At 29.1% G+C, this 288,358-nt stretch overlaps 4 protein-coding genes across 10 annotated transcripts; 3 read left to right on the top strand and 1 right to left on the bottom strand.

The window, feature by feature from the left end:
- The first annotated feature begins 9,798 nt into the window (after window positions 1-9,798).
- On the top strand, window positions 9,799-40,817 carry LOC129975240 (chitin deacetylase 1-like). The gene is made up of 7 exons (XM_056088279.1): window positions 9,799-9,939; window positions 31,544-31,780; window positions 32,938-33,087; window positions 33,936-34,257; window positions 35,877-36,176; window positions 37,611-37,795; window positions 39,193-40,817. The coding sequence occupies exons 1-7, from the start codon at window positions 9,891-9,893 to the stop codon at window positions 39,540-39,542; spliced, it is 1,593 nt and encodes a 530-aa protein (XP_055944254.1). The 5' UTR covers window positions 9,799-9,890; the 3' UTR covers window positions 39,543-40,817.
- A 7,009-nt stretch (window positions 40,818-47,826) lies between these two features.
- LOC129975234 (V-type proton ATPase subunit H-like) lies at window positions 47,827-70,127 on the bottom strand. Of its 3 annotated transcripts, none has more exons than XM_056088269.1 (13): window positions 61,353-61,517; window positions 59,100-59,181; window positions 58,290-58,482; window positions 58,088-58,204; window positions 57,309-57,413; window positions 56,833-56,930; window positions 56,372-56,479; window positions 53,827-53,911; window positions 53,484-53,662; window positions 52,565-52,690; window positions 51,178-51,279; window positions 50,927-51,040; window positions 47,827-48,417 (listed from the first exon to the last, which is right to left on the bottom strand). In XM_056088269.1, the coding sequence occupies exons 1-13, from the start codon at window positions 61,408-61,410 to the stop codon at window positions 48,357-48,359; spliced, it is 1,428 nt and encodes a 475-aa protein (XP_055944244.1). In that variant the 5' UTR covers window positions 61,411-61,517; the 3' UTR covers window positions 47,827-48,356. The 3 variants fall into 3 exon arrangements, with proteins under 3 accessions (XP_055944244.1, XP_055944243.1, XP_055944242.1); XM_056088268.1 differs by lacking the exons at window positions 47,827-48,417; window positions 61,353-61,517 and adding exons at window positions 49,231-49,385; window positions 69,995-70,127; XM_056088267.1 differs by lacking the exon at window positions 47,827-48,417 and adding an exon at window positions 49,231-49,385 and having other exon boundaries at window positions 61,353-61,518.
- LOC129975233 (protein angel homolog 2-like) lies at window positions 61,739-111,499 on the top strand. 3 transcript variants are annotated; one of them, XM_056088266.1, is made up of 3 exons: window positions 61,739-61,880; window positions 70,338-70,454; window positions 109,697-111,499. In XM_056088266.1, exon 3 carries the CDS (start codon window positions 109,720-109,722, stop codon window positions 111,208-111,210), a length of 1,491 nt encoding a protein of 496 aa, XP_055944241.1. In that variant the 5' UTR covers window positions 61,739-61,880; window positions 70,338-70,454; window positions 109,697-109,719; the 3' UTR covers window positions 111,211-111,499. The 3 variants fall into 3 exon arrangements, with proteins under 3 accessions (XP_055944241.1, XP_055944239.1, XP_055944240.1); XM_056088264.1 differs by lacking the exon at window positions 70,338-70,454; XM_056088265.1 differs by lacking the exon at window positions 61,739-61,880 and having other exon boundaries at window positions 70,318-70,454.
- A 48,699-nt stretch (window positions 111,500-160,198) lies between these two features.
- Window positions 160,199-286,722, top strand: LOC129975238 (uncharacterized). 3 transcript variants are annotated; one of them, XM_056088276.1, is made up of 10 exons: window positions 160,199-160,439; window positions 188,634-188,747; window positions 248,913-249,070; window positions 260,193-260,265; window positions 273,495-273,653; window positions 274,995-275,193; window positions 276,008-276,198; window positions 278,276-278,381; window positions 280,899-281,006; window positions 285,921-286,722. In XM_056088276.1, exons 2-10 carry the CDS (start codon window positions 188,640-188,642, stop codon window positions 286,043-286,045), a joined length of 1,227 nt encoding a protein of 408 aa, XP_055944251.1. In that variant the 5' UTR covers window positions 160,199-160,439; window positions 188,634-188,639; the 3' UTR covers window positions 286,046-286,722. The 3 variants fall into 3 exon arrangements, with proteins under 3 accessions (XP_055944251.1, XP_055944250.1, XP_055944252.1); XM_056088275.1 differs by having other exon boundaries at window positions 280,899-281,048; XM_056088277.1 differs by lacking the exons at window positions 160,199-160,439; window positions 188,634-188,747 and adding an exon at window positions 243,946-244,076 and having other exon boundaries at window positions 280,899-281,048.
- The last annotated feature ends 1,636 nt before the right edge of the window (window positions 286,723-288,358 follow it).

The following is a 288,358-nucleotide window of genomic DNA, read 5'->3' as shown; positions in this document are numbered from 1 at the left end:
CCTGCCAAATTTTATGCCAGATTTCACAAGGAATTGACTGTCTATCGATCTGTGCTATCAAACACATATCAACATAAGTCAAAAAGGCGATGACTTAGATGAACAGAATTTGATATGGGATTTTTTTTTTATATATGAATGAATGAATACGAGGTATGAATATGTTCCGATGTCATTGAGAAAGATGTTAAAATATTCATTAATTTTTAAATAAAAATCTGATAAAAAAGTTTGAAGTATCACTTTTTAATGAAAACCTACGACCAAAGAATTAATTATGTTATTCAAGGTCTTGTAATACATAAGTAGCCCCTGTAGAATGCTTTGAATGATTTTTAATCATGCATGACGCATGTAGCAATTCAGAAAAGATATCCTAGCTTATAAACATTAAAATGTCAACTCCAAAGCAGCCTAAATGGTATCATTGACTATTTGATTTTATGATTTCAAAAAAATCTTCTGCTGCAAATAATCATCTCTCTACATGATTATTCAAAAACAACAAAACTCTTAAGTGAGAGAACCAAGTTTGAGTTCACTTTAAAAGTTTTTTTTATTATAAAAAATTATAATATTTGATTCTCTAAAGCTTAAAACGATCGTATACCATAGGTTATAAAACCATAGACAGTGGTCTCTCCAAAAACTTCTGGCATAGTCTCTAACAAATTTACCATGCCTGAAAACGCTTTACATGCCACTGGCGTACAATATTTTCGAAATATTTACTTTTGGCCTGAATTTAGCATTTTTACTGAATATATCATGTGGTACTTGACGAGTGGTTTTAACGATAAATCCCTGCATGCGTTAGCAGCAAACAAATATTAAATTTACGTTTTAGATGTGTTTTTCTCAATCGATTGAAGCAAAAATTTGACACACAATTGCACTTGTAATCACAAAATCCCATATAAAATTTGATATTTTTAAGTCATTACGTTTTTGAATTATCGTGTTTAATTATTTCTGAAAATGCAGATCAACAGTGGTGAACCCCTTATAAGATTTGGCTCAAAAGTTGAGAGGTTTCTTTGTCATAGATGTTAAATCTGTGTACCAAATCTTATCTATCTAGCTCTCCCTGTTTTGTAGTTATCATGTTAACTCATGTTTGAACAGCCAGACAGACTGACTTCCTCTAAACAGATTTTACTGAAAATTTGATAGAAATCTACAATTTAGTGTAAATACCGCATACCAAATTTCAGCAGTCTAGCTCAAATTGCTTTTGAGTTATCTTTGTCATAGACAGACAGACGGACAGATATTTCCCAAAAATGCGTTTCCTGAACTAAAACGTGGAGATTTGTCAAAATCTCGAGTTCGAATTTTTCTATGATTACTATATTTTCTTTATATTACGCATACGAGAAAGTAAAAACTTAAGCAATTCTTAACAATGGGTAGTATGACAGTTCGAATACAAGGACCATATTTGAATGTATAGAAATATTTATAAGATTAGTGATATATTTTCTCTTGAAGTCACGATTTAGATTTAAAGATTGCTTATCGCTAACCATTCTTTTTGGTTCATTCCCTTGCAGTAGACATTTTTTTTATTTTTTTTTTTTCTTCTTTTCAAACGACTTTATCCTCCCTGTTTTTTCCCATAATTCCTCAATCTGGTATATACTAAAATAAATCGATAGTCCAATTTACCTAATTATATCGACATTACATTGTAAATAGTTCATCTGTAAAAGAGAGACATAATTTCACTATCATTTTATTCAATTATGCTTTCGAATTTTACTTCGGATTACACGAAATTTTTGACCGATGATTTCCAGATTAACTAAGCTACACTCTAAGAATAACTTTGGAAGCGAAAGCATTGACTTTTTCCTTTTCTTTCTTGCAGAAATTTGTAGCTAATAAAATGTAATGCATGCTTAATATTAGGGAATTTGAAATGCTTGGTTGTAAAAGCAAACGTATTTATGGAAAATTTTAAAAGGTTGTGAAATCTTGCCGAATTCCTACTGTACCCAGAAATTATAAAATTCTGAAGGAAAATTTGTTAAATCAGTGAGAATGTTCTCCCCTTCAGATATGGCAGTCTATTTTACTAACCCCCCCCCCATAGTCTCCCCTTCTTCATTCCATGAGCATTTTTTTTTTTTTTTTTTTTTGTCGTATGAATATTTAAGCAAAATTTTTGCGCAGTAGATTCTGAGGGTAAAGACCCCTGAGCACCCGAGGGCAGATGTCTGACTTCTAGCTCAAATGAAGATAGCAGACACACACTCGCTTGTTTTTTACAGGGGGGGGGGTTCATTCAGGCATTCACGCAAATATTTGAATAAGATTAGTCGTATATACTTTTTAAAAATGTATTGGATAATTCATAACGATTGTTTTGATAGAAACTGATAACTTTTTGGAAACAATAATAAAAAAATCAGTGGGGGTGATCTCATCGAAACTTTCTCTCATCGCCCTAAAAGAAAAAAAATGCTCTCCCCCCTCCCCGTATAAAAATTATGGACAATGAAAAAGACTGAGATAGCCACAAGTGCTTAGATTTTTATTTTCTGAGTCCCGCACTCGGATGCTTTGTCTTCATAGTATAGTGAAAACCAAATATGTATTTTTAACACCTTATTCCTAACTAAATTAAATTAAAATTTAGCCCAGAATTACAATTTTAGCAACTGTATCATTACCAAAACTCTTTTATGTGCGTTTGCATCAGAATGTAGGGTAGGTGTAATATCTTTAGCTGATTTTTGGTATGATTTTTATTGACCTCATTTATAAGTTCAAAATTTTGTTGAGGAAGCAAATACAGTGGGCCACAAAATTGAGTATACACTTTAGAAACTTAGAGACTTTTTGCAATTACAAATTAAATATTGCTTTAAGATGATTGAAATTTTTACCTTATATACTTTAGTCTATGCTTTACCATAATATACTAATGAAATTGTTACGTTTATTTATTTTTTACGAAAAAAAAATAAAAGATCTGAGACGAGAGGAAAAACAACACCACAAAAATAAGTATACACCTTTATTAATTTCCTTTTAACGAACAAATTAATATTTTGTTGCATAACCTTTTGCTTGAATTACAGCTTGTTATCTTCTGGGCATAGATTCTACTAGTGTTTTAGTGGTTTCAGCAGAAATTTCAGCCAATTTTTCTCTCAGAACCTTCTTGAGAACTTCCTTGCGTGTGATTTCGTGCTCATGTACAGCTTTCTCTAATTGCGACCACAAATTTTCGATGACGTTTAGGTCTGAAAACTGGGCTGGAGTGTGTAATTGCTTCATGCAATGGTACAGCAAGTATAACTGCACAATCTTCGCTGTATGCTTGGGGTCGTTGTCCTGCTGGAATATGAAGTTTGACCCAAGCCCCAACTTTCTGGCACTTTTTTTATAGTTATCATTTAAAATCCCCAAATATACATGTTTGTCAATAATACCATCAATAAAAGCAAGCTCTCCAACTCCTCCAGCCGACATACAACCCCAAACGAGGACAGATCCACCTCCGAACTTGACTGTCTTAATGGTGTTTTTAGGTGCCAGTGCTTTCCCAGCTTTTCTCCATATTTTAAATCGTCCATCGCTTCCGTAAAGATTAAATTTACTTTCATCAGAAAATATTACAGTGTTCCAGAAAGAAATAGGCTTTAAACGATGTTCTTTGGCGAAAATCACTCTCTTTTGTCTATTCACATACTTGATGAGTGGCTTTCGTATTGGTGTACGGCCATGAAACCATATTGGTGAAGGGTACGTCGAATTGTTTCAACTGAGATCTTTTTCCCAATTGTAGAGGACATCGATAAAGCTAGTTTAGAGGCACTCACCCTCGGATATTTCTTTACTGAGTGAATGTCCTCTTCCAGGAATATTGGCCACAAATCCAGTTTTTTATACTTCTGTTGTATTTTTTGGACACAACCATGATTTACACCAATCAACGAAGCGATTTCTCGAAGAGATTTGCCCTTTTTCGACCATTTTATAACCAATAAACGTTCAGATTCAGTAGTTTCTCTACGAGAGCTCATTTTACGATTTTTAATAAGAAAAAAATACTATTTAAAAGCGTTGAAGTGCAATAGCAAGTGTTATAAGCAGCAGCTACTCCTGAAACTCTTCATAGAAAATTTGAAACTAAAAAAAGTGGTGGCAAAATTTACAAATATAAGAAGTGTATACTCAATTTTGTGGCATGATTTTCTATCTTTTCTTCGAATCGCTTAACTTTTTTCGTAATAAATAAGTTAACTATAGAATTGTGTTATTATAGGATGGTAAAGCAGAGGTTAAAGTATCTAGGATAAAAAAAATTATCTATTTTAAATCAATGTTTAATTTGTAATTGAAAGAAGTCTAAAAGTTTTAGAGGTGTATACTCAATTTTGTGGCTCACTGTAAATGTTTTAAAAGATTAAAATGTCCATGTTTAATATTTGATTATTTTTAAAAAAAGAACACGTTCGTCATTTACACACTATAGTATCGTAACTGACTTTTGATCAAGACTTACTCTGAAGACAAACGTAAATTAGAATGACCTTTAATCACATAAAACAGCAAGATAATTATGTTTGATACAAATTTCTTTATACATATTTGCAAGCTTTAACATTTTTTTTAAAAAAAATAATTCATTCGTTTTAAAATATATTTATTATTCTACTACATAAAGATTGGGTGAAATTTTTAATATATATTATGTTTTCCTATTTATATCAATTTATCGTCATTTTTTGAATTCATCTTTTTTAGAAAGTCAACAAGGAAAAAAAAGAGCTAGAAACCAATTGCTTTTATTAAAAACCATAAGGACTTTCTTTACTTTCTCGTTTATGTAGTATAGAGAAAGCACAGTAAAAAATACAAACTCGAGATTTTGACGAATCTTTTTGTTTTATACCTCTCTGAATTCGAAAAACACATGTCTGAAAAAAGACCATTTGCCTGTCTGTAACAAAGACAACTCAAAAACGCTTTGAACTAGACGGATTAAATTTTTATTCAGACAACTAGACAAACGGACTTTCTTTGAAGGCATTTCGATTGTAATTCGATGGATATCCACACATTTGGAATAAAGACCATATGCTAAATTTCGTCCGTCAAGCTCAAAGTGTTATGAATTATTTTTCTCGGAGACAGACAGGCAGACGGACAGACAAAATGCGTTTTTAGAACTCAGAGAGGTCTACAACAGATTCGTCAATTATTCAGTTCGAATATTTCGACGATTACAACACATTTTTCAATAATTCATATACGAGAAAGTAGTCTTTGGCTGTGGTTTCATCCGAACTTTTCTCATATATCCCTAATAAAGGTGTTATCCCAGAATATGCCTTGCATGTCATTGGCAGACAACATATACGAAATATTAGCCTTTGGCATTATATTGGCGAAATATTAGCTTAACATTTCTACTGAATATATCGTGTGATCCTTGGCGAGCGTTTTGGCGATTAATCCCTGGCATGCGGTTAATAGGATCGAAAATCGAATTTGTGTTTTAGATGCATTCTTGCAAATCAACTGAAACAAAAATTTGACTCAAAATTACGCTTGTAGTCACAAAATTCCATACCAAATTTGATATATTTCAGTCATTGTGTTTTTGAGTTACCACGCTCACATGTTTCTAAAAGTACAGACCGACAGATGGTCAACCCTTATTAGATTTAGCTCAAGATCTGATGGGTGTCTACACTATAGATGTTAAATATGCGTACCGAATCTTATCTATCTAGCTCTCTTCGTTTTGTAGTTATCGTGTTAATGTATATTCGAACAGCCATATATACATACTTCATCTGAACGAAATTTTCTCAAAATTTGATAAAAAATCTACACATTTAAAAGACCATATACTAAATTTCATCCATCTAGCTCAAAGTTGTTTTTAGTTATCTTTGTCACAAACATACAGGTAGACGAACATTTTCCAAAAACGTATTTTCCGAACTTATGGATGTCTAAAACGTAGAGATTCGTCAAAAATCATGGAACTCGAAATTTTAAATGATTACGATACTTTCTTTATACTTCGTAAACGATAAAGTAAAAACGAAGCTTTCCATCCCATTAACGTCTGAAATACCGGCGTCCTGGCATAGACATAGCGCATCTTCCCGGGGATCTGGGCATCCCGGGTTCGAATCCCGGTTTGGGCATGGTTGTTCTTCATCTGTGTTCTATCTGTTAGGTGTGTGAATGTGCCCCCCTGTAAAAAGGGGTTGTGCAAGCGAATGTGTGTGTGTCATCTTCTCATGAGCTAGAAGTCAGACTTCTGCCCTCGGGTGCCCAGGGGTCTTTACCCTCAGAAGCTACTGCACTCCCTTTCCGTGGTAACGCGGACACGACATCATCATCAAAGTCTGAAATGCGGAGATTTGTTAATATGTCGAGGTCGAAATTTTTGATAATTACATTATTACCTCTTTATTTATTTTGTTTAAAAGAAAGTATTTATTTATTTTTTATAAAAGAAAGTAAAAACTATATACCACTGGAAAGGAGAGATATTTGTTTTAATCGCATAACAGATACTAAAGAGATAATGTTAGAAGGCATCGGTTCTATATATTTAGATATTTTGAAATAATAGTTTCTATTAATTTTTATTAAAATTTGATTTAAAAGATGATTTAAAAAATTTGGAAAAGAGATTTCTCATAAATTGGATTATTTAATGTAACCGGGAAATTGAAAATAGTTTGAAAATTTTAAATCTTACTTTCGTATATATCTAAGAAATGAAAGGATATTGCAATCATTTAAGATTTCTACTTCGAGATTTCGATGAATCTATATTTTTTAGATCTCCCTGAACAAGAGAAAAAAACATTTAATAAATAACGTCTATCTGACTATGAAGACATAAACCCAAGCGCTCATAAAATGAAATTTCATATGTGGTCTTTACACCAAAAATGTTTCATCTGTAACAACTTTTAGAAAGGATAATTTAAAATAGTCTGTCTCTTTTTGTGTATGTCAAAGTGACTCAACAAAGCAAAGATAGAGACTGAGGGAGTTAGCATGTCATTTTACCAAAAGAATAGTATATCTGCATCTAATATGAAGCTACTCTGTCATTTTATTGACTGTCTGTCCGTCTGCATATTTCTTCCTGTTTATGTGAGCGTAATGATTCAAAATCACAAGCGAGATAAAACGAATTCGATATGTAATCCTCTTACGAAACTGGAGATCTGTGTCAAATTTTGAATCCAGTTTGGCCATTGGGAAGATGCCCAAATGGCATACCAGATATTATCTACTATATAACGAAGATGGATGCGTAATATGCTATATAGTTGAAATAAATTAGAAATCCTAGGAATTCCACTTCATTAACACAAGTTGATTAATTTTTGTTATTTCTAATGGCACTGGTCATAGACAAGCCACTGACTTTAGAAGTCTGTGATTTTAAGCCAAGGGTGCGTCTCTTGTTTTTTCAGTAGCGCCATCTAGGGCCAAGAGTACGAATTAGCTACACACACGTCACAACCCTTTTTACGAGGCGGACTTTATTCATGCATTTCATTCACTCATCCACAGATAGTAATTTAGAACCGAGTCAGTACCCTGATCCAGTACCCCTACTGATATTACTCTCGACATGGAGGACTTCGTGACCATGACAGATTTATACGTGCGCCAGCTACCACACACACGGAGTCTTCGGCCGGGGGTTCGAACTCGCAACCCAAGAGACGCAAATCCAACGCCCTACCAACCAGGCTATCCCGGTCTGTTAATCAATCAATCACAATAGCAATTCTAGCATTTATATTTCGATGAATTTAATTTTTATGACAAATTATAATTAGAACATAAATAAAAGAATATCTCTACTATTAATAAAGGGAAATATGCGGATGTCTGAGTTTGTATGTGTTAATTTTTTACAAGATAAATAGAATTAGTTAGAGAATAGTTGGACTAGTTAGAATTAGCATAGATATAATTTGGAAACGTGGAAATGTGCACCTCGGAGCGATTACTTTTGAAGTTTTAAGGAGAATTTTAATAAATTAAAAATTATCTTTTTAGTTGCTTATAGATCCTTTGGCGACGAGATGGTTTGTCAGGAATTAATTCGGGGCTGTGCTTGATTTGAATAAGTTCTCTTAAGCTTTTTTCAAGCATCAAATTAGGATAGATATTTAAGTCGTCTTATTTTAATAGTCTTACACCTGTTCTATTTATTGCGCACATGAACCTAATATTGGAGTCAAAGATCATGGGATTGTAGTACCTTAAAAGTTTAAGTGTTTGGTAATGTATTTCGCATTTTATGTTGTCTTTTACGATAATTCAGTTTCACTTTGTTCCCTCACGTAAACAGCATAGATGACAGATTATCTGAATGCTTTTATTTTTATAAATTAAAAAACTGGAAGAAAATCATGCTTTTTCCATAGGAAATGACGCAATGAAAGCATTGTTTTAATTTCATTGCAACAAAGAGAGAGAGAGAAAATTATACAAAAGAATGTTTTTTTAACTATCAGAATTTAAGAAAAAATTGCATGGCAATTCAATTGATATTCTTAACAAAAACATTTTTTAAAATTATAATATGGTATAATGTGAAAATTATAATATGGTATAAGTTTTGTCTTGTAAATTTCAAATGTTAAGCCAGAAAAATGTCGAAATTTTTCTTATTTTTTTAATGAATTAAAAATTTTAAAAGGCGCTCCGATGTGCACATTTTTACTCTCTAATGCATATTTTTGCGAATCTTGGTTATTCTAGATGAAATTGTACTCCTTGCACACACATTATCTTTTATTATAAGTATAGATAATATTAGATGAAATTAAATATTTAAATTTAAACTTTTAATTCAAAAACACAATCCATTTTATTAATATTTTAAGATACAGACACGATATTTAATAATAAATAACGATTTTATTATTAATTTAAAATTGTTTATTTCAAGCTTATCGCAAGTTGGGAGCTTTTAAGGTCGTAGAACTTTGAGCTTTTACTAGTCTGGTCGCCCTTTAATAACTTAGAGAGTTAAATTATTTATTAATATTAAATCTAAAGGAAAATATTAATTGGCTCTATTGAAAAGCAGCACAAACAATAAGCAAGGTGAGTGAGTGACATGTATAAAAAAATTATACCCTCAAATAATTGAAAAATTCATGTACATTTTTATGAAATCTAAAAAATATTTTCTCCTGTACTGCAAATGCTAAGAAAAACTGTAAAGGATTAAAAAAATAAAGCAAAACATTTTTCCTTTTGATTTCCTCTGTAAGTAGCTAATGTAAGTAGCGCCCAGGGCAAGAAATGATTTTCTCTTTCCCTATAGACATCCCTGATCTATTAAAAATAAATGATACCCTCGACGTGATATTATTTTTCACTACCTTATCACTTTTAATTTTAGAAACAGACAAATACTCGCTTCTATCTTTCCATCCTGGCACACCCTAAAACAGGCGCCTGGAATTTCAGAACTCCCTATTTCCCCCTGTAATTGCTCCAATGCCTATCCTGGATCAAAGAAAGAATTTTTTTGCTTCTATTTTAATGTCACTTTTGTCTGCAAACTTTTTTTCATGCCGGCATGTCACCACATTTTTTTTAAATTCCCCCACAAAAGTTTACCACCCTCGTAAACAACTCAAAAATGTTTCCTATACCCAAAAGAATGACCAAAAAAATTTTTTTTTCCCCTCTGAAATGTCCGCTGGAGCATCATCCATCCATTGGCCCATTCCGTGCAGTCCTTCATCCGTCTGATCAGTATTCAAGCAGGTAGGTAGGTCAGTGACGTCTGTCCGGACGACGTCATACTCTGGCTTCTCTCATATAAAGAGAAATTGGGTCCCCGAATCCAGTTTCGAACTGTAGTTGCAATGGGAGGACCAACGTGGATTGCTTTCTCTGCTCTTTTCATCACCGGAGGTAAGGAACCATCAACTACCTGTTGCTATACTGTAGGAAAAATTATCAATGGATGAAGGATCAGTTGGAGTCTAAAAAATACCTAAATATTTGTTATTTTCGATATTTGGAAATACCTCTTGCCGGTATTGGAAATGTGGAATGGATTTCGAATGTCTTAGTCTTGTATTATCGGGAGCCTACCTACACTTTATGGATTTCAAGTATACGATTTCTAACTGTTCTTAAGAGTGCTCATTTCTCACTACAAAATTGCATTGTATAAAAAATAGTTATATGTAGTAGCAAATTTTAAAAGAAGGCGATATAAGAATATTATCTGCAATGCTTTTCAAAAAAGAAAAAAACTAATTTAAAATCAAATTTGGTTCTATTGGAAATGGCTTCCGATAATATTCTGCGTCCAGAATATATTTGATTGATGTAAAAGAATGTTTTTATGTTTAAGAACAGAAATACAATGTCTGGAATATGAGACTAAAGATTATTTAGAATTAGCTTTAAATTCCGACACAAAGCATAGTGTCATTCATTTAAAATTTCTAAATTATAAATCTTCCAATATTTCTCCAACACTATGAGTTACATGCCAGTATTTCTTAAGGATTAAGGGTGTTGTTAGCTATCTTTTAAATTCGCTATTAATAAGTATTTATTGCAGATCAAAATTCCGCATGATACCGACGATCTAAGCATTTAAATTGTAATCGTTTTTTTTAAAATGTAATGTTTGCTGAAAGATCCAAATACTTGCTAACAGTTATTCATTTACATTTATATAATAATGCATTAAAACCCAATGCCTTAATAAAGTGAACTCAGTTCAATAGCTCATAGAAATCGCGAGACATATACCTGGGGCTTAATCGATTTCAGCAGGAGTTAAAAACTTCTTCACTCCCTCGTGGCAGTTTTTGATGCCCACCAAAAATAATTTGTGTGTTTTTTAGACACCAACTATTCCTTCCTTCCTTCATTCATTTGTATTTAAGTTACACAGTATTGTATGTAACATGTATTTCAAAGTGGCTAAATTTTGAATGTGGCATAGTACCAGAAAATGGAGAAGGCAAATAATTATTGTATTAATATATTTAAGCTTAAAACGATTTTTATTGTTGATACTCTGATATTTCTGCTGACCACAAGGTTTAAAAGGAACAAATGTTGTAAGACCTTCTTTAAAGGACTTCCTGAAACGCAGACACGATTAGCATTTACTGTCCTTCCGTATTGCTCGCTAGCATGTTAGATTCGCTTTTTTTATTTTCGTATCTCCCAGCGATTACAAATTTGGACACGCAAAGTTTTTCTTTTATTGATTTGAAGGCAGATAGCATTGTGCACGAATGATATTTTTAAACTGTTGAGGAAGTGGGTTGCTTTTTTCGTCACCGGTATTAATGATATAAGGAAGAAGTGGTTAATGTTTTGATTTTTATAGGTATAAAACAATACACTATATCTCTTTGCGAAGAATTAATTTTTGTTTGGAAATTCGAATTCTAAGTAACGGGATAGTTCTCTAAGTATTTTGATTATAAAGTAATGGTTGAAAAAGTTTTTTTCTTCTTTTTTTCCTTTTAAAAAGAGATAAATAAGGTTAGAACTATTAAAAAATAATAAAATAATAACTTGAGAACTATATTTTAATCTTAAAGAAGTGTTTTTTTTCTGTTTTTAATACAGATCAACTGTTCCAAATGTTTCAAAATGAAATAAATAATCGGTTGAAGATATTCTATTTTGCCTCTCTATAAATTAACTAAATCTATTTGGCACAGTTAGCAATTTATTACAAAATACTTTAAGGATTCTTAAATTATTCATTGTATCTTTCAATGAATATGAAGCAAAAATTAAAATCATTGAAAGAAAATCTTAAATTAAGAACACTTTAAAAAATATTTAAATGGCTCAAATATCTCTGGCTAATAGCTCTTAATAGTTGCAATAATTCTTATTACATTAAAAATTGTTTGTCTAATATAAAAGTAGATTTTATATATGATAAATAAAACGATTCGTATTGCTTCATTTAAATTATGTGATTTTGAAAAACTGAAATCATATTTTTGCATTAAAAAACTATTTTTTCTCTGTATTGACATTTATTATTCTTTAAGATTAAAGTTAGTGTTCTTATTTGTTATTGTGTTCTTTGTTATCTATAAGATAGATTTGTTCAAGCATCAAAAATTATAGCTTCAGTAAATATAAAATTTTCCATGAGAAATTGATTTATTATTTACATTATTTAACATAACAGAAAAATTTTGGTAAAAATCTTTTGAAATTTTTCTCTCGAGAATATTTCACATCCATGAAAAAATCGATTAAGATAATAAATTGAAAAATCTTTTGTATGAATGAATTCGGGGAAAATAGATGTATAACCCTTTGTTTTCATGTGTGACAAAGAATTGATTTTTCTGGATGATTTTGCGGAAAAATTTATTGAAGGCTTTTTCGCACAAATTAAATTAATTTTGAATAGTTGTAATACAATCCGAGTTATTCAGATTAAAAAATTTTAAATAGTTCCTCATAACAGTTCTGTGAATCATATAAAGAATAATATTCTTAGTAGAAATTATTCTTTAAGAAAGAATCATTAGAATTCGAATTCGTTCTAAATTCCTCCAGAGGATTTCACACGATTCACCAAAGATTCTGAATCTGATTTGAAGGCACAAAAGATTCCTGAAATGTGTAGGAAACTTTATTTAGATTACAGAAAAAGGTTATTTCCTGATTATGTTTTTTTATATCATGTATTAAATTTAAAATAATGTATTCGCGAAGATTGCATAGTAAGTGTGTGAAGGGATGTCTTTGATGTTTCTGAATACGTCCTTCCTGCTTTTAGATGTAACACTGGGCGTGTAGCAAATAAAAGAATATGCATTTTGAAAATTTTTCTCTTTATCAATTCAATCCTAAACTGGGCATAGATTTATTAGTTTGCGACTAATATACAAAGATAAATTTTATTTATTTAAGTAGCAGTGTTTTTGAGTATTGAATTCACATAGATCAACAAGTAAAAAATTCGTCAATTAATTTGATCCAAAATTTTATGCATATCTACAAATATAATGATAAGACAGTGTACTGAATTTTACCATCTACACCCTGGGTTTTTAAGCTATCGCGCTCACAAACTCACAAAATGTGACAAAAACTTATAATTTTGGTGTAAAACTGCATTCCATAAAGATACATTGAAATCTTTTGGTCGAAATTATGGACTATTGCAACTTTTAGGAAGCTATTTTGTTTAAAATTTGATACTTACTTACAGTATTGATATTCACGCTTTATATCATAATATAATTTTAATCTCCTAACTAATTGCATTTTTTAATTATGACGTTCAAAGACGGATCGACAGACATATATAATTACAAAACCAGTTGTTTTGGATTTAAAGGGGGAGTTAAAATATTGGGGTTAATCAAATTATCGAAATCGAATTATTCGATGATTGCAGTTATTTTCCCTTTTGTATACATCTCAAGAAAAGGTAAGAATTAAAAAAAAAGTTGCACTGAAATGAGCATGGGTATAATCAGAAGTGTGCGCATCATGCTTCCCGTTCAACGCCCTTATTTCTAAGAAACGAATCCTACAGATGTTTGTACTATAATAACATTATTCAGCCCTCGCATATTTAGCGCTCACTTTCACTCAGTTGTTAGCGAAAATTGTGAAGCGAACGTGGACGCCCCTTCGGGCGTTAAAAAAACAACCGATGAGCGCAAAAACGAAAGCATCTGGTTGAATTTTTCTGGCACCGCCCACATTCTTCCCCGGTTAAACGGCTCTGGTTAACGCCCTGTACGAAAGCAAAATTATTCATAGCATGTTTTAGACCAGTAAGTACATGACACATGGGAATAAACCAGAAACTTCTGGAAATTTCTTGATTGATATTCGATAAGAGACCGCGCCCGTTTCAAATCATTTAAACTGGGATCAAAAGAATTTTAAAATAGCTTGCATTAAAGAAGAAACTTTGATATTGGTATGTCATTACTTTGATTAATATTAAAGACCATTTTGGCTAAGCTGATTAATTTTTACTAATATTAATGAATATACATTATTTTTATAATTTATAATATCTGTAGGAATTGTGTACATTATATAATCAGTGACAATTAAAGTTGGCAAAACATAGCTACGAGTAATTTCTTGATCGGCGAAATATATCATATATCACTTATGCCTTAAAGTTATAATTCCGATTATTTGCAAAACATAAGATAGAAAATATAAAATACAAAAAAATAGAGGTATAAAGACGAGAGAAAATATAAAATACAATGGAAAAGTTTAAAAAAAAAACAGTTGCTTTAAAGTTTAATTTATAAAGTATATTAAAATCAGTTTAATTTAATGCGATAGCGATATTTAATACAATATCGCTATCGATTTTTTAATACATAATAAGGATAATTAGGACTGTTTCATACTCAAAATATATGATACATTACGATATTTTTTACTCTATCAAACTGAGTTGATATTGAATTTAAATTAAACATTAAAATACTTTACATACATTTTGATTAATTTGAAATATACACGGTTTTTTACAGTGAATATTAATCAGAAAGTTTTTAGAACTTTAACCCATAAAAAAATTAAGTAACAGAATGAATATTTTTTTTAGAATAAGATGCTGATTTATCATATTTTTATTTCTATCATTTCGTTTTATATATATAATTTCTTTGAATTCTTAATTTCAATCTCAATACTTTGAGTTGTTTTTTATTTAAATAAGTAATTTTCTACTTAATTTATTTTACTTAGTTTATTTCAATGGTACAAACGATTTTATTCCCATGAAATTTTAATTGCACTTTTATGAAATTATCGTCACAGATTTTCAAAACCTTTTAAGCCTATATTTTTTTTATCAAATTAACAATTTAAGAACAAATACATTGAATATATGCTACATTTTAATAAAATTTAAAAAAAATATCTCAAAAACTAAAAATTTTTTGCTAATGAAGGCATTGTTAATAAGAAAGCAATAAATATAAAGCTGAAGCACCTTTGTCATAATATACAAAGTAAAAATCTTAAATTCTATTAGTTATTTAATCAAAATATTGATAAAAAGTAATCGTATCAATTTGATATAATAATTGCCTATGCATATTAATTAAAAATATTGACAACGGACACGCCATAAGTTTACAGAACTGAATTTTTTTTAATAACTATTAACGTTTCTTCATAACTTTTGCATTTTGAACTTTAAGTTCTTGTTTATAAATTATGATCTAACAGAATCATAATCAACTTTTCATATTTTGATTTGCATAATGAGAATACTCAATAATAAATCAAATGCATTAACTTTAGCAATAGGATAGAAAGATATCACGTTCGAACAAATGGCTTTTTTGTTATTTAACACTTACTCGCCGTTGATATGCATGGTTGGTTTGTGCAAATACATTGCTCGAATGCACAAGGAAAAAATGCAGTTATGCTCATAATAGTAAAGAAATTAAAATTTCATCACAAACTAAGTGGAAAATAACATTTTCTGAAAATTTGTAAGCTTTGGATTGGAACAGCTTAGAGCACAATCTAGCCTGATTTTAAATCTTTTTCACTTAAATTATTCTATGAACTTTGGATACAAATTAAGTTGCTTTAAAGCTAAACTTCAATAATTACAAAAAAGTAATAATAATAATTTTTTTTTCATTTTACATAATACAGTTATACATTTTTTCATGCAAATAATATAATAAATATTTCTCAAATACGTTATGATTTATGTTCATTATGTCAACGCTAAAAACTTTAAAAAATATTCATTGCCATATTTAATAATTAAATACTTACATTTCATTTAACTGCTGCCATTAGCATTGAGGCATATTTTTATTATAATTGCTATAATCTATCAATTAATGGTTTATTTTTGTTGTATTATGCACTTATTATTTATTCTATTTTATGAATACATTCATTCTTGATACTTTTTCTGATATCCTTTAACAGAAGATATAAGTATTTGTTGTATTATCATTTAATCATTTAAATAGAAATTTTTATATAAAATCAGTCGCTGCTAATTTAAGAAAATGTCAGAATGTGACTAATGGTCTAATTTCCAAACGATTTTTTTTTCCACCTATCTGTAAATGACGTAATTGTTTTTTTCTTACTTTAATGACGTAATTCTAATTGTTAATGGTCTAATTTCCAAACGATTTTTTTCACCTATCTGTAAATGACGTAATTGTTTCTTTCTTAATTTAATGACGTAATTCTTCAATTTCATTTATTTATTCGCATCTATATGTAATGATTTTTCTTTTAGAATAATTACAATTCCTATTTTAAATATTCAACTCAGAATTATATTTTAGAATTCGTTTATATTATTTATCCTTCTTTCTTTATAAAAAGCTCAAATGACTAATAAGATACTGCAATATTTTCTACACTTCACGCAAATAAAATTCTTTTGAATAATTCGAAATTATTTTGATTGCAAATAAAAGAAATAAAATTATTAATATTGTGATCAAAACTAAGGGTGTTGAACTCAGGATAAAAACAACAGGAAGTTGTCTGAAACCTGACCAACCAGCAAAACTTTTCCTTAGACGGAATTAAATCAGCCGATGCATGATTGCTTTTTTGGTGTTTAATTTTCCATTATCAGGTCGTTCATTTTCGCACTGATAAATATTTGTACGTGCTATGTGAATTTTAATCGATAAATTTTCGATTTCTTACTTAAACAAATGAGCCAGATGAAGGAATAAATTTCTTTAAAGAATAAATTGAATAAAGTTATCAAAAGAATAAGAAATTAAATTAATACGAAATTTCAATCATTCATGACATGTATTTACTAAACAGAACGAATGATAAATTAAGTAATTTTAAACTAAATTCTGTTCTATTATTTAAAAAAAAAGACATAAATGTGATGTGCCAATTATTAAAAAATAGGAAATATCTGTATTTCGAAATAATAAAATGAAATGGATGAAGATAAATGGCAAGACAATTGTGCCTATAAAATGAAACTATGATAAATATCTAAATAATTCTCATCAATTACACCTTAAGACAAGTGGTAATTAAAGATATAAAACTGTGGGACTAGTCTTCCCGAAAATTTCTCGTCTACTTTCTGATAAAGGTGTCATTAGAGAAAATGAGAATGCCTTGCATAGTATTGGCGTACAATAGTTACGAAATATTAACTTTTGGCATGAACTGAGCATTCTTACCGAATCTTATGTAATTCTTGGAGATTAATCTTTGGCATTAAGAAATAGATATCTGAAAAACGAATTTGGGCGCTTTATTTCTAAGCGACTAAAATTAAAATCTGACACAGAACCACAATTGTACCCCCCCCCCAAATCCCATACCAAATTTCATATATGTAAATCACTGCATTTTTTGAGTTACCGCGTTTACATGTGTTTGAGAGTACAGACCGACAGACGGTCTGTACTCTCAGTTGTTGGATTTGTCTCAACATTTCACAGATGTTAAATCCATTTATAAAATTTTGTTTATCTAGCTCTTTTCATTTTGCAGTAATCGTGTTACCTTATATTCAAACAGTCCGACAGACAGACTTCCTCAAATGGGATTTTGCTCAAAACTTGGTAGAAATTTTCAAATTTGATATATAGACCATATGCTAAATTTCATCCGTCTAGCTCAGAGCGTTCTTGAGTTATCTTTGTCACAGGAAGACAGACGGACATTTTCCAAAACTGTGATTTCGAACATAGGAAGGTCTGAAATGTGGAGATTCATTCAAAATCTCGGATTCGAAGTTTTTGGCGATTAACATACTTTCTCTGTACTTCATATTCGTGATAGTAGAAAGCTAAATGTATACAACAAGTTTAAGTATAATTTCATTTGAAATAGTGAAAGGTCCAACATAGCGGAATCCACGTGATTACATTTATCAAAAACTTCTTTATTTCACGTTATAAAAATTAACACTTGACCATGTTTAAAAATTAAGGTTTAAGTGCATGATTTTTAGCTAAAAGGACAATAAATGTTAAATTATAAAGAAACATTACCAGTTATTTTAGATAATTTATTACATCGGTCGGCCACTGATTTCGTTCGTAAACAGGAATAGGAATTTAACAGGAATAGGAATTTAACAGGGGAAAAAAAAACTGTTTCGCCGATTCTTATTGAGCAGAAATTCTTAAAACCTTGAAGTGGTTTACAAAAAAGCAAAAAGCATTTATGTTTTTCATATGTTGTTTTTTTTTTAATTTTTTTTATTTCTGTTCCATAAACCCCTTTTTTACCGAATGATATTTTCACATTAGAATAACAACTTAAAAAAAAATTTTATGAATGAAAAAAATTCAACTCAATAATAAAAAAAACAGTGAAAGAGAAGTGAAAAATAAGAGTCTCAAAAAAGCATCAAATGTGGTATATAAAATTTTGTAAAATCGTTATTATTTGCAAGGCTTTAAAACAAATTTACGAGGGAGTTTAATTTTTTTATGCATTCTTCAAAACAAACTGTGTAGTACAGTTTACAATAAAAAATAACCAAAAATTTATTTGCTATATGCATTTCTCGGTATTAAAATTTCTGTACATCGAAAGAGTTTCCATAATGAAGTTCGATATTGAGAGGTTCAGCTATAATTATAATGCAAATAAATATGAATGTCTAAAACCCAATCTAAAGTTTAATAACTCAAACTATTAAAAACTAAAATGAACTAATACTAATTATTCATATTAATAATAATTTAATTTAATTATTGCTACTCCAGCGATTAATCATGAAATTTAAAGAGATTTGAATAAAGTTAATGATAAGGAAATGATTAAAAAAGAAAGTTAAGTATTTAAATTTTTCTTAAATTAAGTTCTGCGAAAGTTTAATCAAAAATTATTTTTCCATGACCTATAAGAGAGAATCAGAGTTACGCAACATTATCAATACCTTTGCATATTTGCATCAAGAATAATCATCTCTTGTTTTCATAAAACAAATTTAAATTTTTGTAAAAGAAAAAAGGATAGACATTTCGAGAAAATTCCATTTAATCAAGTGATACTAACGTAATCTAATCAAGTTTTACTAGTTCTTTCTTTTATAATAAAATTTAATCATTTCTCTTTCTTGTACGACTAGTTTTCGATTGAACGTTGCTTTTTTTTTTCCTTCGCATTCCAAATTGCAGGAATCCTTCAAAAGAAATCAATCGAATGATTCCCCTTCATTTAAGCTGCATCTCGTGTTCTCAAAATTCAGGTCAAGGAAGCTGCCATTTTGCGAATAGTAATTCTGGTCACGGAATTCGTATCCCACTAAAAATGTGTGCGCTACACTTCCTTTAACATTTTCAACAACAAAAAAATAATTAAAAAAATGTATATTTTTAATAAGACTTACAAAACAGTCTTAAAATATTCGTGCTATAGGCTAAAAAATTCGATAGCAGAATTTTCAGATGGCCTTGGAAGAGCAGAATTCTTAGAACTTCTTCAAGGTGATGGCTAGAAATTAAATATTTATTAATGGACACGAAGAAACCAAACCAGTATCTTCGGCGATATTCTATGCAGGTGGTGGCATCGGTCTAAAATTATCATAAATTCTTCTGTAAAACGGGTAGATACACAAAGTGCTTTTGATGGTAGATATTTACTATGTAGCAAGATAAATTACATATTTATTATGAATAGAAAATATGGAATTTATTTTTAATTCTCTAAGGCAATAAATGATAATTTTATCCTTGGTTTCGTTCGTTCATCTCTAAGTTAACCGAAGTATTTAAGACATACAGTGCTCGAATTAGAAATATATTCCTTCGATTTTTTTTTCCACATTTGGAATTTCAGAGTCCACAGAAAATCAATTGTACTTAGAGGAAATATAGATAATTTTGATAATAGTGTGAATGGTGAATTTATTTTTTCTGCGATTCACTGCAATATAATAAGCTAAATCAGCTTTTAAAGATTTTTTTTACTATAATTTTATTTGGAAATAAGTAAAGAAGGGATCATTAATAAGTTACTGAACTGCACGTTATTATACTTTCATATATTTAGATTTTCAATTTTTACAGCAATCTACCGCAATTTTTTATATTTATAACTGAGTTCATTATTCGAAATTAAAACAAAAATATTATTTAATTTTATAATATGCAACATAAAGGTAACTATTATTTTGTCATTTTTAATACGTATTATATAACATTTTTCTCAAAGGACTTCAGAATGAATGATTCCTAGCATATTCATTAATTGAAACAGTTCATTTGGATTAATGAATTCGGCACTGATCTTAGACAAAAACTGATTAAAAAAACTGATGTATCATAAACTGATATATCATTTCATTATTTCTTAAACTCTTCACTTGCAAAGCAATTTTTTATCTTTCAAATTAGAAATATTTCCCTATTTAGAAAAATATAACCAAAATCCAATGAAATGTGATGGTTCAAACTTTAAAAGTTTCTCATATTTCAGTTATTTAGTATCTTGTTTCGTAAAACTATGTAACGTTGAACATTGGCTACGATAACCATAAGAATCTCGATAACTTTGCGAACTAAATACAAAACACCTGCAACAGTTTTAATATTAATTCCCAAATTTTCCCAATTGATACTAAAATTGAAAGCTAATTTGTCTAGTAATGCTTTATGGTTTTATTCTTTAGGCCTAATTTCAAACTGTTGCCAATATTAGGTATAAAAAAATACGATAAATGCCATCTTTATTTTACTAAGCCTAGTTTTAAATCAAACGAAAATATTTAAATTTGTTTTCCCAGCTATGATTCTATTATCGAGTTTTTCTTTCATCTTTCGCAACCCAATAATTCTAAAAGCCTTTTATTCTTTTTCAAGAATATTCGAGCGGCAATTCAAACAAAAACTTACCTACTGAAACCGTGACCAATTGTTTCTTGAAGCGTTACGCATCCGTATCCGCATCTGTATTCAAATAATTTTTGTGTGTCTTCTTTATCGAACTTGACCGAATTATACATTCACAGAGCTGTATTTCTTAAGCTGTGAGAACTGACATTATGATAGCTAATCTTATTCTTTAAATACACCTCTTTTATTTTGCTCACAGTTGGAGATTGGTGGTTACAGTAACACACTTATAAATTTAGACTACAATTCGGAGGCAGCCATGCAGATCATTTAAAGCTGTTGGGCTTCAAAACAGTCTGAACTGAATACATTATTAAACATATTAAAATTGAATTCAGTCTGGCCTTGAATTTAAATTGCGGTCTAGAAATAGTAAACCTAAATCTTATTTTAATTTTTTTCCCTGAAAGTTTCTTACACATGTCTGGAATTTTCCCTCGTGAAAAGTTATTATAGTTAAAATTATAAATTTAGATAGATCACAATAAATTATTATTTTCTAGCGAATTTCCACTATTAATGAAAGATTTATAATTTAAGAAGCTTATACAATAATCGGTTTCATGCTTGGGAAAAATGTAAATTACACATAATACTAAAATCAAAATCTATTTTTGAATCATAGTAAAAAAATTGCTGCCAGAATTAATTCGCTAGTGAATTCTTAACATTAATGAACTACTTATAACTAATTTGAAAAACATATGCCGGAGTTGAAAACTTTCTATTATTTGAATGTTATCACTAACTGGAAGCAACAAGTACGAAAGTTTTCATTCTTTAAAATATGAATAAAAACTCTAGAAAATCATGATAATATTATAAGAAAATCAATAATTAAATTAATTTAAATTAAGAATGATATGCCACAATCTTTGTAAATATTATAATACTGATTTCAGAACTCTTCATTGCAATATTATTCCTTCCATTCTATCTGTTGTCAATCTTATAAGTCGTCTATTTTATTAATTAATACACCATCTGTTCCCTAATTAAAATATCATTTGCTAATTGCAAATAATTAGACTGCTATAATTCCAGATACATTACACAAAAAACTGCAAATGGTCTTTTCTGTTTATGACAATATATGTATTCTTACTCATATTAGATGTTTTTAATAACGATTTTAAATGTAAAATATCATTTCAAAGAATATCGATTAATAGCGTGTGAATTTATATTCTGCGAAAACAAATCGTTTGTTTTTAAAAGTAAATGGATTATTATATTCAGACGGTTTGATTTAGCCGGAGTTACTAATGACTTGTTATTTTCAATAAAGTAATTAAGTAGAAAACTGAAATTTTGAAAAAATGTTGCTCAGTTTTTAAGCGAGTTGAAATTATTTCAAATAAAAATAATTCTAATTTATCAAAAAGGATTATTTTAAATGTCGATTGTGGTTTTTGCAGAAGATTCTGTCAGGAAATACATAATAGTTGGTAGTTATAATAAATTTTAGATAACAATTTAAACAGAAATTTAAAAAAATGTAAAGCAGAAAATTTTTGCTTTGCATGGTGGTACTTAACACAATAAAAATAATATAAAAAAAACTTAAATCCCGAAATAAAGCATTTCTTAGTCCATGCTTACAGTAGTATTCCTAAACAATTTGACATTTGTTTATTGATTCAAATAAAATCTCGTAATCAGCTTCACTTATTTAAAACGTCAATAAATTCAATAAGATCATTAAGAAATTTGAAATATTTACTGATAAGAAATTACTTTAACAAATTTTTTTAAATTACACTCAAAATATAATATAATTATTAGGTTCTAGACTTAACTCGTCTGTTTTTATTTTGTTTAAAAACTTTACTCTTCATTATTTAGCAGTTACAACTTGTACACAAAAAAATTATATTAATTATCGCTGTGATGTGAGTGTCTAGATACGCAATAACTAAAACAATGAAAGTAAAGAAAAAAATTATTTTTAAAATTTTATTAAAATTAGCGAAACTAAATTTTTGGAAATAAAATTAATATCATTATTATGATTTTATTTTTCTGAATTTTAAGATATAAAAATGCTTTTTGTGCAATAATATGTTCCGCAATTATTGAGGAGAAAAATGTTAAAATTACGATTAAAATTTTACGATACGATTTGGCAAGTTAAAATTATAACTAACATTTTAAAAAAATCTGCAGAAATGGACTATTTTATGAGAAATAATTAGAAGTAATAGAGCTTAAAAGAATCATGTATTTTTATGTAAATATAGAACCTTTTTGCTTTATTAAATTTATGAACTTGAATGGTTTAAAATTGAATTGTCTTCGTAAAAGAATGATTCTTAACATCTCTGGAAACTTATTTGTTATTCATACTATGCGAACAGTAGAACGAATGCTAGTAAAAATATAAGCTTGCAAACAAAGGCATTGAGAATTGAAAATTTCACTATAGGAATGTTAAAATTTAGAAAAAGAACTAACGAATAAAAAAACTTCACTGTATTAAATTTTCTCACATCATAAATTCGGATGCTTTCTTTCAAAACCTTCAGGAATCCTTGCTTATCTGGAAGCCTGTTATTGAATTATAACACGCGCATGAAGTTAGTCGATTATAAGTGTAATGCTTCTTTTTTATTACCTTTCATCAAAAAAGTTGAACAATGGGAAACAATAGCCTCTTGTTGATATTTTGAAATGTACAGTTATTTCCTTCGTGTTTCGTTTGTTAGTTACAGACTCATTTGTCAAAATCTGGCATCTCTTTTCTGTCGGTTATCGTTTCTTTTGAGAACCTGTCATTTAGGCTTTTGTGTCACAAAATACTGCTCTTTGCTCCTTCGGACAATCACAATCGGTAATTTAACCTTGTTCTCAAATTTCCTTTTCTCTAACAAGGAAGCCTTCGCTTTTGCTAATATTTGCCGTTTTGTAAGCAGGTTATGGCCATGGTTAACTGCTTTTGTTTCAGACGGCTGCTGTTTGTAAAACAAGAATGTCTTTTTCAGTGGAAGGAATTGAGTTAATTCTACAATCTGTCAGGCCAATTTTATAGGAAAGTAATTTAGTTTTTGAATAGGAACCATTATTTCCGGAATGGCCAGTAAAAAGATAGGCATGTTTCTTTAATGAATTTCTTGATTAGAAATTGTTCATTTGTTTTTGAATTGGAATCCATTAATTCTGAAATGTATACAAAAGGCAAGTCATCCAACCCATCTATTTCATTATCCTGAACACAAAGCAGTTAGGATCAAGACTTGACTGTACAAAATTTCATTTCATATACTTGTTGCATTACATTATCCATATGATTTACTCAACGGCCGTTAAAAATTTTTATAAATATAATGCATGATAATCAAAGCTAAGTTTTTAAAAATTTTCTTTGAATAACAATTAGAATAAGTAAATGATGAATTGCTTATTCAAATTACTTAGATAACTTGTGTGAATTATTAATGACACTTTAAATGCAAAATACTGATTGCTTTAAAATTCTGTACAAATTATGAACAGGACAAAAGATTCTCCATTTGTGCCCCTTTTTGGATATGAAAGATTTTCTCTATCTTAATATGTTTGAGAACTTTTATCAAAGAGAAAAGGTAAGAACAACTCAAATTGTTCAATGAAAGATAAACCTTTTACTTGAATCAGATCCTAGTCCATCAATCTCAGTTGATTGTAATATATAAGGTATGTAGTAAGTACGGTTTTCGAACTGTAGCTTATCAAGCATTAAATCCCGAAGTATAAAAATCTACAAAATTTCAATTATTGTATTGCAAAAAAAGTAACTTCAAATTGTTTGTATGAAGATTATGTTTTCTTGCCTCTATCCAAGATGACATCCGTTTGGCCAATATTTTAATGATTAACGTACGTTTGGCGACAAAATCGTACTGTAATTTTTAGTGTAACTATTAATTACGACAAAGAGAGGTATAAAAAGTAATTGAGAAATAAAATTTGCATCGGATAGTCTTTACAATTGAAATCTATAATAAAAGAAAGAGCCTTAACAGAGTGTAACAAATATGTGTAGAAGCAAAAATGATGTTATGCAAACAAAGCGCTGGTTAATAACTTATTGTCACTATTCAGTTTGGGTTGTATTTGATTATATCTGAATGACTGAAAATGTTCTTTTAAACAATATATTACTCTATATCTCTTAAAAAAATATATAAAATTCTTTTGATGAAGGCAATCATTTTTTTTTTTTTTGGCTTAAGACATTCAATTTTTTAATCTATTTGGCATCATCACAATAACATAAGATCCAAACCAAAACGCAAATCTTATCGTTTTATCCCATGGCAACATTTCTATGACGGCAACTGCAAGCCTCGTCATTTTACAGAATGGAAACACCTGATACATCAGGAGGACACTTTGTTGTAAACAAACCTAGATACATTTCCCTGGTATGCTATGTGGACCCAGAAGGCCTGATAGCCTACTTTGACCACTTTCTTCCCGCAGCGGAAAGTAAAAAGAGATCGAACTGGTATTTTAATTAATTAAAGCGCCGTCCCGCTTTCTGACACCCGGTGAAGACACTAGAGGGCAAAGCGTAAACATGACGATCAATTTTCAGTCAAATGTCCGGTTTGGAAACTATGCGGAAGGTTCCTTGCTTTGGAATATGTGTGTGAGAAAAAGAATGTATATTTCTGGTTCAGTGACCCACTTGGCTTGTTGCTCGGGAACCACAGTTGAAAAACAATTAGTGGGCAGGTTCCAGAATTCCCAAGCAGGAATTTGTTTTATGTTGAGTAGATTTTGGTTTACAAATATTGCTATACAGAATCAATATTTTGAAATAGATGAAAGCAATTTAAAATGAAATTATTATTGGCGTTTTGAATTAATTTAATTCTAAATTCTATTATGCTATGTTAAGAGAATAAGAAAAAGTTAATTAAATATTATATCAGTATAAACATTTAAATATCCTTAAGTCGTACTCAGATTTATTGCGGAGTGGTCTCATCGCCAAGCTCGCGAAATGATCGTCAACCATTAAAATTTCCGCAAAACAGCGCCATCATAGAAAGCGGCAAAATTCGAAATTCGCTTGAGAAGTATACAATTTTCATTTTAACGGTTGCAGATGAAATCTTGTGAATTTCTACAATTGTTGAATTGTCACTTGAAAAATTATATTGTACTGTGGTACTTTTCTATTATGTACGAATGTATTATAAACGAAGAATTAATATGAAGTGTTTTTACTTTCATATTGCATGAAATGAAAATAAAAATGTCACAAATCAGAAATTTAGTTCTTAAGTATCAGCATTTAAAAAAGAATTTATATCATATTTCTGTAATATACTTGTTTTTTTCTGGTGTTTCCTCCCCCCTTCAAATTTTGAGAAATGTTCCTCTGCTAATTATGCATGTTCAATCTTCATTTGGAACTCTGCTGTTTTCTAATACTATGGCTTCATAATGGATTTTATACCATTTACTATCACCATTTTTTAATGTATCACAATAACAAGTAGCTTCAAGATAACAATAACCCAAAAATAATTTTAGGGGACTTAGCATTCGAACATATCTTACTTCATAATCATGATAAGAATACAATAAAAAAACCAAATGCTGTATTGTTATATTTAACAGGGCTTTATCTTAATATGCGTCAGAAAAATATATATAAAAACTAAATAATATAAATGAAATAAAATAAATGTGTAATTATTTAATGTGTAGTTGTCCATGCGTAAAAATTTAAAATAAAGGTGGTGGGGGGATGTGTAATAAAGGAAATTCAGATTAGTTAACAAAAATTAAATAAAGTTTGAAAGCAGCCAAAACTAGGTTAGAGATTAGGATATCAGAAAATATAAAACTTGATTTTAAAAAATTGTCTATCTTCTCGCCATTAAATAATAGTTAATAAGTAAAAAATGATTTTATTCCTTTATATATTTTCTGGCATTTTCATTAAACGAATAAATTTATTATGAAAAATTCAGATTCCTATTAGTAAAGCTTCTTTTATGAAATCATATTTTGAGATTAGTTTATTTATCCTATTGTATAAATATATTATAGTTTATTTATTGTTCTACTGTTTATTTTACTGTCGACTTTTTAGGGTTCTGAAAATATAAATAATTTATTAATTATGACCGTAATAAACTCTAACTACTCCTGATTTCTTATGCTCAATGATTGCAACCAAATGGAAATATTTATAGGAGAGTTTTCCAATTTATAAATAATAAAACTGTTAAAAAGAGATCTTTATGAACTCACTCAACTCGTCCCTATCTAATGGCTTATTTGACTTATGACTCGATTGACAGATTTTTTAATATTTAAATCTATAATTAAGTCAAATTGGAAATTAATTCAAAATGGAAAAGTCATTTGGATATGCTTAAGTATGTTAGGTGTTCTCTATGTTTTTTTATGGATTAAAATAATGCTAAATGTATCAAAAAAGAAATGTAATCAAATTAGGAGGTTAAATAAGTCGTAGATCAAGGAGTTGAAACGGTGGCGAGAGGACCAACGCACCATTTGTTACTATATATTTGTCGTAAACCAGTGGCGTAACAGAGGGTGAACGAAAGAGTTGTTAATCTTAGAAGAATGTCATAAAGGCAGGTTTATACATTATATTGTCTCTTGAGACCACTTGAAAATTACTGGTTGAAATTCTGAACATATAGTCTTTCTAAACTCAAAGAAGGGAAAAAATTGTTTAAAAATGATTTTAGTTAACCTTAATAAAACTATAGCTTATTTTGTAATGGCGTAAACCTTGCATTTTTGTTCCTTTTTAGAAAACAGTTTAACTGGTAATAATTCAGAATAAAAACTTGCGAAGTGGAATGAGGTTGCTGATATACGATGGGGCACCGGCCGGAAAACTTAAATTCAGCTTATCTCAGCAGAATGTCGCAGCTTTGTGAAAGTTGAGCAATTTCTCTCGTGCCCGTGTCGGTCGGCTATGTCTTGCTTAAGACCTCAGAACGTATTATAGGCAGATAAGAAAGTGATTAGATGTTCCTTCTTCAATTGTAACATGAGCGGGTACAATGGCGAGAGAGGCAGTTTCGCGCTGACACATTTGCAGAACAGGTTTTCTCCAATTGGGAAAGTGGAGACATCTACGACAAGGAAAAAGCGACGCTTTGAAACCCAGCAAAGTTATGTACCGAACGCCCTCCAACCACCACCGACGACTCTCAATCTATGTCAAACGTCACTTTTCGCGCAGAAAGATCTTTTGTTTCTTCTTATTCCTGCTTCTGTGTTTTTTTTTCTAACTTCCCCTTCCCCAGTTTTTTCCCAGCCAAAGAATGCGCTTGGGGCACATGGGCGGATTAGCGCTATCTTCTTGCCAATAGTAATTTCTGTGGCGCTTCCACCGTGCCCTATTTCCAGACGGCAGTGGTGGACCATATTTCTCGCCATCTGACGAAATTTTGACGCCGAAAATTGTTCTAATTTTAGATAAGAACCCCAGCGGATGGGCGTGCTTGAAATCAAAAATGTGGATTAATGTGACTGTTTCAGTAATTTTTAAAAGTTATCTAGGTTGACGTGGGGCACTATTGGGATCTTATGTAGGTCCCTGAATTTTTAGGACACATATCTACTGTATGCTTCCATTTTAAGTTTAACATGCATTTATATGCATTATCTACTAGTCGCCTTTGACACCAGCTGGTTCACCAGAGATACTCACTATATTTAATTCCATTAAATCTTAGATATATTTTCAGGTCCATGAATTCTCCAAATTTTCAGACATTACAAGTGTCTTATTTATTCATCTTGTACACGAACCTTTCTAATGGCGATTAGGCCCATAACATTATAATGCTGTTAAAAGCATAAATGTCGGTTCACCTGTCTTTTTCATTGTATTGTAACCACTTTTCAATTCGTCTCGTAAACTGCACAAATATTAAACAAAATCCTTTTTTTAAATTCTAACAATGGAAAAAAAATATACAATTATATATTTGATGAAACAATGAAAACAATTGGGATTATAATGCAACATTGCTGTCTATTGCTGAAAGTTAGCAACAAAATGGGTAAAATTCTGGAAAAATTTTCACGACTATTAAATTTGCACAATTAACAAGACAATTTTCCAAATTTTGAAATTATGTAAAGTTTCTTTTTGTGCAATAATATTTTTGAAAATCAGGGAGACAAAATGTCAAAATTAGGTTAATTTTTAATTAATTTAGTTAAAATTTCAAAAAAAAAATCACTCCCAGGTACATATTTAGATCCTCCAAGGTATAATATGCCAAATTCGGTAACTGCACATCAAATGGTGTGACCTGTAAAGCGCCAATACGCACACGTACACGCACACATTCATCTTGTTTATTTTAATATATTCTAATTGTATTCTAAAACGCACAATCAAAATACATCAAAAAAAATTTTTTTTTATGTATCTTTCTTGCAGATTTCTTTTACCACATTTTTTAAATTTTTGGCCAGCTCTCTAAGATAATGAAGCAATAAAGTTTTTTTTTCTTTCCAAAATATGATAACAGATCTTATAAATCGATCATTCAATAAGCCATTTTTTTTACTATCCCATTAAGTTTATTCTAATTATTGTCTAACTTCGGCCCTAAAGTTATTTCTAAGAAAAACCAAATTATAACCTTGATAAGTTAATTAGTTCTGCGAAGTAAGTAATAAACATTGCCTGGTACGTTTCTCTGTCCACTTTTTAGTCATAAAAGTAGTTTGTTACAGTGTCCTTCATTTTTTAAACAAGTAATTTAAGTTATTGGCTTCATTATGAAAATCTTGCAAGTTAAGTTTGTTTTATATAAAGATTTTCGTTGTCAAATGTGTTTCTGTTTTCTGTATCTGATGTATCATGTATAAAGTTATACAAATGCGAATTTAAATCTTAATTTAATATTTCATAATCAAGAGATTCTTTTTCTTTTAACATTTATTTGTACGTAATAATATAACTGTATAGACATTTTGAAGAAAAGACCGCAATAGTTTGATTAGTTAGGAAAACAGTTACAGTTAGGTTCAAAGAATTATTTCGCCATTATAGATTGTTGGTCATTTATACAACAAGTTCTATAAATAGCTACATTCGACGCGAGATAAACACGGGAACCTCGAAATTATGTTGAAATAGATAAGTGTGATTTGGCACAGCTTTCATTTCGTACGTTATCACGAACCAGGAATGTGTCTATATAGTGTGACAAAATGACACTTCTTGCAAGAATAATAATTTGGAAAGGCATGTTTTCCACATGATAATAATAAGAAGAAAATTTAAGTTTCTCTTGAATTTACATTTTTTTCTATGCATGCATTACATGTTTGCTAAGGCCGATATCTCGGTATTGGGGCCGGAGGATTGTAAGCTCTAAAGATAAGCCTTGGGTATGTGTCTAGTTGACGTTAAATCTGTTGAGATCTCAAATCTTGGCATTTGTTGGGTGTAGAAATTGGAAGAAAGTTTGCCACTCATATAATATTCTTGTCCTCTAGCAAAATTAGAAAGACCGACCGAAAATAACCTTGTCAATCAAACAAAGCATATATAAAAGATCGCCATTTTTCTTGTTTTTATTTCATAGTTACTTACATATCTCAAGCCAACCAGATAAAATTTTGAGCTATTCAGAATAATACGACTTGAACAAAATGTCGATTATTTGAGCTATTCAACAACCACGATGACCTAGTGATAGTCTCAACTTCGTGACAAACCTCCAAGATTCGATGTGTATGTACATTAAATCACCCGTCTTGAATCAAATGGCATCTCTTTGGTGCATCGCGGAACTCTGAAGCATTATTAAAGTATATAAGAGAATATATGGAGAATGCATTGTCGAATATAATTTAACAAGATATCTACAATATGAAGAGAGCTAGATGGAAAAAATTTAAAGCACAGATTTAATATCTAAAGAAATCAAATCCGTCAAGGGTAAAAGTATAATTGTAGTTCTGAGTTAAGTTTTGATTTTAATAGTTTAAAAATAATGTAACCTAATTCGATTTTCAAGTACTTTTTCTTAAAGACAGGGATTAATCGTCCAGAATCGTATGATATATTCAGTAAAAATGCTAATTTCACGCTAAAGATAATTAGTGCTATTTCATAATTATAGTTCGCCAATGCCATAAAAAGTATACGTGGCTTTACCTGGCATCCACACCTTTATGCGGGGGAGGGGATAACATCTCTATCAGAGAATAGGCGAAAAAGTTAAAAAAAAAAAACCCCACTGCCATTGGTTTCTATCTTGAATTACACATTATTTTAAATCGCATGTATATAGTTTGCAATATTTGATAGCATGTATATAGTTTGCAATAGGCAGGGACACAATTTGCCTTGTGTCCCTGTCTGGCGTGTTATGATAAAGATAGTAAGGATTCTTTAAAATGGCATAACATACAAGGTTATGGATATTTTTGCAGACTAATATTATAAGCTGGAGAGATTTTGACTATTAAGATGTTAAATGTTAACTTTTAAATTCTCAAGGGAAGAAAGCAGCAAATGTTTTCATAGCCGCACTTTTTTTCTGATCAGAAGTTGGCTCGTATTATATTGCAATTTCTATTTGCTGACCTCACCATGTTTTTATCTGTTTGTTGATTCTGAATTTCTGTGTCTTTTTTCTCAGCTTTATCGGTGTCAATTGTGAAGCGACAAGTCGAGGGTCAAAACGATGCTGAACTATGCAAGGACAGGTCTCCTAGCGACTACTTTCGACTGACAGCAGAGGATGACTGCAGAGACGTGGTGCGGTGCTCAGTGCAAGGACTTCTGGCTCTCAGGTGTCCTTCTGGTCTGGCCTTCGACATCGAAAAACAGACATGCGATTGGAAAAATAACGTCAAGAATTGCGAACAATTGGAAAGTAAGTATGACTTCCTTGTCGCCTTTAGTATTTCTTCCATTTCTTGGAAAACAGTTAGGAGTGACTTATACCGAGTAATTTAATGCCATCGACAAAATGTGCAAATGATCATGGACAAAATTTCCTGCTGCAGTTTTTATTTAATTTATGAAAAAAAATAGTAAGAGGGAAAGGGGGAGTTGATAATAGTATGAATGATTCTTCTAACTGATTATTTCTGTTACTGTATTTAAATTCCCAACAATGATGATTCTGAGATAATAAATTTGAGTATTCACATATATTTATATATTTGTGAATATGCGTTTTGTTTATTGGTCATAGCAAAACTTAGAAATGGAGTTTTGAAAATATTGAAATCCCTTGAAGTTTCATTATGCATTGTATAATGTTATCATTTAGCAAATAATAATAATAATTTTATTTATTAATAACATTTAATTAAAAATAGAAATGAATGCTATAATTAGAATTGATTAGAATATTCACAACAGTTGCAAGTGTTTACAAAGTGCTTGTCTTTTAGCTATTACATCCTTACAAGACATGGCTTTTCTCTCGGACATAATAACTATTCATTTATTACTTACTCTTCTGTTGTTGTATTAACCATGAAACTGACACAAGAATTGTCTACAATAGCAAGAGCACCTCGCCTGGAAATTAAATAAAAAATGAAGCACCAAATAAATATTTATCTTGGAATCATCAAGTTGAATGTATGCTAGTACTGTAGTTCATACACCATTCAAACCAACGATATTCTTCATAACATGTATAATTTTGCTAAAGAAACTCTTGGAGAATTGTTGAAAATTAATAATTAATAAACTCCTACAATTTAATAACCGCAAAAAAGCCATATTTATAATTTTGATAGTGGATGATTATATTGACTACTTTCACAAATGTAGTATCAAAATGAACTTTTTCCTTCAGTTTCACCGCATCGAAATAAAAGCAATATGACTTATCCTACTTATAATTTTATTTCATTTTAAATAAATGTTTAAGATTTATGCAAATACTTTTCTTGGATTTCTGTATCAAATGATGGCATATGTAACATTTTTTGATTAAAAAAAAATGAAAATTTAGATGTTTCAAAATCAACTGCATGAAATATCCCATTCTCAATTGCTTATTCTTTCTGCCAGAACCCAGATTAGCTACCCCTCTGCTGGCCACTGATGAGCCATTGTGTGAAACCGGCAAGCTGGCTTGCGGAAATGGCGACTGTATCGAGAAGGAACTGTTCTGCAATGGGCTGCCCGACTGCAGCGATGGATCTGACGAAAATGCTTGCAGTAAGTTAAGGAATTTTTTAAAATTTTGAAAAAATAAGAATAAAAGATATAGCAGTCTTTTTCATAAAAAAACTTGAAGAATCAGCAGCGCAATCTAATCAACTAGTTTTCGGAATTATTACTATTTAGGCTATGAATAAATTATAATGAGCAACATGTATTTTATCCAAGGTTTCTAACGAAATATAAAATAATCCCGCTCAACAGTTTAAGAAAAGCATCGAAATGAATTTTAAAAAAATTAAACTATAAGGCTCAAATCATTTCTCTTAAATATAACAACAAACATATAACAAAAAAAAAAAACCTTCCGACAAACTATAAATTAATTTCTAATTCCGATATGAAGTTGTAAAGAATTATTTCTCATGGCAGTTGTCCATAAATCAAAAATCATTGCCATTAATGGAAGGAAACGTCATTAATGGCGTTTTGTGTACGCATTTCATCAATTGGCTATTAAATGTACGCTGGCTATTAAATGTACGCATTTCATCAATTTTAGCTCATAACTGCATTTATTTGATTGCACTTAATAATCATGGCATATTTTCACATATTTTCATGTAATTGCCATCTGTTGTAAATAGATTTCAATTTCATAAAAATCAATCACAAATTATAAAAATGAAAGATACATTCTCCTAAAGCTTATTTTGAGTCAAGAATATATATATTTTTTTGTTTGCTTATTTCATACATTTAGAAATATTGTTAGATACATTCTTGGGTTTAGTACTAAGAATTATTGGGTAGATAACTCTGAAATCAGCCCTAAAGATCAAATCGGGAATATTCAAGCATGGCTTTTCGTAAATCTTTTGCTCACCTTTCTTCTATCCTTCTAGCTGTGGACAGGGATCCCAACAGAGCTCCTCCCTGTGACCAAACCCAGTGTGTTCTCCCCGACTGCTTCTGCTCCCCTGACGGTACTCAGATCCCAGGCAGACTGGAACCCAGCAGCGTTCCCCAGATGATCACCATCACGTTCGACGACGCCGTCAACAATAACAACATCATCGTTTACGAGAGGATCTTCAAGGATGGCCGAAATAACCCCAACGGATGCTCCGCCAAGGGAACTTTCTTCGTCTCCCACAAGTACACCAACTACTCAGCTGTCCAGGAATTGCACAGGAAGGGTCATGAAATCGCTACCCACTCTATCACGTAAGTTCACAAAAAATGATTTGTGCATAAAGTAAAAATAAGAATTTCAATATTTAAGTTTTCTTTATGGATCTCTAACAACACAAGGTATTGTAGAATATCTCAACAACATTGTTTGAATGCCGCACAATATCGAGAATATATCGTAAAGGTTTTGTAGAATATCTTGTGCTGTTGAGAATAATACAAATGATGACTTGATTCCATTTTTTTAAAAAGAAGTCATTACTTAAAATAGTTATTACTGGGTGTATAGATTGGTAGAATTATCCATGCTTTATTTTTTAACAGTAGGCAGTAAACGAAGATAGACATTGAATAAAAACATCACTTTCCAAGATATTTTTCGGAATGGTGCAAGGCATTTATAACAGCAGTCTTAAGCTTTTCAGAGCAAGCAAATCTAGAAGAAAGTGACTGGCTGAGCAGCCGACAGTCTTTGACATTTGCAAATCTTGTTCCGTGAAAAGGCGATATCTGTATTATAACTTCCAAAATAGTACAATATCATCAAATTGCGTTGACAACCTAGGGTCAGTCTAAACTGGGCATAACTGGTCTAACAGCAAAAGGTGCATACTATTAGCGCAATAATAAATATTATTGATTTAATATTTAATAGAACAAAGAAAAATGATATTATCCTGATCAAACGCTTCTCACGTTAAAACAATATTGCAACTCAATACTTTGGTTGTTGAGTACATGTCAAATTTTCCATTGTAATTATTATTATTATTTTGGATAGTATGAGCATAATTTTTTCCTCTGTTGCATATTTCTCTAAAAGATAAATAAATGTACGAATATTATGAAAATACATAGAAATGATGTCATTAATTACCGAAGAAAAATATTCCATCAAAGAAGGGGAAAAGAGAATATCTTAAGCATGTTTCTTTTGCTACATTTATTGGTAGCAACGAGTATCTAGATTCTGATAACATCCAACTAGTTTCTCATGAAAAGTGAGCAAACAGACTACATCGTGGAATAACAGTAAAATTGTCATTATCTGATTTCCAATATTTTAATTCCTTAATTTTAATGCTGAAATATAAATAAGCTCCGATATATTTCTCTAATAACAGTTCATATTCAGGATAAAATCTTAAAAGTTATTTTTTTTTTTTTTTTTTTTTTTTTTGCTTTTGAATAAATAAATAATTTAAATAAGCAGTCTATAACAATTTCAATTTATTTTCTTTCCTTCAGATAACAAAGAAGATACTATTATATCATTTTAAACTAACAAAAAGATCCCAGAACAATTTCAAAATAATACAAACATATGATACTGGAGGCATTATTCTCTTTCTAATTTGAAATTTAATTTAAAAAAAAGAGAGATTCCCAAGGGAAAAGATCCTTACAGATAATAACTTCAACTATTTTGCTCAAATCTTTTATTCCATGAACTATGACTCTCTAATAACCACGATTTGATTTGTTTGTGTAAATCTATTTACTAAATATAAAACATAAGTCTTTTTCTGTAATATTTTTGCTATGCAAAATATCCCGAGAGCGACTTTATTTTTCTCTCTGTTATGCAAATGCAAATACAATTTTATGAACATTTAAGAGTAACAAATTCTTATCCATTTTTTTCCTTACAGTCACAGAAACCAAGAGAAGTACTGGACTGAAGCCAGCTTGGACACATGGGCTAAAGAAATGGCAGGAGTCAGGCTCATCTTGGAACGTTTTGCCAACATCACTGATAATTCCATTGTCGGCGTCCGATCCCCATACTTGAGAGTCGGTGGCAACAGCCAGTTTTCCATGATGGAAGAACAAGCATTCTTGTACGATTCCACCCTCACCGCTCCTCTCAGCAACCCTCCACTCTGGCCGTACACCCTGTATTTCAGAATGCCACACAAGTGCCACGGAAACGGACAGAACTGCCCAACCAGGTAACGTTTAAACAATTCTTAACTTTCATGTCTTTATTGCAAACATTTCATTGTTTTTCCATATGATACTGATCGCCGTGGTGGTATAAAGACTCAAAATGAATTATTATTCTAATGTCTCAAATTTGTCGCAACAAAACTAGTCTAGGTAGGAAGTTTTAGAGTCACTATAGTTCAGCAATAGTCCCCCCTCCCCGCAAAACATACGGCTATGAATACTTTAATACTGGATGATTCTAGTGTAATTACAACTTGATTACTCAGTCCCCCCCCCCCGAGACACACGGATAAATCTGAATGGCAGGACCGCCGCGAGAGCATTTTTAGGAACTGAAGTTAAGTCCTAAGGGTCATCACCAGTCACGATACAGCTCCTCCTGTGGAGGTACGTTCTGTCATTGGTAGGGGGTAGCCGATTGCACACTATTTCTATACCCTACCGAATGGCGCTAACCAACCACCATACCGGAATGTTCTCAGCTTCATATCTGAGGTGCTCCCCGGGTGGAAGACGAAATTGGAATAAACACACTGATTACTCCGCCTTACCTAATAAAGGCATTCGGATCAATTATGATTGACCGGACCGCTGCGACAGCAATTGTTGGGAAGTGAGGTTGACGGACAATCATCGGCCACGGTACAATCTTTTCCCGTGGAAAGCACGTGCCGTCATCGATAGGAGGCAGCCGATCCCCACTTTTTCTGGAGGGAACCAACCTCTATATCGGAAGCTCCTCTTCCTCAATTACGAGGTGTCCTCCGTGGAACTACACTGATGTAACAAAGATAAACAATTCCGAAGACAACGCTACTGTTGTTATATTTGCACCCATAAAGGCAAATGAATGTTTTACTTTTTTTGTCTTCGCAACAATCCTAAAGTTTGAAGCCCAGATTATGTGTATCTCTTTGTCTATGCTACCTATTGATAATTGCAGAGTTGCTTTGTGGCTTCACGTTTAATAATATGAATTGTGAGGAGCTAAAAAACACAAGTATGATAAGCTTAATTCAAAAGAAATGAAGTAACAGCGTAGCAAGGATAAGTGGTATCGGGATCATATATGATTTTTTCGATTGTCATCATTCAGTGGCTTAGGATAAGTCGACGGCATGGTATTACTTCTTCGCCCCTTATTCGTATTCGATTTCAAAGAGTAACATAGAAGCACTAACATATTGTTTTCATGACGGCCTCTAAGATTAGCCCCAAGGTTTCATTGCGCCCTCTTGGTTCTTCCCCAATCGTTACGACGTTGAGACACAAGATGGATCAACTCAAATTAATCAGAATTTTATTCTTACAACAACTTATCAAAAATTCTAGTCTTCTTATTGGAGTCGGCTTTTTCATTCATTTGTTTATTTCTGTTTACCAGTGCCACTTACATAAATTTCATTCAATATACAACTAATATAATCTGATTTCAGGTCCCATGCCGTCTGGGAAATGGTGATGAATGAGCTGGACAGAAGAGATGACCCCAACTTCGATGAAGAACTCGCAGGTTGCGCCATGGTGGACAGTTGCAGCAATATCATTTCCGGAGAGCAGTTCTATAACTTCCTCAACCATAACTTCAACAGACATTACAAGACAAACAGAGCACCACTAGGTAAGTGACACCCCCCCTTTTTTTTTTAGGAAAATTATGATGAATTGATAAGGTGATTGAGTTTAATTACGATATAGATATATTCTCTGTACCACTAAGCTGAAGATATAAAATGCATTTAAATTGCAATAAAAAAGGCTTAAGAAATTGCTATTAATTAAATAACCAAAAGAATAAACATGTTTATGAGAAATATCATAAAAAATTATGCTTAAAGATTAATAATTGTTTTAAAATTAGATTTTAAAAATGGGTCATATAATTACTAATAGAAATACAGATTGATAACAAACATGCTTTTAATTCTGAAAATCATGAAAAATTAAAATTTTATATTATAATCCTTATCTATCCTTTATGGGTGTAAGAGTTTATAGGTAAGAAGTTGAAAGTATTTTTAAGCTAAATTAATACGGCTTATCCATGTCATGACTAACATCCGGTACCAAAGAAAAGTTTCAGGAATTGAGCTTTGCTGCAATATTTAAATATAACAACATCGTAAGCAAATACATCATTTTTGATTAAACATTTCTATCCTTAAGAACAGAATCAAATGAAAAAATAAATATAAGGAAAATAATAAAGAAAATGTATAAGCTATCCATTCTGAACAGCATTTACTTAAAAATCTTCACAATTGTAGAAATGTTTAAGATTTTTTTTTTGAAATACTTTAGTTCTTTAGGATAAAATACAATAAATGAAGTAATATGGTAAAGAGAGGAATTATGGGTCATCAGATCGACAGTTACATCAATAAACCCTATCCTTCGTTAATGGATTAAAAATATTCATCTTGGAAACAATCAATCAAGCTACTAAGGGATAACAGCCTTTGTCGCTATATCCCTCACTGTTTATATTCAAGACAATCAATAAGAAAATCTTACATTATGTATGTAAAAGAAATTGGTTACCTTATCAATAAATGTACGTAGATGCAAGCTTAAGTAGTACATCATATTTAATTATTTGGCCACATTATAGAGCACTATATTAAAGAATATTACATGCATTATATGTTGGTTATTAGACAATAATTTTTGTTGCGCCAGAAATACTCAAATTCCTGATTAGAGTTCTGATAAATCTTCAAATTACCCAAGTCCAGGTCCTCAAATATCTTACGACGAGTTTAACGTCTCGTAAATTATTTTAAGATAATATTTTTAAAAAAGCATTAAGCAGATAAGTACACAAAAACTACTGTATAGAATGTGAAAGTTCTTAAAAAAAAATAAACATATTGGAGACGACAGGAAATTCGATAAAGTCGATTGATCTCACCGGTACGAGAGAAAAAAATACCTTGTAAACATTCAACAATTTTGCTTCATTTTTTCCCCTGCATTGATTTTCCCTGCAACTAAAACGATTTTCTGATATCCTTCTAGGTCTTTACTTCCACGCCGGGTGGTTGAGACTGAACCAAGACTACTTGGATGCCCTCGTCCAGTGGATGGATGAAGTCCTCGGAAAGAACGACGTCTATTTCGTAACCATGACTCAAGTCCTGCAATGGATGCAGTCACCAACTGAGCTGTCAGGCATCAGAGACTTCGCACCCTGGAAAGAAAAGTGCGATGTCAAGGGTCAAGCTTACTGCTCACTGCCCAACGCTTGCCCACTGACCTCTCGAGAATTGCCAGGAGAGACCATTCGACTCCACACATGTATGGAATGCCCCCAGAACTATCCCTGGATAGAAGATCCCACAGGAGATTACTTCGCCTTCAAGAAATGAGAACTTCGTAGACTTTTAAGAACTGTTTCTACAAAATTTAATGAAGTTGGACATGCTCCCATTGGCTATTACATTTAATTTAAAATTCCATTATATTCTCCCCTCCCTTACAAAATCCAGTTTTCATGGATAATTAATTTTGTTTATATTATAGAGTGCAAAGACATGTCCTTATAATTAGGGAAGAGGTTCTTCCTACTATTTCCCCCCGCCCTCTTAAAATTGTAAAATGGGTGTTATGTTGTAATAATTTCTGTAATCTGTGAATTTGTAGTATATGGCGTCATAACACATAACATCTATTTTATTGGAAACCGAATCAAACTCTAACGTTAAGTCTTTTATTCAAAGCATTCCGCAGATGCCAAAGTGGTTCCACCACTACTTGAATGTAAATAAACTTGTCCTAGTGTAGAGAAATATGTAATGTATTCATCAACCAAGTCAGAGATGCAATTTTACCTGATGAAAGTTTAATGCATAATTACACCACGTCTAGGAATTAACACTGTGATTATTTTTTTTGTGTCCACCATAAGTTAATTTTCAATATAATTCGTAATGAATAGTAGATCTTTTAAAAAATTGCTTATCATACATGAATTATAGCATATTTCAATTATTTTTTAACTATTTGTTAATTAATTCAGTAATTAAAAGTTAAACTTGTACTGTATGGATGTACCATTATATATCAAATTTCATCTCAGTGACATTATATCCAGGAATTTTATAATTTCGATAATCAATCTAACTATAAACAGCCAGACAAAGAATCAATAAAACATTGAAATGAATTGGGATGAATTTAAATAAAGGAAACCATCGTAAAATTAAGTCATATAAAATGATTTTTTCCCAACAATATCACCAGCAAACACCATTTTAGTTCATATTATTATATCATCCATCGGTACGATTTTTTAAAGCAAAATCTAAATTCAGTAAAAATTAAAACTGAAGATATGTAGCTATGATATCGCTACATAAAAGATCTCATAATAATGCTTCACTATTTTAATCAATATGCGATTTTTGTAAAAACCAATAAATAGATTTCAGGAGATGTGCACTTTTAAAAAGAAGCATCTCCCCATTGTTCAGATGCAGCTTCCAGCCAAGCAATTGCATCATTTTATTTAAATTTCGAGATTTCTGCTTCCGTACAACCTGTATCTGTACATATGCGTTGTCTGAATGGTTCCTACAAACTGGCAGAAAAGTGTGAGATCAGTGGCTGATATTTTTGCTATAATAAAACGTACTTTTGTTCTATGTTTCGTGTCTTTCTTTGGGGAAACAATCGCAGTTGTTCTCTTTGCAGTTTGATTCAACTAACACAAATATTTATACTGATGATATTATATAATTGAAATCCTAATTAATTTCCAAATTTTTATCTTAATTTAATTCATATTAACTTCATTCTAAAATGTTCTCTTATTCTTTGATCCAATTCTTACTTTATTTAATTAATCCCATGCGCGCTCTGTGAAACTGCATATTCAGCAGGTTTTCACACTACGAGCGAAGGGTTAAAAATCCTTAATGCTTAGTACATTCTTTTAAAGATACCTAAATTTCCATATCCTAAATCGACACGTGTCAAAGAAATAGTTATTAAAATCTCATTGTAAAAACCATTGAAGGCCAAATTTCACTCTCCTCTGTTCTTGCATCGCGATGCAGACTGACGTATCTCTTCGATTCCATGTACATAAATTATACCTTCCGGGATGGAATAAATCGAAGTTAAAAATTCAAAAGTGTCTTCTCTTTAACCACGCAACTATATATATATAATATTTTCAATCTAATTTAAGTATTAATTTGCTAATTTTTATCTTAAATTAGCTCATATTAACTTCATTCTAAAATGCTATCTTATTTCCTAAACCAATTCCCAATTTTTTATTTAATTAATTCTAACACGCTCTCTAGAAAGCCGATGACTTTTTTGTTTTCAACACTCAGAGCAAAAGGATAAAAATCCCTAATGTTTTCAACATTCTTTTAAAGATACTTAAGATTCCCTTTCCTAAATCGACACTGATAAAGGAATCCCTATCAGAATCTCATAGTAAAATCACTGAAGAGAAAATTTTCGGTCACTTTTTGCTTTTACATCCCGATGTAAACAGGCGTCATTTGATTATGGCGTCGTTCTTCTACAAATTATGACTCCAATGGTAAAATGAATCGAAGTTGAAATTTCAAGTTTCTTCTTTTCGGCTACGCATCTGCAAAATTATGTTTACATATATGTATGGCAAAATACAAAGTAATAATGGGAGGAAAAAAACTAATATAAAACTAAATTTAGTCTTTATAAGACTCTTAATTATTTGAGATATGGGACCCTTTATAAGTTCGTTTAATATATATCATGCATGCTCACTCGTACAAATTGTAGGGTTCCCCCAAGAAAGAGGGGGTCTTAAACTATAGCTTGTGTAACACAAATATACATTAGACTTGACGAAATTGAGACAAATAATACTGAAATTTAACACTAGAGAAACTAAAAATTAACTCTCTGATTAAGAGATAAACTCAATGAAATCCTAAATAACTATCGGATAAACACTGAATTCCACAAAACCAGAGTAACACGGAAAAGATAAAACTGTAATAAAACATAAATGCACAGTAAAAAGTCATATTCAACATGAATAAACTTAAACTAATGCAATAAAACTTACCAATGCCCCAAAATTCTCCAGCCAAGAGCAAGTCCAAAGCAATTATCAGATTAAAAGAAAAGTTCTGTAACTTCATAGTAACGTTAAAAGATAATACACAACAAGATGTCTTATTCAACTTGACAAAAATGCATTAAAATTTATTATTATCACAGAAACAAACTGGCAAAATTAGCTCAATTGTTGTTGTTGTTGTTAACATAAAAACTTTGTTGCCATATGCACTAAACTTTCATGGAAATACCCTATTATTGTCTTTAATACTTATGTAGATATACAACAGACGAAGGTTCTAATTATCTTTGTTTGCATTTTAATATTCCTCAAATGCCTCTTTTATCAACATAAAATCTGGCAGCAAAATTCATAAATGACCTTACAAAGAACCAAATGATCATACATAAATATCCGATTAGAGCAAAATGCCTAACAACATTGTCATGATATCCATATGATATTGGCCGGCGTTCAGAATGTCAGACAATATGGAGGATATATTGTACAATATTTTGTGCTACTAAGGTGTATATAGGATTTAATAAATCATTGATGGCATGATTAGTGATAAAACCATTAATTCATTCAATAATTCGAAACTATAACGCCTTTGTTATAATTCAAATTTACATACTACAAGAGGAACGGGAAAGATGAAAATAATTGTTTCTTCAATTAAAGCTCTAAGCAAAGTTTATTGAAATACTAAAAATAGATGAATGAAAAATAAAGTACCGATCATGCTTAGTGTGATGATTTACTAGGATGGTTCTGGAAGTTTTCAGTACGCTGCCTTTTAGATATACGAAATCCTTAGGTTCTTTGGTCCTATTGAGGGTTAAGCAATGCCCTAATACGGGATATATAACGGAAGTGAATGCCACAATAATTTACTGCACAAACACTGAATAGACTAGAGTCTGTTTATCAACAACTTAATCTTACACTGCATAGTTTTGATAAGATTACCAATTAAATATAACTATAACCATAATTGAGCTAATCAGTATAAATAAGGTCATGAGAAAATTATTTTTCAAATTAATTTCGAACAAAAATTTTATTTAAAAATATCTACTGTTTATTTAATATTTCTTTTTAAAAAATTTCTTGCTGCGAGAAAAAAAAAATGTGTTAAATAATTTTATAAATCAATGGCTCAATAAATGATTCAAATTATTTTTAAAAGGATAAGCATGACACAAAAATGAATTGCTTTGCAGCACTTTTATAATAACAAATCCCATTAGATTCTTATGATATTTTCAAACAGTTTTTTTATCTAAAAATTTATCAAAATTTAATAAATAACTAATTTTGTTTTAATTACTTTTAAATTATAATAATTTAAACTTTCTTTTCATAAATAACTTTTCAGTTTCGAACTTCAGACAATTTTTTAAAAAAATATAAGCCAGTAAAATTTTTTTAGCTAACAAATTAATAGTAAATTGATTTTCTATAAATTTTGGTAAAAAAGATAAAATTATTTAGAGTCTAAACCACAGAAAATAAATTTCCCCAATTAAAGTAAAATAAAGAAGCTAAAGGAAACTTATTTTAAGAACTTAATGTAGCAGCAGTTAATTAAGCAGACTATTTTTATACAATTAAAATCTAACATGTCAGTTTATTTAGAAACAACATTTTAACAATCAAAAAGATAAATTTAACTTCTGTTCTCTATTAGGCAAAACAAAATTATATTTTTTCTAAAATTAAAACTTGAAAAAAATGAATTAAAAAAATGGAAATAACATTATATATTGATTGACTTTATTTGCAAAATGATTAAAATGTAACAAAAGCATTAAGATGCCATTAATTTAACATTTTGCAATAATTTTCAAAAATAAACTTTTTACAATGCAATGTTTTCATCTTCTTTCAAAAATTTTGTTTTGTCCATTACAAGGTACATGCAAGCGTAATGTTTATATACCAGACTCAACAGAAAGAAGTAGAAGTATTTAGTATACAGAAACAATAATAATAGGATCAGTTATCTGTGTTAAAAAGTACTAATTCTTGTATAACTTTTCTTTGCTGAAATTCTCTCTATAAAACCAATACATTTGACAAAATAATTTTTTAAAAATGAAAAATCAATTTGAAATAATATAACTTTTATCAAAAAAAAATAATAAAATTTATTATGGCAATACTATGCACCTTCAAAATCTATATAATTGAAGTGTTGGGTATTATTTTCACAATTGCTATAAATGACATTTTACATGATATCAAAGATAAAATACATTATCTTAATTTCAATACATATGACATTTTTTTTTAAATATTTACACTATTCTATATTGAGTAAGAAATTTGAAAAGTGCATACCACTTTTCTTTAATTCTGAATTAACTTAATATCTCAATAAAAATTTTGTTTAGTTTTTGCAAATTTAATCTATTATTAATTTTGTGTGTAAAAAAATAGGAAATTCAAGAAATTCTTACTTTTAAAATTAAAACTTGTCCGCATCCAAGAATGCTGGGTGTGCCAGTGACAATTTTTTTTTTTGTTGTTGTTGTTTGTGAAATAGCAACATTTATAATTGTAATATAAGTCCACTTAAGGAAGGTATTTTATTTAATTTTTAGAGAAAAACACTTATATATTGCAATGACATTTAATAAATTTTTGTGTTGTTATTGTTATTATAATATAGATTAAATTTTTAAAAGAAAATAAAAGTAGATAAATCGATTCTAAAAAAGTATTTTACAATGTTACTGACTAGAAGTGAATATCTCTAAATTTTTCAGATATAATTTACCATTCCATTGCAATAACATTTTATCAATACGAATTTCTTATTCACAATATAATATTCAAGATGTAGTATTCACAACAAATATGATAATCCCCAGAAATTTGATTTTAATTCAAACATAATTTTTGCCCAAAGGAATTATCTTTTCAAACTGATTTGGAATTGTTTGCAAATATTGCACACTTTTTACACTTGACCAACGAAACTTCATTTTCCTTATAAAAATTGACAGTTGTTGAATCTTTATAGCTAATTCCCCCCCCCCTTCATTTATAGAAATCAGAAATACCAATTATCAGGCAAACAGCACAAACCTTAGATTCTTTCAATATTGCTTGTATTTGGTAATTTCTGAAAAAACAAAATCATAATTTGATGGATTTTTAACCAGAGATAGCATCTCAAAAGCATTGCAACCTCCCCACAGGGCAGAATCTGATTAGCATAAGATCTTATGTTAATTTCATAATGAGACAAATTATTCAATATTTGTTTTTTTAAATGAATGATTTTGGAAATTTATATTAAAGTTCGCTGTACTGCCCAGCATTCTAATTTCAGGACAACATCATTGGATGCCATTTTTGAAAAGAAAAAATAAGATATAGCAGAGTAATTTTCTATCATATGTTAAAAAAGTACCCTTAAATAATGTTTTGCAATTCATATAATTACTCATCTTGATTTTAAATGACATAACCATATAAAAAGCAACTGTATATGCTATTTTGGGAAAAAAAAAATGCATTCTAAATTATAAAAAAATAATAAATATGTCAATGAAATACGAATATATATGAAATTATTTATAGTAATGCCGCCTTCATTATAAAGAAAGAACTTTCCCATGAAATCAAAAATTCGAAGCACTGATTTCTTAGATGAAGCACTGATATTTTTTTTCAATTTTGGCCAAATGAAATGGAGGCATTCTGCTAATTAAAGGAGTGTATAAAGTGTACAACATTTATGAAATTCGTTATAGCAGTGTCATCTACATTCATTATAAAGAACTTCTCCATGAAGGGGGGGAAAAAACCGAAGCACTGATTTTTTTCAATTTTGTCCTCATATAATGGAGACATTCTACTACTTAAAGGAATGTTTATAGTGTACAGCTTTGAATAATTGGTGACCTCATCATCATCATTATGCAACATCATGCATGCATAATATTTACCAACATCATGCATTTATTATTCTATTTTCACCCATTTCTGAATAATAGTGCATTTTAAAAGATAGTGAAAAAAATGCAGGGATTCGAAAAATTCTGGATAGATTCTAAAATTACATAAAGCAAAAACTATAAGTTGTAGAAAAAAATGCTCTTATTTATTTGCACTAAAACTGCTCTAGTTAACAAATTTCAATATGAGTTTCTTTGATTACACAAAGTATGTCCAAGCAAAGCTTAATTTCACATTTGCAAGGGCTTGAGGAGTTACAGATTGAGTAGCAGCTATAAGTTGCTTTACAGCCTGAAAGGCACTTGATACACATTATCTTTCCATCACTCCACATGAAAATATCTACAGAATTTAAAAATTAACTTTAATAATTCTCTTTAAATCTTTATTCAGGCCAAACATAGGACTATTTATTAGAGTCTAAGAAATACAAATGTTGAGAAATAAAACTTAATGAGCCATGTTACTAATTTACAGTATAGAAGAAATACTGTATCACTCCTAATTATTATTTATTTTATTTCTTTGCATAATTTAATAATGGGTCCAAGAATTGACAGACACCACACGGAACATATTTTTTTAGATTTTCAAATTACTCGGAAATTATCAGATCACAACATGTATTCAATTTGCAATCAATATTATATATATTTATGTTATTTCATAATGAAAATAGCCCATTCATTCTATATATATCCTATAACTTACATCAGATATAATATTTACAGTTAAAAAAAACTTCCCCTTATTTCAACAATTTTCATTGTCAAGACTTTTCTAGTTTTCTTAATTGTTTTCAAATGAGATCATTTGCCATTAAACTCTTAACTATGGTATCCAAGCATGGTTCATACATCTAATAACTGTATTTTTTAATCAATAAGCTAAAATGAGTATTCACTGATGTTATAATCTGATACATAAATTATGTAGACACATAAATAGTGAAAATTTGCTGAATCAATACAGCATCTTCTCAAAATGAAAAATCTTACTCTAACTAGATAACAGAGAAAATTAAATAATTAAGAGTTTAATAAGTTAATTTAAGGTCAAAGGTAAGGTTAATCAAAGGAAATTACTTTATCCTTTGATAGAAATAAAATAAATTCATTATTCAACTTCTTTGTGATAAACAGAAAATGATCAAATCTTTGCTCTTTTAAATTTTGTTTGATGTAGGAACAAGAATTCCAGGAATTCTTACATTTCAGATTTTTTTTTTTTTTTTTTTTTTTCCATTTAAGAACAAAAATCATTGCATGTGAATCATTGCATCTGAATTCATTGTATGTGATTCATTCATATAATCAATCAGATGAAAAGAAACAGAAACAAATACAAATGAAATGAAAATATTTTTTATTAATGTTTTCTGGAATACAACCATCTACATTAGCTTTAACAATAATTTTTTAAAATTAGATTGTAGAATCATAAAATTAAATTAAATTTAAAATAACAAACCATCATATTTCTAAATTCATTACTTTATAATTAAAATTTTATAAATCAGATTAGTATTTTTTTTTTTCTTAAAGAAGCAACAGTGATAAAATTATTCAAATTTTAATACTTATATAAATTTACCACACAACATAATATATATATATACAAGTATTTCCATGGATTATAATTATCTGATTCAGTTACTATTGCTTTGTTTTAAACTTTGAATATAGAAGAATTAACAATATTTTTCATATTTTAAATAAAATTAATGTTCGATTTAATAAATTACATACTTCAATTATATACAAAAATATGAGTTTCAAAGGAACTTACAAAAGTGATAAAAAAACATCAATAAAATAATTTAAACAATCAGTTTCTCAGAAATTCCTCCAAAGGAGATATTAATAATTGCTAATATCATTAAACATCATATGAAGACTAGAGTTAACAGCATCCAAAATAAATCACATTTGTCACTACCAAAAATCAGAAAATCTTATATTCCACCAGCACTTTCCAATGACATCTGGAATGTATAGTCATGATAACCATCACACAACAAAACATTACTATACTCACAAAACACACTAGAAGTTGATCCTTGGCTATATATGAAGCAATTATTTTCCATTACATACAAAGAATATTGAAACCAAGAACCTGGTCAATCATTTAGCAATTTATTAATCTATCCTTTTGCTGGGATAGCTTGACTAGTTTCCTTTTCAAGCTGTTTGCCGAGGTATTCCCTAGTAGAAAAGAAATCAATATGAATTGTCCAATTCAATACAAAAAAAAAAAAAAAAAAAAAAAAAATTAAATTGAATTTTGATAAATCTGTGAATAAGCAAACAGTGCAAGAAATAAGAATATGCACTCAGCTAACTAAAAATTTTAAATATTGAAAAAATGAAATGTAAAAATACAAATATATATATATATACAAAAAAAAAAAAACTCTCAGTCTATACAATATACAAAACTTTGAAGTATACCAAGCAACTTCATAAATAAATTTCAATTATATATTTTAGCTTATTTATGGAAATGACACCTTAATAAATATCTATTAATAGTTAACTAATATCTTTCCACCTTTCTGTCTTATTATCCATACAAGTAAAATAATAATAATAAATACTCAAAAGCCATTTATATATATATATATATATAATCAGATAATATTGAAGCTTAGTGGGTGGATTTCAAACTTCATTCTTTTTAAAATATTATATATAAATTTTATACTCATTAAGTAGAAATCAAAATTTAAGAAAAAATAGTTGGTCATTTGACAGCTGAGCTCTAAAGACATCAAAATATAGTATCTTCTTCAGGAACATCAACTGCACAAAATTTCTGAACACTGAGAAATGATTGAGAAATTGTTACAAAATTTCATCTTTAGAAATTTTTTATTAACCTGATATATGAAGTTTTAAATAAAATAAAAACAAACAAATAAAAATATGCAATAAATTGAAACATAAATAAATAATAATAATAAACATAAAAATTATAAACATAAGTTTCAAAAAAAAAAAAAGGAAACATAACATACCTGAGAAGTTAAAAAACGATCCACTTTTTGAAAGAAAGAAGCTACTACTTATGACCATTTAAATCAGACTTAAAAAAACATTTTTGTACTCCACAATTTGGTGATTTCTTACAAGTGTTTAAGTTAAGTCCACTACACTTTAAACATAAGCTAGCCCTAGGATAAGAGGACACACATCAACAAAGGATTAGAAACGGGAATGAAAGGATGCGGGAAAGCACGAAATCTGAGTAAAATAACTATTAGTTCCAGCTCTAAAATAATATCAATGGAAAATCTTCAGCACCAAATAGGAAAAGAATTATCAAGTAGTATTTACATTTTTTTGTTGTTGTTGTTGCTAGTTTAAAAATTGTAAAATTTTTCTTCCCTACATAAGTAATGGAGTTATACAATTGAGAATCAACTCCTTAACTAGATGTTTTTGTATAACATTAGATAAAAAATTTTAAAGCAATATTCTTTTCTCAATTTTATTATTGTGCTACAAATTTTATTACAATTTATTGAATTTTCATATACTATATTCACTTCTTCATTGTGAAACTAAAACCAAAATCTGTAAATCAACAACTGATTCAGATTATGTAATAGTGTCAAATAATGTACTAAAAATTGCCTAGTTTTTATCACATATGATCATATCATACACTAATTAATTATAGGATATTTTAAATATTTATGATTGTTTAAATAAAAAAAAAGACAGAAATTAATGAAATTTTTTAATTGAATTATAACATACAGCTATATTAAATCAGAATGCCTAAAAATATGACAAAATTGAAAAATAAGGAAACAGACAGTCTCAAGAGCTGGAACAATAGTACTTTATTCAGTCTTCATAAGCAAAACATAAAAGCAAACAATAACATTCAAGCAACAAAAGAAGCAAATCCCAAAACCATACAATTAAAAGAAATAGGGATACTAAGAAAGCTAGAGCTCTTTCTTCAGTTGCTTGGATATATAAAAGTGCTTAATCAAATACATTACAAAGAAATTTAATTATTTGTATTTTATATTCACCAATTAAGCTAATAGTTTACATAATACTACTTTTACAAGCACAAAAAAGGGGTCAGGGTATTAGAGCCTCTGGCCCAAAACATTTTAGCATGTATCCAGTAGAATCTTTGGCATGATTTTTAATTAGCGCTGTTACAATTTGAAAATAAATTGCTAAATTATTTATTTATTAACACTTTAAAATTTCACAGGAAATATATAAACCACTGTACAAGGTTGTATATTTCCTTAAAATAATACTACAGATCTATGTTATTACACTGATGAATCAAACTTTTACATAAACTTCTAATACAATATTAAAAAAAAAAAAAATAACAAATCATAATAATATTAAATGAATAAAGAGAAACTTAATTGTTTTAATTAAAATTAGCTTATAGAATTCCAGAGCCCAAGCTGTAATAATTTTTGAAGATTAAGGAGGGGGAAGGGGGATAATGAGTAAGCATATTGCCACAGAAGTCCACAACCAAAAATAAAATGCTTTTAACAGAAGAAAAAAATAAAGACAGGCAATTTAACTAAGTTAAATGAAAGCAGAATAAATGTCAAACTACAATAAAAACCTTTTATTTTAAAAAATTTAGCCAAACATAACAAATGTACTCAAAAACCTACATGTAAAGTACAAAAAAATTCAAATACATGGTACATCAGATACTAACCAGTTATGGACCATCAGTTTCTGAACACATAACAGTGCTTGATACCTAACATTGGGGTCATCATGAGAAAGAAGGTGCATAACTTGCTGCTTACCACCTAATCCTTCAATAATGCTGAAATTGAAAAGCACCAAGAATGTTAACAATTATTAAAATTCTCTACATTGATAGTTAAATACGGTTATTACAACTTCAAATATACATATAAAATGATTGGTCAGAAAAAAAATAAGAATTTAAAATTAACATACTGTTTTCCTCGAGGATAATGTCGAACATATTCCCCAATGTCATGTGCAGCTACACTCAACACCAAGGGATCCTTACTGGTCTCCAGAAGATAAATTAAAATCCTAAAATAAAAGTAAAAAGTTTGTGATTGGCTTTTCATTGGATGTTATTACTTCATTTTAAATGCAGTCTCTGAATACAAATGCATTGAATTAAAATGAAAAATGTGGAGAATGAATTCTAAAGTGATGAAACAATTCTACTAGGCGAGTATTAAGAAATTGCTGCAAGGATTAAGCACTTTTAATACAACTTGGGGGGGGGACTTTTTGCATCATGCATATGTAAAGCTGCATATTTTTTAAGCATAGCATGTTTTCTGTTTTATAATAATGTATTGCTTTTATTGAAAAATGTTTAAATTTAAATATGTATTTTTAAAAAATTTTTTTAAATTTAAATATGTATTTTTTTAAAAAAAATTTAAATATGTAAAAAATTAATTTTAAATGTACATTTTTTAAATTTTAATCTTTATTTTTGAAATTTCAATGCTGCAAAGACATCAAAATGACATGAAGGCATAGAAGCACAATGTCTTCAATTTTAAAACAAATTTTTGGTTTCAACAAAGACATATAAATGAAGGGGGAAAAAATTATCATTATCAAAAATGTAAGTCAAATTTTATAAGATTAACGATAAAAATTTGGCATCTTTTTCTACATTTCTAAAAATTAACAAATTACTCATTAATATGGATAGATACATCATTTCTGAAAATGCAAACCTTAATTTAAAAACATATGAATTACCAAGAAATTGATCAAAACTTCTGTATTTGATTTGTATAAATGCAACAACTATATTCTTATTTTCCCACTTGATGGACCAAACTGTATACTTTTCTTTCAGACATGAAAAGATTAAACATACATTTATCATGCATAACTAAAACGACTAAAGTTCAAAATGTTTTTCCGAGTCATAAGAAGTATGACGTAGTACATAATTTGTATTGTTCCTTTGGTATAACTTTCATAATATATAAATAAACAACAAAGCACATTACTGAAGAGGCAGAAAATTAAGCTCTTTCTAAGGACCTTTTCTTTTCCCCCAAAAAAACTAAGCACTTTTAATGTGCTTGAAAATGGTCTCCAAATTTAAGCATTTTTTATGCTACATACCCATTCTACTGCAAGAATAAATTGTGATTTTTTAAATGTTTCAAAAGGTAAAGAATTGTACATACTTACAAAATCTAAATAATTTCATTGTTTTGATAATTTAAAAACAATTATTTTAAATTATCAAAGGGATAAAAGATCGTATGAATTCAAATACTTTTAATGCATTTATGATTTAATGAATGCATTCTTTAAATGTTTTTATACACAAACTTACTTAAGCAATTCATAATTTTTTTCATTTAGACGAGGAGTATTTTCTCTCCAGAACTTTTCTGAATTGTGTACTGGACTCCATTCTAACCTTCCAGATTTCACTTCTGTAGAATATTCGTCAAAGGAGCTAACAATGAAGATACATGATATAAGTAAAGATATTAATCAGTAAAGAGAAAAGTAAGCAAAATAATTCCACAGTAGTATTCTTTTTGAAAACAAATAAAAATAACAAATATTAACAAAATATTATGCGATAGCTTGAGTTTATTTCCAATAATAATAAAACTAACATAACTATGAAAATATTTTTAAAAATTCTACTTCCTTTTCTGATTTGACCAAAATACAAAAATCACATAATTCTTCAGTAAAAATTATTAAAATAATCATTAATTAATTTTAACTGAATTAATTAATGTTTTCATTTACATTAACTAAATATTTCCATATTTTGTTTCTTTAAAATAAACAAAAAGTGATTACAGACACTACATGAAGCACTAATTAATGTGTTGAACTAATGAAAGAATTTTAATAGAATACTAAAAATAAATCATCATAAAAAACCATGATTAATAATTTGATGTAATATCTGTATGAGATTTAGACTAGTATAATTGAGACACAAAATATTTAGCATTTTGGATTCATATATTGAAAACAAAATGTCACAATAAAGATACAGGAAATAATTTTGATGTGTAGAGAGACACCTAACAATATATGTGAAAAAAAAAAAAAAAAAAAAACCATCTGCTACTATTGCAACATTTACACAAAAAATTATGTTTCCTCAAAGGATTGTTATACTTCTATGTAACATCAGCAATCAATACCAAGTTGACATATAATTTATTTCAACAGTTGTTTTAAATTTTCAATAAGAGAAGGAATTACAAAAGTATGAAATCCTGTACCTCAAATCCTGAATGCTGGTTTGAAGAGTTTCTGTCAAAAATTCAAGATCCTCAACAATATCAGGATCATCAAATCTCCTGCTCTGCAGAATGTCCAACTGCTTCAAAACTTTACAATGAACCATTGCAATAGCATTATCTCTGCTGATGGCACTGTCATCAGGTTTTTCAATCAAATTCTTTAGAAAAATTCATATTTGATAAATTTTAAAATAACATACATAATGTGTATTCATTTTAAAAATTGTCACATTTTTTCAATAACAAACAAAATTTTTTAAAATAGCATGTTTTCAATAATAATAAGCAAAAATCTTTAAATACACATATTTAATATACTAACCCTTAGAGTAGCTAAGATTATTCTTGTAACTTTTTCTTTAGGACATTCACTCAAAATATCTGACAGAATTGGTATGACATTGAATCTAAAAATTAAGATACAGTTTAATTAATGTAAATTTATATATACATTAACTAGTTTATAAAAATACCTATTGTTATATCTATTATATTAAACATACACATGGAACATGCATGGTTTTAACTATTAAAAATACTGATTCACAAATATACATATAATGTGAAAGAGAATGCACAGAATTCATAATAAATGTCAATATACACGAATGATTTTTTTTTACTATTAAATTTTATGAAACCATGAAATGAAATATAATAATAAACAATTGAATTTCCCAATATTTATAATAAGTTTAAAAGTATATGAATCATTTTTATAACTCATGAACTGCATAGTTTCCTATCCATTATTTTACATAAAGGTAACTGATTATACAGGGTATTTATATAGTCCCGGACCCATTTTGATGTTTAATAACTCGTAAAATAATAAAAATATAAACAAACTTATGGCATTTATTGATGGAATAACTCATATATTTTCCTTTTCAGGTTTGAATATTTTTACTTTTGTAAATATCGTCTGCACGTGTGGTTATTTTCAGATAATTTCATTTTCCAGTCTAAATATCTGTACTTTTCTAAATATTGTCTGCTTATTAATTGCATTTTTCTCTCTTTTGTTTTTGGCCACGTGTGGTTATTTTCAGATAATTTCATTTTCCAGTCTAAATATCTGTACTTTTCTAAATATTGTCTGCTTATTAATTGCATTTTTCTCTCTTTTGTTTTTGGCAACTATTGCAATGTTATGTTTACTTTTGATGTATTTGTTCTATGTAGTACTTTTGTATGTGATGTTTTATTCGAGTGGATATTAAGGAGAATGCGTACACCACAAGAGAAAGCACAGATTTTATGGTGGTTCATAGAAATGAAATCGATAGTGCAAGCACAGAGAAATTTCAGAAGAATTTACCAAAAAGATCCTCCATCCAAAAACAGCATCTTGCAGTGGAAAAAGAATTTTCTAGAAATTGGAAGTATCGAAGATAAGAAACGTTCCGGACATCCTTGCACAAGTGATTTTGATGTTGAGCGTGTCAGAGAGACATTTTTACACAATCCTAGAATATCTGTGAGATCAGCGGCAACAGGATATGCAATTTCGACGGTGTACAAGGTTATTAAGAAAAAATTAAGACTGCATGCATACAAAGTTCAAATTGTTCAAGTTTTGGAACCGAACGATAGGCCTAGGAGGATGGCCTTTGCAACAGATATGCTAAGTAGGATAGAAGATGCTGCTGATTTCCTGAAGAGCATAATGTTCTCCGATGAAGCACCCTTTCATGTTTCTGGCATTGTTAATCGCCATAATGTGCGCAAATGGCTCTGTGGATGCCGACATGCTTGTCGCTACCTGGCGTGAAATTGACTATCGACTTGATATTCTCCGTGCGACGAAGGGGGCACACGTGGAAGTTCATTGACAAGGGTCATGAAACTTTTTGAGTCTATTTAACCATTTATGTTATTAATTTTAATCTATCTTTATTATTTTATGAGTTATTAAACATCAAAATGGGTCCGGGACTTTATAAACACCCTGTATATATATATATTTAATTTTCCTGCTTTGAAATATTCCTTTTATTAAAGAAATTACAAAAATGATGTAAATAATCAGAAAACACAAAGTATAATAATGAAATAGATAGTATTTCATAAATAAATATTAATGCAATAAAAAAATTAGGAAAATTTGCTACAAATTACAATAGTAAATTTCCTTCAAAACACTGACATTATGCATTACTTCATTTAAAATTCTAGGGCAACTAAAATACATCTAAGATATTTTTTTGCTATTCTATGGCGAAAAAACAAAACAACAACAAAAAAAAAAAAACACGTCCTTTTTTATAAAATTTTAAGACTAATTCTTACACGCACTATAGAAAAAAAATGAAGCAAATTTTACTTATCGCTTAGTTTAAAGAACATATTGAAAAAGTGCAGAATTTTTAAGAAAATGAATTCACTGCAAAATTTTGAAATTTACATTCCTAATATTATATACAGAATTAAAAACCCAATGCATAAATTTCCCTACTCTTGATCTACTAATCTTACCTAAAATTGAAGAATTTTTTTTTTTTTACCACAATATTTCCAAAAAACATTTTTTAAATTTTTTCAAAGAATAAAAATTATACAATAAAGGGCATAAATGTCTTGCATATATCAATTTCCTTTGTTCCAAGAAATTATATTTCCATTCAAAAATGTAAAAACACAAACAAGATATACTGATTTTAAATTTTAAACAATATATCATAAAATAAGCAATCAACTGGAAAAAAATATTTTTATTATTGCATTAAAAGTAGTTCCATTAACATCATGGCATACAAAAATTAAAAAGTTTGTAATTTTATATCTAAATAAAATTAAGATATATCTAAAAGCATTTGATTTAAAAGAAACATAAAAAGTGGTGGAAATAATACAGTTATACTCACTTGTTCATTTTTTCTGCCAATGTAACATTGAATGTCATTACCCACACACAAAATATAAGCTGATACTGAATCTGATAGTTGCCTTTACCAGCTAAAACAGTTACCAATCTAAAATAGAAAAAATTATCAAAAATTATTAAATTACAGGAATATTCAATTTACTATTTCTAACCCATTCATTCATTAAAATACCATAATTCATCCAGTACCATTTTTTTAAATACTTTCTGGCAAAGATAAACTGGCTTAGTACTTGAAACTACAAATTTAAATTTACTCTTTTGGGGGGAATACGATTATTTAACTCTGTGCCATCCTATCTTTTCTGAGTGAAAAATTATCAAATGAGATTATAGTCAACTAGATGATAATACACTAAACATATATTTTATTCTAATTAAAAGCATTAACTTATTATAAGAAAGCAGAGCATTTTATAATATATAAATTTTAAAACTTACTTAGATATTCCATCAACAGCAACAAATGCTAGTCTATATTCATCTATTCGAAGCATCATTTGCAAACAACGTGCAACTGATTGGATATATTCATTGTTCTGAAAATAAGAAAATGATTCCTTAATAAGCAAATTTAAAATATATAAGCCAATGAATTTCCTCTAATACTGTGCTAAACGCTATGTCTTTTATATGTGAAATAGCAGTAATATTGAATGATTTTTGAAGCATATATTATTTAAAAATTGAATGGGTTTGAATAAAAATTTTAAAGAAAACCAATAAACGAGCATTGTTTCAATTATAAATAGCAGCATATTCCACTCAAAATAAAAGTTTTTCCACTATATATATATAGTTTTAAACAGATGAAAAATTTGAAATAAATATTCAACTACAAGGTTATTTTAAAATAAAACATTTTTGAACATACATTTAATATTAACTTTACAATATGAAAAGTTTAATATACTAACAGGCTGGCGAAGCTGATCTTTCAACCATGTTAAGTAAAAGTTCAAATCAGATCCATCCATCAGCTCTTTGCTCCAGCAAGCCAATTTTGCAATAATACGACTAGTCTGGAGAAGAAGAAAAAAAAAAGTGTTATGGGTTTTATATGCTTGGATATTATATACATGCAGAGATAAAAATTAATCAGCAAACATTACTCAAAATTAGTAACATAACTGAAATTATTAAAAAGAACAATAAATAACTGCTAAAGTACAGAAGTTTTAAAATAAAAACTTTTATATGACAAAAGTTAGTTACAATACATGTTTAAAATCATAAATGACAACAGAAATAATTAATTCTAGTATAATGCTAAAATCTTAATTTACAAATCATTATTACAGAAAAATCCTAGTTAATCAAACATAGTTTATCTGAAATGATATTGAAATTGCAAATCCAAGAAGTATGTATCATTTTACATGGAAATAATTATAAAATAGAGTTTAATTACACACATAAATGTAGCCTACAAAATTCTGAATTTGGTTTACACCAAAATATTTTAGAACTGGACACTGGATTTAGATTCAAAACAGAAAAAAATACTCAGTTTTTTTAAAATTCCTTAATCAAAACAGCTCCCTCCTCTTTAATTTAATTAACTGAAGTTGTGCTATAATAATTTTAATTTATATTTTTAAATATATTGAAATTAATAATGACCAAAAAATTTATTCTTACAAGTTTCTCTTTTATCAAACATAAAAACCCAAGAAAACAATTTATTGTCAAATACCATATTTGTAATGAAACCATCAGGTCTATTTAACAGACTGAGAAATGGACTCCACAGAGAATCACTTTTCTTTTTCGTTTTTGTAGGCTTAAACAGCTCAACTCTAGATTTGTCTTCCTAAAAAATGAAAAATAGAAAATTATTAAAATCAATATAAAAACAAATTTAAAATTATTCTAGTAAGAATCTATAATATACATACCTGCAACATGTCATCAATCATTATTAGAATATATTGCAGGGTCTGATCTTTAGAAATGTGACCAAGTAAACTCAAGAAGGTTTTAGAACACTGATGGGCTTGAGTTTCTAGAATAGCATCTCTAGCTTTCTTGTCCCTGGCTTTATCAAAGGCAATTATGAAATTGTAGTCATCTTGAGTAATCATATTGCTCCTATAAACAAACAAAAAAGTATACCAAATTAAAAAGATTTTTTAATATAATTACTCATTTCTTTTAATAAAAAACATGTAATTGCAGCTCAAATTGCCTGTTTTGTATAGTTTAACTTTAGAAACTAGTTAAAGGAGGGTTAAAATAGAATTGACGAAAATTTTGATCCCCCCCGCATCAGATTCTTTAAATGTCACTATTCAAAAATAATACAGAAAATAATCTTAAATTCTATTAAAGTTCTCAAAATAAATTAAATTACATCCAAATATATTAGCTTAAATTAGTTTCTTTCCACTATAACATTCCATCTTTCATTTCTCTCTGACTCAATTGTTCATACGAAGTCATTCTACCTTTGAGAAAAAGTTTAGTTAAAAAAAAAAGGTGAAGTGAGTAGAATAAAGAAATGCCATGAATGATAGAAACTTTAGTAGCCCATGGATCATAAATGGCTTACTGAATTTAAACAGGATTTCTTGTTAGAAATTCTTATAAAAAGCATTCTGCTATTTTCAAATACTTCTAATGGTTCTTTGCATTTTCTGTGTAACATAAATTTTTATTAAGAATTAAATTAACACATCATATAAATATTAGTAAAAAGTTAAACTCACTGCAAATATGACATCCAATTAACCATCTGCCCACGAATTTCAGCTGCTCGCTGTTGTAAAGCTCCAGTGGCATCCAAAATGCCTGTTGAAATGACAGAAAGAAAGATATAAATGATTTTGAACAGAGAATTACTAATATCAACTAATAACTAATATCTTAGTACAAAATATTCAGGAACATTTTAAATATTCGGACTGATTAAGTTATAGAGAAGCAAGCTGTTATTAAAACATTAAGAAAGAAAAAATGCTTTCAAAATAAAAAGTTTTTAAGAGGAATTATTAATTATAAGGATTATTAAGAGGATTAATTAATTTATTATTTTTAAAAATAATTAATATTTCTAAAATAATTAATTAATCCTCTTAATTATTATTAAGAGGATCAATTAATTATTTTAGGAATTATTAATTCTTTTTAAAGAATCTTTTCAGCTTTTGGAAAATTCCAATGAAATACATTTACATCATGATTTAGAAAATGAAAACTTTTAAGATTCTTTAACAAATGTTTTCCCCAAAAAATGTATACATATTCTGCATAAATCTTATATAAGTCAAAGCTTCTCAAGTCAAATCAATTTAGCTAAATATAATATTTTATAATTTATATGAATTACTGATTATTAATAATCCAGTGCAAAAATGATATTGGAATAGCAAACAGTGCTAAATATATCAATTAAATTTTTCCTACAATGAATATTTTCAGCTTATGGAAATCAACTATTATTCTCTGAAGGAAATATATATATATTTAATCTATTATTGCAAAGCGTCTTATCCATTGCATGATAACTTTATATACTTCTACAGCCAAACTGACGATATTTATTGCTTCTTTTTTGCTTTGTCTAACAAGTCAATAGATACTTTAAAACTTTTAATGAAATTTCACCTTGCATATACTACCCATAACCTAATTTAAGTGTTACCATTTAGTTTTTTTTTTTTTTTTTTTTTTTGGAGGGAGGCTTATTTTCAAAGTAACGCACAGAAATTTAAAAGTAATTTTTATTTTATTATAATTTGAAATTCACTAATGAAATAGATTTATATTCTTGATTTTTCTATACTAAAAAATTCAAAATTTAATATTACTTTCAAAACACTATAAAATGTTATTCTTTACCTTAAATTAATTTAAATGTTAACAGAGTTAGCAATAACATGCAGAGAAAGGCTTCATTTTGTTTTTTTACTTTTTTGAATAAATTTGGATAGATTTATAAAGACAAAGTATTGTCATTAAAAACAATGTAGGTAAAACAAGGTATTCATAAATAATTTTTTAAATCCATTATATTTAAAAATTCTGACATAATCTATACGTTTCTTTAAATGATTTTCTAATGAGAAATGAAACAAAAATTTCATAAAAATAAAATTTTACATTACAGTCAACTTAATTATGATATTTTTAATTGAAATCTATCCTTGAAGTTAAATTAAGCATTACTGATTATGACATTATTCAGTGCATGATCAAACTATCCTAAGCAATTAATTTCACATAGTGCTTTTCTTTGTTTTGTTAAATATGTATTATCAGATACAAGTTGGCTATTTTATATATATATTTTTTACAGATATTGCATGCTTTTATAATCACAACATTTGAATCAGAGAAAGTGGAAAATTTTCCGATACTTTTCACTTTCTAATACAACCAAGGTATTGGAATAAAACACATTAACCTTCATAAACTTTAATGATTCATATTAGTGAAGAAAATTTATTTCAAGGATAAAATAAATAAAAAGATAAACTTTACAATTCTTGGAATTCTATTCAACTTCCACAAATTTTATTTGCTATATTTTTTTAATAATTTTATCAGCAAGTGCAAATATATAATTCATAATTTTTAATTAAGAAACAACTGGATCAAAACATCAAAAGAATTTTCGTTATGCATTAATAACTTTTTCACAATTAGTGAAAGCTAGGAAAGTTAACTAAACAGTAAATACATATGTTTTAACAGAAATTTAAGATATATACAAACAGTAATCTGAGGATTAAAGTTATTTTCAAAAATTTCATTTTAAGCTTTCCTCCCCCTTTTTGAATACAAATAATAATCCTTAATTAAAATCGTAATTAAGAAACAAAACCTAAGGTTAAAACTATATATTGAAGATAAGGATATATTTCGACATCTAAAATTTTATGATACTATGTAGGGTCATAAAAATATTTTCAGAGAACCTTGATATTGTTAAAAAAACATATCTACAATTTTCAACAAACCTTCTTTTTCTATATCATCGGACAAAGAAGTTAATTTGGAATTCGATGTTAACTCCATATTGATAAAGAAAATATAAATAAAAATACAAAATTTTAACTTTTCTTTCAATAAATAAGCTAAATTCTCTTTTCACTCAGCTGTCCAGAAAATCACATGACAACAACAATAGATGTTGCCAGATTTGTAAGTAGGCGAAAAAAAATCAAAAGAATTCGATCAACAGTCAAAAGTTAAGCAGATAGCCAAAATTAATTGTTCGATATAACTAATTCCCGTACTTATCGTTATAATATTGTTTCCATTTATACAAAATTTAAAAAAGAAAACTATAAATAAAGCAACAAATCAAGATAAATTTTGGCAACATCCACTCGTTTGTTTTGAAGTTTGTTTGTATTGTTGAATTGTTTTGAGGTTAGAAAATCGTTGATTACAGATCTAGGTAAAGATAACTTATACAAAAACAGCAAGTTTCGCTTTCAATTAAAACCTCCCAAATTGTTAGAACTAGCACAGGAGATTAATTTGTAAGTTTTAATTAATTTTACTTTATGCGTTTTGATTATTCTTTTTAATATCTTTTGTATATTTATTTACATTCCGGCAGAATATCACTTGAAATGGAAAATTATTATCGTTCTATAATTTTTCAGATATGAACCTAAAAAGTTCTAACACTGTTATACGAGTCAAACCAGTTCTATAAGGCTTAAAACATCCACTATGTAATGCTATCGTTTGTATTCTTGGTTTGATACCATAACATATGCAACAATAAGAAATATGTGGATTTAACCCCCGTTTGATACATTATTTTTCGATATAAATAATATAAATATTTCCGAATAATTATAACCTAAAGCAGCTGAAAGATTTTTAATATAAGATCAAGATATTAAAATTTTATATATTAAAAATCCTTTTTATTTAGAATTTTAATTAAATTATGTAAAAAATTTTCACTTTGTATCACTAGAAAATTTATCCTTTGCAACTTCAGCATTTTAGTAATTCTTCTATAAAGGAAATAAGAAAGAATTTTGAATCTGGTTATTAGAAAATATGTGTGAAAACATTGTGACGAAGAAATATATATATAATATTTTGAATTCAATGGGCAGAAGAATTTCTTTTTCTGTCAATCACGACAATTGTCAACTCTGTATGTGATAGCAATTGTGGAAATAAACATTCAAATTAGAGAAATATGAGGAGTCCAGATGGATATACATAATTTACAAACATTTGGGCAAAAGTGCACACAGGCAAAACACATCGTATAAATACAGTTGAGGCTTTTATATTTACCCTACCTTATAATTTCTAATTATATCGAAACAATATATAATATATATGCTTGCATATAACAAGCAAAAATTTAAAAAGTATAAAATCTACATTTAAAATACAATTTTGAAAATATGTATGAAATTTAAAAACAATAATGAGGTTTAAAGAATAAAAAAAAATGGAATAATGACGTAAAATGAAAAATTGTAATAACATAATAATAATATGGGTATAAGATAAAAAAAAAAGGGAGAAAAATTAAAATGTATCATACATTAAAAATAAAGAATAAGATAATAATATAAATAAAAGATAATTGAAAATATTTTTAATAATAATAATAATAAGTAACATATATGAGATTAATATATGGTAAATTTAGTATTACATAATATGACTGAAAATCTTTATATGCTAATTCGTGTTATTATGCAAAACAGTTTCCAACATATTTTTATAATCTTCTCGATCTTTATTTTTCTTGTATTTTGCTATACCAATCTCAAGATTCCCATAGTTCCATTGTTTGTAAAGAATTTTTCCTGCACTAACTTGAATTCTAGGCATTCATAAATATAACATTCAATGCTTCCTTCACCTTATCCTACCTGCTGATTATTATATATGTGTGGTCTTCAATTTGTCATTGCTGTGTTTCTATTTTTCATTTATTCTACACCTGATGTAAATAAAACTTCAATACAAACCATCGATCTCTGAAATTATTATCACAGTCATTTTCACTTAATTGTTTTAATTGCATTAACAGTAAATGTACAATTTATCATTAAATTTTGTTGAATTAATGTATGATTGATTTAAACTATGTAGAGTGGAAACAACATATGCAAAGGTTACAGAGTTGTATTTAATTCCTTATGTCTTGCACTTCCTTATCATGCTTTAATTGAATTTTGATTAGAATTTTTGTAGGGTAGCTGATTTGATAAGAGGGAGATTAATTATTTGCTTCTTTGAATTATTTTCTTCATTTTAACATCCCTTTGTTGATGATAGAGAAATATATGGATGAAACTAAAAGCAAGCAAAAAGGAATATTGAAAAGTAATTTATAAAAATAAAGAAAAATTCATGGCATGACCAAAGCATGTTTTGGAACTTACTTAACCTAACCTAATAAGTAAAGACCTAATTTATAGTGAGGTTTAAAGCTAAATAATGCTGATAGTGAATTCTTAAATGTTAACATGGCATGTACAATATAGCATGTTTTAAATTACAAATATTGAGGCAATTCATCCAGAATTGCATGAAGAAGTATGAATTGATTGATTTGTTCCTGGGAAGATTTTTAAGCCGGAGTATAAGAAAACATAATGCCTTTACTGTAAAAGAAGAATACATGGTCTTGTGCAAAAAATCAAAAAAAAGGAATTTGCGAAATTTTTTAATTTTTGCCTAAATGACTTTCAAATTATACAAAATTAGTTTTCTTTTCAATGTTATATCTATTCAATATGCTACACTTAAAAAAAATAAATTTAATAAAAATAAAAGGTAATGTAACTGCCTTATGCAGTATCAATCCTCCAAATAGCCTAATTATTTTCAACCAATACCTTAATGCTTTAAGAGCTGAGCTTTTCAAGTGGTTAAATACCTATTTGTTGACATGTCAAGATCAAAACTTTAAAATTTTGAAAATATTTTGTTAATGAAAATGCTAAAATAAATATGAATATTTTGTTTTTGAGATAAAATATTGAAATAGTGGGCTTTGAAGGTACTTATATTTCAGTTATTATATATTTAAAGGTAATTTATATTAAAATACTCATAATAATTAATATCTGTACATAAAAATATTTTGAATTTTATTTAAGATGCAAGAATTTAGTTGAGAGAATAAATTTCTATTAAATAAATACTAGATAAATATACAAATATATTAATACAAAAATTTTTTTTATCAACTTAGTTTTTTTTTTAAATAAATGAGTAGTTATTATGAAGTGTTTTTCCTCATAAAATGTCATCTATTTAGAACCTTTAATTTTATGTGATCTGCATGTTAACATTATAGGGATAAACTATAAAATTTGTTAAGCATTTTGAAGATAAATCAAATTTAACTGTCCTAAATTGAAAGTTTTAGTATGAGTGAGTTGTGAATAATTTTAAACAAATATATTATTAAATGATGTTTTTTTTTTTGGTCAGTTATATCATATGCAGATTTGTTTTTAAATATGAAAAATTAAAAAAGTAAATGCTATTTTTAGGAAATTTATTTTATTGTTATATCTAAATTCAAAGAAGATTATGTTGTTCTTATAGTATGAAATTTTATTTTATTAATGAATTTATGATCTTTCTCATAACTTGGCAAATTTAATCAAGACTGTATTGGAGAGTTTATTATAATTAAAAGTAATTTTTAGTTTTTTCAATTTTTGTGTTTTGGAACTATTTTGTATTTTATAATATAATTTTAACACTGTAGTTTATGTTATGTAGCTTTACTAAATCTTTTCTACTGTTATCTTTTAATGTAAATCAAGCTTATTGGAAAATCTTAAAAAATTGGAATGTTTGAGACATGAATTTTATTTATATTAATACTACTTGTTTAAAATAATTTTAATTTCCAAAAGAATTTATATTTGATCTAGTTTAAGGACTTAAGAACTACAAATTTGCACTAAAAAACTATTTATGTTAAAAAGTTTATTAGAAAAATTAGCCCCCCCCCCAAAAAAAAAACTTTTTTCATTAATTTTTTTTATTAATACTTTGATTTTAATTGAGAAATAGCAATTTTATTTTAAGCTAGCTGGTATTTAAATATTTCATTTAAAATAACAACAATAGCTATGGAAGAACCGAAATTTGATTTGAGACGTTCTTTAACATTTTATTTGATTGGTTTCACTTCATATAATGTTCAGCAACATCAATTTAATGTAACTTAGGTTTCATTCTTAATATATATTGCTCAGTAGTCATCTTATTTTTTTTAATAAAATTTAAATAATCTGTAAGTTTGTTTCCTATATCCATGCAATATATTTAATTTCAGATTATGTTATAAATTCCTCGTTTTCTATTATTCTGCTTCGTTCTTAAACTCTTAAGTCCTTTAACATAAATATAAAATTAATTACTGTAAGAAATTTTGTTTGCCTCCCCCCCCCCCCCAGTCGATGTCTTGTTTCCCTGTCCGAAAATTTCTTCTCTATAATAATTTACCTTACTCATAATTCTTTAATTCATGAACTTGAATAAATATAGTTAATAACATGAGATTTAAATACCGTAAATAAATTTCCTGATCAATTCAGTCAAACTCATTAAAGGCTTTCCATTGAAAAGCAATTAACTATTGCAGTGGTGTAGCGAGAGTAATGAACGCCTGGGGCGTAATTTAATATTTTCGCTCCCCAATCGTTATTAGTAAATACAGATGGTATTATTTTTTTTGCTCAAATACGATATTTCAAAAAGTGTTTTAAACGCACTAATGTTTTGTTCCGATGGTGTCCCATAAAACTGACACCAAGTGTATCAATACCCCCCCCCCCCCCCACATACACTTGATCCCTGGTTGCTATGCACTGAATTGTGCAATTATTTAGTTTCATTATTTTCGCGTTTTTTATCACACATGCTGACCCTGCCTGTCGGAAGGGTTTTAAAAATCGAAATTAACAATATACGTCCAAACTAAAGAATGTGGTACAATTGCCTAACTATTAATTTTTATAGGCGACAAATTGCCAAATATGGTAACCTAACTGTATTCTTTAGTTGATATTTGGTGTGATTTCTACTGTTTGGCAGAGATTGGAGGAAAAAGTTATCTTTTGTTTTTACTAAAATACTTTTCCATGAAGTTGAAACAATTGTTACTAAGCAGAATTGTTAATGCAAAATATCGCTTTATTGAGAATAGCGATTACAGTCTGTCGATTTGTTCTTTGAGAAACAAGAAAACGCGGTAATTCAAAAGCGCAATAACTTAAATGCATCAAATTTGAAAGGGATTTTGTGACTGCAAGGACAGTTTAGTGTCAAGCGGTTGAAAAAAATGTACCTAAAACGCAAATTCATTTTGCGGATACTATTAACTGCATGCCGCAGATTAATCTTCAAATTACTTGCCAAGTTTGACACGATAGATTCAGTAAAAATTCCATATTCTCGTCAAAGACTAATATTTAATAACTATTGTATTCCAGTGTCATCCAAGGCGTTCTCTAGGATAATACTTTTATTAGAAAATATTATCCTAGAGAACGCTTTGGATGGCACAGGAGTGCTTTAGTTTTTTCCGCTGGTTTTTATTTTATCTATACTTGTAAAAGTAAATGTTTTTATATATGTGTGTCGGCGAAGTCCAGACAAATTTATCGCATTTACAGCTATGAAATATGGTACACAGATCATTGTAATGGAGATTCAATGCAATGAGTTTTAAAATTTATTGTAGAAAATTTTTTATTTAATGTCTTGTTCTTAATAATTTTTCACGCGTATTTCCCCGTTGTATAGTTTTTAATGATCGTAGGGAAAAAATCTTTGCACTTATTAAAATGTAACAGATGTCTTTTTTAAGAAATTTCTCTAATAAAATTTACTCAATTAAAAAAAAATCTTCAAAAATTGTCACTTTTTTGTAGTTTTTTTCAAAAAAAAAAAAAAAAAAAAAAATTGGAACTACAATTTCTGCATCAGACATTCTATTTCCATTAACTTTTTAAAAAATTCTCTGAGGTGATTATTTGAACCTTTTTTTTTTTTTTTTTTCTAATTTAAAACAAAAACGATAAAAATACCTTTATTAGTTGATTTTTTACTTATTTTCCAGATGAGTTCACTTTTTTCCCCCTCCTGATCTGATAAAGAACTAAAACTTTCCCATGGTGAACATTTGTTTCTTCATTTATTTGGTATGTTGCCTACTTAGAAAACAATGAATCCTTTTATATATATATATATATATATATAAATGTGGACGCAAAGTCGCACTGAATTTATTAATCGCCATTTGGCAATACTTCGCAAATTTAGATAGTATACATCTTTGAATTCATGGAAAGTCTAGGACAACAAATTGTTGAGGTACGTAGTGTGAGGATAGTTAGTTGAATTAACACAGTTTCAATTAGAAACTGAATTTAAAACCAGGATATATTATTATGTTATTTGTGAAATTTAGCTTTAACAAAAGATCTGTGCAAAGGACTTAATTATAGCCATAACATTACGTTTGTTAAACACACACACACACATTGGTTCTGCAGATGGTAAGATATATGTTATATTACGCGTATCTCTCATTAAAAGCTGGTAGATCATTAATAAAGTATCTGGGAGTCATAAGCACTGATATGAAGCAGTGAATCGGTACAATAGTTGGCAGAAATTAAGTCAACGTTTTTCCATCTATAATATGTAGAGGTTTTTCTATTACTCTGAAAAAGAGAGATGGGTGACAGGCAGCTAACTAATAATGACACATTTAGAGACCGTGAGCTTTCATATGAAATTAAAAAAATTTGTAATCGATTCAGTGGTTGGGGCTGGCGAACTCTGTCTTCGGTTTTCACAAAAACTAGGGGTGTCCCCCCCCATTTACTTCGTTTTGATAGCTTTATTATAAGTTTTCTGGTTTTGATGTAGCTAACATTCATTATGCCAAGGGAATGCCGTGCAGACACTGCTAATGAGAGTTATATTTGATTCAGCATAAGTACTTTTGGAAATTATGCAATGTAATAAATTTTAAAACGGGATTTCAGCTGTTTTCTTCCATGGTAAAGTTTGTAAGCTAGCATATTATTTGCAAATTGCGATAAGCATCGTTGTTGCATGAAAATCGTTTGAAATATTCTACGGAGCAGATCTTTGGACTAAAATTTAAAAATTGGAAATTTGGCACGTAATTTTTTTTTTTTTTTTGAGTAAAAGAAAAAAGTTTTAAAATTTTAATTTGATTGTTATTTAAATTAATATTTTTACTCATTTTTCTTAATAATTTAGATACATTTTATTGCAGAAAAACAATTTTTATATCGCTTATAAAAATTATTCCTTTATAAAATGTTAAACAAAAGTTTTTCAGTGACATCAATTTTATTTCTATAGAATTTTTTCTTCTATTTTTAAAAGCGTATTTTACAACAATATGTTTCATTATTTTATTTAGTAAATTAATACTTTTAACATCTTACAGATATGTTACATATAACGTAATATCAACAAATTATTAAAGAATAGATATTTCTAAAGCATTTAAAATAATTAAAGCAAGTATTTTCAAACATAATTCAAAATTATTTAAGAGACATTTAATATATAAATTAAATAATTTTAAAAAATCACATAACACGGTTTTGTTGATCAAACAATTACTTGTTAGACATCAACATTTTTTTTTCATTGAATAGCAAGAACTCTTGCTCCCTTTAAGTCATCATTGCCCTGTTTTGGCATCATAATAAACTCCTATATACATTTTTGTAAAGAGAAGCGACTTCAGTGTTTTTATATTCATGCTGGAATAAAATTCTATTTTTTTAAATTTTTATTATTATTATTATTTAACTTGGCTAAAAATTCGTTCACTATCAACTTTGTTGTAAGCTCGATATCAGGAAGAAAGTATTTTCGACGTTTTTTTTTTATTATTATTTTCGGTATACATATATATATACACGTTTTTTTTTTTTCTTTGTAGCTTTCCTATGTTTTTCACTATATATCCGTAGTTATTACCTAATTTACATAACTACGGAAATGCAAGAGCTGTTAGAGTGTGCGTGTGTGTGTCAAAGATGAACGATCAACTATTGATATCAATCTGAACTTAACATTATTCTATTCCTTACTAATAATAAGTACATATCTGGGAGCAAAGCCCTCTATCCCAATGTTATTAATAATTGTCTATATTCATGCTAGTAAACACACGGTAACTGAAAAGTGCATTTAGCGAAATAAATGAAATTTTGCATGTGGAATTCATAAAAAAATTGTTGATTTGCATCAAACTTTGAACCCGATATATTTTTACTTAGTGGGAATTACAATAATACTTTTTTCCAATACAATACTACGAAGCTTAACACAAAACGCACAATATTGTATAGATACACGAGTAAGTAGACATTCCATCTGGTTTAAAAATAATGATCAAAAGATAACGAGTTGATAAATAAATGAACGGAAAAGCGAGACAGACAAAAGCGCGATCCTTACACTTGGGTCTCGGTAAACAAATAGTTATGCAATTTTGCTGTCAAAACTTCGGTATGATTTAATGTTCCTTAAACCACGTAGGAATGAAATACACTGATGGATTTTGAAAAATAACACTATGTATACTTACTTGGCGGCGTATAATCCATTTCGTCCATCATTCTCTGTTGTCTGTGTACTCTTTCCACCGAAAGTGAAAACGATTTCGATAAATTCAGCAGCAGATTGCTTCCACTCCACAGTTGCGTCAAACGATTTTGGGAAATAACATACACGGCGAATCTCTTCCGCTTTCGACAGCAGTTCAATAGTAAGAAGAACAGAGAGGAAGTTTTCACGCCAGCGTGCGAGCGATCGTTTTAGTTTAGGGTTAAGCTTTAACAGACAGAATGGTACAGGGTTTTCGAGGGTTGGTAATAGTGGAAATAAGTATTTCTTTTGTGCTCACTCCCCTTCCCTTTTCCCAATGTCAGGCGGACTGACCTTGACTAATGGAACCAGTTTTGACCAACGGCCCTGTTTGTAGAGAGTCCAGTCGTTTTATAACAAGGAGGAAATCAATTGCTTCTGGTTCGTCAGAGAAAAACAAGGTATAATAATTTTGTTTGCTACCGTTTTTTCATTGAAAAGAATTCGGAGTTATGTAATTATAGGATCAATTCGTTTTTAAACGCTTGCATTTTTTTTTTTTTTCCGGAAAGTATTTATATTGTCCAATCCTTGTTTATTGCGCGGGAAATTTTCTTGTTCGTAAAATGAAGTGTAACCCTGACCTTGTGGCTATGTGTAACTCGAGTAGTCGGTAGAACCAATTGTATTAAATTCTTTTATTTTACTATTTCGTTTTTCAAAAATATGCTTTAGAATTTTTATTTACCGTAATTTAAAGAAATTAAAAATTGTTATTCAAACATTTTACATTTTCTGTAATTTAAGAATTAACAGTTTTGGAAATTTAGAAGCATTCCAGATTTGAAAAAAGTAAATTCCTATTTCAGATTTTTGAAAAGAAGTACGATATTTTAAGATTAAAACTTCTGTACAGTTGTAATAAATTAACGGAATCTGAACTGATTAATTGATTTTATAAATAGTTTCATTCAAAACTAAAAACATTATTTCAGAGAAAATTTATTTTCCAGTGTAATAAAACCGAAAACACAATTCCGAAACTGTTCCTTTTTAGACCGTGAATAATCCTGTAATTTTATTGAATATAATCTTGTAACCACTGAATCGAGCAGGTGAATTACAGCTTATAAAGATAAAAAATACAGCTAATTATTCAAGCAAATACTTCGACCAAAAAAAAAAAATGAAATATTGCTTACAAACCAATCAAAAAGTTCCGTGTTAAATGATTAAATATGGCGATAAGTGGATACAAAAGAAAATCAAGTTTTATATGAAGAAGTATGCATTCTTGTTCTTTTTAAATCGAAATAATACTATTAAAATAATATAATTTTGGTGTCCGAATAATTTTGGTGGACTCAGTAGCTGAACCTTAAGTTGCCATGCTTATTATTATTACTTTTTATATACTTATTTACTTTCGAATAATTTTTTTATAAATGTTTTATCTCAAAAAATTTCCATTAAGAATCATTTCAATTTCGAAAGTTCAGCCACGTGATTTTTCTTTTTACTTTTTTTACATTTTTTTCATGATAAAGTAATTGAAATATTAAAATAGAAAGAATTTTATGAAATTATTTGAATTGTTTAATATGCTATTATGCCTTTTCCTTAAAAACTCATTCTGTGTCGTCTGTTTTATTTTATTTTATTTCTTTATTTTTTTTTTTAAAGGGAAAGCTGCACCAGTGCAAAACTTAATAAATAACATTTTCTTAACATTTTTTTTTAAACTTACAATGTTTCTTATAAGTATGCTTATATTCTATCTCTTAAGTTTTATTTTCTCTGAGTTGATTATTTTTTTATTTATTTATTTTTGAGGGTAGTTTACTAAAAACAATAAAACCGACTGATTTCTATATTTAGAAAATAATTTTGAAAGCGAATGGAACCTTTTCCTATCTTTTTATTAATATTAAATTGTTCTTATTTCATTTTTAAAAAAATTAATTTATTAGATTTTATTTTTGAATTTATGTAAATCTATTCAATGGAATCCCACTTTCTCTCCTAATCCTATGAAAAGAATAATGTGGCTCTGAGGAAACTTGTACCATTTGCATATTTTCGTATTGATTTATTTTGCATTTATTATTGATTAAAATAATTGCGCAACCGAGTTAGCATATAATGTGAATTTGGGAAATTGAATATTCTATCCTCATATTACTTCTAAAACTAATGAATTGTTAATGGAATATCATTATACTGAATATTTCCAGTTTGTATCTATGACTTATTATTTTAGTTCGATTTATTATGAGAAATCGATAAAAAATTTACTTGTCCATAAAAATTGTATTAAATATAAAAAAAATTGTTTGAAAAAATGAAACTCGGTTCTGTCTTTGATACATGCTTTAATAAACTTCCATATTTGCTTTGTAATAGATGTTCATTTGTGCCAAATTTTTAACCAAGCTCTTATATATTTGTTTCATACATTTTATATCACCTTTGCTAATTGTAAGTGTCAATAATTGTGCCATTGAAAAGAAAAAGAAAAAAAAAAATTTTTTTTCTGAGATTAGTTATTGTTTAAAAAAGGTTTAAACATCGTAAAACTCGTGCATTTCTGTCTGTACAGCTCTAGGCATTAAAAAAAATCCAATGAACAGAATGTAAAAAGTAGTTATTACTGCCCCATCTCATGTCCAATCGAAGTAGATATACATTAATAGTAATAATACATTGTGAACAAGCGCCATTAAATATGAGTTCTTATCGTGCCTAACAGAGGGCAGCACCGCATGATTAATGTTCATCCACCTAACGAAAATCCGTATCTGATATTTAAAATTATTGCTTTCTTTTTAGGAGCTTTATGAAAGGAATATATATTTACTATCTGGATATAAAGAAAATATTTTCTAAAAGTCATTCTTTGATCGCAATTCATCACTTTTATTTTCATTTATGTAGCTCGCTGCCTGGCTAAAACACTTTTTGCTGAATCATCAGATTTATTGATGACTTTATGCAGAGGCGTTGTCGGGAGGCGGGATGTTGAGATATATCCCTTCCTGAGTTATTCAAGGTCGTTTAAGTCTGGACTTGGATTACGAAATCATAAATAATTATATAATATACAATTTTTTTCAAAAAAAAAATTCTATTTCTGAAGGTTTTCAGTTAAGTTTCTCTAGTTCTGTTTTATCGCCAATGCTCGGTTGTTTCGAATGAATTATTATCGTGAAAAGTGATGCCATTTAGTTTGATCTTGTAAATATATTGTGGGGTGAGAAATAGAGTTAGATAATTGGAGATCAGATGGTTCAAGAAAAACACAAATAAATGGGAATTTTATTCATGATTTTGGAGAATGTCTACATATGAATGTCTTTTCTTTTAGAACCACTTTTTTTTCAAATACTTATCCATCTTCGGCGACTAGCTCTTTACCTACTGTTTGAGCAACATTGATTCAACAATATCAATTAACTTTGATCTTATCTTCTAAATGAATAATAGTATTCATATCTTCCAAATGAATAAATTAATTATATATGGAGTACATAATGAATATATATACTCTATATAGGTATATCCACGATGAGTATGGAGTATTCAGATTGACTAGATGTGCACAATAATTATGAAATATGACTAAATGGATTGGCGAAATCGGTGCATTGTTGAAATTGGTAGCTGTGTCATAGATTTTTTTTTTCCTCTATGTTTCTTGTCATAGATTTTTTCCCCCTATGTTTCTTGTCATAGATTTTTTTCCCCTATGTTTCTTGGCATAGATTTTTTTTCCTATATCGACCATTGATGACATATTTAGAATTTAAAAACTTTCATTTGTAACAATAACTGTCGAAATCGGGTCTGTGGTTAGAACTGGAAGATGGATTCTTTGATTTTGCTAGTTACTTTAAATATATTGTTTTTCTTCGATTAAAACTAAGTTCCATTTCTTCTGATGATCGTAAATCAAACTGGATGTAAGTCGAATTTTTATTTTTCAACAGTTTAATTTCAAACGGGCTATAAAAATCAATGTGCATAATAAATAAAACTGTCGTTTGTCAGTACGTGTCTCTATTACTCCGAAAACCACCTCCCTGCAGCCCCATGTTATTTATATGATATGATGGCTCTCTATCTTCCATTTATGAAGAAAATTTCGGTTTGGAACTGCAGTGGTTGAATTCGAAGATATGGTTATGAAAGACAGCTATGCACCAATGGACTTCTTATGTGAAATCGGTGAAGCAGTTGAAAATCGAATGCCAAAGTGGTCGAGACTGGCCAGAATGTTTCTAAATGTTCTAAAAGGTTTGAGAATGCTCCATAAATTGAATACAACTATATTGAGAATACGATGATATAGTTTAGCTTTATAATTTCTGTATTTAAAGGTTTATTTTTTAGTTTTCATTGATAGGAACTGATTGACTTTGTCCGAGCAAAACGAGGATAATTTCGCCTAGTTATGCATAAAATGTAGAGTTTGTGGACTTATATTTATTGTACTTAATGTAAAAATCATGTATTGTATGTGATATATAGTCTATTGCACATAACTATTAAAAAATACAACATGAAATTATTTTTTATTTTTATTATTATTTTTTTGTATGTGTGTGTGTGATCATAAAGCGAGGAAAGAATTATTGGTATCATCTTTCGAATTTAGAATTGCAAGAACTAGTATTCATACATTTTAGATTTTCCCCATTAAACCAGCACAAAAAAAAAAAAAATGTATTCACAAATGCATTGGTTCACATTTGTTTTGGGGCACTTGTGTTTCTCATGTTGACTTTTAAAAAATAGTATCTAAATATCAAAGAGATTTTTTATTTTCAAAAAATTTTTGTACAGACTTTTTTTATCTATAATTAAACCTGTTGCAATGAAAATATATTCAATACTTTTTTGTAAAAAAATTAGTTTATTGAGAAAGTGTTAAAAGCAATCTCACATAAGTAATTGCAAACTTTGACACCAATGTAAATAAGAAAATACAAATAATCAAGAATTGTAATGCTTTGTTGGGCATCTTTTACCAGAAATACTCTTTTAATACTTTTGCGCTTGGATTCAATGAAAGTTTTTTTTTTTTTTAATGTGTGTAAGGATATTCAGTTTTGTTATTTCTCTATTAAATATTGTTTTAAGTTGTCCTTTTGACCAAATATCATGCTTTCTTATTATATTATTTTCTGTTATTCATATTTCATCGTTCTTTCCCTCAATTCTTGCCAAACATTTTCAGTTGAATATAAATTTGGAAAATATGGCTACTCTTGATAACTTTAGGACAGTTGTACAGCATATTTTAGCGAACTTCTAAGACTGTATGTTTAAAATTATTATCTTGATACAACTTGCATGTGTTTTGAATTCCAAGTTTTTGAGAAGATATTTTAAAAATTTCCCTCTTGATATATATATAGTTGTATTTTTCAATGAAAAAAAAATCATACCAGAAGCAGCTAAATATTCCCAAACCATTTTGTATCTACTTCCATGTTGGCAAGTTGGCAATAAACTTTTCGAAATGATCTCTCCGTTGGGCTTCCTACATACAGTTATTCGCTTATTAGGCCTTAATATGTCAAATTTTGACTAATCCACAAATATGACGCTTTCCCCCAAACAATATATCATTTATCTACCTTGCAATTTGCAAAATCAGAAACTTAATTTTTTTTAACTTAAATTTTTTATTTCGCGTTTACGTAGTGTAGAAAAGGCTTATACAATAATTGTCCGAAAATTCGAACTCCAGATTTTGACGAATCTCCACTTCTTAGACCTCCTGAATTCGAAAAACACATTTTTGGAAAATGTCCTCTGTCTGCCTGTGACAAAGATAACTCACGAAAGCTTTGATCTAAACGGTTGAAATTTGGTATACGACCTTTATATCAAATTTGTAGATTTCTATATCATTTTCAGCAAAATCTGCTCGGAGGAAGTCTGACTGTCTAGCTGTTTGAATATAATTTAAAACAATTACAAAACAAAGAGAGCTAAGTAAACAAAATTCGAGAAAAGAATTAACATCTGTAATCTCGACACCTATCAAATTTTGAGTCAAATTGAATAAGCGATTGATCGTCTGTTGATTTGTACGTGTAGAAACATGTAAACACGATAGCTCAAAGTCGCAATAACTGAAATATATTAAATTTGGTATGCAATTTTGTAACTACAAGTGTAATTTTGTGTCAAAGTTTTATTTAAATAGGTTGGGAAAAATGTATCTAAAAACACAAATTCGATTTTCGGATGCCATTAAATGCATGCCAGGGATTAAGCGCCAAATAACTCGCCAAGGATGACACAATAGTTTCAGTAAAAATGCTAAATTCATTTGAAAAGTTAATATTTTGTGACTATTGTATGCCCCTGTTATGCAAGGCACTCTCTGAGATAATGTTTTTAATAGAGAGAATGCGAGTAAGTATTAGAGACACCACTCCCGCTGGTTTATTAAAGAAAAAGTTTCTTTTAGCATCTCTGCTGCTCATGAATCGCCTAACAGTTTCAAGTTTTACTTTTATTACAAATCTGATTTGTACTTCTGTTGTAAGTTTCATTGCGCTAATTCTTCGACTTGTCTTGGTTTTATATTATAAACCTTCGATTTCTGGTGTTAGCTGGTAAGGAGCTCTTGATTTCGATGCATTTTCAACAGTTCCTCGTAATTATTTTTTAATAACAAATGCAGTTATATGACTTACTTTAACAAATTTTCCTATAATTCGGATGTTTTTACCTTCTTTAAAATGTTCTATAATTAAATTTCTAATAGAATTTGTTATAGCTGTTTAGCGCCCTTCCATGTTGACATCAAATATAGAAATATAAACAAATTTACATGAAGTAGCAGTAATTTCAAAGCGCAGACGATAATATGTTTGCATTTATAATAAAAAAATAAATTAAAAAAATATCGTCTGTGAAAAGATTTGATAAAACTTTTCAAATGTTCATTTAATTATGTAGAATTTTTTTAAAAAAACTTTCTCAGTAAATCAGTTTTTTAAAAAAAGAGGTGTTGAATTTATTTTTCATTATAATATGTCGGTTTTATTATATAAAAAAGAAATGGAAGTAAATAATTTAATAGATAACTGATGTTTTTTTAATAGTAAGTTTCAAAAACACAAATGTCCAAAAATAGTTGTAAGGCACTGTATTTTTTAAGAATCGTTTTTAATATATTGCATGAATATATACAGTGGCTCAAAAAATTGAGAGTACACCTTACGTTTACTTGATAAATGCGACTTTCAATATAAATAACACGTTAACGGGAAGTGCAAACATGATTTTATTTTTACACATAACAAATCGTTTAATTTAGAGTAAAAATAAAGAAAAATCAGCGAACAATTTCTAAATTGAAAATTTTCAGAAGCATTTTAAATAAACATACCCAGAATTTTGCCTCAAAAAATTGAGAATACACCAATGACATTTTTGCAATATCACGCATAGAAACAAAGTGTCACTATTAAATTGCATGTCTTTTGGCTCTTATAATGGTCTCTAAACGTCATAGTACCGATTCGACCCATTTTTGATGGTATCTGAAGATATTTTACCCCATTCTTCTTGAGCCACTTGTTTTAAATGGGTTTTGTTTCTAATTTTGTATTTTTGAACCACTTTTTCGAGTATCCCCCACGAATATTCAATGGCATTGATTTCAGGGTACTGTGGTGGTGTGTGTGTAACTGTTGTTTACAATGAAAAAGACATCATATTTTGATTTTACGTGCATTCTGTTTGGGGTCGTTGTCCTGCTGGAGAATGGAATTTCCATCTAAACCCAAATTTTTAACACTTTCCTTTAGATTGCTGCTACCATATGGTTCATCCAACTTGTTGCAGAAACTTTTCAAATCATAGGCAAAAGTGTAAGTGCTGAAACTGTGCTAAATGCCATTAAACAAGCTGGATATAAAAGTCGCATTGTTAGAGAGAAACCGTTCACCAGCTTGCAAATTCAGAAAAAGCATTTGAAGTTTGCAAAAATTCATCAATTGAAGACCTTTGGAAGAAATCAATATTTAGTAATGAAAGGAACCTCAACATTTTTGGCAGTGACAACCATCTTACTGTATGGAGAAAGCCTAATACTGCTTTGTATCCAAAAAATTTACGTCCTACAGTTAAACATGATGGTGACTCCGTGATGATTTGAGGTTACATGGCTTCATCCGGGGTAGGAAATTTAATTTTTATAGATGGCATTATAAATAATAAGGTTTACTTGGATATACTTCGCAGCAATCTAATTGAAAGTGCTAAAAATTTGAGTTTAGATGGAAATTTCATTTTCCAGTAGGGCAACGACCCCAAACAGAATACACGTAACTTCAAAATATGGTGTCTTTTTCATTGTAAATAGCAGTTACACACACCACCACAGTACCCCGACATCAATGCCATTGAATATTCGTGGGCCATACCCGAAAAAGGGGTTCAAAAACACAAAATTAGAAACAAAACCCATTTAAAACAAGTGGTGCAAGAAGAATGGTATAAAATATCTTCAAATACCACCAAAAATTGGTCAAATCGGTACCATGACGTTTAGAGGCCATTCTAAGAGCCAAAAGACATGCAATTTAATAGTGACACTTTATTTCTATGCGTGATATTGCAAAAATGTCATTGGTGTATTCTCAATTTTTTGATGCAAAATTCTGCGTATGTTTATTTAAATTGCTTTTGAAAATTTTCAATTTAGAAATGTTTCATTGATTTTTCTTTATTTTTACTCTAAATTAAACCATTTGTTATGTGTAAAAATAAAATCATGTTTGCACTTCCCGGTAATATGTTATTTATATTGAAAGTCGGATTTATGAAGTAAAAGTAAGGTGTACTCTCAATTTTTTGAGCCACTGTATATATATATTTTATTTTTAATTGTGCATTTATTTATCGCATGTTATCATTTCGTAAAATTTCCATTTAGTTATTTTTTAGGTATTATGTGTTTTTTGAGTATTACCTAATATGTTAATTATATTTTTAATTAGAATAATCGAAATTTTAACGTTGTCCCTCGATAATTTCGAAGCGTAATACCACGTAAAAATAATTTCTGTATCTCTTTATAAGTATAAAACAAAGTTTTTCATTGCTACTAGTTTTATTCCTGTACAGTTTTATGTCTTATTTTAATAATTTTTTTATGTTTTAAAACAATGTTTTTAATTGTTTTAGTCATTGGGCCTATGCTCACGGGCGCTGTGTTGATATTATTATTATTATTATTATTATTTTTTGCGTAGCATTATAGTTGTAGCATAATTAACAATAACTTTTAAAAATAAAATAGATAGATGAATGTAACTTAAAACTTTATCATGTTACCATGTTTCGGACAAGAAGTTCTAACCTCATTTATTTATTTATTTTGCACTAGGCGTAAGCATAGCAAGTTTTTAAATAATAATGAATAAAATAATTAAAAACGTGTGAAATATTTTCCGCGGTCATATATAATTATGCTGTGTTAAAAGGTATAATTCGTTAATACAGCAATACTCAATCATTTGGAAAAATACACTAGGAGTTTGCGTATTTTTCCAAAATTTTACATACATTTACAATTATAATGCAAAAAGACCACTTACTAAACTTAGTCATTCTAATAATTCCGTGCGATTAACATGCAAATATGATTTAAAAAATGTATTTTCTGGTTCAAAGGAGATCAAGAATGTGGAGGTTCGTCCAAATTCTCATGTGCAGTGTTTAGACGATTGCAATACTTTTTTTTTCTGTATACTTGTTGCGCAAGATACAGTAAGAGTTTTCTTTTTTTATATGATATTATAATGTTTATTGGCTGGATACTGTCTATAAATTCCGCCATGCTTAATTTAAAAATCGCTCAAAACACAGTATAAGACGAACCGTTGGACCTAAAAATACAAATTGGACATGTTATTTATTACTTCATAATCACTCGGATAAGATTTTTCAAAATTTTAATTAGGACTAATTAATTAAAAATTCATCTAAATTTAGTCGTTTTTCTGAAATAACTTCAAGACGTATAATCGTACACGAATCGTTTTAATATTTTAAGGAAGCTATCTTTTTCAATGATATTAGTTTCATTTTTTGACAGTTTTTTTTTTCCCGCCTATTTTAGTAAGTTTTTCAAAATTAGTTTTATAAAAAAAAGATGAGTTTTTCAGTTTATCTCTATTAGTAATGAATATGAATATTGTGTGTTGGCAGTCTGCAGGCCACACTATTGGACCTGCAGCAACCAAATTTGAACATATATACTTTGAAGAGTGGAAATTTGCACCTCGGAGCGATTTTTTTTTAAATTCAAATTATAGATTATGCTGAATTTTGGCGTTTTTTCGTGATAACTTCCAAAAATATTATCGCAAAAAATAAATTTTATGCCATTTTAAAATTTAAAAAATTTCTTTTTTAGTGATACAAATTGTTTTACTGAATTTTGACAATCTTTTAAGAATATTTCTTTTTCTAATTTCCATCAGTAGATTACATTGTTGAACTGAAATACAAATTTTGATTACATGTCTTAAATACCGCGAAATTTAAAAGACTGACGAACCGCACATTTACGCTTTTAATAACGCTATGATATCATAAGACTGGTCACTAATAAAAGGTTCATATACACAATGAATAGTATAATGTCAGGTAATTATAATAGTACAATCTTTAATGTCCGACACTCGACAGAATAATGAAAAGGTAGTTATGTCTAAAAGATTTAACTGAAAGTAAATATAATCAATATTCCCGACGAATTAGTTGGTCATCACAGCCAAATAAAAATGGAATATAAAATCTCGTAAGTATTTGCCGAAAAATGGTATTTTAATGTCTTCTTAAAAATCAGAGAAATTGCGTTGTATGTTTAATTTATTCCTTGAACTTCATAAGGATATAATAATTTAATCTCTGATTTAAGGTTATAAATAGTTTTAATTGTGCCCAATAGATGGCAGCAGGACATTTTCAGTTCGTCCTTCATTAGTATCGTTGTAATAAGACTAATACAATAGTAAAGGAATCCTGCTGACTTATTACAAATGGATCTTTTATAAAAATGAATGTATTATAGGTGTATTTATGTCATCAGTATAATTTGTGGACAATCATAAACTCCAATCAAGAGAAATTTGATTTATTCAAAATTGAGTTAATCTGTGTGGAAGCCATGGCGAATAACACATCAAAGTAAAGTTTTTTTTTTTTTTTTTTTTTTTTTTATAAAACTTTACACATTTGGGATGTCGTTAGAATGCTCGCGAAAATTTACTTAAGAAATATTTATTGAAAGTAATTAACTGTTTATATTTTTTTTCTGCATTTTTCATCCTATTTTAATGCCTTTGTTGTGATTTTAATTTTATTAGTCACTTTTCGTACATAGTAGCAATATTTTTTTACTATGGACATTGATATTTTAAGGAAAAAAAAATGTCTTTCATATGAAAATTCGTTTAATATTTAATAGTTGAATAAAAAACAAAGAATAAAATGTTTTTTATTTTTTATTTTAAATAGCTCCTTTTCAGCAAAATATTTATAACACTGAGTTGTCAAACAAGTTTAATAAATATATAAAAGTCTTAGAAGAGTTTAATATATATTTTGAATTTATATTGTTTTTATTTACCACTTACTTTTGAAAAATTTATAATTCCCTCTTCATTAAAAATTCATTTTTAACTTAAAAGTATTTATAAGATACGATGTTGTTTGTAAATTTCTGTGTTTAGCAAGCTTGTTTCAAAAATCGTTTAAAACGCTCTACAGGACAGAGGGTTGGACCTAGAACTACTAAATTTAATACGTAGTTATTTCTTCGGTAAGAAGTGCTCATTTAAAAACAATTTTTCGAAATTTGTATTGCATTTTAAATTAAAAAGTGTTTAAAATTGTAATGTTTTTCCTTAATAACATAGGAGTTTATTATCGGATAAAAATTATCTTTCAATCTCTTTTAATTTTTTTAAAGCTTTCTATAGCGATTCCAATCTTATTTATGTACGATTTTTTTTCTTTTGGTTTAAATGAATTTTTATGTATTTTTAAATATTGTTTTCATAATAATACTTTTCATTGTTTCAGTAATTGCACCCACACATATTGTAACAATATTAAATGTTTCTTCTTTTGTGTGTACGTTTTATCGTTACTCTAAATTTGAACAAGCTTAAAGCATTATACTACTTCCATACTTCAGACATGATATCTTATTTAAATTTCTTCTTTCGTACATACAGTTTTTATTATCATTTGAAATATTTTATTTCCAATTATTTTTATAAAAACGTGATTTGATTCCCAGTATTTGCGTATTTTAATATAACTTGATTTATGTTTCTAAATTCTAATTTTGTGCTTTTTTTTCACTCATTTCCTCACGTATTAAAGTTTCGATATTATTTTATAGTTGCCCGTTGCCATTCACAATGCAATAATTTAAGTTTAAAAAAAACTTAATTATCCTTCAATCGATTAATTTTTTACTTAATTTGGATTCTATGAGAGATTTCATCTGCTAATTAACTGAAAAAGAATTATTGCAGATCCTGTAATATATATTAGGAGAGAGCATTAAGTCGATCGCGATCGACCGGTGGACCTATAAAACATTTTGGGGTGGTTGCCTTTACTAAGACCTTCTTAAACCCCCGGAGGGCACGTCGAAATGAGGATGAGATGCTTCCGGCATGGTGGTTGGATCTCGCCACCCTGGAGGGTAACAGTAATAGGTGGGGGATCTGACTCCTCCCATCGATGACGGGACGTACTTCCTTTGGGGAAGGTTGTACCGTAGCCGGTGATGGCCCTTTGGACTCAACCACAGTTCCCACCAGTGCTGCTGTCCGGTCATTCAGTTTTATGGTTTAAATCCGTGTGCCTTCGTGACGGGTCGGAGAGTCAGTGATATGATTTACTAAGTCCTAAGACGCATATACTAAAAGAAATATATTTATGGAATATTATTTTCTTTTTCTCCATCAAAATGGCATAATTTTAAAAACACTTAGTTCAATTCCTAAGAATAACTTTTGGAATCTGATGGACGAAGTAAAATATCCTAGTTAAAAAAAGTTGCATATTATTTAACATCTTTCTTTGGCTCTACTTACCTGTGTGAACGATGAATATAATTAAGACAAATGTCGTCCCTGTCTCACAGACGGTCACTTAGAATCCAGTGCAAGATTAGCAGTTAGTAATTATATACCGAGATATTCAAGATTGGCGGACAGTATGCAGACTAAGCCTTTTATTACCTGTAACTAAGATAACTAACTTTAGATCAACATGCTTTATTTTCTAATGTATTTTGAATTGTTTGAGATTAAACGCATCAATTTTTATTATTGCATTTGTGGCTATTATTATTATGTTTGTATCGTGTTATTATTATTATGTTTGTATCGTGTTATTATTATTATGTTTGTAGTTACGTCGGTAAGTACATAATATTCCGCATTTATTATTAAGTTATAATAAATACTGTAAACCTACACCACTGAGTAGACCGCAACATCTTGAAAAAATTAGAATTAGCCCGCACCTTGGAAAAGTCTGCCCAACCCTGGTATATACTATATCATAATGAATCTTAAAGGCTGAGGAGTCGGAAATGATACTTTAAAAAATTATATGAAGGCCTGAGCAAAATCGTAAAAGCGTGGGACGCTAAAATACAATATAAGAAAATTATGCCAATGAATATTGTAAGAAAGAATCTAAATGTTAATCTCTATCTCTCGTAACAATAAAGGAGAGTGTGAGTGTGTATTAGCGCTGTGTAGAGCAAGCCGGTAAACTCGGAGCTATCAATTTAGCACAGATACTCGTATATTTTGGAAATATGCACCTCGGAGTGTTTTTTTTTTAATTTTAATTCTTTAAAAATGAAGCGAAATTTTAATTTTTTTAAATTATACCTTTCAAAATTACTAAAGCACAAAAATGATTTTTCATATTAAGCAATTCTCTTTTCAATAATTTCAATTTGTTTGTGGCGATTTTTTAATTTATTTTTAATATATTAAACAAATATTTCAAGTACATTTTACTACAGATTAATTCGCTGTTCTAAAGAAGCATAAAACGTTTTCAATTTTGTTACTAATATTTCAACCTGGCTTTTTTACAGCTCTGCGCCGAAACTTTGTGCTTACAGCTTCCAGGAAGTATAAATAAATTTCCTGGAAACTGAAAGTAAAAAATTAGGTCTTACTTTTTCGTCGGTTTCCTTAAGTTTCTGTTTAAAGTGTGCTTTTAATATACTTTCGGTTTTTTTTTAATTGTATTTACAGTTTAAGTTTACTTTCACAATTTAGCAATGAAGGGAAAAAAAATTAATGCTTTCATTTTTTTAATGATTGCTTTTCTTCTATATTATATTTGCTTTTATATATATATATATATATATATATATATATATATATATATATATATATATATATATATATATATATATATATATATATATATATATATATATATATATATATATATATATATATATATATATATATATATATATATATATATATATATATATATATATTGTTATAGTGTGAATTTTTTTCGTATTGAATCATAGAAATTTGTATTGAGTAATCCTCTGAGGCATAGTATAAATTACAGAAAAAAAAAATATTCTTTAGTGCACATTAACCTTAGATTCTGTAGCACACATTTCTACTTTTCGTCCTTTTATTTTCAATACATAAGTTTAGTTTCAGCAAAAATGCTTTTAAGTAATTTTAATCACTTTCGTTTCGAATTAAAGTTCTAATTTTACATGAAATGACAGAAAATTATGAAGATACCTAGCGCAAGGAGCAGAACACTGTAAGGTTTTAAAAGTTATATATGTCTATCGATATTTCAAGTTTTAAAATGCTTTCCTAAGGGATCCATTAAAAGCACGCTGCATAAAATATTGGATTGAAAATCTTAACGACCAATGATCAAATCCTAACAAACCGTATGACCTAGTTAATAATGCTAACCACCCTTGGTGAACCGCTTGATTGCCCTGATTATGACTTTCTAAGCTGTTAAATGTTAATGTGAAATGCATATTTTTTTAAAAAAAAATTCACCTACTTATTTGATAAGGTCCAAAAACATAAATTTAATTGAATAAATCAAAATAAATTATGACGCATTGCTGATTATAAAGTGTATATACTAGAAAATATTTATTAAAAATCCTACTTCAGAATAAACGTCTAAAAAAAGCATTTTTTTTTCCCTTCAAATTTTAATTTTTACATTAGTAAAAAGCGATTTAATACTTAGTTCGAATTTCACATAATATGAAAAATTAATTGTTACAAACTATGAATTGCATTCATGCAAAAATTCATTAAAAATAAATAAATCATTTTAGCGGGACGAAATTGATATCATTAAAAAGGTAATGTTTTGAATTTAAAGATAATTCAAAAACCATTTTGTATTAATTGTAAAATAATAGTTTTGGAAGATGTAGTCATCAATTTCCAATAGTCATAGCAGTTACTCATTAATCAATGGTTAAGCCTGTTTTCGCGCTTGGTTGATTTTTATTTGACGTTTTTGTTTAAACTTGACATTAATTAGCAGAGCGTTGAACTAAGTGAAGCTGTAAAAACGTTCAATGTAGCATTCTGAAACGTTTATATTGTGATTTATTTACATTTGATTGTTGCTTTCCGACAGTTTGTAATAAGAGCCATTTCTGTGCAACGCACATTAACGTTTTATCTACATATACCGATGAATATCGTAAAGATTTCAATATTTCTATCTGCTCCTCGTACTTTTACTATTTTTGTTTTGACCTCCATATTTCAGATTAATGTATTGTTTTCTAATCTTTAGTTCGTTAATAAAAGCGTGTTTTTAAATTTATTATTTTTTATTGTGACTTCAGTTGAACTGTTGCTACCTGTTGTTTTAAATTTCTCGTTCCCTTTTCTAGCAATTATCTATTATAAATAAGGCGTGCCTTCCCTCTATCTTTCCCAGCATTAAATTTTTTCCAACCCAAACAGACACTGGCTGAAAAATTGTTTCTGAATCTACTCCCTCTACCCTTACTTATTGAAGAAAGATAACGTAACAATATTTATTGGTTTAATAACCACACAACCTCACCCACGTTTATAAAATACCGAAGATTTTTATCGTCCGCAGTGATTATAATGGCACTTCCTATAAACTATATTTTTCAGTTACTTTGAAAATGGGTCACACTGTACGGTTACTATTAAGATGATATTAGGATAAAACTTCAGAGTACCAGAACAGGGAAATAAGGAGCTTAAAATCATGAACTATGCGTGTTAAAAATCACGCTCCCAAAAACTGCATATCCCAGCACAACATAGCTTTTATTTTCTTTCCTATAACTTTCTTGGACATGAGCGGAATCACGTTTCTTGTTAGGAAATACCAGAATTAATTGCCTTATGTTTGGTGGAATGCCGGATTGAAGTCGGTTGCGAAAGGCGATGTGACAAATTGAATGGTCTCTGACAAAACACTCGAAGTCGGTGAACAAACAGATGAGTGGAAATGGCGAAGTCTTCCATGTTCGCGCCATTAATCACGTCGTGTTAGTGGAATTAATGGGCATGGCACTGAGTTGGAATTTCTTAACCGACTGAAAAAAATGCTGACCTCCATCAGTATGAATTCTAAGAAATGTCTTGACTCTGTTCTCCCCCCCCCCCCTCTTTTTTGATGTAAAATAGTAAATTTCTTTTTAAATCCATGTCTGTAAAGTGATTTTTTTCCCTTCATCTTTTTATATATTGATTTCATTGATACAGGATTTCACATATAACTGCGGTGAAACGCCATTTATACATTTTTCATCTGCACGTCATTGTATCATAACATTAATTTATTCTTACAATAAAGTGCTTTGTTTAGACTGGGATAACCTGGTTGGTAGAGCGTTGGATTCGTGTCCCTTAGGTTGCGAATTCGAACCCCGCCGGCCGAAGATTTCCCGCGTGCTTGGTGACTGACGCGCGTATAAATCTGTCGTGGTCACAAAGTCCGAGAGTAATACCACTGGGGTTACTGGATCAGGGGTGATCGTTCTCTGATTCAGGTCTAAATTACTGTCTGTGGATGAGTGAATGAAATGCGAGATTGAAGCCCGCCCCGTAAAAAGGGTTGTGACGTGTGTGTAGTCAAGTCGTACTCTTGGCCCTAGTTGGGCTCTACGATAAAAACAAGAAGCGCTCCCCCTTAGGCTTAAATTGGCTGTCTTCGAACAGCGGGCTTGTCCGTGGCAAATGCCATAAGTAACAACAACAACAATGCTTCGTTTATTTATATGACGTAAAGTTTCGGCTGTATATCGTTCTCCTAGATAGATTCGAGATCAATTTCCAGATGTATGAATTGTGATGCGGATACTAAAACCAGACTTATTCAAAGTTAATGGAAGACAAATTATTTAGTATTCATTTAACTAACGATGAACAAGAATATGAAAAAAGTATTCCACTTCTTTCGAAGATGTTGTGGACATCACTGAGATAAATAATATGGGAACTTATTTTGTTTGTCATAATAAGATCAAATATTTTTTGTTTGTTTCTTTATTGGAAACTTATATCGAAATTCTTCATTATGCTATAATTAACATTTTAATATCTGGAATATATTATTTGTACTCAAGTAATAAAGGTATGCTTTTCTCATAATGTTTAATTTATAAATTTAATTATTGTTTTCAATATATATATATATATATATATATATACACTAGTATTATCTGAAAATCCTCAAATTATTATTGCTTGTCTCTCCTCCTGGAGGGTTAAAATCGTCCAGATCTGATAGCCTCGGATTCCTGAAACGAAGAGTATGCTGATATAAATAATGAATATGATTTCATCATCGTGAAAATTAATAATTATTTTCATTTTCTAATCACCGAATTCTTTGTTTATTGCTACTTATCAGATTTAAAAAAATGTTCATTTTTCCAAGAACATTTGGTGAAACAACTAAAAACTTTATTTCTTTTCATTTTAATCCCTTTCCTTCTACGTTTTCTGTCACGAACAGCACTACTTTCGTGTAAGATTAGCTAATCTTTTGGGTACATGTGCCAGAGGTTGTGAGCTACAATAAATGATTTCACATCTGCATAATATTCACATCCTTTTACTCTGTCATATATATGTGTAATCACTTGAAAAATTGCTTCATTGCTTTGTTTTAACATAGTACAAACAGAAACAAAAGTATTTTTTGTAAAAAAATTGAAATCTGCTATCGCAAATTTCAAGTTATCATGTGAAAACATTATTTTTATGAGTCCACATGGTATCAATCCGGCAGAAAAACATCATGTTCTCACATGACTCATATTTCGCAATCACCAACGTTTAGAAAAGCTATGAGTTTTGACTATCTCAAAATCAATCGAGTTTTTAAATTTTTTTCTGGAGGCCAGAATTTTTTTTTTTTTTTTCTTGAAAAACTAGTTGAAACGGGTTTTAAACAACCATGCGACTTACAGATTACGCATGCGTCGATATTTAAAAAAAATATGCCCCCCCCCCCCTTTATTTCAAAATCGTTTGAGCTCCAATGTTTTTTTTTTTTTTTTCAACTCTTTAAACCTTTTCTTTTTTTGCGAAAATCCTGTTTAAACTGGTTTGGAATGATTACGTCATTATTGTATTGCGCAGTCGTCAACTTTTAGAAAAGCTGTGGTTACACCATAAAATCGTTCGAGCTCTAAAACTTTTTAAGCCGGCTAAAAAAATTGAAAATTACAAAAAATTATATATACGTAACTTTCAATACCTCCCCTCGCTGCAGCGCGTTCATTCCCATTTTCTTCTCTCTTCTTCTTCGGGCGATAACTTCTTACGACCCTGCCCTTTATTGGCCATACAGGAGAATCAGGTACATGGCGGACATTTGCGCCAAGTGCTAACTTTTTGTTGGCGATAAGTCTCCAAATGTGACAATCCTCTTTAACATTTTCTAATAACCCTAAAAGCGAAAAATCGATGCCTCAAAAGCAATAAATCACCAATTTTTTGCCCGTGCATTTTTAGACTTCAAAAATCCCAAATCAAAACAACATCATGTTCTCACATGATAAAAACAAACAAACAATGGGAATTCTTTTCTCGTATACTTTAACCATATCGCACTTATTTTTCAATTTTCCCATCTTTAAGTCTTATCCCCTGAACGTATGATAGTACATGTATGAATCTCTCTGTGAATTATAACCAGACAGATAGTCATCACGTAGATGGTTGTTAGTCAAAATTTAATAGGCTATATTTCTCATGATAGAAGCATTAATGGAACTTCATTCATCTCTTGGTTTGTTTGTTCTTTTAATTCTCGTGTTCACTGACCAGACTGACCGATAGACAGACTTCCACTAGATGGATTTCGCCCAAGATTTGATAAAAATCTGCAACTTTAATATTAGAAACGCATGCCCTATTTCATCCCTCTAGTCTGATGATTTTTTTAAAATTATATCTACGGGCAGACGGATAGGCAATTATAATTTCTACAATATTTTCTGTTTATTTGAGAAAGTAATTAATCTATTGTGCCCAAAGATACTTGTCTCAATTGTTACGCTGAAATTATTGAGAAACTTGATTTGCTTCCCTTGCCCCAGTCTTTTTTTTTTTTTTTTTTTTTTTTTTAACCTTATGAACTTTTTCGTGCCATATTATTTTATTTCACGATTACACAACTATATTCTACCTCCTTTATTATTATTTTATCCGTTGTTCTCTGTCTGTCATCGAATCTGGCGCTTTTCTTTTAATCTGTCAGTGAAACGCCGATATTCTGACGTCTGTTCATTGTTTAAATTAGCCCTGCTTGGTCCTTCGAGTTGCAACAGCCTCAAATTAAAATGCCCTCCCGAAAAAAGGTATGAATGTGATTCCGCCCTTGACGTCCTTGAGTTCTTTTAACTGTTCTGGCTCTTTTTTTCACTGCAATCTGGGCGGTGAAAGTGTACTCGTCTACTTTCACCTTTTCCTCAAATTTATCACTTCCTGAACCATTTGCATATCACTCACTCCCTAGTTGATGAAATGACCCATACCGCTCAAGTGCGATCGCTCCATTGTTCTTGGGTTTTAATTAGGGTGGGTACAAAACTAAAATGTTGCCACCCTGGTTTCACTAAAGCCGCCTTGCTGCAACCTTATCAAAAGCACTTTGAATAGTTTTTAAAAACTGGCATGATTAAGGTGGTCGTCTTAAGATGGTACTGTTTTGAATAGGAGGATTGGTCACTGAGTCTTTTCATTAAAGTTGCCCACGGCTTGTAATTGTCATTCAGATTGCATAGAAGTAGCCTGACACGCGTATGTTTGGTCATTAGTTTGGAGAATAACCGTTTCATTTAACTAGCCATGATATGCGATAGATATACGATATGAATTGGCAATTAAAATACGTAGGTTTGCTGCTTTTTTAATGAGATGCAACTGTATTATTTGCATTCCTAATGACATCGTGATTAATTTGTGTACTTCCTCATTTTCTTTTGTTCATTGCTTGAATCGAAGAAATAAAGTCGTAATGCCAAAACACTTTTTCTTAGATTAATTGCTGAAAAACATTAATGGAAAATATTTGAACTTCTATCAAAGGCATTTTATTATTGTTCTGGCCAAATTAGGTTGATGGAAAGTAGTTTAATTAAATGTAATTCCTATAATTTTAACCCAGATAAACAAAAGGTAGTTTATTCTAATTGAGGGGCTTTAAACGGTTTTAATGGAATAATTAGAAGAAAGCGAAGGAATGAAGGTTTATATAGTGGATTAGAATATATCCCGTTATTATGGATATAGGGTGCCTTTTCTTTATGAATAGAATTTTTACGATTTTCAAGTGTGGCAGGCTGAATGTTTGGGAAAAATCGTTGATAAAATTTTTAATTTTGGGTAGCTTTTTCTGTAAAATTTCTTTTCGGATTAACCAGCATGCATTTGTCATTCCTTTAAGTAAATTATTTTGTAAAATTGCCATTTTTTAAAGATGAATGTTAGTTTCTAGTCCCTGGATTCGATTGCTTTTGTACCTTAACGCGCATTCATCATAGACATTCGATGATTTATATATCAGCTGATTCTAATACTTTTCTTCATCTCCTGGTTCTTTTATTTATCTGTCTAGTTCAATTAAGTTCTGTAGTGCTTTGAGATTGATGCTTGCCATTCGGTCACTTTAATTATATGCTTATTATATAAAAAATGTATGTAAACATTGCGTTTTATTCGCTTAGTGATTGGTAAATAGCGAGTCACCTGACCCATGATATTTGAGGTTTGTTTTGCCAGTATTGTGTGAAATATTTAATGAAAATTATTATTAGGTCGTGGTAAATATTATTATTGAAATGGTGATAAAAAACGAAAAGCAAAGCTTTAATTAACAGCAAATAAGTTTAAAACAATATTATTTGTTAATTCTACTTTTAGACACATCGTTATGACAACACTAATGAATACCTTTCCGGTTTGTTTATCCTTTTCGAATAACGAAATTTTTTCTTCTCGGCTGGTAATCGTCTGAATACATAAATAATACTCGTGTTGATCCTACATTATTTTTTTAAGAGTAATGGGGCATGCAGCGAAATTTGATGAAGAAAAAAATGTGATTCAAGACTGAACGAGAATCTGGTAATTTGAAAAGAAAAGTTGATCGTGACGCTGCTAAGTTGACGGCAAAATGTGCAAAATTTATTCAATATTTAATTATTGGAGATTTAAGCTAATAATGATGCCATTGTCGAGCTTTGAGTTTTGACCCCCAAGTAGGCCGATAGAAAAATGTATTTTCTTATTATGTAAAGATTAAGCTTTCATTATTGAACGAATACCAGCATGGTTTAAAAACGTACTAACTGGAGGTGACGAACATCGTGTGCGGTATCGAACAACATCGGGCTTGACGAGCGAAAGTGAGCAGGGAGCACCCTCTCCCCCCCTCCGTAATGTATTTATATATTTGCCGGAAGGAGAAATAAAGTTAAAGCTTTAGATTACCGAATGGAAGTGTATCTCTTTTACCTTACTTACCACAGGATACAGTGACATGTATTTTTACCCTTTAAAGGGCCATTTTTTTCTAGTCATGTTATGTTAAAATATTTTTAGGCTTGAAATTAGAATAAGAAAAGTGATTCATTTAGCTTATTAGATACATTTAATTTGATTAATTAATTAATTTTATTAATTAATAATTAAGTAACAAATCAAGACACGTCATTTTGTCTGAGATAAAGAACTGAAGCATCTAAGTTTCTGACTTACTAATAAAATTTGTCAGAACTTATGCCAACCTACATAATTTTATACAAAGATTGATAAATTTGGTGGGAAGCATACTTCCCACGGTCCTAGAAAGGGTTAAATCACTTATGATTATGAATGGTTTTCTCTTTCTAATATTATACTGGGATGTGCGTAATAGCGTTTTATCATGTAACGTTAGCCGAATTTCTAATTGAAGATTTTCTGATCGCATTTTTTTAGATGCATTCTTTTTAAAAAATTGCCTAATTCAACGGTTCTCTTGACATGAAAAATTTATAGATGTGGCATCTGGCTCAGGTAAAGGTGAAAACAGTAGGGGATTAGAATTTTTCTTCTTTTTTTATAGTCTTAACAATTAAAGAAAGAAAAATTAATCAAATTCGGAAAATAATTGTCTCATCATAATGAACAACTTTTGTTCTAAATGTTTTTGATTGCTGCCCCTCCTTAGAAGTTATGAATTGATAACTCTACTCATAGATTAAAACATCGCATTATATGTTTTAATTCTGCTTTTCTTACTTCGCCCGTAAACACATGGAAGGTCTTATAAAACGGCATTTCCAGCAGATTGAATGGAAAGTGATCAAAGAAAATAAAGTCACTACAGGTGGATGTTGTTTAACTTGATGTGGTGTAAACTGTAGGCTATTGTTTTTATTTTGTGGAGTATTTTTGTAATATTTGATATATATCGTGTGATATTGTAATATCTTGTTCAATAAGCAAAAGTTTTATTATTAAATTGTGTTTTTTTTAAAATAAATCTCCACTAATATGGTTTTTTCGTTAATTCGACAGTTCCTTGTTTTCGATGACGGATTTCCAATTAGGCTCTAAAGTTCATTATCCAATCGCTCAGCTTAGTGATTCTAGGCAACTGCCTGAAACCTGTATGTGTCTATGCCAATGGCCGATTTGTGATTAAGCAGAGTAGGTAGCTTAGGTTGCCTAGGACCGCTAGGCTGACAGGCAACTTCAAGCAAGTCGATTATAATACTTTATTTTGTTATTTGCCACATAAACAAGTTTGTAAAAAAATATGTATTCTTTGAATTATAAATTATTATATTATAATAATAATAACAGCATTTTTTCTAGCGTAACTAATCAGATTCCTATCTGTTTTACTTAGTTATTACAATTTATATGAGCACCGAATATGCTTTAATAATATTATGTACAAAAGTGAATGCAAGAAAATCTGTATCTGTAAATCAAAATCAAAACAAATGCATTTTCAATGAGTTATTAAAATGAAAATAATTAACCTAAAATAAATCATGAATATTTTAAGATTGTGTTGAAATTTGAAATTAAATTGATTAGTTTATTGCCTGGGGTTACAAAGCACCTAAATCCGCTACTGTTTGTTTTGGTATCTGCTTAATTATTGAAAGTCCACTGCATCTATAAAGAGAAGAAGAACGTGCAAAACTTTTATAAGTTTCCTAGAATTTTTCCAAGCATTAAGCATATATTTTTTTCGTTCTAAATCAATTTTACATTGATCTTTAATTCATTGGTTTTTAATGTCTTGATTCGTTGCTGTTAAACGTCTTATTAATCAAAACACATTATTCATTAACACATTCTGGAATCACCTTTGACACTTTCTGGAATCTCATCAAATAATTTTTTGCAAAGGTCGTAGTCATAGTCATGGCAATAATGTTTAAGTATCTTTTTCAGTGATACTGTTTAACCTCTAGGAAAAGGTGCACCGCACAAAATTGCTTGGGTGGTTTTTGTTTTTGCATAAAGGCAAACGATTTATGCTCTACAATTTCATTTGCACCCGTTCTGCATTCGCTCCCACTTGCGGTTACAGTCTATCAGTGGCATTCCACCGGTATAACCCAACCTCTTTAACTTGTACGATAGCATTTTTTTAATCCATCCCTTGGCGCACGCCCTTTTCGGGTAGTGGAATGGGTTGGACGTTTGTATTAGTCACTTTTCTACATTGTTGTATTTATTACAATTTGACGCCAGTTACCTGCCTTTATTGCCCCGTGAAATCATTGTGGTTGTTTTCATGCCCTTTGCTTTATAAGGTGTGCAGTGCTTACGTGAGCTATAATATCTGTTTTAGTCTTGCTTTTTATCCCTCCTTAATCTGATGGTACACAAGTCAGGCGCCTCTTAGTCCAAGTGTTAAATAGGATGAGGCCATTGTCAGCGTAATTCGTCAAGAATCTCGGCTGTAAATGTAAATACTTCCTTCATCTCGCCCACTCTTTATGTACAGCGTCCTTCAATAATAAAAGTTAAGGAAGAAATTTTAACGTGATAACGTTTATAGGCTGATGTATTATTTATAAATATTGATATGCGTGATTAAAAGTCTTACGAAGCACTTAACTTTTTATCGTTTCAGTGATGTGCGCGTTGAAACATTTTGTTTTAATTAAGAGAAAATTTGTAAAACCAATCTAAGGATAGACGCATCAATCCTAAAATATTATTATTTTGTAATGTTTAGGCTTAGAGGTCCAAATTTCCTTTAAGTTTTACTTTCTTGTTTACGAAATATACATATAAAAATTATAGTAATTGTTAAAATTTCGAACTCGAGATTTTAATGAATTCCGTGTTTCAGACCTCTTTGAGTCCCAAAAATCATTTTTGGAATTATGTCTGGCTGTCTGTGAACGTGGTGACAATGAAACGCTTTGAGTTAAATGGATGGAATTTGATAATTGGATTTAACACCCCGTTTGTATAGCTCTATCAAATTTTTATCGAATCGGTCTGTTTAATTCATCATTTGGTCTGTTCTTTAGCATGGATGCAAATACAGTTATTTAAAAACACAGTGGCACAAATAAATGAAATTTTGCATGTGATCTTATGATTATATTTGTCGTTTTATGCCAAATTTTAGTTTCAATTCCTCGGAAAAAGCGAGCGTCCAATATACAGATTCGTTTTTCTAGTACTTATGCACTGCATGTCAATGATTAATTGCTCAAAAGAAAATTACCAAGGATCTCACGATAGATTAACACGTTGCCACAAATGACGGTTATAGCCGTACGTTGTTTGGCGATATGTAGCAAGTGACACCTATAGCCGTCCTGCATACGAATGATGCCCAATTTCACATGGCTGTCATAAACAGTTGATAAAAATGTGTTTTTGAGCACGATCGTCAAATTAAAAGTATGTTGCAGCGTGTTAAGTAAAATTGCTAAATTCACACCAAAAATCTATCTTTAAAAATTATTGTTCCCAAATACCATGCAATGAATTTGTTAAAAAAAAAATTTTAAAAAAAGGCCTTAGCGGCCAAAAAAAATCAATTAATCAATCGGTAAGTATCGGTTTTCTCTATTATGCGTGGAAGCATATAACTCTCATGTATGAAAGTCAGAAAATAAAAATCTTGACATTCGTAGGAGCCCAAGGTCCACAATTTTATGCAGGAAGCGGGGGGTAGAGAATATCCAGATGGAATTATCTCGTTGAACTGGTCCAGAATTTTATGTAGGAGATGGGAGATTGAGAATATCCAGACGGAATTATTTCGTTGAACTGGTCTAATATTTTATGTAGGAGACGGGAGATAGAGAATATCCAGATAGAATTATCTCGTTGAACTGGTCCAGAATTTTATGTAGGAGATGGGAGATTGAGAATATCCAGATGGAATTATTTCGTTGAACTGGTCTTATATTTTATGTAGGAGACGGGAGATAGAGAATATCCAGATAGAATTATCTCGTTGAACTGGTCCAGAATTTTATGTAGGAGACGGGAGATAGAGAATATCCAGATAGAATTATCTCGTTGAACTGGTCCACAATTTTATGCAGGAGAGGGGAGATAGAGAATATCCCGTTCAACTGAAGCATACGGAAATACGAAATAGCTAGAGACCAGCTAAAGAAAAAAAAAAAGGAAGAATTAAGAAGAAAAAAAAACCTATACAAAGGAAAGCAGGTCGGAGTGGAACTGTAGCAGCTATATCTTTATTTTATTTTGTTTTTGCTAGTTTGTCTTTTTAAAAAGTGGCAACATCAGTTGCTTGTGATGGAATAAAAAATATGTCGACTTGACATAGTTTCGGTTATTTTAATTTCAAATATAATCTGCATTAATCATTCTGGAAATATAATCCATATGAATAAGCGATCGTAATGAGCTGTACATAATTGCGCTACAGAACTATCTTCACAAAAGGCGATCTCTTCATTACTCCATAGCCATAACGTCGGAATTCAAGCGCCAAAAATCGACCCCTAGCAAAGAAATGCCTTCTCAGCTGTACCGAATCGTGCCTGCAGAACGCATCCTCAACTTATCAAATGGTCGCAATAGAAGTCTTCATCAACCGAAATACATCTGGACCCCTCTAGAATCAAAAGTATCATCTACTGGCTTCTCCATCTACTTATAAAGATGATATTTACAACAATTAATAATTTTTTTTAGAATCAATAAATTTAAAAGCTCACAGTAATTTATAGTTTGCAACAATTCTAATATTGCTGTAATATAAATAGCAAAAGCGAATACAATATATATAAAAGATAATATGTTATTCTGTACAAATAAAAACATCCGATTTCAAGAGATTCATTACTAGGTCCTGGACAATGAATTTGAATTCATGACCTGTCTTTTTACTTTTCATTAAATCCAAAAATTCCAAGCTTGCAAAGCTTAAAGGGGGGGAAATTTCTCTAATTCGTTTCAGTAAGGATTGCCTATTCCTTTTTACAATACACTATGATATTAAACACGAAACGGGCTATACGTAAGAAAGTGGAAGAAATATTAGTCTCTGGTTTTATTTGGTAACGTTCTTGTAACACATATCGACTATCGAATTTGAAAAATCGCGTTTTTCAATTCCTTTCCCTAAAGATATCGCCAAAAATGAATCCGCTTGTTGGTAATGTCTTGAATTGAATGTCAATAATACAACAGTAAATTAGCAATTATTTTGTGCCGAAAACGCTTAGTTTGTTTCTGATTTCTTTGGCTAAGTATCTATTATAGATTTCATTCATTTGTTTAGTTTGTAATTCATAAAAAAAAATATTTCATTTTTAATCAAATAGCATCGTAAAGGCATGCCAAAAATGTAGACACCGTCATTGGAAAGAACTGCTTCCCCTTTCAGCGGGAGAGCCTGCTGGATAAATATGTCTGTACATTCCTTTTTAAAATGCCTCATTGTTTAAACTTAAAAATTTCCATTTGCGGTTTTCTTCATATGTAAATGTATTTTTTATGGCACTTGCAATGTTTATATTGATAATGCTTCGAGGCATTGACCTTGTGAAATTATTCATCGAGCTTTCCTGTAATATTGGAAGGTCCCACTATGACCTTTGGAGAAAACAATGCATTGTTTCTAACAATTTCCGCATTTTTAATGGGTGCGGTTATACTTTCTTCCTCAAAAATATTCGATACAATTTTTTATTACAAATGAATCCGGATGACTAACAAAATTATACAAACCGTTGTTTTTAACTGCAATTACTCTGTCGTATTTGCATAAACAGCTTCTCAGTGAATTTAACCTTATTGTGTGCACTTCATTCTCACAATGCTGGGCTTTGGTCTAAAAACCTCACAGGTGACAGTTTGGTTCTTAGGATGAATAACTCTAACACTGTCTTCCGGCACTTTATTGGGGGAGGGATGATGGCGCTACCTTTACTAGTTGTGGGTGTTGTAAACTTTTAGACCTTTCACAGTATTTTTTCCCCCTCTCTTGGCGTTGTTTGCTCTTTCTATTTGACGCCAACTCCCTTCTGTTAGGTTGATGCCACCTACCTGTAGCATTTTGTGGCCATGCCATCGGCAATTGCAAAAGCGGGTAGGTGTTAACAGCTGACGTCATTTCTCCCTACGTCTCTGAGGAAAATCCCCAAACGGGTCTGGTTGGGGTTTAAACCACAAAATTTGATCAACCCGGGGGCCATATTAATCATGGGGTCATCTCGATTAATAAGTTGATTTGCAAAATATGTGATGAGTCATATTCTGGTTCTGTATCTGTCGTTAACTTTAAACTCGTAATTGCCAGGGTTGTCAATATTTAAAATACAGACAACGAACCGCCAGAAAGATTGCATTCCAAGATTGACCCAAGAATTTCCCAACATTTCCGTAGTATTTTTATTTTCAGCCAGAATAGCAGTAAAATGGCAAGATTTGTTATAAAATATACTGTTGATGAAATAGACGTTGCTTTATTTATTAGATAAGAAACTATGAAAATTCCGTAATTCGTGTAGTGAGATCGATTTGTGTATGGAAAATTACGAAAAGATTATTTTTTAGATTGCTTTTTTTTTTTTTTTTTTTTGATAATCTTGTGTACTTTAATAAAAAATGCTACATATTGCTTCTGTCCCTAGTATAGCTTCAAAGAATCAACATAATCGGACATGGTACATATAGATTCATTGTGTGTTCTTTCTAAAAATAAATTTGTGTGAAGTGTGTATCCTATAGAAGATGTCCTTCTATAGCCATCTTTTTTGTGTAGCTTATTCATGTGCCACGATCTATATCGATCTTTTTGAAAATAAAACTAAATCTTTCTACTAAATCTAAACGAATTAAATTTAGAAATTAAATCTAAATTATAAAAAGAAATCTTTAATGAAAATAAAACTAAATGGCATAAAATTCTTTCAAAGGAATAGATAAGTTTGGTAGCCAAGGATGCCAGAAAAATAAAAATCTGTGATATCTTAGTTTTTCTGTGTATGCTAAATATTAGACATTTTTGATCATTTTATGATTAAGGTTTTATTCGATGAGATATGGATTTTATTTTTGGTTGGTTGCTGGAATTATTAGTTATTCTAGAATGGAAATGTAAAGCCATGATGATTACTATATCTGCGAGCAAAGTGTACCTTTCTGACTGTATAGCATATAAACCATGGCCAGTTAAGAACAATTGAGTCTACCATCTTCTGTTCATCTTATAGTTTTTCAAATCCTGTGGGTCAAATTGATTCTATGCATGAATCAAACTAAACAAGGTAAAGGATTCAGCATTCTGTGTTATGTGCACATAGTTCTTTAGTTACAAACTATTTAAAATAGTAAAGAATTCGAACTAACTTGCTCTACTGGGCAATTCTTTTCCAAGCATTTCCCTCCTATTGTAATTTGACAATAAAATATTTAACACATCAATATCATAAGAAATGTTTGTAAAAAATTATTTCGATAAACAAAAATAGTTCTTGACTGCCTTCTAGGTATATAAAATAAAAGTCCTTTCCAACTTTGTCTATCTTGAAGAATCAGATTTGACTCCAGGATCCCATTGGTAAGTCACAGAGATGGCGTTCCCATTCTAAAGTAAGGCCACTGACAAATGCAACTTTTATGCCTTGCTTGAAGATATCGTGAAAAGCCTATATTGAAGATCCATCCTCGAATATTGGTTCCAATTTTCCCTACCGAGTCGGAAAGAGGGAATTCCTTTTGCGAATATTTTAACTCGTTGTCATCGTAGGCGTCTGTTATTGCCCGAACTCTTCAAAAGCCCAGCTTTGCAAGGTCGAATGCACCGGAAAAGCAGACTCTTGGATGACAATGACCTTGGCTCAAGAGAAAGTGGAAAAAAAGAAATGCATCTCTGGGATGTCGCCCACCAATTTTCGGTGCACTTTTTTGTTCACCGTCAGATTTGCTGTTATTAACATAATTATCGGAAAAGTTCGGTTGATGAACCGCGACGCCTTGCTGCATCCGTTACCTTTGCAACTGTCTAGTGCATAAATTCGCCTTAAAATTTTAGAAAGGCGATTTGTGCCTTTTTAAGGGTCACCGATGACAAATCTAAATCTGTTGTGAATATGGTACATTGTATTTTGAACTTTTATTAACATTAGATTTGCGAATATTGGTTGTATTCATGATTTTAGTGAAAATCGTTGCTTTGATAGTTAAAGTAAATTGAGAGTTTTGGTACATAATATCAATTCCATTTATTTTTAGCATAAAAACTACTATATATATATATATAAAACACCAACGTACGTAGCACAGAAATCGAGCTTATTACTAATAGTCGAATGGCAACAGTCAAATATAGACAAACACATACGAATTTCGAACTGTTCATTCATTGAATATTTTTCAACTGTACTGAATCAAATTCTTCACTTAGTTGATTAATTAAACTGCAAAGCATTATCAGAAGTGCTCTGGAGATAGTTCGCCATGCCACCAAAGAGGATATTTAGTCAGAGGAAAGAAGATGTAGAAGAAATCAAGAAATAGGTTTCAAACAAAGAGTTCAATCAAGCGCAAATATAGGCTTAACCGCTGCAAGATAAGTAATTGTGTTAAGACTTAAAATTAATGTACGGTTTCTCGTCGTGTGCGTCCAAATCTTGCCAGTCGTCCAAACACTCCCTAAAAGTATGTAATTCTGAGTGTATATCAGAAATACTAACAAAAGCAATTGAAATTGCAATAAAAAATTGTCACGAGTATACTTGACGGGGAATCGCAGCAAAATGTTTCAATTTTGGCGCCTTTATAATAATCTTAAGTCTAGCCGGAATCGTTATGACTTGCCTACGGAAATTGATACTCATGACTTCCAAAATAATTATCTTATGAAAATGTTTTTGTAATATTTTAAGACAAAAAAAAAAACCTTTTTAATGACATAAATTTCGTTTACTTACAATTTTTCGTTTAATTTTAATAAAATTTTTAATTTAATTTGATGCACAATCTGAAGCAAAGTTTTTAAATGCTGTGATGGACTTCGAACTCTCCACCAAAACATTACAGACATGTTTTTGCCAATTATTAATTTAGTAGTAGGATTTTCACTTCCTTTTTTATTTCGTAATATACACACTTTTTAATTTGTAGTAAACTATTTTAATTCATAAGTTACAAGGCGAAATGTTTTTTAAAGAAGTGTATCCCTTATTAATAATTAACTGCCTAAAAACCAAATAATTGTGAGAGCTGCTAACAGTTCTCAAATCCTGTATGGAACCATGTTGCGTCATTGGTCACATGATGCTTTCGAGGGAGACGAGTGCTTGACGGTGAGATGGTAAGACGTACCGCTCACGCTCATGTTATCTTTTTATGTGTTTTATGTTAGTTTAATAATGTTTTGTCCTTGTAATCTTAATAAACATATTTCACATATTAATGCTGTGCGTTGCCTTTCCCCACATAATCTAGGCGAATAAGTTGGTCGTTCAAGGCGATAATGTTTATTCATAATAATCTAAATTGATAATTTTTATTCATTACAGTTATCCAACCGTTATAACACTACAAATTATGGGATTCACTGCTAAGTAAGGTATATAATTTGCAAAAATCCCAACTAATACTATTTGTAAATGGATATAGATACACCTATTATAGATTGTGAACTTGTGTTGCTCTTCGGGTCTACATTTTTAAAGTAATAATAGTAAAGTAAGGTATGATAATAGTAAAAAATTGCAGTAGTAATAAAAGCATTTCTATAAAGATAATACAGTATTTCCATAAAGGTATTCCAATACTTTGTAGAAAACTATTAATCATATAATGAACCTGTCAATTTGACGAATATCCAGAAAAAATAAGTATGCTACATGTATATTTGAAATTTGAGGGCTGTGAAAGAAAATAAATTCAGCTAAGTACACATTTGCAAAAGATAGTGATATAAAGTTTTGCAATATGGTTGAACGATGAATGAAAGGCCGGGATAGCCTGGTTGGTAGAGCGTCACATTCGCGTCCCTTAGGTTGCGGGTTCGAACCACGCCGAACATTCCCCGCGTGCTTGGTTAACGCTGCGTTAAATCTGTCGTTGTCACAAAGTCCTCCATGTCGAGAGTCATACCACTGGGGGTCCTGGATCAGGGGTGATCGTTCTCTGATTCAGGTCTAAATTACGATCTGTGGATGAGTGTATGAAGTCCGCTCCGTAAAAAGGGTTGTGACGTGTGTGTAGCTAAGTCGTTCTCTTGGCCCTAGATGGCGCTACTATAGAAACAAGAGGCGCTCCCCCTCAGGCTTAAATCGGCTGTCTTCGAACAGCGGACATGGAAAGTTCCATAAGAAACAACAACAACGATGAATGAATCGCGTGTGTTTGCTTGCTGAGACGTGTTCATACTTGCACAGTAACTACTGTGCCAAATTATTCTTTAACCTTGCTAGTTTGAAATACTTGCTGTAGCATCATGGTCTTGAAGTGAGATACAGTTTTCGGTATAATTTCGTACAAGGTTTATATATAGATCAGTGCTTAAAAGAAATGACTCTTGTACTAGGGGTGCTTGACATTTTACGACTATATTCAGATGGTACAGGGAATTCCGAAAGGGAAATTTCACTATGGAGGACTTAGGGTGAATGGGAAACTACGAACTTCAGCTATCGAGGGAAATATTACTGCTACAAGGAAGATGTTTGACGAAAGCAGGCGAATGACCTATCAACAAATAGAGGATAACTTGGGTCTAAATGCAGCAGCAATTCGTTCGATTCTGCATGGCAAGGTAATACAGTATTTCCATAAAGGTATTACAGTAGCAATCTGTGAGGTATAGGGGTGAGGTGACAGGATAATACTAAAGAGCAGACAGCACAGCGTATAACATAGTGCCTGGAGGGATATACTAAGAATGTTTGGTGAGGGCAATCTCGGTATGTGACCAACATAAGGGATGATTAGACTTGGCGGTTTTATGGAGGAATATACTAAGAATGTTTGTTGAGGACAATCTCGGTATGTGAACCACATAAGAGATGATTAGACTTGTCGGTATTATGGTGGAATATACTAAGAATGTTTGCTGAGGACAATCTCGGTATGTGAACAACATAAGGGATGATTAGACTTGGCGGTTTTATGGAGGACTACTAAGAATGTTTGCTGAGGACAATCTCGGTATGTGAACAACATAAGGGATGATTAGACATGGCGGTATTATTACGATATGCCCACCAAAGCTCAAAACAAAGTTTGAATTTTTGATGATGAGGACACAACAGTGGCAGACAGAAAATCCTAATCTGTAAAGAAAATTATCATTTTTTTCAGTTTCGAGTAAAATTTTGATGCGTGTTGTTTTGGACTCACAGAAGGTAGCAGTCACAATTAAGTGGTGCACTAAGCATTATCTGTCTGAAGTCATGGAATCTGTGAAATCAAGAATGGACATCTGATCCCTCCATTATTGCTCGCTGCCTCAAAGCCTGTGCCGAATATTTCACTACAATAGGGCTTGAGTATCCTCCTAACAATCCAGACCTTGCTCCAATCAAATTATACTATTCCCACGTGTGAAAATGAAGTTGGAAGGGATGCGGTTTTCCAATGATGAGGCCCTTCTGAGGTCTTGGGGCAACAATTGTGCCTTATTCAGTAGTGAAACTTGGCAGAGCTGATTTCGGAGGATAGAAAAGTGATTGAACTTAATGAAAATTATTTTGAAAAGTTAAATAAATAAAGCAGCAAAACTTCTCTAGTGACTTTTGTATATGTTTAATAATCAATGCATATTTTTAAAGCAAAATATATGTTTCCGGATATATTTAACAATAGAATTATGAAATCCATCAAATGGGTTCCATAAATCTAGTGTTAATTGATACGAGTAATATTTGAATTAAAAAATACGTTTGTTACCAAAAGAAATTTCAACCAAATTTTTGAGGATTCCGAAGATTGTTGGGATTCTAAAAAACTCCATAGCTTCAATAAGCTATTGAAAATAATTAAAGAAAATCCCGAAATAAAAGTTTTTATTTCATGAAATGAAATAAAACCTTAATTAAGTTATTATTAATTATTAAGTTATTATAAATTAAACCTGCCTTAAATTAAGTTTCTGAGTACTATTTAATGATTGTTTTACTGTTGCTTACTTTATGTACCGAATTAGAGTTCAAATTTTTTCGTCGCTATACAGTGACATTTAATTGAGAATATTTAAAGAACTTCTCATCTGAAAAATTAAAGCTATTGATTAGTTTCATTGTCCATTGACCGTCTTTGACTACAAGCTACTCTCTGGGAATATTGGTTAAGGGTTGTTGTTGTTTTTTTCCGTTTAATTTGATGTTCATAATTTCCTCCATTAGAGGGCAAATTGTTACAGGCATCAAAGCCGTGTTTTTTTTTAATAGCCTTTCACATGTTCTGTTTATTGGGTGCCTGAACCTTCTTAATGGGATCAAGTCCATGGTATCATCGTGCCAGTAGAAACATAACTGTCCGGTTACTTATCTTCTAATTGCATGTTGTCTTTTGCAGTGCCCTAACCTTTCATTCTTATTCCTCATATAAAATGGCCTGATAATATGCTTTCATACTTAGCTTTCAATAATGAGAGAAAATCGGGCAATTAAATAGTTGATGAAACAATGGGAACGTTTCGAATTTCATTGCAATAATTAAAATATTTTTGAAAAATACGTGAAGATTATAATTTTTTTTAAAGAATTGTCCAAGTTCAAGAAATAAATTGCATGGGGACTAAATTGGTATAAGAAAATTTTCCTGGGTTTTAAAGTATTGTAATATCTATTTTGGGGGTGGGGCTTCCCAATGATGGGAAACCTCATCCCAAATTTTCTTGTACCACTTATACCAGTACTCAAAATCAAGAGCTTCAGAATTTATCGCAGAAATAAATTAAAATCTCACTTAATTTTTTTATTAAGTAAAATTCGAATCCGAGGCGAATTTTAAGAAATCGCCTCGGTTTGCATATTTCCATTCTTCACTGTACATTTATTCCTTATTAGTTACCTCTAGGTCAAAGGTTTTAATTTGTAGAGAGCCAACCTACACTCATTATTATTAATGGAGATGAATTTCAAAATATTTGTTGACCCATCTTTGTGTTTAGTTTAGTTAGTTATATTAACATTCCGTTTAAAGCAACACTAGGGCTATTTTGGGACGGACCTTGTCATTTTGAACCGCGGTCAGATGACGAGGACGACACCTGAGCTGGCACTCCCCTCTCCACACCACACCAGCGGGAGGACGTTTGGTCATGACGGATTTAACGTGCAACAGACTCCCTTACAGTTCGTCGGCTGAATGGGGTCTCGAACCTGAAACCCTACAGCTCACAAGCCGAGACCTTACCACCTGGCCACCACATCTTTGTAAATGTTAGAAATATTAGCTTACACCACACACACACACACACACACACACACACACACACACACACACACACACACACACACACACACACACACACACACACACACACACACAGTATAAATTTATAAAAGGCTCATACATTTTTATTTTTATTGACTTTTTTTAAATGATGAGCAATTAACGGTTTACTTTATTTTGCATATGCATCATGTTCGGGTGATTTGTTTAGCTTATGACAGTGTACATGAAGATAATTTTTCCATTCATCACATGCAACATGGAATTGGCCTATTTCGTTTTCGGAGTGTTCGCTTTCATTGTTAAATTTTACGCCATTGGCTGTTGGCCCTTTATTTAATATCCGAAATAAAGCCATTGGGTAATCGGGTCGATCTTTGATTGGATTGTTTCTTGTTTTTTCGCATTCATAAATTCAGAAACATTACTCAAATTTGCCTCGTTAATTCTCATTGGCCTACATGCATGTTCCTAGCGTCCATATAGTTTTAATGGTCTCAGAAGTTTTTAGCATTAACAATTCCTGTTGTTAAAAAAAATGTGAGTGATGTGGCGATTATAAATCAACGAGAGTTTTGTATGTAGCATTTTAGTGTCCAGTGACAAATCTTTAGGAGGAATCAAGCTCGCTTTTAGGACCTTCTAGTCCCGAAGTAGATACTTTGCTATCAAACCATCGATATATGAGCTTTGGGATCAGAGGATTGAAAGCTCAAGGCCTGATTCCATAAAAGATCGTCATTCTTTTCCATCCGTTAAGAATCGCTGTGTTCCTTCAAAACGGATCTTGATCCTAACTAAAAATGTTATTCAGTTGTTGTAAAAGAATGATCATTATACAATTCAGACAACACCTTAAGGTGACAAAAATCAATCAAATACTCCATATAAAATTCAGTACTGAGTTTTTATGTGATTTAAGTTTTTTTGTCGCAGCATCTTTCTTAGTTATACTGCTTATCTTGGCACTTGATATTGTATTCCTGAAGTTTTTTATATGTTCCTTAATGAAGATGTTATCACCCTTATTTGATCCCACATTAAAATTATGAACGCTGAATGTGTGTGTGTGTGTGTGTGTGTGTGTGTGTGTGTGTGTGTGTGTGTGTGTGTGTGTGTGTGTGTGTGTGTGTGTGTGTGTGTGTGTGTGTGTGATATTTTAAAATCTAAATTTAATCTTAATTAATTTCTAAAGTTTTATCGTAATTCAGCCCATATTAACTTCATTCTAAAATATTCTCTTATTTCCTGATCCGATTCCACTTTTTCTATTTAATTAATTCAACAGAAGCGTTTAAAATTGTTGTATCGGCTAAAAGCCGACATGTTCCCACACTCTGAGTGAAGGAATAAAATATTGCTGACTTACACAAATTCTTCTAAAGATCCTTTACTTGTGATTGACACGTGTTAGAAATCCCTATTAAAATCTCCCAGTATATATTCACAGGGATAAAATTTTCATCGGCTTTTCCTCATTTCGTGTTGTGTTGTTCTGCGTTGTGCCCGTCGTTTCTGCTTGTGCAAACAATCATGTCTCCCCGGACGGAAATAAAACGAAGTTAAAAAATCGAAAGTCTCTTCACTGTCTTCGAAGTTGGCACAGAATTATAATTATAATAATAAGATTACATGCCAAATTTATCTAAATTAATGTCTTTTTTAGTTAGTCCATTTACATGCGTGAGAATGTACTGAGTAATTAACGCTCAATTGTTGGGCAGATATAATTCAAAATATTTTATAGATTTGTACTTTAAAGACGAAAGCTGTGTATCGATTTTATCCATCCAGCCCTTTATGTTTTCTTAATTATCATTTTCACTTACATTTGGACAGCCAGATAAACTTCCAGTAAATAGATTTCGTTCAAAATTTGATAGAAATCTACAAATTTATTGTAAACGTCGCTTACTAAATTTCATCCATGTAGCTCAAAGAGTTTTTGAATTGCCCCGTCTATATATATATCAATTTTTCCAAAAATGCGTTCTTCAAGCTTAAGGAAGTCTGAAACTTAACTTCGGACTTAAGGATTATTTAAATTCTTGAGCTCGAATTGTTTTGCGATTACAATATTTTGAACTGTTAGTCAAAGATGGCTAGTTTGATATTTTTTTTAAAGCCAAAGTTTTAAAGGGTTAAAACATTATTTATCTGATGTTTCAAATGAGGTGTTATTCAATCCTTTAATTTTTATTTTTCATTCCAATACAGATTCTAAAATAAAAGTTCTTCACTGTAAATTTTTTTCCTATGAAATTAACCCAATTTCGCTACGATGGAGAAGAAAATTCTATAATCTGTTTTGCTTTTATGCATTGTATGGAACGACATTTCGGTTCATGATTAGCCTTATCGTTCATCAATCACTTGCACGAAAAGTCTCTGAATTTTAGTTAAACTATGTTAGTGTGTTCATTGTACTTTTAACTCATTATATATTCACAACACGAACAACCGTCTAGTAACTTTCCTTTGTCAATACTACCATGCGCACCAAGCGGAAGAATTCGAACCCATTTAGTTACGCGATGCAAATCTGCGAGTCTTGTTTAACACCAGACGAACTTCACGAAGTCAAAAAAGGGAAACAAAACAAGGAAGTTCCGAAAAGAGACTTTTTAAAAAATAATAAAGGAAACGTCAATGTTTAATGAAGCTTGAAAAAAAATTTTTACCTCGAAGACGAATATCGTCTGTCAAAATAAACCGAATTCGTGTTCTATAAGAATGATGTTTATGTTTTATTTGTTTTATTCTAAGTTCGGATTGAAGAAAATATTCTTATAGAATGGCGAATAGCATCTTTATATAAATTGTAGGAAATAGTTACTAATAAGTGGCAGGAAGCGTTATAATTTTTTTATCGCTTCCTTTTATTATCTATTTCCTTCACCTACGAAGAATTTTTCGGAGTACAGTTTTTATCGTCTGCGGAAGTTTCTTTTTTCATGATGGCGTGTTTTTACCCGTGGAAGAATTCTTGAACTTTGATTGCTGGGAACGAATAAAATTAGTTCCTCGCAAGGAAAGAAACGATGTTGTTATGATAATAATCATTGTTAAGGAATCAATAAAATTTTTCTAGATAAGACTGTTTTACCCAACATAAAGAACATTAATTTATATTTGAAGTGAGTTGTTCTTTTTATATCTTATTCAACTGCAATTGTTTCGAGTAAAATAAATTTGTTTTGAGAATTTAATAAAATGTCGTGAAAGTGATTCCGTGTTATTATTCCAATGCATTCTTTGGTGGGATTTTGGGAATAGAGATAAAAATTTATTTAAATTGAATTTTATCTCAAACAATTCACCAAATATAAATGAAATGATTAGTACTTGCAATTCTGTAAACCAGTAAATGATTTTTGTTTGTCTGTACATGTATCTGATTAACCAACAAAATTATAAAATTGTTTTTATCAACTTTTCATGTTAAAATTGGATGTACAAACACACAATTTAAAATGATAGATTTTTTTTTTTCTTGTCTATAAATGAGATGGGATTTTCTTTTTTGTTCGATTGTTGTTTAACCCCATGAAGCATTGATTGTGTGGTAGCTTTAACTTGTTTGTTTAAGTTTTTGTACTAATTTAATTTCATGGAAATGGTTCTAAAACAAGAAACTTTTACAATTTAATTTGTTAATTAATAGTGATTGAAAAATGTACTAGGTACTTAATAATTAAAATTTTAATGATTTTGAAAACGAACTCCAAAAACAAAATTTTTAATTATAGCTATTTTCACAAAATAACACTGAAAAGAATTCTAATGCTTCATTTTACGAAAATTAATATTGTATTTTCAATAATCTGTCGTGCTACGATTATAGCTGTTTCAATTTTGCATGTCAAATTATACACATTTAAGCACAGTTTTCAGTAGTGAATTTGATAAACATTTAAATAGCATAATGCTGTCGATCATTGTATAATTACGTTTTAAATATATTATTTTTATAATCTTATTCTATAATAATGCAATAATAATATTATGTAATTACTTATAAATATTTTGAAAAAAAAGGTGAAAAGATAGTTTTCACCATGCTTGTTTTCATTTCCCGATTGAAATAACCTGCTTTTCACCTTTCGTGTATTTTTTATTTAAAAAAAAAAAAAAACATTTTTCCTATTTATAATTTGGCATTAATTTTAACAGATTCTTTTATTTCTTTTTAGTGACTCATTCTGATGAATATAAAATGGCACGGCAAGGTGCAGTTGGTGTTGAAGATTTGATCCTGAAAAAAGTATTATCTCTCCGCCGATGGAAGAAAACGAAACTCTATAAAAGTCGTTCAAAATGGGACTTCCAGTTTACCATCATGACTTACAATATCCTGAGCCAAAATGCAGTGGAGAACCACAGATACCTCTATAGAAATTGCAATCCTACTTATCTACAAGAGGACTATCGAATTTCCAGAATTATGCCAGAAGTACTTAAAAGCAGAAGTGATATCATTTGTCTACAAGAAGTCGAACAGAACTTGTTCGATAGCAGAATCAAACAGGTATTCGATTCGAATGGTTTTGCATCGATCTTCAAGAGGAGAACTGGTTCAAAATCTGATGGCTGTGCCATTTTGTGGCGGAGGAAGAAGTTCCACCTTGTTCAGCAGAAGGCTGTCGAATTTCGAACCAAAGCAAACCAATTACTAGACAGAGACAATATTGGCTTAATTGCTGTTTTAAAGCCGAATCATCCTAAATTTACTAATATGTTATTGCATGTGGCAACAACTCATCTTTTGTTTAATCCCAGACGAGGCGATATAAAATTATGTCAGCTTCGTTGGTTTTTTGCTGAACTTGAAAGGCTGTCATTAAAAGAAGTGAATGGCGAAACACGACTCTACCACCCAATAATCCTTTGTGGGGACTTCAATATTGAACCTAATTCACCTTTGTATCAGTTTATTGAAACTGGTTGCATTAATTTATTAAATATTGTGTCAGGCGATCTGTCAGGGCAGGCTGAAGGAAAAAGTAAGGGAAAACTTGTTGAAATGGAGAAGATGGTATTACATAATCTAGGTATTAGCGAAGCTAGTCGATTTGAAGAAATATCCCCCAAGGATGATAATTTAACAAATACTGCACAAGGAAAAGCAGAATCATCGTCAACGCCCACCAAAATCAAAAATGTCGAGACTTGTTCAAAATCCGACCCTTCTTCCAATGTAAAAGCTCTTGATCCTGATTTACTTAAAGCAATGGGTTCTTCTACTGATTCTAGATGGATTGCAACGTTTTTAGCTTTGGGCAATAAAGAACTTGCTACTAAAATAGCATCAGATTTTAAAAAAGGACAACCATCTGCGAATCAAGTTGACTTAAATCGAGCAGGATCCTCGAAACATGATTCAGACTCTTCCAGCGTAGAATCGGGACTTAGTTTCCGTCACGATTTCAAGTTAGTTCCTGCTTATAAGTTCCATAATTTTTCCGACAAAAACATGCCTATAACGTCCATGACTGGGAATGATTGTAATGCAGTTGATCATATCTTTTATGGTGTAAATAAGAAAAGAGATATCAATTCGTATACCGAGGGTGAATTAAGATTGTTATCTATTTATACTCTAATGCAAGCCGATGATGTTTCTGAACTAGGTGGGTTACCAAACGCAGCTCTAGGCTCGGACCATATTTCTTTGATGGCACATTTTGCTCTCAGCACCAAACGATAATTTCTGTCCCATCTACAGATAATTTTCATTTAAACTGCACGATGTTTGTTTGATTTTTTTTTTTAGTCCAATTCCATTTTTTTTTCTCTCGTTTAGCAACTACAACTTTTACTTTTTAAAATTTTAGTTTTGTTATTGAAAATTGTTATAAGATTTTTTTTTAACTTCTAGATGGAATATTTATTGTATTTAATTCCTGTCTAACAACTTACTCATTGACAAAACTGTTAATAAACTCATCTTTTGATGTCATTTTTTATTTTCTGAAGACGCGTGAGCTAATAAAGCTTTAAATACACTTGTGAATAAAACTAACTTTATAAAATTATGTATTTCGAATTGTGTCTTACATTAATTAGAATACTTTTAATCGATAAAAAAAATTTAACTTTCATCTAAAATTAAGATAGAAATTCAGTATTTCCTTCTGAAATCTTTTAAAAATATTTGCTTCTTTTGTCTAAATTTTAAACAATTAAAAGAAATTTTTAACTAGATCATCTTATGCTCTAAGGAAGTCGTCATATTTATCTGTTCTTCCATGGTAATAATTAAATTATAAATTACTGGAAAATGAAATCACATTACTGAAAATAATAAATTTCTACTTTTAATTATAAACTGAAAAAGTTTATCAAAAAAAAAAAATGCATGGTCATATCTGTGAAGGAAAGTCTCATATTTTAAGATATATTTTTAGTGCTTCATTTTTTTTAAAGATAGAAATGTTTTAATTAATCTAAGAAAAATAAAAAAATAATCTCTCATACTTAGTTCGAAACAAAAGTTTTGTGGGAAATTTAAAACTTTTAATTTTTGTCTAATTTCGACAGAATTTGTTCAAAAATCATAGAATTTTTATTGATATAATGAATGCTCTCTCAACTTTTAATTTATTTATTTAAAAAGCAGAATTTTTTCCTTTAAATTTAACAGTGTTTTAAGATATAAAATTGTATTATAATTCTTATGCGTGTATTTGCCTTTCTTCGTCTGTTCAAGCTAGGCAAAAAAGTTTAAGTGCAGAGATTGGAAACATATATATAATATCTGAATGAAAAAAAATTATTTAAGTGATAGATAACTTACTGCATATTATATACCGGATGTCTTCTCTTATCATGGCCCAGTCACTAATTTTTAAACCATTAGAAATAAACATATATTCCATTTAGGAATACACAAAATTGAGGAAAAAAATTGTATTTTATGTTGTTTAAGTCTATAAATGTGTTGCTTTAAAAATTCTCTAAATCTAACTTTTTATATAGTCCCCCGGTCCGTCAAACATAGTAAACTTTTCTTGACACTGTCACTTTTAAAGAAAAAATGCATTTTTCAGCGACTCAAACTGATCGATTTATAGTTCTTTAATCTAAATCAAGATGGTATACAGATTTATTTAAGGAACAATTTTACAAAGCAATACAACAATGAATAATTTTAATTCGCAAATGATGGCTCAAAATCTCTCTCGAGATAACGAATTAGCTGTAAAATTTGTCTAGAATAGTGATTTTCAACGTTTCTCGTAAGTCAATCAGTTTTAATTGCAGAATTGATTTTGTTTGTTTGTAAGTTTTTGAGAAATATATTTCTTGAGTCAAATGGCATAAAATATGATACTGTTTCTAATAGCCTTACAATTGTTCTGTTTATTGTATACATAAACACTCCTAATAGAATCGAATTCTATCATATTGTGCAGGTTGAGGTTCGAACTCGCAACGTTAGGGTTCGTAGCCGAGTAACATAGCCACTAGACAAAAGTGTACACTCTTCTCCGGAAGTTGTTTAACTGGCTTATAATGTTACCACCACAATATCATAATGTTATTAAAAGTGTAATTGGTAGGATAATATATTATATAATTGCATAATCTATTATCTAATTTCGCAATAAAGGAGCTTCGCTTTCTTAATCCAAATGTAAACTGTATAGATAATAAACCGAATCTTTCTTTCTTAGCTTTCAACAGAGGGAAAAAAGCGTGCAATTAATACGTTGGTTGACGCGTGTGTCTCCTGTGATTCACGCCTTCTGTCTAATTAGATGGCTCCTTCGCTACTGCAATTATGAGATAAGGAAGAAGAGGTCATCTAATTAAATAAATGGTCCAAATCAGGGATGTATAAAATATTCGATGAAACGCTGAAATCGGTTTGAATTTTATTGCAATAATGAAAACTGTTGTTGAAAATCATGCTAATATTTTGCTGATACTAATTTTTTAAAAATTGCATGATAATTAAATCGGTATCTTTTAAAAGACAATTTTTTTTAATATAAAAAAAATAACGTGCTGGTTTTTAAGAAATTGTTTTTTGAAATTATCACAAAAAAATAATTAACTTTCAAAATGCGTTTTTTTTTAATGAACTTCTACCAATCTGACATTTCCTTTTATTATAACTTTTTCTGATACTTGTCAGCTTATTTAGAATTACTGTATTTTCTTTTTGTTTTCGAAAAAGTAAAAAGAATATTATGAAAACTCAACAGCAAATATAATATCAACTGTTTGAAGAATTGCCTTCTTTTTTTTTTTTTTTTTGAAATGTATGCTCAATAATCTATAGACCGCTTTTGATTTTTTGAAATTACCTTTAAAAATTTTTATGGCTATTTAATTCTAGCAAAAGTATGAGAAAAATAGAGCATTACAATAAAAGAAGAAAGGGGTACATTGCAAATACTGTGTCATTTATTTTGCCGTTAACCTAGAACAAATTTCCTGTTTTAACCTTCCATATTTCTTTCGTATACAGTTTTTCCTTAGATTTGATTCATGGAAAACTAACACCATTTGTTCAGACATGCTTATTATTTACACATTATATTTGCATGAACTTTCACGCCGTTTTCAGCGAGTATTTTTTTATTTTTCATTTCATTTCTAACATGATTTTCAATTCCATAGCTTGGTTTTTGGGACTTAACATTTCATGAAATTCTTGGGTATTTCCAAATCCATTAGGAATAATTTATTGAACATTAAAGTTTATTATCTTTTCGTTTTGGGGTTTTGTTTTGTATATCGATCATGTCGGGTGAAATGTTTCATTTTTTTTTATAATTATTTGAAATTATTTTTGTTGAATTTTTATCGTTTTAGGAAATGTTTAGATATTATTCCTGGCGTTTCCTGATGTCCTTGGTGAATGTGGCCAATATTCTAATGACCTATATTATAAGTGTAGCAAATGGTCGAATGAAAAATTTATCTAAAATATTTTTTTTGGGAAAAAAAAAAAACTTCTTTATTTATCATTGTTTTATATAACGACTTACCTAAAATGTGTATCGAATTATAAAATATATAATTTAAATCGACTTTCTACCTTCGACCATTATCCATTCGACCATTTTATTAATATTATTAATTTAGTGATGTCAACCCTCTTAAACGAACAGATTAGGCAAACTTGAACCTCACAATTAAAGAAAGTGCTATTTTTAATTATATTTGCCCAAAGTATACATTATTTTAAACTGTATAATCACAGAGCAATTTAACTGGCATGCTATGCTTTCAAAGTGGCGATTGAAATTGGCGAAATCAGTTCTGTTATTGCAGCTGGGACCCTTGTTAGGGTTTTATTTTGTGATGTATCTCAAAATGGAGAGGGGTAGGTAACTATTGATGATGTATTTAAATGTCACGAGCTTTCAAATGAAATAAAAATGGACGTTACTGATACAGTAACTCGGCATGAGAGATTCTGTCATAGTATTCACGAAAATACAGTGAAATAGTATTTATAAATTCTTTCGAAAGTGGAGGGTGAGAGGTCAAGCGACCATTAGTGGTAAATCTAAACGCCAAAAGTTTCAAAAATAATAATAATAGAAATTGGCTGGGGGGGGGAGGCTGTTTCTTTTGTTTTTGAAGAAAACTGAGATGCAGTACCTTCGATCCATGCATACGAAAGTACAGACGATCCAAAATTTATATAGAACTTCAATTTTAAAATCAAATTACCCATATGTCAAGAAAGAAAGGATCCATATGTCAAAGTGTGGTTATCGTGTTATATTTGAGCATCTGGACAGACAGACTTCCTCTAAGCGAATTCTGCTCAAAATTTGATAGAAATCTACGAATTTAGTACGAAGACTGTATGACAATTAAATCTCGAAATCTAGATCAAAGCGTTTTTGAGTTATCTTTGTCACAGATAAACTTGCGACCGTTTTCTAAAAATGTGTTTTCCGAACTCAGGAAAGTCTGAAACGTGGAGAGTCGACAAAATCTCGATGTCGAATTTTTCGACGATTGCTGTATTTTCTCTGTATTACGCATATGAGAAAGTAAAAATCGAATTTGCATTTAGGACGCCTTATTTTTAACCGTTTGGAACCAAACTTTTACACAAAACTACAGTTTTAGAAACAAGAGTACATTTCAGATAGCGAAGTCATTGCATATTTGAGTTATTACGTTTACTTATGTGCGAATGTACAGACCGACAGATTATAAAACCCTTTGACTGATTTGGTTTCAAAATTTCATATGGCTTTATTCTTTAAATGATGAAACTGTGTACCAAATTATGCTTATCTAGCTTTATTTTATTTATTTGGCATTTTGTTGTTATTATTCGTTTGCCCCCCCCCCCTCAGGATGAGAATGAGAAGATGATGGTTGGTTCTCGCCCCCCTGATGGGTACAGAAATGAGGGAATGGCTACCTCCTATCGATGATGGGACGTGCTTCCTAAAGGGAGGGTTGTACTGTGGTCCTTAGAACTCAACCTTAATGCCCGCTGCTGTCGCGATGATCTGGTCAATTAAATTTAAACCGAAGGTCTTAATTATGCTGGGCGGAGTATCCAGTGTTGGTATCCTTCGTTTGCACTCAGTAAGACTTAACTTCCTCTAAATAGTTTTCATTAAGAATTTGATAGAAATATACAAAGTTGATGTAGACACCGAATTTTCTCCATTTAGCTCAAAGCATTTTTCAGTCATCTTATTTCAAGACAGACTTAATTTTAAAAGTATGCTTTTCAGACTCGGGTAGATCTGAAACATAAAGATTCGTCAAAATCTCGGGTTCAAATTTTTTTTAACGAGTACAATACTTTCTCTTCATATATATAAGGGGTGTTCAAATGAAAAGGTACGAAACGACACTGTGGGTATAAATGAAGACTTTATTCAAAGTATACACCATAGGCCTGAGCACAACGATCCCATTGATTAACGAGCCGAAGGATTCCTTTTTTCCCAGAATTCCTGCGGCTGTGACGAGATCCAGTGCTTCACCGCGTCCCTGAGTTCGCCGTCCAAGGTCCACTACTTGTTGGATTCCTCGAGCACAGAAGAACCATGTGAGACATTCCGAAAACTGCGCAGGTCCATCAAGAACAAAAGACCGGGACTACTCACGGACGACGTGGTTCTGCTCCAAGACGCGCGTCCACACATCTCCAGAGCCACACACGCGGAACTAGCCAAATTCAAGTGGGGGCAGCTCGACCATCCGCCCTACAGCCCGGACATGTCGCCCTGCGATTTTTATGTGTGTGGTCCCTTGAAAAAACACCTGAAAAGGGAAGCGCTTCAACTCGGACGGCGAACTTAAGGACGCAGTGAAGGACTGGGTTTCGTCACGGACACAGGAATTCTGGGAATAAGTAATCCTTCGGCTCGTTAATCAAGGGGATTGTTGTGCTCAGGTCTGTAGTATACTTTGAATAAAGTCTTTATTTATACCCACAGTGTCGTTTCGTACCTTTTCATTTGAACACCCCTTGTATAAATCATATAAAGATAAATTTGGTCGATAAAAATAAATTTGGGTGGTAAGGCCTAAAACATCTTCACGCTACGATGTTTCTGATTAATGGTTCATTTTTATTTTTCTTACAACTTTTAGCTGGGTTTTTTTTCCCCCAATCCTTTTCACGCTGTTCCAAAATACGTTTTAAATTTGCAATTCTTTTATGTTCTCTGTTGCCATCTGTCTCCTGCAATTTCATTGAATTTATTTATTTCCCTCTAATCTACTTCCTCCTTTCCAAAACATATCATTCCCAAGTCGATAATGCATTTCTTTTTTTCTTACAACCATTGAGATTTTCATGATACTAGCAATTAAATTCCTATTAAGGTTGTCGGAGCTTGTCTAATTTAAAGTATTGGATCCTACTAGCTGCATGAATTAAACATTATAATGTCGCGTTTTGCTGTTTCTTAGGAGGATATTTTCATTTGGATGGGGAGGGGGTCATCACTTTAATTATTTCAAGCAGTGGGGATAATAGATTGCGACACCGACGGCAAATCTGTGGGTGACACCATTCTGTAATTCAATTCAATCTTAATCGAATGACAGAATAGTTTTTATTAGACTACTTTTGCGATGATGTCGCCATTTGTATAAAACTTGAAGACATTAGTCTGCTCTTCCCGGTATAATGAAGGACAAGGGTTGTTCTTTGTTTAATACCAAACTGATGTAAGGTTTAATTGATGTATATTTCAGAATTTAGGTCTGAATTTTGTTTCTACTCAACTATTATTTTGAAATTTTTGTTTTTAAATCTGATACTGATGCAATGAATGATAATTTTCGTTTCAGATTTTTTTTTTTTTCCTTGACTTTATAAAATTTTTAAAACACATTTTTCTTCCTTGAGGCGTATTTGTTGACTGAAAAAAGATCATTTATTATGGTTTCTTAGGTTTTGTATATAATTTCGAAGGCTGGTAATGGAGTTGATTCACATTCTTGTGAAAATTTTGTTACGTTAATTTCATTTCTGAAATTATTGCGTTTCTTGTAAAGAAAACTGACGTAATGCCATGGAAAGTGGTAATTCGTCCATTAGAGCTGTAGAGTTGCAGCCATTCCCTGACATTATTTTAAAAGCTCGTTCTTTCTTTTTAAATCTGTTTGATTATTTTTCCATTTTAGGAATTTGATTATGAATAAATAATAATGGAAAAAAAGTAATACAAAAAAATAAAGAAATCAAGCAAAAAATACGTAAACTGGTACTACACGGTTACCAGCCCCTGAAAGTATCAAAATTCTCTCAACATGCAATAGCTGAAACTGAAAAACAAAGTGGCGGCTAGACTGCTGTGAGTGCAGACCATTTGTGACCAACTTAGAATGCGGACAATTGCGTGATGCTTTTTTCCTTCCATGCAAGAATCGACTTTGTTCTCTTGGTTTGTTTTTCTCTTCTTCGTTAACTATTATTTGTTTTTAATTCTACTTCTTGTTTCTCTTATAGAAATTCATATCCTTTAATATACGTGTGTTTTTGTTCATTCGGTGTCACTTATTGCAAAAAGATGCGGTGGTGGTTCTTTAAAAGTGCTATTGAAAAATGTGCGATACTTAAAGGTAAATTTGTTTTTTTAAGAATTCCATGTAGAATTACATTCTATTTTTTAAAAGTATTACAATTTTTTTATGAAATAATTTTTGGAGCGCTTTACAGTTACTTTTCGCTGCGCAGTGTAAGGAAATGTTCTGTTTGATTTTGCATTTTTCAAATGATTATGTTCTCACTTAAATCGATTTCATAATCAAGCGAAGTCATTTGATGACATAAAAACAGTTTTGCATTATTAGCATTCAATATTGACAGTAAATACTCCCGCTTTTTCAGTGGGTATGGTAAGGATAAACACCTTAATATGGAGAGAGAAATTGTCATAAAAGTGAACAGATTCTTACTTTTCTGGCAATCACATAGCAGTGGCTGCACTTTGGTGACGGACGGACCATTAGGAGGAGTTGAACCATGGCCAGTAATGGCTATTAGGACTTCATCCTTTGGACAACATGCAATGTTTTATCCCTTAAACTCAATGGATTTCTGAGTTATCTGTTCAATGATAAACGGCATTACAAAAATGTATTTTTCAGATTCATGGAGATTTCAAACGACAAAAATATCAAGATCGATTTTTTTTTTTTTTTTTTTTTTTTTCCAGAAAATTGCAAAATTTTCTTTATGTATGCTTTACCTACGAAACAAGCGTGGTCTTCCCAAAACTTGCTCGTATACTTTCAAATAAAGGTGTTATCGTAGAAAATGTCTTGCATGGAATTCGAGTACAACAGTTAAAAAAATATTGACCTTTGGCGTTAATTTAGCATTTTTATTAAATCCATCGCGTCAACATTGGCGAGTAATTTGGCGATTTGTCAAGCGGTCAATAATGAACGAAAATCGAATTTGTGTTTTAGATGCGTTTTTCCTAACCGATTGAAACAAAAAGTTATACAAAACTGCACTGGTAGTAACAAAATCCGATATCATATTTGATATATTTAAGTCATTGCACGTCTAATTTTTCACGTTTACAAGTTAGATGTTAAATCTGTGCACCGAATTTTATATATCTCGCTCTCCTCGTTTTGTTGTTATCACATTAACTTATATTCGAATCGCCGGACAGACAGACTTTCTCTAAACGTATTTTGTTCAAAATTTGATAGAAAACTATAAAATCTGGTGTTAAGACCGTATACCAAATTTCATCCACGTAGCTGAAAGTGTTTTTGAGTTATCTTTGTCACAGATAGATGGACAGAAAAAGAGTCATTTTCCAAAAATGTGTTTTCGAAATCAGGCAGGTCTAAAACGTGGAGATTCATCCAAATCTCGAGTTCGAATTTTTTGACGATTTCTATGCATTATACTACGTATACGAAAAAAGAAAAAAAAGTAGTGCTGATTTTATTTTGAATAATGCTCATAGTCATTAAAATAACATTAACACCGCATCCTTAAAAAAAAAAAATTAACTACATTTTGTCCCGAAGTGATTGCTTTTCTACCTTAGACAGCAAAAAGAAAAAAAGTAATTTCTAACAATTAATCAGTTCTTCATTCCCCATCTGGAGCTGGCTGTGTGAACTATGGCCAAGTAATGAAATATCTGCTTGTTCTCCAATTTCCAAGCTTCATCACTATCCACACAGCCGTGATAAATTTTTATGAATTCCGTCAGGGCATCAGCCTGATCCACGTAATATATCGGTCAATCACACAGTCTGTCTTTAGACCAATGCAGCGGTGAAATCAAATCCATCCATTTATGTTTCGAATCATTGACAAACATGAAGAGAAGTAACATTAGAATTTGGGAACAAATATTGGGATGATGAATGAACAAATATAGGATATAGCTTTGAAAAGGATTACTGAAAGATAAACATACTAAAAAAACATTAGCAGGAATAGTTTCCCAGAAAATTTCTCGTGTAATCTTCAATAAATGTCTTATTTTTTTCCTCCTTGGACCTTAGTAAAGCTTAGAATAATGTAGCGAATAATAATTACAAAATACAGATCTTTAGCTTAAATCTAATATATTTTTCTAAATATATAGTACGAATATGTATTTTGGACGCTTTTTTCCGTCCAATTTAAAACAAAATTTGACAAAAAACTACAGTTGTAGTTACAAATTCACATACTAAATGTTATTGATTTAAGCCCTTACATTTATGAGTTATTGGGTTTACATGCATGCGAAGATATAGACCGGAAGATGATCAATTCTTTGACAGATTTAATTCAAAATTCGATGTGAATTTGCATCCTAGATATTAAGCCTGTGTACCAAATTTTACCTATTTAGCTCTTTATGTTTTGTAAATATAGAGTAGTAGTAATTCACTTTTATCCGAACAACCAGATAGACAGATTTATTCTGAATTGATCCAAGAAAAAAAAATTCCGTTCAAAATGTGCAGAAATCTACAAATTTGATCTTAAATTCATATGCCAAATTTCATCTGCCTAGCCTAAAGTTCTTTTGAGTTATCGAGTTCATAAAAAGACATGATGCCGAATATATGTTTTTTGAACTCTGGGGAAGTCTGAAATATGGATATTGGCCAAAATCTCCAATTGGAATTTTTTGACAATTTCAATACTTTCTCTATTCTTCATATACAAGAAGTTAATTATAAAAAAAATCAATTTTTTATATGAGATAAATTTCATTTTTATAGACTACACACTTAACTTTAGTATAATTTTTTAATCTAAATGTTGTTTCATCAAAACCATTTTTAACATGATGATGTTTATAGTTTAGAATACTAATTGCTATAAATAAATTATTAATAATTATTATTAATATTGATTCATGTATGGTTAAAAAAATGGATCAAAAACTTTACTGCGCACACCAAAGAAATTAGATTCAGCTATTAATTTTGCACGTCTTAACTTCCAGTTTACTAGATGCACACCAAGAAAATTATTATTCTTGCCATGAAGTAGAATTAAAATATCAAACTACATAGTATCTCTCAAAAAAATCCGCATTTAGAACATTATAAGTATATTTGATTTGCAACTAACTGGTCTAAAGGGATGACAGGGCAAACCAAATATGAAAAATACCGAAAGCCTGTAAATACTCACTTCCTTATCCACTCATACGATTAAAGCGACCCTTTTTTATACAAAAATCCACTCTTAATTATATTGTCTGACCACTTAGTAAATTTTTATTATGTATTTATCAGTACGTTTTAAAATTTTGTTTAAAAAAGTCCAGGAATGGAAATATTGAATAAATTGTATTATATCTAAAGTGATTGCTAGAAAGATAAAGTCAGATAAACTGTATTCATAAATATTTTTAAATAAACAAAATATTAATGTAAAATATAGACTTGATTTCAACATTTCTCATTTCATCTTTAAGATTTTTTTTTTTTTTTTTTTTTTTTTAACTAGACTGGTTTGTCAAGAATCTACTGTATTTATTGTCTGCTTAAATCCAGAACAAAAGCTGTCTCTGCTTTGTTGCTGTTTCTTCCTCGCTAATCAGTCCGGATTTAAATACTAATCCGTGATTTTGCATTTATAACTTGTTTAGTAATTTTTAAAATCTTTCGCTCTATTTTCCATCCTTTCGAGAATAGTTTCAACTGCAAGAGCTCTAAAACTGAAAGTCCGTGACCAAGTGGTTATACCATCATCAAAAACCTGTCTTAGAAACAAAAATTCTTATTTCATTTTCAGCGCTATTTCCCATTGTTTATCGGTTGAAACAAAACAATGCAATTCTTTTCGCTCCCTTCTTTCTCTGTTCGAGTGAAATTAAAAGTACGCATTCCAGTGGCGAAATTGTCTAAATCATGACGTCACAGCTTCCGTTGATGGCTGCCTACATCAATAGGGCTAAAAAAGAGAGGACTCTCTTTCTGAACACCACCCCTGTGGGTGGGTGAGATTTTGACCTCATTCGTTATGAAATCGAAAGAGGTAGTTTCGAAAGAAAAGCGGAGACGACGACCGGGAGCAGTGAAGTTGTTCCAGAAAAGTCGGCCACCGTAAAACGAAGTGAGAAATTCATCTTCTGACACTGAGCTGTTCATCAGAACGCCACGAAATACCGCTATCACGTGTCTTCTCGAGTTGCTTCACTTTTCACCGAGCTGTGTGAGACTTTTCACGTCCTCATTCCATAAAGTATCGTCTGCGCTCGAATTATCATTTTTTATTATTATTATTATTATTGCTTATGTGTTTTTTAGAAGATCCGTTCTTTCTGGCTTCTCTATGCTTGCTCGCAACTGTGACCTTAGGATTTGTGCATAGATGAGTTTCCCTCGTGATTTTATTATTTATTTGTGTGAAGAAGAAAATACAAATAAATAAATGGCTTGGCTTTTGCATCTTCTGCCATAAGCAGGTCAATAGGACGAGATAGTAATTTATTTCGTTATGGAAATGTATCAAAATGCTGTTGGACTTCATTCTAAAACAATGTTTTGTTTACTGAGATTTAATGAATATTCATCAAGGTTGTGAAAGCAATTTTTCAAATTCTATCTCATCATTTTATGTACCGGTTTCAAAACGTTTTTGAGTAAAACAGGCTCATAGCAAAGAAATAAAATTAATTTCACATTAATTATATTTTTGTTTCACGCTTTTTGCTCACGATCCCGGAAAACATTTTCTTAAAAATTCTCACCGGGAAATGGTTTGGTTTTGTATATCAATAGTTATAATTATACAAATATCTGACATAAGGGTTAATTCATTATTTTCACGAATTGCTGTTACCGGTTTCATTGGCTGTCAGTCGATGTTATAAACGTACTCCACCCAGATTTATTCTGTGGAGTATTAAAACTGTGTTTACCAAAAGTTACAGTACTTATAAAACCAAAAGAGTTTTTAAATGATTAATAAAATTTACATTAGAACGGGCTTTTATATTCTTCAATTTGTTTTTCACTTTTCTCAGTTATTTTAAGTTATAATCACCGCCAACGAGCCTCACGTCGTTATATTGTTAATGGTTTTTATAAAGGGAACATCAAAGGTTTCTCTGCTAATTTTAAAGGCTTTTACAGCGTATTTTATACAAAAAAAAAAGTAATGTAATTATGAAACTGTATTTTAATGTAGCAAAAATTTTCGATTTTTTTTTTTTTTTTTTTTCACTTTTTGCTGTTTAATCACCACCTGATCTTCACTTCATTGTGATATTAATGGTTTTATAAAGTTAACACCTTCTCTGCTAATTTTAAATAATTTTACAGCATTTTTTTTTACGGAAAAAGTAATTATGAAAATCTACTTTAATGTAACACAAACTTTTGAATTCTTTGATTTTTTTTTTTTCACTTTTTGCCGTTTAATCACCACCTGAGCTACACCTCATTATGATATTAATGGTTTTATAAAGTTAACATCTTCTTTGTTAATTTTGAATGATTTTACAGCATTTTTTTACGGAAAAAGTATTGTAATTATTTAAAAAAAAATTTAATTGGATGAATTTTGAAGATTTAAAGTTCTCACTTCTGAAAAAAAAAAAATATTTCAAGAAAATTTGTATTTTTAGTTCGAAATATTGAAGCTTTTGATAAAGCTTTAAAACTGATCTGTATTGTTACTATACAGCTTTATTCACTGTTGAATTTTGTGTTAAAATTTAATTAGCATAATTTGCAGGAAGAATGTCGATAAAAAATATATTACTATAATAGAAATGTTCTTTAAATAAATTAATTTAATTTGATTAATTTAAAGAAATTTAAAATAAAAGTCCTTTGTTCAATAATATCTTTTTCGTTTTTAAGTTTTTTTTTCTTTGGATATTTTAAATTTGCTCTTAATTATAATAATAATAACACATAAAAAATATATTTAAAATCATATTGCGTTTAAAGTATATTGTTGTAAAATCTATTTAAAATACTTTTTTAACTATCAAAGTAGAAAAAAAAAAAACTATACGGAAATAAAATTAGTTTCAAAAAATCACTGAGAAGTATTTAGTTTGAGTTTTACAGAGATATAAAAATAGATTTTTTTTTAAAAATTGAGAAATAGAAATAAAACTGATATTATTAAAAAAACTTATTTTAGAATTTTAAAGTTGCATGAAAATGGTCTTCGTGCAATAATATGCTAAACTGTTCTGGAGAAAGGTTAAAATTTTGCTTTATTTTTAATTAAAAGTGTATTTAATTTTTAAAAAACTTACTTATTGAACCTCTACTACACATCAACATCTCTCATGGTAGTTTTTCTATCCTGCAGAGTGGTTTGGAATATATATATATTTTTTTCTTTCTCATCAAAGTATGTCACACCAAACAATTCTCAGATAGCATGTCAGTCTATGAAATAGCTAACCTTAACCTGAATACAGAATCGGAAATGATAGAGTTTTTGTTGAAAAATTATTTCCGTAATAAATTAACAAATAAATATTTATTTTTCGTATTTCCCTGTTTCCGTTTCTTTATTTTACTGCAAAATTCAAGTTTTCATACCGGTTAATGATTCATATCTTATTCGGTATTTTAATCATTCACAAAATACCTTATTTTAAAATAACGCCCTCTCTTACAAAATTCCTAACTTCCTATATTCTCATGCATTTAGTATGCACTCGTTTATCAGCCTATTGTTTTAAAAAGACCCAATTAACGTCTTATAAACATTCCAAAATCTAAAATCTAACCTTTTTTTTTTTTAACTTAATAATATTATCTGTTATCGTTACGCCCATGATTCTATCTCCCTCGAACAATTCTCGTGAAATAAAAAGTGGACATTTCAAAAATTACTAAATGTGCACCAAAAGTGTAAATAAACTCTTTAAAGAAAAAAAAAGAATAACAGGGAGAGAAAGCCACTGACTTTCTTTTCTGTTCTCCCATTTCATTATTTGCGATAGGAGAACAAAAGAGTAAAAATAAAAGCAGACACACAAAAGCTTTAGTGGAAACAAAGACGAACGTTGGAACGCTCAGCAATGAAATATTTACCATCGACGATTCTACTTGGTAAAGTAAGCCAAGGACAAACGATTCTTATCTAGGTCGTAAGAAATTCTACTGGCCACCCCTTGCCAGTCCAGCTTTGGTCAAAAAATTCGACTGTTTGGGGAAAATCCGATGATTGCATTCCAGGCGTTCTTCCAAGTTTTATGAATGTTCTTTTTTTTTTTTTTTTTTTTTTTTAAATATGCATTTTGGCACGAGTTGGTGTTTTTTTTTCTCTGAGTCATTTTGAGTTGAAAGTGAAATTAAATGATGAAACTTTTTTGAGGTTTGATGAAAATGTTGTTGCATTACTTTACAAAAATGTAGTGATATGGTGCAAGATACAGCTGAAGGAATTTCTACTTTAATGCTGATATTGCTACAATTGTATGAGTTCAAATAAGCACTTGAGAATTTAAAAAAAAAAATCAACTGAAGCTTCTGTTTTTTTTACAAAAGAATGAATTTCAATATTGTTTTGTTGCAATTGAATAGAATTCTGACCACAAATTTTAATGATAAGGATAATTTGTTTTGAAATTCACATTAGAAATGATTATGAAATTAAACACCGCTATTTATTTGAATGGAATTTTTGTTTGGATTTCGTTGGGTTGAGGTTTGCATCACTAGATATGCTTATTAAAGGAATAGAGATTTGATTAAATTTTCTGTATGTATTTTGCAATGAAAACTTCTGTTAATTTTCTATTTGGTTTTCTTCAGTTCTTCAACGAAATTATCAATCTTTCATCTAAAGCACAAGAAGAGATTATCAGGATATAATCTGAATTATAAATTTTTTGATGTGATATTGATTATTTTTAACCGGATTTCCAGCATATTTAAAAACATTGTGGAAATTCTTTTATATGCTGTTCCATAGCAAAAAATAGGATCCACAAAATACATCATGGGTCCGCACTTCTGATATTTAGTAGTAAGAATTTAGAAATTAATTAAATCATGTTGATATCCCATTTTGAAACAACATTAACGATATTTTGGAACTAACCTCGTAATTTTGAACGGACGGCGAAGGCGTATGAAATATATTTTGGTAGGAATAATAACAATTTTGAAACAACCATTTCTAAATTTGATAATTTGGGATATGAAAAAATATTTCATTTTTGGTAAATTTACTCTTAAACCACTTTTTGGGAATTTTTAACTGGGCGTCTTCATTGTCTACATCTCTGTAGCAGTGAGTTGCTGTATGATTTACAGGTTGTGCCTGGTCTTGTAACTATAAACAGAACTGCCTACAAATCAACTATTTGCGAAATAACATCTATCCAATAGTGCTTTTCTATATGTATAAGGCTTTGGAAATACTATGGCACTTGGCACAGCTTTGCTAGGACTCATAACTGATGGCACAACTGACGCCTCCTGGACTCTTCATCGCATCCACCAGTAATGATTTACAGGCTATGCCTTGTCTTGGAACTACAGAGAACTGCCTACATATCAATTACTGTCATAAATAATATCTGCCCAGTATTGCTTTCCTGTCTTCACTAGGCTTTAGTAATGCTATGATATGCATGGCACAGTGCTAGAATTCAGAATTGATAGTACAACTGATTCCTCCTGGAATCAGGAAGTCACCTTCTTGACTTTAAAAGTCCAATATGTCGACAAAATGAATTTGGCTTTGGATGTGAGTACAAGTCACGACAGAATCCAGTTTAATACCAGGACTGTCATTGGATGTAATGGTGAAGGGAGGGTTTGCGAGTGGAGAACGAGAGTAGTTCACCTCCACGTGGTATTCTCCAGAGGAGGTGCAATTCTTTAGAAAGTGCAATAGTTTAAGGACTATACAAGAGAAAGGAAGAAACTGATATGTTCTGTGTTCTAAATACATAAGTATATTTTCATGTCTTGGCTACAGATACAGTTATAGATTTGTAAAAATAAATCCTCTTTTTTTGTCTTCACCATCTTCCTTATATGCAATTGTTCTCTGTTAATTTTTCATCATTTCAAAAAGTTAACCAAAGCTAGGTTTTTTTAATAAATCGTACAATGCAGTCTTCTCAGTCCTGTATAGGATAATTAATAATCGATTGACAGATAGGATGGAGAGGTGGTATGCATGATGTAATATGGAAGTTGACATTCATTTGTATTTAGTCTTTTGTATATATGGCGTCAAATTGTAGATTGTTGAAAACTATGCACAGTCAGATTCTTTGCTTGGAGTACATAAAAAAATGCCCAAAGAACTGTACCTCTATGACTTATAGTTTGTAAGTTTGTAGACGAAGATGGTTAAATATTCATCGTGCATATCGAGATACGCATGTTGGGGCCGTGGAATGATGTCAATCCATTGAGAAATGACAAATACCTAGAGCCACTAGGATGAGAGAAAGGTACAGGGAGGTTGTTTAACAGGTTTTATTTTTTTATTTGCTAAATAAATAAGCATACAAATTCTATGAATGGTAGAATGTTGTAAGATAAATTCTTTATCAGATATAATTGGTTAGGTTCTTATATGTTTCATTAGATTTTAATTTTCAGAATATTTATGAAACTGAACATGTACTTTAATAATATGGTATACAAACATGGATGTTCAGCAGTCTGAAATCATTATAAATAATTGAAACACATATATTTATCCAAAGATGATAAAATAAAAAAAATTATTAGCCCAAAATAAATTATTAACATATTGAAAGTGAATTGCATTGTAAAACTAACAAAATTTATCACCTTATTGAAATAAGTAATATAAAAAAAAATTTACATTCAATTCCTACTTAGGTCAACAAGGAAAAATTTTATTTTAGTTACTTTTTATTAAATAATTATCAAAAAAAAAATTACTAAGCACCAAAAAATACGTATCAAAAAATTATTGATTTTCGTTAGAATTGAATTCGCATTCTTCACCTACACTTGAAAAATACGGAAATCCTCGCATTTTACCGATTGAGCTACTGTCTGTTGATTTCAATTTTCATTACAAACTGCTAAAACTCTATTTAAAGTATTAAAAATTAATTAAATTTAATTAATGAATTAATATTTGAAAAAACTGTATTAACATCAATTGCCATCCACTACAAGTTAAAAAAATGTATTTGAACTTGAGTGGATGAATAAAAAGTATTTTATTAACGATTGAAAATTTGAACAAGATATATAAATATATATAGGGAGAGTGTGAACTAATATTAGGAATTGAAAAAAGGCCTTATAATATTATACATTGACTAGGACTGCAAAATATTTAAATCCGCTACTCACCTAGATAGTGCATTTTTTAATGCCAATATGGTGTGATGGGACTTGACTCCATTAGGAAAGATCATATACATAATATACGGAACAAATGTAAGGCTAAGATAAAAACACAACTTTATTGCCTGTCACAATTTAATGCTTTAAAAAATGCCGAAGTAATCTCGAACATCAATTTATACTTGAGAAATTTAATTGTAATTAAACGTAAACAATATACGTGTGAACAAACTGGTAGCAAAAGACGGCTAGTATTATTAATAAAGAGGATATAAATATCAAAAATTGTATTCGAGCCATAGCAATCACTTCTAAGATGATTGACTAGCCAAAAATAAACATTAAATATTTCCGGGGTCCAGTAGGGCCGAGCTCTAAATTCACATCTGCGTACCCGCCTAAAATGCGGCCTCATCTTAATTTACGATCATATATAATAATTATCATTTTCCTTCTTAAATCAAAGACTGTCCTATCACTTGATCCAATCTGTTTGGAATTGTAGCACGTATTTTGAACAAGAGCATCTTGTCACGAATTTGTTACAATTTTCGGGTCAGATTGGAAGTAAGTGGAACGGTTTATCGAGTGGATTTAAATTTTATTAAAAGGAAAAACTGCAATTATGCAAATAGAACTAACTATTCAGTAGCTGACAATAAGACTTGATAATTTTTATGTGCTTTTTTTAAAGAAGAAATTTTGAAAAGAAGATAACCTCTTGAGCGAGAGAGGATGTCTGTTGCCTCGTGAAGGAAGAGTGATCAACAGGTATTTCCTCCCTGCAGGAAATATTCCACCGATGAGTGTTTGGATTTGTGTTGAAATTCAGAGCAGTGCTCCTGGCCTATTTGTGAAAGGATTATGCACTATATGTTCGAGTGTTAACTAAAAGCTCTCTATTTGTACAACAGATGGTAAAGATTGATAGATTTTTTTTTTTTTTTTTTTTTGTAGATTTTCGTTTAAATATCAAACTGTTTTTTTTTATTTAAAAAAAATAAAATTGCTTAAGGGACAGAATTTATTGACATGATAATACAGACACATAGGAATCTAGCCTAGCCTAGAATATAGCCTAGTAATATCACGTGTATACTTTACTAATAATAAAAGAGTGTGTGTGTGTTGTGCGTGCGTGCGTGTATGAGTGTGTGTTTGTTGGCGCTCTACAGGCCAGCCCGTTTGACCTATAACTGCCAAACATGGTAGCTAAGACTTTGGAAGGTGGGAGTGTGAAACTCAGGGCTATTTTTTTTAATTTTAATAAATTAAAAAATAAGAAAATTTTTGATTTATTTTTCTTCAGTAACTTTCCAAAATATAACTACAAAAAAAAAATTTTAAACCCTACCAAATTTTTTTAAAAAAAATTACTAATTTAATAGTCGTAAACAATCTTTAGCAACTTTCAGAAAATATTCTTTCCTTAATTTTTTACATTAGATTACATTGCTGCCTCTGAAATTTAAACTTTTTCGAATATTTCATCAAATATTTGATCGCGTGGTTTTCTTCCATTGTTGAAAGCTAAAAAAGAAGGATTCTGTTTAATATCTGTGTAGTTTATAAAACGAATAAAAAAAGTTATGTTACAATATTACGAAATTTAAAAAATAGATAAACTGGATATTTACGTTTTTAAAAGAGCTATAATATCATAAGACAGGTCTTTCTTAAAATTGTTCATGTACACAATGTAGAGAATATGTGCAAGACAAAATAACATGGCTTTAATGTTTAACAATTTGGCTGACTTTTGGACATGAAAATGTTTCAAATCGATTTAACTAGAATTAAATACATCCAATATCTCTTGTGAACCAGCTGCTCGTCAAAGGTGACTAATAAAGGAATAAATATTATCAATAAATATATTCATGGGCAAATTAACCAATTATGCACAAATATAAATTGCGCGGGTATTTCGAGGCTACAGATTTTCTATTTTCAGTATTGAGATTTATTTTTTTTATATAACGATACTACTTATATGACATTATCACATTTTTAGGAAACATTTTTATAATCGCTTCTTTTATTTAAATTCTTCTTTAATAAATCAGAATCAAATAATATTTAATAAAATCACTGGAACTGCATTTAAAAGTTTTCTAATGAGTGGCAAATAAACATTTCGCTTCTGACAGAAAACTGAAAGTTTTTCATTTCAAATGCGAACAATCAAAACGTTCAATTTGGATGAAATACCATCTTTTTATCGGAACTCGTGCAGAAGATAATCTTACAAATGTAGCGCGATTCTTTTTCTAAGAGGCATTTAACAAGACACACATCTTTAGCTAAATCAATAATCCAAATAACGGGTTCGTGTTCGTCTCTTATTTTTTTCACTTCATGGCGCATTCTCTGAGGCTACTTTTAATCAGGAAATATTATGTTTTTTTAAAGCCCGATTCTTGGATTTAATACATTTAAGCATCCGATGAAAGAGCTTCTTTACCCACATCTTTAACCCACATTTTCAATAAGATGATTAAGACGGGAATTAAAGTCGATGTTATCACCTAGTTTATGATTCTTTTTACTGAATAAAGCAAGCTGTGTGACATTTTGATGCATTACAGTCATCAACACAATTGAAAATTAACTCGTTCCATTTAAGGAATGATTTTTAAATTTTCTCAGATTAATAAATTAGTTGACTTATCTGCTGATGTGTCATAAAGTAATTTGCATGATTTGGATCAAATATGAAGAAAAAAAAAATGCTAATAAAAGAATCTTTTGGAAATAAAAAAAGATATATTTTGCCATTTTCAAAATATTTTTTCTTAGAATACGATAAATTAAAAAAAATAATAATAAGATTCGATAAAACCAAACGATAAATTTAAAAAAAAAAAAAAAAAAAAAAAATTCTTCCTCCGATGTGAGAAATGTTATTCATTTTTGGAGCAATTAAAAAAACTAATGAATATTTGTTTCCTCTATTTTATGAAGATTTTTCTTTTAATAAAATTAAATATAATTTTCAAATATATATTAAAAGGCAAAGAAAAGTTTTATTAAAAGAAAAATGGTTGAAAGTACAGAGAAATATGTAATCTGCAAAATATTTGAACTGTAGATTACTCGATAACTTAAAAATGCAATGACAAATATATGAAATTATTTAGTATGTGATTTTGTGATTACAATTGTAATTTTGTATCCAATTTTAGTTTCAAACGGTTGGATAAAACGCATCTAAAGCAGAAATTCGATATTTAGGTGTCAATTGCTAATTGCTTAGAAATAATCGCGAAAACCATCGTCAAGCTTCATCACAGATGCAGTAAAAATGCTGAGTCCTCGCCAAAGATCAATATTTTGTAACTATTGTTCACCAATGCTGTGTAAGGCATTTGCGATCTTATTTTATGCGAGGGGAGAGAGATAATGTGTTTATCAAAGAATATGTGTAAAACTTTTGGGGACAGCTTTCCAGTTGATTAAGTATATCAAATTCACCATAATATCGCATGAATGAAAGACCATTTGAATATACTTTTTATTATTATAATGTTTATAGCTTTTATACCATTTGTAAATAGCTTGATATAATACGTATGATATAAAAATCGTTCGAAATGCTCTAGAGGGTTGATCGTTTTTCCTAACAGCAATCAAATGTGGCATTAATTATTACTTGAGTTTTAGACTCCCGAAGAAAGAGTTTTCAAGAGATTTATTAAATTTTTAATGATTTAATTTCAAAAAACATTAAAATTAATCGTAATTTTAATGTTGTTTCTTCAATAATTGAAGAGATTGCAGCACAAAAACATTTCTTAAGCATTTATCTAAAGCAGCGACTTTATTTTTTTTTTTAAAAATTCAACGAAACTTATTTTGTTTCCGTTTAATTATTACTACTCCATGCAATGCTTTGATAGGTTTTTGAAAATATTTTACTCTAGTGCATTGCGTCGCAACTAAGTACTTTTTTGGGAGAATATTGAATAATTGCGACAGAATTAAGAATAAATATTTAAATAAATTAAAAATAGACAAATCGAATATTAAAATGTTGCTATACTGGATCCAAGATCTATTCAACAAACAAAATTTAATTTACCGCTGTATAAAAAAATTAAATAAAAAATAAATAAGATTTTCTTTACCTATTTATATTTAAAGGTATCTATTTAACTGGAAAATTGTTTTGAGATTGCTTTTTTCTCAAAATTTGACTGTCTACTTTAAACGGTCGATGGAGATTTAAATTCTCTGACGAAGTTAATTTTAACTGATTTGATATTGTTGAAAAACATAGCTTTACCAATAATCCTATAAACTTCTCTGACAAAACTACCGCTGTCTTTATATTACATGTTGTAAATAATATTTAATTTACCAATCACAATTTTATACCAGCTTTGAATCTTTTTTCAAAAATAAATTGTAACTTTTCAAAAAAAAAAATTAACTTTTTTTTTTTAAAATCATTTGAGGTTTCTAATCATTTTCTCTGGAATCTTCTAAATTAAAATTATTTGGTAATATAAATTTTCTGTAATTGTCATTAAAAATATATTTGCAAACGATTGAATTATTTGGCGTATTATAATATTTTATGTAAAAAAAAAAAAAAATCTTAGATTAAAAAGGAAGTTGCAGACGATAAGAGTATTTTGTGCATATTTTGCTTATTATAAATTATATCAATAAAAATTTTTCACTTAAATTATTATATATATATTTTGAAAGCGTTTGCTCTTCGATGCATTAGGATTTCATAAAGAGCTAATATTTATGTATTTTTATTTTTGGCATACGAAGGAAACATTTAACAACTGATTTGATATTGATAAATTTAAATTCTACAGTAAGTATTTATTATATAATTGCATTAAAGGTTGCTAACAAATATTCATGTATAATAATATTCACAATGAAAAACTTTGTAAAAACTAATTAAATATTTGATTACTGATGGTTTTGAATACGATGATAATTTCATCCCGAACAACTCCTGTTATATCAGCTAGTCTGAAATAAAAAGCTTTTTAGCTGTCTAGCGAAACTCTTCAACACATGATTAGATGAAATGAGCTTAATACACATGACTACACAGCTAAATGGAAATGTTGATAAGCGGAAGTGATTTCCCCAAAACTTTCTCGCATAATCTTTAATAAAAACTTGAATTTTTTAACGATTACTATACTTTCTCTATACTACGTATATTTGAAAATAAAAATGACATTATATGGCATGAAGTCATACAGCATCTAACAGTACATTGCTTTACACTATGTCGAAACATTCTGCTTAGCAGTAACTCCTAGTGAGTTTTAAGATTAAATTAGGATAGCAGGCTTGTCATTAATTAGCTGAATTTTGTAATAATATGTTAAATTCCTTTTTTCTATTTTGAATAAAAATATCGACTTGAAAATATTACTATATTTTTCATTATATATCAGTTGTCAATTTTTTGTTTACTTGATAAATTGAAATTCAGAATAACGCGTTTCATTAATCCTCTAAAACATTATTCATATTTTTTTCAAGAGCTGGATTTTATTAAACTCTGAATTCTTACGAATGAAATATGGATGCATATTTTGCCTCAATTATTCTCCATTTAGACAGGGAACAAGTACGATGTTATCAAAATATTGTTTTCATTACATTTTATGGCAGTTAACATTCTCTAAAAACACTTGTTATTTACACTTTGCACCAATGACCTATTTCTATCTGATTCTTCAGACAACTGCTCCTGTGTCATTACTTATTATCTCTATCAGAAACATTCTGATTGCTCATTCGTCTTTCTTTAATTTCAGAACAACTCTTCGAACACTACACGCGAGGGACAAATTAAGTGAAGAACAGCGATGCCAAATTGTGTATTTAGCATTGAAACAACATGCACTCTCACTGTAATCAGAATCCTCTTGGAACTTTTATCTTCTTTAGAATCAAAATGCCTCGTTATTCCATTTCGAATAAGAAACAAAATGGCGATGAACACGAATCTTCGTTTTCATCGCCAGTAGCGTAAAACACGGCATTGGAGATGTTTGTAAGAGGGTAATTATAGCAATGATAGTGCATAATTTCTCAAATTGCTGTATTTAGAAAAGAGGTTGATAGGTTGGGCGTATTTTTGGGACGATTTTGCTATACTAACACCAAATGGCAACAGATCTGAAGCAGACGATAATCAGTGGGTGAAAATTGTACTTGTGTTTTTACAGATCAGATACGAAAAGTTAGATTGATAAATAAATAAATAAAAAAAAAAAAGAATCGAAATGAAATTGTCTTTTGTGAATCAAAGAACACGATATATTTTTATAAACTTCTTTTGCATGATGTAACAGGATATTGCATCTTTAATGACTGATATCATTAAGTTACCCATTCATAAAAATTGTGTGTTTAATGTATTGTTATTACGTGTTCTTATAGACATGAAGAGATAATTTATATGTCATTTGAGAAGAGATCAAAACTGTTTATCTCGTTTTGTTGCATGCAAAGAAATGAGGGGAATTTTGGTTCAATGCCTCATAAAAAAATATTAAATGTCAAACTCCTATATTAGCTATAACTCCTGTATTAGCTACACGAATTAATTTTTTTTTTGTTTGCTAATATTTTCTCGTTACAAAAAAATTAAAAATTACGATTCTGAAATATATTAAAAAGAAGGAATGCATATTAATATAAAATGATGGTTAAAACATCTTTACCTAAATAAAAGATTTATAAAAAGTTACATTTTAGAATTATAGAGAGATTTGTTGTAGTGAAACTGAGGATATTGGGAATTTGCTTTATAAATATTGATTGAAATTTATTGAAACTTATAAATATTAAATTTTCAGCAGATTTTGTTGTTTCTTATTCGTACAAACTTATTCCTTTTATATATTATAATTATTATATCTAAATTCGAAACAAGAAAAAAGTCGCATGGAACGATCGTTCTAGTTATTTAAATATTCCTGTTTGGAAGGTATTTGCTAACTGATTAGAATAATGTGACATTTGAGCCGTAGTCAAATGACGAGATTGCCCCCTATCATATCAATGAAAAACATCAAATTGCTCGTGCTGTAGATATTTACTGGAATCAGATATCATGACTTAATGGCTCCTGGTCCTTAAAACAAGTATCTGCTACCGAACAACCACATCTTAATAAATATTTTTTGTGAAGTATCTGGATACATTATTTTATTCTTTCTTTAATCTCCTACGTATATATATATTTTTTATTTTAGTTACTATACCATTCACAAAAAAGAATCCTAGTCCCTGTTATCGTGTATATATGTCTATGAAAAAATCATTTATTCATATAGGATTTATGTGCAGGATATGGATGAATACTTAGGACTACGAACAATGAACATTTTCAGGAAATATTTTTATATTACGATAATGAATATCTCACATAACGAACACGAGCAGATGAAATGTAAGTATTATGATTAGCATTACAGCAGGAAGTATGTATACACCTAAACGGGATTCTTAAGGAGTAACAAACGTAGCAGCAAATTCGCCAGATAAATAAATGCAATGTAAATCAAGAGCAAGTTTTGAAAAAAAAAATGCATGGCATTTTTAAATATATTTCGTTTTGATCAGTGCATAGTTGTTTCTGCTCTCTAAATTTTTTATTGTTTTTCTGAACTTAAATGAAAAGATGGATCTAAGCTGAACGAAATGTTGAAATATTTATTCCTTACTGAAATCAAGCAGGATCCAATTAGTACAAAATATTATACGATGTCTCCACAATTTGTACGATATTTTGAACGTCGCGCAATATCGTGCAGATATCGTTGCAGTATTGTACATCTTGTGCTCATTTGTTGTTTTTATACCATATAAATTGTTGCTTTTCTTCAGTTCAGAAATGAGCAGTATTCCAAAAGATATTATTCAAGAGCATTCAGGTTAAGACAAAATAATTTTAATTCTAAATAGAACAATTTTTTTTTATTCTCAGTATTTTAATTGTTTCTGAAAATTATCGACATATCGTTGATGATGACATTTAAATCTTCAAACAAAAGAAAACGAATATGTATTAAATCATAATTATTTTCAGTGGGGTAACAGGAAAGTGAAACAGAAATCAAATATTAGGAAAAAATGAAAAAAAGAAATTGATTAGAGCAGAAGCGTACCTTTTTTGGAAAATGGAAGAAAATGAGAGTTAACAATCGGCTGGGTATCCACCCGGAGCTGTAAAAAGTTCAGCTCAATCTGCTATGTTTAAGGGGGAGGTAAACTTTTTTTTTTTTTTCGCCTTCCAATTTATAAGTTAAATATGAGCAACGAGAAAATTTTTTATTCTGTAACGTTATTTGACTCAATCGATTCAGCATGGCCCAAGTCAGCCCTATACGGTTCTATAATTTGTTTTTGTATTTTTATTGATTATTAAGCATTCGGTGTGAATAAAAAACCAAAATAAGATTAAAAACGAAAATACAAATTTTTAAAATAATATCAAAAGGTTTTTCAAGTCTGCCGCCATAATGTATAAGCCCCTTTTAAATATAAATATACTTTGCAAGAGATACCATAATTTTTATTAATATAATTTCTGTGTTTTAAAATGTATTAAGCAGACTTTCATAAAATGATATAATAAAATTATGATGGGTTAAAGAACAAGACTCTTTAACCCATCTTTTGTTCCTAATAGTACAAAAAAACTTTATTGTAATTATCTGAATTAAAATATTCATTAATCAATTACTCATTCATAAGAAAATATAGATAATAAAATTTGCATCTGTTATTACAATAAAAAAAGAAAACTAAAGAACATTTTGAAAAAATATGTAACTTGTTCTAAAATACTTTGCAAATCTCTTTAAATTAAAGAGAGACGGCTTTAAATTTTTTGAGCACCTTGTAGAAATTCAAATTTCTAAAAAAAGTTTTGCTCACAAATTTATAAATTGGTTAAGAATTTGAAACAATTAATTTATTATTTATTTTTTTATGATTCAAAATCTCTTTTTCTATTACAATCGTGTACTATTTCCCAAGCAACTAACATAACGGAGCCAAGATTTGTTTAAAAAAATTGAATTTAACAAAGCCAAAGCATGAAAAGGAGAGATATTTAAATAATATTTTCTCCTTATTGTTCTTGAAAAATATATTTTTTTATTTTAAAAGATTTTTTAAAATTTCCTTTTATTTAAATACTAATTGATATACCCGGCATTGGAATTAAGATTATTTCATGCATATTATTTTTAACCTAAAAACTAAATTTGTATAGTATATTATAACATAAAAAAATCCTTCTATCGTCTAAGATCTTAGTCGTTTGTTTTTAATTAGAATATCAGTTGTACCAAACGATTTTTAAAAAACACTGATACCGAAATTAATCCGTAAATTGCTACTATTTTAATGAATTAATACTGCATATTTTATTCACAGTTGTTGGAATCTAAGATTGTCTTCTCTTTAGAAATTGGCTTAAACTTTATTTTAAGCATGATTAAATCACTAATTTAAGACCAATAAAAAATCATTAGCAAAAGCTATATTAAAATGAAAGGGAAATTTTAAAATATAGGAGTAATGACAGTGTAAAAAATTTGAAATCTTTTTTTTACTTTCTAATTAATTTATTATTTAATTAATTTTTGTACTTTGAAAATTTGATAGTATTTTTTCTCATGTCTATCATAATAAGTGTCCAAATTTTGATTTAATTCGGCCCAATAATTAGGAAGTACATGGAATATACGTGCATACAAACCTAGTTATGATGATATAATACATGTGTAGTAATTTATATTAAAATTACTACACATGACGTCTTTCTATTAACCAGTTAAATGTTTTCGACGTGTACACACCTCAATCCAAATCTTCATATTGGCCTTGTCGATGTGTAATTTTTTTTTTTTTCATCTAATACTAGCTGGAGTGATCTTACCCAAATTTTCTCGCATACTCTCTAGTAAACTTATGCCAGAGAACGCTTTAGATGGCTTTGGCGAACAAAAGTGGCGAAATATTAAATCTGGCGTAAATTTAACATTTTTATTGAATTCATTATGTCAACCTTGGCGAGTTATTTGGCGATTAATCTCTGGTATGAGTTAATGGTATCCAAACGTAGAATTTGTGTTTTAGAGCCTTTTTCTTAACCGATAGAAACAAAAATTTCATACGAAAGTGCAACTATAATCACAAATTCTCATACGAAATTTAATATATTTAAATCATTGCGTTTTTGAAATATTGAATTTATTTATTTATGAAAGTACAGACCGAAAGACAGTCAACTCGCAGTTGGATAGGCTCAAAATTTGACAGGTGTCTACGCTATCAATGTTAAATTTATGCACTGAATCTCATCTATCTAGCTCTCTTCGTTATGTATTTATCGTATTAGTTAATATTCGAACAGCCGGGCAGATGAACTTCCTTTGTGCGGATGTTACTCAAAATGTGATAGAAATCTGCAAATTTGGTGTGTAGACCGTAATTCAAAATTTCAACCGTCAAGCTCAAAACGGTTTTGAGTTATCTTTGTCACAAACAGACGGATATTTTTCAAAAATGTGTTTTTTGAACTCATTGAAATCCGGAACGTGGAGATTCGTCAAAATGTCGAGTTGGAATTTTTTTATGATTATTATATTTTCTCTATCCTACGCATACGAGAAAGTAAAAATAATCGAAATTATAATTTCTTATTGAAGTCGAACAATTTGCGAGCAATTAAATAAGAATTTAATTTAACGCAGGAATTCAAATTTAATACTATAAACTATATAATGCATATTTGCATTTAATTTTTTTTATTTCAGATCCATTTGAATCAATTAATACTTAATTAGTTTATTAATTTACTTATTACGCTTAGAATTAAATAAGATAAATTGCTTTATACAGTAAATTTAATTTTTATAATAATTTTTGCTAAATAATAAATTAAAAAATTATAGCGATTAAAAATATTTTACCATATTCCATAAAACTCATAAAAAAGTTCTATAATTGTTAAATTAAAAAATGTATTGCGCAGGTTTAACATATCCTTTAAATAAGAATTTAAACGGATGTTTTGCGTCAATTTTGTTTTAATTTTATATGCACTGAGTTATCATCAAAAACTTACAGGAAGTTGCTAACTCATGAAATATCTTTCTAGTAATTTTTATGGAAAACTTTTGTTTTAAAAAATTGCACATAGAATCCTAATCCTAGAGCGTCATAGGAATAATTGAAATAGCTTGAATATTTGAGGCATCCGTGTCTATATCGAATATGCAGACGAGGAATGTTGTTTAAATACTTCCCTTTAATTCACAGAAAAAAAACAGAAGTTATACTAATTAGTGACAGGATTTTGGAACTCAATTAGGATTTAATATTGAGTTTTTAATTTTTTTCCATTTATAATATCCTGTTTTATGTGAAATTATGTTGCGAATATGTGCGTTTCTTATTCATATCTAATATGCTTTTGATTTGATTGACAGAAAATTTAAGAATGCTTATTTATTGTTTGATCGTTAATTTTACCGAAATTCCAGCGCTTCACTCCGGGAAATATTAGGGAGGTGGGGGGGGGCGGACAGAAATTAATCTGAAAGCAGAACATTTCAGTCTAATCTAGAATACCTAGTAGTTTTACTATTATCAGTAATAAAATAGGGTTTACATTCAGCCAGTAAGATAACGCATGCGCAGAAATTGTACAGTAACAAATGCATTTCCTATCGAGACAAGAACTTGCTAAAGAACTAAGAACTTACTCTCTTAACGCACGCGCAATCTTCTTTCTGCGCATGCGTGGTTTTACTGGATTTTTATAACTGGCTGAAAGTAATCCCACCTTAACTGCAAATAACAAAATTTAAAGATGTTCAAAAGAATAAAGTTACTGAGTAATCATTATTTATTAAAATAAGTCATCAAAAGTTAATTTTTTAAAAATTGATATTGACTAGTTTTTTTGTTTTAATATGATTTAATAATTTATGAGTAAAAATCAAAACATTTCAGAATTTTTTTTATATCTGAGTCATAGGGGAAAAAATAAAAACGTATTTAATTGTTCAGGTTGTTTAACTTTCATAACTTAGACAATTTTCATGAGCTAAAAAATAGCTGTCTCAGTTATGTGCAATGCCTTTATGACTCTATTAAATTGGACTGATTTATTCACCTTATTGTTACGCATTAAAACCTTACTGCCATGCATAGGAAACAGAGTCTGAATAAACTGTATCGAAATAAAAGATTTTAACATTCAAAGCTCTAATTTGAATATTAAGGTAAAATTTTAAAAAAATATTTAAATACCAAATAAGAAGTCTCTCTTCCTCACAGCTTTATAGAATTTTTTTAATGCTTTTACCGGATTGTCATATTATTTTTAGAAAAGTAGTATGAAAATTCCTAATAACGTCTAGTGTTGTTATAAAAAACGTAACACACCTAGTGGGGCAAGGTTTGTATTAAATTATTTTAGAAAATTTCTTTATTAATTTTCTATTCATTCAGTTGCATTATTTTATAATAATAATAATAGGAAATTGTTTCTAACATATGTGCATAGTAGCATTTAGAGAAAGAAGGATCTGTTATTCATTATCTTAGAAAGTTAAAATATGACAATATGAATAATAGAACTCAATCAAGAAATTATATTTCGGTTTTGTTTTTATAATGTTAACAGCAAATTTCTAACTTTAATGATTAAAACTTCTATAAATAATTTTTAAAAGCTTTTATATGTTCAGTTTTTCTATAATATAAAAGCCATAATACGATATATCCCTTCATTCAAAAAATAAATTTCGATATTCGCTATATTTTATGTCAGAAAGGCATTTAAACGTTAAATATAATCTATCAAATATAAATTTCTAAGCAGACGATAATTTTCATCTAGTTTCCGTTACTATTTTAATTCACAAATCTAATTTTTTAAAGAGAAAATGAAAAATCTTAATTTCGATTTGCAGACGATAATTTTTAAGAAATTCACACTAATTCTTTTAACAATAAATTTATTCATTTCATTTACAATTTCAGTAATTATTTATTTACTCTGTGGCACATTTATTTGCCATCATAATTAATTTTTTAATAAATTGTTTAGAATCTCTGAATTTTCGGTTAATTTAGAATTTACTAGAATTCTACAAGAAATTCTTCTTTGTTATGAAACTTTTGAATATAGGCAAAGCAATACTTAATAAGTTACTATTTATTTACAGAATTAATTTATTTATTAATTAATCTTAATTTAAGATAAACTTTATTATTTTAAGATACTATTCATTAAGATTATATTTGTATACAGAAATCTTTTGTTTAATCGCTACGAAAAACAAATTGATGAAAAGTGTAAGGATTTCGTTATCTATGTAGTGTCAACAACAGCTGGAAGCTGTGCAGCTTTCTTCAATTGGGTGCCTCATTGCCCATTTTCGGTTCACTTAATTCAGCTGTATTTCTCATTGTTCTCAAGTGTTTCACCAAGGTGAATCTTTGTCATGTTCAAAATTGCTCGCGTGTGTCACGGAAGTGTTCGACTCCAAATCGAAAATTGTCTTAATATCCGTCTCCGAGCCATTTCTCTCGAACGCAACGACAACATGTAGAACAAACTGCAAACACGAAAGGCTCCTGTGTTTGGGTTACCCTCTGACATAGTAAAAGGATAATACTTCGTTAGCATTGGCTTTATACTTAGGAAAAAAAACATGTTTTTGACATAACGTGAGAAAAAGCGCAGTAAATCATCAAAATGGCGCCTGCGCTGTAAAACGATGCTCTTTGGTGGTGAAAAAGGAACTTTGGGGAAATATTCTCTGGTCCAATGCTGTTGCCACACCCAGAATCTCTATTGTTACACATTTCTAGTTTTTTTTTTTCAGTAAATTTTGTAAGTTCGCTCTGGAATATTTTTTATTCTTTTGCTTTTGGAGAGGTGCGACCTAAATGTGTATGCTCAAGAATGGGTGAGGTCTTTTCAAAAGTAAAAGAAATAGAACCGAGCTCTTTGCGAAGTTAAACACTCGAACTGTTGAGTGAATTAATTAATAGTTGGCGTACTTGAATCAGCGTCGAATAAAAACATTCTTTTTTAGGCATCGTTTGTGCTGGGAATTGCAACAGATGTGTGAAGGTCGTCTGTTTTCTTTTCTCAAACAGAGGTAAGAGCGATTGCCATTGTTTGGAATCTCCGAGCTGTTAGAAATGCGAGATGGAATGCCCTAGACCTGAATTTTCGGAACGTTTTTTTAGTAACTTAATAGTTAAGGATCATACGATACTATTCTTTGACAACTTGTAATTTTTATCAAAATTTCCAAAAAATTATTTAATAAACTATTTTGAAGAAGTATCCTAGCCATAACAATGATTATATATGAAAAGTAAAATTAAATAATACATTTTTTTTTCATAATAAAGCGGGATTGTTCTCTTTTCGATTTTTCCTTATATTTACATAAGATATTTTTGTGTTTATATTCGAAGAAAATTCATTAATATCAAACAGCTTTAAGGAACAATATTTTATTACACCAAAGGTCTTAACTTGGGAGGTACCTCAGATATGGGAATGACATTCTTCCGGTACGGTGGTTCATTCTCTCCAGCCTGATAAGTAGAAGCGATGTGGGATTCAGTTACCTCCTACCAATGACAGAACATTCCTCCTGCTGGCAGTGTTGTACCATGGCCGGTGATGCCTCTTAAGAATCAACCGTAGTTCCCCCTATTGCTGTCGCGTCATCCTAATCATTTAATTTAACCATATACTTCGGCTGGGCCGGAACACATCCGTTAGGTCTATGCTTATCCTCCCCAAAATGAACCATTTTAAATTATATTTTCACAATAAACACAGAGAATATCTGATTGATTTCCAATGCATGCAAAGTGGAGGAAATAATTGGTGAAATCGATACAGTTATTGAAGCTGACGCTACCATTAGAAAGTTTTTATATTCATTTTTTTATTTCTGAAATTTGGGTTTCATTTCCTCGTTAAGTAAAACATTTATTTTAATATTTTTATAGAAACATTTTATTTAATAAAAAGATAGCTAATTAAGTATTATGAGGTTTTCAAAACACCTTCATAATGCTTTTACATTTATGATCAAAATTTAAAATATAATATAACAAATACAGATATAACAAAGTTTATAGCTATCACATATCAAATTAACTGTTGGAGGTTTCGTGGTACAGACGTCACTAAGCGATAAAGTAAAAATGTTTTTAATATTTTCACTGTGAAAAATGCCAACGCCCACGAAAATAAATTATTTTTCTTTCAAAATAGATACGATGCCTTAACGCTAAAAAAAACTTTATATAAATTATATTAATACATAAAATGTCGTCTGAAATTGAATTTTTAATTAAAATGAAAATATTAAATCCAGCAAGCGAATTTTAAATCTCATTACTTCACAAAAAATTACAAACTATATCAGGTGATTATTAATAAACATTGAAAGCTTATTTTTAAAATAAGTTATTTATCATTTTTAAAGAATAATAGCTCATTTATTTAAACAATGCGAATGGCAAGTTGAAGGCAAACAAATAAAATAATTGAAAAGGTCTATAATATGTTATCCAGTAGAAATGATAAAGCGAAAATTAAAATCTTTTCCATATACAAAAACAGTTTTTAAATTATTTACCAATTTAATTGTCATGAAACCCTTAGTAAAATCTTCCTTATACTTCATAACATTTGGCAGAAAAATTCGTTAAAAATATATTCAGTAGTTTGCATTTTTATAGCATACAAATTATTTATTAATTTCTACTTTTATATAAATAGATTTTTGTAGTGTTGTGTATATTTTTATTATACTGATTTTATTTCTTATAGGTAAATTAATTTACATTTACAGATTACCGTCATATTATATTATTACACTTTTAAACCTGAAAGAATATAGTGTATTATTGGATATGTAATTAAAAATTACCTTTCAGATTTTCACCGCTTATGTTTTTAATTGCACAGAATTGTTAAATAGAATATTTTTTGCACAGCAATTACCTTCGTCTTTTCCATTATAACAACCAAAAGTTGAGCAAAAATGCTTCGCCTCCTACAATTTAAAAAAATATGCTCAAATATAAACATGGCAATATGACATAGAGTAAGAAATTACTTTGCATGTCGTTTATATTCTTACGGAAAAACCAAATATTCGGTGCGGTGAATTATGCAATGAAAAATCCAAAACATTCAATAAAGGATAATGTCGCTTTATTCTACATGAATAAAGCGACGGATTCACTGCAACAAAACATAGAAAAGTGTACACAAAACAGCACTTGCAGTAAATAGTAGCATACAAGCAGCATAATATCAGTTATAAACAGCCATAGTAGCATAAAGCACCGAGAGAGAATTCGCTCAATAATCAAAAAAGTATCTTCGTTTATCTACTCATGTCTCTCGACTCGATTACCTATTGGCTAATTCGCTGTCTTGAGTTTTTATAGTTTTCAGAAAAGGGCATCGAATGTTCTAGAACAAACGCTAGAATTCGTTTCCTAATGGAGCTGTTGCCAATTTTCTCGAAAATCTTCCGTTTTTGTCGTCGTAATCACCTAGCTGTAGCTAAGGCTGATGATCATTGATCTAGCATCTGTTACAAGTATCTGTAAATTTGTATTCTTTACTAGGAGATTTACTATGCAATGAAGTAGCGTTACAAATTCACAATAATAGGCTTGTCACATAAATTAGCTCCATTAGGTTTCATACAACTGTTATTAATTTTTCTTTCATTTTATTTTTATCCGATTAGAATCTATCCTGTATTAAAATTCAATAAACTTATTAAATTCACTAAATTTAAAATTCTGAAATGTTTTGCAGTATTTCGACATATACATACTACTGTAAGAAAAAAAAATAATTTGAAAAGAGAAGGATTTTTCGTGTTATCGAATATTTATTTTTATTTAACTCTTCGGTAAAATTTATTGAATGGATTTCAAAAAGAAAATAAGGGAAATACCACGCCAGCTGTGTTTTATTTTGCTTATTCAAGGCAAATGACGCTATAGTGATATCAGAGCCAGAATAAAAAACAGATAAAGAAAGATTAAACCTTATGGTTAAATAATGTGAGGAAAACATCTGAAAAATGACTGATAATTTTAAGCAAGAAAAATAGAACATTTTTCATTTAATTCTTCCTTTGGTGCGATTGATAGTTGTTTTTATGTAGCTGTCATTAATAGTTTTCTACTCGAGAATGGCTAGTCAAATAGCATTCAGTAGCGATTCTTGTTTGAGTTATCATATGCTTTTTGAAAATTTAAAATATATATTCATATATTATTAAAATAAATTATATTATACGAATTATTTTAAAATCATGAAAAAAAATTAAAGGAGATTCGAATATGTGGTACGAAATATCATAGTGTCCTAATGTTTTAAGGTTGGCTCATTTATTTTTATTTGTTTATTTAAAATTCGCTCTTACTTATATGGCAACAACAACGTGTACACGAAAATATTTAATATCGCCATTACATGCTTAAGTGTAATTCCAACAACAGCAACAATGGAGCCTATTACTGTAAAATATACTTGCAAATAATTTAAAAAATTTATTGAAACCAGAAAAAAATGGAATAAATAAAATTTCATATAATTAAAAAAACCTATTTTTGAGGATTTTGGTTATTAAAAAAATTGGTTTTTAGTGATAATAAACTTCGAAGTTAATGGGAGGAAACTTAATAAAATGTTGAATAAACACTTTACGAAAATAAAATTGATGTTATCGAAAAGATTATTTTTTCGAATTTTAAAACTGTGTAAGTGTTCTTGTAAGTTCTTGTATTTAAGATTCAAAAAGCAATAGTGACAAACTTTTCGAAATGATACATTTGTTTATAGTTATTAATATCAATCGAAAGTTTTTCGTTATCTTTATGCAAAGATGTAATCATTTTTGGTCAAAGTTTATAAATTACATCCTTGTTTGAAAGTATATGAGGTCTCCCCAAAATTTTCTTGTATACTGTCTAATAAAGGTGTTTTACCAGAGAAAATACCTTTGAATACCACTGGCGTACTATAGTAAGAAATATTAGCTTTTGGTGTGAAATTAAACATTTTTATTGAACCTGTCGTGTGATACTTGGCGAGTTACTTGGCGATTGATCCCTGGCGTGCGTTAATAGTATCCAAAAATCGAATTTGTGTTTTAAACATATTTTTCTCAATCGATTGACTCAAAAATTTGATACAAAACTGTATTTGTAGTCACAAAATCCTATTACAAAATTGATTTGTTTAAGGCATTGCTTTGATGAATTGCCGCCTTCACATGTTTCTGAAAATACAGGAAAGAAAACAATCAACACGTAAATGGATTTGGCTAAAAATTTGACACTATAGATGTTGAATCTGTGTACTGAATCTTATATATCTAGCTCCCTTGTTTTTGTAATTATTGTGTTAGTTTATATGCGAACATCCGGATAGGCCAGGCTTCCTCAGAACGGTTTTGCCCAAAGTCTTACAGAAATCTGAAAATTTGGTGTAAAGATCATATAGCAAATTTCATCCGTTTAAATAAAAGCGTTTTTGAGTTACCTTTGCTACAGCAGACAGATGGACATTTTCCAAAAAGGTTTTTTTCAAACTCAGGTTGGTCTAAAACGTGGAGATTTGTCAAAATTTTTTGTTCTAATTTTTTGACGATTACTATACTTTCTCTAGACTACATATATGACTTTGTAGTAAAAGTAAGAACTGAGATGGCCATACCATGACACAAAATTACTTTCACTAGCATATTGCTTGACATTTCTATCAATTAGTCTACATCTTTGTGGTTTGCCTGCCAGCGTTTTTGTGACTCATTCGAAATAATTTTTTACTCATATCAATATTGCCCTTTCTTCTAACGGAATTATCTATTTCACTTTTGCTTTCACCACTTGTGGCTTTTAAAGGCAATGAACTATCGAGGTCGCAGACGATTAAATTAATATAAATGCTGACCACTTGATGTGGTTTGGCCTGCATTGTATACATCATACGCATCTTATTTGAAATTTCGACACTAATTGCTCTATCACAGACAAACATAATTGTATTCTATTACTCTGGCCTCTGGCGTGAAAAGTCCTAGAGGCCTTCTCGAAAACATTACTTATTAGTATCGAAAAAAGTAGAGAAAAATTCATCTAATACTTCTGAGAGTAATTTAGAGTTTTGTATTATTTAGTATATATTAAAAACTTGCTGTCTTTGGCGACCAGTTGACTATCGACGAACAGGTGGTTCGCAGGAAATATTGGTTGAATTTAATTTCAATTAAATCTCTATGCATAACTTGATGATTCCTTCGAATAAGTATTTTTATGTTCCAAATTATGAGAGATATTAAATATGTGTTACTTTAATAGCCTTCCTTATGATTGTTTTATTTATTACGTGTTTGAACTTTCTGTTGGAGTTCAGTCTCATAATATCATAGTACCATTAAAAGCTTAAATTTCTGAATAATCTATATCTAGTTGCTTGTTGTCTTTTGCAATTATGTAACTTCACTTTCTGATTCTTCAAGTTAAATGTTTAGATATTTAGCAGAATCTTTCTTCCTTAATTTTCAACACTGGAATAGAATCAAGTGATTAAATAATTGACAAAACAATACAAACCGTTTGAATTTCATTCTGAAAATTAAATGTATCACGCAAATTTTTTTTTTAAAATCACGCAAATTTTTTTAAAAAATTGCTAACACTCAAGAAACATTTTTAAACGGTGTATAAGGCAAAAATAACTTTTTGAATGGTCACTTTGTAATTGTATAACCCCAAATATACGTCCAGTTTCGTCATTGGTCAACGTCATGAAGAGTGCTTGGACATTAATGGCTAAAACATTTGAACACATTCTATTTTCTGACAAAATTTTATGCAAGTTTGAGCTATGATGATAAATTTACAAGTATTCCGATTTTTAATGCATATTAATTATTCCATGTGCAGTTTTTTTTTTTGTTTGTTTGTTTAAATAAATCTTTGCGTTGAAACATTTTATAACTAAGATAAGCTACATAAAGATAATGTTTAAGGTTTCACCAGCTTTTTTTCCATTTTTTCAAAATTATCTGCAGTTTAATTAAAATGTAAAACATAGTTTTAACTTTACATTCGGCTCACCAGCTATGGAATATTTCCCAAGCAAAATAAAAAAGAACAGACGTTAATTAATTGTTTAATTGATTCGTTTTTTTTAAATTTACAGTATTTCAAAATGCAGTAGGGTATGATTTAAGAACTTACGTAATGCCAGATTTTTTTTACTTTCTTGAATGTCTCGTAGTATAGAGAAAGTATAATAATCGTCAAAAAATTCGAACTTGAGATTTTGACGAATCTCCACGTTTTAGTTCCCTGCGTTCGAAAAACACATTTCTGGAAAATATTCGTCCACATGTATGTGACCCCAAAGATATTCGAAGAACAATTTGATCTAGACGAATGTAATTTAATAAATGGTCATTAAACCTAATTTGTAGATTTCTTTCAATTTTTAAGCAAAATCCCCTCGAGGAAGAGTTGGATAGATAAAATTCAGTACACAGAATTAACATCTAGACATCTTTCATATTTTGAGCCATATCCAAAAAGGGGTTGACCGTCTGTCTGTCTGTACTTTCAACAATATGTAATCGTGATAACTCAAAGATGCTATTATTTAAATAAATCAAATTTGGTATGGGATTTTGTGACTACAATTGTAGTTCTGTGCCAATTTTTTGTTTCAATCGGTTGGGGAAAACGTATCTAAAACACAGATTCGATTTTCGGGTACTATTAATCGCCTATCAGAGATTAATCGCCAAATAACTCGCCAAGGCTGACACGATAGATTTAGTAAAAATACTATATTCACGCTAAAGATTTCGTAACAATTGTATACCAATGCCATGTAAGGGCCTCTCTGGGATAAAACCGTTATTAGAGAGTATACGTGAAAGTTTTGGGCAGGCCACTCATGTTTTATTATTTTTTTAAACAGTATTTCATACTGCAGTAGCAGGTGATTTACAGACTTATGTAATGCGAGACTTTTTTTTAATAACTTCAGCTCTCAATTAGAGAATTTATTTTTGATCTAAAGTATTCAGACCAAAGAAACCAATTATGCCGCATAATTTGGAATAATAATGAGTGTAATTTTACAATTACAAACGATTTTTAAGAATACAACCTAACAGGCAGATGGGCAAGATCCTTAAAAAAATGCCTGATAAGTTAAAATTTTGTGAACGATCATTACTTATCTTAGGCATACCATTAAAAACACCCTTTTTGTTCCAAAACTTGCTATTATTTATATTTTTTTACATATTAGCACAAGTCTGTAGTTTATAAATTCTATGCAAATACACCTTAAAAAAATGGGCATAGCAAGGAAATACAAAAATCAAATTATTATACATATTTAAAGACATATTTTAAGATAGAACTCTTACAAAATTACAGGAAGAATAAATACATAACAAGAACACATTTGGCCTTAAAGCAACCAAAATATTAACGTAAAATTTAGATTTAAATCTTACAAAATTATTTGAACTTGTTTTGTTGCTTATTCATAAAAGAGACACTACACTTTGGCCTACAAAAGTTAGGCATAAGATCGTAAAGACAAAATTGACAAATTTGGGTTTTTTGAAAAATTTCCATACTTTAAATGTCTTTAAATATGTGCAATATATATTTTTCTTTATTTTAATATGAGTAATTTTGATCAAGTCAATTGGTTTTGCAACACAATTTCAAGAAGAAAATTTTAATTAATGTTACGTTTTTCGATCAAACGAACATATAACAACATTTCAAGATCGTTGCGAAAAAAAATCTTTTAATTTGCAATTTGTTCGTTTGAGAATTTTGTTTATTTGCCTTTGAATTAAGACGTTTTTTTAATTAAAAACATTGAAAAAGAATTTCAATTAAATTTGGCATAGATATAATTTTTATAACATTATTTACATGCTTAAAGAAAGAAATTAAAAAACGACAGAAAAAAGTGGAGATAGTAAAATTTTTATACTGGAAAAAAATCCAATTTTACCATTTTCTTTCTTTTTATTTTTTCAAATATGATTCAATTTGACGAACTTTATTATTACAACAGCTCTCAGAAAAAAAAAAAAAAAAAAAAAAAGGTGACTTAAAAATTTTTTTGGTCTTGAATTTAGAATTAAATGTGATTCGGAAATCGATTTAATCTGCTAAGTAAAATTCTCAAACTTAATTCAAAGTAAATTCTTAACTATTACGATCTAGTTATAATAATTCATTCATTTTTCATTAAATCATTTGTGTGTTAACTATTATTAAAAATACAATAAATAGTAATCATTATTGTCTATCCTTAACCCTTTCATTAAAAAGGACAAAATAAAAATTATCCAACAAAACAATTGACAACAGACGACGAAAGTCTTGATTATCAATTCATTGTATGAATACTTGAGATGTCAGTAACATTACATCATTTAATTTGTTTCCGCTATTGCGAAACATTACTGAATAATATCAAATAAATACAGAACCTCAATTTTTGTCCCTGAGCAAATATTAAGCAAAAAAACTGCAATCTTAAATAGAGTGAAAATATCGAATCAGTTATGTACACCTCGATCCAATTGTCCAACTAGAAAGAATTCTGCGGAACAAATCTGCAGAAGAACGAAAGAATAATGAAAAAAAAAAAAAATTCGTCTGTTCTGAAAGAATTTTGCTGCCAAACATTACGTGGAGCGTGGACCGGACAATAAATAAATAATACGGATGAAATGGAGCTGAAAGTTGTCTGTTCTCCGTGGCGATATGATTAAATCATCAAGAATGGATTCGGATGCTGCTTGTTCTTTTTCTTTTTTTCCAAAGGATTCAAGATCTGTTTCTTCCAAAAGAGGAACCGCCACTAACGTCAAATAAGTGACGTCTCACTGAAGTTTACAACTTAGAAGGAATGCCACTTTTGGCTGCAAATCGCTGTTTTACTGACACATTCGAAATTTTAAATGGAATTATTTGAATTTTTTGAAATGAAATATTTAGAATGAAAAAAAGAGGTTAATAATTTTAAATGGCAGCAAAATTTCAATAATTTAAAGGCCAGAAATACGTAACAAAATATGCATTAACTACCTCTGCTTCCATCATAATATTATTATTTTTCCACCATACTATTAATTCACTATTTTATTTCCATCTGTCAGGAATAATGGTGCAGTATTATTTTTTAGATAAATGGCTCTAAACCACGTTTTGGCGTCTCAATTAGCTCGTATTTAAAAATAAAACTCATCCTCAAAGAAGAAATTATTTCATTTTTTAAGAAAAAAGAATATAAATAAAAAATAAAAAACTGAATATATTAAAATCAAATTCCAATTTATCACGAGACAATAGGAATTTTGAAAGAGAATTTCAAATGAACAACCCTAGTATGAACTTTCACATGTTATAAACTAAATTATATTTTTAATTATTTAATAATTAATTGAAACCAAATTAATTTCTAATTAATAGAAATTAATCAATCAATAATTAATTTACTTTTCATCAATAAATACTGAATACATTATCACCCAAAAACTATTTTTACACATCTTTAAATCTTAACAAAAAATAATTTTTGCATTTACTCTAATTTCATTTTTTTACACTTTTTCTCCAATTTTAATGATCTTTCCATAATTAATTTAAAATAAATCTGTAACAACGCATTTTATTGTTATAATAAAATTTAAATACATTTTATTGTTACATCACATTTTTCACATGCACGCTAGTGTCTGTAATATTCTTTTCCTTGGACATTAATTCCAAAGCAGAATTTTTACTTTTTACTTTATTAACATGATGAGGATCTTAGGCTGGTATAAATAATATAAGTGAAGAAATCGTGCCTAAGGTATGAAAATTGTTGTGCAGAGAACGCAGCATTTGTTGCGGTCAATTCAAAGGCATTGATGACATACGAGTCAAGCCTAAACTATTATTAAACCACAGTATTACAGATTAAAAATTCAATTTTTTTTTCTTTTCTAGTTTAGCAGATAAATGAATCGTCAAAAAATACGACTTTGAAATTTTTATGAATCTGTACTATTCAGACTTAATTGAACAACACTTTTGGAACTACTTCTGTCTTGCTGTCGCTCTGTTTCTCTTCTGTAAAAAAAACTGAACTAGAGGGATGAAATTTTGTGTATAATTCTACATTAAATTAAAATTTTTTGACAAAATCCATCAAAGAGCTGTCTGTCTGTTCGTGGGCATGTGAATACAATGACTCAAAATCGCATACAGTTAGAATTTAGAACGAATTTTATCATCAAAAGTGTTGATAGTATTATATTTTCGACTAGATCCATTCAATGCGTGATCATCTATCAGCCCGTATATTCATATATAAATATGAACACGATCATCAAACACGCCATGACCTAGATGAATGAAATTTGGTATGCCATTTTGTGATGTTTGTTAATATTGTATGTATTAAAACTTTTATTGGATCGGTCGAAATAAAGATAGAAATAAATTATACTGGTTTTTTTTTTTTTTTTTTCATTTTTCTATGAAACAGAAAACTCTAAATATGAGTCACAACAGGTGGATATTGAAAGAGGGAGGATTAGGGTAGAGAACTCAATCTTTTGGGCTTGTCAAGAAGGTTTGCTGATTCTCTGCATACTATTCTTTGTATGATACATTCAGGGGATGCTAACTTTTATACCATAAACCGTATATGGCCATTCCGACCCGGGACACGAATAAATCTGATTGACTGGACAGCCGCTACAGCAACATTGGTAGGAACTATGTGCGAGTCCTAATTGTCATCACCGGCCACGGTACAACCCTTCTCGTGAGAAGAACGTCTCCTCATCGACAGGAGGTAGCCGACCCCCATTCTGTACCCACCAGGATGGCGAGAACTAACCACCATACCGGAAGTTACTCATTCTCATTTCTAAAGTACCCCCCCCCTCTTCCCTCTAGTGCAGACCTTTATAAGGAGAATCGAAAATAATGTGGTAAGCTTTAGGTGATACTGTATCAACCTAATATTTTGTATCACATACGTTAAAGTATCAAGTATACAAAACTGATACAGACTAATAATATAAGTACTCGATATCAATTTCTGGATTATTAATAATCTCCTCGACCTTATTCATTTTCTGTCGGATGGTAATATATCAATCTGAGAGAAAATATAAGGTCGACATAGCCTTATTCGCCGTTTTGTCTCGGCGATGCATTCGTGATAACTTTCAATTATATATATTTTATCCCCAGCCTATGTAACATTGCCATAACATTAAGAAATTTCTACCTACTTTTATACTAAATATATCAACAAAGCCTTTCATTTTCTCCCCACCACCACCACCACCACCTGTTAGTCTCTGTCAAAACCAGTCACCGGTACATCGTCATCAATACCTCTTGCGAAAAGTTAAATCCAATTTTAAATCATATTCATATCAGGGCCAGTTTCTAGTTTTATTGCAAGTGCGAGGACCATTGCCCATCGAGTAATCTTTTTTATTTCGAAAAGAAAACAACCAGTTATCGGCTATATCAGGCATAAAAGTATCAGTTATAAAAGTTTCAGATAGAAGTATCAGTTTATAAAAGCATCAGCTAAGAGTATCATTTATAAAAGTGTCCATTTACAAAAACATCAGTTAAAAGCATCAGTTTGCAAAAACACCATTAAAAAGTATCAGTTTCCAAAGCATCAGTTAAAGTATCAAGTAAATCGAGTATCAATATCAACCTACGTCTGATTCCGTAAAATTGAATATCAACCCAACCTAGAATTTGTATATTACCTAAGTAAACAAGAAAGTTGATGGGTAAATAGAGTTAATGATTTTTATTACAAAAAAATGACAAAAACAGCGATAAACCAAGAGTAACTTCATTTCAGCTGATCAAAAATGCTTTGATGAACGTCATTCTTGTTCGTAAAGCCTATGAGCATTTCAACTAAAAATGTGAACAACTTTGACTTAAAAAAAACTTGTGAAATTAACCCAAGATGGTCTTGTAACCGTAAGTTTTTTTCTTGTTTTGAAAAGATCTGAAATTGTCTTGTTCATTTGTTTTAATATTTTGAAATAAGTTATAAGTAAATTGAGTAAACCTCTAAAAGCATATTGCAGTAAAATTTGAATGGACTAATTTATTAAAAATAAAAATTTGCGACTTTCAAAATTTAATTCATTAAAGATTTTGGATTGTCATAACCCATGTTTATGATTTATTCTGTGATTGCGCAATCCATTCACCTTTCGTTCTTTATGTGTGTGTCGTTTCTGTGTTTGATGGTGTGTGCATGTGCATGTGTTTGTATGTGTGTGTCGTTTCTGTATTGAAAGTGTGTGTGTGTGTGTATATGTATGCGTTTGTCTGTGAGAGCATGTGTGTGTCGTTTCTGTGTTTGATGGTGTGTGCATGTGCATGTGTTTTTTGTATGTATGTACATATGTGTGTCTTTTTTGTGTTGAAGGTGTGTGTTTGTGTATGCGTTTGTCTGTGAGAGCACGTGTGTGTCGTTTCTGTGTTTGATGGTGTGTGCATGTGTTTGTATGTGTGTGTCGTTTCTGTGTTTGATGGTGTGTGCATGTGTTTGTATGTGCGTGTCGTTTCTGTGTTTGAAGGTGTGTGTATTTATATGTGTTTGTTTGTGAGAGCATGTGTGTGTCGTTTTTTGATGGTGTGTGCATGTACGTGTGTTTGTACGCGTATATATAATATAGTAATCATTTTTACTTATTTACGTATGAAGTAAATAGAAGATTCGCCAGGAATATTAGTTATGTTTAATTTCGATTAAACCTTTTATGAATAATCTGATGTTCGTGATTCTCTTTAAAAAGTATTTTTAAGGAATAATATATCTAAGGAAAAGTTTTAAACCGTTTTATTTCAATAGTCTTATATTTATCGTGTTCATTATTTATATGAATCATCCCAGTAGTGTCAAATCTAAGAACCACTGTTTGAGAATCATTTGTCTAATTGAACGTTGTCTCTCTAGGCACTGTAACTTCACTTTTTTATTTCTCATTCAAACTGTATTGATAATAAACAAAACCTTTCATATTTAAATTTCAACATTAGAAGGAAATTATGACACTAAACATTTGATGAAACAATGACACTGGTTTGAATGTCGATGCTATAATATAATCAATTATTGAAAATTAGCAAAATTAAAGCATGAACTACCAAAAGCTATCGTCCCAAAACTTTCTCGCATATTCTCTAATAAAGGTTTTCCCCCAAAGAATGTTTTGCATAATACTGAAGTACAATAGTTAAGAAATACTAACTTTTGAAGTGAATTTATCATTATCACGTGGGATCCTTGGTGAGTTTTTGGCGATTCATTCTTGGCATACGGTTAAAAGTATCCGAAAATCGAATTCAGGATTTAGACGTGTTTCTCCTAACCGATTAAATCAAAGAATTAACACAGAATTATACTTGTAATCACAAAATTACATACATAAATTACATAATTTATAATAAATAATAATAAATTACATAATAAAATTACATAATTTGATATGTTTAAGTCATTGCGTTTTTGAATTGCCACGTTTACATGCTCCTGAAATTACAAATCGACAGACCGCCCAACCCCTGGTTAGATCTGGTTTAAACTTTGATAGATGTCTACACTATGGATAATATAAATCTGTGTACCAAATTTTACCTATCTAGCTCTTTTTGTTTTATAGTTATGGTGTTAAAGCATATTCGGACAGCAAATAGACCGACCTCTTCTGAGCAGAAATCTTCTGAACAGATTTTCTCAATATTTGATAAAAATCTACAAAATTGGAGGAAAGGCCAAATTTCATCCGTGTATTTTAAAACGTTTTAAAATTATTTTTGTCACAGATAGGCAAAGAGACATTTTTCAAAAGTGCGTTTTTTGATCTAAGGGATGTTTAAAAAGTGAAGAATCATTAAAATCTTGTGTTCGAATTTCTTGATAGTTATAATATTTTCTCTACATATATGAGAAAGTAATAAGAAGATATTAGTGTTAGTATACAAACATATAAAAAAACGATATTTTAAAAAAATCATTAAAATTCAGAAAGTAATTGCACAGCAATCAATCTGATATAATTAAAAAGATAATTTTTAAAATGATATAAAAATTATTTTTTGCAATTGTGTATTTATATATAAGTTATTACAAAAAAAAATTCTTTGTGTTTGTTAAAAAGTTTTAAAAATATTCTTAGTGATTTTAAAAATTTTCTTATTATTAACATGTTTATAATTTTTTTCTACCAAATTTCAGATAAAAAAAATGCACGGCAAACAAATTTGTATCGTTAAAAAATTTTTGGATTCTAAAAACAATTTAAAATGCAATTTTTTGCATAATATTTTTTGAAAGCTATCGCTTAAAGTTAATAAAATTTCGTTTAGTTTTTAATCATATAAAAAATTTTAATAAATCTCTCCTATTTGTATACTTCCAGTCACCAAAATAAGTATGTACTAGTTTGCCTTTATGTCAATCGGTCTGGCTTTAGAGTGCCATCATCTACATGCATACACATTTCCTCTAATTGTTAATAGAGGTGTATGTATGTGCGCTTTTACTTCACTTGCGTCTTTTTAACTATTGTATTTGTGTTATTTTCTTCTTACTCCCCGTATCTTCCTTTTGAGAAAAAAAATAAAGGTTTCGATTAAACATTTTGATCAGTTTTTAAATAAGAAGCCTTGGGAAAAGTCTTGAAACTTCCCAATTTTCTTAATGCTAGCTTAGTCGCGTACAAAAATAAAAACATAAGGCATATGGTAAAATCCATTGACATTGATTTCTTTCTTTATAGAATACTAGCCGTCTTTGGCGACCAGCAGGCTGGCCAATCTTAATGCTCGTTAAAATTTTAATAATTAAATATTTTATGCAATTTCTACTTTAATAGCTTATTCATCAAAATATGTTAAGACTTCAAATTTTAATAGTCATATAATTCACTCATAATATTATAAGGCCTTCAGTCATAACGTAATAAGTATCTCTCTAATTTTCTGTTAGCTCCCGTAGAATTTATGCTTTACATTAAAGTGGAGATGATTAATCTGCAATTAATATAATAATATTTTTTTACTGAAACAAAGCATTTTTTTATAATATGATGACTGAAAACAAAGTCACTGAGCGTTTAAACCTTATGGGCACTAAAGAATATCTTTCTTAATTTATGTAATATCTCAAGAATTTGTCAACAAAATTTTCTCAAATTCATCATGAGCATATCAATTAATTAACAATGTTTAATTTTAAATGCATCAAACACTAAGAAAATAAACAGAATCGTTTAAAATAATAGGTCGAAAACAGGTTAAAAAAACTACTTAAAAAACAATGTACTTAAATATACAAAAAATATATAACCAACATAAATACAATTTAATTACAAAAGCATGCAACTATCCTAAAAATAATTTAAATCAAGTCCGCATCCATTGAAAATAGCTGTCAACAATCAGAACACAATGCGCAAGCGTGAATTTTCAACGCCAGTTATGGTAATGCAAATGCGTGAATTTTTCTACGCCAGTTGGAGTAACGCGATGCAGATTAAAATTTTTTAATTTCCTTTATTCTGTTTTATTTTAATTCAAAAGTACTTCAGAATGAATCTGAAAGATCAATTAATTAACAATGTTTAATTTTAAAAGCATCAAACATTAAGGAAATAAACAGAATCGTTTGAAATAATCGGTCGAATAATGTTAAGCCTAACCTCATTAGCGTGGGGGGGAAACTGAAGCCTTACTCATTTAGCGGTGGGGGAATGTATATTTTTTTTGGCGGGAAAGTTATTTTTTAATTCATAATTAAAATTCTAATTAAAAATTCAAAAAAGGGATGCTAGGTGCACATTCCTGACATCCAAGGTATACATATACCAAATTTGGTAGCTGTAGGTCAAACGGTCTGGCCTGTAGAGCGTCAACACACACACACGCACGCATTCAGCTTCATTATAAGTATAGATATAGACTAATAATGCCAGCTAATGATCATTTATCAACGCCAAAAAATAGCTTATATGTTTTACCATTGAGGTCAATGCTGAGAGAGATATTAAAAATTTCATTCTTAGAAATCTGAACATTTCGCGTATCTATAAGAATTATACTTATCCGTATAACTATCTCCTTTAATAGAAAAGATGAATGTGTGTGTAAGTGAGTGTGTGTGTGTGTAAGTGTGTGTGTGTGTGTGTAAGTGTGTGTGCTTTTATAAAGATCCAAAATGTGTGTGTGTGTGCTTATATGCGTGTAAATGAGTGTTTATGCTTGTATAAAGTAACAAAACATGTTATACGTGTAATCTTCTCTGTGGGTGTGTTTGCGTGTGTGTGCTTGTATAAAGCACCAAAACGTGTGTGTGTATGTTTGCTTATATAAAGCACCAAAACGTGCATGTATATAGGCTTGTATAACGCACCAAAGCGCGCGCGTGTGGATATGTATACTTGTATAAAGCACCAAAACGTGTGCGTGCGTGTATGCGCGTCTATATGTGTGGGCACTGTATACCAGATCGTTAGAACCGGCTCAGAACCATAGAAATAACTTTACTTGGCAAATACATATTTTGTAAAATAGAAATGTGCAGCTGAGAACGATTTTTTTGAAATTTTAATTAAAATTTTACTTAGTTAAAAATTAAGGAATATTTGAGCTTTTCCACAATAATTTTCGAATATAATACGATATAAGGTTCATTTTTACATCGTTTTAAAATTCCTCTCCCAAAAAAAATTAGTTTGTTTTAATCAAATCAATTCAGTTTTCGTTCAAATTTCTTTTGAATTTTAACAAATTTTTTTTTTCAAATTTTTGACATTAAATTTGATTATTGCATTGAAATTCAAATTGTTTTCATTGTTTTATCAACTAATTAATCATGTTATTTTCTTCCCATTATTGAAGGCTAAAAAGATAAAATATCTGTGTAAGGTATCTGGGTGTAGATATAAGTGTGATTATATTAAATATTTGCATGACCAATAAAAATGCAAAGTTACAATACCGCGAAGGTCGGAAGATAGATGCACCAGATAATCTAAACTCTTGATCTTGTATTAGGCAAGAGAAAAACAAAATAACCACAAAAAAAAATCCAGATTCATCTGTTACGAAAAGAGCCCACAAAAACCGCGTCTTGGAATTCTTTACGCGCGCTGACGAAAGAAAAGCAAAACCGAAACCAAATTTCGTTTTCTGTTTGGCGCCGTCTTTTGGCGAAGAAAGTCGATGACTGATCGCCAGCCGGGCGATTCGAAATTGGGTTTCCTTATACCTTTCTTCGCTGGATACTTCAGTGCCTTAGAAGGCACTAGTGAGGTCAAGAACTGACAGTGTGGATAGCTGTGGTGCTATGTTATGACCTGCTTTGCTGTTTCGGACCCGTGTTGATGCTTGTGTCTTATTTATTTGTGTGTTGTAGATAGTATTACCAGTTAATACTGCCTTGAAGATTTATTGACATTTTTATTATTTGGGAGATTTAATTGTACTAACTTTTGTGTGGAATACCCCTAAATTGTAAGTATTGAATTTTTGGATTATTTATTCTTTACAAAATTTAATGACAGATGTTTTGTGTGGGTAGAGTGTGCTATCTTGTGACTGCATGGAACAGACTTATTGATATCGAACATTTAGCTAAATCGTTTTCTTGATATAAGAGAAAATTCCATTTTTTTTATTTTGTGTAAAAATGATTTAATTATCTAAAAAAATCTTAGAATTTATTTTAAATTAATTATTTTTAATTCATTTTATTGTATTTATTAATTAAATTGTTTAAAGAACGTTGGAAGCAGTTTATTAATGAACCACAAAGATAAATTATATGCACATCAAGTAATATTTTATTTAAGTGTAATAATTTTTAAAATTATATATTTAAAATTTTGAATTAAAAAAGATTTTTCCATTTTTTTTTCATGCTTAAAATTTTTATTTGAAATACAAATTTTTTTTAGTTTTCTAGCATATGGAATTCTGAATTTTAGAATTATAAATTTCAAAATATTTTTATAAATGAAATTGTTTTAATTTAAAGAATGCCAAAATTGCTTGAGAATAAGGAATTGTTTTAATACTGAGAAAATTCTTAACCTGCGCAATTATGCAGTGTATGCAAAAAAAATGTGATAAAATATTGATAAGTAAAATTATTTAATTCTGAAACTTTAGAAGTTATTTTTTCAAATAATAAATTTAGAACTATTCGGAACACATTTATCGCACTTGAATGATTTTAGATAAATGCTTAGTTTCTTTCAACAGTAGTTTCTTATTTCTATAAAAAATTTATGAATGTATGCACAAAAATTTATTTATTTTTCTATTTATTATGAAATCAAATTTAATGCTAAATAAAATTCCTATTATATTTATTAATTTTTAAAATTTTAATTAATATAAAGTTTGAAAATAAAGTGTTTACTTTATTATTATTATCTAGAATCTTTCGTCTCAATTTATTGAACTGTCATTTTTTTATTAAAAAAAAAGATTATTATCTTTAGATATTTTATTTCATTTTTATTTTGCATTATAATTTATTAAATATTTTCTTGATTATTAATAATTTTTAAGTTGGAACGTAAATGTATTATATAATGATTACTGCAATTTCTGATTCGAAAATTATCTCATTTGTTGTAATTTTCTTTTAATAAACAACAATTTTTTAAAAAAAAAATTATGTAAAGCATAAGCTTTCCTAGATACTTCTCTCAATTCACTTCATTTGAAAGGGTTAAAATACTGCAGATTAATATTACAGCGCCTCACATGATGATAATATAAGAAAAAATTTTTTCCTGCTGAAATCAGTTTTACTTCCGATGAATTTATAAATCTTTCTTGTTCTCTTTTTGGCATCAGTTTATTTCATCAAGCCCTTATTATTTTACCATTGTATTTTAATATTATTAATTATTCTATCTGTAAAAATAAAATTTAAATTATCACTGGAAGTATTTGAATTAATTTTTTTCTTAAATTCAGGAGCAAGCGGGTATATAAAATATTATATAAGCAATTGGAAACTAAATAAAACTGGGCATTATATAGAAGTGCCGAGAAAATTTCTTTAAAATTGGTGTGATATTTTTGCAAGTAATCGCAGTTTAACGTCCTTTAAAATACTATCATGGGAATAGTAAATTATGCCATATACTACGTATTCATAATTTTTCACAATAATTTATATTTCTGACTCCGTATAATAACAGACGATTATACGGAGATTTTGTATTCTTAAATGAAATAATAGCGTTGCGAAATTAATTTTTTTAATTCATACTAGGAAAAACATATAGGAAGGAATACTAGGAAATGCTAGGAAAAATATATAAGTTAAATCACTTCAAGATTTTAATAAATTGTAAAAATAGCCAATTAGTTTTCAGACTTTGTATAGATCAACATTAGCTACATTGCATCATCATAATCACGGAGGAACATTCTGCAACAATCATTAAATACATATTTTAACATAAAAATTACGCATTATAATTTGTAGTTTACTGATATTAGCGAACATGCGATTGGATTCTATTCTAATAGTAGCTCATGGACCTATGTATTCGTCAGTGATTGAGTCGATCGAATTAATAATATTCCAAAAATGCATTCAAAGAAACTTTTAGGATCAGATTCTACAAATATCTCATTCTAAAAAAAATTCTGAATGCATTTTTAGGAATATTATTAATTCGATAACGTAAAAATTGTATGATTACATTGTTATTTTTAAATTTAAATCATATTCTGTCAAAAATACAGCATATACTGTTTTTAAATCATTTTATTTCTTAGGCTATATTTTTGTTTAAATATAACCAATATTGCAATAAAAATTCATTTTTTAAAATGATCTAAATTTAATTATCGTCATTCTCTTGATAAATGTATAATATATTTTAAATCGATAATTAATGTCATAACTATTTATATAATAGTAAGTCAATAGATCAGTGAACAAAGCATTTCGTTTTAAGGCTGATTTGCTTATAACATAATTCATAAAGCCATGTATAAAATAAAATTATATTCACTCTGATGGAACTTTCATTACTTACTATTAAAATCCATTAAATATGCCAATTGTTTCCTTTAATGAAAAAATATTTTATTGCCTTTTAATGAAATCTAAAATTAGATCCTTGTTTTTTTAAATAAAAAAATAGATTTTAACCAATCATTTTATGCTCTCTTTGCTCATTCAAATGTTGAGAATCGTTTTAAAAAGCAATTAAAATGAAAAGCCATAAAAGAATCCATCAATAATTCCGCGCACTATTATTCTTTCTGTCATCAACATATTATCTTACTGTTTAAGCAGAAGTTTAAGAATAACGGTTTCCATCGTGAAGAGGATAAAAACGAAAGAAGAAAGTAAGTCAGAGTAAAGTTAAATAGTTTTTTTTTTCTTTTTTTCATCTCGATAGTAATTTATCGTCTGAAACCTGTTCTTAATAAAAACGAGTCGCGCATAGCGGCGAATACGAAACGCGAACAATGTTTATTGTTTGTTGTCAATGGTTAGTGGCCGAGTTGGATCTGTTCCAAATAATTCACTAGTAAAGTCACGAGCTGTCTAACTTGAGAACGAATCTGATGGTTTTTCCTCGAAAGAAAACAAACTCTAAATTTTCCATTGAAATTTTGCTCTTATAACAGGAATAAAGCAATTTAAAAATCAATCTTCTATAGCAATGGCTGCCACAATGCCCTGAAACGTTATTTTTAATTTAACGTCAAATGCAGCAAGAGTTTCGCAAGAATTAAAGGTGTGGTTATTGAATATTAAAATGTAGAGAAAATGCAATTCGCCATTGCTTTCGGCAAGAAATTGTGTTTAGTTTGAATCAATCAAAAATCAATTTACACTTCAAAAATCGTGAAGGAAAGGAGTGTTCTTAATCGGTCATTTACAAATTGACCTTATCGCCATTTAGATTCTAAAGATTAAAACTTCCTAAGGAAAAAGATAGCACAGAATGGTATCTTAATTTTATTTTGAAACCTTTTATAAGAGTAAAGAAATTTGGAATATTCTGAATAAAGGAAATGGAATTTTACAGAAAGAATGATTATTTTATATTATAACGTTTTTGGAATTTTCGTTCGAAGATTTTTAGTATGTTTTTTTTAAAAAGATCTTAATTTTGAAAATGATTGACTTTTTCTAAATGTTTAAGTTCAAAACTTGTAAAATGTGTTGAAAAAGAAAAAGAATATTTTTTTAATAATAAATGTTAATAATATTTTATACGATATTTTATTGGTAAATAAATTTTAAGGAATACAACTTATGTTTTATGTAAGAGTAAATGGTAATGCTGTTATAACAGAATTAAAAAGAACCATTTATTTTAATAAATGCAATAATAATTTTATCAAAGATGCAATTTTATTTTCATAAATTTTACTTTTAAGTTTTGATAGCATTAACTTAGATTAAGTTTTTCCATTAAATTTTTTTAAAACAAAAGTTATTTCTAAATGGATACACAAATAAATAAAGCAAGTTCGTATCATTAAAATATTAGTTTGAATTTCCTTTTTTAAAGTCGTTATGTAAAATCAGTTCTTTAAATTTTCCCATACTGCATTGCTACGTTTACAAAATCAACCATCTATTCATTTAAAACAATTTTTAAGCATTCAATTTCAGATCCTGTCAATTCGTACATAATCAGATATCTACAAAAGAAAAAGAAAAATTCTTTAAAATGAATTCTTCCAAGCGTTGTTGATTCTGGCGTGTTCATCACTGATACGCTCTGCATGAGACAGATGGTTTTAGAAGTTAATTTTACAAACATTCTCAACGGATTCTGAATCTTTGGCGGAAAGGAATGAAAATGCGGCCAGTTTAGCGGATATATTTTTCATTGCGTGCGGGATTTGAAATGGATAGTGAATTAATTAATGTAATGGTCGTGAGATATTAACATGGCACAGCTCTAGAGGAAATGTTTTTTCTTTTTGTTTTGCATATTAGCTTTATTGAAGAATAAATAATCTTACTCATAAAGTGAATTGAAGTATAACGATTTTCCGGAATTCTTTTATTTTTTGTATTAATATGAAAATCTTGCTAAATAATAAAATGAAATATATGTAAAATACATAAATTTTTTATTATTCGTGAAATAAGGTAAACAATGCATGAAAGAAATCGATTAAGCACATTTTATTTTAATTACTAGAATGATTTAACAATATTAATAATTTTATAATTAATAATGGATAGCGGAAATTTCTTTAGATATTTAGAGAATACTTTGTTCTGAAAAATAAACATTAGCTTTAAATCAAAATTAAAATAATAAATTAAATTAAAAGAATAATTTAGAATGACATTATTGTATTGAATGGAAAACATTCTGTTAATTCAAATTTTTTTTCTCGATTATCGTATTGTTGAAAAAAAGAAAATTGCCTGCAAGTATGATATCTTTCGCTAGTGATAATAAATGTATTCTCAAATATGTTTTTCGTTTTTCTTTATATTCTTAGTGCGATTCGTAATAAAATTTCTAATTTTTTTTTCTACGTCAGAATAAAGTAAATCTAAATACAATTTCACTGCATAGAATCGAAAAATATCATATGAAAAAGAAAATCGAAAATTAATCTAACCTTTTGACTTTATATACTATATATTTTTAGAATAAATATTTTAAGGAATGATCTTTAAGATTAATTAACCCAAATAAATAATAATAGCATGTATTAAAAAAAATCTGCGCTAAATTTATTTCGATTTAAAATCATTTAAATACAATTACACCGATTTTCCATTATCACAATTAGTGTAATTACAATTACTTTATTTGTTTTGTTAAAAGCTGCAAACGACGCATTACCCTCATTTATTTCAGCGGTGAAACCCAAAACATGTTTATGATGTAATTCCACACCATGGCCTAATTTTGACAACCTCATTACTCTGACGTTTTAAAATTCTTAAACCTTCAAAAGAAGGAAATAAATACTCGGATTTCCCTCATATTTTACTTTTCCTGTCACTTCGTGGTGAACAGTGATGCGTTAATTAGTACGAAGCTTAATGTAAAAAAACTAGGGCTTCCTGATAAGCGGAATTCTAATGTTTCAAAAACTTACCTCTCTAAGAATCGATTTGATTAAAAATGGCAATAAATTCATATTATTGCATAGATTGTGTCAATATAAAAAATTATGAAAGTGGAACTTTGGATACAAATTTAATGAGCGGGAATGTTGCATATTTTTTTCACTTCCATTTCTCTAAAAAAAACCATCCTTAAAAAAAACATTAACAAAATTAAATATATCATAAAAGTAAATAATTTTTTAAAAATATAACTTCATGAAATATTATATTTATAATCTATGATTAAAATAAATTTTTCACCAAAAATATCAATTTCTTTTAAATAGAATTGATCGTTACTTAATTAGAAGTAATTATACGTCCCGTAGCATTTGCCATACTGTCAGCTTCAATTGTTACTGACTGTAAAAAAATAATTTTATATTTAAAAATTGGTTTTTTTATATATATTTAGAAGATTCAGTAAGTAAACGGAACAAAAAGAATGAAACTAATATTAATCGAATGTAGATGAAGAATCTAATGTACGATAAATAGCATCAATAAGTTTTGCACAAAAATAAATTGTTGAAATCGCTTAAAATCTTGAAATATTTTACATAAGTAAATTCACTTTTTTTTAAACTTTATTTCTGATGCTTTCTATCAGCTTAAAAAAGTAAATTAACTCTTTATGCTGTATCTGTATTAATTATTCAAAAATTGTCTTGAGAGATTTAAAGAATTATATCGTGTAATATATTAATAATATATCTATGTAATTATATTTATAATACATTTATGTAATTATATTAATATATCTATTATTATAGTTATAATGTAATAATTACAATGTTATATTATTTAATTTAAATAGTTTTTTAAATATCTATTGCGTTCCACTCCAGATTTGCTTTGTTACTCAAATATAATGTCATTTATAATTTCCTTCTATTTTTTTTTAATTTTTTTTTCTATAATGTAGCATTATATTTATTCCTAATTAAATGTATAATAAATTTATGTATGTTAAATTTATAAATAAACATTGAGATGAAATTCCAAATTTTTAAATATTTTAGTAGTAGATTTATATCAGATTAATATTTTAATAGTCGAAATTTGTATTACTGTAATCTAACTGAAGCGAGATAGATGGATTTGGATTTCAGTAATCTAAAATTGTATTCTAATTCAGCAATCTAAAAATTTTAAATATTTAATCCTAAGAATAATGTAGTACTTTTATAAAAAACAAAGCTCCTGTCTGGAATCCTTTCTCTTTCTGTATGAAAGGGGAGAAGAAGTCAAAAAGAAAAACTACAGATAAATAGCACCGGAAAATTTATTTATTTTGTTTCAATCATTGGATCATTCTAACAGCATCTGAAGTCAAACGGTTTTCAAAGCTACAAACAACAAAATGAAAAAAATAAACAATCAGAAACAAACGATTCTGCAGAAACCACTAAACAAAAGATAAATTCCTAAATCAACACACGTTTCCTGCGTACAATTTATTATTTGGCAACTATCGCTTTATCTTTTTACGTGAAAGTTTAAGAAAACAGTTGCCTAACAAACGATATAGTTTTACGCAAGACTGAAGTTATTAATTTTACTCACAGATAATGTGTAGGTACCCCTTGCATGGGCCTGAAAGTGATAACGCTCAGAAAAAGGAAAAAAAAAAAAAAAAAAAAAAAAAAAAGATAGAAAGAAAAAAAAAAATTGACATTCTAAAGTCATTTTTTTTTCTCCCTACAAATTAACGGTAAGATTTTGTTTTACTTATTTATTTCTCCCGTAAGTAGAAGGTGTTATCGGCGTAACCTTGAAAGGGTCATAGTTCTCTGATGGACTACCAATTAATTAAACTTACGGCTTCTAAAATGAACGCTAATTATATGATCGCGAAATTTTTATGCGATTATTTTACGGATGCCAATGGCGGCGTTTGTGTCTTCTGTAGGTTAAAAATAAAAAATCAAAGAACTTGCTGGTCAGTAAGGTTATTTGTTAAGATTTTTTATTCATTTTGATTTTGAATGATTTGATGTCAACCTAATGTCATGCGTTGAACTAGTGAAAAATTACTTCTTATAAAATTAAATGCCATAACTTTTATAGAGAGATGTACGAAATTACGCGGACTTCACCTAAAGAAAACGTAATGATTTCAAATTAAATGCGTATGCCTACTTAGAAAATATTCTGGAGAGTTTTTATTTATAAGTTATTCATTTTGACATTTTTATGTCTAGTATATCAAAAACGAATAATAATAAAGCCGTAAAATGAGTAGAAAATGGTATTTCGAAATAGTATAAAATTGATGTCATGATGTTCAATGTATGCTTTTATAATCATGTTAACTATTTTAAAATAGAATAAAAATTTGTATCTAAAGGAAAAAAATAAATGATTATCAGAATGAGCTACAAAGTTACACTTTAAAGATATTTTCGTTATATCTAGAAATTTGATTTTAAATATCAAATAGATAAATAGTAGTGGTAATTCTATAGAACATTACTTCAACTGACATTTCGAAATTTTTTGTACTATGTGTAGAGAATTTAATTTTTTATTTTTATTTTCGATGTTTATTCTACTAAATAATTTGATGTAAATAACGCTTTCTTTAACCCAAAATTTAATTCAGTTATAATTCATTATCGCAAACGATTTTCCTTTTCGTTAATTGCTTTTTTGGTGAATAGATTTCAATGGCCGAATTCTTTACTAGATATTACTTTAACACTTTTTATTCAAAAAATTATTCACAAATTATTTGGTGTGTGGTTTTCTAAAAGTAAATTATTGGTTACCCTCAATCAGATTATCCGTATTGTAGGTTTTCCGTGATTATTGAATAAAAATAATGATAAAAAACATTTCAGTCAGATATAAAAAGGATTTTTAACACAAATGAGCTATTGACAGCTTTTAAACGTAGAAATCTACTGTTTCTTAAGTCATAATTGTATGTATTGATTTCCTACTGTAAATAAAAAACTTCCAAAGTATTTTCTGGTTGTCTTCGATTTCAGCATCATCCAACTTCGCGGATAATTGAGAATTTACTGTCTGTTACTATCGATCTGACGTTTTTTATTTTTTAAATTATATTATAAATCATGAATTTAATTCAATTTATAAAACTATGTGAAAGTCAGTGCTATTCTTCGGTCTTACTTTTAAATATTCAAAATCAATTTCTGTTATTAGTCAGAGGGTCGCAAAAAAGTAAAGAAATAAATAAAAATGAGTAAAAAAAATGTTAATATTTTATTAGAATAATATTGCTAAAAATGTATATACTTTCAAAATTGTCTTGAACAATTTATTTGATACAATTGAACATGCTTTTTTTGTTTTTTCTGAACATAATAAGGTTGAATTTTTTATTGAAATTTAACTGTATGTCGTCGATAAGAATATAATTCAAAATTCTTATTACTTATTTTGATTATTTGTTTTTAAATGGGAATAATCCACTATCAAATGCTTATATCTGCTTTTTTTCTTCTTTTATTGTTCATTTAAAATAAACTCAAATAGTTTAAACGAAACAATAATTTTCTCGAAAAAAATAGCCTTAAAACGTGAAAGTTAAGAATTTCTGCAAAATTTTTAAGTATTATATATAAGGAATCCGGTTTTAGTCCCACCAAATGACAACAGGTGGGATTATCGCGGAATTAGAACAATTAACTTTTTCTCTACGACACGAACTACTGGAGAATCGGGAATTGGGATTATATCTTAATAAGAAGAAGAATTGTGTGATGATGATTTAATTATCTATTCTAAAAGGCAGCCATTCTCTTTAATCCTATTGTCTGTTTTTATTATTTTAATTATTGTTGTTGTTTGTGTTCGTCCTAAAAATTCAGGGTATATTTCTTACTAGTAAATTAAAATATTAAAAAGATCAAATCTTTTGTTCACCATTAGTCTTAAGTTCCATGACAAACTCTCATATATGGGTTATAATATAATTTATATAATTGTTTTTTTTTTGTAAAATTAAGTCTACCTGTATATTAGCAAAGGTATGCTGTAAAAGTAACTATGAAAGGAAATTTTCATTGTTGTACATATAGAATTGCATTTTTGTTTTGAACACAGCAATGACCAAATTATGCTGCTCGGGTTTTCAAATAGGGTTTTAAAAGAGTCATATTGACTTAAGTCATATCCATCATTACACAATTTGTATTCAATAAAGCATATATAGAATGAAATCAGTTACTAGCTCAAAAGTCACTATGTGAAGATTTAAAAAAAAAACTATTGTGATGTAGAGTAAGGGAAAAAAATGAACCAAAATCGCTTTCATGATTTCCAAAAATACTGCCTAAAACCCTGCCAGAAAACGCAAAAGAATTAATAAAACTCCTGAGTGACTTCTACCAATAATTTAAAAATCAAAATTAATAGCATTAATTTGATGCTTGTTATTCTTATTGTGAAGAATTTTTTTAAAGCTGAACTTTGTTGTTATGTGTTCTATTTTAGTTCAGAAAAGAATAAGAAAAATCATTAAATTTTTTTGCATGAATATGTGCAAATAAAATTTAATTTCCATAGTACTTACTCTTTGAAGATATATTATGCAGACAGTTTAAGTGTTTTCCTTGTAAAAATTTGGGCGTCTAAAATGTTTACATTTTATACTTTTTCTCTTTATTGCACTGTATTCTTACTGTCCTTGATTATACAGTAAAAATATAAAATAAGATTATAAATTTTTTTATGTTTTATTCTTTAATTTGTATATTCAGTTAATAAGTAATATTAGTAAATATTATATTTCACTATTATAAGAATCATATATTAACAAGTGCATATTAAATATGTAATCAATTAATTTATTTAATTTTTTTGAAGGAAAAAGACTGAAAGTTAAGGCAATTTTTTTTTTTTTATAAAAGAATAGATTTTAGTTTTGAAGATAATTTTAGTTGTTATATTGCATTCTGAAAAACAATATAAAAGTTTTTTTAATATTAAAAAAAATGTGGTCCAAAAATATATAGATTTTTTTCCGAATGTTCTCACTTTTAAAATCAAAAGCCTAATTTTAAAACGCCTTAAGCTTATAATAAAAATAGATTGCATTATCTTTATTGTCATATTGCATTCTATTTTGAATTTATTTTAAAAAAATAAACAAAACTGGTATATCATATTCTAATTCCGCCACAACATCAAAATATGCTATGAGAGCAGGTGTGAAGTATGCTAGTTATTGGCCCATTTCTCAAACGAAAACGAACAATTCTTTTTATAAAAATAAATACTTCTATCGAAATTCGCATTCTTTTGATTCAAACAATCCGAGTCGAGTGTTGTTGGTTTTATTCTGGCTCACGTTTATAGTTAATAGCTTGCGGATTTCTTTTTTGCCATACGACCTTCTTAAATCTCGCTCGTCCGGTTGTATAGTATTTCTTTTCTTGAAGCCAACCGAAACGAATTTAGGTCAAACGAAGTGAAATGCGATTTTCGCGCGTTTCTAGGCCAAACGATAGCTGGCTGTCTAAAACGCGAGGGAAAAGAGTATGTGTGATTTTACACATAAACGAATATTTAATCACAGCAGACGTTTCCTTATTTCACGCTTAGTCAATTTTCTCTTGAAAACGCGAGCGTGCCCCTTTAAAAGATGGTGCACGGATTATCTGTTATTTTTATTGGAATTTAATTTTTGGAATCATCTGGGTTTTAATATTCTTGTTTTATTTGACTTTTTTTTGTTGCTGTTTTTTATGTTTTTCTATGTCATAATTTGAAAAGTGGTTTGTAATTCTGATATCATAAATGTATCAAAATTTTGATTTGAAAATACACTTCCAAAAAAAGAGATATTTTTTCGTGAATTGTGTAATGTAATGAAATTCACTTTAAATTAAAATTTTAGCCTGAGTGCTTAACTTCTGTGAATTGATCTAGTATGTTAAATATCACGGTTCAACTTCTGAAACGAGGCATATTTCTATAAGAATTTTTATTAGATCTTGGAATTTTCAGTAAGCTTTTGAAGTAAAAATCATAATCAAATTATTCCCATCAAAAAAGATTTACATTAAAGGAAATGCTATTAATTTGTCCTTATTTTAAAATTTACATCCAGAATAAAATTTCCGATGACTTAAACAAATAGGTATAGAACTGAAATAATTTCTTTAAAAAATTTATGGTAAATTATTTAATAATTTAAGTTGTGGATAAAAAAAAATTCAAATTTTTACAGTAGGTATTTTTTCTCCGTAAGGTATTTTAAAATTTGTAGCTACACATTAGATAAGTATGGTTCAAGTCTATATCTTAAAAGCTGGCAATCAGAAATAAAAAATTTGCATCGTCAAATGCATGTGTTTGTTCTAATTTTGTTTTGTCCATTGATATACATTTTAGGATTTGAAATTCAGCTTAATGGAAATTCATTTGATGTATTAAAGTATAGAAATAAAGTTAAATTCTTTATTGTTTTTTTAAAAAATAAATGCATCATTTATTGTTTTTTGTTTTCAAATTTGGATAGAATTAATTATCTTACAAATACTTCTTCCGGTAGAAATCAACTTGCTTTAAAGATTTGAATTAAGTGAGCAAAATTTCAGATTATTGGACAGCAATTAAAAACTTTTTGCTTACAAAATTACAAAAAAATTCAGAGATTAAAAATATTTCTGCAAGTTATTAAATAAAAAAGGAAAGCAAAACGTTTTAATTTTTAATTTTTTTTTAATAGCTAATGCAAATTTTACCTTTATTTTCATCGTCATAAATAACCCATATATTTAAAAATCTACACTGTCATTTATTAAAAATGAAAAAAATTGGGAAGTACTAAAACATTTCGCAGCTTATCAGATCTTTCAAAAAATAATCTATATGAAATCAAATAAAAAATATATAATGTTTTTTCTTCTATTCAAAAATGTGCTAAATATCTTCTATTTCAGATTTTCCTTTCAATCTTCTTAAATTTCTTACGGATTGATACGTTAACACATGCAATTTATAACATCCTTGAAGGAGGGTTGATTGAACCGTCTACAAAACTTCTATCAACATTTTAAAATTCGAATGAGCAGCCCTTTCACTTCGCAATGTTGAATCCTGCTGAGTTCGCATCAAAATCCGATATCGAATGCTATACGATAGGTTAAAAATGAGGTAATTATGAAAAGAGATCGTTTCTGGTTGAAGGTGCGTTCTTAAACATGGGTGTGTGATTTATTATATGTTCTAGTTGCAGGAGGGGGGGGGGTGGAGGGTCTACAGTGGAAGTAGATTTTCGTTCTTTTTATTTTTTGCTCAGGTGAGTGAAACTAATAGAACATTTTAGCTATTAAATTCTCGCTAGGGTCGTGGACGCCGATGTTATTTGCATGCTTCTGCGTTCTTTTAGACTTGGGGTCGGCCTTTTATCCTTGGCGGATGTCAATGTAATTAATGAGCTCGCGAGATGATAGGGTTTGTTTTAAAGTAGGGACTCTCTCATTATGCACCATCTTTTCGCTTTCTTTTCTTCTTTTTTTTTATCTTTTAAGAAGATGTATCGACTAGAGTTATTCAATTACCTTGCTTGTTTTGAAGTTTTATATAAGGTAGTAAGACATAATCAAATTAGTCGATTGGTTAGTAATAGACTGAAAAGAATTACAAGTAATTTGAATTGATTCTAAACGATTCGAATTCGATCAATCTATTCGAAACAATTCTAATCGATTGTTTTTTTTTCCTTCTTAGTTCTCTTATTATTTCAAAAGGAGAACAAATAAATTGTTTCAATTTGAGAAAAAAAATATAAAATGTAATTATAAATGTTGTTGGAAAAAATTAAATTAGGTCTGTCGCTTGATGATTTGTTTTACAAGCAATTAATTAAATTGTATTTTCAAACTGAAAGGAATTTGTAATAGTTGTACCTCATTTATTGGATCTAAATGCCTTATGCAGCAAATTTTTCATAATCATTGCGCTGATTATTCACTGGTAATCTCAGAAAAAAATATTTTTAAAGGTTGAAAACGGAAATGGAACTAATTATTTTTATTTATTAGAAAATTGAGAAAATCGCGAAATATGATAAATTTATGATTGCGAAATGTGTATAGTTCTAAGAAAACGAAATACAAACAGAATTTTTGAAAGTTGTAAAATTATAATAATTACCAACTAATTTTAATCACTTATTGAATTTATCATGACTAACGTTTCTATGGAATTCTTGTATTTTCATTCTAAAAGTTCTTGCAAAATATTGTTTAAATACAAGATTATATCACTTAATCCTTATGAAACCCTGAAAGAATTCTGTAACCAAAATTAAAAACAAAATCATTCTTGGTGTAACTCGGTATATCAAGATTTTTCATTACTTACTTTCAAATTGATTTATTAAAGCTTTTTTTATGTTGGATATTTCAATTTGTTTTTATACTGAAAAAAATTGTTTTTTCTCTCGAATCGGAACTGTTTATCCAGACTCATTAACATATTAATTGGCAACCCTGCCAAACGATATCCGCCAACACATAAGAAAAGTTCAGTCCCCTTAAACACCTGCGAATTCCATTTCATTTACAAACATTCTTTTAACTGAAAAATCCTGTTCCTCTTCAAACACTTGACATAGTGTAAATTTCTGTTTTATCTATTAATGTGCAGAGCATTTAACATAGAATTTTAAATGTATTTTCAAATATTTGATTCAAGATTTTTGAAATCGTGAAAATAGTTATAGCTCGTTATTTTTGAAAACTTATTCTATTGGTAATAAATGAAATCAAATAAAATGTGGCTGAAAAAAGCAAACGATAAAATAGAATTAAGTGAACAAAACTTAATCAAACGATAAAATAGAAATAACTTCACAAAATTTAGAATAAATAAAAATAATAGAATAGAAAATAAAATAGAAATAATAGAATAAAAATAAAATAGAATTCAATATATAAGATATTTGATTTTATTCAAACGTACATTATTTTGAGCTACGCACAATTATACAATTGAATGTTGCATTCTTTTAAAATTAATTATTGTCTTTACTTTACAACAGAAGGGAATTAGTTGAATTTTTTATAACAAAGAATATATACTTAGATATAGCTACATGGTAAATCCAAAATCCATAAAATGTTTATCCAATAAGTTCTGTTTTATTCAAATTTGTTTTGCTTTATTTTTACCTAATGTTATTTACTGTTGTGAATATTAAGTGAAATAATACAAATTTCTAGTCCGTTTTATTAGTTTATTTTAAAACTCTTTACAAATGACCATCCATTTTATTAGTTGATTTTAATAACTCTTTAGACTATATATTTATCATTGGAGCTCTACATATATGAAATTATATTTTCTTGTTTTAGAAATTATTTGGATATCTGACATTCTAATTATTATTCCGATCAGCTCTAAAACAAAAAAAAATCAACTACGAAACAGAAGCTAGCTTATTAACATAACAGACCAAGCGATTTACACTCTTCTGTCTGGTGTGTTTCAGCCCTCGTAGACTACTTAATTGTAGTAGACAGAAACCGTTATTTAGTCTTCGATTATACTTAACACGCACTAGCTAATTTTAATTTTAATTAATTTAACTTGAAATAATTACTGTTTGCTTCTGTCTTATATAATGGATTGTATGTTAATTTATACCATCCTTCTAGATTTGTCAACCAGAACAATTATATAGTAGAGGCATACTGTTTGTTGTTATTAAGGCAATAATTATTGTTAAAAATTAAAATTACTTCAAACCTTGTTTTTCTGAACCTTGTTTCGCTAGAAAATAAGCAGGTCTTTGATTGTTTACATTTTATTGGATCACAACTATACTCATTGCTTTTTAATCTATAAATATTTGAAATTTAATTACAGACATTATTCTAATTAAAGACTATCGTCGTAGCGATTCTTTATTAAAAGATTCCAAATTATTGGTTATGCAAAATCTAGGTAAACAACAACGATGATATATAAAAAGCTTTATATGGTTTATATTTTACTAGTTCATTTAACTTTAGTTTTAGCATTATAATTTTTGACCTTTTTTAAAAAATGTTTCTTCATTGATTGATAACTTTGATGAAAAAAAAAATGACGAATATATTGTCTGCAAAGAGTGCAAGAATCTGTTCTTATATTTTTGTTCTTAAAATTTATTGTTCTGATAATTTATTTGTTCTTATAATTTATTTATGTTCTTATAATCTATGAGTTTATATTTTTTTTATTATGTCAATGCTTTTTTTCTGGAATTTTTCCAAATTTCCTATTATTAAGAAATGATCACATTTTTTTTTTTTTTTAAGATGAAAGGTTTTGATTTATTTTACAAACAAGAATGGATTTTTTTTTTTTTTTTTACTTTATCGCATATAAAGTATAGAGAAAGTATTATAATCGTCAAAAAATTCGAACTTGACGAATATCCACGTTTTAGACCACCCAGAGTTCGAAAAAAACATTTTTGGAAAATATCTGTCTGCCTGTCATAAAAGTAACTCAAAACCGCTTTGACATGGTTAGATGAAATTTGGCTTCCGGTCTTGATCCTTAATTTGTAGATATCTATCAAATTTTGTGCAAAATTCGTTCAGAGGAATTCTGTCTTTTCGGCTGTTCGAATATGTGTTAACACAATAACTACAAAACGGAGAGAACTATATAGATAGAATTTAGTATACATATTTACCATCCATAGCGTAGACACTTATCAAAGTTTGAACCAAATTCAGCACTGAATTGGACTGGCTATCGGTCTATACTTTCAAAAACGCGATAACTCAAAAACACAATGACTTAAATATTTCAAATTTGGAATGGAATTTTGTGACTACAAATGTAATTTTGTATTATATATTTGTTTTAATCTTTTGGAAGTTACACTTTGAACTACCAAATTCGATTTTCGGATACAATTAACCGCATGCAAGAAATTAATCGCCAAATAACTCGCCAAAAATAGTAAAAAGTTAAATTCATGCCGAAGGATAATATTTCGTAGTTATTGTACGTCATTGTCATGTAAGGCATTCTCTGGAATAAGACCTTTATTAGAGAGTATGCGGGAAAGTTTAGAGGCGATAATTCCCGTTTTTTTTGTTTTTTTTCATTTATAAATTCATATGATGATTCAAAGATGGCTAAGTGTTATTATGTAGATGCATTCTAAATTATCATGGAAAAAACATTAGACCTTGAATTTGATAAGAACAAAAAGTGAAACAATTAATGATTGGGATAATTTTGTCCCGGATATATCTATAATACTGCTATCATTTATAATTTCGCATAAATTAGACCATTTCTCCTTTCTACAAAGCAATAAAAATGGTACAACAAATCATTCTTTTTTTTTTCTTTTGAAGAATTGCATTCATTGGTGATCGTTTCAGAAATAAAATTGAATGGTGTGCGGAAAAAAAAAAGAAAGGGACATCCAACTACAGAAAGAGAGAGAAACATTTTAAGAAGCCATTAAATGGCCGGTGTATAAAAGCCCTTAAAATGGAAAAGGCCATAACCTTTGGACGACCATTATCTCGAACAAATATCTTAAGTCCTGCTAATTGTTTTCCATTGTGCGGTCCGGGATTTGTCCAAGGCTGGCCTTTTGCAAGACAGAATTCCCTGATCACTTAGACATGCGATGACCCGCGCGTATTTGCCAAATAGCGAAAGCTTACAAAAAGGATGTGTACGTTGGCTAAACAACTCTTTTGTTTGAGGCTTGTAAAGTGCGGAGGGACCGTTTAGTGATTGCATTTAGTTAAAGCATAGGATTGTATTTACATTTGGTCTGTATAACCCATCTGAATGATGTTTAAAAAAGATAGAAGAAAAATAAAAAGTATCACTGAAAAATCAAAAGAAGCAAGATCAATAACATAACACAGAATATCTTTTTTATATTTGAAATATAATTATTAATTTAATGTCTTCTAATCTAGCCCAAAAAAAAATCATCAAGTCATAGAGCTACCAATATTTTAGTGCGAAGGTTACCAATATGGTTTCCACCATAAAAAAAAAATCCTTCGCCATTTTAATATAAAGTTTAAAAGGCTTAAATTTTGAAGTTGTGTCAAGAAAGTCTATAAAATTTGATCTGGATTGAGTTGCTTCTATAAAAACTGTTTGTCTACCGGCTGCAAAAATTAATTTTGTACTTCATTGGGAATTTCAGTATTTCGTCTCCGATGCATGAACAATATTGTTTTAATCTAAAATTTTGCTTTATTTTAAATACAACATATTTAAAAACTATTTAATTTGTTTAATATTTCATTTTGAGCATTTTAATTTTATCAGTCAGTGATTTATTAGGAATAAAAAAAAAGTATTCCGATCAACTTAAACGTTAATTATTCTTCTGAAAATGTTAATAACATTTTATTTCATTTAGTATTAAAAGTCAATCAAAATAAGATAAAATATTATTTCTTACCTTCTTCTTTTTTTTTTTTTGAGAATTTCTTATAATTTGTTATATCAGAATATTATCGACTCGTTTAGAATGTAAATAATTCTGCTCTGTTTTCGGTTTATTTGAAAACACTAGAACTATATATGCTAATAATATTTCACTTTACTTCAAGTATTAAAAAATAATTTGGAATACAATAAAAAATTTTTGATGTTTCAGATATATGATATAGATATTCAAATTTACTGTGAGTATTAAACCACATTTTTAAAATACTTTAGTTATAATTTTGTTCCATTAAACTTTTCTATTGTATCGATATTTTGATTCTATCGATGCTTCTCATTAAGGAACACAAAAATTATGCCTTTTTTATTAGTAGTTACATAAAAATATGCTTGTGGAAACACTACAACAATATTTTATTGATTTGTAGTTCATTTATTTCGAATTCGATAACAGCACTTTATTTTGTTTTTCATGCTTTTTAAATATCCTTCTCTTGGAATTCAATTATTTATTTGAAATACTGTAAGAGAGATACAGTATTATATAATATGAGTAGGAACATTTTCTTTAATTCTATTTTTCTTTTGGAATTCATTTATTTATTTGGTATACGATAAAATTATTCTTTTTCATTTGGAATATTTTTTATATACTTTCATCTTTTGAAAATCAATTACTTATTTGGAATAATAGTGTTCTAATTTATTTCAAATAATACTACTAAGTCATTTTTTAAATAAAAATTTCCTGTATATATATACATCATACATACTTAAAATTTGTTTTGAAGAAGCAAGCATGGAAGTTGTTTAAAAATTTTTATTCTTCGGAATTTCACACAAAAAAAAAAAAATCCAATACTTAGATTTTGTCAAGATTCTTTGTTCAAACCATGACAGAGAATAGAAAGGCAGAAAGAAAATATTCGACAGTGAGAAAATATTCTGAGCTCATATAATTTAAAAAAAGAATTTAATGACGCAACGTTTTGATTCTGTGGGAAAATGAACAGCTCTCAAAATTTAGAATATAAAGTTACAGTGAAACCTGAGTTTAAATGATTAGAAAATTATTTTTAGAACATAGCTTCTAATACTAATAATACATGTTAACATACATTCTGAACATAATTTCAAATATTAATTTGAAATATTAATTCAATAATTATTCAAATATTAATTTGAAATTATTACATATATGTATAACAATAATAAATCTATTCTATTTGTCATAGCTATCCTTTCAGTATAGTGAATGTCAATGAATTTCTTGGTAACAATAATGAAATTTACATCTGGGGAAAATCCATTCACATGAAACAATTTATTATTATCAAAATGAATTTATTTTTTCGACGAAATATTTAAATCCTTCATGCAGAAGATTTATGCTTAGTAATGACACTTCGCAGCTTAGGGTTCATCTGTATTCTATTCATCGTATCAAAGACACAGACCAAAAAGAAACTAAAGAAGGGAGAATCTGATGCGGGTTAATGGGTTTTCACTTTAACTCTGAGCCCTGGGCATCTCGACCTTCCCCGAAAGCCCATTAAAAGAGGAAGGCTGTTCCCATTTCTCCGGCATGCCAGTAGCTGTCACATCCGACACCGACATCCTTGTGTGCCTGCCGAGAACCGTTTAATCTCTCCATGCCATCATCTCAATGCCCCGAGTAAACGACCTTCCCCGATCCATCAATTGTCCCGAGAAAAGAACAGTTACGAGGATTGCGTAGCCACTGGGAGGAACTGCTGCTTGGTGTTGAATAAATAATAAAAAAAAAAAAAAAAGCACCGTACCACGCACAGGTTGACGCATTGTGCATGCGTGGGTCCCATTGATGAGTTTGCTGGGCCAAAGAGGTTTCTTGTTCTTTGGTATCTTTTTGTTCTCTTCCTTTAAGTGGTTGTTTGGAAGAGATTTTGAATTGTTCGGTCTGGCAGACAGAGGTTGGATGTAAATGTGAAAATTCTAATCATGAATGTTTTTCTTAACAATAACGTTCATTACTTTGCTGGAATACTATGTATAATGCATTGTTGTTGTTATATCTTTATTAATAATAAACATGTGTGTGTTGGCGCTGTATAGGTCAGATTGGGTGACTTAACAAATTTGGCACGTGTATACTTTGGAGGATGAGAATATGCACTTAAGAGCGATTTGTTTTGAAATTTTAATAAAAATATTAATTAATTAAAAATTAAGCCAATTGTTTTTTTTTACGATATCTTTCGTAAATATCATACAACAAGAATAAATTTTACATCGTTCCAAAATTAAAAAATTTTGTTTTTAATGATACCAATTTAATATTCGGCCAAATTTTTTCCGAATGTTGGCAATTTTTAAAAAATAAATTTTTATTCAGTTTTCAACAATAGTTACATTACAACTATTATTTACATTGTCACTCCAGTTATTCAAACCATTTTCATTGTTTTATCAAATATTCCATTATTGGAAGCTGACGAAAAAGGATTCTGTTAAATATTTGTGAGGTTCATAAAATGAATAAATAAGTTAAATAAGAAATTTATAACATAAAGTAACGGGATATTTACTTTTTTAATAGTGTCATAATGGCGTAGGACCGGTTTCTGTTAGAAAGCTTCATGTACACAATAAATGGAGCAAATGTAAGACGATTAAAATAATACAGTTTTAATGCCCAACAATTTGACGGAATCACGGACCTGAACTTATATCTAAAAGATTTAACTGGAATGAAACATAACCAATATCCCCTACAAATTAGCTAATCGCCTAAGACGAGTAGTTCTAGGTAACTGTATATATAAAATTATATTTAAATGCTTTTTATTTAATAATAGAGTCGATTTACATAATGTTATACCGTAACAGTGAATGCTTTCTAATTCCATGTTGTCGTACTCTTCTGCTGTAACAATATTATCATTGCGGTTTGCGGTTCTATGAAAATCAGATCATCTTTGTCCGTTCAGACTTGAACCGTTCTGGTTTTGAATGGAACGTTCAGTTCACGTAACGTTACAGTCATACGACAAACATAATTGCATATATAATCTAACTGCACATTGTCTATAACGAAACTTTTTCTCCTGTCAGATTTCAGATTTAACTTGACTCTAACTTTTCATATATATCACATAAAAAAAATATTGCCTATATTATTTCGGATTCAAGAATCAATGAATAGTATTGTTAATATTACTCGTATATGCCAATGTTATGCATCGCTCAGAATTATTTGTAGATAGTCCAGGTATGCATTATAATATTAAAAATTATTAACAAGGACCTTAAAATGATGGTAAATTAGCAGATTTAAATTTCGCGAGTTTTGCTCCAAAAGATTTAATGATTTAAGGAAGTTCAAATTGGTCTGTTTCAATCGACAAACGATACTTGTATTTTTTAGTATGGATTCCTTAGGAAATTCTCATTTTGTTACTAATAAAAAAATTTGAAGTTCGTTAAAAACTAATATAATAAATGTCATTATATTATATTTATTATTATCAGTATTATCTATCATAAGTATGTTTAAATTAAATATATCCATACATTCAATGCAGCTTTTCTTATTCCCAGCGTGCTACCTAACAAATATTATTTTTATAAAAAATGGTTGTTAAGTAGCAGTTAGGTATACATATTTTCGTTTAAAGTATAGAACTTCTTTTAAATCATGATAATGTATATCAGCTGGTATATTAGCTGTAAACTGCAATATACAGGATGGAAAAATATATATTCAAAACTTTCTACAAGATCATCTAATTATTTACTGGAACGTAGATGATAACGAAGGAAAGTTTTTTTAAGAATTTTAATTAGATATTCAATTAAGAATTAATCAAAACTTTAATGTTTTTTCTCAGTATTTCATTTTGGAGTATATTATTGCCCAATAAAAAACATTTTTACTATCATATCATACCATAATTTTTTTAAAAAAAAAGCTTTTCAGTTATACTTGTTTTATATTTCTACATACGTTTTTTTTTTTTCTAATTTTAATAAATCTTTAAAAATATTTTAGATTTTTTACAAGAGTATTTTTTATTGTTGTTGTTATTAGATTCATGGTCACGTGGTTGCGATTTTATTAAATACTTTTGTATGTGTACATTATCGCTACAATTTAATTAAAATTAAATTTTTAAAAAATAGAGCAAAAAATAGGTGTATCGAGGCTAAAACATTATCATACACCGATTCAGTTCTCTTTATTTTTACTACGTTATGTTTGATATTCTTGTTTTTTGTATTTGCGGTTGTAAATTTAAGCGTAGCATAGGAGTGTTAAAAATCATAATTCTGCCCTATTTTTATTCTTATGGGTTACATATATTCATATGAGTTCACATATACATGATCTGGTCAGTTTTAAAGCTTTTTGATTTCTAAAATTTGGTATCTGAGTGTAAAATGTCCAGTAAAATCATTTTAAATTGAAACTCTAATTTTTATTGCTTTTTTTTTTTAAATCTCTTGAAAGGCACGACTCGTAATTGTGATTTACCAATTCGTCATTTTGAATCAATTGTGTGTTTTTTTTCATTTCACTTCGGTAAAGATATGGAACATCACGTGTATCATTTTTATTATTATTTACAACTCTTGAATATTTTTTCAAGTCTTTTTGTTTCCCAATTATCAAATTCCATTCATTCTTTGTAGACCCAAAATTCATTCAAAAAAGATAATGAAGTATCAATTAATTATTAATAAAAACATATTCTATTTCAAAAAAATTCAGAAAATTTTATTGATATTTTTTGAAGTTAATTTTTTTTTCTTCAAAATAGCAATTTGCTCATGAAAGATTGGAAAATTTGGATAAAGACATTTGAATGCTTTGACGATACCTTTCACAATTTAACATTATTGGTATTTAAAAGTTTCAAACGCTTATTCAAAGAAACTACGGCAGGTGCCCGAGAAGCCTGGATTTCATTGCGAAATTCCTCCCTTCTCCTTTCGTTGTGATTCCAAAGTTAGTGCTTTAATGGGACTCGCTCATACTCGCCTGTGTTCTTCCAGATAGTTTTTTTATGAGAAGGGAAGGAGAGGGGAGGTTTTCTGAGAATTCTCAAAAGATGTCCCAGCATATATTTTATCAATAGGCATCATTTAAGTGCGAATCATTTTTTGTATATCAACCTCATAAGAACACAGGTTTCCATTGCGGTTTTTGAAGAGAATAAGCATTTTTTTTTTTTTTTTTTTTCAGTTTTGAAAAAGGAACTTGGGCCTACTGAAGCGCCTGAACTCGAATGATCTTAGGAATGAGAAAGTTAAAAAGCGCTGATCGAAAATGTAATTCAGTATTTCAATCCAATAGAAATGGCTAAACAAACTTTTTTGAAATAAGTTAACTTTCATGGAATTAATCTATTCAGTATAATTTTTCAAAACATTTTTGAAGGAAAAATCGGAATCGAAAACTATTCCGGTAGTTGTCCTTTGAATTCCGCTCCATTACACATTATCTCAGGAGTAATGATATTCTTAACTGTAACCGTATTGTACAACCCGAATTCCCGTTATACAACACAATGAAGCAGATATCCATTACGTGCGAAATATCCATCCCTCTCAGCCGTTAATCGCTGCAGACGATATTTGTCTCTAGATTATCGTCTGCGGGCATCTGCACGCGAGGTCGCCCAAGTTCGTTCGTCATTAACGGTAAAATGGCAGGTGTCCATTGTTGCTTGGAGGACTGGACACAATTTCCGGCTGATGTTTGGAACGTGACTTCTCGTGTCGCGCCGATTGTTGCTGTAGCTCTAAAGCTTAGAGAAAGTGAACAAAAGCTCGAGCAACTATTTCGCCGAAGATTGGTTATCGAATACCGGAAAAGGGAGAATAGTTTGTTCGAGATAATTCACAAAAAATCTGGGCGGAAATTACACGGCTCCGTAATTGCGATTATTCCTTGTCCGGTTGATAACAACATTCTGTTTTCTGCTATCTCCTCAAAAAATCTCGATCTAAAGAATATGTTTTTAGTTCAGAGGGATGCTTAAGAATATCTTTCGGGTAAAAATACAGGTGGTCAATGCAAAACGTTTGGTATAAGGAAAAACTGGCTGATATACTTGATAATACGAAAATTAGGTTATTGTATCAAAGTATTTGGTATATACCGATAAAGAAAAATGTATTTCAAAATAGAATTATTTAGGAGAGTTGTAGATAAGGATTCACAGTGGTTAAAGAATTTAATTCTTTTTCTTTTATATTTTCCGACATCTTGTAAAGTTTCTCTTTCCGTAATATTTGACTTTAGACAATGAAATAAATTTTTGTTGTATTGAACTAATAAAGTATTTCGATTTTGCTCTATTCCTTAAAGTAGCATTTGTACCTTTTTTGTTTAATTTGCCGCTCCTTATTATTCGCCTTACTGCTTAAATGAAAACCTTTATTCAACTGTTAGATTTCTTATAAAACAATGAATTTGGCCCATCAAATGTTAATATTGTTTTTATATTATTGGCAATGTCCATCTTTTTATAAGCAGTCTTAAATAGCTGAATAAAACACCCTGTTACTAATTTAATAAAAATATAAAATTTATATTTATATAAATAATTATTCGCATTTTATATTAATATTTCTTCATATCTGTTAACTTTTGTTATTTTCATTTGCGAAATTGTTTATTAGTTGCCGTATAAATAAAAATATTTTTAAATTATGGATATAGTGCTATCAGTTCCATGTACAATTTCATTTTAAAAATAAAATTTTAAGCGTTTTTATGTATCTCTATCTATATATAGAACGAAATATACCCCTAATTTGTTTGAGTATGAAAATTTTTGCCTGTAAATTTTTACACTAAATTACAAAGATTATGAATGTTTCTGTAATTGTTTAATCATCAACGGAAATTATCTTTATACTTTAGATTAGAAAATTACGAATTTTTGTAAAAAATTGAAATGTTATAAACATTTGATAAAAAAACTTTTAAAAAACTATTATCATTTAATATTTACAACACTAATTACTGATTTTAACATTAAAGAATTCATCTATAAATGAAGAATTAAGTTAAATAAATGATTACTTTAGATTAGTTTAAATATTTGACGTCTGATGATATATTTATTGTATCGCCAATTAATGTACATCATTTTCTTGATGATACAGTTTTGTAACGCTTTATATACATTCCTTTATTTGGGTGTATATCTTTTGATGATGTACCTCTGAACATTGTATATTTCTGATAATATACATTTTCTGCTTCCATCGCTGTTTGACGTTACACTTTTGAACAACCAGTTTAAGAACGACATTTTCTTAACAGTATATATATATTTTTTTACATATTTTCTGTATGTTATTTGTTCGATGGTACAATTTATTATAATTAGTACCACATCTTATTTGCACCATTTTCTTGTAATAGGTTTTTGTACCAATTTCCTTTGATGGCATTTAATCGGTATATTATTATACCACTTTCTATTTACATTATTTGCTTTATGGTATATTTTTGTATCATTTTTAGCTTATAAATATATAGTACTTTGCACTGCCTAAGTCTGTCTTTAATCAATTATATTGCTCTTGTAAGGATTACTTCCTCACAAACATACACACACGCACGCACACACGATTATTGGAAAACTAATTGCAATTCGTTAAAAAAAAAAAAAAAAAAAAAAACTAGATTTTGAATGAATTTTCATTCTTCTCACGATTAATTAATTTTATCTCTAAAGAGAACAATAGGATGTCACTTCCATTCAGATCTATAACTTCGATTAAAATAATTAATTATGGTAAATCGTTATAAACGAATTATATATCGTGTGATCATTCTGTTTATTTTAGGGGCCTTACTGTATTGTTCCATTCCTGAGGTATGACGCGTAACAGGTGGTATATAATTCAACATCACGCTTTTTGAACTGTCACGTTTCATTTAGGTGACTAACCGCTCTACGTGCAATATTTTGCGGTACTGGAATATCCCTTCGAAAAAAAGTAAAAGAACTTGTTAGGTAGAAACTAAATAAAATAAAAGATCATTGTTTAGATATGAGTTTAAATGGATAAATATTAGTATAGTTATCATTCTTGGCCCTTCCTTGATTTGTACGGATAAAAAGAGTCATAATTCATTCATAATCGCGCGTTCATCAGTTATTGAGGTTGCGGTTGATTGCTCTTTTTTTGATAAGTCGACATTTTTATCGCCATTTTATTAGAAATTTACTATCACTTTGCTATAATCTTAACACTTATGGTTTGTGATAGATTCTTCGATCATGTCTTATTATTTATTACTGCTTTTAGAATTTCTGGCAACATTTTAACGAGTTTCACCGTATTGGAAGGTGGGATTGTATGGTGTTGCAATAATCGTGTCTGCAAAATAAAATGCAATCAGTATTTTGTGATGTGGTATATAGTTTCTCATGGCATGAGTCAGAGTTTATAATTGATGTTAGATTTTGCAAATTTTAAACAACTTTCCCAAAAATTTAGGAAACAGGATGTGGCCATATTTGTCAGCATCTGGTTTGAAAAATAAAATGCAAAATAATAATTATTATTATTATGTAATAAATTATTTTTTAAATAATATTAAATTTTTTTTGTAATATTATTTGATAAAAATGTAATAAACGACTCGTTTGAGTTACTAATTTTTTATGCTGTTAGAATTTATTGCAAATTTTAAATGAATTTCCCCATTGGTCAGAAGACAGAAGGTAGTCATCATCTGGTCAGAAAAGAGAAGTCATAAGCTAATAACTAAATATGAAAATTATAATTCTTAGTAACACAAAATTCCTGGAATAATTTTCATATTGGTTAGTATAGGAATCAATGACTGTTTTATCATTGTGCTTATCAGAAATGCTCAATAATGTCCTATTAAACAGTTTTAATTTTTTAGAAAAGGACCCACAAAAAAGGGAGTATCTTTACATAGAAGTTTATATCTCTCTCTCTTTTATAAAAATATTTGAGAACCTAGGAGTGATGATTACAGTATTTATTTATCATCGTTGTTGTTTACCTAGATTTTGTATAACGAATAATTTGGAATCTTTTAATGTAGAATCGTTACGACGATAGTCTTTCAATAGGATAATGTCTTTAATTAAATTTCGAATATATATATATATATAATGACATTTTAAACTCTTAATTTAAACCAAATTAATTTCCAAAGCTTTATCTTAATTTAGCCCATAGTAATTTCATTCTCTTATTTCCTGATCCAATCCAACTGAAGCTGTGTAAAAATTACTGCTCAATCAATTCTACGTATCGAATGAAAGTGATACTTCCGTTGCCCTTCTCTAGGTCAACACATGTATTGCATTGGCACGTGGCCAAAAATCCTATCTTATACAAGACTAGTGATCATTTGTTCGTTCCTTTTCTTACTTCTACTTTTGTGCCGCGCTGTGATGGACATGGCTTGTCTGCGTTTCTGCTTGTAAATAATTATGCTTTCATGAAATGGATATTAAAATTAATTTAAAAATATAACATGCCTCTTCAATGTCTTCAAACCTGCATTCTGCTTCAATAAAAAAAATATATTACATATATATTAAAAATCAATGAGTATAGTTGTTGTCCAATAAAACGTAAAAATTCAAAGAACTCTTATTTTCCGGAGAACAATATTCTTCAGAAAAACTAAGTTTAAAACAATTTTAATTTTTAATAATAATTACTGTTTTAATAGCAGCAAACAGTATATCTCTATCATATAATTGCTCTGGTTGATACTCTAGAATTAACATACAATCCATTATATAAGACAGAAGTAAACAATAATTGTTGCAAGTTAAATTAATTAAAATTAAAATTAGCTAGTACATGTCATGTATAATCGAAGACTAAATTACGGTTTCTGTCTACTTTAATTAAGTAGTCTACGAGGACTGAAACACAATATACTGAGAGTGTAAATTGTTTGGTCTATTATATTCGCCAAGAGTTATTTTGATATTAATTTTAATTTACTTAATATTTGGTTTGTGTGAGTGATAATCTTATTTGTTCTTATTTTCAATAGATTTAAATATATTTTATTGAAACAGTAGATCTATAAATATTATTCCAGTCATTACCAGCATGATACTTACTTTTATGAGGTTTTTGAATATTCATCCATTTTTCTTTTCTTCCAGAACACAATGATCAGTAGGAGGAAAATACTTTCTCGGTCTAGAGACGAATTGAACGTAGATTTAGGTTTAGAAGAGGACGAAGATGCTTGGTTCACAAAAGAGAGGCTCTTCAGGGTAAGTTCTGGAAGATTTTATTGATTTATTAACCTATAAGAAACGATGCAAAGTGTGAGAAAATGCTTTAAAGGAATTATTTTTTCATTCTACTAGACATTTGTTACTTTTATGGGTACTATTCGGTTTTAAAGGCAACCAAAAATGCGCCAAGGAAAAATTTCGCCAGTTTGGCGATTTCAACAGTCAAACTATATAGCATGTGATAGCACATTCAAAATGTTTCATAATAAATAATAATGCACTTGAGTATATTTTTATAATTTGGCGAATTTTTTTTCTTGGCGCTCTTAGTCACCGTTAAAACCGAATTATACTCTTTTATGTCTTTAAAATTTATAAAGATCTCCACTTTTTGTCTCCACATTGACTATCAAAATGTTGTTGCTTCCCCTTATTCGCCTTGCCAAAAAATGTTTTCCGAACACTTTTAATGTTTTTGATAAAGAAAATATTGTGGAGAATAGAACGTTAAAGAGGGGGACTGAATTTTAAAATAGCACTAGTTTAGATGTTAAATATTTTTGATAGTGTTGAAATATTCCTTTTTAAGAATCAAATGTGTTCTCTTTTTTATAGCACAGTGAGAAAATACTGATTTTCTTTCATTCATTTAAGGACATTTCAAAGTTATACTGTTTTGTATAAAGCAATCTTTAATTTTTATATGAATAATTGAAAAATCTTTAATATTAAATAAAAGTATTTTTTGACCAACGACGACTGTAAATGAAAAACTGCTGCCCAAAATGACCAAACTAAACTAAAAAAAAGACATATATTTTTATCTTAGATATAATCACAGCAAAAATATCAATTATTAAAAGATTCAAGAAATCTATGACTAACATTAAACAAGATTTTAGGGCTAAAAACATTAGATTTCTGGCTTTCTTAAATAATACACAGAACCTATTACGTTCTTAAACTCTGTAAATTCGTTATACAATATTTGCCAACCAAAAGCAAATAAGCATAGATGATCTCAAAGATAATTACAGCACTAAACCACATTATTCTCTAGACATCAGGTGTTCTGACTTTGTCAACAGCCACTAAGATTCTATGAATGAAACCTCTCTTGGAATTTGAGCCAGAGGTCTTTTATCATTTCGCAAACATAATGTAAACCGCATCGAACTCCTTCGCGACATCCCGTGCCACGCATCAGCTGCTTCTTTCACATCAGAGTTTCCTGGCGCGACCGGGGCGCCCACATTCCCTTCGTCATCCCAACGGGTCTCCCCTGAAAAACGTAAACTTTGAAGCAGGGCTTTTCACCTTTCGTTCACCAAACACAAAACGGCTGTGTCGTCATCCGCCCCTTCTCACGTGGGCACACGAGGGTACGTACGTGACGAAGCGACAGTGTGGCCCACACTGCAGGAGAGTAATCTCTCCTTTTCTTGAAAACTGTTCATTTTTTTCTGGAGAAGTGAAGGCAACATCCTTGTCCCACTACCTACGGATCGACCTTATTCGATGATTCATGCCCCGATCGCCCACCTGACCGCCTCGCATCCAACCGATTCCCATGTTTATGCGTCGGGCCCAAGAGCGATGACTGGCAGGGTTGGAGATTTCAGCACCTTTAGATACATGAAATTTGGATGCAAACCCTGCTATTTGTCGGTTCTAAGAATAGTATGTTCCCAATGTTCTAAATCTGAAATATTGTGAGAGACTGGCAAACCCCACAAGTGGATAGGTCGACAAAATCCAGCCTTCCCTATGAACAGAATACAATGCACTCCCGAATATCCGGCCCAATGTGGCGGAAACAAAAAAGCTTTATAGGCCGGAGTTCCATGAATTCATATCTTTGTCCACCAATACCAGAAGATACAAGTTTTTATACCAAAATTCACTGTTATAGTACGTATTTTCTCACTTCTTATTGAGTACTAAGCCCTCCATTTATCACAAACCACCTAGAATGTGAAAGCGACCACGGCCTGGTGAATCATAAAAGTAGTTGTTGGTAACATGTTGAGTTAAAATAGAAGGTTCTGTACTTGTAGTTTATATATATTTATATATTGCGCTGCAGCTTTCTAGAATTTATTAGAAAAAAAGTAATTTAAAGGATGTCGAGTGTTCTCATTTTAACATAAATTCTATAATGCTCAACATAAATGCAGGAAAAATAAACGAAACTTTAACGTAAATCGTAGGCCTAATTTTTAATAAAATTGGCTCTAACTGATTTTATTTTTCACTGATAAATGATTACACAGATATGAAAAGTCCTTAAGAGATGATTTAGTAGACGCCTTGCCTTCCTTTAAATTACGACAAAAGAAAATTAGGCCGGATAGTACTGAATCCGGATATTCGGGAGTGTACTGTAGTTTAAGGCATTGCAAATTGAAGCATGCGTCTTCATAATACAATTGATAAAAAAAAGCAATGATCGTGTGAACGCAAGATTTCAAGAATATCCCTTTCAGATTATAGGAAATGAAAGGACACAAAAAAAAAGGAAAGAAAAGAGCTATCTAGTGAAAATATTTTTTTTTTACTTTAGAATTCCATAAGTATTAATTAAATTATAAATTGCGTATTTATGGTGATTATTATTAGGTGGTTGTATGCATTTTGATTATTTTTTCATTTTAAAAAGGCAATATATATCGATCAAAATATTTTCAATCATTTTTGGTCCAGCATTTCGATAAGTCTTGCAATGGATTGTCTTCCAAATTTTTGGTTCTCCAAGCCGTTCTTTCTCATTAACATCGAAATCCCCACTCTTAAATCGTTTAAACCAAAATCGATCATTGGGATATGACCGAGCAGCATCGCCATACATTTCTAAAAGTGTCTGATGGACTTCGGCAGCAGAATTCTCCAAATCAAACAAACAAAAAAAAGGCAATGAATGTTTAAAATTCACTTTGAAGCATTCCATGATTGGGGTCTTTATACATGAATAACTCAATAATACTAAAGAGAAAACTTTCAAAATGCTAACATTATAGTAATAGTAAATTGGTAAAACGGAAAACCATTGTCATTTATATAGATACTTCACATGTTTACCAATAGATGTCACTAATAAAAATACATGCAAGCACCTAATAGTATCTGTTGTCTTGATTTAAAATTGACGGTGCAACGAAACCCGAATAGGCTTTCTTTAACTGTCATTTTTAACCGTTGATGAAACCACGAAAAATATCTTTAGATGTCTTGTCAAATCTTGCAGCGTCTATGAGGCGAAAATGACCAATAAAATCTTTTTTACTTGAAAGATTTTAGAAAATTTTATCACGCAACTCCTTTTAACTGAGATTTCTTTTATTATCATTAATTAAGGCTTCATTTTTGATTAATTTTCTAACTTTGGGTCAATATAAAAAAAGTTTAGGGATCCATGCTCTAACCCATTATTTTCGCAAATTCCTTATCCTAGCTTTATTCTTAAAATCGTAATGACAGGTTAAAAATGTTGGTTTGGAAGTATATAATCTCCAAATCCTGTTTCATCTATTCTCTAAGTTAAACCTACGAATCAAAGAAAGTCTGGAGCAGAGGTAACAATTATACGAACGCAACTGCCTTAATTCTTACTTTTCAAATTATCTTTATTACCAACCATTTATTAGTTAACACTTAATGTTACATTTTCTTTTAAGTTCCAAGTAATTTCTCGGCCACAAGGTATGCTCTAACGGTTCTTCTTTTTGCACGATTTTGTGGACAGGTGCTTTGAAGGAGTCTAAATGTATATTTTGGATGTGACCAGACAGTTGGAGCCAAAAAAAGAAAATGCGGTTCAACCGCAGTTTTTCTCCAGGCAAGGTCGAATAGAACTATATATATATAAATACACTGAAGGACATTTATGGAATTTTGAGTACCATTCGAAAATTCGAGTTAATCACTACACTTTCTTCAAGTCGAGCAAGGTCGATAAATTCTGATACTTTGGAATGAACTGAGCCAAGAAACAAATGGAACATCTTTATTTTAAAAACATTTTTCTCGCTTTCTCTCTTTTTTTTTATTTCACTTCAATTTCATTTTTGGAAATTTTCCATTTCTTAAAATTTTCAAAATAGAGTAAAATCATAAATAAATATTTTGTAGAATTTACCAATTTTTCTTCTTCTTCTACTTTCTTAAAAGAATTATAATAAAATGAAAGAGCTGACACATTCAAAGTGAAGAGATATTCTAATACGGTTTGGATTAAAATCACTGTGTAGTTTTAGTTATATTAACGTCCCGTTTAAAGCAACACTAGGGCTATTTTGGGACGAGCCTCGTAATTTTGAACCGCGGTCAGATGACGAGGCCCCCCCCCTCTCCACTCCACACCACGCCAGCGGGAGGACGTTTGGTCAGGGCGGATTTAACGTGCAACAGGCCCTCTTACACGACAGTTCTTCGATGGAATCGGATCTCGAACCTGCAACCCTCCAGTTCCGAAGCCGAGACCTTACCACCAGGCCACCGCGGCCTTGAAATCATTATACATATATACGCATTAAAGTTAATTTATCTCATTAAATACAAATAAATTTCATTTTGGGATTTACTACGATTCTAACAAGTGATGAAGAAAGATGTGATATTACTTATAGTTAGATATTAAATGACATACGCTGTTATATTTGTCATATAACTTCATAGCCTTGTCAAGTATTCCATTGAGTTTGGACGAGCTACAAAACTCAACAGATATCAATATAATCAGGTTATCAAAATTCTTCTGTATTATTTATTTATAGTTGGTTTAATTTATGTAGTCAAATTTTCAATTTTTTTAAAAAGGAAAAAGAACATTCGAGAAACTATTACTTTTCCAACATTCTCCTCAATTTTCTTTTATTATTATGGGAAAAAAGCAGATGTAAGTTCCGCATGGTTTCCGAACCAATATTGCTGCAAGCAATAAACCATCAAGTTTGGTGAAACGCTCTTACTACTAGATGATAGACATTGTTTGTACATGCAGAAATGTATGAAATCTACATAAATTCTAGCATCTTACAGCCATTTTGAATGTATTACGATTGTAAACATGCACATTTGAATACATATTAACCATAATTTCTGAATCCAAACTTGATGTAATCATTGGGACTGACTGCCTTGTTGAAAGACAGCATCATTGGAATAAAAATAGCAATGAAGAATTCGATGAAGAATCGATATTTTATTTCAGTTCTATCCTTATCCATCGCTGTTTAAAAGCATTTCTTTTAAAAATTTACTGAACTCATGCTAAAGGAAAAATCTATTCAAAAATCGCTCATTTCCTGTAGATAATGTAGTTTAGATTATGGAAGTTTGACGGAAGTGTGGAACTTAGCGGAAATTCCTCGTTCTTAAAATTATGAAAGAAAATCGTTTGCAGATAATGATTGGCTATAAAAATATCCTAATCTGCAAAATCTAAACACGAACTCTGCCACTCTTCGATTGTTAAAAGCTGAGAAAAAACGTTTCTAGATCTACATAGAAAGTGCTATAGATTATCTGGATTATTAAATCGAAAAACGTTTTCCTTTTTTAAAATCGTGACTACAACTGATAGAAAACGAACAGTTTTTAGGGAAGTAATGATAACTAAAGAATAAATAGATTTTAAATTAAAATATCAAATTTTGAATGTGGGTGTTTTTGTTGTTACGATTTATTTCAATACTGATAAAAGTAATTTGAATTATATCAAAAACAAATAAGTTGATTTAGGTTAGCAAATTATCTGTGTTTCTTTATATCATTATAAGCTTATTGCTTTGCAGTTTGTTTTAGATAAACTTTAAAATTTGTATATCGAATTAGTATTAATGAGAAAAAACTTTTGCATTAAATGAAAAAACATGTTAAAAACAATAAATCTGTAAATTTTTTTTCAATGGAATAATGACATCATATTAACTCAGTTGACAAAAAAATTTCTGTTTCGAATAATGTAAATTAACCACGTATTCTTATGACAAATTAATTTTTTATGCTAAAAAATTGTTCAACTAATATTTAAAACCATTTCCATGTTTAATTGCGAACAATGTTATTATGAAGACGTCAAACGTTCTACGCTAGTTAGACATATTAGAGGAACTGTCAGATTAGAGGAATAGATAATGTTGTTTTAGAGGAATAGAGTAAGATATGTGAGCTCACGTTTCTATGTGATTGTAATGTAAAATTAAATCCATTGTTTATCATTTATTTTTACTATAATAACATTTAAAGAATGATATATATCTGGAAACTGTGATATTTATAAGGAAAATAATTGTTCAAATCACTCTATAAGACCTAGAATTTCGAGATTTGGCACTTAGTGACTTCTTGGATAACAGATGCATGCTCATTAAAAAAGGGTTTACATAATTTGAATTAAAAATTAATAAATATTTTAACGTTTTTCTTAAATAGCTTCAATTTATTTTATTCTACAAAATTATTTTAATGCCCTTTTAAAATTAAAACAATAAGTACAAATTTCATTTTTTTACAATTTTTTTTCTAAGTTAAATAAATATTTTAAAATATTTTTTAAATGAATTTTACAAGAATGCGTTTCTTTTGGTTACAGCGTCTTATACATATTGTGATGACATTAAATATCCTTTTTTGTGTATGCGTGCATATTATCACTGCCATATAATTAAAAGTACATTTTAAAATTAAGATAAAAATAGACAAATCAAATCTAAAACGTAATCATAATATGATGTTTCGTGCTAGAATTTCGAATATCTTTTTGATTCTCCTTTATTTATATGCTATAAATTAACATTATTTCATTCCCTCATTAAAGATAATAATTAATTTACCAACAATGCTGTTTTCACCTTTGACCTCTGAATTCACCTTTTCTTCATTTTTCTTACAATATCGGTACACCGATCTGAGTTTCATCTATTACTGTCAGAATTAAAGAAAATAAAGCTGTAGGAAATCGTTTTCATCATCACGGAAAAAAATTTATTGACTTGTTTATGATACCATAATCTCAGATTGCCAATTATCTGCCTATAAATTGTCTATAAAACACTTGACTTCTTTCGGTACTTTAACCTCAGCGTTTAGGGTTCGACCGATATCTGTTAGTTTGCCTCTGTGGTCAACGATGTGAAAAAAAAAATATTTGGAAATGTTTCGATACATTTTTCTGTCATTCATTTAATTAAAATAGCTATTCAAGTTATTATAAATTTGATATACTATTAGAAGAAGGTTCTATGTATATAGCTTTTACTTTTTATGAATAATAATATAAATGGAATAATAATGAGTTCTTGATTATGATACGATCGATCGGTCCATCACTTGTGAAACTATTACTGAATCTAGTCTGGACTTTTAAGCGTGGGCACTGACTTAAAGAACCAAAGGGTTTCTTTTTAAACGTCAATTTTTCTTTTCTTTTTTTTCCATTGGCAAAAGGAAAAGAGCATTCATTCCTTCATAAAGTTTTTCATTTTGTTTTCTGAATCCTTCGTTTCATGTTAATAAAACACGTTTTCTTGAATGTTCTCAACGTTTGAAACTTTTGGAGGCTTTTTCATTATTTAAAAAATATTAATTTCTTTTAAATATTAATTTAACCCTTTGTAGGGCCATGGGAAGTATGCTTCCCACCAAATTTATCAATCTTTGTATGAAATTATGTAGGTTGGCATAAGTTCTGACAAATTTTTTTAGTAAGTCAGAAACTTAGATGCTTCAGTTCTTTATCTCAGACAAAATGATGTGTCTTGATTTGTTACTTAATTATTAATTAACCAAAATAATTAATTAATCAAATTAAATTTATCTAATAAGCTAAATGAATCCCTTTTCTTATTCTAATTTGAAGCCTAAAAATTTATTCACAAAATATGACTAGAAAAAAATGCCCTTTAAAGGGTTATGGTATAAGTGAAGTCGCAGGCTAAATGACAATGTGCTATTAAATGTCATAACAGGCCAGCAGTTGCATTTATTACATGATTGTGATGTCATGTGAATTTATCCTATCATCAGTTAACCCATGCAAATGATTAATAATCAAAATACTCAATCGTTTTTTGATTCCATACTATATCAAATATATGTCTCTGCTAATAATATAGAAGAATATGTGTCTGTTTATCTACGTATCTGATTATTGTCTACAAAACAGACTATAGGAATTTTAGAGCTACCAAATTTGGCCCAAATAATCTGTAGAAGGTAAAAAAAATAAACCATTTAGCGAATTCTCAAAACTTTAATTAATTAAAAATTCAACGAGATTCCAAAACTTTCGCACTGTAACTTTTGAAAATATTATTGCCCAAATATGGTTTTTACAACATTTTAATATTTAAAAAAAAAAGTCTTCAAATAATGTCAGTTTAATTGTCGTACTTTTTCTCCTGCATTTTTCTAATTCTTTTTTAAATTGCAGAATTTTTTAAAAGGATTTTTTATTGTTGCAATGAGATTCTAATTGTTTTCTTCGTTTCATCAAATGCTTAATCGCATAATTTGCTTTTAAACTTAAAAGCTAAAGATTCTATTTACCAACTGCACAGTTTACGTAAGGAATGAAAAAGTTAAATAACATTATCTCAAAACACGACGCACAATTAAAAGACGAAGATTGATGACCCGGACAGTTAAGTTTTTAATAAAAATATTAAATTAAAAAAATAATAATCAAATTTCAGGAAAAACTGACAAAAATTCACGGCAATTAAACTTATATACTTAATAACATAATAATTTGTAATAAATAAATTTGTACAATAATATTTTCAGTAGTTATTGTGGTCATAGTACTTGAATCCATTAGGTAGGTCCATGTATGCAATAAATAACGGAGATAAAAGTCTATTAAATATCACATATTTGTCACAATTGGATGCCTAAAGTACTTTATTAAAGGAATCCTAAAACTCAAGCTATACATAAGAGATTTAACTGAAATTAAACATATCAATATGCATAGTGAACCACTTGGTCCCCAAGGCATCTAGTGATTAAAAACCAAAACACGTCGTAGTTTTTATCTTTCTTTTATTTTTCATATTCCATATCTTTCACGTGATAAACGATATGCGATTACTGCTGGCTTACCTATATTGTAAAGTTATAATATGCGCCAGTTACTTTCGCATTTCCAGGGGGTATGTGAAAATAAATAGCGAGTAACACTGCTTTAGGTTATCAACCTTGCAAACTGTTATGTTTTTTTTTATTCCAGAAAAAAACAGATAATGCACGATAAAGTGGTAACAATGGCAACATTTAAAGTAAAAAAGAAACAGGAAATCGTTGTATTTAAACCAAAGTTTAACGTTCTGGCAATTCGAGAATGAATGTTTAGTTCCTTCAGGTCTAAAGTGACCTCTTTTTTAAACTCATCAGCCAACTTGGCTTGAATAAAAACTTAACAGTTTTTGATAGAAAGTCTGTCGTTGCTTTGAATTTTAAAACGGTTTTTGAACAGTCTCAATTTTTTAAGACTTACGACTCAGTAGAGAACTATTACTTTTCTTTTTTTTCCCTAAATTTTTATAAGTTTTTATTTCCAAAAAGAATTTTAATAAATATTTTTAATTGTACTTTTTACTTTCTCTATGAAAAGTTACAAAGATAAAGTAAAGTAATTCATCAAAAAAAAATCGAAATCGAAACATCGAAAATATTTTAATCAATGTGTACGTTCCAGATATCCATGAGTTAGAAAAACTCATTTTTGGATTTATATCTGTCAAAGAAAATTAATAAACTCTTTGAGGAAGACGGATGAAATTTAGTCTTTTTTCTTTACACCAGATTTGCGGATTTCTATAAAATTTTGCACAAAATCCATACTGATGGAGTTCGTCAGTCTGTCTGACCGAGTATAAGTGTAAATAAACACTTCGAAACACAGAGTTTCTAGTTGGATAAAATTTTGCACATATTGTTTGCATCTAAGAATAAAATATTATCAAATTTTGAGCCGAATCCATTAATCGATAGACCATTCGTCTATTTTTACATTCTTATGCAAAAGTGAACATTCGTGTCTTTCTCGATATTACTAAGGGCCATAATCTCTGTGAGGGTGTACTGGGAATATGACTTTTATTAGAAAGTTTGGGGGGTGAACCATTCCCGCTGCTATCACTAAAGCCAATTTATTAATTTTTGCTGAAAAGTAGTGAAATATGAAATAAATACAAGTCTCTATAAGATAATATAAACTTTGAATACATTTTTGTAATTTTCAGGTTAGTTTATTTTGATGGAAATATTTAATTATCACATCAATAAACTATATAGGGCATATTAATTCTAGAGATTTTGAATATTTTATTGCACCGGTTTGAATAATCAAAAAATTGTAAAAAATTCTCTGTACTCTAAATGCAACTTAATATTGAGGTTTTGAAAATTATTTCAAAGTGAAAATATGAGCAAATACGACTTATTTAGACTCTTTAGAACTCAGTGCAGGTGAAACTGTCTGCTCCAGATTAATTTTTATTATAAATAAACTGGAAATTTCTAATTTGCCAGCTGAGGTGAAGTTTTCATCATCTGATACAACATTGCGAAGATTGCCTCAAAATATTCTTATGAAACTATAAAATGTGCGGTAATCTTACAAATCAGTCAGTCAGATCAAATCTGACATATTATTAAAGATATATTATAAAAGATAGGACGTTGTAAAAGAATTTAAAGAACACCTCACTTGTCACAAAAATTGTAATTGAGTTATTATTAACATCATTAGCTAACTACCATCTGTTCTTCATTAAATCGTTAATGACGATTATTTGAGAAGCAAAACACTCTATTCGTTGCATCTATTCATTGTAATTTAAAATCTCTTTTCTTTTGTCTTTTGCATTGAATTATTTGCGAATTTGTTACAAAGACAATACAAGATACTTCGGCACACAAAATAACAAGAAATTATTATCTAATGTTTCAAAAATGAATCTATTTGCAGCACTTAGCCTATAATTCCTTCTCATCAATGCTTTTTTGCCTTTCACTATCGTTAGAGGAAAAAAAATCACACAGACAGACAGAAGCCCTAAGATATAGAACGTCACTCTAGTATCACTTAAAACTTTCTCATTCTAACAGAAAGTTCTGGAAGTAATGACAGACGACAGACGTGAACGGCAACCCCTTGACAGCATTTCCAAATGATTTCTGCTCCAAGAACTGAATAAAATAGATGCATAATTAACCAGAGACTGTTCCATTCCACAGCTGAATCCAAGCGTTTAGTTTAGGGTCTGATCAGTGATAAGAAAAAGACACTGACAGATATTATGCTAATACTGAATAGACAGAATGATTATTACTCAGGTTGATAACCATTAACTTGGAACAGGAGGTCCTTCTTGCTTTTAGCCCCCTGTTGCGAATTATCTTTGAGGGACTCATGGCCATCGACTGAAGAACGATCCACTGAGCGTAGGTGGACTATCTTGAGATCTAATTTAAGCTCGACTTGATAGGCAATGACTTTTCTTTTATCTTGGTTGATTGATATAAAGCATGATTTCTCGAGACGAGCATACTGAGTTAATTGAGCAGGATTTTCACAGGTGGGTGTTGTGTAAGTAATAAATCTAGATTTAGCTATAGAAATCTGGCACATACGGTTGAGAGACGCTCAAGTTTAACTATCTTGATACATTATCTGAAATGAACTTGAGAATATTGCCTTCTTTTTCTTCTCTGGAATCTGAACAGAGAATTAACATTTTTGTGAAAAAAATGGCAATTTTTTTATTGAGTTAAAAACATATAATTGATTTTTTTCATCTTTCTAGTTCTCGTTTGATTTGATAACAATTATTTCATATTTTTACTGTGGTAAAGCGATAATAATAACAATAATATTTTCGTTATACATAGTTTCCTTTATTAATTTTAGGAATTTTGGGACCTTTATAAAGAAGGTCTTGAATTATATTGTACCAATTATACTATAACAATTACTTTTTATTTACTATCATTTTTTACTGTTATTTTTTATATCAATCGGGGGAATCGATATCAAAAATCGATCGACCCCCTCCCCTGAATTTTATCAGTTAGTGATATGCAACACTTTGGTGAGTCATAGTTGATAACAAGTACTATTTTTTATATTTTTTGTAATTCTGTAAGCATTTTCAGAATGTGTTTTCAACTATATATTAAGCAGATAGCAATCTTCTCAGCTCCGAGCAATTTTTTAGCCTCATATTTTGCAATAAACATTGTTATGTAAGTACACAACCTGCAAAATATATATAACATCTCACTTAAATAAAGAACTTAGATTTTATCTGAACATTATGAACTAGATTGAAGAGGAAAGCTATGTTTGCAATATATTCTGGAAGTTGAAGAGTCCTTGATTTAGAATGTTTACCGCGTGCATTAGATACTCTGCAAAGAGAGAGCAATGACCAATTGAAACTTTCCTTTTTTCACCTTTCCTCTTTTTTCTCTCTCACTTTCTTCTTTTTTTTTTTTTTTTCTTTCTTTTTTTTTTGTATCAAAGGGTGTGTGTCACTAGTTTTACAAGTTAGGACAAAAACAGCTTTATCAGCGGCATTTATAAAAGAATTGCAACCAAAGAATTATACGTCGAACATTCCACATGAATCTGATGACCAGAGGTTCTGACCTTTGTATTCTCTCGCCCCTTTTCGTCATAGGCGTATCTTGCTAGATTTACGGGTTGGTTGAAAACAAAGGTATATAGTGCATGTGGAAGACCGAATTCTATACTTATTTGGATTGTTCTGCAGTTAAAGCCATTGAAAGTGCCATGAGTGAAGAATCATTGCAGAAAGTATATTGCTTGACCTTTGTATATTACCATTCAATCTTAGGTCTTTTGTTATAAGTTCCACCTTTGAGAATTATCATATAAGCCATAAAATTCACAGGTCCAGCCTTTCGACACATGACCTTCTATGATTCGATTACGGATGCAGTATCTAATGCACATACAACTGTTTAATGCACCGATATCAGTCAATGGATGACAATTGAGTTGCAACAAAATTTAAAGGCATGAGAGTTTGGATGAGTACATTAAAGGCCATAAAATGGTTATTCGCCCTATCAAAGATAAGACATAGTATAATTAGTTCTTCGAATGGGTTTTTATCCATTGATTTGGGGTTCTCTGATCCCACACCCACCTGTAGGATGAGGGGAAAGTTATTGTTTTCGATTTCCGTGGAAGCAATAACACTTTTTCTTCGGACTCGCTTGTTTTCGCCCACCTGTGGCAGATGATTCCGTGGGATACGGACTGGTAGTGGGCAGCAGGTTTAATTGGCAGTCGTGATTGTGGTGTCGATAAAGACGTGAACCTTATCGAAGGTATCGCCTGAAGGCCGTCCGTTCACATCGGTTTTGAAACGTATCTGACCACTGGTATCATTCCGAGATTTATCTTTTGAACTTTCTTATCTGATGATGGGTCTTATATTTCTGGAAAAGTCGTCGGTGGAGTTCAAAGTTAATTGACACTGGCTTCAGTTTTGGAAAATATCAAATAAATATGCAACAACTGTATATTTTAAGTTGCATTATTTTTCAATAGGGACCGATTGGCTAAATTAGAGGTATGATATTTGGATTTGATTAAGATGCACAAAACATGCAGCTGATTATTGGAGAATTTTACTGATCAGAAAACTACATTCCTTCAGTAGTAGCATTTAATTTAAAAGATTCAGTGCACTTTAAGTACACGCAGATTCCATATTCTAATTTTTCCAAGTTACTCTTGCATGTGAAGTATGTAAATTTGCTCATATTTTTTTTTTTTCTTATTATTATTATTTAGCAGTCATCTTTGATAGCCAGCTGGTCTGCCGGGAATATTGGTTATAGTTAATTTCAGTTGAATCGTTTAGATATATTTTCATGTCCAAGATTACATCAAATTATCAGGCATTAAAACCATTTTGTTTTAAATGTGCTGCAGTGTTCTCTTCACAGTGTATAAGAACCTTTCTAATGAAGACCAGTCCCATGACATCATGATGCTTTTAAATAAGTTTACAAATAAACATTAAAGTGTTCATTAACATCTTTTATTTTCGATTTAATAATTAAAAAATGATTAATATTTAATTATGTCTATTTTAAAATGAGTTTAATGGGGAGTTGTTGTTTTAGTATTAAAAATATGACATTTTTCTATTGTAATTATACTTTTTAACTTAAGATTTAAATTTTTAGAAAGCCATCAATTATTTTTGTATAAAGAAAATAAAAAAAAGAAATGTAAGCGCTTGGTTGTCAAGATTAAAATAAAAATTAGAAATTAAAAATTAAAAATAAAATCAGCAATAAATTTGTATGTATACAATTATGATGAAATAATTGAAACATAGCTTAAACCGAAACAAAAACACAAAATATCGTACAGAGCATGATGGTATATTCTTCTTGTGCCGTGATAATAATGGGACTATAATGTAATATAATAATAGATTATTATTATGCCGTATCGCCGCTGAAACTGAAGAATGTATGGTTACGTTAAATACACATTCCTACACACACACACACACACAAAAAAAAAAAATAGGCTGTATATTTTCTTTACGCATGTTAGGGGTGATGGAACTTTGTGGCCACCCTGTAAATGAAGAGTAAACAATCTTGGTCTTTTCAAGAACTAAAACGAAAGAGAACAAACTGACGAGTGGAAAAAACGTGTATAGAATGAATTCATTCTCGACATAATACTGGCGAAGAGTTGTACGAGCGGGCTTTAAGTACAGTAAGCCAAGAATAAGAAGCCTGAAATAATTGTACATAACTTACTAAATTTCATTTCTCTCAGAGGTCAAGAAAAATACTTGATATTCTACAGAAAGTTCTGTAGAATGTAGAATTCCGCACATACCGACAGATTTTTGAATCTTAAAACCACACACACAAAAAAAAGAATAAAATGAGAAATATAAATAAAAAAAAACCAGCAGCTAGAGTGAGAAATCTCTCAGCTTTGACGAAGTGCTGTTTATAACACAAGATGACCCTTGGTTGCTGCTCTTACGACACTAATTTACGACAGAGCGATTGAAATACAATTGCACTTGTCTCAGTAAATAAGGAGAGAAAAAAAGGAACATTACCATTTCCACATCCTTTGAGTGCAAAAAAAAAAAAAAAAAAAAGGAAAGAAATATTTGTGTTTACGTTGCCTGCGTTATGTGAAGAAAAAATTTGAAGTTGGATGTCTTTGTCTACTATTGTTAACTTGTAACTTTCAATGATTTGAAGTGATAAATGTAAAAAAATAAATAACCAAGTATGAAGTACATCAATTTGAAATTGATGAAGAACCAGCTGTCGCCAATATTTATCGCCAATTGCTCTTTTATTATCGATCATTATTTTACAGAGGATTGTAATTTAGAAATTTGATTGATTGATGTAACAGACTAAATTTTTGTGGGTCAATCTCCAGATGGCGTGAATTTTGATTTTTTTATTCTCAATTCTTTTATTGTTTTTCTCTTGATATTGATAAAAGTATTAAGTCAAGCTAAAATGAATAAAATTGTAAACAAAATAATCAATCAAGATCATTTTTCATTTGTTTGATTAGCGACTCATTTTGAAGCTACTTCAATGGATTTGGAGACAGACCATTGATATTGGACAATTGACACTTAAGCCAACAAGCATAGCAAATTTTCATGCCATATCAACATGAGAGTGTTTGGGCCTTAATGACAATAATGTGAACTAACCCTACATGTTTGGCAAATCTTTGATAGAATCGAGTTCTATCAGTGTTTGGCGTAGCATCGCTACACCTCGTTTTTAGACCATTTGTTGAAGCCGAGATTATCAAAATACCCTACGGCAGCCGTAATAACGAGAAATATCATTATAATTCTTGACTTCAGTTCTCCAAATAAATATTTTTGTAATACAACCTTTCTTTGCGATTAAGTTTTAAGCAGAACAGTGTCTTATAAATGCTGGATTGTTATATTATAGATCCCGTTATAGTGTACTCTAGTACATTAATTAATTGGAGCTCTAACAACCAAGGTCTCTGTTGATCGAATTGGCATCAGAAAATTGAACTGGGTTTTTCATTTTTTTAATAAAATCAAAGAAATTTTTCGAAAAAGTTAAATTGGTATTGGAGAATATATTAACAAATGCGAAAGATTCTGAGAGGTTATTCGGAGGTTATCTTTTATAAATCAAGAAACTATTTACAGATTAAAATTTAATAAACACAAAATTCCTTTCTTCAATGATAATATGAGCAAATTTCTTTATTTTTATGAAAAAAATTAAAGGCTTTCTAAATGTGCGAAAAGTTTTGCATTGCTGAACAGAAGAAAATATTTTTTTGAGAATACCTTAATGATTGATTGAGGAAATGTGAAAAAAGCAATGAGAGCCAGAAACAATCATAGAATTATCGCATAACTTTGTTAACTAATTAAATACTAAATACAAATAAATACAAATTAAATACTTTTGGAAAATCTTGCCAAAAGAAAAGAAAACATAATTTAAAATTTAGCCTTTATCAATCAATTTTTCGACTATCCCAGACAATTCTGGTCCTAATAAGCTCTGTTCTATTGCTATTTGAAAATATTCGTTTCCATTTAAGATCAGCGCTATAATTTAAGAAAACCTGAATAAGCTCAGGTCTACTGACAAATGAAGATATTCGTTGCCTTAAGTTGCATTTTAAGAAAACCTGATGTAAATCGATGGTGTACAGAAATCATCCTTTCATTAGCAGGCGAAACAACCTATACAGAAAAGATTTTATCCCATTTTGTTCAACAAAACAATCCATTAATAATTTTTAATTAAAAAAATTAATGAATTATAAAAATTACACTTGAAATGACTTCAACGCAATTCATGACTTATTCAAACATACTTTATCAAATAATTTCTAATCAGAATCCTGTCATTATCAAATCAACTTTCACATGAAGCCTCTACGACTGATCGATAAAAAAAAATTAGAGGGCTGAATATGCAATTGTGCCACTGTTTTAACTGTCAATCATTTTAAATGAATAGAGAAAATGATATTTAAATAATTTGCTGCCTTTTAACAGACACATTGTTACATACATTGTTTCAAAATGACAGAACTTCAAATTTTGATTTGTTCACTTGAATAATCTATTGTTTAAGATTCTGGTTTTATTATTTTTTTCTGAGTAGAAGACACCCATCATTCGTGCTGGACTATAGCTCCAGAAATAAACGCTCCAGTAGATGTATCAATTGCAGTCACCATAATGCATGCAATTTGCAGTAGTTATTTGCTTCTTGATGACTGTCTTCCGGGTTCGGTGGTGAAAGTCGTCCAAGATGGGAAAATATTCAACTATCTACCCAAAATCAGCCCCATTAACAGTTTTTTATGTGGTTCGTTCCTACCGATTGGTGATTTCTATCTCTGGAACGTCACTGCACAATATAAATGCTCTCCGTTTTTAGTTGAGTGACGTTATCTTGAAGTGATCATTGAACAATGTAAATTTCTGACTTTTTCCTTTTGTTATAATGAATGAGTTTAAAAAGAAAGAGTGAAAAGGAAAACGAAGTATTTAAATATTTTAAAGAAGGGATTGGGACAATTACCGGCTGAGACAGATAAGGGTTATTCGTATGCTGGAATGTGTCAAGAATTATTATTTCAGCTCCGACTCGAGATAAGTTCGGTATGTTTGGGAAGAAACTATCTAATTTATCTTTCAAATCAGTGCATTTAGTAATCTTTCTTGAATACATTACATTCTCTTTATTTATTTTTTTCTCTCTCATAAGTCATGCATCATTTTGTAGAGAATTCCAAGTTTTAGTTGTTATCGAAGTGTGTCTTTGCCTTCTATTCAAGGATTAATCGTATCTAAAAAAATTAAACGGGATTCGAATTATCTTCGCATGATAAAATTTTGGAGTTGATTCGTGTATTTTTATTTCTATTTTCTCATATACGAAATATGAAAGGAGAAAGTATTATAATCGCCAAAAAAATCGAATTCGAAATTTTGACGAATCTCCACGTTTGAGAACTCCCAGAGTCCGGAAAACACATTTTTGGAATCATGTTCGTCTGTCTGAATGATTTATTTCGGTTTTTCATTGAGATTGGAATTTAATAAGATTTTTATTATGTTTTTTTAAGGTTAGATTAAATTAACAGCCGTTTAGATGGTAACTAATAAAAGAAATAATTGTAACTAGTTATAATCAATATAAATATAGTAATTTAAATATTATATACTTTATATTTTCTACACCTTATACAAAGGCTCATTTTCAGTTATATCCATAATAAATATTTTCTTAGTTAAAATATAATTAAACATGATTTCATATATAAAATGGTCACAACACGCAAGTAAATAAATAAATCAATTAAAAATGTCTGTCATCTTTTCATTCGGAGTGAATGGCAACACACATGGCAACATAATCTTGGGAATATGGAACTGTTTTATTTATTTTCTTCGCGTAATCCGGAAAAATGTGTTATGTGATGAAGCATTTGTTTCTACTGACGCATTTCGTCTTAAATTCGGTACACAAATACAATATCGCTATTTAAATAAAATGTTATTTTACTTATAAAGACACATGTACGGACTCAAAAATGACATTTTGGAGGCAGTTTTTTCAGTGGAGTGAGGAAGTTCAGAAATATCGAGTTTTATCCAAATCTTCAAGTCAAATTCTTTGGTCTTTCGTAATACGTTTCCTTTGTATAATTTGTATGCAAGAAGTAAACGCTCTTAAATGGAAAAAAATTAAAGCTCCAAAGAAGCAGAACTACATTTGCAAAAACAGACCATCTCATTCCACATATCGAAGGACCGCAAGGGGTGGAGCTTAGCGGAATGTGCAAAAATACTTTTCTGGAGAGTAGGACATAATTTCTCAGAAAAAAAAAACAGCGAGGGAACGCACTATTAAAGGTCGTTTAGAAGTTGCGAAATTGCGTCTAAATGGTAACGGTCAATGGACCGTCAAGGTTATGCGAAGGTACGTCAATAAGCAACTCGCCACGACACCGCTGGAGGAAACTAGTCTCCTAGCTTATTCAAAAATTTACCCCCTTCTTCATTAAGCTTGAGACAGATTACGCACAACTTTTGAGAAATAGTCATACCAATCTAATCTGGAGTGGATCTCCGCTTGGTGCCAGGGTTGCCTGAAACAGTTGTCCGTTCCTCTGCCAGAAAGTCTTCATTACAGCATGCATATGGTGCATAGAAGAAAGAATAAGATGTAAAATCGACGATGCAAAATAATATTTCATTAATCAAGCTTGCGTTTTTACCGTCAAGATTCTCTGTATCAGTCGCCAAAATTTTAAGACTAAACTGAACTTCTATGGTAGATATTTTTATGAAAAAATCTGTTTTATATCTATGTGTATGGCTGTTTATGATGACTTGGCTCACATGTGAAAATTTAGAATCTAGTATTATCTTGATTAAAGAACAATCGTTACCTATTTCCCTGCATGGCTATTATGACTTTGCTCATGTTTAGAAATCAGTCATATGCAATCTGATGACAACCTAATTTCTATTTCTATTCTTGATCATACAATTTTGCTCATATTTAAAGATCTAGAAACTTGCTTGAAGAAGATATTATAACATCTTGCTTTTGAACAAAATAATTCTTTAATTTGTTGTTACGGTGGTGTTATTGCAATACACTTATCTCAAGTACTCTAAATGGTGTAATATACTTGCTTTACATTGCAAAGCAAAGTTATAATTACAACCCTTTGGTATAAAATATAAAATTTCTCATACTTTTCTGGTGAAAGATACAGCTTCATTACATAATGACATTTTGCTTTAAAAAGCAACGTATATAAAAGAAAAGAATCCGAAATTTACTCAAAATCAGAATTACAAATTTATTATTTGATTTCTATATATTAAATCCCTCGCAGAATTTGATTCAACATGTATAATAATACTTAAATTAAAGGCGTAGCTGAAATTAATCATTACCAAAGAACACTCAAACTCTTTCGCCACGTGGCTGATTGAAAAAGTATTCACATATTCTAAATTAAGAATCCAGCCTTTGTTACAATATTATTCAGCAATGATAATCCTAAATTGAAAACTTTCTTTGATAAAATCTACACTTTCTTTATCAAAAACCCACACCATATCTTTACAAAACCATATTTTATCAAAATGTATAAAATATAAAAGATGCCAAGAGTTATTAGATTTCAAATATAGCTTTCTATTTCGCAAACATTTTCATTTAATTGAAAACTTTTAATTTTCTTCTAAATGATATTTCTGTGTTAATGCTTTTCAGCAAGAGGCGTTGCTAAATCAAATGTTTTATTCCATTACCTTTTCATTGAACATTTGCTTCACTTTCTATTCCATTACCATTTCAATGAGCGTCTGCTTCACTTTTGCCACGCGTCTTATTTTTAAAAAAAATTGTTTACATAAATAATCCAGAACATAATATATCAGAAGTGAAAGAAAGCACGAGGCCTTTCCCTGGAATTTCCAATTAACAGGTTAATTCATCGCCCATCCAGGAATAATTAATATATTCTCAAATAAAAGATATTCCATGAATAATTTAATAATTTCAATTAGTTTTCACTCCCCTGCCACGTGCCCTCGCTGAAAAGAATGGGTCAGTATTCATGTAGAACAAAAAAAATTCTATATTCCACATGAGTCTTTATAGTTTGAAAGCAAATGCGCTTTCGCGTGCCTAGCTTACGAATCATTACCATTTAATGAGACATCTGCAACTTGTTTGCGCGAGGTGTGAAATGCTGCTGTAATGAGAGCATGGTGGAACGAGGTCTTCTAACTCTCTCTCTCTCTCTCTCTCTCTTCGGGACCTTTTAGAAGTCCACCCACAGGGCATGAATACTCACTTTTTCCATCCTTTTCGCTGGTTGGAATGACCCTTCGTCATTAGCATAAGACAAAGAACGAGCGGGCAGAAAATAGCGCACGCCAGCGAGTCAAAAATTGAGGTTAAATGCTTATGATGCGCGGCAAGGGTTTGTTGTTGAAGAAGATCCATTCCGACTTTTTTGCTTGTGAATGAAAGAAGTGACACGGTAAGGTTCGTAAGTTCTTGGAGGTCAGTAGTTGGGGTCTTAGAGGAAGTTCCTGGCTTGAGGAAACGTAATAATTGGGATTAATAAAACGGGACTTCATTCCTCTGGCCTTTGACACATATGGGTCTTTAAACTCCCTGAGTTACATATGCAAGGTGTGTTGGAGAGGTATCGTTATGGAAAGTTGTTTTGGAATTATTGTTCTGAATTGTAGATTGGGGTGTGAAAATGCCTAATTCATAGCCAGTGATTCTTTGTTTAATATACCTTATCAGGCTTATTAAAGAAGATTGGATTACTTTTTTGTGCTTGTTCGGTATGAATAATTTATCATTAATGCCGCACCTAGAAGGGACGGTTGTTACGGTTGTCTCGAGTGCTATTTCTTTGAATCAGATAAAATTGCCATTTCTATAAGATAACAATAAGAAAATAAGAGAAGAAGTGGTAGCATTTGCTTTTTAATCCAACGTGTTTGAAATTTCTAACAATTCTGTTGTGCAGTTTATCTAACCGTTGATATTCGTTTCTGAAAATGAAATAATCAATATCACTCCAATAAAAGTCAGAACTATTTTTAATTGAAATAATCCCTTCCTGCGACATTTTTATTATTGTTTATTCACTTTTTAGTATGAGTTTCTGGAACGCCTTTGATCTCTTGTAGTATGTAAATTATTTTATCATTTTTAGAATTTGCTTTGATATGACATGAATTCTTTTTAAATTTATAGATCTTTTGAAATGTACCTTATCCAAACACTTTCATGATTTAATCAAGCATGTAATTCATTAAGTATGTTGAAATTGTCATTATTTTTTTTTTTAAGTTGCAGCTAAATAACCAGATGAAAGATGCACATCTTGTTTGAGTTGATAAGACATTGCTTTTATTTATTTGAATATATTCAATGACCATGTGTGTTTACACAACCAATCATGTAACATCTTGTTATCAACTGAATTTAGTAACTTTTGTATTCGTCCAATTCTTCCATTTTACGAGATCCCAAATCATAAAAAAATAAAAGAGTTCAATGAGTTGACTGATCACCCAAAGAAAAGTTCTAAAGTTACTATTGCATAAACAGGATGTTAATTATAATTAAATTAGGAAGAAACATCGATGGAAATTTAACTGACAGTGGTATTTCTAAAGCTTTGAAGGAGTATAAGGAAACTCATTCACTAATTAATAAACATTCACCATCAATAAAGGCAGGAAATGTTGTACAACACCAAATGATGATATAATACTTAAAAGAATATGTCTATGTGATAGAAAAGACTCGTATGGAGTAAACAAAAGGAAATGGCACAATGCAATGTTAAGTTGAATGAAAGAACGATTTGTCACAATTTTCAAGAATTTGGTCTAAATGCAGCAATTCCAAGAAAAAAAGCCATTTTTAAATCTGAAGCAAAAGTTGAAAGGATTAAACTGGCATGGACAAAAGCTCATGTTAAATGCACTACAAAACAATGAGACTATTGGTAGTGATGCCATAAAATATGCAATGGGGAAATTTCCGTCCTGTTTACATGGGGCCTAGTATTAAACACACAATTAATGTTATGGTCTGGAGATGTATACTGAATGTACATGCTAAAACGTAATAGCATTATATACAGTGGTGTCATTCTGTCTGACAGAACAGTTTTTTCAACGATTGAATTATTTTTTTATCATGCTTTTCACAGTTAACCGTTTGGTAGCCTATAAGCAATGTCATCAAACCACTGAAAACTGAAATGGCACGAATTCTTTATTTCATTTTCTAAATCCAATTTCATAGTTTTAATTTGGAAAATCAATCTAATTTTCTTCTCACTTCAAAATTTCTTTTATATAAGTTACAGAATGTTTGTTATGTTTTCTATTTTTACGCATATTCATGATCTAACTCATAAATTCCATAAGTTAAATTTCAGCATGTTGACCGTAAGCTGTAATTTTATATGATCTTTTGAAAGAAGAGATTTATAGCCAAATCTGGTAACCTTTTCTGTTTATCATTCCAATCCACTAGGCCCCGAGTGCTCCGTGGGTGTTGGAAGTAAAGGGTGGAGGGCCTGACAGGGCCCACGCCCCGCAAACGTCGCTTTCTGTGGGCGTAGACGCCATCTACATCGTCTGCAGCAGTTCATACCTGTTGCTCTTCCATCCCCTCTCATTTTCTACTTAAAAAACGTGTCAATAAATAGGACCATCTGTTTTCATATCGAATGATAATTACAGTTCATAGCACCCATGACAAACTGCGTCGGGCTCTTTTTTCTAATGGAGTAATGCACCTAATTTGAAGGCTCATTTCTCCAACAAGGCTTAAGCAACAGAGTGTATTGAAGAGGGCTGTTTCATAAATTGTTTTTAAGTGCTTGTGGTCACCTGTCTAATTATTATATATGTCAGGAAAGATTAAATGATTTTGAGCATTATGATTTTAATAACGATGTTTACAGCAGAAAATATTGAAGTATCGTCATTTATTTATTCCTTTTTGAAGTTTTAATTGCATGCAAATGCATTTTAGTATCTTGCTTATCCAATATGAATATTAAATTTTAAAGTAGGTGAAATTTTTTTTCTTGTTCTCTCATTTTTTTGGCTGAACAATAAATCCCAAGTGCATTTTATAGAATTTGAAGACATAGCAAAAATTATTTTCATTTTATAATAATTAATTCAGAGGGAAATTTGAAGACAAATATATATTGCATATAAATAATTTAAGAATATGATTCTATGACTTCCAAGATAGTGAAATTTATTTAAGAATTACAGCTTACAGATATTAAAGAAAAGTCATACTTTTTTTTATAAATAGAAATCGAACATATTTTAACTGTATTTAAAATACTTTGTTAACTTTTACAGCTGTAATCGAAGAAATTAAATATTGAAGATTCTGATTAATTGGTTATATCGATTTGCTTTATTTATAAATTTCATTCTCAGTACAAATAGAATCTATTTCTGCTAATTTTACATCAGGACTTCTGAAAGATTCTTAATTTTGTTGTGGAAACGCTTATTGCTTTCAATATTCTTTCATTTATTCAGTTTTTGTGCAATAATAAGACACCAGAATTTAATATAAGCGATGCAATACGAAATTCTATCTGAAATTACTGTAAAGGAATCACATTTAAAAAAATGCGTGAATAAAGAATATAATTGTGTAAGAATGTTCTCCAAAATAAGAAAAACACGTCACCAGAATTATCAACATAATTTTTCCTGCTTAAATGCAATTTTTCTATTACAAAAATTCGTCGTATTCTAAAACATATTCTTTTAAATATATGTGACACAAAAAATTCATCACTTCTGTCTCTTTTATTATTTTAATAATTCATTCATTAAATTCTTTATCCTGTCTAACGCCATTGTGATGAGACGAATGACTATTAAGTACATTTTTTTGCACTTCCGGAACTTCATCAAACCGAAGTTTCACATCAGATTATACACCAAACGATAAAAATTAACCCGATTCTCATGATAAATAGTCTGAAGAACTGAGAAAGCCGTAATTATTAATCTAAACAAAAGCGAGCTTTTTTCCCGCCATTTTAAATTCTCTTATATCGTTCGCTCATTCATCGATTAATCCGTTCGCACGTTTGACTGTCAAAGAGTAACAGCAACAAATAAATGAAAAAAATGTTAATTAGGAATTAGTGAATGGCAACATGGAAGAAGATCCGATCTGTAATCTAACGGACTCGTTCTAGTTTTGAGCAAGCAAGTTCGATTGCTGTGTTCTTCCCCGGGGCTGGGGGTCACCTAGTTACTGTGCGAAAGCTCTTTTTTGATCCTTTGCTCGATATTTTGCCTTGCGCAAGATGATGTGAGTGTGTTTTTTTGTCGTGTAATGGATCCTTTCGGAGGTTATTAGTTAACGATATTTACCTTTAGCGTCGCTTGGAGGTATGCGTAGTAACGGGTCAGTTCGGTCAGTCTGGGTTTGGAGGTTGTTTTAATAAAAGTTCATTTTGTTTCGTTCTTACGAAATGGATTCTTGAGAATGTTTAAAGTTTACTCTGAAGCGATGTAAGAAAAAGATGATAGTTTAAATAAATAATTTTCTATAAAAAATACTTGATTCTCTTGTTTTTTGTAGCAACAGAAAACTATTCTAAAATATTGGGAAAATATTTCTAAATATTTTTTCTTATTGATTTGAAATAATTTATTTTATGTTTTAAAGAACACGTGACATTTTGTTAGTCTTATATCTTTTAATTCGACGATTACGGTTATGAATGCTAATGATCTTTTAGTACTGGAATAGCTATTCCCTGAAATTGTGCCTTTTGCAAGTCTCTTAACTCTTCTAAATGAAAAACATTTTTACTTTGTGTAACCAATTTGAATACTTTAAATTTGGTTGTGTATATATATAATAATGGATATGTTGATTTTCATACAGTATATTTTTACAGATGAATCAACTAGTTGGAAAGTATAATTTGGTATTCATCAATTATTACCAATTTTTATGTTATATTCTTACTAATTCAAATGAAAATTTGAAGAAGATTTTGTAAAATATTTAGCACTAATACCAAACCATTTCATTTATAATTTCGTTAATACTTCAGAAAATGTTTTTAACTATTTTTCTAAACGAACTTTTTTCTATAAACACACGTAAAAAACAAATAAGCATTTTCTCTAATTTTAATTTGGTACCACTTTCATGTAAAAAATTCAGACGGCATCTTAGCTATAAATTACTGCCAATGCCATCCAATATCTAACGGCATATTGTTTATATTGAGCATAACAGTATATTGGGTGACAACAGGCAAATAAACACATATATTCACATTCATTATTAGTTAAGGTAATTAAAAAAATTTCTGAACAAAATGAATTTACTCTTAATCTAATAAATATGCTGGCTATTGTTTCATCACTGTTTTAGAAGAAACTTAAAAATTTTTTCCGCATAAAAATAATAATAAAAATGAAAATTCTTAACCTCAAATCACATTTATATTAAAACTTGCTGCATAACGGAACATCATCAGAATTCAAATAAGAACAGAATTCTTTCTTAAGAAGAACTCTTTTTTTTAAAGAAGAGATGTTGTCAACAAAATGAAATGAAAAGAAATGGAATATAATAATAATAAATACTTACAAAAAAAGCCAAATTAAATAGTCATTACAAATTCTTAAGCTCAAATCACATTTATATTAAAACTTGCTGCACAACGGAACTTCATCAGAATTCTTTCTTAAGAAGAACTCTTTTTTTAAAAGAAGAGATGTTGTCAAAAAAAATGAAAAGAAAAGAAATGGAATATAATAACAATAAATACAAAAAAAGCCAAATTAAGTAGCCATTACAAATACTTGTTTAATATGTGTTTAAACAAATATTTAAGTACTCAAAGTTTCTTCTATAAAAATATGAAATACTGTGTCCATTACCCCTTCTGCCTTGTTTACCATTAAAAAAATTCAAATTTTCCCAGGGAAGCGATAATGTCTTGCGAAGATTTCCAGTTACAGCAATCTACGGGGCCAGTTCTGTGAAAGCAGAGCACATAAAACAGGAAACCAGCACGACTTATGCGAGTTATGGAGTATTTACTCGAGACATTTGTTTATTCGTTTGCCTGTCAGACCAAGGTTTATGAGTCTTCCCACGATATAAAAGCAACACGGGTGAAATATGTGTGAAATTTAAATCGAGCATCTCACGCAAAAAACTGAGAAAAAGCTAAAAATCGCTCAGAAGATTTGCGGTGAGCATACAAAGCCAGGACGTTGCGCAAACAGAGTGATGTAATTTTTGTTGTTAATTCGAAAATTTTTCTCTTGGAATATGTACATTATCGACTAAGCGGCATAGTGTGAAATGCACGCATTTCGTTAGAAACTTAAAGATTGACCTTTGATTTGGAGACATTTCCAGTGTATTCTGAGTACAAAAGTAAAATGTAATTGCAAAATCTAATCGATTTATATTATTCCATTCTATTTATATTCAAATCACAAATCAAAATGTTGACAAAGATAGGCCTTTGGTTTCCGAACATTTCCAGTGCATTCCGAGAATAAAAGTAAAATTTAATTGCAAAATCTAATCGAATCATGTTAGTCCATTCTGTTCATATTCAAATAACAAATCGAAAAATGTATATAATAGTACCAATATAAATAATCTTGATTATTTATTATTAGATGATATAATTTAATGTAATTTAATGTTAAATACTTATATTTATTATTGATGATATCCACATTAATTATCATTTAATAGCAAATTCCTGGATCTTAGAGATATGTTAAAACTCTAATTGACGTAACGAATTATATTTTATGTTATTTGTATAAATACATGTATTGCTGAAATAAAATACGAAATCTAACTTTTTTATACAGTCATCCTATCATATCAGTAATATTTAGTAAAATATTTTTGTCATACTAATGTGTCAAAATGTAAAAACTCCAAGCTCTTGCGATTAAAATGGACTAAGTTATGAGGTTTGGATATTCATTCACGCTAAGAAATGGTCATCTCAAGGAAGCATATATACTGACAAGTGAATCTTTCTAAAAGCTACTTTTGTAGTAGTCTAAAATAGAGATATTAAAAGCTCAGTCAGAAACTGCAGAAGAATGGAATTATTATTTTTTGATTATATTGTTAATATTTCAATAATATTTTATTTCACATGAGACTATAAAAAATTAGATATCCTAATTTATTTGCGATACATATATTCTTTCAAATAACATAAATTATTTTATATCATTTAGAGTATGTATCACCTGGAAATATAAACACATATCTAACGATATAGAATTATTGGGATATGATTTCGATAGGCATAGACAAAATGTTATATTTAAATCTAATTTTAAAGATATATTACTGTAGCTCTAAGCCGAAACCAGCTATGTTTGTGTTTATATACACAATTCTTTCTGCTTTACGGCTATGCTTTTTGCTTTTTGTCATCGAGACATAGATGATTGCAGTTATTCAAAATTCTTCTTATAAATTTTCGATTGTTATAGTTCTTCGCATTTTCAGAGCTCTTCTTAATTTGTATTTTAATTTCTAAATGTTTTCTCTTAGGAATAATCAAATAAAAGGTTACTCTCACTCTTTATTATCTAATTTTCAGAATTCCGTTTGAAGATGCGAATTTTCTTTATCATGCCATAATACATCATACTAGTTGCCTTTTTTCATTATTCAATCAATTCTATAAAGCTATTTTAATATTTTTATTTGAAGATTTTTTATTATTTTTAAAATTTAATTGCATTGAAAAATGTGATAGCAATGTAATTAGTAGCATATTTCTCTCCACTTGCTCATCTGAGGTAATGGACTGATTCTTCCACTTAAATGTCCAGAGCTTCAAGAAATGCTACGGCATTTTAACACGAACAAAAATAGATTTATTTTATGCAAAAAGAACAAAACAAGAAAAATTTACAGTGCAAGTAGAAGTAGTTCCTTCGAGTTGGGAAAGAAATATTAAATTTATGCAGGCCAGATAACACAGTGGGTAGTGATGTAGCACATTCTCCACATTCCGCTGTCTACAGAAATTTCTGTTTGAAATTTGAATTTGACTTTCTCTTATATTTAACATTTGTTCTTGCCTGCATTACAGACCGAAAGGCCTATTTGTCTGGAATATATACTACTGCAAATTTCAAGCAAGTATTTAAAAAGCAAAACTAGTTTCAGGTGCTTAATTTGCTCTTTCTTTTTCAACAACAGACTAAATTTGTATTGCACGACCAACGCCCACTTACAGATGTCTACTTTAATTTAGTATGACTATTAATTCAGGGAGAAACAACCAGACTAATAATCATTACTTTGTATGTTCTAATCTTGACCGTTTAAATTATGCAGAGAAAAGGATGCAAAGCATTTTAGCTTCGTATTCATGTAGTTTCTGAAATAATCGCAACTTTGCTGCGTAATAGTCATTAAGGCTCCCTGGGGTTTCAAAGACCACAGGTGAAGAATCTAAAAATCCATTTCTAATTCAAATAGATGTAATTCGACCCCACATGCGGGGGCTTTTGCATTTCTGGTCATAAGAAAGGTCTTTCACACTAAAACCACCAACTATTCTCATGATATTCTGCAATTCCACAAACAACACCATAGGTGTGCAAGTATGGGCCGCAGGCCTTTCGGGTATGCCGATCTTCATGAATATGCAAACGTTTTTTCTCGAAAAACAGGGCTTTCTGTCGCCCCATGGGGCAGATCTAATTATTTATTCTACCCCTTTTTTTCATTCAATTCCGAAATTACCAGATCTTGCGGGTAGCTAAACAAGAAAATGAAGATCTTCCCTCCAGCAATTCGGTGAGAATAACGTCCTTGCACCGACGAAGGTCGCCCAGTTTCCTCGAAGTGAGAAAAAGAAAGAAAAAATTGAGTGTGTGGATGAAGTCGGGGAAAGGGGGAATAAAGAAGTGGAAACAAGTCAACGAGAGAAAAATGGAAGGGGCGAGTCGAGTTGTTCACCTTCTGTTCATTCTCCACAATCGTAACTCTGGGTCGAAGGTTAGCGGGTCTGCTACATTATTTCATTTCAATTCCTCTTCTTTTATTTATGTTTTTGAAGGGGGGGGAGGAGAATATGGACGCTGCTCTTTTATTTGAAACCTAGACCAGAAGATCACTTTTAGAAATAAGCTCCTTTCCAAAAGAAAGAAAGTTAATTATTGTTTGCTTGAAACTTGAGGATTCTCACAGGTGGGCCAATGGAATTTTTGCCATGGTGTGTGGGGTTTTTTTCAGCCATCCTGTCCATCAAATGATTGGTCTGGTTTCAAATTAGAGTTAAACCAATATGTCTTTAACTCCCGAGGCGTTTTAAGTAAATTTCATGGTATATGAAAACTTAATGACTCAAGCCAGTTTTAAACTAGGTGACCTACTGCATTTGCCGTGGTATAATAGTACACTTCAGAACATATTTATTGTTCTATGTAATCATGAGTTGGATGATTTAATAATTTGCAACACATTTGCCTCACGACAATCGTGATAGAACAGTAAAAGGTGAATTCACGGCTGTGTTCTCAAATTTTGTAGAAAATATTTAAATAAAATATCTAATTTCTTGATTGCAGTGTAGTACTTCTTAACGTCGAATCTATTTATCTTGGAAACTTGTCTCTAACAGCATTTTATCGTTTTATTTATTTTTAGAAATTGAGTTCATCCTTCATAATAAATTTCCTGGTCTTTATTGCAGTGTCAGTTTCTGATTTTCTGGAAATCATTGCCAGCTGCAAAATAATATTATTGTGCATATCTCCATTGGATATTATTACCACTTATTTTCATCGACTGTTTTATAAATATTTATAGAATAAACTTGAAATACCTAAGGTATTAGAAGTTGCGACAACTGCAAAACATTGAAAAGGGGTGCAATTTAGTAAGAAAACGATTTCTAATCAATTTTATTTATATTTGAATGCTACACATACAATTGTGACTTACTAAACATTAGAATTTTGGACTTAAAAGTTTGTTGTTTGCTTTTTTACAAAAGAATCGGTAATTCCTTTTTCTTTTTTTTTTTTCGTGTTGAAAATTTTTTTTTCGAGAATTAAAACTTTTAAACATCACTTTAAGGTTAACAGTAGAACGTATTTGAAAGTTTATAGCGTTGTTCGACATTTAGATACAATTTTCCAGTTGGTTATTAAATTCCGAGAAAATTTTAAAAGAAAATCCTTTTTTTTTCCCCTCAAATTTACAAAGAGGAGATCAAAGAAAAAAAAATGATTATATCTTTCTATTTCACTGATTTAACTTAAGGGCGGTATTGTGGCGATATGAAGTAACCATTTTCTACTCCATCTCACGTATGTCCATTTCTCCTGCAGGGCTATATATCATGCTAAAACGAGATAATGGCAAAGTGACTCCATGCTAACTCTAACGGTTCCAATTTACTCGGTAGTCTTTCGAAGTTTATAAATCAAATTGACTCCACATACCAGTCAAAATGAATTATATGTTTCTCATCAATGACTGTCAACAAAAAAATTTAAAACAAATTTGTTAAAAAAAATAATGAAATCGAATCAAAATGTCACATTTAGTTACAACCCTTTAAATCGTGTTTTAGTTGAAATGTCTAATTATTGGTATACTCTTTATATATATACTCTTTACAAATATACTCTTATACTCTTTTACAAATATTATCTTTATAAGAAACTATTTTAATGTATGAAAATTCTGTTTCATTAGTTTCTGTGTCGGTAAAATATATCAATATTTTTAAAATGGGCTAAATCTTCGAGAGTGAATCAAAAAACTTTATATTTCCATTGAAGATTCATAAAATTGAGTTTCCATTGCAGGATTTAAGAGGATAACTTTTCTTTTTTGTACTCATTTGCCGTTCAGTATCGTTTCTGCGATTAACTCATAAATGCAAATATAAAGGGACGGCAATTCAAAATAGTTGAAAAACTTATTATGGTAATATTAAGAAAACAATCGATATGCTGAATAATAAATAAATAACAAATCGCAATACAAGAAAAGCATGACTGGTTGTTTCGGAATTTAATCAAAATACAATTAACATAAATACAAACAAAAGTGACCTATTTAAAATTAATCGAATCATTTGTTTTGAGTGACTGGATGTAAAGTGTATCAAGGTCCTGAGAAACAATAACAAACAAGCAAAAAATGCACACAATCATGTCAATCAAAATTTCGAATTAAATAATTGTTTTTATTTGCAATCAAATTTTGAAATTTAAATAAAGCTATAATTCAGATAAAAATCCTGATATTGTGACTTAGTAAAAAAGAAACATTTGATTAAATCAATCTTGAAACGCGTCTATTATGCATATGTATTCATTTCTATACTCTTATTTTATATTCGAATTTAATTATTGATCGAAAAATAGGATGAATAGCGAGCAGACGATTTTTATTTAGTTATTTGAAGGAAATATTTTTCAAGCTGTGTGCTGAAAATTGTTCGAAATTGTTTCAATATCAACTATAAAATATGTGACAGTTATAAAAACCTTAATTTTTTTAGAAAAGTTTTGTTTTTCAGATATTGAAAAAGAGTTCTTATGCTATAAAATATTCAAATTTGGCATGTTTTCTTTTAATTCCGAATATATTGCACGAGTAGCGCAACTTTTTTCCAATCTTTGTTAAAAGTTCAAAAGAAAAAAAAAACAAAAGCAATATTTACCCACGAAATAAGAGGTAATTTAAGTGTATAATATAATATACTGTTTTAACCTGTTTACTCGAGGTTTCATTTCACACATCTATAAAAAAAAAATGGCGTAAATATTTTTACAGTAGATTTATGTTTCATACAGGTTAAAGAAATAAAATATGGTTTAAATTATTTTAAACCATTATCTTCTGAACAGATATATCTCTTTAGAAGATGAATAATGATAAATTTCTTGGAAATTTCAAAGAAATAAATCAATTCTTTTTTACTCAAAATATTTTGATTTTTCTAAAGTATGAGAACTAGTGGCAACATTTAAGACTTGTAATACTATATTTCATAGCGCATCAATCATTATCAGACGATTTTTTTCACTTTTCATAATGATATTTCTGTGAAGTAGATATTGGTTGAAAAATATTTTTTATAGATATTAAGTTTAAAAAATAAGATGTATTTATTCCAAAACCATGCATTATTTTTGTAAATACTTTAAATAATAAATATCCTATAAATTTTTATATCGATATTTTGAGCCATGATTTTTGTATTGATAAAACTTTGAAATAATGGTTCTAAAACATCAAACGTTTTATTTTATGAACAAAAGAAAAGTAGATTCCGATTTTTAACGTTGTTATGTTGCGAAGAAATTTAAACTGATGGCGTTCTTTTCTAACCAGTTCTCAGGCTTTTTTTTTCTCGCCAGATTAATATTCACGATGGCAAAATTCAATCTGATACCATTCAGCCTTGGCAGGAGCAGAAAATGTTAAATGGTTAGTTGTTGCCCTTGAACTACTTTAGAGAACGACTCTGTTACTTGGTGCATCATCCACGCAATATAATATTTGGCACTTGTTATCTGCCTCCACCAACATTTATTTATTTCGAAAAAAATGTAATGAATTAAAATAAAACATAGAAATCGTCTGCTTCTTTTACTATTTATCAAATTCTTGAACAAAAAAAAAATCTGATGTAAGTTTCTTAATTCTATTCCTATTCCGTTCGATATTATCTCCGTTAGATTTACACTGATTATACAAAGAATGCAGATGTCTTACGGTATTAGACTTTCAAATTTATGCATCCTTTTCATAGAAGACGCTGCCTTTACTAGCGTCTTCAAGGACTGTTTACAATGCATATTAAACCAATTAAATTCGTGCATAACATTGGAACTTAGGAGGTATTTCAAGGTTACTCGAAAATCATTTGATAGTCTCCTAGTGATAAAATTGGAAAAAAAAAAACTCACAATGATTAATAGCGGAGGATGACCATTTTGTAACCTTCATTTTTTAGTTAATAGAACGCCTAGGATTTCGTGAAAAACAGTTTTATGAACATGCAGTTTATTATGCTTGGGTGTATAATGTAAAAAATTTAATTGGTGTTTTTAATCAGAAGCAAAATTTACTTCAATAAAGTTTGAATATAATGTGATTTGTAAATAACCTATTTACTTAGTTCTAATACTTCTGGTCACTTTTTGGGAAAACCTGTTAACTCTTTTTAGGTTTTTTTTTAATTTCATATTTCCTTTAGTCTTTTTATCTTTATTCTGATTCCAGATTTAAGAACAAATACTTCATCTGAATTTTCCTAAAAAGTGATGAATATCTTAGATACAGGAATCCGGATTTTTCAAATGTATTTTTAAAAATCTTTTACAAAACACTATTCAATAAAATAAATCGAATTTAAATTCGAATTTAAAAAATTTCAATAATTTAAATGTCAGTGACTTGTTCTTGATTCTAAAAACAATGGTTTTATAAACATTTCACCTCATTAAAAAGATTTTTGAAGATTTAAGCTTAGATAACATTTGAAAATTGTTTTTATAAGTGGAAAAGAATGAAAAGTCAGCTAGTCGTACTAACATAGCATAATGATATACTAATAATAGTTAATCGCACAGAAATACTAATATAACTTCCGATAATAATAGTTCTAAAATTTTATTTTAATATATTAGCTACTTTCGGCGACTATTTGCCTATTGTGTTAGATATCAAAATCTTCATACTTTAATTTCAAATAATATAGAAGAGAAATAACTAGTAATTTTTTTTAAATGCTTTTCTCGTAACAAGTGAAGGAATTCTAAATTAACAAAAGTTACATTCAATAATTTTAAATATAGAAAAAACTAAATTAAAAAATACCGAAGTAATGAAAATCTATTATCTTTAATTTCATCAAAAGGAAGTAATATTACAAATTATTTTTATTTTTTAAATCTTATTAATTAGAATCAAAATATAGTAACAAAATTGGCATAATTAAAAGAGTAAAACCAGTTTTAATTCAAAATGATTGAACTAAGGATCATTTCAATTAAGAAGTTAATTTAATTTAATCTCTAAAAGAAGGAACGCATGCAGTCTGAAAGTTTTATGAAGAATCTATCTAAAGTAGTCGAATCTATATGACTTTCATTACAACTATTGTTGAAATTCATGAAAAAAAATATTTTTAAATTTATTTAAATTAGGAGAAAAATTATTAATTAAATTAGTAATATTGAAATAACTTCTCAATGAAATGTGTTTCACATGGTTAAATCATAAATAAATGAAAACGATTTTTAAAAATAAATTATTTGATATCACATTATAACGATTAAATAATATTTTTTTTAAATGTGGTAAAATCAGATATTGTATAAATAAAGAATGTTTTTAAATTCATAATAATAATTTTTTAATTATTCTACCCATAATTCTAGCCATATTTAAATTCACTTCAGGATGCTATCACAGCTACTAACTCGGTCTATTCGTGCTGAACACATTTATCAGATTTCTTTGAAGAAACCGAAATTTCGAAAAACGTCTCTTTCATTATGAATGTGACTTTCTGGACAGTTTCATCACATCTTTGTGACTTTAAGCTTGACGTACGACAAGGTGCCTCGAAGTGCCCACGTCTCAAGAAATACATTTTCTGACGCATGAAATTTAATCTTGATCAAAGCATTCAAGTAAAACGTCCCTCTTCTAATATTGCAGAAGAGGTTTTTCCTAATAAACTGAGAAATTTTGTAACGTGTATCAATTTTTAAACGTTTTAGCTACCGGAAATATTTCTTCACTGAATTAGTGAGTGATTGTTGGAGGCTAAAAGGCCCATAAATCAAGCTTAAAGTGCAACGTTTGGATGAAGGGAAAAAAATGTGTTTTTTCATTATTTTGATACGTTTACGAAATACGTTGATAAAGGTTGGGGTTTTCTTTTAGGTTCTTTACAATCTATTGAGTGTTATTTCTTCTAAATATTATCTTTTTTTGGTATTTAACTTTTCATGTTCTTGATCGTTTTCTTTTATATTCTATAAAATTCGTTATGACGTCAAATAGCTTTTTTTTTATTTAGGTTCAGTGACACAATGTTGTCAAGTAGTTATGACTTCAAATAATCGAGTAAAAGGTATTCAGATTAAACTTCACCACTTACTAGTTTCATACCGTAGCTACAAAACTTACCTTTATAACTTAATCCGAAATTTTATTCCAAGCAGTTTCTGCATTCAAACTTGGAACGCTTTTTAACTAAATTTCCCAGATTTACACAGAAAGTTCATGTTTTATACTCAAATCGAGAAAACGCTCAGTGAAACTAATATAAAAGTGAATATTTAAAAACGATGTAAATTTAAGAAATGTAATTAAAGTTACACCAAGTATCCTTATGCCCTGTTAAATAGCTTTGATGTTTATTAAAATAGCTTATTTATTTGAATGCAGTTTTATTTCAAATACCAAATATCAATATTTCATACAAATAACTATGTTTAAAACTAGATGGCACACGAGGCGTTTCTGGGATTCAAAATACTTTGATATCTAATAGCAATTCAGTTTTTAGTGTAAAAAAAATCTTTCTATTAAATATTATAATATAAGACATCTTTATCGTCTGCAACTTTTATTAACGACAGCAATTTTTAATATAATCAAAGAAACTTTATTTTAGATATAAAAAATTTTTTCAGATATTTTAAAAACCAATTGAAAACGTTCTAAAAATATTTCAAAAATGAAACAACAATATCAAGAAATAAAGATAGAGTTCAAAGTCTCATCGTCATCTACAAATGGAATATCTATAAAATTCCTTATTTCAAAATCGTCTGCATAATAGAAAAATAAGAAATAAAATAAATTAATCGCATTTAAATAAAATTATTTTTGTTGAAAAGGAATAATTTTGGATTTTAAGATGATCTAAAACATTTCGTAAGGAATAAATTGCTCTGAAAGAAAACAGAAAATTTTCGAATAACTTTTTATTAATTAAATATCTGAAAAATTCATACAGAATTAAAAGTTTATTATTTTTAAAAAATTCTCCTAAAAACGAATATTCAATTTATTTTCACCTGATACACGCCAAATGAGCCTCAGTTAGTTAATTTTGATATCTAATACGAATCTTGCCAAATGAAAAAGTGGTATTTGAAGCTCAGAACAGTGTTAATAAGCACGTCGTTCAATTTTTTATGATACGCGTAATCATATTTATATTATAACTGTGAAGGTATGTAAATTTGTTCTTTTAATTTGTGAATTTTTCTTATATAGGCGTGACCTTTCGTTAAATAGTTATGCCAATTTTAAAATATTGTCTTAAAATTTTAAAATATTTAAAAATCAGAATTTACCACATTATTTCAGGATCATTATTTTATCTACATTTCAATATAAAAATTTGGCAAAGAGTTAGAAATCCCTTCATAACTTCTAAGTTAACATTTATAAGGTATCAAAATAGAGAAAATTGTAGTTGTTGTTGTAGTTTTTCTGTTTTCTATGGAAAGTGCTGGGTCTTATGTTCACATAATAAGTAGAATACTGTAAAAAATTTGAATCTAGAAATTGGAAATTAATGCATTGTCTCTGTAGAAACAATTGCTTATTTTACTTTTTTTTCTTACATTTTGAAACGAAATTATTTTTAAATATCTGAAAATTGTCGGATTTCGATTCCGGAAGTAAAAGTAAATAATTTTCTGCTTTTGTTCAAAAATCGACTCCGCCCTTCCGTATTCGAAAAATAGCGTGATGCCAAAGACTGAGAAAACACACTAATCCCGCATTTTTTTTATTATTATTATTTCTTCTCGTGCAATCCAAATGGAAACAAAAAGATCGCACATAATCATCTTCAATACTTAACGGTCTAGTCCAAACAAGGAAATGAAAAACTGCAGACGATTCGAATAACGGGTCATAAAATATCACGTGAGCTCGTTTGTGTTCGAGGACGAATACAAAATCGTCTGGTAAAAAAATAATAAACTTTTTCTTCTTTTTGTATGAATAGATAAGTAAGTCGTTCAGGTATTATTTACATTTTCAAAGAGACCACACAACCTCAATTTGTTGATTGATTTGCTGTATTCCATTTTAAATACAGTTTTTAAAAATAGGCAATGAGGCTAAGCTGACAATTAATTTTAAAAAATCTCCTCTGGCATTTGCTTTTCCTGTTGGAATTTGCAATATAATCTTCATTGAATTGAAGTATTCTGATATAACTTTACTGCCGCTTATTAATTTGCGGAATACTTTAAAATAATGAGCCGAAAACTGGAGTTTCGAAGAAGAGTTAAAAAAATCTGCCATATCAAAGAAAAAAATAAATTTTCGTTAGTTGATGACGTATTTACTGTTTACACATTTTTTCAACTAAAGTAAAACTGATTATTTACTTATGCATATGCGAAAAAAACCTTATTAAAACTTTTGATTTTTTTTTTTTTTTACAAATGAATAAATATATATTTATTGAAAGCATATTCTTTAATATATTTTTTTTCTTCAAATTATGGGCCTCAATCTGAAATAGATCAAGTCATCATCCCAGTAGAGGAAATCTTTTTAAAGCCCAATACGATTGGAAACGCTTAAGAAATCATGTTTACGTTTGTTTGTACTTTAATTAAAAATTATAAGTGAAAAATGAAATTGCTAAATTATTATGAATTTAACCTAGAAAATACAACTGCTTTCAGTTAAGAAAATCGATTACTCACTAGATTAGATCATTTCAGGAGATAAGTAAAAGAAAAAAGAGATAAGCGTTTAACCATTTGAAAAGACCACGCTATGTTTAAAAAACCTATTATTTTTCACAATATCACTTTCGAATTCATTGTTGTTGTTATTGTTTTATGTAGTGGCTAGCTTATCTTTTGTTAAAAGTAAAGTACTTTCCCAACCAGAAGGCTAGAGCATATTTTGTTTTCTGTAACAATAAAAAATCGTTTGGCTAGTGATTTTCCCTAACTGATTCATTAACGGACTTCATAAAAAAAAATTCTAAAAATTTGAAAAGGAAAATTAATTTGAGGAAAATACTTAAACTTTTTGTTGCCACATTTATTTTAATTATATGGAAAAACCTCAATAAAAATTTTAGAAATTCAATTTTTAATATGAAATTACGTGTATGTATAAAAACTCATTTCCGCCTATTTTTTTATAAATCAAAAGCGTTATAAAGTTTCTCATCCATTGCTTGTGGGTTTATTTTATATAATTTTAAGGAAATAAATTTAATAAATCAAAATAAGCTCATGTAGTGGTAATTGTCAATTAAGTAATTTTCATTGAAATTATTCAAAAAGTAATTTAATATCCTATGAAATTCTATTATCTTTTCAAACTTTATTTATAAGCGTCGTTTTTTCGTTATTACATCAGTTTTATAAGTATTTTTAGCCGAAAATCTTTAGAATATTTTATATAGATTAAGAGATATATATTAGAAATCCGTTTATAGTAAATTTTAAATATTTTTTGCTATTTTAAAAAGACTGCGGATCATCATAACAAAATTATGTATTGTAACAAATACTATTCATAATTTATTTTGCATAAAATTAAAATGCAACAAACTATAAACAAAAAAAAAATAATTAAAATATTTGCAGACATTTCATAATGTTCAGCACTTTATCCGGTTTAATTTTTTATTTCGCCTGTACTAAAAAAATATCATTGGATTTAAAATTCTTCTCATTGCGCTCGTCAAATTAATTCAATCTATTACTAGGCCGTTCTTTCATTATAAAACTAACCAGGATTGGAATTTAACTATTCTCTTATAAAATGTTTCATCTTCAAAACAACAAAAAAAAAAAAATTACCTCCCAGAATTCCCTGGTATTCTATTCCTATACTAAAATTCCTAGACAATCATTTATGAAACATGAACAGCAAATAAAAAAAATGCGAAATGTTTTACATTTAATGTAAATGAATTATGTCCAGCCCACACGAATGCACCCAAATCACGTAATTACAGATTAAAGAAATTGGCGTGGAGAATTCGTTCCTGAGGTACACCTGCTTTGGTGCAGCGAGAAATTCTTCAGCAATAAATTTCGCTAAAAAATAAATGCTGCTGCCATTTGATAGAAAGATAATAGATGAAGGCGTGTATGTAAATTATTCTCGTCTGTCAAAAGCTGAGGAAGAATAAGGAGATGAAAGGTATGATATGCACTATTATACAATTTTAAAAGAAACAAAAAGATTCTTTTTTTTTTATGCGTATTGAAGAACGCTTTTTGATATGTTGCTTTTATTTTTAAATTTGCTTCGTAAAACTGTTATATTTCTTCTAAAACAAATAATAAAGCACTTATTTGTATCTATATAACCGGTAATTATTTTTCGCACATTCTTTTGTAATTTTATATTATTTTGGAACAAATAAGTACTGGCACATGTTGTTAAAAATATGTGAAATTTGATATTTAGTCCTAGGTTTGCATAAATATTTATTTCTTTTATAAGCAAATAAAGGAAAAGAAATGTATCCATTCGTATATTTCAACTCTTTTTGCATAACTTCCATTCTAATAATCGACAGAATATTGTCTTATTAACATAAGGTATAAATGCTAAAACAATAACCTTTGAAATAATGATAGAATTTTCTTGTTTTGAACATTAAAGAGAAAATGAAATTTAATTTTAATATATATGTATATAATAAATTTATGAGGAAAAATTTTTATGCTCTTAATTATGGAGCATTCCAAATGCAATAAAAAATAGTAAGAAAAATTTCGATAATTCTACGCTAGATCGTTCTTTTTAATGTTTCATTTTTAACAAGTCAATTCATAGACAATTAATTTAATTTACAAAAAATATTGTACAATAACTTCTTAAAAACATTATTTCTAAAGAAATTTGATATTTAAAAATAAGATGTGTAAATTTCACTAAAAGATTTTTTTTCACTGTTTGCTTTTTTAGCGCAAGCAATGTTATATTATTCTCTGAATTTACATATTTGCTATTTTTTAATTTAAAGTGTCATTAACTTTTAAGTGTAAATTATATTTAAAAACTCTGTTACATCATTTCATAGTTTTATATTGCCGATGTCTTTAAATACTTCAAGACAATATGGAAGCGAAACTAAGCAGCCGATATCATTTGTTCTTTCAAATAAAACGCAAAGAAAGAAACATAAAGCGAAGACTTTTTTGTTCACTAGCATTGATAAGACTTTAAATATTATAAATCATTCATGAAGCTTAACTCCGTAGATTTCCGGTTAGCCATTAAAAGAAGCATGAATTTTCTCACCAAATAAAAAGCAAATTATGAGGAAACAGGAAGTGCGGTCAAAACTTGGCCGGAATAAATAACAACAAATAGACAAAAGTTTCTAAAAGATCAGTCTTCCTGGAGTAACTGTCAATGACAGGAAAATCAATAAGTGTAATTCAAAAGAGCTCTTTTTGTTTGTAGTTAATTATATCGCTTCTAGTTTTGTTTACAGATATCAAAGACAAAAAAAAAATCGTTTGCTTGTTCAAGACTTGTTTCTGAAGACAAGTTTTAGAACATAAAAAATTGAATAAAAATAATTTATTATCGTTTGAATATTTCTTAAATTATTTTTAGTTCATTCAGTTAAAATGGAATTTAAAAAAATTAAAAATATTTCAAAAGACAAAACAAATTATTCAAATGTTATAATTTTTTCATGTTTAATAACGATAGTAAAATCTTAATCGAAATTTTTGCTTTCTTATTTTATTAGACTGAAAGTAAAATATTATTTAATCGAATATTTGAAAGTGGCTTTTCTCGGTCAATAAAAAAAAATATCTTACATTATAAATTATTCTTTTTTTGTGTGTGTGTGTGAAAATTATATCAAAATATACTGAAATTTTTTAAAATAGTAGATTTTAGTTTCAGATATTTAATTTTAAAATGCCTATTTTTATACAAATCTATTTATATTTACATGAAAGTATACTTAAAACTCATTGCTAACCATATAGCATATTTTTTTTAAATTCAAAAACAATGTCAGACACTATATACAGAATGTACTATTCTGTTTCCTAAATAAAAAGTATAATTTCATTTTTAAAATTCTTTTATCCTATCAAGAATATAGCAAAACTTTTGTGCTCGTAAAATAAGAGCCATAATTTGAAATTTTAATACTATTTTAATTTCTCTATATAAATTCTTATTACATTTACGAACAAATGTTTATTTTTTCGTTCGAGATAAATAATGCAATTTTATTGTTAGGAAACAATAATAATTTCGCAATTCGGTACTCGGTTAGAGCAAACGATTGTTTTCATCTGATCTAAATTTTTTGCAGTCAGTGGACGATACATAATTTAGTCAATGATCTGTGTTTCAATTCATTCTTATGAAATCTATACCTACGCAGCTTTTGATGTCTTCAACCTTTTGCATCCTACACCGACTTTTTTTTGTTGAAAATTCTTTTGTTAATTCTCTTGTTCCATTGAGTGAATTGATACAGTAATGAGAAAAAAAATAAAGTGGTGTAAATAAGTGTTGCAACTATATACATTTTGAGTAATTCCGTGGATACTGAATGGTGTAATTTAATGTTGAAAGTAAAATTCCAAAATTTGATTACAAAATGCATAACGTTTACTATGATTTACACGATGATTTTCGTTCTCCCATGCAGCCATTAATTTTATGTTAGCTTACTTTTTTTCTTTTTGAATTAGTTTACTTTTATATTAGGTTACTTGATTTGGTTTTGATATAATTTTACTTTCATGTACGATCGCTTGTTGCGCCATTTTGCGCCAAAGATATGCGTCATTTTGTTTTATAATACACTTTCTTTTTGGGCTTACAACTCTATGTTTATGTTGTTGTAAATTTATACTTTTGTTAAAAAGTTTGTCTTTATTTATTTTGCAAAAAATGAATATAATAAATATAAATTTGAATAAAATTTGGTATCTTAGAAAAAAATTTTTAGATGTACCGCCTTTCTGTCCCGATTTTCCTTATGGATAATTATGCAGTAATTTATTTTAAGCTTATTATTCGTTTATTTCATTGTACTATAATACTACAATGTGTATGATAAAAACTTTATTTTTCTCTCTATTCTGTATTCATATTTGTTTAGTTTAAAACTGCTATTAAATATTGCTTAACCAAATAATGTTAAATGATTATTAGAATTGAGGATTGTGCTATTCTCTGGCATTCTGTAACAAAAGACGATTCATGCCATGGACTTATTATAATAAAACGCTTTTACATGCTAATGTGACACACATCAAATTCGTCGAGCCTGTTTAATTTTGGAATTAATCGCACATCTTACTGGAAGAAAACTTCTTACTAGAAACAATTTACAATTTGATTCAGAAAACATAGGTAGTTACGACTGCCATATAGCTGTGTTTTATTAATAACTCCACTGAATTAAAGTAAAGAACAATACTGTAATTTATTTGAAAAAATTTCAAGCTGATATACAAAAGCATAAATTTTGATTTCCACGAAGTTGAATATAAAAATAATTGTACATTGTAAATATCTGCCTAAAATTTTAAAAATCTACCCTTATGTAAAATATCGGATCGAGGAATAGCCATCATGACTTTAAGAAGACTGGTATATTTTATGTATTGTCAAGTAGAGAATTAAAGGTTCAAATCTAGAAGATTTATTTCAACTAAATATGAAATAAATCTTTGCTCTGAAACTTGATTAATTATATTTTAAAAACTAAAGCACTCACTGAAAGAAAACTATATCAAAATGTTGTAAATCAAAAACCACACGCATCAAAACATAAGAAATTCTGACATATCAAATGAAACCACTGACAACATACATCACTTTTTTATAACATACATCAATCGCATAGAAAAATTTGAGAACAGATATATCTAAATTACTAAAGCGTTTTGTATCAATAAAATGTTTTATAAAATTTAACTTAACGGCTTTCTAATATAACAGTTATAAAATATAATTGATCTTTCTGGAAGTTTCTGAAAGAATAAGTGTTGTACATTGTTGCCACTGAAATGATGTATAGTTTTGAATATTATTTAAAATAAATTAAAACAAGGAACAGAACATTTTGGTCCATGTTGACTTAATCCCATTTTTAGTGCTGGTAAACAAAATTGTTTAAATCTTTGATTATCAAAATATGTCTATATTTATATTCGAAAATGAGTTAATCTTTTCCTTATGTAAAATATGAGAATGTTATTAGAAAAGTATACATTAGCAAACTTGATTTTACTACCCAAAAGTTAATTCTTTTTGTGTTATCATCTTTTATTGTAAATTACCGGATATTAGAATATAAGAGTTCGGCTTGATACAGAAAGTCAGGTTTTGGGTTCGGGCTTTATCAAACCAGGCCTCAGTCGCGTGCCTCGGGGTATACACGTATCGTAAACCGATACCAGTGTATTGACTGTGGATTTCTAATGCAACGGGGCCAGGAAGCGGGTGTGTGGCAAGACCGAAAACAATGGCCACAGTTCCATTGTCGTCATTAGCAGCGAAAGGGTGTCGAAGGCTTTGTTCTCCGGTACCCTCCTGAATCCTAATCAGGAGCTCCAAGTGGGTCATGAACAGCCGATGGGAAAGTTAAGGCAAAGGAATGAAAATCAATTTCCCTTTTGCCGCTGACTGATAAAGAAGTTGTATGAATTACCATTCTTCTTTTTAGCATGTGTATTTCGAGTACCGAGAAGCTGGCATCTGCTGCTGCATCTTTTAACATATTCAGAATGGAGGATTGATTGCATTGTTGGCTTTTTATGGCGCAAGAGCCTTATTTGAATAAATTTCGCCAAATGCCATATATGAAGGAAAGAGTGGAATTTATCTAATTCCTCTGTTTACCATACCTTAAAAACAATAGTTATTTTTTATTTTTAGTTTCCTATTAACTATTTTGCATATTGAGAAGAATTCTTCAAAAAGAATGATTTTATTGAAATTTTGGATTCCTTTTTATTTTTAGCTTTAATGTAATTACTATTAAAGTTAAAGTAAGAAGCTTAGGAAGGAAGCAATTATAAAATTTGCTGCAGTTCCTTGATTGGTAAGCATCGCTGTTCTTTCCTGCAATATAAATTTTGATAAATCAAAATGTGTTATTGCTCTTTCGATTTGAATTCTTCTTTCTTACTGTAGTGCAATGAATTATTTTTTTGAATAAATCAATAAATAAAATGGCTCTGAGAATTGAATAAATTATTAAACATATTGGTTAACACATATGAAACTCCGATGCTTACGTATTCTATGTACTGTCCTTATGTCCTTTTATCAGCATATTTCAGTTCCAAAAGGAAATAATTGGATTATTTAAATTTTTTATCATTTTTTCTTTCTCTTGTGTGTTGTATAGAGAAAGTATAGTAATCGTCAAAAAATTCGAACTCGAGTTTTGACAAATCTCCACATTTTAGGCCTCTCTCGGTCAAAACACATTTTTGGAAAATGTCAGTCTATCTATCTGCGACAAAGATAACTCAAAAACACTTTGAACTACACGATTGAAATTCGGTATACGGTCTTTACACCAAATTTGCTGCTTTCTGTCGAATAAGTGAGTAAATTCTGTTCAGAGAAAGTCCATCTGTCCGATTGTTCGAATATAAGTTAACAAGATAGTCACAAAACGAAGAAAGATGTATTGATAAAATTTGGTACACAGATTTAACATCTATAGTGAAGGCAACTGTCAAATTTTGAGCCAAATCCAACGACGGATTGACTGTTTGTCTGTCTGTACTTTCATTACCATGTAAACGCGATAACCTAAAAACGCAATGATTTAAATATATCAGATTTGGTATAAGATTTTATGATTACAAGTAGAGTTTTGTGTCGAATTTTTGTGTCAAATGGATGAAAAAACAAGTGTAAAACACAAATTCCATTTTAGGAGACTATTAACCGCATGCCAGTTATTAATCGCCAAATATCTCTCCAAGGATGACACGATAAATTCAATAAAAATGCTAAATTTGCGCCAAAAGTTGATATTCCGTAACTATTATACGCCAATACCAGTTAAGGCGTTCTCTGGTATGACAGGTTTATTAGAGAATATGCGAGAAATTTTTGGAGGGAGCACTCCTACTGGTTTTATTTTACCACAAAATTTGAATTTAAGTGAATCATAGGCCCGCAATTGGGAAGGTGCATAGCAGTGTAAACAAGCATGTTGGAATAGATCGGGATTAAAATAAAATCAGTTCAATTCTAATACATTTTTGAAATTTAAAAATACGTTGCTAGGGGTTGGAACATATTTAAGCCAAGCTACACGTAAAAGATTTAAGTGAAATTTTTACCAATCGGTAATCTCAACGGATTAACTGACAACCAAAAGCGATTTGTAATTTAATGTTTTTCGCCTGTCTTTGGTGAATTTAATTCTATTTATTAACTAAAAGAAAAGGAAATAAATGATGCAATTTTTTAAAAAATAAATATCAGTTTGGCGAATATACATATATGTTCAAATTATTATATCTCTGTATTATGAATATCGCCTTGTAATATCATCTGACATTCGTAATGCCAGTGTGAGTAACAGTTTTTCTTACAGCTTAACCTCATTTCTGCCAATTAATCTTCTTTTGTTGATTACTTTCGTCTTATCATTATAATTTTATGCATAAATGAAATTACTTCTAAAATGTTCGATTTAGCCTTTTTTTTATATTTACAAAAATTTTTAATCAATATACCTTCATTATAAAGTTAAAAAATTTAAACAACAATCCATGTTATTATCAGAAAAAGGGAGCAAAAAATTATTTTTTAAGATTATCTTTGAAAAATTATTCTCATTATTTTGTGTCTAGATCTATTTATTGATGTGACTTATTTATTGATGTAAGTTTTATTAATTCCCATAGATTGAAATTTTGTTTGAATAGTAACACGAAATTTAACTTGTTTATTGATGTGAGATTTATTAATAGCCATATACTGAATTTTTGTTTGAATAGTAACATAGAAATTAACTTGTTTATTAATGTGAATTTTATTAATAGCCATAAATTGAATTTTTGTTTGAATAGTAACATAGAAATTAACTTGTTATATGATAGTCATATATTGAATTTTTGTTTGAATAATAACATAGAAATTAACTTGTTATATGATAGCCATATATTGAATTTTTGTTTGAATAATAATATAGAAATTAACTTGCTATATTATAGTCATACATTGAATTTTTGTTTGAATAGTAACATAGAAATTAACTTGTTATATGATAGCCGTATATTGAATTTTTGTTTGTATAATAACATAGAAATTAAAAAGTAGCTTCCGAAAAAGTGCTGCGATTGTTTATTTTGTCACGAGTTGACGGATAAGGTCGTAAGAAGGTGTTACCATGCATTGCCGTGCTAAGTGATACCACTAAACAAGTTTTCCCTAATTCGAGTTTAGAAAAATAAACAAACATTTACTTCTATCAATGTCAGACAAAATTCACACTTCAATTCTTCGTGGAAAATTGTCTCATTTAAGTGTAAAAATATCATCTTTGAAAGATTCGTTTAAATTTTTAGGTACAAAAACACTTAACTAGGAGTTCGCAAATTTTTATTAAAAGGGGTTTTTTGTTGAAAAAAATCCTTTTTTTATAATATAAAAAATATCATTGCTGTTTCAAAATCGACAATAAGATTTAACGAGTATTCTCATATTATATAAAAGCTCTCTGAATTTATTATTGCTTTTTTTTTATTTCCTTATATATTTATTAAAATTTCTATATCTAATTTTCGTAGGCTTTATTTTAGCTTATTTTACATACTTTCCTTTATTAATAAAACAACGATTAACGAAAACGTGTTTCAGATTTTATTAATATCTTAAATTGGCATAAATATATATAGTTTAATTGTATTTTTTTATCTATAGATTCGAAATTTTGATCATACTTGAAAATATTTATCGTAACTTAATTGACCACTTATTATATAAATAATAATCAGAAATATTCTCTAGATACTTGAGCGTTCACGAACTGTTCTAAATTTTTGCAATTCTTACATGTGCCATATCAGTCAATAAATTCGATTCGTATTGTCTCGTCTGATTATTAAAAAGAAAGGAGAATTATTAGATACCGATCGCTCTTGTTATTTTAAAGAATTAAGATCTAATGCCTTTTGTTGCGCAAAGAAAGTTTTATCTCAAATTAGATCATGTAAGTTAACTCGTTCTCGGATCTATTGTTCCTTGTGCGATATGCATCTAGCACTCTTGCTTCAAAATTTTGATTTTTTTTTTTTTTTCGGTGTGGGCAACGGATTAAGAAAAATGATTTTTCCATTTTCAATTGACCAGCGTCCTGTGTGCTCTTCAAAAGAATAACAATAAAATAGCCAAGTTTTATGGCAATTGAAATATCATCTTTTAAAGATGAGGATTATCTTTATTTTATTGCATAAACCGATGCTGAGCTAATATTTGAACAATCCAAAATGTAATGCTATGATTTATAGCATTTATACCAGATCTTGTATTCTAAAATAAAAAAGGAATTGCGTAAGATTAGTAGAAGCTACCGAACTTTGATTGATATTCATTTTATAAAATAAAATGGAAAGTTACTTTACGAAATAAAACAAAATTTATAGCTGAAATTAGAGAAATAATTTCACTATACACTTTCTAAGCTTTATATATATATATATATATATATATAAGCAGTTTCTATTTCTATTTTATATATATATATGAAAACACATACTTTTGAAGCAGTTTCGTAGCCGAAGACACTTTGGATTTTTAAACTTCGCTTTATTCCATCCCGGGAGGCATAATTTATATACAAGCAAAAAGCAACGAGGTGCGTCAATTTACATCACAATACAAGAGCGTCAGAACTATTTTCCCCGATAATTACATACCTTGAGATTATGATAGGGATTTCTTTACACTTGTCGAGTTAGGTAAGGGAATTATAGGTATCTTTTAAAAGAATTTGTTTAGCTTGACAGATTTTTATCCTTTCACTCGGAGCTCTAGAACTGAGGATTTAAGCATTTTTACAGAGCATTATTAAGTAAAAAAAAGGTGGAATTGGATCAGTAAATAATAGAATATTTTAGAATTAAGTTAATATGGGTTAAACTAAAATAAAAATTAGAAAATTAATTAAGGTTTAATTTAGATTTAAAAATATCGTTACATATATATATATTGGGAATATCTAATTAATGAGCTGATGAGTGATCCACTAGCATGAAATCTCAAGAATTAAATTTTGTCTAAATTTGAGAATTTAAAAAGAATTAGGTTAAGAATGTTCTATATTTTTGAAAACCAAACATTTTGCCATTCTTACTCTACATTCACTCTATTAACAATACATGGATACCAGAAGTAGAAAAGAAATGAACGCCTAAAAGAATACATATAATAATAAAGAAATCTAGTATTGTTTCAGACCGCTCCTTTTATTTTTAAAACATTTGGTTGATTCTGTTGAAAATAAATTCAAAGCAATTAAGCTGACTTTTTAGCAACAAAGCTAAAAAGTCAAAGCAATTAAGATTAAAATTTCACACGTGTAGTTTTTATGCTTCTGTAATTTTTTTTTATTTTATAATTTTATTCATTTATAAATCGAGTAATAATTTTAACATGATCTAAGTCAAAAAGTAGTAAAACTTAATATAATAAGCTTTTTTCAAAATTCCGTTTTTATAGTAAATTAGTAAAAAAAATAATTTGTTTACAAAAATTATATAATGTTCTGATTAACAAAATTTATTTTAAATACTTTTTTCAGCATGTTAATTCAAAATATTTCATTAAAAAATTATTAATTCAACTTATTTTATAAAGCTTGTTGTTAATTTTAATTTAGAGAAAGTAAAACCTGGCTTTATTTAAATCCTGATATTTTGAATATTTCTAATTATGTTGATTGGAAATTTCCGTGTTCATTTTTTTCGATATTTCATATTCTAATAAAATATTTCGTAAAAAAAAATCGACAACGACTAGATTTCAGTAGAATTTTTCTCTCTCTTATTAATAATTTAAATATATCTTTTTCAATTTTTATTTCAGCGACTAATGAAGCTAAAACAATCCATTCTGAAACGTTTTGTTCGCAGATACTACATGCTACTTAAAAGTTAAGTACCCGTACCACCTTGGCTATAAAATAAAGCCAATGTGCCAGTATAATATTCTGCCTTGTTTTATTCATGCCTCTTTTTCTCTCGCTCTTTTTTCAACTCATTCTTCGGACTTTCCAATCCTTTTTCAAAGCGAGCCGACGTCTTTTGTTACTCAGGAGGTCGAAAGATTTTTTTTCCCTCTCTAATCCTATTCACAACGCATTGTCAGCAAATTCCGTTTTAATTCTCTTCGCCGGCAACCGTTATTTGACCTCCTCTTTATAAACTATCGTAAATTGCTCGCTTTCGCCATACTTCTATCCATTCATTTTTCATTCTTTTCCCTTTTGCTGGCAAAACGATTTGTAAAACTGCTTATCGTTTGCATTTGTTTGCATTCGTGACTAGAGCGACATCTAGTAAATTTCCAAAGCGTTCTGATTGGACGTGAGGAAAAGCTTTAGTTATTGAAAGTAAGAATGTTCCTACTGTTTTTATTTATTTATTTTTTTATTGCAATCCATTATGTTTTTGCAACCAAAAGGCGAAAAGAAAACGTCATTTTGCCTTTATGTGTAAATTTGCTCAAATTATGGACCACTGAATGAGACACTTTTACGCTAAGCAGCAATGAAAAAGTAATGTGTAATTTTCTAAAAACGTTGTTCAGTAATATTCTGTTTAAAAAAGAACTATTTTTGACAGAAAAAAAAGAATATTTTCACCAATTATAGACTCAATAAGAAGTCTGTTTAAATATTCTTTTCATTCACATTTTGAAAAACTTTTTACTGAAAACGTGAATAAAGAATAAATAAAAAAAAAAATAAGAAGAACTTTTTGCTCTAATTGAATAACTTTATGAAATTTAGATTGTACCTAATTTTGAAAAAGGCTAATTCACTTTAGCAACATTTGACAGATGATTGATATTTCCTTTTAAAAGAATTTTTTTCTAAAATGATGGGACAGTTTTGTATTCATAATGGATTTTTATCCCTAGAGAATCAAACGATTAAATTTTTTTTTCGTTATTTGTGTACCTATGCAGTTTTTTCAGGTTCACGCTTACTTATTAAATGCACCATACAAATTTAACTTTGGTATTCGTAGCGCATCTTCTAATGATGCCACAGCGAAACATAAAACAATGTACTATTAGATATTTGATAACAGACTTACATTTGTATTTGTAAATTTCGAATCATGATTCTAATTTTCTATTAAATTGCAAATTTGGTGTTTAGTGCTCTTTCGGTTTAAAACTTAATGATTGAAATTTAGATTTAAAAAAAAAAACACAACTTGTATAGAGTTCATTTTAATATAAAATAATGGATAAATGTTTTGGCAACCAAAGATTCAAATCTCCTACTCATTTGTATTTTTGCTTTAAATTTTGGAGCCATAATTATAGTTATTAAAATATGAACATTACAAATATTTATTTTGCTGATTATAATAAGATTGTACGTGATTCTTTGATTGAAGTTTTCTTCTATAAATTCGATAATTATTATAAAATATTTTTAATTAATTGTATATATTTAATGGGATTTTTTTTTAAAAAATTTATTAGATGCAGCTTTTTTTTTCTATCAAAAGATTTTAAAGAAGATATGATAATATCTATTATCTAAGACTTCATCAAACATCACGATAGATGCATCGCATTTAAATCCCCCATTGTGCATTCAGATGAATTCAGAGCTGTAAAATCACAATTATACACTTTATTTTCATACACCAACAATGAAGAATAATTTTTCCTTTCAACTTTAATCGCAAATGCACTTTCATCTTTATTTTAATTCATTCTTTTTCGAGGTCATATGTTCTAAAAAAAATATTCATTATAACGAAAGAATGCTTCATTTCTTTTTTCACGGCCAAGATGTTGCTACTGTTCTAAATTTACCTTCAGGGTGTTTGCTGTACGATCATCGTGACGAGACGAATTCGGCAACTCTCGTTTATCTGCTCCGCGCATTGCCATCTTTCAAATGAAATTAAGGGTGAAAATTATCGTGAGGGGATATCATCATTCGGTTGTATATGCAGGCACCCTTTTGAGGTGAAAATAAGTCTCGAAGAAATCACCCATTGTCAGGTGTAGAATGTTTAAACTTCAATTATTTTTTTTCTATTCGTAACCGTGATGGCTGGTTGCTCGCTCGAAACGAGGTCACGGTTGCAGGGGAAAAAAGAGAGCAACCGTGTGAGGTCGTTGCGCGATTCTCAAGGCGAGGGGGTTTATTGTTCTTCTGGAGTTAAAATAAGGTTTTATTTGCAGTTTGATCCCGTGTCAGATCTTTCACCGAATGTCAAACGATAATCCTGTGCGAATCGAAGATGATACTAGTTTCAATGCGAAAAACCAAACGATTGGTAGTTTTCCATTGAATTGATGTGAAGAGAAGATTATTTATTGTAAATATAAACAAAAGGCTACAATATCAATGTTCTTCGGATGTTTAGGATCTTTTGTCCTTCATGTGAAAAAGCGGAAATGTTTATGCAAATTTCTTTCTTGTAACTAGTCGATACATGGAAGATAGGGATTCTACGATATGTACCGGCATTAATGTTGTCAGAACAGCTCATATTTTATTCGCGCTTGGATGGGTTGAGAGATATTTATATATGTCTGAGCAGTAAGTCTTTTTCTTGAATTGTAAGAATTAATTTCAAATAATTCTTTCTAATGTTGAAAAATTCTAGTTGATTTCGCAATAGAAGTTTGTAAATCAAAATGATAATCAGATTTATTCTTAGAAATTCAATATTATAAAGTTCTGAAAGTAAACAAATGCTGTGATATTTTCATCTACACCAATTCCAAATTTGTGTAAAAGATTCTTGCCATTTTTTTTTCTGAAAAAAGAATGATTTCATATTTTTCCTACCGTTGTCTTGTATTATCCCTCTAAAAGAAGCTATTCGTTTGTAAGGAAGTCCATCCATTTCGTCCCTTTATTCCATAATATTCTTTTTCAAACTTTGTTTTTGTTTTAAAAAAAAGACAGAATCATCACTTTCTAGAAAAATTAATATTTTCCGAAAAGAACCTATTTTATGAATGACAAACATATCAAATTGTAATCCGACAGGAAAGAAATTCGATTCATTGCATTGATTTGCATCGTTCTTCAATATTTTTAACAATTAAAAACTGCTATTTTTGGGAGTTTTTTCGTGAAACTATTTTAGCTGATCAGTTATATATGATAACAGTTTTTTGGCCTATTTAAAATGACGGTTTTACTCTTTAGTTTTGTAGCAATAGTAAAAATTATTTTGCTTTAAAAAATAAATTCTATTTCATTATTTTATAGAACTTCCTTGTACAATATAGCAGCTATTCTTTCTATCTTTATGACAATTTGGCAACTTATTTAAATGTTAAAGAAGTTAATTTATAAATGTGTACTTACTGCCTTATAACAATGAATTTATTTTTATGTAGAAAAAAAAAGGAACAAAATAGTTTTGCCACAAAAAGAATAAGTTTAATATTTACATAAATTTACGTAAAACTGTTTTAAAATCAATCTCACCGTATCATACATAGAACATATTGCATCTTTTTAGCTTTCTCGTTTTCGTAATATAGAGAAAGTATAGTAATCGTCAAAAATTTCAAATTCGATACTTTGACGAATCTCAGCGTTTCAGCTCTCCCTAAGCTCGAAAGACACATTTTTGGAAAATATCCGTCTATCTATCTGTATCAACGATAACTCAAAACTGCTTTGAGCTCGACGGACGAAATTTTGTATTAGGCTTTTATACCAAATTTGTACATTTCTATCAAAGTTTGAGCATTATCCCTTCAGAGGAAGTCTGTCTGTTCCCCTGTCCGAATATAAGTTAACATGTATTAAAACAAGGAGAAATAGATGAATAAAATTCGATACACAAATTTAACATCTATTTTTAGACACCTATAAAATTTTGAACCAAATCCAACGAGGAATTGACCATTTATCAGTCTGTACTTTCAGAAGCATGCAAACGGATAACTCAAAAATTTAATGACTAAAGTGTATGAAATTTGTTGCGAGATTTTTTTGACTATAAATGTAGTTTTGTGTCAAATAATTGTTTTAATTGTTGGGGAAAAAGGAGGTCCAAAACACAAATTTGATTTTCGGATACTATTAATCCGATGCTCGGGATTAATAGCCAAAAAACACGCCAAGGACAATACGATAGATTCAGTAAACATACTAAATTCACGCCAAAGATTAAAATTCCTTAATTGTTTTACGCCAAAGCCATGCAAGGCTTTTTCTGAGAAAATCTTTATGAGAGAGTATGCGAGAAAGTTTTAGGGGAACCATTCTTGGTAGTTCATGTTTTATTTTTGCTTAATTTTAGATAATAGATTATATTGTTACATAGAAATTCAAACCAGTGTCACTGTTTTCATTGTTATTGTTACATAGAAATTCAAAACAGTGCCACAGACATATTTTTAAGATATAATAAATAAACAAAATAGTTCGTGCATGTGAGTTCACTATATCAGACTGAGTAATAATATATAAATTTGTTATGGGATTTTATGACTATAAATGTAGTTTTGTGTCAAATCATTGTTTTAATTGTTGGGGAAATGGGAGGTCCAAAACACAAATTCCGTTATTCGTAACACAGGTTCCTTTATTCGATGGTTATAATTCCAACATTCTTTTGACTTTCACTTACAATTCTATAAATTTTTTTGCCTTATTCTAAACAAACTTAAAAATTTAATCATTATGTTCAATTTTTTTAAAAGAATTAAATCAATTCGAAAGAATACAGTTTCGAAGGTTCTGTTATTATTATTCATATTTCACTTATGTGTGTAGGTTATGCTTTAAATAAGATGTAATTAGTTTGGGTTATTGAGGACTGCTGCGGTTTAAAATAGAAGCCTTTTTAAATCACATGATCTCATTTGGAATGTTAAGCCGCCTTTCTTTGTTCTTGTATAAGTCATAACTAACGGCTAAAAATATGGTAATAACAAAACCCATAACGATCATCTAATGATCGACAATGCATTCAAAATGCTAAACTCAAATATCTTAATCTATTTTTAATAAAGGTCAAACGACTAGTTGTTAAAAATAATGGTCACGTGGTTAAACAAATCCTCAATAATTCTCGGCAACCGTAACCTTTTCATCTCGTAAAATTAGTCCTTCGCTTGCGGACTTTGAACCGCGCATTGTTGTAAGTGATCCGTTTTCTATCATGTAATGATTTGGACCACCGAGAGCCTATTACGTCAGGGATTCGGTCATGATTTAGATGCAACAATAAGGCGTTGCTGTTAGGGTTACGCTGTCACGAATGGCTACGAACTTTAAGAAGGGCTTTTCAGAACTGTCTATTAAAGTCCCCCCCCCTTTGTTGACTTTTGACTTCAATACAAACATGCTTTGGCTGGTGCTTTGTATCAAATCATAGAACGTTCAGTGAAATAGAATTTTTTCTTGCTATCAGTTACAAGAACAAAGGATAACTTTCGCAGGTAATTTCGCTTTAATTGTCGGATTGTGCTATATATCGTTTTCTCTCAGTTGAATTTTTTTATATTTACTTTTTTATTTAGGATTATTACAAATGATGACATGAAAGTTATCTATTTTTCTTAGAAATTAAATATTTCGTAATAAAAATAAGGAAAATGAAAAATTATTTTGAAACTGTAGAGTTAAAAATATCTTAATTATACTTCAGTTCATTTTGAAAAATGGATTTCTTAAAATTCTTCCATTTGAAGACAAATATCTGGTATTACGATTGATTATGAAACCAATTGAATATTCAATTTTTTTCTTTAAATTTCACAAATAAAAACTAAAATTATTATCGAATTAATCAAGATGTAATTTAAAAAATAAATAGACACGTTTCTCTTAAAAAATTATTTTATTTTGTCATTATTTTTGAATAAGTTTGATAGCATTTTAAAATTAGTTTTCAAAAAAGGCTCATGCGTTAAGGAATAATTTAATTATTTGCAAACGATATTTTGATTGAAACTTGAATTAAATTCTTCATTTTTTCATTTGTTGCATTAATTATTTCTATAAAACGGCAATCTAAAAGTAAATAAGAAATCGAATTGTCATGAAGTATTGATAAATAGTTTTTATAAGAGGTTAGAGCATATATTAGTTTAGCAGTAATTGTATATACTATATATACTAACTAGTAGTTCCGAATGAGATTTTATGAAATTTTAATGTCACCAATTATTATATATTTTATTATTATTTATTATATGGAGTATTGTATTATTAAGTTTATTACATTGTTATTTATTAGATGTATTGTCTTATGTTTATTACATTATTATTTCATTTTTTTAACTACCATAAAATGCTCATAATTTTATTTGTTTTCAAACATTTCATTCCTTTTTATATACATTTCATTTTTGTGTTCGTTTTGAATTTTCGTTCAGAAATAGAAAACAATAAATTTATTATGGTAGACAGCAAAAGGAAAAATTTAGAAAACATTTGAGTCACGTAATTCATAACAAATCGATTATCGTCATTCGAGCATTCTTCATAACAAAATGAATCTCAATCTAGACATTAATTTTGCTTTTCGCGATGAACTTTCGCCCTAGGTAATTTAGTTTTGTTAGCCATCATCTTCAAAAGCCTAAAAGAAGTGGAGAAGAACAAATAATTTTCGTGATGCATGAGAAAATATTCGGAAGAGTACGATTTTCGGTCCACTGAACGTATCGGCTCATCTGGCAACAGTATCGTGCTTGATGATCGTCTGCCAATTTCCTTGTGGCTAAATAGTTCTAAAACTAAATCTTTCCGTTCGATAGAAACCCTTTTTTTTATTATTATTGTCTTTCTTTAACGGGTTTTGGTAAAAAAAAAATTCCTATAGGTAATTGAGTATAAATATAGGGCAATCAAAATGTTCTCAAGGAACAAGTTAAGATGTTTCGTGAAGTGAGACAGTGCGAACGAAATCACGCGATATTCGAATTCTGTGGTCATTTAATAGTCAGATGTGTCATATTGAAAAGGGGAATCACTTTTTTTTGTTTGATTTATTATTTCGGTGGAAAGTTATTCTATTTTTTTATCAAAAAGACCGCAAAACCTATTTAGATTTTCATTAGCAAAAGTACTTTTTTTTTTTTAGATTTTATTGTTGAAATATGTTTTAAAAGCAATAAATCGACAAATTTCATAGGTATTGGGTTCAATTCATGACATGCTTTTTATTTGATAAATAAATATTTTGAAATTAAGATCGGGTTCATTAATTTTTGGTACAAATAAGCTAATGATTATTGCCATATTGCTGATTTTTTTTTTCCCTGTATGTTTCACATTGACGTACGAATTGCATAGAACACAATTAACGAAGAAAGCAAACAGAACATAAAAAATTTTGTTTAAGGAAAAAATCAAACAATTTTGCTTGAAAATGTGGAAAATGCTGATGTGATAATGTATAATTTATCAGATATTTACAATAATAAAGCTGTTTAACAATACGCATTATTAATTAATAAATATTTGTACCAGAACGCATAAATTTTTTATGGCCTTTCTTTCAAAATGGCGTAAGAAATTCAAAATAATTTTTGTTTCATATCATCTCTTATCAAGCAATATTTCCTATCTGAATTTTCAAAGATTTTAAAGAAAATAAAAATCTGATTTTTTTTTTAATTATTATTATTATTAACTAGCTGGTATCCGGCGCGTTGCTGTTGTAGAAGAAATAATTTTGGAAATATTGTTTGAAATTTGAAATGGCTGTCTTGATAGAAAGAATAGAAATAGGATTAAAGGATAGGAATGGTAGAAAGAATGATAAGCCAAAATATTGAGCTCGTTGAATGGCAATATCCTGTATAGATGACTATTCATTAATGAGAAGAAAAAAAATTATCGTTTGCACTAAATATTTTCGATTTCATTTTACTCACATTAATTGGCATCGATGGTAATAATTTTATTTTGTTTGAAATATGTTCTTTTAACTCCGAATGACATATGCCGTTTACTGTTTATCTTTTGTCGATTGTTTTAAAATAACGTTGAATCATATAAACGTATGAAACTTTTTTTTGTAAATTTTATTGTGTTCAAAATAAGTGCTAATAATTGTACTATGCCCATAATCTTTAAGCAGGTACAAGCAATACGTTGGCAACATTTTTATCGCAATCGGATGAATGGTATGACGACACATAAAATACAAACTAACAAAAAATTCATTTTTATAGATGAAATTTCGAACATAATATATTTTGCAATCGGTACTTTATGTACGAGCTTTTATTTATGCCATGTGTGAAAAACAATCCCGAATATTCATTATCGGGTTCAAAATTTTTTGTCTTCCTCTTAAAACATTTGGGGAAATTAAGATAAGAGCTGTTGTTTGTTAATATTTTAACTTGATATTCTATTGAAACTTGCATTTCTCCAATCACGTATTTTTATCTCAATTGAAGAATGTATTTAAGGTATATAAGATAATAAGATTATGAATTCTGTCTATCCACTTTAAATTTTTTTTAAATTTTGTTTTAATATTTTATTTTTATTTTCAAATTTGAAATTCTGTAGAATACCTCTTTTTTTTTAGGATAATATGGTCAATGAACGTAACAGCAGTCATTAACCTATTTTTCTCTTTAAATCCATTTCTATTGAATTAAATTTCAACAAACAATTAGAATTAGACACAGCTTCATTATTTTTATGAAAAGAAATTCTTTTCTCTTTAAAATGTTTTGATTTTAATAAAAATGAATTCCAAAATGTTGCTAACTATTCAGATGACCGAAAAATTTGAAGCCATAGTCAAAACAATACATGAGATGGAGCAAAATGAAGATTTAAACTGAAATGTTCTTGAATTTTGAAGTAATATCTGTATGAAGATGTTATATTGATTAGAAACCTTATTTCCCTATGTTTTTGGATCACATGAGAGCCCTAAATGATTTGAGAAGATTCAGCACATAATATTGAAGAGCTTTAAAAATCCTATTAGATTCCATAATACATTACGTTTCTTCAATTCAATAGCTATGCAAAAAAAAAAAAAAAAAAAAAAACTTACGAAATCGAAATAAGAACGAATCCCTGACAGGCTAACAAATCCAAATTTCCATATCCGCAGAAAAAGTTATTGGACTAATTCAGCCCGGCGTTGCTATAGCAACCACTTAGCTTTCTTTTCAGTAATATGAGCTCGCTTTTGGTAAAATTGCATCACATTGTTGCTCATATCACTAAATAGCCATATTATCCTCTAGCATCTGATTTCATAGATTTATTTTTAGTTGCTTTGAATATATTTTATGATGGAATTCAGATTCACTAGGCAGCCTGGGCAACTAACTGCCTTGGGTCACTGAGCCTTAAAGGAAAGAAACGCTGACAAGGCGATTAAAATAATTGTATTGGATTGTTGCCAAATAAATCAATTAGTAAAAAATCAAAATTATAAGAATTGTAAGATGATAAGATAATATTTTCCCAAGTATAATCAATCAAATTCCTATAAATCTTATTACGTTAAAATGTTATTACAGTATTCATAAACGTCGAGCATCTTTTGGTGTAACGTTGTGTTCAAACCAGTAGGCGACACAATCAGGAGTCGTAATAAATAAATAAATATATAAATAAATAATAATATATAAATTTTCACAAAGCAATTGAAATAAAAGATAAACCTTATATAAATCATTAGCATGTTGATTTAATTAAAATGTGATAATATGTGAAATTAAATTGACCAGTTTATTAAAAGAAGGGTCTAATAATGTGCTCTGCTTAAGGCCGCAAAATGCTTTAAATGGATGGTGTAGGGTTATCAAAGTACACTTTTCAAAGTTTCTGTAGCGAAATGCGATACATTTTATTTGATACTTTTTCATCATACAAAGAGTTTTATTATCCATTCCGTGTCTGCCATACCTCATCATTTACAATTGTTTTACCATAACTGTGCATATTTTATCTACATCAAGGGCACGCCTTTCTTATTTGCAAATGTAAAAGGTTGAGAAACACATGAACTGCAGCAGGAAGCCTGCCCAATTCAAACAGGTTTGTCCGATACATTCCACGATTAGATCCCAATACAGATAATTCGAATACAGTTAGAGACGCCGTAGTAAAAGTTTCACTTTTTTTTGCCACTGTCATTCAAAACCCTTATTAACTGGTGGTAATAGCGGGTCTTCCGCGTCATTGTGCGTTCACAATTAAACGAACCGATCCAGCAATTAGCGTTTTGCTTCCTGCGCTTTTGTTGTCTTTGTTTCTCTGGCTAATTGCAGCGTTTCTGTCTTTCTCAGGACCACATCCAGGAGGTGCTCAACAAGTGGGAGCAGATCGATGACGAGATATGGGCCAAAATCATCTGCATGGAAAGGAACCGAAGGGTGGCCAAAGCCTATGCCAGGACGCCTGTGCTCACAGTCAACGGGTCCGCTGATGGATTTGATGGCTACAAGTAATAAATGTTCTCTTCTATTGCTTGAGTTAAATTGAGTTAATTGAGTTAAATTATTGCTTGAGTAGTTCAGTCAGAAAGATATACCGCCCGAAACCTTCTTCTTGTTTTGAGGCGCTCGTGTTCTTTTTTTCAAAATCTAATTATTTAAAACAGAGTCTTTAGAGACAGACGGTATTCAAAACTCTTTTCGTGGAGGTTTCAAGAAAATTCGACCTTGAAATTTTGATGGATCTCCAAATCATACAATTGTTTGTATCGAAGGAAAAAAATGAGAATTATATTTATCTGTTAGTGGAAACGAAAATTCATTAATGCAGCAAATTAAATTTGATATATCTTTATATAAACGTATTTGAATTGCTGTTTTCAAATGTTGAACCCTCCGTCTGTCTGTCCGTCCCTACATGCACTTATGCATATGATATTCAAAAATATTATGAAACATATAGTGAAAATTTAGCATATCATTTTATTATAGAATTAGAAATAGTTGTCAATTTTATTGATCTAATAACTTGAATATGTGAACAAGATAAATTTTTATTTATAATAAAGATGAGTGTGTGTGTTGGTGTTTTATCCTAGATCCTATCCTACATTTTATTTAAAGATCCAGATTATTTATCTTTTGGTGTAATGTTGTGTTCAAACCGGGAGGTGACACAATCAGGAGTCGTAATAAATAAATAAATAAATAAATAATAATATATACATTTTCACAAAGCTACTGAAATAAAAGATGAACCTAATATAAATCATTAGCATGTTGATTTAATTAAAATGTGATGGTATGTGAAATTAAATTGGCCAGTTTATTAAAAGAACCTCGGAGTGGGGTTTTTGAAAATTTTATGATAATTTTAATTAAATAAAAAATAAATTACATTTTTATGTTTCTTGCTCCAAAAATAACCTAGTATAAAAATGATTTTTGCGCCCTAAACTAAACTAATTTTTCAATAATGTCAATGTAGTTGCTGTAAAATTCCTTAGTCTAAATTTAATTAACTTTTTAGCATATTATTAAGTAAATAAACACATAGCTATATTGTAAATGGAAACCTAAATCATTTTCGTTGTTTAATGGAATATTTGATTGAGTGATTTTATTCCATTGTTGAATAAAAAAGGACTATGTTTAATATCAATGTAGCTTACAGGACGTATAAAAAAAGTGAAGTTATAATACCGTTAAATCTAGAAGATAAACAGGAGATAGGCTCTACGATGTCATGGAACTGGTCTCCCTTTAAAAAAATTCATAGATGCAATGAACAGAATATATGCAAGATGATTAAAATAACATATCTTTAATGTCTTGCAATTTGACAGAATCTACGAAATGAAATTAAATATAACCAATTACTTTAGTTAATTAAATATATTTGATCACTTTACTAAATTAAATATAACTAATATTTCTAGCGAACCAACTGGTCGCCAAAAACGATTAGTCAAACCTACAAGAATCTTGATCAATGAAATCCCGCATATGGTTTTACCACCATAATTTATAGATCAATATCAAATTTTGGGACTACTGTGTCCATGGCTATGATTATATGTATGCCCTTGTATTCTTTTATAAATAAACAAAAAAATCCAAAAACACAATAATCTGGATAAATGAAATTTGGCATGTGGTCTTGGCACAAAAATTGGAGATTTATTTCAGATTTTGAATCTATTGGTCGAAGGGGAAAGATCTAAAATGCATATTCAATTCTTTTCATTTTACGAGTTAGCTGAATACAAAGCGCGTCAAAAGGTTTATTTTAAGAGAAATTTGGCAAAAGAGCATTCTATTTAATTAACATTTAATATTCTTCCTGATTAATATTTTATTTTGTCATAATTTGATCCAAGATGAAAGAAAGGCAAATGTATGTTAAAAATCAAATTGTTATTCACGTTCCAACTTTAATTATTTAATATAATTGACATAATATAATTTATTAATATAACTAACAAGGATATTATTAGTTATATTAATAAATTATTTAGTATAACTAATAATATTCTATACTTTTTAGTATCTTAGTGCTGCAGAGAGTTTCATTTTTTCTAGACTCAAAACTGTTTAGAAAATCCATCAAAAAGTTCAAGCCGAACAAAATTGTACACATTTATACTTATATTAAGGTAGATTCACACTCGGCCAGTTATAAGACAGCTTGCAGACAGCGCATGCATAGAAAGGCTGAAAATTGCTGTTCGGTAGATGGTAAGTAATTGTCCAGACGGTACAACATGCTGCTGTATTATATTCTTTTCTTACTGGGCATGCGTTTGTACAATTTAGCGGAATTTTTTGACATGAAAGAATTGATCACTTATCATAGATTAATTCCGACATTTTTTGCTCTTTCTAATTCCTTTTTTATCATTTTATTTGCCATTTTTTTCTATAGTTTTCCAAATTTAGGTATATTGACTTTTTTTTTTTAAATTTACTATGTTTCATTGTGTAAATATCCATCATTTTAATACGATATGTAGGGAAAAAGAAGAATTCAGGGACGCCAAAACTGCAATTTATAGCCAATCATGGAATGCCTGAATCTATCTTATGAAATTGTGCCAAACATAAATCAGTCCTTTTTTGCGCATGCGTTGTCTTACTGGCCATCTTATAAATTAACTGAAACCCAATTTTATTATAATAATATGCAAAATTTTTGTTCAAAATTAAAACAAGCAACAGTAAACAATTTCATGATTTATTATCTGCCATATAAAAATGTAAATAAAAATTTGTCACTATGTAAAAGTGATATTTTAATGAAAGTAGTCATTAACTTATAACTAATTTGTTTGCAGTCAAAGCAGTTTCCAGAAAATTAATTATGCATGCGAAAATTCAAAAAAATATCCAGTTAACTAATGCAGACACTTTCTTTAAACTTTAATTATTGCGCATAATTATTTCATGTCAAAGTTGACACTTTTTCGCAATATCACGATTTAAATTTCTTTCTCTTTTTAATTCAAATCACGATATTCATTCATTATTGAGGTTGATTATAAACATCATCTAGAGATTGAAACAAAAACAAGCAATTAACACGCCGAGCATTTTGTCAATTCATCAGAGTTACACCGTTATGTCAAAGTTTCTGAAAAAGAAAATTTCGACTGAGTTATAAGAAAATAAGCTGCCTCAAAAGCTCGGTCGACAGCTACACTGATGGATGTCTTCAACTTCTGACTCTGGCACTGTGTACCCATTTTAACTGTCAACCGAAACAGCTCGTTTCTCTTTCGTATACTATCATCAATTATGCAAATAAGGCGCTGGAAGCTCATCTATTTATGAATAATTTTTACGGAACGATGAAGGACATGTTTGGCGAGAGGCATGTCCTTGGGGACACTGGTATTGATAGAATTGCATACGAATGCAGAATTGATATGTCTTATCGACAGTATCTTGTCTGCTGATTGGTTAGAAATAATTGTATTGATTATCTCAGTAATAATTCACAATTCTGAAATGAAATCGTCTGTCATGGAGACAATTATTTTGTTTTGAAAAGATTGTTCTCTAAAATCGTTTTTTTTTTTTAATTCGGAAAATGTTTTCATCAATGAAGGCTAAAAATAAGTTTGCATCGTAATTATTTATTTTGTGAGTTTTCTATACAAAAAAATTGCTATTTGATGCTACTTTTGATTGACGTTATTTTAGAATGATGCATCAAAAATAAACAAATCGCTGATGTTACTTTTCTTATTCATTTATTTAAAAACTAGTAATTGGTTGACTCCTATTTTGTAATTACAGTGGAGCTACTTAGGGATTGGTCTTTGATTTTTGAACAAAAATCACTTTCCCTATCACCAAATTTCCACACCGTAACAGCTGGACGATGTTCTATCCTCCCAGTATGCATGAGCTCCAAATACATGGCAGATCTTTTGGTAGAATTGAATCATGTATCTGTGACCCTCCATTTCCGAAGTCAAGATTCTAGTCACAATTCTATTTCCTGCAATTCTATTTTTGCAGTGCTGGAAATAAATCCCCTAATCTCCATTTCATTCTTTAAAAAAATCTTTATGAATTAAACATTATTAATCACTAAAAATTACATTATTAAGTCACGGAATTAAGAGTCTTAGATTTGCATTAAAAAAACATTTGAATATTCTATCGATTTGAAAATGCTGTCATAAAACTGTTTGCTGATCACGATTGACACATATTTTCTTCGCAGAATTCATTAGAACATTCTATAGATTTCTAGAAAAGAGTTCATCCATTCTTTTTGAAAAACAAAAGTTTTTTTAATTCTCGAATAAATGATGATATTCTACATTCAGGCCTAAGTTGTTTTTTTAATTTCTCCCACATGAAAAATGAACAAAGCAATCAATAGCATTTATTTTTTATTTTGTCGTGTGTGTTTTAACTTTAGTGGAATAGTTGATGTCCATTTATTCTGTATTAAAAATTTTTCAACTTCTTTTTTCTTAATAGAAACTGACTGCTGCCATTTTAGCAGCGGGAATTTTATTTATTTTGATGAGTTAAAAATCGTTTGCGTTATAACCTTATTAAATTTTAGCTGTATTATACAAAAAAGAAACTTCTTTTTAGTAAATATTAAATTTATTTTTACGTACTCTGACTACACTTTTAAAAAATTGAAAAATCGTTATTTTTTCTTTAGATGGCAATGTGCTGTGCAAGATGAAACATTTGGATTCAATAGAATTCGTAAAATAAGATTCATTGAAATATTTGGATTCAATAAGATTCGTAATTCGTAAATTCTTAATTTGTAAGAATTCAGTGTATCATTTATTTGGAGTATGTTCTTCGGTTTTATTATTAGAACGCGTATAGTACAATGTGAAGGTTAAATCAAAGATAATTTATCATTTCATGTTAATATGAAAAGAACTATATGCAATTTATAAAAATAAATAACAGCACAATAATCTTTATTATGCATTGTTGTAAAGATAATTATCTGATATTATTTTGCATTTAATTCTCGTACCTTCTGTTAATTGTGGATGGAATCATGCAGAGCACACATAACAAAATACATAATTCATCACCTTTCTATCTGATATTGACCATTCTTATCAACATTTTTCGGTATAAAGGGGGAGGTTAAGATCCAATTAGAAGCACCTTTAGGTGCAACAAAGATCAGCCCGTGAAAAATTACCTTTTTTTTTCTTCCCCCTTTCCAAGAAGTATTGTTCCAAATGTCACCTTCATGTTGACATTGGACATGACCCGACCTTGAACGAGTAAAAAAATATCGCAATAACTTGCTATCTTGATTAAAGTTTTTGGATCAATGGAACAAAAGTATCCTACATCTGTTATGCTCCTACAGGAAATAACTGAAACCATATCGAAATTCATGTTTACTAATTTTTCCAGATTTAAACATGAAAATAAGTAAATTCAATATAAAACTGTCCTTTCAGCTTAACAAGTACATACATTTATAATATGTATCAAATACTTCTAATATGGGAAAAAGAGGAGTCACAAAAAACAGCGTTATGTAAGATAAACACTTTAGAATTTACAAAATTCTACTCCATTATATTTATATGTGACAGCGCAATTTCCTTAATTAACGCTATTTGATTTATTGAATAGAATTTCAAAATGGAACGACATGAAATTCGCAATTATACTCGTTAATGTATTTTTCAGTTTATTAGAATAACATCTTGACCATTTGTTTTAAATATATGATACATTCTTCAGTTTTTTAAAATATTGTGCAAATGCCCATTAAAATCATTCACGAATATTTTTTTTCAAAATTTGTATTTTAATTTTCATAACATCACATCATTCTTTAATTGTAAGACGATGCTTTAAAGTAGTAATTTTTATAAGAAGTTTAATTGAAACTCGTTCTGAATAATTGTGTATTATGATATAAAGAGAGAAAAGAAAACTTGTTGTGTGATTTTGTTCAACTTTTATCCTGCAAGCGACTTTTTTTTTTAAATGAATAAAAATACCACTAATGAAATGGCAGCAGAATGGAAACTATAACAGTGTGAAAAAGAAATTTGAAAACAGTGAACAGACAATTAAAAAACATGTTTATTGAATCTAAATCTTTCAATAAATTATCAATGATCCTAATTATTTCAATTTGTATTTAAAATTATTCCAAGCACTTTCTTTTTTTATCTTCTTTAAGAATAAAACAAAAATTATTCATCCTTTTTTATTATTTTTTAACTGCTTGAGCGGAATGTTGTTATTTGCTTAGAAAATGATAATTATCTTTTACCGTTCCGCTTCATTTTAAGGAAATTCTAATGTTAAAGCGATTATTGCTTAATAAATGCATATAATCCTTTATCTAGTAGGTACTTAACAGCTTTTTTTGTTTTATTTCCACATAGAAAATACTTCCGTTAAAACTGCAAAATTAGCTAACGCTTTCAAAATTGACCAATGACTTCATAGTTCGATATGCGCAAACGATTTTTGTTTCTCATGGTAAAATCCCATGAATTATTTACAAATATTTCATTCATAACTTTTCAACTTATAAATATTTATTATTGTGTTTCCGATTAACTTTTTGCTTAATGCTTGCTTTTTTTCCGATTAACAAATATCTTGTTTTTTTCCGCTTGCTGCATTCTAATAAGTGTTTCATAATCTGAAAATTTACATGATACGTTTCAAAAGTATTTAGTTCCTGCTTATAGGATTTATCAAACTTTAACCCGATTTTTTAATATGGAATATTCATGTTTCACATATTTTAAATAAATAGAGGCGATTAGTGTGATTTATAAATAGAGGCGATTAGTGTGATTAGTTCTGATGTCTAAAGGCATCAGAAATAAAATGTTAATATAATTTATGTTCACTACTAATATAATTTTGTTCAATGAAACTGTGAAAATATTTTCGAAGTGAATTTTTTTTTATTTAAACAATAGAAGTTTAACTAATGGTGGAAAATAGAATTCAATTAACTGTAATTTATAAAAATATTTCTATTTAAAATAATAATAAAATGGTTAATGATGGATATATTGTAATATAAAGCAAGAATTTAATAAAAAATTAATTCTGTCTGAGGAATGAATTATATTAAAATTATTTTTGATTGCAAACGAATGAATAAAGTCTTATCGAAATTCTAAATATAGTACGTCTTTTAAAATCAAACTTGGAATAAAATTTTTCTTTCACAAAAATCTTTCATCTGTTTAATGAAATTCAACATATTATGAAATTCAATAATGAGTTTGTATTTATTTCAACTTTTTGGATGTGAATTTTGCAATATATGACATGTTTGTGTTATAATTTGGAAAATTTGGGATATTATAAAAATTCTGAATATACTATCTCTTTGAAAATCAAACGTTGGATAAAATTTTTCTTTCACAAAAATAATTTTATGAACTAATCAGTTGTTTTCTCTTTTTTTCTTTTTGTTTATTTTTTTCATGTATTATATTTTTTTCAAAATCTGAGAAAAAAAGTACTTACTTCATTGCCTCTACAATATCATTAATTCAAATGGACTTTCGTTAATTCAAAAGAAATTGGGATTGAAATTTTTCGTTAGTAAAAATAATTATTTTCAGAAGATCATTAGTAAAAATAATCTTCTGAAAATTATATTTCAGTTACTAAAATAAAATTGCTATTGGAAAAAAATTAAAATTAAAATTTTTAAAATAAATATATAGTTTAAAATATATAGTTTATAATAATAAATATATAGTTTAAAATAAATATATATAGACGAATATAGTTTTTAAAAGTTTGTCAAGATAGGTAAATTTAACAAAATTTGTTATCTTCAACTATGACAAACAAGAAAAAACTAAATAAACAATACACGTGCTTTACTTACAGACAATATCAGTTTAACAAATTCTATAAAAGATGAAGAATAAATAAATAATCAACAAATGAAAGCAATTCTTTAAATTATTGCAAGATTCGTGAAACATCTGTGGCAGCAATGGCGAAAATCGAGTGAAAACTGGGTTAACACCCATGGCTATTACAAGCTCAACAAAATGGCGGCGCAACAATGTCTTTTCGTTCCACTTTCTATAGGCGTTTTTGTGTTCCTTTTTAAATGCGAACCCGTGTTATCCTTTTGTGTCCGCAGGAAATTATCCACCTTGTGCCTTCTTTAATTCCAGTCGTAACCGATATGTGGGTCAAGTTTTTTTTTTTTTTTTTTTTTTTTTCGTGGACGGTTTTGTTATTCTTAAGTGGATTAATGCGAATTCGTAATCTCGTTTCGAAATTAAGAATTGTTCGGAGTCAAGAAACGGTAATTCGAATCGGATGCGATTCGATCCCCATTTAGAACGACTGCACCTAATCGAAAATTGGAACGGCGGATAAATTTCAGAGCAAATTCTTATAGAGTAGAAATCAGTTCCGAATATGACACCGCAAGTGTTTATTTTCTAGATTGTTGCTAAAATTATCTTTGGCTGCAAGGAATAGAAATTTGATACTTTCTTTGTTTCATTTACTAAAATTAGACGAGAAATGAATAATATAATTATAATCGATAGAAATGTGTACTTATTAATGGGTCAAAAAAATCGTTAGAAAATATTCTGAAAAAATATGAAAATTGAAAAATTAAATTTAACTTAATTAAACGTTATTTTTACCATTACTAAAAAAATCAATTTTTGAAAATAAGTTCAATTTTTATTTATATTTATATGAATTTTATTAAGTAAAAGTCTTTTTTATATTTTATTGCTTTCTTTTTGTCTTCTATGTCGAATGTTAGTGGCAATAAATATAAAAATAAAATGCACTTTTATGGTTTATGAAATACAACAAAAACAATAAAAACATGCGGTAAAATTTAATTTTTTTTATGAAACTTTAAACGTAACTAGGAAATGTTACAATATATGTATGACAGTTATATAAATATAAAGATTTATGTACTAGTTATACAGTATATAATTCGTTGACGAGAAATTGGAGATCAAAAAGGCGAAGAATGTCAGAAATAATTTTGCAGTCTATAGCAGATTTCTAAAATTTCAGCCTTATGCAAAATTTAAAAAAATTAAGTACACGTGAAGAAAACGATAAAAAAAATGAATTTAGATGAAAATATTTAATAATAGTTTGCTGTGAAGCGATGGAATATGTGGAAATCGCATATGATTTTGATTCTTTTTTATTTTATTTGCGAATTAAAAGCAAATATTTAGCAATTCTTACAACAAAAAGCTTAAGAACTATTTCTTTAAATTCTATTAATAAATGCAAAATTCTATTAATTTAAGCATTTTTTCCACTCTCCAAAAATTCCTCATAGATAAAAATGCTCTAAAATACTCATTAAAATGGAATATTTTAATTGTTTATCCTAGTGCAAAAGAAAGAAAATTTCTACTTTAATTTAATTGATGTTTAATCTAACATTAAACATCAATTAAAATTATTCTGATTAGAGTTTTGGCAATAAATGATTGAAGAATTGTCATTGAATGAGGTTAAACAACTGAAAGGTTACAAAGTAATAACTCAGTTACTTTATAAGTTTTCGAGTATTTAATTATTCATCAAATGATGCATGACAGTTTTTTTTTATGAAGCAGAACTAATCATTTGTTAGAAGCATGTTGTTTTCTATGTTTGATTCGCTCAGTTAAACAGTTCTTGAGTCCATCTGTAAAAAAAAAAATCTATAAAAAATTACTTTTTTTCCGGTTTATTATCATGATAAGAAGTTAAGTATCTTAACTGTTCATCTGCATCGGTTAAAATAAATTGTAATGAAGTAGATCAAACCACTCATTAAAAAGTATCGTAACCTTCTAATTGGTTATCAATTATAATTTAAAAAAGAATTCTCATGTATATTTAGCTATGAAACTTATAACCATAACGAAACATTCGTTATGGTTATAAGTTTGGCATTGGCTATTGGCGATAATGTGATACCTCAGTTATTTTGTAGCAAATGAACCTCAGTAGCACAGTTGGAAATCATGCAAAAGAAAAATATTTTTATAAAATTGTGAAAATTAAGAATAAAATGCATGCCGGCTAAACATGTATTTTTAAAAATATATATGTATATTTTTTAATTCAAAAAAGGTACAAAAATCACTTTTGTAGAGTAATATTTCACAATGCTACCAAAAAATAATTGTTTAATTTCTAATTCTTTACAACTTTAAAAAAATCGTTCTTATTTACACATTCTCAACCTCCAAAATATATCTGCGCAAATTTTATCAAATTAGGATGCAATGGTTTTTCCTGTTGTGTGCTAACAAATGTTTCGTTTTATTATTCGTATTCGCAGAAACATTTCGTTTTATTATTCGTATTCGCAGAAACATTTCGTTTTATTATTAGTAAAGATTAATCCTTTTATTTTATGGAATTATCCTTTGATCCTGTTGAGTTCATTTTTAATTTTTTTAAAAAATACTCCTTATGTTTTTAGAAAAATAAAACTTTTAGTTTAAGGATAATACAGTGTAATAAATAATAGTAGGAGAAATGGTAGCGTATCATGTGCTGCATATCAGTTTTCTCCTTTGCATGCAGCTTTCAGCAGTGAAAACAAATAACAGCTGAAACAAATTTTCTTCCAGGAAATTACTAATAAGCATTGTTTATAGCGAGTATTTTCCAGATGCAACAGTTTTGCAGATCATTACTCAACTTTCCATGAAAGAATGCTACCAACAATACCATCATTCATACTTTGTTTTCAGTTCATTTTCTCGTAACACAAGTCAAATTCGCTGTACAAATTGATTTTAAAATTCATTGCGCATTTTGTAGAAATCGATTTGCCTATTTGAAGGATGTGTCATGGAGTTCTTGAACTGAAATTTCTTAACCTCCGGAATGAACGGGTGTTTGGGTATTAATATGGTATTGACTTAGTAAGTGATTGTGCTTTATTAAATGAATATTTTCTTAGAACAGTAAATTGATTAAAACTTATGTACGAGAAATTCGTATATAAGTAATCGTATTAAATCTTCTTATACGAGGAAGTAAAAATGAATCTCTGTATCTTAATTGCATCCAATAATTTAAAAGAAATTAAATTCCAAAGATATATAAGTTTTGATTTATTTTATTTTACAGAATCGGACTGAATGGTTTCGAAAATCCCATGCGTGATCCTAAAACAGAGGAAGCCAAAAGACACATCGGACATGTAAGTACAATTTGTCTTTTCTACATCTTAGCTCTGCGCTAAAATTCAAAGAATTTTTATAAATGGCAGTAACCAACAGAAAACAAATAGTTCGCGGAAATCTATATTATACAGATAATACCGGAGATTTATTCACTATCATCATATAAAACACGTCAGCAGTATTAAAAAAATTATTGCCAAAAATTAATATTTTAGTAATAAGGTAGATGTCACAATGTGATTGCGGTTAATATTTCTCTATATTATCAAAATCCTTTGGACGGGTACTGACGTATTCCAATTCCACAAAAACATTTGCTTAGTGTGATGGTTACATTCTATCCATGGATTTTGCTGTCATACAACTCCAGACCATAATATTAATTGGATGTTTCACAATAGGTATAATGCAATTAAGATGGAAGTTTTCTCCTTAAATATTTTATGCCATCATTATTAAATAGTGAAATTTTGATCTCGTCTCTCCAACTCGCACTATCCCATTGCTCCGTTGTCCAGTGAACAGAGGTATCTTCCTCAATTTAATCTAACTTTTTTAAAAGTGGCTTTTTTGTGTGGAATTCTTGCATTTAAACGAGATTGTTGCAATCTCAGTCGAATGGTCTTGGCATTGTGCCAACATTACATTGCATTGTGCCATTTTTCTTTGTACGCATCTAATCACTCTCAAATGATTTCATTTTATCACGTAGATACAGTCTTTTAATTAATCTAGCATCTCTTGGCATTGTGGACCTTTCTCTGTCTTTACCAATTCTGTTTTTCTAGTGAATTAGTTTCCTTATAAATCTTTAATTTAGAATCTTAAGTTTAGAAATATCTCCTTTCGTTAGATTTTCACCAAATTTTTGTCTAATTTCATCATGATTATCATCTCGCCCATACAATGATGAAATTTTACACCATTTTTTGGATGACCAGTCAATTTTTCGTGCATTTTTTATTTTGTTTTTTTTTTACGTCCTGACGTTTAAAAAGTGAGACACTGCAAAAAAAGTGATCAATATGACAGCGATCACAAAAAAACACACGAAAAAGCAACTTCGTTTCGATTCAAAAGCATAGAGCCAATAGCTGAATTCTATTGATAATAAAATACTTTATTGGCTTTTTAAAAACCTTCTGATCATTAACTACATTGAAATGAAGAAAAGCTATGTTTTATTAACTTAAGCCATTATGTGCTTTTTTATTTTGGTTATTTAGCTATTACTTCAAATAAATAAAAATAATTGAGTTGATTCAATTCATTATATTTTGCTTAAATTGCCTGGAAAATAATATAGAGCGTTATGGTATTATTACAAATACTATTACTGTTATGAGTAGTCCAAAATACACTTTTCCTAAAACATTTCCACAATTTTACTTACTGCTGTGTTATAAAAACTTTGTTTATTCGAAAGTGGACTTTCACCCTTGTGAACAACACTCTTTAATGAATTATTTGTCACAAACAACAGGTGATAGTGTTCGTTCGTAGGTGTAATTGATGTTCGTAATCTTTCAAGTAATGCAGAGCACAAGTTTTAAGCAGATGTTATCACAATCGTTAATTATAATCACGTGGAGGTTGGTTGACCAATGGGCAGGTCATTTACCTCGCGTGGGTCCCCCCAGCCCACAGAGTCTTCTTGGTATACCACCCACCGAAGTCAACAACATGGTTCACTATACTCTGTTTCACCCTAACTTGGCAGTAGTGTATATTCTAGGCATGCCGAATCGCAGTCGTCGTCAGGGAAACAGGGTTACTTTAAAGTACAAAGTTACTAGAAATGCAGATCGCTGGCGAAACTTTATCTCGCAAATTTTTCGCCAAATAGTAAATATTTATTTACTTTATCATATTATCACTTTATCGGAGAATTAATTGTTTCCTTATTTTCATTATTTTTTCAATATTATTGACACATTATTTTAATAAATCATTAAAGTTATTTCATTTCGTTTCACCGTTTCTCAAAAGAAAACAATATATCTTTCAATATTCTGTGAAGCGTAGTTCGGCTAATGTTTTTCGAAAAGATATCTGTTCACATCTTTTAAAACTTTATCTAATGTTGGGATCTCATTTCTGCGAAAAAAATGCATGGAGTTGTCGTCAAATACAGAATAATGTAAATCATCATATTTTACAAGACCTGAATGTTTATCTTACTGAGCCTGGTCGCTTCTTTCCAGGGGTACTTAAAGGATGCCTTTATTTCTTTTTTCAAAAGGAAAACTGTTCATTGCGAAACATCTGTAAGATGCGAAACTTTATCAACGATTTGATTGATAGAATCTTAAGGGTTTTCTCGGAGTCGAGAATAAACATTTAATATGTTTTTACATGTTGCACTTTTTGTTGGTTTCACTCGTCTTGAATGTCTGCACAGCGTAGTCGGTGAAAACACTTTCTCTTTTTCAAACATTTTAGAAGTTAATAGAAATGACGAATCGAATAAATATTCACCAAACAAAATTAATAACTACTAATGCGATTAATAGTATCAAAAAAATCAGCTGCTAAAAAAGAGAGAATAAAAAAGTACGAAAGATGATAATGGTGGCGAACTGATTGAAGTTGAGTTGGCGAAGACGTAAAAGAAAAGCGCGCCAAATATTTGACCTTGAAGACCGGTTCTAGCCAAAGTGGAATTCATTATGTCAATCTTTCAGTTTTATTCGTTCGCTTTATTTACAAAATACTTAACAGACAAACACTTCTAACTTGAGAATAATTTTAAATACATATTGATAAAAAAAGGTTTTCTGGAATTTATGATATTATTTGATAAATTCCTGCTCATTTTAACTATTTTAAAGCCGGAATTGATGGGGAACTCTTTCCCAACGCGGAGCGTCACATTTTCTACCTTTTACAATACTGCCAAGTTAGGGTGAAACAGAGTATAGAAGAGGCAATGCCTTCTTAGAATATCTATCACGTTTAGGAAGATTCTCACAGCAGGGGATTTCTAATGTATCACTGTCTTGCATTCGGAAAATAATGACTCCGATTCCAGGAAAAAAAATCGTTTGGAAGATTTTGATAAATTAAACAAGCTGTTGCACTTTAAATTGTATTTTAAAATATTCTGTGTGCTGTTGGAAATAGAATCGTTCAATGCGTTCGTTTTAGATTCAACTCCAAATGGATTTTAAAAAGTCTTAAATTTAGTAGGAGTTTTAATTAATATAAACTGTAGTTTAAATATATCCATTTTAAATATCCAAAATAATAAAATTTCTTGTTAGTTTACTCATTTGAAAAATGCAAATATAGAAATACCTCGTCCTTGAGGAATTAATTAATTACGAATTCACAATGTTAAAATCCACTTTACGCGTGTACCTTTGTAAATATATATTTATTTTGACCTTCTGGATTCTTAAGTGTTCTAGAAATTAAGATGGAAATACAATTTTCCGATTCTATTAAAAAAATCGTTTGGGGAATTTCGATAAATTAAATAAGCTATTGCTCTTTAAATTGTATTTTAAAATATTCTGTTTAGCATTTGGAAACAGAATCGTTCAATGAATTCGTTTTATAACCGATTCCAAATATATCTTTAGTTTGATAGGAGTTTTTTTGATTTTTGGAGTTTTTAATCTATATAAATTGGCGATTAAATATATCCATTTTAAATATTTAAAATAAAGTTATTGTTAGTTTTAGAAAATGAAAAAAAAAAAAATGTCCAGTCCTTGATGAATAGATTAAACACGAATTCACAACGTTAAAATCCACTTTGCGCATGTACCTTTGCAGGTATATAATTGACCCTCGGATTCTTGAGTGTTGCACAAATTCAGGTGGAATACAATTTTTTTCAAGGAATTAAATTGAAATGTGTAGGTGAAACAAAGCGAATAAAATAAATTTTATTCTATGCATGCTGTAATTTGTCTCTACTTTCGCTTCAAAAAAAATAAAAGAACGGTCTTATATTAAAGAAATTCTAAATACGAATTAATTATAAGTACTACACTTTTATAATTTGATGCAAATTATGTTTTTAACTCTTTCGTTTTCTTACTACTATTACTTATTTAATTCGGATAAATATATTGTTCTAATGAATGTTTTGAAATTTATATAGTATGTTTAATGATTAAGAGAAACATGATTTCTACCAAAAAATTTAAATGAGGTTCGAGCCCATAAATCGGGAATATTGTTGCATTATAACATTTGTGGCTTTATTATTCTATTTATTTTTATCTTAAAATTTATGATATTTATAAAATGTAAATATAGTAGGGATACCGAGCACACAAAAAATGCATTTAATATTGTCGCAAGTGTGTGAGTATAAATACAGCATCAATAGCAATAAAAAATTCTCTTGTAAAATATTTTTATAAATTTATTAAAATTAGAAGAATTCTACGAAAAATAACTGTTATCATAGAAAAAAAAACTTTTTGATTTTAAATTAGTGCGAAAATAATTTTTATATTAAAGTGTGTTCGGAAGTTATTGAGGAAAAATTTTAAAATTTCGTTTTAATTCGTAATTAATTAAAATTTTGAACCCCCACCCCCCTTTTTTTACCGAGAATTTGTTATCTAAAAAGTGACTAAGTGCAAATCTGATAACTATGGATATAACAGCCTACGTGTAAAGTATTTTTAAGGTAATGCATTTGTAAATATCATCATAATAAAAAAAAAATAAAAGCCTTTTTATTATTTCTTCATGTGGCTATAACTGCAATAGAAATAACCTATCACCTCTTAAAGTAAAAATAAACACTATATAAGGAAAAACACATTCTCTTTATCGAGCTCGATTTCAGTTCCATATTATGAAAGACTTCTAGTGCAAACTTGACTTGTACGTCAGAAAGACAGTTTATGGGAGATTTCAGATTATAAAATCACTGAGGTGATTGCCCGGTGGAAATCTCCCACATTCGCCCTCACATTGTCGCAACAAACCAACCACATGAGGGGAAAAAAACAAGATAAGAAAAAGAAAAAAATATATATTACATGGAATAAATCCTCATCCATTACGACCATCACTTTCTTTCATTTCAAAAAGTGAAAGTAAGCTATAAAAAAAAAACTCTTCATTGAACTGCGGGAACTCCTATTACGAAATAAAAATATTCTTGAGTTCGTTATCGCTGTTGCCAGCAGCTGTTTAAAATTTCACAGACGAGGAAAACAAGATAGCTGTTTTTAAAGCTGATTATTCTTTAATAAAATTCTGAGCGCAAATCGTTTGGCAATAAAGCCGTTCAAACTATTCCTTCGAACTGCATCAATGAGAAAAAAAAATCAAGATAACGTGTCGGTTTTAATAAAAAGAATTTTTTGAGATAGCCGGGAACTAGTTGTGATCTCATTTCAGATTGCTTTCAAATGATGTGATTTTTCCCGATGCGGGTCACTTTTTATTATGATTATGCAGTTGTATTAAATTTCTGAATAAATTATGTTGAATTTTATTTTTATATACTTTAACGCGATCGTTTCTTATAGATCTTAAGAAGGATCAGTAGCATAGAATAAGTAAATAATACCAGTTTAATATTCTTTTTTAAATAAAGATGCAAATTCTAAATTTAAAATTTAATTTATTTTTTTTTAGTTTTTACTTTTTAAAATATATACAATATTATTTTTGTATTGATTTAGGACACAAGAATATTGCTTTTAAAAGATTATGATTGCCTTTTTTGTATAATGATGAAAACTTTTATTTTTGATCGCATCATTGAAAAGTTAGCTCTGCTAACTTCCTGAACATTTAAGTAGGGAACATTTACCAGTAAACACTTTTTTCCTTTCTTGTGCTAATAGAAAATTTTCCTCTTTAATATATTTCCATCATTCATTTTGTATAATCTTTGTAATTTCGTATTTAATTTTTATATGTTCTTAGTAATTTTTTTTATCTCTTATGAATTCATTAAAAGCATGTGTTGAGGAATTCGCATACTACTCAATACATATGAATAATGGTATGGTACAAAGTAAAAAATATAAAACAGCAAACGATTTTTATAGTTGGAATAAAATATTTGGAATAATTATTTCTAGATTGTAAAACAATTATTACAGTATTGTTATAAAAATTAATTTATGGGTGAAAAAATATGAGATCACATACATGTTCTTAGTAATTTTTAACGCTTAAATTATTAGTTCATTAAAAGCCCGTTTTATTTTTGAGGAATTTGCATTCTACTCAATGTATATGAATAGTTATGCATTATAAAGTAAAGAATAATCATAAAAAACAAACAGAAAACGATTTTTATAATATTTTTTAATTAAAAAAATTGAAATATTCATTTCTAGATTGTAAAAAAAAAGAAATTATTACAGAATTATACGAAAAATAAATTTATGATTAAGAAAAATGAGATCACAAATCAGACTCAGATTGGCTGATGAATTCAGAACTATCAATAAAATAAATAAAATAACACAAAAACTAAACAGGATTTTCTGGCGATTTTTTTAAAAATCACAATATGAAGCAAACTTTGGAATATTTTTAAAGCTGCTTATTGCTGAGCTTGCAATACTTAGTCGGATTTTTTCTCCATTCGTCATTTAACCTTAATATATGAAGTTGAGAATTTTCCAATAATTTTAATGGAAAGAAGTCGATTAGTTCTACTGCTGAGATGCCAATCATAGTGTCTAGATCTATCATGTATCAGCAAATTGTAAGGATAAATTGTTAAACCTAAATCTACGTCAGTCATTCACGAATTTCTGTATTAAGGTTGGGCACATATCGTATTAAAAATTTTATATAATACCTTCCCTATTAGTGACATACAAATGAAATGAATTTAATAAATACTAAATGGTAAATTTAAATCATGATAAACTTTTTAAATTAATTAACAAGGTAAATCATTTACCTTGTATGGTAACTCAGTTATTTCTTTTTTTGTTGTAAAAAGAAAAAGTTACCATATACTTTGCATGGTTATTAAGCTGAAAGATAAATTTTGTTACTGAAGAGCTTATTGAAAAGAAAATTATTTAAAAAGTTAGGACAGCTTTGTTTTTAAGAAATGCTGTTGCTGTGTGATGCAATGCTGTTATAAATTTCAACAGAGAATAAAAGTTGTAATAGCATTGCAAGCAAAACTGACGAAAGCATAAAATATAAGTTTCATTAGTTTCTTTTGACGTAAATTAGTTTAAATAGATTGTCAGAAATTCATTGTATTTTTTTTTCAACAAAAATGTCGCAACCCTCTGAAGTTATTAGTGAAACCCTGGTAAAAAATGAGAGCACTATTACTTTCATCATCTTGCGCAAAATAAAAAGGTCACTAACATCCTCCTCTCTGTGCCAAACGACTTCTGGGTTTTATAATGTTCTGACATACAAACTTGCTTCAGTGTCTCTTCGGCCCTTCCTTCATGGAACAGATACTCTACGAAAAAATAATCAATTATTTGAAGTAATGTACTTAACCCTCTGTTCATACACTAACTCTATGTTCTTATGAACATTATTTATTGGATGACCAGGGCTAAAGGGTGAATTTTATTATATTTTATTTATGCATTGTTTAAGTTTAACTTCTAATTTGGTGATTCATTTGAAATGTCCGGGGTCAAGAAAAAGTATGAACTCATAAATCAAGTTTTAAATTTGATAGTCGGAGAAAAAAAACTCTCATTAAATTTGTTCAACTATCCGGATGTTAGGTTTGATGGCCCTTTTAATGAGGTTCTGAATGATTTTAAACAATAGTTCGTTCTTCTTAGTGAAGGAAAAGTAATATCTAATATTTTTTTTTAATTTGTGATTAATATTTTTAAATAGTTTTAAGTAATAATAATCCTATTTCTTTTAAAATAATTTCGTTATTGCTACTACATTTAAGATGATGATAACTGTGATTTGAATATTTTATATTTGTTTTCCCTCCCCCCAATAAAAAATTAAAGGCACTCGAGCATTAGTAACGTTTTAGAGTTGATTCCTCTATCTTTAATTTATTTTTTAAATTTGCTTCTGATTATATAACAGCAATAATATTTATGCACAAAAAATATTATATCGTCACGCATATAAGTACAAATCCTCTTATAAAAATAATAAAAATTAGTGTTATAAAATATGCATCAAAATATTTTTAAAACTTTCTTAAAATTAAAGAAAAATATTTTATTGAAAACTTTTTTAATTTTTTAGTTTTGTAAAGATGGTTTTTATGCAATAGTATACTCCAAAGTTAATGAGAAAAAAAATGTTGATTAATTTTTAGTTGAAAATTCATTAAAATTTTGTAAACAAATTTTAGTGAACATTAATAACCAGGAAGCAATTATGTGTCAAATATGATCGCTTTAGCACTAGCGCAAAGATAGTAGAGTTAGTATGATATTTTGTAAACATTATTATGTTAAAATAATTTCTTTATATTACAGATCTCATGTCTTAAGAGTTGAGAAATAAAACAATTTATGATTATCAAATTTTAAGATTTTATATTTCTTGTCAAATAATGTCAAATAGAAAAGAAAAAAAGTGGGGAAAAAAACGAAATGTTATTGTCTTAAACGAATCATCGTCTTTAAGAACTCATATTTTCCATGCTAAAATGCTTCTAAATTACATTTTTTATTTTATTTAAAAGAGTAAATTTAAGTAGAAATTAGCCCATTGAAAATGATAATAATTTTCTAAAAAATAAGTAAATTCCTCAAAATACTTCAAAAATACATGTTTATCGTCGATTATGGTCATTTGAAAAAGTTAAGCGAGCGTGAAAATATCATTTATTTTTCGATTTGCTTAAGATATCTGGTACTTGTATTGCGCGTCTCCCTTGCGATATAAAATTTTTATAAAAAAAGAACGATACATTTAAAAACGATTTTCTCCATTTATTTAAGTAATCAAAAATTGTAACTTGCAAATTGCAACATATTATTTCTTTCGAAATTGTGGCTTGCGATGTATTTATGTCGTTTAAGACGGATTACAGTTAATGTTATATATTATTTTTTAGAATACTTTTTTTTCTGTGTTTAAATAAATTGCTTATTGAATTTAACAGAAAATATTCTAAGAATATCCAAAGTATTTGAGACGAATTGTAATTTATTTTTGTTATTGTTTTTCTCAAAATTTTCGATTAAAAAATGCGTGGTCTTTAATTTAAATATGGATGCATGTGTTCCAGTTATTTCTCCCAATAATAAGTATTAGTCACATTACGACAGAATATGAAAGTTAAAACGCTTTGTGAAAATATTTGTAAATCTAAAAAATAAAAGAAATAAGTTTCTTAATATAATATTAAATAATAAAAATTATAATGCTCATACAAAAATAATTTGAAGAATATGAAATCATCATTGAATAAAAGAATTATTTAAAATGTCTTAGAATAAACCTCCATATATATTCAAATTCTGCAATAAAATAATCCGATTACTGAAATTTTATTTTTTGCAAAAGAATTGGAGCGATAAATATCGTTTAGTGTTGACATCATTCACGTTAAAAAAAATTTAAAATTATGATATTGAAAAAAACGCCTTATTTTAAAAAACAAATGATCGATATTTTTCGATTCTATTTCATTTAAAAGGCACATTGCTTCTTTTTTTTTCGGTAGCAAATGTCATATATTGTATAATTCACATTTTGTATACTAGCAAGTAATATAATCGTTTGGTTTTCATAATTTGAAAAAAAAAACATTATATCATCTTGAAAAATCATAAATATTGTTTTCTGATCATTTCAGCCCAATTCCTATTACAATAAATTTTCTAGAACTGTTATTATTTCTTGCTAATAAATAAAACATGACCTTTCCAAACAAGGGAACTTTTTACGTCTCTCAGCTTTCAAGCAAAATTTATGATTACGATTATGAAGCATTGTTTATATGGAATAGAATGGTTTTAATCCCGACAAAACATTATTTGCTTGTATATAGCAAATAATTCAACTTGATACAGCAAGATATAATCAGTTTTCTTTAATCGAACTATTGAATGCGCTTTTTTGAGACTACTTTTTTTTACATTTATTTAAAATGTTCCTTGATCCAATTATTTATGGACTCTTTTTTTTCTTCTTTATTTATTTAAAAGCAAAGGGGATTTTAGAAAATGCGAAGATTAATTTTTCATAAAAGTATATTTTAACATAGTATTATTTACCTTTTACTAAATTCAACGTGTAGTGAAATACCATTGCATTTTTGTACATCAAATAGCTATACTGAATTCGATGAAATATCGAGAATTATTTAAAATATATAAAAGTAATATGGGTCTTCTTACATGAGAATTTGAAATTAACTATTTAATTGTAATAGATAATAAAAGAGGACTACAATTTAAAAAAATATATATAATATAAATTCTTCAATTTAAAGGATGACTTCTGATTTTCAGAGCTAATTCTATAAATATATAAATATGCGTTTTCAAAAAACCAATGTTTGAACAATCCTATTAAAAGAGCAAATTTTAGAGAATTATTATCATTCTAATTCAGATTAATTCCAAATTTGCGCCCCTTTGTTATATTGGCAGCATAAATAAAAATCCACAATCTCTTAAGAATAGGAATAAAGTTCTCTGCCAAATATTTGGAAAGTTATTTGAAGATTAAGTTCAGACCAAATTCATGATCGTCGAAGTTGACCTCAAAAAAGATTATATTAATCTTTCGAAAAATTCGTCCACATGATAAAGAAAAAGCTTTGCTTTGTCCTTATTTCTCAAATTCGAAATCAGATTGAAATCAATAAATTGCTTTTTAAGGGCAAAGTAAGATAGAAAAAAAAACTATTTGGATTGTCTTTGAAGACTGACTGTGATACAGAAGACCAATAATACTGACAATGTAGCTATTTATGTTGCAAAATGAGATCAAACCTTCAAAGAACATTATATAGAACAAGAAAAGTAAGAAGAATTCGGGAATAACTGAGAATATAAGCGAAATAAAGGAACATAAATGAAAATTTACTCATCGAAGAAATATATATTAATTCGTTCATTCAATTATTATTTCGAAAGTTGTTTAATGTTCTTAAAGTTATCATTTGTATAATGAAATTAAAAGCTCCTAATTTTACTTTTTTTCGTTTGCAGTTAATTTGATTTACAGAACAAAAAAAGTAAAATAAATTCGGGAACAACTGAAAAAGTAGGCGAAATAAAGGAACATAAATAAAAATTTACTCATCGAAAAATATATATTAATTCTTTCATTAAATTTATTATTTCGAAAATTGTTCATTTTCTTAAAATTATCACTTGTATAATGAAAGTAGTTTTTTTTTTTTACTTTTATCGTCTACAGTTAATTTGATTTAACTTTGTGGTTATTTTTGATAGATAAAAAATATCGTCTGCTTTAAAATTAATGCATAAATTATGTATTTATTCTTTATTAGGTTTCAAGCGAAAATTTAATTACTTAAAGTCGGAAATGAATTTTGTCCAATAAAAACACTTCTAATATTAAGTAGTAATAATTTTTTAAATGTCTTTTCTAGTGTAATAATGTTATGATTTATTTGAAGAAAAAAAAAAGATGAAAAAGGGGAAAAATAAAGAAACCAAACGAGTTTTTTAAAGCAAACTAAAAGAAACTATTCAGTGATCAAATGATAAAAGATTTTTTTTTTTTATCCACTTATGTAATGTCTCTATAACTAAAAGATTTCTGAAACGGCTTTACAGTCAGATAGTAGCGGCAAAATGTTGAAATGCAAATTTCACTCGAAAAGTCTAGACTGCCGCATCAGAAGAGAGCCTCACCCACCGAGTTGAGAGGCAATTTATATGCAAATCATTAACGAGCACAGTAGTACAAAATTGAAAAGTGGGGGATGAGGTTTGGGGAGCTAACTGAATATTGATAGAAGAGCAGTTTGGAAAAAAAAATGGTAAAATCATCCTTTATACTTTAAACGTGATACATTTTTTAAATCGATGTCTCATTTTTTGACAAGTCGCTTAGGTAATTATGAATTATTAATCATCAACTTCTGGAACGTCATCATATATTCATAGGTGTAGAGCAATTTGAAATGGGATAATTTTTCAAATAAATTACCTGTGTAAAACTTAAGCTGTTAACTTTGCAATAAATATTAATAATGTAAAATATCTTTAAATTTTAACAGCATTAATTTTACAATCTTGTTTACATATAAGATTTTATACTAAGAAAGCTTATTTTTTCGTGCGTGTGTGTGTGTAGGCATTTTGGAATTATATCTGACTATGAAGATGACTAAAAAAACGCGTTTGAGCTATATAGATGTAATATATATTTGATGTATTAAATTTATAAATTTCTATCAAATTAACAAAATTTTGAGAGATTCATTCAGAAGAAGTCTCTTTGTACGCTGCCTGAATATAGTTTAACACGATATCTACAAAGCGAAGAGAGCTAGATTGATGAAATTCAGCACACAGATTAAACGTCTAAAATATAGATATCAAATTTTGAACTAAATCCGTCAAAAGATTGGCATTACCTTTTCATGCATTTAAAGATCATGATTCAAAAGCGTAACGTCTTAAGTAAATGAAATTTGGTTCTTTGTTTTGTTTTGTTCTTAATTATAGACCCTTATGAAATTTATTTGGTTTTATGATTGCAATTGTAGCTCTATGTCAAATTCTTGAGATATGCTGTATTTTTAAATTTATATAGAACATTTTTCACCAAAGTTACTTTTATTATAAAGGGAGAAAAATAAAGTTCCTGCTGTTTGGAACTTGAATCACACTTATTCATCATTATGCATTCAGGAAATCAAAGAAAGAAATGAAAATCAAACAATATTTTTAAAAATATGTAGCTCTTAATTATTAATTTTTAAACAAATAAAATGAGAATTGACAGTCTTCAGTGCTGTTGTCTGTTGGTGAAATATCAAAAGTAAATACCACATTCATTTTTTTATATACATATGGATATTGTATCCAAAATATGATGCTGCCATCTAGTGGTATTTTTCTCACACAAAATGTATCTCAACTGTCACAAATAAAAAGGAAAGATCGTTGCCATTTCGTATTGTTTAATTCTGCGCAAATTTTTCCATTTAAACATAATGCGAATGAATAATTTACGAAATAATAGTGCAGTTATTTGAACCTCAACATAGGTTTATCTCTATATTTTCAAAGACATGCCAATTTTATAATTTAAATATCTACTTCATAATTAAAATTCGTATTTTTTAATTTGTTCGTTTTAGGGCGTGAAGATCAAGATGGACGACGCAGGTAACATCATCATCAAGCGAGCGAGTAAGAACGCAGTATTTGCGAAAGATGTAAACGGTCCAGAAGACAGCTGTTTGTCCGCCGATATTCAGCGGCTACAAGGACAGCTGGAATTTGAAAAGCCCGTCAAAGTAAGTGAAGATGAATAGCGGAAGGACAGTTGGTTGCCTTTTGTTCTAATGTTCTAGGAACGTGTACCTTGAAGAATTGTAAACTTACCTGAGTCCTCATAAGATTTATTAAATTTAAAAAGACTTTAAAAAAAAAAAGAGCCGAGGTTAGAGTATTGATGAAAAGAAAGAAATTGTATGTTTAGAATTTCATTTTTCGGAATTTAAGGACTTCTTGACTTTATTGTGAATTTGGAAACCTTAGTTAAATTTATTTTAAAATGAATTATTCATGTGTAGATTTAGTTTTTTGTTGTAAAGTTGATGTTGTAATATATTATTTAATTTTCTTATCAAAGAAGCAATTTCTGGTAAATCTATAAGTTCATAATTAAAAATTTTAGAAAAAAGAAAAATGCTGAAGGAAATGATGAAATAATCAGTTGATAATTTAAAAATGATAATATTTAACCTCGTTAGTTAATAATCTATGTAATATTGTGTTAACAAATTAAATAATCAATTAAAATATTGCCGAATTTAAGTTACGAAGTTATTCTTTATTTTGAACAAACTAAGTTTAATTTTGAAGCATAAAAAAAAGATAATAATACAAAATATAAAAAATTTATTAAGTAACTTGATGCAACTTATGTACATTATTAATATCGATAGCATTTAGTGCTTCCCAATAATTTTTTAAACTACTTTCCGAATTTAGAATATATTCTTTGGCATGAGTGGTATTGCCGATTTGTATGAGAGTGGACGGAGTGCTTGAACTCAAAGTTTTTAACCTCCAGACATGACATCTGGATGGAAGAAAAGTTGCAAGGTGGCTATAAATGAATGTAGAATAATAATGATATATTAATAAAAAGTTAACAATAATCTACTTTTTTAGAAATTTTAAGACAAAAAAAAAATATATGAACTGGAAGCCCTTATATAAAGTTATACCCAAAAGAAGAATCATGATTGAGTCCAAACCATAGTCTTTTATTCATTTTTGCTTAGAAAAACAATAAATATTTAATTCTTTTTACTAAATTTTGAATGAATCAAACAAATAGAAAACAAATTGAATTAATACAAAATTATTTCTTGCGAAATTAAATGAGACTAGTCGATTTTGGTATTTCTAATATCTAACTATTTGAATTTTAAGCAAATGATTTTCAAAAAGATGCACATTTACGGTTTCGTTTCCACATACTTTTTTTTTTTTTTTTTTACATTAAAGAAGTTTTTTTTTTTTTTTTTTTTGAAAAAATGATTTATTATTGTTTATGTTCCGAATTTTTGAAATTTGAACGAGTATGTGTTTGCTGAAGGTATTGATCACATTTGTTCTCACGACAGATGTTCGACATGAAGAAATTCCAGCAGCACATCAGCAGGGAGCTCCGACGTGCGTATCCAGACCGGCGGAAGCTTGAGACGCAATGCATCTGCGTTGTGGGATTCGTCAAGGATAACAGCGAGGTGCTGGACATGCCCTGCTGGATCATGATCATCAACATCGTCGCCCTCGACATGCTCAAATCCAAATTGCCGCCCAGTAAGACAACCCTTTAATCTTATTCCCCTCCCTCTCCATTTTATTTTCAGCTGCAAATCTTTATTTTTCTGTGAAATCAAACCAATACTACTTCCTGTATGTATATATAATTCTACATCAGACAACGGAATTTGGTTCATTCGAATGATATACTGTGGAACTTGATAAATTCGAATTTTTCTCTTTGATCACTTGAAATTCGTATTAGCATAAAAGTAAAACATCGTATTTAATTCATTTTTTTATTAATTATAAATAAAATTTTGAAGTCAAGTTTAAAAACATTAATGCAAATGTCTTCAGTTTTTAAAAATCATAGGAAAATTACAATAAAAGACTTCTATTGTTGCTTTAGAACGATTACTTCTCTTTAAAAATGGCAATGCTAATTACACACAGAGGGAAAAAAACAATATATTACATTGCTGTTTTATCACAATGAAAGAAATATAAAATGTTGCATAATAATGTTGTGCAGATAACTGGTATATAAAGAAAGAAAACATTTTTGGAATGAAATTTATAGCTGCCCAGTTGCTTTTCAGTCGGGAAAAACTGAAATTCAAATGCTAAAAACATTTTCACGATGCTTCATATATATTTCTAACTCAAATCTTTGATATACATATATTTATTTCATTTTTAAAAAAAGAAATATAAACCAGAAATATCTTAATAGCAACAATGAACCAAGCAGGAAAAGAAAAAATGTGTCTTGCCTGTTTTTTCTATATTAATTAATCACAAAAAAAAAGCCCTTCATTGAAACTAGATGATCTGATTTATTAATAGTTTTTGCTTGATTCGTTTGCAGCTGTTATGTCCAAGCGTCCAAGTGCTCCCAATTTGGCGAGCATTTTCGAGCGCCCTCTGAGGAACGGCAACGAGGAAGACCCCTACAGCCTGCCAGGCCTCACGTCACGAAATTCTATTTATGGTGTTCTTGGAGATCCGAAACCCCCCAAACTCCCGCCTAGAGATATACCGAGAGTTCCAGTGCCTACAGTCAGTATTTTACTAGCTTACATCTCTTTATTTATACCTGGAAATTATTCTCTACGATTTGGCAACATTCACGTGTTCTGCGTTTAAACTTTACTGTTAATAGAAATAATAAAACCGAAGTAATTAGCTTCATATATTGAATGATACAATCTTAAATTATTTTGAAACTGATAAAAACAAATAACATAATAAATATTTGTTTTTCACCCCCACATTATATCTGATATTCAAAATATCTTATCATATCACATGGGTGACCATTATTGGCTACCGGGAAATATACAATCTCCTTACCCATTCGGTTGTTATGGTGATAAGCGATACAAATGTGGCCACTTAGACGTGGATGATTTTGCATCTTTTATTGTAATTACTCTTATTATATTTTAGGAAATTAATGACGTATCCACTGCGATACAAACGGTAGCGGTTCGTCAACTCAAAAACAGGCAGCAAACAAAATTTTCAAATAAATATAACAAAAATACAATTTAAAAAACGAATTTTACATTTATATAGCCAACAACTTTTCATTGTAATTATTCTTATTACACTGTAGAAAATCATCGACTTGTCCATTGAATCAGAGAGACAAACAGTGGCGGTTCATCAATTCAGAAACAAGTGGAGGTGGGGGAAATAAACCCAAAAATAAATATAACAAAAATACAATTTTTGAAGAACGGATTTTGCATCTAAGTAACCAAAAACTTTTCATTGTAATTATCAAAGGAAAATGGATGCATAATTAAATCATGAATGTATCTTAACCCTTTCAAAGGCCGTGGGAAGTATGCTTCCCACCAAATTTATCAATCTTTGTATGAAATTATGTAAGTTGGCATAAGTTCTGACAAATTTTTTTAGAAAGACAGAAACTTAAATGCTTCAGTTCTTTATCTCACACAAAATAACGTGTCATGATTTATTACTTAATTATTAATTAACCAAATTAACTAATTAATCAAATTAAATTTATGTAATAAGCTAAATGAATCCCTTTTCTTATTCTAATTTCAAGCCTAAAAATATTTAAACATAATATGACTAGAAAAAAAAGGGCCCTTTAATAGGTTAAGAATAGAAATTAGAAGATTAGAATTAGAGATACAAATATGGCCGCTGATCAACTAAAAAACGAGCAAAAAAAAAATCAACAAAAGATGCAATCTATGCAATCTGTCAACAAAAAAGAAACAATAAAAAAAAAGATTTTGAATCTAAATAGCCCAAAACTTTTAACTAATTATTCTGTAGTACTGATGAATGAATCGCCACTAGATACAAATTTATTCACAACAACGTGAAACGAATGAAATGTGTGTGAAGTGACAATTCTATAAATGTCATTTACGGTGGATGCGTGCTCGCAGACAAAATGGCTAATGTCGAAAGTGGAATTTTCGCATATTTCTGACAAAGGATTGCACTTTTTTTCATTATATTGTCCAGTGACGCAAGGCTTTATTGAAGTGATTTATATAACCTGAACATTAACTTATTCCTTTTTAAAATTCAGTTTTTAAATATTTTTTCAGTATTTCTTAGTTTTTATTTATGTATATTTACATGAATTTTGTGACAAAAAAATTAATCGTGCTATTTTTTTTATAAATTTAATAAATATTTTTAATTTAATTTGATACAAGAATTGTAACAACGCTTTAATAATGTTTTTATTATGATTAAGAAAGTCATATTATTTTCATTGTTCCATGTAACAATTTCATCGTAGATTTTTGACAATGTTAAAATTCAATTTTTTTTAAAATGCTTTCTTCGAATATGAACTTATAGCAATAGAAATTTTTCTTCTGCATTTATTTCGTAGTATATTTATTTGTTAATTTACACTCTTAGTAATTTGTTTCAAACTGATTTTATTAAATTCATGTTTTACAATCCTACCAAATAACAAGGTAAAATTTTAAATAAATGCTTTCCATAATAATAAACAGAAAAGCTAATATTCCGTAAGAATAAACTGATCACCAAAGGCTACTAGTTTTATATATAATTTTAAGATTTTATCTGATCATAATTCATTCTTTAATTCACCTATTTATTTATTTTATAGCCCGACTATGAAGATAAAGACGATGAACGCTTTGATTTTCCACCAGCCAAACACACTAGTAATAACAATAGTATGCATAACCACTCCAGAAATCCTAGTATATATGGTAAGAGGCTTTTTATTTTCTCTTAATATACAATGTCTAATTTCGAATGAAAATATAAAGTAATATTAAAAATTAGAAGTTATATATAGAAAGTTATATATAAAAAAAATTTAACCCTATAAATTAATTGCATCATAAGATAAAATAAAAAGTTAAATATATAATAATATTTTAACAGCTAATTTTTGGTAACTTCATATTTATACGAATATTATTTTTTTGTCAATCGAAGATTTAGCAAATTAATTGTAATAGATATGGAATAAGCATATAATCGTATACAGCATGAAAAACATATAATTATGAAATTTGTTTTATACTTTTCCAAATAAATGTTGTTAAAATATAATTTTGAAAAATAAGATATTGTAATTTCTGCATTGCATTAGACTGATCATCTTTCTTGCTAAGATATAGACTTTTTATAAGCAAATGTAAAAAAAATAGAATGGAATACCTTCGAATTTATATTATTTGAAAATGCTTTTGTTTATTTATTATTGCTATAATTATTATAAATTATAACTTGACACATGACAAAAAGAGTCTCCAATTGATAAAATTATATTTTATGCTTAGTTTATATCAAAAAGTGCGAATACTCCAAACTGACGAAATATTTTTTTTTCTAAATTAATACTTGAAATTCTGAGAACAAACACGTGATATATTTCAATAATCAAAAGAAGGATGAAAATCTAAAAGGAATTAACCAAATTCTTCTGTAAAACAATCAACTCTGCATAAATCAAATATTTCAGTCTCATTGATAAAAATAATAGAAAGAGAATTTACTAAATAAATATTTTCTGATTTTTTTTTTTTTTTGAGTGCTGTACAAATTAATAAAACTAGAGAAACGAAAATAAATCGCCTTAAATCAACATAAACTTTACAAAAGAAAGACACCAACTATTTTATTATATTTTTAATTGTTTTTTAAACAAAATTAATACTGATAAAATGGTTTCATTATCATTTTATACCCCTTAAAGAAATAATTCGAATTTTTTAGCAGAGTTTTCACTGTCAAGGAACACATGGATTTATTTAAAAAGGCAGATGATAATTTCAATAACGTTGAATTTGTATATATAAAACGCCAATGTAATAGTACAGAAATCTATCATATTAGTTATTGCTGAATGGCAACAATGAAATGTAAATAAATCGTTATTCAAATGTTTCATGACATTTCAGATTGCTTCATTGAAAGCTTTTACAATTGCTCTAGATTCAATATTTCAGTAATTAATGGAGATGCAAAATGTTTCTATAAATGCTTTTAAGAGGGTGACATTCCATTAAGTCAGAGGAAACAAGATGTAAAAGAAATTAAAAAAATAAGCGTCACACAGAAAGTTTAACAAGAGCTAAAATAGGCTTGACTATTGCCAAAGAGATAATCTCTATGACATAACTAATCGTTAACTTCTATATTAATTGTTTAAAAAGTCAATAATCTGGGGGAACAAGGTGGTGATCAAAAATGGCTGGCTTTTTTAAAAACTTGAATGTTTTAAACAGAATAGTTTGCATTAATGAGATGATAAGAAAAGTACGTTATATGTTGTGTGATCTATCATCTATCTACTATATCTAATTTAATGTATCTGACTAGCTTCGGAGAGGAGTTTTAAAAAAAAACACAAATATTTTAAAGTTTATACGATGATTTTTATTAATATAAGGATAAAATGATAAATAAAAGTGAAATTATTTAAATATATATGTAGCTTTCGAAGAAAAAGCATAATAGTAAAACATAGATGTAAAGTTTAGTATTTATTTACAAAAACTAGGATTGTTCTAGGGAAAACATTTGTTGCAGTCTTTCATTTTTCATTGTGACATTACAATGCGTAACATATCCTTGAGTGTAACTATTATCTAAGAATTATATGTAAAAATAAAATTTTTGTTTGTAATATATGAAATTATCTATGAAATTTTTGAATGTTTTTCAACAATATTTACATCAAACCATCATAAATCCTCTTTGAGACCAATCAGCATCGAATCCGTAGTTTATTACATTCTACATAACATAACGAGCAGTAATTATAAATTTCATTCTGATATCTTGATTTTTTTTTTTTTTTTTTTGAGATATAACGATACTTGTACAGTAGAATTATGAAAAAACTCGTTCTTCTGAAAATGCATCTGAAGTTTTTAAATGCTTATAAATAAGCATCACTTACGTGCCAATAGTTCGCTATAACTTGGATTCTAATCGACATAGAGACAAATTAAAGATATCACTGGAAAAAAAACGTACCTATTTTTTTTAAACTTCAGAAAATTAAAAAATTAAAAATAAAAATAAATTGGAATTTTTATCTAAATTCATGTTTTTAACCTAGTTGGATTCCTTAATATAAAACAATTCCATAGACTAAAAAAAGTTTTAATAAAAAACTTAAATTTTTAAAATATTTAATAAAAGTTTATATTTATATATATTTTTTTTTTTATTATACTGCTGTTTCTTTAAATTTTCTTTTGCATTTGCAGACGATCCTTACTACTGCGGTCTGAGTGCCCGAGTTCCCAAGTTCGGCAAGAAGCCTCCAGCGCCTCACATGCCCGGACTGCACGCACCCCTGAGGAAAGCCCACAGTGGTAGCTATCTTAGTCTCATCAGACCCTATGATTCCGGTTTAGGTACAGATTCCAATTCCGTCTCACTCACACAACCACGGACTCATGGACGTTCTCATTTCACCGCCGAGCAACATCCATACATTTAACCGTTTTTTCATCTGCACATTTAACACTGCGCATGACTTTTCATATTAACTCGGTTTCATCATCATTATTCATGGTATAATTTTACTACCATTCGCTGCAAAGGTGTCGGTATATTTACGATATATATATGTAATGATATTTTAATTCTAATTCCAATTTAATTAATTTCCAAGATTTTATCTTAATTTAGCCCATAGTAACTTCATTCTAAAATATTCTCTTATTTCGTGATCCAATTCCACTTTCGATTTAATTAATCCCTTTGTAAAAATAATGCGCCTTCAGTACTATGTATTAAATGAAAGTGATACTTTTACCCTTCAAAAGGTGTCAAAGGTCACACGTGTATTGAATTGGCGCCTGGCCAGAAATCCAATGTTATATAAGGCTAGTGATCATCTGTTTGGTCCTTTTTTCGCTCTTCCTACTTCTGGTTTGAGCCACGCTGCGTTTTCTTGTATATAATCATGCCTGCCACTCGGAATAGAATAAAACGAAATTAAAAATACCAAGTCTCTTCACTGTTTCGAACCTGCATTCTACTTCAATCAAAATATGTTACATATTATTTAGCCGACAGGATTAAAAATCTATTATATATATATATATATATATATATATATATATATATATATATATAATATGCAAGATGAATTTAACTTACAATTTAAAACTGAAATAAGTTTTGGGTCGTTGGCTGATTATGTTGAATACCATAAACTCATCTTATTAACCAATGGAAGTGGTTTCATCGAAACTTTCTCGCATTTCTTCAATACAGGTCTTATACTAATCTTTCCACATAAAATTATGAACATTAGGTAAAGCCATGAATTCTTAGCATGACATTGGCAAACAATAATTATAGAATATAGGTATTTGACATGAATCTAGTATTTTTGTGAATCTATCTTGCGAAAAATGTATATTTAACGCTTTTCTACTTTATCGTACATGTAGTATAGAGAAAGTATTCCAATCGTCAAAAAATTCGAACTCGAGATTTTGATGAATCTACCACGTTTTAGATCTCCTTGCGTTCGAAAAACACATTTTTGGAAAATGTTCATCTGTAACAAAGATAATTCAAAAACGCTTGGAACTAGACAGGTGAAATTTGGTGTACGGTCTTCACACTAAATTTGCAGATTTCTTTTAAATCTTGAACAATATCCATTCACAGGAGGTCTCTCTGTCCAGCTGGTAGTATATAAGTTAACATGATTACTACAAAACGAATAGAACTTGATAGATAAAATTTGGTACACACATTTAACATATATAACGTAGACACCTCTCAAATCGTCAGCTAGATCTAATGATGCGTTGTACGTCTGTCGGTCTGTATTTTAATAAACATATAAACACCTTAACTCAAAAATGAGACGAGTTAAATATAGTGAATTTGGTATGGGGTTTTGTGACTACAAGTGGAGCTATTTAACTAATTTTTATTTCAATCGATTGGAAAAAATGCATCTAAAACACAGATCCGATTTTCGCGATTTTCGGATGCTATAACCACATGTCACGGCTTAATCGCCAAATAACTCGCCAAGGATGACACGATAGATTCAGTAAAAATATTAAATTTGCGCCAAAGATTAATGTTTCGTAACTATTATACGCCATTTCAAGGCATTCTTTGTTATGAAACCTTTATTAGTGCCTATGCGAGAAAGCTTTAAGGAGACTACTCCCGCTGGTTTAAAGATATTGTGCGAATATGTACGTTGAATGTTTTTTTTTTTTCGTCCGATTGAAACCAAAATTTCACACAGAACTATTGTTGTTGTCATAACATATCGAATTTCATCGATTTAAATCATTACATTTACGAACTATTGCGTTTATATGAATGCGAAAGTACAGGCCGATAGAGAAGCAATCCTAAGAATCTACATTTTAGATGCTAAATATGTGTACCAAATTTTATCTATCTAGCTCTTTGTGTTTTTTTGACGTTATCGAATTTATTTTTACTTGAATAGACAAACAGAGCTCCTCTGAATGGATTTCGTTCAAAATTTTCTAAAAACTAATAATTTAGTCTTAAATTCATACGTCAAATTTCCATCCTTTAAACCAAAATGTTTTTGAGTTATTTTGTTCACAGACAGAAGAACGGACAACCAGACAAAAAAACCCAGTTTTTTTGTGAGATATTTTACTATTGCTGTAGAAGCTTTAGATTGATTTCTAAGCTTTTGATTGATAACCTGCCAAATGAATATCAATTTTGAAACACAAAAATATAATCGGTTGAATATATTGGTTTGGAAAACAATTTGAAAAGGAAAAGATAGAAATGACATTAAATTAAAAATGCCCTTTTATACCTTCTGTTATTACAAGCAATCTCACATTAAATAATGTACTGAGAATTTATTTCAGTTGTAAATTGTAGGTTGATTGAAATTCTGCTTGTATATAGTAGATTAACCAATTATAAGGGGTTGCCAATTGATAAAAATGTTCTTACATTCCTCACAAGAATACACTTTTAAGGTATTAATTTTTGTTTTATGTTCATTTATATTTTATAAAATTTACTCTCCGTTTTTTATAAATGTATTAATTATTTGTGAGGCATATAAATTATTTTGAGCTACACTATCAATTTACTTAAATTAGCTAAAGGTAAACCCATTAAATATTATTAATTAATTATGAATTAGACCCTGGTCATACACTCTAAGTCTCTTTTTCTAACTTCAAATAAATAATCTAGATAAAATTCGAAATTAATATACATGTCATCGGATACAATGTACCGAGCTATATTTATTATTTTTTAGATAGATAAATCCAAAATTTTCATATATATATCAGAAAAGAAAAATATATTGTAAAAACCATGTTGTACATTTTGTTAACGACGATCCCTGAAGGTTATTTTGTTAACGACGATTCAAAATTAAAATATTTTATTATTTACAATATTAAAACTATTTTTTTTATTTCCACACATAATTCAAATTCTAACATTGCATTGGAAACTCTTTTCAGTTCATAAATTTATTAATCTGCATATTATACTATATATATATAATATTTATATATATATATATATATATATATATATATATATATATATATAATTGCATTTTAAAATTTAATTTAATCCTAATTAATTTCCTAACTTTTGGTTTAATTTAATCCATATCAAATTCATTCTGAAATATTCTCTTATTTGCTAGTCCCATTCCACTTTTTCTATTTAATTAATTCAACAGAAGCTTTGTAAAAATGCTTAGGTCGTCTGTTCACACGCTCCAAGTGAAGGGATAAAAAATTGCTGACCTAAACAAATTCTTCTAAAAGATCCCTACAATTCCCTTACCTAATTCGACACATGTCGAGAAATCCTTATCAAAATCTCACAGTATATAATCACAGGGATAAATCTTTCATTTGTTTTCCCTCATTTCGCTTTTGTGCTATCTGTATTGATGTCCTCGTCGCTTCTGCTTGTACATAAATCATGCCTTCCGGGATAGAATAAACCAAAGTTTAAAATTCGAAAGTGTCTTCGGCCACGATTCTGCTTCAAAAATTATGTTTATATGTATATATATATATTCTTAAAATTTAAAATGTTCTTCGTCTCCATGTATTCGTACTTTTTCCTCATATTTATTCTTTCATTTTCTAAAAAATGTAAACGCTACTGCATCTGTAATTTTTTTAATTTATTCCTATTTTAATATTGAACTATCTTCAAATCGAGCTGTTTTATAAGAGTAATATGTAAGATATTTATGAACTTTCATTGAACAAAATTAAGAAGAGCAAAAATTATTAACATTCTTAACTGCTTCTTCATTTATGTTAAAGAAAGGGGGGGGGGAGGAATGTCATGAACAAAAATAATATAAAAAAAGAATTATGAATGATATTTTTCAAAGAACTTAAGTCTAATTTATTATTTGTTGACTCAAAAGTAGAAAGATTACAGTTGTTTTTAGTAAAAAATTTAATTAAATGAATAGTTTTATTAATAAGTTATTAAATTATTCAGAATTAAATAACGGAACTGAACTAGAACATAAGGCATGAACATATACACAAATCCTCGAATCTAAAACTTTGTTATTGATTAACTAATAATCTAAATGTTTGTTTCTTTTAAATGCTTGTTTTGCAAAAATCTATTGTTAGTATAATAAATTAAATAATTTTGAAAAGGTTATCTCGTATTTATAGCCTAAAATATTGTGACTCAAATCTATTCATATTTAATTAATGTCAAAATTAAGTAATTAATTAATTAGGTTTACGCATTAATTGAATAATTTAATTGACTTAATATCCTGACATAATTCTGGTAAACACGATATTTAAGACGAAGAGAAAACATTGAGTTTTCAAGACATAGTACCGAATTCATGATAGATTTTTTGTGTAAAAACTCTTCAAAACATGTTTTATATCATAAGATATACAACGTTTGAAATTCATGATTGACTGTTTTTTGTGGGAATACATAAAACATGTTTTAAATCATAATATACATTGGATCAAACTGATGATAGACTTCTTTTTTGTAGGAACATGTGAAACATGTTTTATAGAATAAAATATAGAATTAACGAGTTAAAAGTAGACCTTGAAAGAGAATGTATCCAATTTTCTATTTGATACACGTAATAAAGTTTGTGTTCTTCATGTAATAGATATCCAAAGTATGCTTGCGTTTTTTGATACATTCCATGAAAGAATATTGTCATTTGCTGCGCCTGCTAAAAAGTAACCTCATAATTACATCCATATTTTTCCTTTCAGAATCGGACGGTCACACAGGCTCCAGCGAGGATGATTATTCTAGGATTTATGGCCGACTTCGCCAAGTCCCGGCTCATTATGGATATTATCAACGCAAAGAACTGTACGCCAGCAAATGGCGTTGAATAAAACCAGCCAAGATAAAAGACGATATAAATTTGGATCGAAATCTAGTGCTTGGTAAGTCGCCAACAAACACACAGCGCCAATCATGTTGGCGGGAAAGTAAAATGCCTTAATAGAAAATTTGGCGATCTACCGAAAGCTAGATTTTTACCCAGATTTTGTGAACATGTGAATGGCAACACTACAACTTTCTTCGAAGATTCCAAGTGTCAGAGGACAATTTCTGTCACATAGAAAATGTCTGTTCTGATTCGCTCTCGGCAAAGACAATATTGATTTTTTTTCTTCTTTTTCTCCAATGTAATAATCTATGGTTAACTTTTAACAAGTCATAACTATGAACAATGCCATTCAATATAGTTCTGTCCAAATTTTTATGAAAAACATTTTTATACAGACTTGGAATTTTATATTGCATTCGACAGAATTGAAAATTATTTTCGTGCTATTTTCTTTAATAATGTATATAACTGCTGCATCCAGTTTTGTAAGATAGTGGAAGACCTGACGAAATGAAGTCTGTAATATATAGGATAAAATCCTTTCTTAGATGTATTTTTCCATGGAATGACAACATTCAAGTGCTGATTTTTAATTTGTGTCAACAGAAAAAAAAATTCAATGGTGGATATTTGTTCATTGTGTTTTATGCAAAATAAAATATGTTTACCTATAATTATATTGTTTTATATATCGTTTGAATTTCGAATTGTATATCTAATTAATGCAGCACAAGCATTTAAAAAACATCCCATATTAGACAATAATAATCATTCAATGACTCTTTTTAAAAAATCGTAATATTGAAAACTATCAAGGGAAAAAAAAAAGTTAAAATAATTTGGAAACACTAACATTGTTAAAAAAAATGTATCATTTGCTAAAAATAAAATCCTATATGAATGAAATCTTTAAAAATATAATTACAAGAATTTTTACAATTATCCTTTTCAAAAATAAATTTTTAATCAAAATTTTTTTTCTATTTAATTACATAAACCATTTTATATCATTAGCTATACAGTTTATTTTGTTAGCTTAGTTTATTAATCATTTATTATTGTTATCATACCCTTTTATATCATTAAATTGAATTTATTTTTCTAAATTTTTATCAAACATATTATTTATTATACTAATTCTTTTTATATTCTTTAAAACTAGAATTTATTTAGAATAATTCTACTCATTTATATATAAAACTAAATGTGCACATATCATTGAAAAAGTTCAAATCAAATATATATATATATATAGTATGAAGGTTCATTCAAATATGTATTATTACTCACTAATACATGGTAAAAAAAATACATAGCAAGTAAAATATATAAATTTGAAAAATGAATGAATTAGTTATTTATAATATACTACCTTAATTTCCAAAATTGCAAGTAAAATTCCAGTGAACAATGTATGTTCATAATTCTTCATTTCAATATTATTAATATTTTTCAAAAGTATATGCATCCTTTTATTCATATTAATAAAATGACAAAATACAGTAGATTACCAAAAGTAGAATTAACTGAATCCTGATTAACTATTATTCCTAAGTATCTATAGCAGGCCAGATTGAAATTTTAAAATCTATATTTTTATCACTTTCAAGAGTCAGTTTCACATTATCAAAAGTTTTATTTAATAAGTGTCAAAATATTTTAGATTTTGTTTTATTTCCAAATATTTTTACATTCAATTTATAGCTAAGTTATTTTTTTAAAATTTGCTTTTAAAATACTGTAAAAATAATATCCAGACAAAAAAAATGTATTTAATATCTTTACAACAGTGGTGACTATAAAACCAGCAAAGAAAATATTGTTGTAAAATATACTTAATATTTTAACTATTTAAAATCACCATGGCACAATATTGGGTGACAGGCTGTGCTACCAGGGTGAGCGAAGACCTAGTACCTAAGAAGTAATTATATGTTAAATTCAGTGCATCTAAATCCATTATCTACCCTGCTAAGCATTTTAAATGCTTTTTGTATTATGCATGCTGTAATTTACACAAAGTATGTAAAAATAAACAAAATCCTGTTTAAAAGTTCAACGTTAGCAGTACCATTATTTTCTACACTAGATATGGGAGTTGATTTCTCCTCATATCGTATATATATAAGGTACATATGGTATATATTTAATTTTGGTATCCAATGCACATTTCATCACAGCTTTACAGCTCAGAAAAAGATATGAAGCAGTTAAATGACATTAGCATTTAGTTTTAAAAATAACTACTATGTTAAATATCTTAACAGTAAAATGTAAGAATTATTTGATATTATTGACAAATAATAATAA

Source organism: Argiope bruennichi, chromosome 7 (genome assembly GCF_947563725.1).
Source record: "Argiope bruennichi chromosome 7, qqArgBrue1.1, whole genome shotgun sequence".
NCBI classification, from domain to species: domain Eukaryota; kingdom Metazoa; phylum Arthropoda; class Arachnida; order Araneae; family Araneidae; genus Argiope; species Argiope bruennichi.
The sequence above is the reverse complement of the archived record's forward strand: the minus strand, read 5'-3'. Positions and strand labels throughout refer to the sequence as shown.

What these genes read in the sequence shown, in the direction of transcription:
- LOC129975240 (XM_056088279.1), top strand. Translation starts at nt 9,891, where the DNA reads ATGGGAGGACCAACGTGGATTGCTTTCTCTGCTCTTTTCATCACCGGA. An exon ending in GGACAGAACTGCCCAACCAG is followed by an intron (nt 36,177 to 37,610) that starts GTAACGTTTAAA and finishes ATCTGATTTCAG; the next exon opens with GTCCCATGCCGTCTGGGAAA. An exon ending in GACAAACAGAGCACCACTAG is followed by an intron (nt 37,796 to 39,192) that starts GTAAGTGACACC and finishes ATATCCTTCTAG; the next exon opens with GTCTTTACTTCCACGCCGGG.
- LOC129975234 (XM_056088267.1), bottom strand. Translation starts at nt 61,410, where the DNA reads ATGGAGTTAACATCGAATTCCAAATTAACTTCTTTGTCCGATGATATA. An exon ending in TGATTGATGACATGTTGCAG is followed by an intron (nt 58,205 to 58,289) that starts GTATGTATATTA and finishes TTCATTTTTTAG; the next exon opens with GAAGACAAATCTAGAGTTGA. An exon ending in ACCAGCATTCAGGATTTGAG is followed by an intron (nt 52,691 to 53,483) that starts GTACAGGATTTC and finishes CTTCATTGTTAG; the next exon opens with CTCCTTTGACGAATATTCTA.
- LOC129975233 (XM_056088264.1), top strand. Translation starts at nt 109,720, where the DNA reads ATGGCACGGCAAGGTGCAGTTGGTGTTGAAGATTTGATCCTGAAAAAA.
- LOC129975238 (XM_056088275.1), top strand. Translation starts at nt 188,640, where the DNA reads ATGATCAGTAGGAGGAAAATACTTTCTCGGTCTAGAGACGAATTGAAC. An exon ending in CAAAAGAGAGGCTCTTCAGG is followed by an intron (nt 188,748 to 248,912) that starts GTAAGTTCTGGA and finishes TGTCTTTCTCAG; the next exon opens with GACCACATCCAGGAGGTGCT. An exon ending in AATTTGAAAAGCCCGTCAAA is followed by an intron (nt 273,654 to 274,994) that starts GTAAGTGAAGAT and finishes TTCTCACGACAG; the next exon opens with ATGTTCGACATGAAGAAATT.